Raw genomic sequence first — 288,358 nt, forward strand, 5'->3', positions numbered from 1 at the left:
TGTGGAGAGGACATGGGCAAACCTTGGGCGCGGGAGGCCAGAGGAAGATGGGGGGTTCCAAGCCCAGCAGCCTAGCATAAGCTGGGGCCTTCACGTCGGGTCTCAGGAGATCCTTCCAACGCCCTGGGCAGGTGAACTTGCACCCAGAGAAGGGAAGTCACTACCTGAAGGCCACACAGCCTGACAAGGGCAGAGCTAGGACTTGGCCCCTCCTTGTGCGAGAGCAAAGCCCACCCGCGGTGGGATTCCAGACCCGACCTAAGGTCTGGATTTAGAGGCAGACAGCAGCCAGCCCTGCGGCCCAGCAGCCCCAGCTCGGCTCTTGCCCTGCCCAGGCCGAGGCCTACCCTGGCCATCCAGCCCCAGTTCGCCCTTAGACCAAGCCCACCCTCCCTCAGGCCTAAGGCGCAAACACAGGAGGACAGCCCACCTTCCGAGGTAGAACGTGGCCAGCGAGGGGCTGGCTGAGTGCTGAGCGCAGCTTCGCTCTCGCCGGGGACCCCACGCTGCACGTTTCGTGTAGCCGGCAGACGGCGCCACTGTGTCTGTTGCCAAGGCTCAGGTCCCCTGCAAACCACCGCTTGTCTCTGATTCTGCCGCCCAGGATTCCCACCGCAGGCAGCCTCTCAGTGGGACGGAAGCCCTCGCCTCTGCGCCTCTGCCTCCGGGTCCCCACAGCTCACTCCCACTTACTGGAGCCTAGTGCTGTGCTGCCTAGGGAGAGGTGTGGGCCTTCTCTGGGCTCGCTTCTCCAGCTGCACCTCAGGGAGGTGGTCTCCGAGCTTAGAGCTTAGGAATTGCAAGGCTAAAGTTCCGTGCATCCGAGAGGCCAAGGGTTTTAAAAGCCTGTGATTCTGAGAGTCCCTTGGTCTCGAGCCTGTGGTTCCCGAGCTCCATAAAAAGCTGATCTAAATCTATCCTGTGGCCACCGCAGCCCCTTCCACGCGGTGGCTAGATGCTCCCAAGCACTTGGGCCGGGGCCCAGCTGCGGCTCGGCGTTTGCGGGAGTCAGAGCTGGCCGGAGATAATAATCAGGCGCCCTCATACCCGGGGCGGGACGGGGTGGGATTTGCGTGGACTGTGGCTCTGGGAGACCTGACTCTACGGAGCTGCAGCCTGAGAGCCCAGAGCTGCCAACCAGTCACCCCAGCGGGACAGGAGGAGCCCTGGCTCCTCCACCCCTATCATTTCTCCTGGCTCCGGGAACTGCTCACCCTACCACAGGTCGGGCAGAAAGCCTCCTCACACAGAGAACTGGAATGACCTCCAGGCAACAAGCTTGGCAGCCTCATTATCTGATGGGGAAGCAGAGGTGGGGAGGGATTTGACCAAAGGCTCTTGGAGAGCTGGCAGTAGAGACAGGCCTGGACCCTCTGTAAGGACCTCGGATCCACAGCCAGTGCCCCTCGACCAAGAGGCAAGGAGCCCCATTTAGTCTACTGAATGCATGTGAATACCACTGTTTGAGCTCCAGAACTTGTGCCCGGGGCATAGAAGCTCCCCTTACAAAGAAAATATTTGCAGGGGGAGTTCCCATTGTGGCTCAGGGATAACGAACCCAACTAGTATCCGTGAGGACGTGGGCTTGATTCCTGATCTTGCTCAGTGGGTTAAGGATCCAGAGTTGCTTTGAGCCATGGTGTAGGTTGCAGCTGAGGCTCAGATCCCGAGTTGCTGTAGTGCTGGTGTAGGCAGGCAGCTTGTAGCTCTGATTTGCGCCCCCAGCCTGGTAACGTCCATATGCCATGGGTGCAGCCCTAAAAAATGAAAACAAACAAAAATATTTGGGAGTTCCCTCCATGGCTCAGCAGAAATATACCGGACTAGTATTCATGAGGATGCAGGTTCAATCCCTGGCCTCCTTTGGTGAGTTTAGGATCTGGGGTTGTCATGAGCTGTGATGTGTCGCAGATGCGGCTCAGATCCCGCCTTGCTGTGGCTGTGGTGTAGGCCGGCAGCTGAAGCTCTGATTTGACCCCTAGCCTGGGGACCTCCTTATGCTGTGGGTGCGGCCCTAAAAAAGGAAAAGAAAGAAAATATGTGCAGGGATAGAGGACCTCCTGGGCTGCTCTAGCCCCCTCACCAGGTCCCCAGTGTGGGCCTTCTCCGGACTCCCTCCTGAGATCACCCCTGCCGTCACCCAGCCCTGGGGGGTCTCCATTAATTTATGAGGGACCTGGGGCTCTGATCCCATGGGTGACCTGGCGCTCCTTCTGCCCTTCCTCCACAACCGGGGCCTGGCCCCGGGAAATGGAAACTCTTACAGTCCCTCTTGTCTGCAGGTATCCAGTTCTCCTCCCGGGATCTCCTGGATCCCGGGGACCTGGCCTTCCCCACCCCCTCACCTCACGGCCCGGATTCTATGATGTGGTTTACTTGGCATTCTCCCCCTCCCCCACAGTCTATCCCTAACAATTTATTTACCTTCCTCCATCTCTGCCATGGGCTGTGATTATCCAGATCCAGCCAGGTCTCTGCCCCCAGCCCAAAGCCCTCCCAGCCCTGCTGTCCTGGGAGGGCCACCTGGGATCCCCAAAATGGTACTCAATCGGGGAAGGCCTGACTCCTGAGCTGCGGCCTCCAGTTCTGGCCCATCGTATGGCACAAGCTGGGAGAACCATATGAAGAGTGCCCAGGGTCCTGGGTACCCCCCCCCCGCGGGGCACTCTGATAGCCGGCCCTAAGAATCTGCAGGGTGGGACAGCTGGTGGTAGGGAAGGGAGAGTGTGTCACCTGTCCTGTTGGAAGGAGAGGCTACCTTTCCGGGCAGAGAGCGGTGGGGTGGGCAGTGGAGACAGAAAAGGCCTCCTGGAGGAAGGAGATTTGGGCTGAGCCCCGAACAATGTGCAGGAGCCCGCCAAGTGGGCCCCCATCACAGATTCACTTTCCCCAGGCTATCGGGGTTTCCGGGGGCCAGCCTGGAATTCTTTGAGAGGCAAAGTGGGGTCGTTCTCCCTGGCTGCCAATTTCCAGGAGGAAAACGAGACCCGGGGAGGCGCATCGGTGGCCCCGTTTGCACTGGCAATGGTGACAGGTCTGCGAGCAGCATCCAAGTCTCCAGTCTATTTTGCATCTTGCAACCCCTTCTTTCTCGCTTTGGCGCCTGGCAGGAGGGCGCCGGCCCCTGCAGTTCTCGGGGGGCGAGAGAGATGGCGACACAGAGCAGCGCCGCGGGGCGGGAGAGCGCGAGCCCGGCAGCGGGTTCCAGGGCCCGGGGGCGGGAGGCGGGGGCGAGCCCGGGCTCTGACGTCGGGGGCGGGGCCGGCGGCCGTGACGCGCGGGGGCGGGGCTGCGCGCCTTCCCGGCCCGGCCCGGGCGGCGATTCATTCAAAAGGCGCGCAGCCGGCGCGGCCGCCCGTGCGTTCGCCGAACCCGGGCCCGGCTCCGCGTCGACGACCCGGAGCTGGGCTGCTGGAGCTGCCGCGGCGCGGCCAGGTAAGGAGGACGCGGAGAGCCCCAGGCCCCGAGGCCGCTCTTCGCGGCCCGGGCCAGAGGGCTGCGGACCCGAGCGGCGCCCCCTGCCTCCCCGCGTTCCCGAGGAAGTTCGCCGGCGCGGCGGATGCCGCAGCCCGGTCCCGGCGCCCCCCCTCGCCCTCGCCGCCCCCGCGTCCCGTCTTGGCGTCTTGCGCGCACCGACGCCCGCGGGGCCCTGAGCCCCCTGCCCCCGGACCTGCGCGTGCTCCGGCCGCGACTCCAGGCCCGGCCGTGCGCGGTGGGGAAGCAGAGGCGCAACTTGCAGTTTGAGGAGCCGGCGGACCCTGGAGGCGCCCTCGGCCCGGGAAACTTGGACCGAGACCAGGACTGGGTGCGGGACGGGACGGCGGCGCCCGGGGGCGGCCAGAGGGGTGGTTCCGAACGGTGTCAGCCCGTGACTGTGGGTGACACGGCGCGTGAGGCGGCCCAGCCCCGGCGAACGTGGGGCCGGGACCCAGCGGTGACGCCGGGCCGAACGGGAGACACAGAGGGGCTCTGTGTGCCTGTGACAGGCGGAGTGTGTGCGTGTGATTGTGTGAGAAAGAGCCCCCGGGTCCCTGCGGGTGACTCCGACCCCAGCCCGCTGCGAGAGGGCCCCTGGGTCACTGCGGTCACTGGGTATGTGTGCGGCCTGGGGCGTGACCAGGGCAGGGCCAGGGTCCCCTTAACGGGACAGAGTGTGCAATGGAGGGAGGGAGCCCCCAGAGGCTGGAAGATCCATGTAAGAACCGCTAAGGGGTCAGGTGGGGCCGCTGAGGGGTCAGGTGGGGCCGTGTGTGTGTGTGTGTGTGTGTGTGTGTGTGTGTGTGTGTCCCTGCATAAGAGGCCGAAAGAGGAGGGACCTCAAACACCTGCTAGCGTGGCGGGGGTGGGGGTGGGGGGACGGCAAAGGTCTCTCCAGGGCTGTCCCCAAGAAGGTGCCCCTTAGCTCAGTTTAGTTGGGGTGCGTGGATCCTGAGTGCCTTGGCTTGGCAGAGGGGTGCCATATCTGGATGCAACTGAGGAGCTGAGGGGCCTTCAGGTATCCACCTCTCTCTCTCTCTCTCTTTCTCACAGAGAGAGAGAGAGAGAGAGAGAGAGGGAGGGAGAGAGAGAAGGTCCGGGCGGCCTGGCACAGCTCTGGCCCCTGGCACCCTTCTCCCTGGGGCGGGCACAGGCCTGCTCTGGGACCCGCCCTGGCTGGGCCTCAGTCTCCCTTCCTGCACCTGAGGTGTCGGGCTGTGAATGGACCGTGAATCATCGCTGTGGGATCCTCTTTGTTTGGGGTCAGCTGTCTCTGTTGTCCCTTCCCTCCCTCAGGCAGGAGGACTGCAGTGGGGGGTGGGGGCAAGCTATCTGCTGGGGACAAAGTGGCCCGGGGCTGCACCCAGGTGCTGGTGACAGGGTTAGAAGCACAGCTCCACAGACCAAGCCCAAGATTCTGATCCGTAGGCATCGACTGGCCCGGGGCATGTCTTCAGCTCCCTTCATGGGAGCGGGGAGCAGGCGCCCCACGAGCCGTCTCTGAGAGCAGGAGCTGGAGCAGGGCCTCTTCTCCACTGGATTGGACTCTTCGGAAGGGTCTCTTGGATGCAGAGGGGAATGCGAGTCAGGTGCCCGGGTGCAGGGGCACCTGCTGAAGGGTCCGGGAGTTCACAGCTCTCACCCTCTGCCTCCTGGGCGGGGGCAGCGTTGGAGGGACAGTGCCCAGGGCTGCGCTGCACGCTTGGTGCTGTGCTCTTGTTGAATCCTCGCGGTGCTTTTGAGATGCCGTGACTTTTTCAGAGAAGTGAAGTGACTTGCCCAAGGTCACCCAGAGTCAGGACAGTAGCAGGACTGGAATTGGGTCTCCTGCCCCCGAAGCCCTGTGGGATGCTTGGAGAGGGCCACTCTCCTTCCTAATACCTGCTTGCGGCTTCTCTGGGCTTCCTTCTCTCCAACCCGGGCTGGCAAGCGTGGCCTTAGCAGGCTGTGCCATTGTGAGTTCTGAGTGTGGTGTGGATTTGCACACACATCTGAAATGGGGGAGGGGGGGTTTGTGGGTTAGGTGGCTTCCTCTTCCTCCTGCTCCTCCCTCCCCCCAGCTCTCACCCCTGTTCAGAGGTCACAGAAAGGCCCTCCTCAGGCCTTCTGGAGCCTGTGACTGGTTCAGGAGCATCCCTATAGCTCTGGAGGGTGTCGGGAGTGGCAGCACAGCCCAGGTTCCAGGAGTGGGGGGAGAATCGTGAGCCCAGGTGACCTTCCCCAGACCAGAGAGGCCCTGTGGCCCTGCTCGAGTGATCTGGGGGCGCCCCCGTGCTGCGGGGCTGAGGGGCAGGCTTGGGAGTAACCTGAGCGTGGGCCCACCCTCTTGGGGCCTCGGTGTCCCCATTCCTCCCAGAGGCCCGGGTGGCTCTGACCGCTGATGCTGCTTGGCCAAGAGCTGGAGCTGGGAACCAGGGTGTCTCTGTCGCCCCTGGCAGGACTGGAGTCGTGCTTCTTGGGCCGATCAGAATAGCTGTGTCGGTCTCCTGGGGCGAGTCTGAGTTATTTCCATCCCCAGCAGAGAGGTGGAAATAGCTCAGGGCCCTGGAGCAGGAGGGAGAGGGAAGGGTTAACCCAGGCCGGCCTCCTCCTCCAGCCCCCGGCCCACCCGTGCCCTGCCCACACCGAGCCTTGCTGCGAACTTGGGCTCCCCACGACTGGGACGCTGGTGGGGCCAGGCTGGGCTTCCAGCGGGGCCCCCGTTGGGACTGTGCGACAGTCGCCAGAGGGAGGTGCCTGTGTCTGGCCGGGGAGGGGAGACCCTGAGCCGCCTGCCTCTGCGCCGAGGGTCAGCCCCACTTTATGGCGGGAGAGACCGAGGTTCGGAGGAGTTCTGGAACTTACCACGATCTCACCCTTCAGGCAGAGGACCTGCCCCTGTCCTGCCACACGTCCACGCCGAAGGACGTGGCCCAGGCCTGAAGCAGGCCCGCGTGGTGCCTTCACAGAATCACGGGGGCCCCCAGATCCTGCGCACACGCCGCCGCGGCCTCCCTGAGCTCACTTAGACTTTTTACCCTCAAGGTCTGTTCCCGACCCCTCATCCTAGCCTGAGGTCTTCCTTCCAGAAACCCTTTTTTTTTCTTTTGGGGCCGACCCGCAGCACATGGAGTTCCCGGGCCAAGGATCAGATCCCAGCTGCAGTTGTGACCTAAGCTGCAGCCGTGGCCACACCAGGTCCTTGACCCACTGTGCCGGTCGGGGCATCAAGCCTTATGTCCCAGTGCCCCCAAGACACTGCCAGTCCCGTTGCGCCACAGCGGGAACTCCCAGGACCCTTCGAATGTTACATCTTCACCTCTTCTCTCCCTGCCACATGCCGTGGTTCTCCTCGGCCTTTGCTTTCTCTGTCTCCCCTTTCTAGAGCTCTCCATGGCCAGTCAGGACAGCCCCAACCCCACCCCCTCACCCAGGAAGCCCTCCCAGCCCAGTGTTAGTACTTCTTCATTGTGCGGGTCCCTTGCCACGTGTCCCCTCCCACCTCTGGGAACAGGCCTGGGGTGGGGCCTTTGTGGGCACCATGTGCCCGGCTGGGCTCAGCCTGGCCAGCAGCCTGCTGTCTCCTGCCGCTGGGTCTGTGCTGAGGAAGGGCAGTCCCTGTGGGCTGAGGGCCTACTGTGTGCTGGGCTGCACAGGGAGGTTTGTATTCGGGGTCTCCGTTGCTCCCCAGTGTGTGCTGGGGGTTAGGGCCAAATACTCAAGGCCACCCCCTGTGTGGAGGGGTGCGTTTGTGCCTGCCGTGGGGTCCTCAGACGAGGCCCTCATTGTGGGCCTGCAGAGGAAGCTCCCCACTGAGGCCCTGCCGTGTCAGGCCCTGGGTGCAGGTCCCTTCCAGCAGCACTGGCGGGCGTCCCCTTCCTTCCCAGGCTGCTCTGGGGGAGCCTGGGCTCGGAGGGCAGAGGAGAAGAGGCCAGTCCTGGTTTGAGTCACACAGGTGCTGCCATGGGAGTTGGGCACTCGCGCTTGCCCAACCCCCAGCCCACCTCTGCCAGGCCAAGGCAAGGGTTGCCTACGGATTCTGGCATCAGTTTCTAAAGCAGGAAGGCCGGCTACCTGTGGGGGGAGGAGGAGGTGTTGGTGGGGCTGTTGGGTCCCTGCGGGCTGGGTGAGGCCCACCCTCTCTGTTATGGTGCCAGCCCATGTGCCAGGTGGGCGGAGGGGAAGCAGTTTGGTCTGAGATCAGCCAGTAGGCACCCCCTGTGTGTTCAGCCCTGGGCAGAGCTGAGAGGCCCTCACACCCTCTGCCTCCCGCCCTGGCCATCAGCCGCCCCTCCAGGCCCAGAGGGGAGAGGGGGCCTGCAGTCCTCACCCAGGTTGGCATGCCTGGAAGGCCAGAGCTCATTCCCAGGCCACCCTGGGAGCGTGCCCTTGATTGGCACAGGAGCGGGATCGGGGGCGCTGTAGCCAGTTCGAGGCGGGGTCCCCCAGTGTGCAGGTGGAGAGGCAAGGAAGCCGGGACCCAGCTCGGAGCCGCGTGTGCCTCCCGCGTGCGGGTGCGGTTGCTGCCCTCCTCCCTGAGGGAGCCCGGGGAGGCGGCTGCAGGCCGGGAGAGGGATCGGCTCTGACAGGGAGGCGGGAAGGCTTCCTGCAGGAGGTGGCACCTGGGTTGAGGCCTGATTGTAAGCGTCACTGCTCCCTGATGCCCGAGGGATCCTCCAGCCACGCCAGGCGGTCGGCTGTCAGGCAGAGCTCTTCCAGATGACAGAGGAGGAAGCAGGCTGGCACCCCTCTGCGTCCTGACCGTGGCTTCCGCTGGCATGGGAGCAGGGGTGGACACAGGCCTGTGTGCGGCTGGGAAGTGGGCACCCAGGGCTCCCCGGGGAGTCCAAGGCTTGTCCACGCATGCTGGTGGGGTGGGCGTCGGGTCCCCGGAGCACCCTTGCCTGCGCCCAAGCCATAGGGTGACCTTGGCTGGATGCTGCTCGGCTCCGCGCTCGCTCTTCGCGGTGGGCTTTGAGAACTAGTACTGGGGAGAGGCCTGGCGGGCACACTTACCCTCTCAGGATCCCTCTTTGCAGGGAGGACCTTGCACCTCTGGGGTGTGGGGTGTGGGGTGTAATTGCTGGAGGCACAGAGCTGCTAAGCCCTGAGCTAGAGCTCGGACCCTGGCGGGGCTGTGCCGGGCCCAGCCTCCCCCTCGGGCTGGCCTCTGTCAAGATGTTGGTTAGAGCCTGACCTGGGAATTGCTGGAGCAGGGGGCTCTTTCCCCAGCACCCCGAGGCTGGGGGTGTTGGAGAACGGGGCCGGCTGGGCCTGTCTCCCCTCAGTCTCTCTCTGAGCCTCCGCACGTCGGCCTGGTCAGGGTGATGGGGCAGGGCCTGTGCCCAGCCATCTAGGCTGCCTTGGCACAGCAGTGATGGGTACAGACGCATGGCCGGGGTAGGAGGCAGAGGTGGCTTCTCAGAGGAGAAGGTGGTCGTGGCAAGAGCTGGTGGGCAGGGGGGTGCCCTCCAGCGCTCCTGGGCCCCTGGCCGTCTTGTCATGGGGCCCCAGCCCAGCCTCCCTGCAGGAAGTCCGTGCTGCCAAGCATGTGGGAGCAGCGGGACTGCGCGGCCTGGGGTGCCTGGAGTGGGGGCTGTGCTGCCTGCCCCACCCCAATGGGCGAACCTTGTCTCCCTTTAGCCTCTCGGAGCCTCAGTTTCCTCCTTGTGAGGCCTGGAAGGGGAATGGGTGTTGGGAGGTGCTTAGTGGGGGTGTTGGGCGCCTGCCCTGCACCCAGCCCAGGCTCAGCTCAGGGAGGGGGCAGGGACTGCAGCTTTCCTCAGACTGAGGGGTTCCCGTCGTGGTGCAGGGGAAACGAATCCAACTAGGAACCGTGAGGTTGAGGGTTCGATCCCTGGCCTTGCTCAGTGGGTTAAGGATCCGGCGTTGCCGTGAGCTGTGGTGTAGGTCACAGTTGTGGCTCAGATCTGGTGTTGCTGTGGCTGTGGTGTAGGCGGCAGCTGCAGCTCTGATTCGACCCCTAGCCTGGGAACCTCCATATGCTGTGGGTGTGGCCCTAAAAAGAAGGGAAAAAAAAAAAAAAGCACACACACAAAAAAACCCTCTACCCAGACCGGGAGGAGCCGGGTGGGCCGTCTGGCTGCCTCAGCCCTTTTCCAAACCTCAAGGGCCAATTAGCCCCTCAGCCCCACCTGCCCCCTCTGGGCCCCGAGCCTCCCCGGGCCTGGGGGCGGCGCAGAGCAGGGTTGCGGGTCTGTCTTGCCTGGGTTGTGACCTGGGGGAGCGTGATGGCCTGAGGCTGGGGTGGGGATGAGAATGGTGGTGCTTTCTGGGGGGCAGGGGGCCCTGGGCCTGAAGCAGCCTCTGGGCATCCCTGGCTCCCCCTGGGAGCTCCCTCGGCCTCCCCCGGGAATTCCTGCTGCCCTTGGGCTTCCTGCTTCTCTTGGGTCCCGGTGCCCACCCCCCCCCCCCGCCCGGCCGGTGTAGACCAGGGCTGTGTGAGGGGTGCAGGAAGACGTGGAGGCCCGGGCACCGTCTCCCCGGGGGCCTGCTTGGATGCCCGTGATAGTCACTCCATGGCACGACCTCCTGAGTGTCCCTCACTCGCTGGCCTCTGCCACCAGGTTGGCAAACACTGAAGCCGTGTATAGTGTGCCAGGCCCTGGGCCGGGCTCCAGGGCAGGAGGGGCCCAAGGCGAGTTGGGAAGCGGTCAGGTAGACCTCGGCTCCGTTCCCGCCCCTCCAGCTGCCGGCCGGCCAGGTGACCCAGGCCGGGTGGCCTCCCCCAGCCTCGGCTCCCCCAGGGCTGCAGCCGGGAGGCACCCTCTCTTGTGACTGTGGCGTAGGGTGAGGCCCGGCCCGGGGGAGCGCGGGTTGGTTCTCTTCCCGGCGAGGGTGAAGGATGAAGAGGAGGCAGCGCCTGGCCGTCCTCACACCACCCGCTGTGGGCACTGCCCTACTTCAGTCCCAGTTGCCAGGGAACCAGTGGGTTTCTCCTAACCGGGATTTCGCTATTGATGGGCAGCCTTTGTCTTCCTGCTTCGGGCGCGGCCACGGCCGAGGGAGGCCTTTGTCCAGCTGTGTTTCCAGGCAACCCTAGTCTCCCGAGGCTGCAGGGAGGTCCCCGGGCCTGAAGCCACTGCTGGTACCTGCCTCCAGCCTCCGCGTCCCCAGTCCGGCCTCGCCTGGCTGGCAGCCCAGTGCGCCTTCGGAGGTGCAGGGGTTCCGCCCCCTCCCCGCCCCCCTTCCAGGCCGCTCAGGTCCTGGGGGAGATGCAGGCTTCTGAGCTTGCAGCTGGGCTCGGTGCCCCCTGGGCTCTGCCCCCCAACCTTTCCAGAGCCTTCTTTCTTCCTGCACCCTCCCACCTCCCAGACTGACCCTGGCTAATTGGCTGCTTCCCGTGTGGCAGGCCGCGTGCCTTCGCACCTCAGCCCTCCCACCCAGTGTGTGCCGTCCCTGCCACGTTTACCCGGAGTTGCCACTTCCACACCTTCCACCGGGACCCTGAGGCTCGGTGGCTGTTTCCCGAGGCCTGCTCTGCGCCAGGCGTCAAGCTCACTGTTGAACGGGAGTTCCCTCATCTTGTCCTCCCAGCGGGCAGCGCAGTCCTCCCGGGGCGGGCTGCGGAGCCAGCAGGGAAGGCCGCTTCTCACCACGTCAGCCCAGGGGGCCCGATCCTGGGCTCCCCCAAACCCAGCCTCTGGGCTCCCTTCCCTGCGGCCTGCTGCCTGGCCCTCTGGACCTTGGGAGAGGCTGGACCCTCTCCTGAGAGCGCGTTTCCTGACCCCCCAGCCCCGCCTGGTCCGGCAGGTGCTCCTGCACGCGGGGGCTGGGGAAGGGGCTGGTTGGCAGGATGGGCGCGCCCAGGTGAGGCGCACAGGTGAGGCGGTGCCCCGGGGCTTCCAGGAGGCAGTGACTGAGAGCTGATCTCTGAGGGGAGGTAGGTGGCAGGTGATGGGCAGGGTTCTGGGCGGAGGAGACAGCAGGTGCCAGTGCCCGGTGGGAGGCAGGAGTGGCTGGTACTGGAGCCAGACCCCGGGGCGGAGACCCCTCTGTTGTCAGTGGGGGTGGGCTCGGCGTGGTGGGAGACGACGGTATTCGGAGCAGCTTCAGCCGCCACCGCGAGTCTGGGGAGGCTGGAAAGGAGTGCGCGGGGGTGGGGCCCCAGGCCGGCCGGTGACCCGCAAGCTTCAGTTCTGGGAAAGGGGAAGCTGCTGGCCGAAGAGGCCTGAGCGGTGACACAGCTTCCTCTTTCCTTGCAGCCCCCAGGGCTGGGCTGCACCTCCCTGGGGCGCCCTCGCCTCCGGCCTGAGGCCCTGGTTGCAGCTTGGCTAGTTGGCTTTCTTCCAGGGAATTTCTGGGTCTAATTGTTCGGGCATCTTTCGGAGGGTGGGGGTGGGCTGAGGCGGGCCCCCTCCCCCGGGGCCCCCGTGCCTGGTCGGAGCCTGTTTCGTGGAGCCTCGGGCTGCAGACACCGGCTGGGGGAGGGCGGGCTTGGTGGTGAAGGAGCCAGACCTCCCTGCCCTGGCTGCTGTCGGTGAAGGCCAGCGCTCAGGGCCACTTAGAGACCTGGGTGGGGGTGTCACGTGACCTGCGTCGTCGGGCTCCTCACCTGACTTAGCCTCGCGGCAGCCTTGCTGAGCCCCCATCCTGCGGATGAGGAAACTGAGGCCCCGTGAGCTGCAGCGGGGGCGCCGGGCCCTCGGGGCACTGGTGGCCATGGGGCAGGTACCCGGAGGAATGGCCTTTAGGCTGACGTCCTTCTCTGCCCCTGGGGCCGGCGGGGAGGGTTTAGGAAGGGCACTGGCTGCCCTGCCTTCGGAAGGCGGAGGGGTGGGCATGGAGCCTCACAGACCCCCGCCCCGCTGCGGGGCTCCATCCGAACTTGCTTTTCAGTCGGGTTTGCAGGGTTCAGGGCATAGGTGCTGGAGGCGGGGAGGGGGCGCGGAGGGGACGCGGAGTGGCGGGGTCCCCGAGGGGGCGGGGGCCGGGGCTGCCGCCGCCGGGCAGGTCCAGGGGGCTCAGTCTGGCGGAGCGTGGGGCCGAGGGAGCTGCCGTAAGCAGAGACGCGGCGGCCAGACGGGCTAAGTGCTGGTTTGCGTAATTAGAAGGCGCGTAATTAGAAGGCGTCAGGGGCGCGTGTCTGTGAATATGCCTGAGTGGGCCTGGAGTCTGGGTCTTTGGACCCCGTTTTCCTCCTGGAATTCTTGAGCTCATAGCTCCCCGTCTGTCTGGGGGTGAGCAGCTGTGGCCCCTCCCCGTGGGCTCAGTCATCCAGCAGGTGCCAGGCATGGCCAGGGTGGGACGGGGCCTCTCTGTGGCTCTTGTGCCTCTTACTTGCCACCCCTGTCCCAGCCCTCTGGGCCCACCCCAGGGACGTGGAGGGGTGCTGGCTCTGGGGACTGGCAGGCCTGCAGGGCCAGCCTGAGGCCTTAGGGCTGGCTGTCCGGTCTGTGGTTTAGATCTATGAAGAACGAAGGAGGAGGGCGCGGGAGAGGAGCTTGGGCTGGGCTGGGCGGGGGAAGGGACACTTGTGACCATGTTGGAGGAGGAACTGGTGGAGGATGGGGCTGGGGGTGCCACCTGTTGGGTGCTAACTGCCAGGGTGTGGCCTTCACTCTGCTCTGTGGCTGGACCTCCTGTCCCGGCTTTTCCGCCGAGCTGGCCTTGGGCCGAGAGCCACTGCTGGAGATCTGGAGAGTCCCGAGGGTGGTGTGACCCATCCCTCTCCCTCCCCCGTGGTGTAACTCAAACCCCTGGCCGCTGAGGTCTGCACCAGGCCAGGCTGCCCGGCGCGGGCAGATCAGTTTCCTCCGGCTCCTTTCTGGGTGGGAAGTCCAGGCCTCCTGGAGGCCGAGGGCTCTAGCAACCAGGGCTGCACTGCAGGCACTGCTTCTCGGCCGGGCTTGGCACCAGGTGGCTCGGGGCTCCAGGTGGGGCCCCCTCCACCTGCTGGGCTTGCTTCCCCCTTGGGGGTCAGAGGCTGCCTGTGGCCTGTCCCCAAGGCCCCACGTATGTGCTTCCCTCACCCTCCTGAGCCTGGAGCCAGGCCTCTTGGGAAGATGTCTCCCTTATTCTGCCTCTGCCCCTCCTGTCATCTCATCCGAATCCTTCTTACGCCTCCATCCTGTCTGCTGGCCGGAGACCTTTCTCCAGAGGGGGCCACACTCCTGGGCCAGGGGGCTCAGCCAGCCCCCCCCCCCGCCTGCCTACTCTGTGCCTTATTTAGGTTCAGGGCACTTTGCTCCAGCGGGCAGGGGGACCCTCAAGCTTCTCTGCTGGTTGTTGGGCCCCCTGGGACACGAGCGCCCCAAGGAAGGGACAGTGTCTGATTGTTTATCGCCTTTTATGTGCTGAGGGCAGTGCCCGGTGCTTGAGAGGGGACAGAAAGTGCTGTGACACCCCCACCCACCCCCAGAGGTCTGCCTACAGCCCAAGAGATGCGGTCAGGCACACCACAGACCTCTGGGAAGCCTGCTGTGGACATGGGACACCTGGGAGCACCAGGACTGAGGGCATCGGGGGAGCTTTGGGTGCCAGACCCCGCTCTGGGGACATGGGAGTCCAGAGGAGTTTCCAGAAAGAGGCCTTGGTGTGGGGCTTGGAGTTGTGAGACAGAAGGCCTTCCTGGGAGCAGAAGCAGCAGGAGCCAAGGCAGGGAAGCAGCAGAGGCGGCCAGGCGCGTGGCCCCAAGTTCTGAGAGGCAGGAGCCTGAGAGCTGGGGCGAGAGCAGAGAGGCTGGGCTGGGGCACTGCCAGCCTCCCTCCTGCTCCTGGCCGAAGCTGTAGGCTTCCTTCCTCCCATGCTCCCCCGCCTGGGCCCTCGGGCAGCAGGCTGTTTATGGAAGAGGCAGGAAGCCCTTCCTCCTCTGGGAAGCCCCCCAGGCCTGTGCTGCCCTGGGAGGCTGGCCCCAGACAGGGCGCCCCCTCCTCTGCGCAGGGCTTCGGGGGCTGTGGGGGGCTGGCCCCAGACAGGGTGCCCCCTCCTCTGCACAGGGCTGCAGGGGCTGGGATGGCGAATGTGCCCGGAGCGCGGCAGCACCTGCCCAGCAACGCCTTTCCACTGTCCTGTCCAGCCCTGTCTTGGAAGCAGCGCTGGGAGGAAGGCAGCTGTCCATCTGTCCGTCTCCGGCTGAGCCTCCCCTCCATCTGCCCCAGGCGGGCGGGGCCTGAGGATGAAGCTGAGCCCCTGGCACTGGCCTCTGTCCTGCCTCCTTGTGGTGAGTTGGGGGGATCGTGGGGAAGGTGGGTCCCGAGCCCGCTGCGCAGGAACCCCATGCCTGTGGGCGCCGCTCCCAGCGCAGTTGGCGCCTCAGCGCTTGGCATGTGCTGGAGCCGGTCTGGGGCCGGAGGAGGGCCCTGGAGCTTCCTGTGCGAGTGACACTGTCTCTGCCCTTCGAGGCAGCCCGGCTGGAGGCCTGGGTTGCCTCCCCCGCAGGCGGAATTCAGGACAGGTAGTTCCCAGCTGCCGTGGGACGAGGGAGCGCCCCGTGAAGTGGGGGCACACAGATTGAGAAGATCCTTTTGGGGGACCTCTCGTGCCCTGTGTGGGTGCCGGGGCGTGAACAGCCTGGCCCTGCCTCGTGGGAGGTCACAGAGGGGGATGTGGTCCCCGAGACGGAGCTGAAGGTCCAGGGTGGGAGGCACCAGCCGGCTGTGGACTTGACCGAGGCGATGGCAAAGGCGGCGGCGGGGGGGGCGACATTTTCAGCTGTGCTGTGGGGGCCCGGGCAGCAGGAAGGGGGGTGGGACTGGAGAGGAATTCGGAAGAACTTCCTCCTCCTCCTCCTCCTCCTCCTCGCCCTGCTTAGCGAGAAGGGTGCGACTCACAGACCCAGGGCCTTGCCATTCTGATCCGGCCCTTCTGGGGCTTTCCGCCCTTCCCAGAAGCAGATGTGACGTCTCCTTGCAGGTCTGGGACAGGCAGAGTTTACTTGTGGCACAAGGGACTGGGGTTAGTGAGTGCCCCCAAAGCCTGGAGGTGGCCCTGTGTGGTCAGTGGCCCCTGTGCCTGGGGTGTCTGGGAGTTAGTGGTGGGCAGGTGGCCCCAGAAATGCCACATCCGGTGCTTTCTGCTCCCTCAGCGTGTCCTGCCCTGTTCTTCCAGCTGCTGCCCTGGCCTCTGGCCACTCCAACGTCAACACCCCCCTGGCAGTGCCCACCCGGGGAGGAGCCCAAGCTGGTGAGCTCGCCTGCCCGTCTGCCTTTCCTGGGAGGTACTCAGGGCCAGGGCCAGGGCCCTCAGGCCTGGCTCCTGGCGCTGTTCTCATTCTTTCCCTCCTGCAGGACCCAGGGCAGGGCACATTCTGCAGGTCCTGCTCCCCAGGCACCTTCTCAGCCTCCTGGGGCTCTAGCCCGTGCCAGCCCCACGCCCGCTGCAGCCCTCGAGGGAGGTTGGAGGCCCAGGCGGGCACGGCCACTCGAGACACACTATGTGGAAACTGCCAGCCTGGGTGAGCCACAGGGTGGGGCGTGGGGGCTCATGGACAGGTGTCCGGGACTTGAGATTCTGGGGTCACAGCCTCACTCAGGTCTTCTTGAGCAGGCCTCAGTCTTTCCTTCTGTGAAATGGGATGGGTCAGGACCAGTGGGGGTGCCCAGTAGGAAGGTCCAGCCTCTCTTAAGGAGAGCTTCAGGGCTTCAGTAACGTCTTCCCTGTTTGCAGGTGGTTTGCCCCTTCCCAGGTCCCGGGTGTTCCCTGTCAGCCGTGCTCCTGGACGCCTCTGGGTCCTCGGGGCTGTTATGGTGAGTGGCAGGTGGGGGCTAGGACTGGTGGGGGCACGGGGAGGGGTCTGGCAAGCTTGAGCCCACGGGCCCTTGCAGTGTCCACTGGGGCAGTGCGGTCCTCACTCCCCTCGCCCCAGGGAGGGTGTGTGGCCAGTGGGTGTCCAGCAGGATGTGGTCGGTTGGTCTGTCTGCCTACTCCGTCTCTGAGTGCCAGAGACCGGCCGGCAGGTGGCTGCCCCAGCTGGCACTCCCATCCTGACCACTGTCTCTGTCCCCTCCCAAGGGCACACACCCCCTTTCTGGGGCTGAACCAGTCACCTTCAGAGGCAGCTGACTCATAGGCCAGGTGGTGGGGAGGCAGGATCCAGGGTCCCTGGTCCCTCTGCTCACCTCTCTGGCCCATCCTGAGGGATGGACAGGGGGCTCGGGGTCTGTGTCCTGACTGATCAGAGCGCCAAAGGGGGGGGTGAGTTGGCCTTTGCTGCGCCAGCCCCGTGGGGCGTGGGTGGCTCTGGACACGTCTGTGCCACGCCCCGCGCAGTGACTCGGGCCCTGGGCCTGTCTGCCTCTGTCTGTCTTCCCTGCCTCCATCCTCTGTGGTGCTCAGAGCGTGGGCAGCGCACCCGACGTGGCGTGGAGGTGGCAGCAGGGGCCAGCGGCGCAGGGGAGACGCGGCAGCCCGGGAACGGCACTCGGGCCAGCAGTGCCGAGGAGACGGCGGCCCAGTACGCGGTCATTGCCATCGTGCCCGTCTTCTGCCTCATGGGGCTGCTGGGCATCCTGGTGTGTAACCTGCTCAAGCGGAAGGGCTACCACTGCACCGCCCACAAGGAGGTGGAGCCTGGCCCCGGAGGCGGTGGAGGCAGCGGTGAGGCCCGCCTGGGCTCGGGTGCGGAGGCCAGAGGGCACGGGCTGGCCTGGCCCGCCCGGCCCTGCTTGGGGGCTGCCAGAGGGAACCTGCTGGGCCTGGAGGGTCTGACCGGGAGAGGGCTAATCAGGAGGGCTTTCTGGAGGTGCTGCATGCGGGCTGTGAAGAAGACAGAATGACCAAGGGAAAGGAAGGGTGAGGTGCCCGAAGGGGACAGCGCCGGCAGAGCAGAGGCCAGTGGCTTCAGCGGCTCCCTGGGAGAGGCCCTGCCCACTGGGGGAGTCTGAACTTCTCGGGGGCTGTAGTCATGTGTGTGGTTCACGGGTTGGCCTGCCCTCTGGGTCCTCAGGCTGACCTCTGACCTCTGGCTGAAGGGCTGGCAGGGCAGCCTTGCTGGATGGGCACCGCGAGGCTCAGGTTTCAGCTCCAGGCTGTGGTTTGAGTTACGAGCCCTGGAACCAGAGGGAGAGACTCGCTCCTTCTGCCCCACCCCCTCCCTGGGGCCTGGGCCCCGCCTGCACATGAACTGCTCGCAGAACCTGGTGGCCGCGTCAAGACTGAGTGGCGCCTCCCGTGCCAGCAGCCATCCTAGCCCTGACACTGCGGTCTGCAGCAGGCAGAGGGGACAGGAGCATCAGGCACGCAGACAGGTGGCCACTCAGGCCAGTTTTGCCTGGAACCGCACTTGTTTTCCCAGCCTCGGACTCCCTTTAGCTGCTGCCTGCCGCGCGGGTGCCTGTCCTAGGAGCTGTTTGCTGCTGGCTCAGAACTGTGTGGCCTGTTCTCGTGCCTTTGAGCTTGAGCCCTAGGCCGAGCAAGGGCCCTCAGTGACGTAGACAGGGCGCTGTGGAGGGAGGTGAGAGGCCTGGAGTCCGCCGGGGCTGCTGGAGGCTCTGGGCAGAGAGGCTGGACCCCCCTCTCTGCAGGGACGTGTAGTCCAGGTGGCCCTGAAGCCCCTAAGCACCTGGGGATGCAGCGAGGGTGATAACGGGCTTCCCAGAACCAGCGGGGAGGCCGTGGCCGCCACACACGCTGGGCTGGGGCGCCCTCTGCTGCCACATCCCGGTGCAGCCTGTGCGCCCAGGACGGCCCCTCCCCGCCTCCTTCCCTAGGATCAAGGCTCTTCTCTTCCTCAGGGATCAACCCTGCCTACCGGGCCGAGGATGCCAACGAGGACACCATCGGGGTCCTGGTGCGCCTGATCACAGAGAAGAAAGGTGAGGGAAGGGGCCCCCCATCTCCTGGGGCCCTCGCTCCCTGCCGCCGGCCGCTTCAGGCCAGCCCGGCCCTGGCTGACCAGCGCTGCGGAGGGAGCTACCCCTTTCTCCCTGTGCTCGCTTGGGACGGGGAGGAAAAGGGACACGGCCTGGGCAGGGGAGGAGGGGGCCGGGGGCCGGGGCCCCTCGCGGCCCAGAGCCGGGTTCTGACCGCAGCTGCCCCCAGAGAACGCGGCGGCCCTGGAGGAGCTGCTGAAGGAGTATCACTGCAAGCAGCTGGTGCAGACCAGCCACGGGCCTCTGCCCAGGTGAGTGGGCAGTGGGGCCAGGGGGCCCTGACCCCAGGTAGTCAGCCTGCCTCCTGGGAACTCACCGTGTGGGTGTGTCCCCTCCCATCACTCCCGTTCCCCCTCTCCCTCCTGGGCCTGGCCTGCCCCAGTGACCCCCCCCCCCCGCCATGTCCTCACAGACCGGCTCCCCGCCCGGCCAGCATGCCGCACATCTGCTCATACCGCCACCACCTCCACACGGTTCAGGGGCTGGCCTCGCAGCCCGGCCCCTGCTGCTCCCGCTGTAGTCAGAAGAAGTGGCCTGAGGTGCTGCTGTCCCCGGAGGCCGCAGCTGCCACTACTCCTGCTCCCAGGCTCCTGCCCAACCCAACCAGGGCGGCCAAGGCAGGTCGCCAGGGCGAGGTCACCATCTTGTCTGTGGGCAGGTGAGGCCGAGACACGACATCACAGCCGTGGGGGGCATGGAGCCCTTGGCTGAGCCCTGCACAGTGGCCTCAGGGTGGCTCTTTAGTGGGGGTGGCCTCCTGGCTCTGCTCTCGCATGGAGCCCCCTGGGTCCCCAGGGCAGGGTCCTTGCTCCCGTCCCACCTGGGCTCGCAGGCCAAGAGCCTGTCCCCCTGCCGGGCAGTGCTGGAGCCCGTCAGGGGGTGGGAGGACCCGTGCACTTGCTGTGTGACCCTGGCGGGCGCCGCCCTCTCCACACCCGGGTCCCCTCCAGCGGGGCTGGTGCACCCCGTCTCCTCGCAGGTTCCGAGTGGCTCGAATTCCTGAGCAGCGGACGAGTTCCGGGGCCTCGGAGGTGAGGACTGTCACAGAGGGCGCGCCCTCAGGGGCTGAGCTCCCCGACTCCCCCCAGCCTGGCCTCCCCAGTGAGCAGCGGGCACTGCTGGCCGGTGGTGGAAGCCACGCCAGGTGGCTGCAGCCGCCAGCAGAGAACAAGGCCGAGGTGAGGACCAGAGGGGGAGGCCGTCCATTGGCATGTGGGCCAACCCTGCCGGCAGGTTGGGGGCTGGGGGGGGACAGAGGGCCCAGGGCAGGGGCCCCTTTCCTGGCAGTCCAGACACCCCTGCCCTCGGCTCTGACGCCTCACCTGTCCCCCAGGAGAACCGCTATGTGGTCCGGCTAAGCGAGAGCACCCTGGTCATCTGAGGGGCCGACTCATCCGAGGACATTGCAGCCCTGCCTTGGAGGGCTCTGAGGGCTTCCTGGAGGAGGCAGAACTGCAGCTGGGCCGGGGACACGCAAGAAGCAATGGCCCAGCAGATGCAAGAGCCGAGCCCAGGCCTAGAGGTGGGCGCGTCCACCCCAGCGGGCAGGCGGGCAGGCGGGCGGCGCCGTGTGCAGGAGCAGGTTGAGCCCCTCCCTGTCCCTGCCGCCCATTTCTTCCCTGCAGGCTGTCCCTGACCCCGTGCCCAGCCCTGGCCAGATCCCAGGGGCCCACAGCATCCGCTGCCCCGCCAGGTGGGGGAGGGGCCCTCTCCCTGGCACCCTGGCCCTGACCTTGGTAATTGGCACCCTTGCCCCTGTAGACGGCCCCTCCCTCCTCTGCTGACAGGTCCTGCAAAGGGAGGGGTCGATAAAAAGCCATGGGTTTAATCCCGGGCCCGTCCCTGGCCATCCCCGGGTCCCAACCTTTCTGACTGTGAAGCGGGGACAGTGACGTCTCCGTCCTCAGGGCCTTCCCGCATCTCGCAGGCCCTGGGCTGCGTCGGGTGCGAGGAGGGCGGACTCCCTGCCACCCTCCCAGTAGTAGCTTTATCTGGCCCCGTTCCTGCTGCTTCAGGGCCTCCACCGCCGAGGCTCCCGTGGGGCTGCCCGCCCGTGGCTCTGCCTACAGAAGGGGCTTAGTGCATGTGCCTGCCCCAGCCCTGCTGTTTTCATTGGAACTGAGAAAGCAGCCTTGACCCTGCCCCGTGGTGCAGGGCCCCAGCCTGCTCAGCGCCCCTCAGAGGGCAGGAGCTCCTCTGGAGAGGGATGTGTGACAGGGCTAGAGAGGGGGCTCTGGCTGCAGTGGTTTCTAGGTCCCTCTGGTGTCGGTGTGTCTGTCTCCTGGCCTGGACAGTGCGGGCAACTGCCCAGCCCCGTCTCCTCTGGCTCAGCGACCGCATTATTTATGTGGGGCCGTGCGGGCACGGGCCCGCCGCCATCCGTTTCTCTTATTTATTGAACCTTGGCTCTTGCCCTGCCCCCGTCCCGTCTGTTGAGTAATAAAAGGTGGGAAAGTTGTGTCATGAGGAGCTTCTTTTTCCTGTGCCTCTTCCCAGGTCTGGCTGTTCCCTAAACAGCCCCGGTTGGCCCCGTGCGTGGGTCATGCCTGGCAGGTGCGCACAGGGCAGTGGGGGAAGGGGGCCCTCAGCGGAGGCCCGAGAGGCAGTGCTGTCCAGTGGAAGCAGCGTGTGTGCGTGTGTGTATCTCTAAGAGCCACATTTTTTTTTAAGTAATAAGAGAAAGGGGAACTTATTTTTTTAAATGATGTCAATAATGTACCTTATTTAAATAGTATATCTAGTTTCATGTCAATATAAAAAGGAACCATTACCTTTTGCTTTGAGATGCACCACGTATTTCACACTTTCTTCTTAATACCAAGGAGCGTATTTCAAGGGCCCGAGAGCCACACGGGGCCAGCGGCCCCTCCACTGGACAGCACAGCTCTAGGGAAGTGGGCCTGGCGGACGGAGGGGGTGAGGAGGGCATGTCGAGGGCTGGAGACTGGGGGGAGGCGTGTCCCACAGGGAGGGAACAGCGTGCACACCACGGGTCAAAGCTGGCGCAGCTGGCAGTGCAGCGTGCCTGGGGTCTGAAGACCAGGGTGGGCGGGCAGCGGAAGGCAGCCGCGGGGCTCTTGGCAGCCTCCCGTCTGTGGGCTGTGACAGAGCCCCGCAGCGCCCCCGCCCCCGCCCGAGGTTTCTGCTGCCACAAGCGAGGGAGAAGGAGAGCTTCATGTCAGGTGAGGACAGGATAGGAAACGGGAAGGGGCCACAGGGGCCCAGGCCTGGTCTGGTGCAAAGGGCTGGAGAGGCAGGAGTCCTGCGCGTTCATTACAGCCCGAGTGTGAGCCAGGTCACTCGACCTCTTTGGGCCTCGGTGTTTTCTCTGATTGAAGAAGCTGAATACCTGGAGGCTGAGAGCACAGACTGCAGGGGACAGGCCCTAGGAGGGAAGGTGCCCTGATAACCAGGGAGAGAAAAGCCCAGGCCTGGACGAGGGCAGTGGCTTTGCCTAGAAGGGAGACAAGAGAGGTTTAGGATGGAAAACTGCCAGCACTTGACCACGGGGGTGGGGCGCGTATGACCTCCCTCCGCAGTCCTCTGTGGCTACAAACTGCTAAGCCCACTCTTGTCTCCGCAGCTCTGAAACCTTGGCCAAGGCACTGCCCCTCCAAGGACAGAGCTGACCACAGGGCTCCCCGCCCCCCTCTGTGAGGCCTGAGTTACCAGCGTAAAGCACAGCGCTGGCCCCACGGTGGGCACTCAGTGGATGTCAGCCTCCGGCAATCGCGGCTCCCTGCGCCCCCGCATCACACACCTTAGTCCAGCTGCTGCCGGCCGCTTCCCAGGCCCGCCCCGCAGATGCCGCCTGGTGTTACCTGACTGGTGAGAACAAGTTTAGAATCAACATGGGGAGAAGCCCAGGAGACTCACTGACTCAGGAGGTGTCCCCCTGCCCCAAGAATCACCAGTCTGGTCACCCCAGACTTTTTTTTGGAAACTTTTTTTTAATAGTTACTGGATGTTCTACAGCTTACAGTAAATATCATAGTTACAAATTCTTGGCTTCAATCTTTCAGAGTGATCACTATCTGATCTTCAAAACAAAACGAAACAAAAACCCAAAAGAATCCAAAACAACAAAACAAAACCAGATTTACACTTCACACACACAAGCGAGGCCATGGCTTCCAGACTTTACACTCCAGGCTGTTTCGAAAACACCTATGAGTTCTTCGATCAAACTACTTGGAAGACACCAGTCAAAGGTTTATTATTATTATTTTAAATGTTTTTCTTTTTTAAAATGTGAGTTCCAATGAAATTTAAAAATTAGATTCCAGCCTGTAGATTAAAATGAATTAAAAAATACAAAATGATATACAACGCCCTCTCACAGGGATGGTACATGCCACGAGAACAAGTCTCTCTCATGGGATATGACACAGGGGTGCAGAGGCCTTGTGGTCAGGAGATGGGGACAGGCCCTTGGGCCTCTAAAGGTCATTACAGACAACTCCACGTTGCCAGAGGCCTGGCCTTACCTCCTCCCCTTGGGTAAGGGAGAGCTGGAGTCCCACCATAGATCCAGATGGTCTGGCTGACCCACGGAGGTGGCCTCTGGGCAGTCTCACGCTTTCCCTGACTCTCAGGCACAAGGAGGAAGGCCGGAGCCTGGAGATGCTGGTCTTGCTGGAGTCAGGCCCAAAGATGATTTCACCCATTTGACTCCCTCGGGCTGGTACTTATCTGCAAAGCTGTTACATCTCTTCTCTTCAGAAAGGAAAATACCCCCTGGACCAGGAGCTGGTCTGGACGCAGGGCCTCACTGCCACAGCAGGGTCCCCAGGGACTATGGATGCAGCCACAGGGAAGCAAACGTTCTAGTCCCCCTTCCGGCTCTGTGGCAGCCGCTCCCAACCATCTGGCTGGATTCAGCAGCACGCGAGATAGAGGATACCCATGGAGAGCATGAGGGAGTGGGACCCGAGTCTGGCTCAGGTGAGGTTGGTTATGGAATGCTGAAGCTGGCCTGCCAGGAATTTTAAAGCCTGAGCGCTGGAACCGGGTAACGCCTAATTTCAGTAACAAGTTTTCTAGGAAAAGGGGACATGGACAAAATCCTGCTGCCAACCTGGCACACCCACACAGGAGGCTGAGATCTGAGAGGCTCAGGTGTGCAATCTGTTAGCCTGGCTGGGTTTCCTCGGCTGTGATCCTGCTTCTGGAGGTGGGGCTGGCCAGGCTTCCTCTGGGCTGTACCCCGGCATGGAGCCTGCTCCCCACAGGCCCGCTCCATCGCCCGCTCCACCCCCTCTGGGTTCCCGGGCTTGGCAAGCAGCTGGGGCCCACATACCCCATGGTGATGAGGTGGAATACAAGACGGAAAAGCAGAATTCTACTCAACTGCAACTGCAGAGAAAATGCCATGATGACATCTACACGATCCAGCCACAGTCTGTGACCAAGACCACACCAAGAACCATGCCCTCTAGGCCCTCCCTCTCTGGCCACGGAGCAGGCTGAAGATCTGATAGGCAGGGCTCCAGGCCTGATTCAGCCAGTGCCTCGCTGGGACTCATCTTTCAAGGACAAGTGCCCAGGGTTGCCCCTGAACACGTCTTCAATCCTGGGCATCACGAACCCAAGTGCTTTGCTCAAGTTATGCCTTTTGTTGCAAATTCTCATCCTCTGGGTACTGCCACCTAGATGTGCCTCTGGGTTCTCAGGGCTCCTCATAAAAATGTGCTCAGCTGGGAGGACTGAGCTTCCCAGGAGTCTTGCTCTTCTGGGGAGCAGACTGGTAGCTCACCCCTTCTGCATGCCTGCTGCTCAGACCCAGCAGGTGCCGGCAGAAAGAGCAGAGGAGTTGAAGAGTTCAAATCTTGACTCTTTCCCTTATGAGCTCTGTGACCTTTGGCAAGTCTCTTAAGCCTTCTGAGACTTAGTTTTTTCCGTGAGGGTTTTGGCAATCAATGTCAAAGTACTTTGTACACAGACAGAAAATCCTGGACAGGTGTGAGTGTCCCTTTTCACTATATAGGGAGGGGAATATGAACTTTAGGCTCATTGCCAAGAGAGAGGAGCAGCAGCAACTGCCCTGTCTCATGGAGAAGAAATTAAACCTTCTAAGATGTGACAGAAAGAGTAATTTTCAGGCTCTCACCACTTGGGGGCACTCCAGCTTCCAGACTGCAGCTTCCTTGGCCCCAGGCTAATGGGAGGGAGCCAGGTAGAAGGGGCGAAGCCAAGAGGCTTGGCTGGTGACTGGCACCACCTGTCACCTAACCCTGGCCACCAAGCTTATAGTGCTGGGGAGAGGCAGTGGATCGGGGTGGAGAAAGGGCTTTGCTGGTGCAGCTCTCAGCTTGCTAAGTCACATGGGCACACGCCTTGTCCTCTCTGGCTTGATGGCCTTCCCACAATGACAAGGCCCTTCCAGTTCTGGCCTTCTGTCCAGTTTGACCCCTGGTCCATCCAGTATTTCTGGATGATACTCGCGGCACCTTCTGACAGCCACCTGTGACCTCATCACGTGTGCTCATCCTGCCAGAGGCATACCACTGCCCCTTCTCCTGGCCTCAGTCCCTCCGCAGTGACTCCCCAAGCTTGGCCAGGCGTGGGGATCTCTGTCAGAGCACGAGGGTGAGGCCAGCTGCACCGGGGCTTCAGGGCTCAGACGGAAAACTCTCGTGAGCCCAGGCCTTCCACACCTTGTCTCTGCCTTGGAGCCCGTCTGTGGTCTTGAATTGCGGAGTGGGGCTGAGAGAGGGTGCAGAGCATGGAAGCTGCAGCCCGCGAGCCTGTGTGTGGGTCAGACTGGAGGGAAAGAGGCAGCAGACTGGGACTCAAATGGCTCTGCCACTTAGGAGCAAGTCACTCTGCTTTTCCAAGTCTCGGTTTCCTCATGGATCAAATGGGAGAATGATCTGTTTCACAGGGTTAACCCAGGCAGTGGACAGGAACCTGCTTCAGGAACGGTGAGGTATTAGATGGTGGTTTTACGCACTGGTATAGAAGGAGCAGAAGGAACGGGGGCATCACGGCCTCCTTTCCCTGCTCTGCCTTTTCCCCCAGCCCCCGGGGGGCAGCAGGCTTCAGGGAAGCCTCTCGGATCCCAGCATTCTGCTCACTTGGGGCAAGTTCCTGTTCCTTCTAGAACAGTTTCCTCCTTGGTCAAGGGGGTGTTAGAACTCTGACCCTGTCTCTCTCTCAGAGCCAGTAAATTAACAGCTGTGAAGTGCTCTGAAGCCTATGAAGCACCTGACAAATGCAAAGGTTTCCTATTACTGTTATAGTCATTATTATTATTTTGGCATTTTCCAAACATATACGACATAATCTAAAACAACCATCACCCACCCTTATAAACCAGAGAGGAGGAGGAGGTATTTGCAAAAATGAATTAACACTGGAAAGCTATTGTTTTTAGGCGAAGCCTCTTCGGCACCCAGAACAGACCATTTAGAACAGCTGGGCTTCTTACTGGTTCTGCATTTCCCTGGAAGGCCAGGCGGGTGGGCTGCCAACTCCTGGCTCTGGGCCGAGGATGCTGCTGGGCTTTGCCCTCCTGGGAACAGCCAGACAGCCTCTGCGGTCCTTCTGGCCCGAGGGTTTCCTGATTTTCTCCCCTCCCTTAGGGAGACATGGGAGGAAGGGGTAGGGATGTGGCCAAATATGCATGGATTTAAAATGAAAAGAGTTATTTCCAAGTTCTCAGTGTTACCAGTGACCCCCTTTTGTACAGTAAAATGTTCCTTTCCCGCTCCCACTCCCTAAGGGGCTGCTGGCTCAGCCAAGTGCTGGGCGCAGGGAGCTGTGCTAGACAACAGGGCTCTTGGCTGAGACCAGCGGGGCCTCTTCTCCCAGGAAAGCCCCCGTCTCCTCCTCCTCTCCTCTCAGGATGAGGGGCTACCGTCTGAAAAGCACAGACTCCTTTTTAGCCAGCCCACCCCGCTCCTTCTCCTAGGGCTGGAGTTAGGTATGGCATGAGAGTTCCCGACGTCTTCACAGAATTTCCAAATGCTATTTCTTCACTGGCAATTTCTGCCCCCATGTGACCTCTGCCCAGTCTTCAGCCCCCACTTTTGGAATCTGTGCAGGAAAAAAGCAGAAACAAAAGCCCAGGGACTGTTCCAGAGCTCACCAGGTGTGGGTGCTGCGGACTGCATTTTTCCAAAACTAAGCCACTCCATCCCCAGGTAAATTTTCCTGGGCAGCAGTGCCCCTAGGCAGGAAGGCTGCATTTAATGCTAATTTACTGCAAAGTCTAGGGAAGTCCTTTCTTCTTCTCTGGGCCTCAGCTTGCTTATCTGTCGAGTAAGGGATGGATGAGATGATGCTAAGGTCCCTTCGGTCCCGTGAGTCTAGGAAATGTTTATTGCTATTGCTTTCCTTCTCTGTCCTGACCTTCAGAGCTGCCAGCACGTGCCCACCGGGAATGTGGTTCATTCACTCTGGCCGTGAATGCACAAGGTAACCAAGAGCTTGGCCTGTCTGCCAGCGCCATGGACAGAGGGGCGAGCCCTGGCACTGGGAAGGGCGAGGGGAAGGGCGAGAAATGCCGGAGGTTTCCACTCTGATCAGGAGCAGGCTCCTCATCAGAGTGGATCCAAGAGGGCTCAGAGGCCAAGGTGTGGATGACACAGGGCGCCTGGCCTTCCAAGGCTTTGGGAGGCTGGGATCCCACTGTCCTGCAGCTGCTGGGCAGGTCTGAGGTCAAAGTCACCTTCGGAGGAAGTGCCAGGTCAGTTAACATCACTGTGCAAATTAGAGGGTCCAGGCTCAGACAGCGTGGCCAGAGACCTTACAAACCAAAGCCAGCAGGCAAGTGCCTCGCTCTCCTCTTCTCTCTTCCTCCCCATTTGCCCTCCCTCCCACCCCCCACCCCCCCAAGTTCTCCCAAAGAAAGAATCTGGTTTTCCCAGGTTCTCATCTAGGGGATTATTAAGCTGCTATGAACACTCCTACCTAATCAGGTGGTTCTGTTCTTGGTCTGTTGCGATGGTTCTCAGAAGACATTTCACTTGGTCAGGACATAGTAATGTCTTAAACCAATCCTGCTTGAGAAAAATCAAAAAAGAAACAATCCCCCAGAGATGTGGTCTGCTCAATGGCTCTGAGTTCCTACTGTGGACCTGAGGGCCACGTCTAGTACATCTTTCAAAGGAAATCGTGCCTTCAGCTGAACCACTGCAACAGACCCCACTCTCTGCCTGCTGCCAGACTGGGCTCCCTGGGGACTGAACGCCTGGGAAGGAAAGAAGAGCAGAGAGGAGGTGCCTGGTCAGCTAGGAGGAGGGTGGAGCTGGAAGGGCAGCGCCTAAGAGGGGGGCAGTGGGGAGAGGCAGGAGATTAGAAAAAGCAGCTTTTACAAAAACCAAAACTAAAAACCAAAACCGTTAAAGATGCATAAAGTGACCCTTGCACTTCCGTTGTCTCTTCTTGCAAATAGAGGTGGTGCTGCTAGGGAGCTGCTTCAGCACCTGGGTAAGACTTGAGTAGTTGCATACAATGTGTGACTCCGGATCTGGGGAAGGAAGGGGAAAGCCCTTAGTGACAGTGCTATTCCTGAGACCACCGCAGGAAGCAACTGGGCCTGCTCCCCACCCTACCCCTTGAGAGCCTCAAACGGAGCCCTCTGTGCCTTCCCAGGGGAGCTGCCTGGTTCCTGTCCATTGCCCGGGGCTCCTAGAGGAGGAGGGGCTGGGGAGGTGAGGAGCTAGAGCAGAGGATTTCAAAGTGACAGCCCCCCACCCCCAGCCCTGCAGTCACTGGCAGTAAAGTGCTGGTGGCAGGAACTGGCCTGAGGTCTCTGCCTGGCCCCAGGGCCAACACCTGACTGAGGGATGGGGCCCACAGTTAGCAGTCTGCCGACTGTACAGTAAAGAACACAGAACTTAGTACTAGAGGACTGGAATTCAAGCCCAGCTTAGCTTTCACTGGTTAAGCGATGTTGAACCTCGTATCTATAAAACAGAGCTATCCATCCTCATGTCACACGTCTACTGTGACATATGTAAAGAATCCAGATATAAAGTGACAGCTGTCACTAAGAGTGGTATTAATGGGGTGCCCGTGTGGCTCAGCAGAAACGAATTGACTGCATCCATGAGGACGCAGGTCTGATCCCTGGCCTCGCTCAGGGGGTTAAGGATCCGGTGCTGCTACTGTGGTGTAGGTCGCAGACGCAGCTTGGATCTGACGTGGCTGTGGTGTAGGCCGGTGGCTCCAGCTCCAATTGGACCCCTAGCCAGGGGACTTCCATGTGCTATGGGTGCGGGCCTTAAAAAAAAAAAAAGGTGGCATGACTGAATGTGGCGCAGGAAAGTAACTCGGAGACTGCCGCCCGCCTGCGCTGGCCCCGAGGTGGTGCAGCAGACCCAGCGGGGGCCGGAAACAGTTCTGTGCTTTAGTCCCCCGCCCCTCCCGGGGCTCCACTCACTTGGATGGGCTGCAGGCTTTACCAGTGCGGGGGCACATAGCTGTACGCAGGGGTCCCTTGGGCCCTGTATGTTGGCATGGAGACAGGGTGAGCCCCAATCGCGGTGTGCTGGGGTGCCGTCAGCAGGGTACCTGAGAATCCAGAGAAGAGTCACCCTGATGAGGTCGGCTCGGGCACTGGGCAAAGAGGAGGAAGCCGCGTCTTTCATGCAGCCCCCCGCCCCCGGCCCCTGGGGCGGCGTCTCCGCGGGGAGCCCTCCTGATGCGCCAGGACAGTCACTCGCTCATCTTCAGTGGCCTCCTGTGTGTGTCCTCTCATTGCGCAAACATCACCCTGAGGGGTGACGGCTGTTGACGTGCTTGTGTTCCCTCTGAGGGCAGGGCTCTGGTCCCCAGGACCCAAACACGGCAGGCACCAGCAGATACTCAGAAACGTGCGGAGCCGACTGGAGAGGGAGAGGCCTCGACAGTGCCCTACCTTCAGGGCAGAGCAGAATCCGAACTCCCGCCTCCTGCCCACTCAAGCCCTCGTACTCTCTTCCCTGAGAAGGCGATCTAGCTCTTCTTTCAAAGTCGGCTCTCTAAAGCTTGGTCAGAGCCCTGTTTTCTCATGCTCTTCTTTTTAATGTCAACCCATCCAAAGACTTCCCCAAACCTGCTCTTCCTCTGGCATCTCTCCCCACCCTCATCCTGAAGGTTCCTGAAGGGCAGCGCTCCCGGCTGAGCCAGAAACGGAGACGGGTCTCCTGGACGCCTGCTTCTCCTAAGCCTCACAATTAATTATCGGACACGTTCTTAAACTCCTGCCTGCCAAGTAACATTGCCCCAGGCCCTCCTCTGTGGAACCCTGCTGCCACCAGAGCCCCAGCAGCAGCATCTCGCCTCTAAACTCGGCCTCCCCACGGCCCCACCTGCTTCCAGCCCCTCCCCGTCTAAGCCTGCCTCCGCCTTGCAGCCAGAGAGGAGAAGTAAATGAAACCCCATGTCTCCTCTGCCTACACCCCGTTCCCTAAAGGCAATCAAGACTGTCCAGGGCCTCCTCTCTGACAACGGCGCCAGCCACCCTCCCCTCCAGGCCCGACTCCCTACGTGTTAGACCACATCCATCCTGGGGACGCGCCTGACTCAGGCTCCTTCCATCCCGACGGCCGTCTCCCTCTCATCGCTCTGCTTGGCTCTGTTGACCCTCTAAGGCCCAGCTCAGGAGGGCCTCCTTGGGGAACTCCTCCTCAACCCCGTGCAGACGCAGAGGCCCTGCCTCTGGTTCCTAGAAGCCCCGGGCCGGAATTTTTCTTGCTCTGCTACAGTCAATTCCCTGTGTTCTCCGCTCCGTCATGGGTTCCTGGAGGAGGGGGATGGCCACCGACACAGATGCCACCCTTACCTGCCGACATCGCCATGGTGGTGCCAGCCACCATGCCCATGGCCACACCGTTGGTCCTGGGGGCGGCGACAGGCGCTGGGTAGATGGCAGAGGGGATGCTGTTGGGCTGGACGACCGTGGTGTGGTGGATGACGTGGGGCTGCGCCGCATACACTGGCTGTGTGTAGTAGGCTCCCTGGGGAGGAGGCTGGGGTCACACAGGCTTTCGGAAGGTGGGGCAGGAGGGGGAGGGGAGGGGAGGGCAGCCTGTCCCAAACCCTAAGGGATGGGGTCCGACAAGCACCGGCCCGGGCACACAAGGTCTGGGCTGCAGCTGGGGCTCTGTCTTCCACGTGACTGGCCAGTTCAGTGCTGAGCTCAGCTTCTGATCTGAAAATAAGGCTCAAACCCTGTCTTGCCTTGTTCCCGGGGCTGCTATGATGATCTACGAACTCCTTGTTCCCACGCGTACCCGTTCTCCGAACTCTTTAACCCCAATCTTAGCATTCAACAATGTGCCTCCCTAAGACGCCTCAAACAGAACGGCAGGAACCACAGTCGACGAGTGAGCAGGGCTGTGGGTGTTGCTGGTGGACGTCAGAGCCCCGTGTGCGTACACACAGGGATCACTGGTGGGAGCATCACACTGGGTGAGAGCTGCCGTTTTGCACACTGGAAAAATGCGTCTATTTCCCTTTAGGCCAAAAGGTTACTAAGGTGACATCCACTGCCTTGATCACACGGCTACTTTCTGCTGCCACAGCCCACAGGTCTGCTGACCTTTGGGCAGAGGAGACGGGGGCCCTGGATCATCTTAATCCAGAGCTTCTCAAATGTTTCTACTAAATAATAAAAGCCCTAGCATGTGGGCTTAGCAGAGTCAGGGAGTGTGCAGACTGCAGGGCTACTGCGTCCACGGCACAGTGGTGACAGCTGGTCAGAGCCATGACCCCTCTCTCCCTCTCTTCTTCACCACCCTCCACCCCACCCAGGCTGGTGGCTCCTTTACCTGCAGAAGAGGTGGGCCCAGGCTTCCACATGTACCCACCTGGGCATACAGGTTCTGCTGGGGGTAGGCACTTCTGATGGGATACATGGCCGTCTGATAGGGGTTGGGTGACGGGGAGTAGGGGGGCGGAGCAGTATTACTCTGGGTCGGTGGGACCTTGTACGGCGTCCCGGCAGTATATCCTGTACCAAGGCAATAAGAGAGGCTTCCAGTTAGTGGTCAGACCAGCATCACCGGAAGGCAGCAGGTCCCAGTCACGACTCCCCAGACAAGCATGGGCTGAATCCAAGCTGGAAACACAGATGAGGACAGACAGAGAACAGGGCTCCACCCAGAGAGCCCTGGCCCCAGAGGCAGCTCCCTCAGTCCTGGTGCACAGGGCTGCACGTGCACGTCTGACATCTTTTGTTTCTCTGGGCTCAGGGTTCTGATGTATAAAAGAAGCTGAAACCAAATGATCTCTTAAGGGACCCTTGCAGCTTGGAGAGTCTAGGATTCTGAGCCAAGTGCCAAGAGACAGGCAGAGGCAGATGCACGGGGACAGGGACCCCCCCACTGCTCGCTGTGTTCTGCGCTCCCTCTTCTAGCTTGTCTGTCTCCACGTGCAGCCCGGGGGCATCTCCTGGTGCTACTTCCTTCTGTCTTGCTTTCTCCCTTACTCTCTTTTTCCCGGTACCTCTCTCCCTTTCTGGACTGCCATCCACCGTGCTCCCCTTCTTCCCTGCTGAGTTTTAGGGTGGAAACCACATACAAAACACTGCTCAGAGAGCCTCATCTTCTGGGATGCTGCACAACTCTGCTTGACATGGCTAGCCTTTCCGCCCCTCTTGGGGGTTGGGCAAGAGCCACTGATGCCCCAAGGACTGAAGTCAGGGATCCAAAAGGTTCACATTGACCGGGAACCCAGACCATGTTGGATCAGCAGGGTGGACCGAAGCTGGGGCTGGGGCTGGAGATGGGAAGTCAGGCCCCAGGATGTTCACAATCAGTTATTCTGACAAACTGTGTGACCTTTGAATCTTCTGGAAAAGAGAGATCCTAAGTTCACAGGGAAAACTGGAAACAGCAATCAGTCAGGAACAAGACTGCATCCTCAAAGAATGACAAAACACAATGACTCTACGGAACCCACATCGTGCCCACTCTCTTTCTCTATGCAAGGGGACCCGGGGTTCAGAAAGGGCAAGTCTTTTTAGGAATGTCATCTTCTTTCTGAGTTAAAAGCACAGTGCCAGGGGACCTTGGCTTTGAATCTCCAATGGGGTGTCTGTGGCTGGGGCGTCTTCCCCGTGGTCCCCATTCCGGCTTAGTCTGGCTGCGCATCACGGAACCCCCCTTGGTCTCAGGTCTCTCACCTACAAAATGCTCACCAAGGACCCTTTCAGTAACTTGAAGCTGTTTTTGCAAGAAAGGACTGGGGGCAGAATGAAGTGGGTGCTTTACTGGAAGCGAAGAGGTCCAGGCTTTCCCCCAGTTTGCTATGACAACTTCTGGGCCTTAGTCTCCTATTTTGTAAAATTAGAAGGTTAAGAAAGAAGATCTCTTCTTGAAGGAAAAGATCCTGGGTCTCTTCTACCCTAACGCCCAGTTAAAGCAAGCTGCCACACGGTCAAAAGTCTCTCCCGGTTCACACCAGCTTCGGCTGGGCGAGCCCCCTGCCTGATGAGGTGCTCCGAAGGGAACGAGAGCTGCTATTTAGTCACCACACAAGGCGCCACCAAAAAGAATCCTGTCACTTATCTTTCACCTGTAGACCCACAGATTGTTCCATCAAAAACTGGAGAAATTGATTTTGTGGTCAAATGTGCCTGGGAAATGAGTAGCAATACAGATGAGGTGGAAAAAGTACATTAATGAGAAGAGGGCACTGCTAGAACTGCAAGTTAACGTGCAAGCCAGTCGAGGAAGCGGTCCAGAGTGGATTCCTCTGAGTTTCCAGACTGTACAGCTAAGCCTGAACCGTGGTCACAGGGGAAGCAGCAGACACTGTGGGGAGACGGCGAGTCCAGGTGTGAGGACAAGAAAGGAGCCGTCTGAGGTGCACTGCGCTTGGGGATACATTTACTCATCTCTAAAACAAAGCGGAGTCTCAGGATGGGCACGTCCCAAGGGATCAGACCGGACTATGCTCCAAGGGGTCCTAACCGTTGTTTTGGGCGGGGGACGGGGGGGGGGAAGAAAAGGAGGAAGAGGGGGAGGAGGAAGGGGAAAGAGAAATGTAACCTAGAAAATCGAGAGAAACAGGCTTTCTTCCATGACACTGAGAAGTTTTAAAATGACAGGATGGGATGAACTGTGAATCTCTAAGATAGAGAGATGCAAGAGACTATTTCCAAATTTAGTGCACCACAGAATCTTTCATTTATACTACTCACACTTAAAACATGCACATTACATTTTCTTTGTGTGTGACTCCAGCTTGTTTTGGTAAATCGAGTCCTCCTGTAACACAGCCATGCCTATCATTTACATACTGACTATGGCTGCTTTACCGGTAGAATGGTAGGTAGAGACCATAAGGCCTGAAAACACTAAAGTATTTACAGGAAAAGCCTGCCAGCTCCTGATTTAAAGGAATAACACAGGGTAGGGGGAGAGGAGAGCAGCCCTTTTCCATGCAGGAGGGCAGGACACCCCGAAATGCTAAGATGCCTGTCTCCGAAAGCTATATAACACAGGGTTGTGGTTAAGAGGTGTCTGGAGCCAGACTGACGGCGTGGGTCCAAACCCCAGCCCTCCTACTTTGCAGCTGGAGAATACATCCGTCTCCTCATCTATAAAATGGGGATAATAATAGTTACTGTGATTAAATACATTAATTACTAAGTGCAAAGCTCTTAGATGCATGCCTGACACTTTATTTAAAAGCAGTTCATAAAGGTGAGCTATTCTTTCCCTCACTGTATAGAGAGATAAGAAGCTTCCTGTCCAGGCTACTCAAGAAGAGACCAGTCCAAAAGACGACAGACGACGGGAGGTTAAACCATGGCTTCTATCGTGTGATTCAACTTGGAACACAGACTCCAGGATTTTAAGACTCCAACATTTTATGGTTTAAAATGCCATGATTCTAAGATTCTTTAAAGATAACATGCGAGTGATGCTCATAAAGTCTTCATGACTTTCCTTTATGCTCCCTGAGAATGTGCCTGCCCCCCGAGGAAGCCTGCACTAACCCTCTGTGCCACAAGGACAAGTGTCGTACAGTGCCAAGCCCATCCCTCTGAGGAGAGTCCGAAGGCTCCCAGAGGCTGCAGTGGGATTTGGCTTCCACACCTAAGAACAACCTTGTCTGAGAATGCTTCCCTTCTTCATTGTGAAATGAGATACACACAAACTCAGAATACAAATCAGAAGCTAAAATGCCCTTACTGGCCAACAAGATAACTCTGCCTGTTGGTCCAGACAGGTTGAAAGGGAGATGCGGGACTGCAGAGCTAGAAGGGACCTCAGAGCATCAGGACCAACACAAATGTTTTACAGATGAGGTAACGACCAGATGCTGAGAAGGAGCGGCTGCTCAGGAGGACCCGGGGCTCGGGACTCCCTTCTCCAGCCACAGTGCTCTCAAGATGACCATTTGATGAGCCCCTGTCCTGGACTGTCAGTGACTGAGGTCAACTCTTCCCTCCAGGAATACCTTCACTGGAATAGATCACATCAGAGGGCCTTTCTAGTGCTGATATTCTAGGCTCTGAGGATTCAGTGAGGCTTTGAAGAGATAAGCATTACAGAGGGCATCCTACAGCTGACCTGTGGTCCTGTCTATACGCCTGACAAGGATCACTGGAAATTCCCCTGGAGCTGATAGCTACCTCGGCCATCACATAATTCAGGGTTAACTTTATGCCACTAAGTTAAAAAAAAAAAAAAAAAAAAAGCTGCTGGACTTGGTGAAACACAGCAAAACACTGCCAAAACAAGAACTCGCTGATTTTGCTCAAATGAACTTAGATTCGACTCACTCACAAGGGGTCTGGGTCTCCTGAAAGCAGACCTCCCATGTCTAAAGATCACGGAATTAGGACTTGGGAATGCTACACCTTAAGGACATCAGAGACGTGCATTCAACTCTTTCCAATTCAGATGAAGAAGCTGGAGCCCAGGAGGGCAGCAACTTTTCCAAAACTGCACAGCAAATCAAAGCTGAGCTGGGCCCAGAGTCCAGGGCTTACTGCGCCCTGGGCAGAGCTCCCTTCTGAATTACAGGTCTCTATACAGTCCAATCTTGGGCATGTGGTGTACTGGCCTTTATGTCATTTCACAAAAGGCAATACTGTGAGAGAAAAAAGGAGCCCTGCCCTAGGAAAGAGGCTTTGTTATGGTACCTATTCTTTCTCTCAGGTTCCTAACCATAATTTTAGACTCCATCCAACTGGATCATAGAGAATGCGTACATTAGCGGGATAAAACCTTTGCAGCACTCTCTTCAATACTTCTGTGCAGTCACACATCTTTTTCAGTTGTAGAGCCCCTAGCTCTTTCGAATGCATTGATCCACATGTCAAGGATGCCTTTTAGACTAATCAGTTTATTGACTATCAGATTTAAACGTCTGGACAAAGCTCTATGTGTGATTCTTGCCTTGACCCCAAGTCTCCTTACTGGCAGCTGGACATGAGAGTGCTGAATTAAGTAGGGGGGAACCTAATTACAAACAGGTTTAGCAAGTGTTTAGTGAAATCAAACTGAATTTGTCAAAGTGCCCTGAATTTTCTGTGGCATTAAAAGTCACAAAAATCCGTGTGTTGAGAGAAGCCCTGGTGGGGTGGGGAGGGTCAGTCAATCCCACCTGTATTTACCAATTACAAGAAGGGGGTACGGTCCTTCTTGGCCCTTTCTGGGGACTGTGATAACCTGTGAGAGGACAGTGGGCTGGAGCTACCAGATATTTCACTGGCACTCCAGGAAGATTTCAACATGCAGAAGGCAAGGCCTCTGATACTCAGGACTTCTCTCTGTGGAAAGGGCTGCCTCTGGAGGGAAGGAATGAATACTCGGTACCTGAAGATGTAGTTGGCCAACTACTGATCTGGGGGAGCTAGAGAGGAGGCCCCGACAGGGTGGAGGATATGGGGTGAGAGAAGCAGAAGCCTAACCACTAGAGGGAACCTGAAGATGACTGAGTCCAGCCCCCTCATTTTACATTTGGAAAAAACAAGGTCCAAAGCAAAGACATGAGTTATCCAAGGTTTTACAGACCAAGTCTAGAATCCGACTCTTTCAGCTCCCTCTCTAGGCTTCTTTCTGCTACACTACAGCAGGTGTGTCTCTATGCATCTACCTCCACATGTGCACACGTACCTACGATTTACCTATGTAATATCGTAGGTACATGGAAAAACTCCCTACTCCTATCATCCCTCTCTTAAACAAGAGTAAAATTAACCTCATGAAAAAAGTCAATGCTCGAAACTGAACCTGGGTGGGAGGTCCCATTGTGGCGCAGCAGAAATGAATTCGACCAGTATCCATGAGGTTGTGGGTTCGATCCTGGCCTTGCTCAGTGGGTTAAGGATGTGGCATTGCTGTGAGCTGTGGTGTAAGTCGAAGACATGGCTTGGATCATGAGTTACTGTGGCTGTGGCATAGGCCGGCAGCTGTAGCTCTGATTTGACCTCTAGCCTGGGAACCTCCATATGCCACAGGTGCGGCCCTAAAAGGACAAAAGATTTAAAAAAATGAAAAAAAAAAAAAAAGAAAAAACTTAACCTGGGTGATGCCTTTTTCTAGTTGTGCTGCTTACTGGTTGGATGGCTTTGGGCATATTACCTTTCTGAGCCTCAGCTTTCAGACTGGAATAAAAATCCATCTGAACAGGACTATGGTGTCAATTAAATGAGAGGGTGATTATGAAAGCATATTCTGCAAAAAGTTAACAGTTATGTTGTATAAACATAAGCTGATGTTGACATTTAGGGGAAATGATACTTAAGCAGAAAATAACATTAAAAAAGGAAAAAAATACAATGTATTCTTCTAATTTGCTTATTTAATAGTTTAATACTTCACTGAACCCCAAACTAGTGACCTGAGTCTGCAACATCTTTCTGAGGGCTTGTCCAGCCCCTGGTGGCACAACTTAGGAGACAGATGCTCACCACATCCAAAGCCAGCCAGCCCTCTTCTGGACAGCTCCAGCAAGGCATGAAGTTTTTCCTTACACAGAGCCAAAATGCCGCTAAGTAATTTCTAAACACTGGTCCTCATTTCACCCAGTGGAGCCAGTCTGTGTTAAAAATCAGATGGGAAGGTGAAACCGTCGGTCACACCACTGAGCCACAAGTGCCTGTGACCAACCTAACTAGCCAGAAGGTTTCTGTCCTCCAGGAGGGCTCCCTTGCAGACCCTGCTCCCACGGGGTCGCTTCCACTAGGGCAGCGTTTCTCACGCAGGAGGCAATTTCCCCCCTGGGGGATATTTAGCAATGTTTCAAGATATTTTGGGTTGTCACAAGGAGCATCCGCTACTGGCATCCAGTGGGTAGAAGACAGGGATGTTGCTAAGCATCCTAAAACGCATAGGACATCACCTCCCACTCCCCCAAAACCCCAAAGAATTATTAGCTGGTCCAGCTGTCCACAGTACTGAGGTTGAAACGCCTTATGCTAGCTGGAGGACTCCCTCTGTCCAAAGGCCCACGAGCCTTTAAATGTGCTCTCTGTCCTTTTCCTTGAAATGCAGTAAGAACCCTTTCCGTCACCAAATCCACTGGCCAGGTGGGTCCTTCCTTCTCCCTCCCTCCCTGCTTTGTGTCTCCTCAAAGCCAGGTGTGCATGACCAAAGAGGGTGACCTTCCCTCTATGAGGAGGGCCAAGTTTTTGGTGGGCAGGAGAACCTCTTTAAACCGTGTCTAATGTCAGTTTTCAAAGTTCCCTTTCCTTTCTTCCTAAGAGACGAATCAGTCCCAGCCGAGGGGAACAAGGAAAGGAGGAGACAGGCTGTATTTACTGAAAGCCGCAGAGGATGCTTGGTAAGTTCGGTTCTCGGTCCCGGTGTCCACTGGGAGGTGGAAGGTGCCTTCAGTGCCACAGGAAGACGAGTTCTGTGGCCAGGCCTGTTTCATCAGCAGAGTTGCTTAAGGGAAGACACAAGAATGGCATTAGGCAGAAATAAGAAGTGGGCACCACCAATCACAGACACAAAGCAAGGGTCTTGTGCTGGACGGAGACATGTAACCCCAGGGGCCCTTGTTCAGACACAGAGGGTGGTTCGGCCTTTCTGAGCAGGGTGAGTGGCTGGAGCAGTGCTGAACCGAGCGCCCGAATGACCTGAAACTGAGGAAACCTGAGCTTATGCTGACCAGGAGAGTCAGGATTTCCTACTCACGACTCAAACCTGAAAACGCTCATGAATGCCGCCTTCGACTGCCTGACATTTTGGCCAGAGGCTCTGGGCTATTCCTTAATCACTCTCATCAGTGTGCAGCATCTTGGAGCCTCTGACTGCATACTTGGCCAGATCAACCGAGTACCCTCTTTTTATGCCTGAAATCTCTTCCGGAGGTGTATTTAACAAGGTTTTCAAAGAGCGACCTCCAAGTCCTAATTACCATATGACATAAACCTTGCTGGACTGCCACCTCTTCTAAAGGGTCTGCGCTTCGGCAGCTTAGGAGGCATAGGCTGTCCAGTGGGACACTCCCTGCAAATCCCTTCTCCTGCACACCCAGCCGGGGCCGGCCAGCCAGACCTCTTGTGCAGCTTTATACTTCCTGCTGAGGTGCTACTGGCGCCTGACCTGAGAATTATGATGAATGAGAGATGATTTTGGGGCCATTAAGAAAGTAAATGACAAACTTTGGGGTAGGTGTGAAATAGAGATGAGGCCTAGTTTGAAAGAAATCTGTAGACTTCCCAGGCTGACTCAAGGCTCGCTTGAGAAATTTGAAGGATGATGCTTCTTATGTTCTAGAAGTAGCGAGTGACTCAGAAAACTTACCTCCATGGTGTCCTGTGGGGAAGGAGAGAGGAAATCGGGTTTCAAAGGGTGGGAATGGCTAACATATTAGATATTTCCTTGATAAATTTTCAAACACTAGAGGAGAAATACCCTTAAGCCAAATTTCTACTTATGGCTAAAGAATGATTTTAACAGTATCTTTTCCACTCAAATAAGGTCTTGGGAGTTATGGATATCGGATGTCTGTTAGTATTAGCAACAGTCAGAAATACTGAATTATTTTAACAAGTGGCTAAGATAGATGGTATGAGAAGCAAGTTTGGCTCTACCCTCTCATTCCATCAAGACAAAGACAGTCCACCTCCGGAGAGACCCCCAGGGCCCACTCTGCCTGGCCGGGTAACAGGAAAGGCCTCTGGTTCCTTCAGTCATGGAAGTACCAGGGCCAGAGGAGGGGGCAAGGACTCTGCTGTTTTTGCTGAACCAAGGATAGAGAAGTGCAGCTGTTCTGGGCTGACCCTGCGCTTGCATCAATGATGTGCAATATATACAGCGGATGCTGAGAAATGAGGCGGAAATCACGGGCAGGGAAGTGACACTAAAAGGAGAATTCTGGTAGAGGCAATGGAGACTCAGCAGAGTTCCATGCAGAGTCCAGGGTATTTGCTGGACATTAAGACATGGCTCTGTAGACAACACAGGAGGAGGGCAGTCAGTTCCGAACAATTATTTTGGGTTTCTTTTCCTGGGGGGCGGGGATGGGTGGGGTGGTGGGATTAATAAAGGATCCAATTAGTGCTGAAAAATCTTATCAAAATGGTTCCAAATTTAGAACCGGACACTCCACATGGCTGGAAAGCCCTGGCCACCCAAACCAACGCCCTAAAAACATGCCTCTCTGAGAAGCCAGAGAGAGCAAGCTCAGGCCCCCAAGACCCCACCAGGGAGCAGGAGGCCTGAATTTGTCTGCAGAGAATTTGGAGATCCTGTTCTGGTCTAGTTTTCAACCCGAGTGGTGCATACTTTACCATAATTTTCATCCCAAGCCAAAAGTCTGACATTAGCCTGAAGGACTGTGTGACAATTCACGTAAGTAAATAAAAATTATCCAGAGTGACTGAGGCCTACACTGCACTCAGCACTGAGGGGAGCGCCACGGTGGACAGGAACACACGTGGGTCATGGTCACTGCACACGAGGTATTTACGGGCTAGCTGGGGATGCAACACAGCCACACGCCAACCAGAGAGTGAACAAGACAGCATTACACACAATAAAATAAGGTTCCAGATTAACCAGGAAAGAAGCAAGTGTGACTGTGCCTTTGATTATGTGTTTTCTAGCTGAGCAAATGAACTAAACTATACATGTTCCTTCTGGTTTCATCATAAAGAGAACAATTACTAATATTTTCTATATTTCTCTGTGTATATGAATACATGATGCTTTACATAATTGGGTAAATATGAAGACTAAAACAAAACCTATGACAGCTGTCAGCCTGACTTCCTCATTAATGAGCTGTATCACGTCATCTTCCTCATCCTTGTAAGAGTCTAAAGTATCCATCCTGTTGGGATAGCAATTCAGATGGATGAAGACATTCCAGCGGAAGCTTTCAGAGGCACATTAGCAGAGGCAGCTGCTCTGACAGGGCCCAGCCGCTCTCGGGTGCCATGCAAGGTAGCAACTCCTAGAAATGTTTTATATTTTGAATAAACACAAGTGCAGACATTTGCCAAATACCACTGAGGTGTACACTGGAGCCTAGTGGCCTTCATGGAGTACAGTGTATGCACAATGCCTCCATCCGGAGAGAGAGAGAACCCGTGGCGGGGAAGGGCTACGGCCCAGCCACAGCATGCTGCCCACGTCCAGGTGCTGGGTTGTTCACGTCCCTGGATACGGGGCCCTCACGCCCTCTGACACTTGAACAATCTGTTAAGCACACTTACAAGAAGAGGCAGCAAGGGACCATCATCCTGAGCAAGGCCGTAAGTTAGGAAATCGGAGTTCTAGCCTGGGCTGTGCCACCTATTAGCTGTGAGACCTTGGGCAAGTCACTACGCCTTTCTAAACTTTAGGTTTGTTGTCTTATAAAATGGCAAAAATAACCACTCCTTGATTGCTTCACAGTATTGATGTGAGGATCAAAAACCAAGTGTCCTCCGGTCTTATGTTTCTTTTCCTTTTTAGGACCACACCTGCGACATATGGAAGTTTCCAGTATAGGGGTAGGATCAGAGCTACAGCTGCAGGCCTATACCACAGCCACAGCAACATGGGATCCGAGCCACATCTGCAATCTACACCACAGCTCATGGCAATGCCAGATCCGTAACCACTGAGTGGGGCCAGGGATTGAACCCACATCCTCATGATAACTAGTCAGGTTCTTAAAGCACTGAGCCACAACTAATCTTACAGTTTCTAACTCTGGCATCTTGTCCACTCTTCCACCCTGCAGTTGTGGACAGCTCTACGGGAAGATCCACCACCTCTCACCTGAATTATTGACATCTCTTCCTCACTGTTCTTTTTTTTTTTTTTTTTTTTTGGTCTTTTTTCCTTTTCTAGGGCTGCTCCCGCAGCATAAGGAGTTTCCCAGGCTAAGGGTCTAATCGGAGCTGTAGCCACAGGACTACGCCAGAGCCATAGCAACGCGGGATCCGAGCTGCACCTGTGACCTACACCACAGCACACGACAATGCCGGATCCTTAACCCACTGAGCAAGGCCAGGGATTGAACCCACAACCTCATGATTCCTAGTCAGATTTGTTAACCACTGAGCCACGACGGGAATTCCTGTTCTCTGTGTTTTTAAACTTGCCAACTCCAATTTCTGAGCTGCATTAAGAGTGATGTTTCTTTTTTTCTTTTCTTGTCTTTTTGCCATTTCTTGGGCCACTCTCGCGGCATATGGAGGTTCCCAGGCCAGGGGTCTAATCAGAGCTGTAGCCACCGGCTTACGCCAGAGCCACAGCAACGTGGGATCCGAGCCGCATCTGCAAACTACACCACAGCTCATGGCAACGCCAGATCCTTAACCCACTGAGCAAGGCCAGGGATCGAACCCGCAACCTCATGGCTCCTAGTCGGATTTGTTAACCACTGCACCACGACGGAAACTCCAAGAGTGATGTTTCTAAGATCTAAACTGAATCACAAAGGCTTCTTTCTTAAGAACACTGCATGATTCTCCACTGTGTAACTCCTAGTGTGGCACGCAAGGCCCAGCATGATCTGGTTCTAGACTTCCTCACTGATTTCACTCTCAAACGCTACACAACAGCCACAGCAACTGCTGATCATCCCCAGACTATAACAAGGAGCATCGTTTCCCTGTATTTTTGCTCACACTGCTCACTCTTCCTGGCATGTCTTTCCACAGATCTACCTGGTAAACATTCATTAAACATTCAGTCATGAACTGAAGGCACCGCTCTCCTCTGAAGTCTTTCCCCGCCTCTTGACCACAGCCCCTCAGGCATCCCACAGCCCCATCACTATCCCCCTTCCCGTGATTCTTAGAAGTCCCTGGACTTGCTGGTTTGTCCATCTACCCAGCCGCACTATGAGCTCCTTGAGATCAAGAACCCTATCTTCCTGACCTTTGCACCTTCAAAGGATCGGCTTAGGGCCTGGGACAGAACATTTTGTGAAGAGAAGAGCTCCATGCACATTCTTCAGTATTTCTATTTCTGGTGCTTTAACTGGAGGGGTGAGGAAGCAGGAGAGCTCTCTCACTTTTTATGGAGTCTTCTGTTCACGTTCACACATCCGAAGGCAAACAAAAACGACTTCTCACAAACAGTAAGAGAAACAGGTCTAGCAGAACTGAAATAATAAGATTACAAGGGGGCAAGCTGTTAGCATTTAAAGGGACCTCAGAGATCATCTGGAATAAAACACTTTATCCATGGCCTGGAGACATTAGCAAATTGCCCAAGATCACACAGCCCACAGCAGCAGCAAGGAGATTTTCATAGCCCATCTCTTACAAGACGTGCCACACACAAATTCAGCTTTCAACATCCAAATAATTCAAGGTCAGAAGTTGACAAAGGGTGCAGTTACTTCACGAAAACATTGTCCTGAGCAGCCCAGGGGAGGGTGGTGAAAGCAGCAGGTCCCTCCTATGGTCCCTTCCTGTCTAGGACAAAAAGGACCTAGTCAGGGTTACACTGCTGGGACCCTCACAGGTGCCCAGAAGTTCCCGTGGTGCCTTGGGCCTGGAGTCCACACTGCCCAGAGGATCCAGCTCTGGTCCCTGACTTATGAGCACACTTGCCCCTCACCTCTCACCATCCAGGAAAATGCCCCCAAATGAGCCAGAGCTTAAGGTCTGGGCTAAGGGAATAGGTTGTCTCTAAAGTCAATCAGGTCTTCAAACATGTCAGACTGCCAATGGAGATAGAAAGTCTGATCCTGGGGCAGACTTTTTTTTTTTTTTTTTTTTTTCCATTTTTATAGGCGTAATCCAGGTATTCCTCCACAGGAGCTGCTGTAAAGCCAACAGAGGAGCCAGATAAGCCCAGGGATTTTTGTTCACTTGTTTGAATTCAGCAGCCACGTTAGGGTGAAGGCTTCTGACCTAGGTCAGATGGGACCCCGGAGGTGAGGAAGGGGAGAGACGCCTTTTAGTGCCGTGATCCTTCACTGCTGCCCTAAGGGAGGGTTCATGTGTGTCTCCGACCCATGACTTTGCACCATCAGACATGTTCCTGCATGCTTTAGGAACTGCTGCTGAGCCACCTGGGGGAGCCCAAGCCTAGGGGATGGGATTTGGGAGGAAAGGAGAGGGGATCTACTATTGTTACAAGATAACACATTCATCGGCCATAATACAGATGAGGAAAAATAGCTCTCCTACCATAAGCTGAATGCAGGAACTGAAACTCTGTTGGATAGAAATGTTAGTTGAAATTACCACTAAGAATCTGTACAAAGTAGTACACATTGCAATTACAAAAACAGATTTTTGTCTCAAAATAGCAGTTTTCCCCAGGCGAACGGAAAGGGTGCCAAGTACCTCTGCCCCAGAGAAGGTGACAGACTTGCCATCCAGGAAAGCCCATGTATTGAAAAGGGTACCTCCTTGGATGCCATGACATCTTCCAGGCAGCTGATCCAGAAGCTGCCTGGAAGTGGGTAAGTCCAGGCTCCTGCTCTCTGCTTGTTCATGCTAAGAATAAATTTCAATGCTCCCAAGCATTGCAGAGGGACTTCACACATGACAGAGCTTTCCGTGCCACACGCAGTAAACGTTCTGGGACAAAACCATCATCTTTGGCCTCTGAAGAGCTCTCTATAAAGTCCCAGAAGGCCAGGACCAATGCAGAGGCACCTAATTTCCTGAAACCTCTGGGAGAGTGTGGTGCTGCAGAAGGGCAGACAGATTGGCTTTGAATTTGAGCTCCACTGCTTTTTAGCTGTGCAACTTTGGACAAGTTATTTAACCTCTCTGAGCAAAACTGGAGGCAAGATGTTCGAACTCACAAGACCATGGTAAAAATTAACATTTGTGACAAGACTTGTATAGTGCCTGGAACATGCCAGGTACTCAGAAAACACCCATTCATTTTCCTTCCTCTTCTCCAGGCTCATCGTATGCAAAATGGGAGTCATATATTTGTACTTTACAAGGTTGCTATGAAATCAAGTGAGACAACAGATGACCATGATTTATGAACAGATTTTTTGTGAGGAAAGACTTCATTTCTGTCTATATGAGTTACCCCATTTATCCTTTCCCTTCATTTTCAAGTCAGATTACCGTTAATGTGACATGTCCTTTGGTCTCCAGATTCTGACACGTTTCTGTTGGCTCTGCCTCCTGAGGGGCCAAATAGTTCTTAAGTAAGATCCCTGCAGTCATTACGAGCTTGGGAAAAAAGCTCCAAGTACCCATATGGCTTTCAGAACCAACGAAGGAGTGAAATTTTCCCTGCATCGCGGACAGATGACATCCTAGGGTGCTCAGGGCTGCTAAAAAAAAAAGCTCTTTCTGAAGCAACTTCTTGATCTCCTTGACGAAGCTGAGAAAAACTTAAACCCAAGATCCTGGCTTTTTGTAGGCTTCTATCCTGCAGGCACCTTCCAGCAGCACAAATGACTGGCTCCGGCAGGGAGCTGAGGCACCTGCCCTGTCCTCCCTGTCCCTGAGTCAGCTCCTCCACTGCAGGAGCTCCTGCACCGCAGTCAGGAGACCTGGTAAATGAGAGGCCAGCCTCCCAAATAGGACACAGGCTAGCTGTGTGTATGTGTGACTTCAAAGGCAAAGGGATTTCCCCAAGGTCACACCAAAATCGTAGCAGAGTTAGTGCCCGAACCCGGTTATCCAACTCCCAGTTTGGGGCTTTCGGACACAATGCCCTAATAATACCGCCCTCGCTAAGGACTGTGTGGATTTCTAAGAAAATGGTCTGGGTTGGTTTAGTCATAGTTTAGAATTATATTGACTTTTCAAAAATTGGGGGGAAATCAAGCTAGATGTGGGTTGATATCCCGTATGTTTTTAAATTAAAACTTAATCAGCACTTCATATACATCAGGAGCTTTCCAATCGCTCCATTTCTTCCCGCTCTGCAGTCTTGGGCTGCTCCCGTCTGCTCTCCCTCCCTCTCTCATCTTATTGCTCTAGCCTAACACCTCCATCTCCCTCTGGCCAGCTGCAATATCATGCTGTGGTTACAGTGCATGCAGACGTGCCGGCAAGACGTCTGGGTTGGGATCTTTGGGCTAAATCTCTAACTTCCCTAAATTTCAGTTTCCCACTTGGAAAATGGGAATAAAAACAATAATGATCTCATAGGTTTTTTGTGTGCTGTGAAACAAGTTAATATCCATAAAGAGCTTAAAATGGTGCCGGGACATAGGAACCATTCAACAAACATCAGCTATAAGTTATTCCCTGTCCTTCTACTTTCTTGCCAAACTAACCCTAAAACAATTCTACGACCTACCAGCAGAAGTTCTGAACACCATGCAAGGACATCCCAGGGCTGGGGATGAGAGCCTTGACAAATCCAGCCTCTCCCCCAGGTGGCTCCTATGCCACACGGCTGTGCCACTGCTTGACACCTTCCTCTCCCACCTCTTCCAGTGAGGCTTTCACAGCCTGGCCACTCTCCCAAGAACCCTTCCTCTACCCCAGCTCATCCATCTCAGCCAATCCAGGTCATTAGACAAGAACTCTCCACCTCCCACGGGGCAACTTATTCTAAGCACATCCACCTGGGACCTTTCCTGTCATGTGAAGGAAGAGCTGCTCTCCCCTAAGAGGCACCCCGCTCCACCAGCTCCCCAAAACAAAAAGAACCGGACAATGAACTTCCCACCCCACCGCAGCCCCTGCGGGCGCCTGGCTCTAACTGATACCCCTTGAGCATTCCTGGATGCCCTCTCCACCCGCTCCTCCCCATCAAGCTCACATCTGAGAAAACCCTCAGATAACCCCACCTCCCATTCTAGTCAATGCCCTCCTGTTTTCCTTTCCCTCGCAGCCAAGCCTCTTGTAACTATGGGCCCTGTCTCCCAAGTCTGCTCCTTCACTCCCAGCCTCACCTCACTGACTGCTTCTGCAGAGGTCACTGCACCTGCGTCACCCAGATCCTGACCTTCTACAGCTACTCACCTCACAGTGTTTCAGACTGGAGAGTTGACCAAGCCAATTCACAGATCTCAGAACATTAAGATCTAAATCATTTCTTATCATAAGATGACCATAGTTTTTTGTTTTTGCTTGCTTTTTAGGGCCGCACCCACGGTATATGGAGGTTCCCAGGCTAGGGGTCCAATCGAAGCTGCAGCTGCCGGCCTAAGCCACAGCCACAAGATCCAAGCCACATCTGTGACCTGCACCACAGCTCAGAGCAATGCCGGATCCCCAACCCACTGAGCGAGGCCAGGGATTGAACCTGAATCCTCATGGATCCTAGTTGGGTTTATTAACTGCTGAGCCATGAAGGGAATTCCTACCATAGTTTTTAAGATAGAACTTACCAAACTTTTTTTTTCAGCTGCACCTGTGGCATATAGAAGTTTCCGGGCCAGGGACCAAATCTGAGCTGCAGCTGTGACCTATGCTACAGCTGTGGCAACACCAGGCCAGGGATCAAACTGGTGCTGCCATAGAGATGCCAGATCCTTAACCTGCTATGCCCCAATGGTAACTCCAGAACTTATCAAATTTGATTAAGTCTTCTATCAGAGAGAGAGTTCCTGGCTATTATACATTCTTTGGGAAATACTGTATTGATTAAACATGAATATCGAATAAAGTATCAATGCTGAGATACCATTATGGAGTTTTTTATCCTGTATGTCACTGTTCCCCTCACAAGCTCTTTGAGGGCAATGACTGCAGTTTCACAAGTCTGAATCACCTACAGTGTGTTCCAGAGTGCCTAGGGCATAGCAGGGCCAAAACGAATGTCTGGGGAATGCACCTATATAAGCAATTTAGAATTAACACCACTTGCATAAAATTGTTCTTGTCTGCCAAAAAAGGTACATGCGTGCCAGTGAGTGTAATATGATCATGGCATCATCCTACTTTAGAGAGGGGAAACTGAGGTTCAGAGAGGTCAGGGGACTTTATGGAAGTGACAGAGTCAGAACTCAGTCTTGCGACATAGCCCATGTTTGTCTCTCATTTAAACATCCCAGAAAAAAGGGAATGACAGTAGCATGAGTACTGGATGGCACAGAAAAGCATGAGACCCAGAGCCTAGAGATCTGCCAAAGGTTCTAGTCCATATGCTATTGCTGATTCACTGGGTAACTTGGACAAAACACTACTTTTCTCTGGATCTCCCCTGTCAAGAGAGGAGTTGAACTAGAAAATCTCTAAGGTCTTTTCAAGCTTTCTTTCTCCAGAATAATAATCATTAAACAAGAAAATGAGAGTATTATCGTGACAGTCAAGGCCTTTCCAAACCTGGCCCTTGCATATCTGTAGTCCAGATTCGTCTATGGTGCCCCCGGCCAATAGTCACTCAACCGTTGACACCACCTTGAGCTTCTTCAGTGTCACTCCTCACATCTCCATGCCTCTGTCCAGCTCTTCCTTTGTATGCTAAAAAGAATGCCTCTTGGGAGTTCCCTTGTGGCCTAGTGGTTAAGGATCTGGCCATTGTCAATGCTGTGGCGCCGGTTCGATCCCTGGCCCAGGAACTTCTGCATGTCGTGGGTGCAACCAAAAAAAGAGAATGCCTCAACAAAAAACAAGCAAAATGCCCCTTAGCTCTTCCTCAAGTCTCTACTGCTAGGTCCCCTACGAGGCCTCCCCTACTCTTTCGACCTCAGGCAGACTGTTGTCCCCTCCGCTTCCTCTCCTCTTGTCCGTATTCCTTTCACAGTGTTCATCATTGTTACACCTCAGAGCTCCGGAGTTTACAGGCCAGCTCCCAAGTGGACTGGAAGCTGCTGCAGGCAAGGATGGTATCCCTCCTTTTTTTCTACTCGAGTGGGGAGGACATTCGACAAGTAAATACTTGCTGAGTAATGAAGAGGAGTAAATAGCTGGGTATAATGAAGACGGTTATAAAACCATCTCGAACTGTGGGGGAGGTAGTGCATGTCTCAGAGAGGTGAGGTAACTTGTCTTAGGACCTCACAACTAGGGAGCTGAGGAATCAAGATTCAAACCCAGGACTGACTAACTGCAGATCCCAGATTCTTTCTCCTGCCCCTTGAGTGTTAAATCACCAGCTGAATGTGGGGGTTAAGATGAGTGATAATAAAACCTCTGCATTGTTCCCACCAAACTTTTTCAATACTTTGAAATCTTATTTCAACCCATATCCAAGGAGTGTTGGGGCTTTATTATTTCTGAAAAACAACTTCCTTGCTTTAGCTTGAGAAGCAGTTCTTTATTCTCTGGTGGCAAGTCTTTCACTCTCTTTGAATCCACATCAAGGAAGTCGTGTGCGTGTGTGTATGTGTGTACATGGCAGCCTCATCAAGGAAGTCTGCTCTGTGTGTGTGTACACACACACGGCAGCCTCAGGGGAAACCGAGCAAAAACTGGATTGGGAGACTGGGAGAGCAGAAAAGGTTCTGTCAGGAGGATGCATGTCTCAGACTTCCAGCAGAGGAGAGATGGACTCTAAGTCCCCAGGAGAATGGAGGAGATTCTAGTCCCTCCCCAACCCAGAGGCTGAACTGCCTCAGTTCCCAAAGGGGACTCCTTGGAGAATCAAGCGTGGACAGGCTGAGCCCAGAGCAATTAAGGACAGGGAAAGGCCAGCAGGTGTTTGGGGGTTCTTTCCTTACTAGAGCCCCATCTCCCACCCCACTCACCACTGTTGTCTCCACTTTCTCCTTACCTGGAGCATAACTGGGGCTACTGGTGGGGTACAGGCTGGGATTGTAGGCAGGGGCTGCAGCTGGGTAAGCTGTGGGATAACCTAAAAGAGACAAAAAGCCCCATTTAGTTGGCCAAGAAGAAAAGCATTTCTGAGGAAATGGAATCCAAGTTCCGGCTTGGTCTTCAGTTTCTCCATGCACCACTGCCGGCAGTCTACGTGACTGGCTTTTAGTCTCGATTAAAAAATATCAATACTGCAATCCCAATACGTACACATTTTTCTTTCTTTCTTTTTTGGCTGCATCTGCGGTATGCAGAAATTCCCAGGCCAGGGATCGAACCTGTGCCATAGCAGTGACCCAAGCCACTGCAGTGACAATGCCAGATCCTTAACCAGTTTAGTCACACAGGAAATCCCCATTTTTAAATGCAGTGCAAGAAATATAGTCTAGGAGTTCCCGTTGTGGCGCAGTGGTTGACGAATCCGACTAGGAACCATGAGGTTGCGGGTTCGGTCCCTGCCCTTGCTCAGTGGGTTAACGATCCGGCGTTGCCGTGAGCTGTGGTGTAGGTTGCAGACGCGGCTCGGATCCTGCGTTGCTGTGGCTCTGGCGTAGGCCGGTGGCTACAGCTCCGATTCGACCCCTAGCCTGGGAACCTCCATATGCCGCTGGAGCGGCCCAAGAAATAGCAACAACAACAACAACAAAAAAGACAAAAAGACAAAAAAGACAAAAGACAAAAAAAAAAAAAAAAAAAAAAGAAATATAGTCTATATGCTCACTGTAAAAAAAATCAAAACACTAAAAAGTATACATTCACTTTCACATACCTGCCACAGCACTGCTTTCCTTCCGCAGAGAGGATAACAGTTAGGCATCTATGTCTCGAGGTGGTTTTCTACTAATTTTTTTATACGTATGTATTCAGTGTTGAGGTTCCCAGGCTAGGGGTCAAACTGGAGCTGAGGCTGCTGGCCTACACCATAGCAACACAGGATCCAAGTCACGTCTGCAACCTATACCACAGCTCACAGCAATGCCAGATCCTTAACCCACTGAGTAAGGCCAGGGATCGAAACTGCAATCTCATGGATACTAGTCAGATTCATTACCGCTGAGCCACATTGAGTTTATCTACTCATCTATTGATGGACATTTGGTTGTCTCCACTTTTTGGATATTGTGGATAAAGCTGCTGTGAACACTGATATACAAGTATCTGTTTAGTCCATGTTTTCGATTTTTTGTTTGTTTGTTTGGCCGCACTCGTGGCATATGGAAATTCCCAGGCCAAGGATGGGACCCACACCACAGTATGGCCCCAAGCTGCTGCAGTGACAATGCCATATCCTTAACCCACTGTGCCACAAGACAACTCCAATGTTTTCAAATCTTTTGGGTGTGTACTGAGGAGCAGAACTGCTGGGTTATATGGTAATTATATGTTTAGTTCTCTGAGGAATCACCAGACTGTTTTTCACAGTGGCAACACCATTTTATACTCCCACCATCATTGCATGAAGGATTCAATTTTTACACATCCTCACCAACACTTGTTATTTTCTATTTTTTGATCACAGCCATCCTAATAGGCAAAGTGGTATCTCTTTGTGGTTCTGATGTGCCTTTCCCTAACGACTGATGATGTTGAGCATCTTTTCATGTACTTATTGGCCATTTGCGCATCTCTTTGGAGAAATGCCTATTCATAATATTTACCCATTTAAAAAACTGGGTTGTTTTAATGTTGAATTGTAGGACTTTTTAAGTATATTCTGTATATTAAACCGATCAGACTTAATTTTGATGAAGTTCAATTTATTTATTTTTCTTTTTGCTGCTCATGTTTTTGGTGTCATACCTAAGAATCCACTGCCAAACCCAAGGTTATGAAGATTCACCTTGTATTTGCTTCTAGGAGTGTCATGGTTTTAACACATTTATATCACTGATCCATTTCTGTATATGGTGTGAAGTAAATTCTACCTTTTCACTTTAACATTGTTAGCATTTTCCCATGTAATTACATATGCTTCAAAACACTTTTTATTATCTTTACAATATTCTGTAAAGATATAAAATCATTTAGCCATTACTGTTTTTATATATTTAGGTTGTTTATTATCAGGTTGTTGCAAATTGTGATTATTGTGGGGAAAAAAAAAAAGAAAAAGCTATGAGAACAACCTAAGTAAATCTTTGACTGCATTTGTGATTATTTTTTTCAGGAATGAGCTGGAAGTAAGCTTTCTAGGTCAAAAGATTTTTAAAGCCCATCCATTCAACAAATACTTGAGTAGCTACTCTGTGCAGGATATTGTGGAGCTTATATTTTAAGAGGATGGAGAAGGCAGCTGATAAACAGCAAATTTAAAAAAACAAAATAACAGTCTTAAGTGCTATGGAAAAGAGGAAAAGGGCAGGCAGGGTAAAGGCATCGGACATGGCAGAGTGTTACCCGGAGGGCACTGCACTCTTAAATAGGGTAGGCAGCATAAGACACGCTGAGAGAGTAAGAGCTCCACAAAGACTTGAAGGAAACAGAGTTAACCAAGCAGATGGCTGAAGGAAGAGCATTTCAGATGAAGGAACCAGTCAGTGCAAAGGCTCTAAGTTGGGAGTACATGGGACGTGTGTGAGGAACAGCAGAGGCCAGAGTAGTGAATGGAATAGGAGAGAGCTAAAGCAGTGGCAGAGAAGGCAGAGAGAGAAAAGGCTGGTCAGTTAACATAGGGCCTTAGAGGCTACTGTAAGGACTTCGACTTCTGCACTGAGTGGAATGAGAACTCATGATGGGGTTCTGAGCAAAACAATAACATGATCTGACTTATGTTTGAGAAGAGTCACTCTTGACTGCTGTGCTGAAAACAGACCACAATGAAAGAAGAGTAGAGAAGCGTAGAGAGCAGTTAAGAGGCTACTGCAAACTCCAGGCAACAGATGATGGGGCTCAGATCAGGGAAACAGCAGCAGAGATGATGAGAGATGAGATGCTAAGAGTCTTCACATACTTTGCCATACTGCTTTCTAGAAAGACTACCAATATGTACTCAGATTAGCAGTATGTGAGTGCCTGTTTCACTACTCCCTGCAGTTTTTAAATGCTCACTGGTATTTTGACTGACAATGGAAAGCTGATTTTAAAAGTCAAAGATTAAACCCCTAAATCCCTAAAAGCTTCTTTGGGATTTGTAAATATTGAGCTTTAATAATGTATCTTTGCTAATATGTCTTTCCCTAAGTCTTTTCCAACTCCAAAGAAATTCACCTCTCTTTACCCTCCAACTTTTGTACTTCAGAACCAAGGCGGCCAACTTGTTGTCACTTAATTAGCAACAGGGAAGGTCTGCCACCCTCTTCAAGGACAAAGTCGGGGGTTTAATCTGGGAAGCAAAGTGATCCAGTCTCATGGCTGACATCGGCATCCAACTTCAGGTGAGAGACTGTACAGCCAAGGGTGACCACACCCCATGTTGATGTCTCTGACTTTAGGGGTGATCACAAAATCTGCCTTTAATGTTTCTACGTAGAACTATTTTTCATTCACTTGAATTTGGCAGGTATCAAAGAATGGTAGCATTAGAAAGAGGCCTCTTCTTTTTCTAGGTGGCATCCTCAGGCTGAGAGAGAAAGAAAGGGAATTCAGATTGCAGAGGTTAGAAGTACCTTAAGGGCCATTTGGTCCAGCCTCACATTTGAGGAGAGGGCGCCTCTACAAAACATTCACGGCAACACTCATCCCAGCCCTTACATCTCTACTGACAGCAAACTCCTTCCTTTCCCGAGACTCCACAGCCCCATCCCCCTGTGATACTGTCTCAGAGTGACTTCTTACACGTCACTGAATTCTACTTGTATTTTCTACTCTTTAGAACAGAACAAATTTGAAGACACTTGCATCCCCAATTACAGAATTTATCACATTGTTCTTTAATGGTTTGTTTACATTTCCTGTCCTACCTCCTTTCCCCAAATGGCAAGCTCTTTGTGGGCACAGCTATGTCTCATTTCCCTCTATACAACAGCTCTTGATCAGTTCCTCTTCCCTGCTCCCTCGACACCCCCTGGTGTCGACACCCCCCACCCAACACCTCCTCCCCTCTGCCTGGAAAGCAAGCACCCAAGCTTCCCAAACACAGGGTGCTGAGGACTAGTCTGTGTGGCCATAGAGAATGTCCCCTTTCCACCATCACTTCCCCCTCCAAAAAGGGCCTCATAGTTAAGCTGGGCTTCCTCCCCACAACTCTGCTGGTTTTATTTTGTTTATTTTGTTTCCTTGAACTCAACTGATACTTCTCCTTCTGCTGCTTCTGCAGCTGATAATGCTGGCATCTCTGGTGCCTAGCACCGATAAGGCAGAGAAGAGGTACTCAGTAAAGAGATTACCCAGGGGGTTGTATTCTGGAGCTATGAAAGGTTTAAAAACAAAAGAAACAAATTCAAGAGGGTCCTAGCCTTGAGAGTGTCACCAACTAATGAGGGAGAAAATCAGGTAAGTGGACAGTTAGAATGCAGTCCCAGAAGTACTGCAACAAGGACACATAGTGAGTAGAGAATGGAGCCTCCATCAACCAACTGTTATTAGGTACCTACTGTCTGCTAGGGATTATACTGGGCACTAGGTGTCCCTGCATGTGGTCAAGAAAGGGAAGGAAGAAACAAAGGCAGAAGGATGAAGGGTAGGTAGCATTTGGGGGCATTCCTAAGTGGCTGGGCTTGCACCTTCCTTGGCTCTAAGAAGCAGAACTGATGGGTTAACCATACCTGAAAGGGTAGGTTGCCTTTTAGGGCTTGAACTCTTTTTTTTTTTTTTTTTTTTTTTTAGGGCCACACCCTCGGCATAGGTGTCAAATCAGAGCTGAAGCTGCCAGCCTACAATGGCAATGCCATATCCTTAACCCACTGGGCGAGGCCGGGGATCGAACCTGCATCCTCATGGATACTAGCAGGAGTCTTAACCCGCTGTGCCACAACGCGAGCTCCCCTGGATCATCTTTTTGTCTTCTGTGACCATTACTTCTCTTTGTGGTTATTGGCCCTAACCTACCTTTCCAGTTTCATCTGTTCACTCACTATCTATGCCTGAGTTTCACGCTGCTAGACTGGACATCCCTCCTGAACTCTAGGCTCATTTAGTATCTGTCTGCTCAACATCTCCCCTTGGTTGTTTACTAGACATCAAGGCTATACTATACGGTAGTGTGTTGAATGCCAGTAATTATTTGTATGATCTTGGGCCACTTACTTAACCTCTCTGTATTTTTTTTATGGCCATACCTGAGGCATATGGATGTTCCTGGGCCAGGGACTGAATCTGCGAACCAGGGAGCTGATCCTGAATCTGAATCTGGGAGCTGCAGCTGCGATTCACCCTGACGCGGCAGCAATGCCAGATCCTTTAACCCACTGGGTAGCAATCTATGCCTCCACAGAGGCCCAAGCTGCTGCAGTCAGATTCTTAACTCACTGCACTACAGCAGAACTTTTTTTTTTTTGTCTGCATCCACAGCATGTGGAAATTCCCAGGCCAGGGATAGAACTTGCACCACAGCAGCGACCCAAGCTGCTGCAGTGACAATGCTAGATCCTTAACCCACTGTGCCACAAAAGAATGCCCGATTTAACCTTTCTGTGCTTTAGTTTTCCCATATGTAAAATGGGACTAATAATATTACTTACCTAATAGGTTGCTGAAAGTATTAAATTAGTAAGACCTCAAAGCCAGGCAAACAGATAAGACTTCGAAAGCTATTATTATTTAAAATTTATGGGGAGTTCCTTTCGTGGCTCAGTGGTTAACGAATCTGACTAGGAACCATGAGGTTGCGGGTTTGATCCCAGACCTTGCTCAATGGGTTAAGGATCCGGCATTGCCATGAGCTGTGGTGTAGGCAAAAAGACAGAAAAAAAAAAAAAAATTAACTTTCTATCTTCCCATTCCCTTCCAAATCTGTTCTCCAAACTTTTTTATCCACACTAGTAAATGACAACTCATCCTTCTAGTTCCTAAGAACTAAAACCTTAATTACCCTTTATTCTTTCTCACCTATCCATACCTAATCCATCAGCAAATCTTTTCAGTCCTAGCTTCAGAATATGCTCAAAACGTGACCATACCTTGCTGCCTACCTACCTCCTATCCTAGCTCAAGGCATGGTTGTTTCTCGGAGTTCCCGTCGTGGCGCAGTGGTTAACGAATCCGACTAGGAACCATGAGGTTGCGGGTTCGGTCCCTGCCCTTGCTCAGTGGGTTAACGATCCAGCGTTGCCGTGAGCTGTGGTGTAGGTTGCAGACGCGGCTCGGATCCTGCGTTGCTGTGGCTCTGGCGTAGGCCGGTGGCTACAGCTCCGATTCAACCCCTAGCCTGGGAACCTCCATATGCCGCGGGAGCGGCCCAAGAATAGCAACAACAACAACAACAACAAAAAAAAGACAAAAGACAGGAAAAAAAAAAAAAAAAGGCATGGTTGTTTCTCACCTGGTCTTTTTGCCTTTTCTAGGGCTGCTCCTGAGGCACATGGAGGTTCCCAGGCTTGGGGTTGAATCGGAGCTGCAGCCACAGGCCTACGCCAGAGCCACAGCAACGCAGGATCCGAGCCGTGTCTGCAACCTACACCACAGCTCACAGCAATGTTGGATCCTTAACCCGCTGAGCAAAGCCAGGGATCGAACCCGAAACCTCATGGTTCTTAGTCGGATTCGTTAACCACTGCACCACAATGGGAATTCCCCTGCATCAGCTTCTTAATTGGTTTCCCTGCCTGTAGAATTCAATTCCATGCAGTCTGTTTCCCATGGCAGCCAGAGCACTCCTTTAAACACTAAATCAGACCGCGACCCTTCTCTCTTCAAGCCCCACAGTAGCCCCACTGACAATCACAGTGAAATCCTTTCAATGACCCATCTGGACTTCGGCTACCTCTCTAACCCCCGCTCCTCTCGCCCCCCACCAAGTCTACTCCAGCCACAACGGGCCTCCTTGCTGCTCTTCAAATCCCCGAGCACTCTCCCGCCTCGGAGGCGTCACCCTTCCCATGTCCTCCCTCTGTCGCTCTGTTCAAAGGTCAGAAAAGAGTACCTTCAACCTTGATGACTCTCTAGGTTCCTTCTCCTGCTTTGTTCTCCTTTACACTCGTTCACAACCTGACTCTATCTCCCACCACAAGGAGGGAAGCTTCAGGTCCCAGCAGCCCCGCCAGCGTGCGGCTAGTCCCTGCTCACTCCAGAGTCTGCGACAGGCTCCGCCCTCCCGCAGGGGAGCAGCTCCCGAGACCGCCTGGACCTGCTCACCACACACGGGCATAGAGACGTGGAGCTCAAGTAACACCATGGAGAGCTCACCCAGCGCTCAGATCCAGTGTCTTCACACATGCTACGTCAACGGAGCCTCGAAACAATACTGAACTTACTTCCCCCATTGTGCAGATAAGGAAACCAAGGCTCCGCGAGGTACAGCGATTTTTCGACTAAGATTATTAGTAAGTCAACGGTGGGAACTGCCCTTTTCCACACCTACCAAATAACTGTTATTTGTTCCTTGGAAACAAGTCTGCCCCTCCTATATTTATATTCTTTGAAGGTCAACAGTGAGGAGAATAAACGGACACAACCCGGTTTTTCTTCTTTGTACCCCAAAGGCTACAGTAGTGATGAGGTTTCCACGGATTCTGAGGTGTACATTTCCACTGCTTTATAGATGTCAGTACAATCTAATCCCTTTTGCTTGTTACTAGGATTAGGACTGAAGAAATGTAAAGCTACTTTTTGATTAATATGGAAATTTAGAAATTTCTTTCAAGAGAAGTCAGAGGTCAATTTCTGAAACGATTTGATCTTTAGGAAGTAAAAATAGCAAAGTATTAAAAAGCTAGTGCAAGACTAACTCTTTGGGTCAGGAAGACAAGGAGGATTAGCCTTTGTGAGTAGGGGGACGCTTAGACAATAAAGACATTTTAAGGTCTGAAGCTCACAATTAAAAAGAATAAAACTGTCCCTCAACCTGGATTCCAAGGCCAGGGTGACCAAAAGAAAAAAAACAAACACGCAAAAAAAAAAAAAAAAAAAAGAGAGAGAGAGCAAGAAGAAGGATATAATTCCATATCTGCTATGTGTTCTGGGCACTGTGCCAAGTGCTTCTTTTTAATTTTTTCTCTTTAGGGCCACACTTGTAGCACATGTAAGTTCCCAGGCAAGGGGTCAAATCTGAGCTACAGCTGCCAGCCTACACCACAGCCACAGCAACGTGGGACCTACACCACAGCTCACGGCAACGCTGGATCCTTAACCCACTGAGAAAGTCCAGGGTTTGAACCTGCATCCTCATGGATACTTGCTGGATTTTCAACCCACTGAGTCTCTATAGGAACTCCTATTTGTTTGTTTTTAATTGAAGTATAGTTGATTTAACAATGTTGCCTTCATTTCTGCTTTACAGCAAGGTGATTCAGTTATACATATATATACATTCTTTTTTAAAATACTTTTTTCCATTATGGTTTACCCTGTGCTATACGGTAAGGCCTTGTTATCTATCCATTATATATAATAGTTAACACCTGCTAATCCCAGTCTCTTACTCCATCCCTCCCACAACCCTCTCCCCGCTTGGTGACCACAAGTCTGCTCTCTATGTCTGTGAATCTGTTTCTGTTTCGTGGATAGGTTCATTTGCGTCCTATTTTAGATTCTACATATAAGTGATATCATGTGGTATTTATCTCTTCTGACTTACTTCACTCAGTATGATAATCTCTTGTTGCATCCACACTGCTGCAAATTGTTATTTTGTTCTTTATGGCTGAGTAGTATTCCATTGTATATATGTACCATTTCTTCTTCTTTTTAAATATTTAAGCTTTTTTTTTCTTTTTATTATTTTTTTAATTAAAGTATAGGTGATTCTGGAGTTCCCACCAGGGCTCAGTGGAAATGAATCTGACTAGCAACCATGAGCCTCACTCAGTGGGCTAAGGACCCAGCGTTGCTGTGAGCTGTGGTGCAGGTCACAGATGAGGCACGGATCGGGTATTGCTGTGGCTGTGGTGCAGGCCAGCAGGTGTAGCTCTGATTCGACCCCCCAGCCTGGGAAACTGCCACAGGTGCCACAGGTGCAGCTCTAATAAATAAATGTAGATGATTTACTTGCTTATTCAGTTTCTGTTGTACAGCAAAATGACCCAATCACACACAACTCCCTGTGCTGTATAGTAGGGTCCCAATGCCCATCCATTCCAAATATAACAGTTTGCATCCGAAAACCCCTAACTGCCCGTCCATCCCACTCGCTCCCTCCTTCCCCCAGGAACCACAAGTCTGCTCTCCTTGGCCGTGATCTGTTTCTGTTTTGTAGACAGGATCATCTGTGCCCTATTTTAGATTCCACACATAAGTGCCATCGTATGGTATTTGTCTTTCTGGCTTACTGCACTCAGTATGAGAGTCTCCAGTTCCATCCAGGTTGCTTACGCCACATCTTTATCCAGTCATCTGTCGATGGACATTTAGGTTGTTTCCATGACTTGGCCACTGTGAATAGTGCTGCTATGAACACAGGGGTGCATGTATCTTTTGAATGACAGTTTTGTCTGGGTATATGCCCAAGAGTGGGATTGCTAGACCATACGGTAATTCTATTTTTAATTTTCTGAGGAATCTCCCTATCATTTTCCATAGTGGCTGCACCAACATACATTCCCACCAACACTACAGGAAGGTTCCTTTATCTCCACACCCTCTCCAGCATTTGTTATTTGTAGACTTTTTAAGGATAGCCATTCTCACTGGTGTGAGGTAGCAGTACCTAAATGTAGTTTTGATTTGCATTTAATAATGAACAATAATTAGCAATGCTGATCATTTTTTCACGTGTCTATGTTTTCTTTTGGAGAAAGGCACTTCTTTGTCTGATTTTATCTTTTCCCTATATGATATACATTACTCCCATTTTATAAATGAGGATACTGAAGCTTAGACTTATACAACCAGTTAAGTAGAGACTGGGGACAGAACTGGGCCTGCTGAATGAGACAAAGTCCATTCTACCAAAACACGAGTCTACTTAGCATACGCCTCTGGATTTAGCTGCCATTTTCTTTGCCTACATTCTTTTATTTCAGCTTCAAAACCTGAGAAAACAGGAAATTACTCGAGAGAACCTATTTGGTGAAAGATGGTTCAGTTATTTAAAGTTTCATTAAAAAGCTATTCTGTTCTCACTCAGAATCCTAATACAGGTCATGCTCATGTTATTGAAAGCATCAGACAAGCACTGAATTAGGAGGGGTTAGCGGTAACTGAGTTCAATCTGCCACTCTGCACTTTCACAGTGGCCCACGTGGCTGGCCCAACGGCCTCGGCCAGCACACACTTCTAATGAAAGCATGTTGAGAACCTCTTCAGGCAGTTACATCTCTGGCGTCTAAGAAATCCTTTATTCCAAGCTAAAAATCAGCCTTGTAAGAAATCTAACCCTGAACAGCTTCCAAACTACTCGTGTTAGTGTGTCTCAAAGAATACAGTCATTTCCTCAGTACGGTTATCTATATGTATGAAGAGGTCAGTTATTCTTGAATTTTCTCTTGTCCAAATCCAGACTCAATTCCTTCAAGTCTTTCCCAACCTGACTGCCGACCTCTGGCCAGACTTCAATTTATAAATCACCTTCCCTTAAAGTAATCCCATTTTCTTCCTGCCTCACTCTCATTTGAATTCCCCCCTTAGTTTTAAAACAAAACAAAACAAGAAAACACTGAGCTGACGTAACAAGAGTGGTACCAGTGGTCACTGAAGGCCTAAAGTGACTCAATCCAGATTTCTTCATCCATATCCATCAGCACAGTGGACATCTAGCTAGTGCTTCCTGTGCCAAGCATGGTGCTGGGTTCTTTATATATAGCAGACAGTCTACGGGGGAAATAACATAGCTTATTTCTATTAATATCCAGGCAACACACATGACATACAATCAGAGAACGTCAGGGCATGACTGAAATGCTGAGGAAAGCGTGAAGAACCGGTGTGGGACAGTTGGGAATGGCTTTTCAGAAGAAGGAAGATTTTAGTTGGCCTTGAACAATGAATAAGAGGAGTTTGTCAGAGCTGTGTAGGGGGTGGGGGCAAGGAAATATATATTCATTTCATGCATGAAAGGATGAAAATGTCTATCATATTAGGGAAATGGCAAAGACTTCAATATGGCTGGAGCTGACCCTGTGTGGGGAAGAGTGGCGGGAAATGAAGATTAAAAAAAATACGCTGAGGAGTTCCTGTCATGGCGCAGCGGAAACGAATCCCACTGGGAACCATGAGGTTGTGGGTTCGATCCCTGTCCTCACTCAGTGGGTTAAGGATCCGGCGTTGCCATGAGCTGTGGGGCAAGTCGCAGACACAGCTCAGATCCCACGTTGCTGTGGCTGTGGCGTAGGCCAGCTCCGATTAGACCCCTAGCCTGGAGATAGATTGTGAAGTGATCTGAGTGCCAGGCTAAAACATGAAACTTATCAATAAGTAAGAATCCATTGGAGGATTTAAAACTAGGGGGTTTCAGATCTGTGTCTTATAAAAACTACTCCGGTAACAATGTACAATGGGTTCAGAGTGAGTGAGATAAGAGAACAAGGGACCAGACAGGAAGTGAGTGCAACAGCCCCGAAGCCAAGCTAAAACTTTAACAATGGGATAACGAAGAGGAGGACTACCAAGATCTCTGGGAGTCAGAGCCCACAAGACTTCATCCAGGAGTTCCTGCCGTGGTGCAGCGGAAACAAATCCGACCTACGAACCCATGAGGTTGTGGGTTCCGTCCCTGGCCTCACTCAGTGGGTTAAGAATCCGGCATTGTCGTGAGCTGTGGTGTAGGTCGCAGATGTGGCTCAGATCTGGCGTTGCTGTGGCTCTGGCGTAGGGCGGCAGCAACAGCTCTGATTAGACCCCTAGCCTGGGAATCTCCATATGCTGCAGGTGAGGCCCTAAAAAAAGGACAAAAAGACAAAACAAAACTTCGCCCTGAGAGCAAAAATCATTATTATTGTGTGGAGCTGAAAGGCTACAAAGTAAAGATGGGAAACATTCTAACTGGAGGATTCCCCCCGCCCTTTTCTTTAATACGTAGAAGGAAAGAATATAAATTAAATGGACCCTTGAATCTGTTAGCTCCAGAGAAAAGCCTCAAGCTGAATTCCTCTTTCCACTGGGAGGCCTGGCTGCTAAGAGTGCTACACTGGCGAGAATGCAGGTCAGCAGAAGCAGGCAGCACCTCTGCAGTGCTGGCTCCGGACTGGCCCAGCAGACCTGAATCTGAGGTAGCCTGCACACTGGATTCAAGGCCCATCCGCCCAGCCTTCCCCTAGTGAGTCCAAGGGAAACACAAGGGTGTAGGAGGCACTGCACTTCCTGGCTGGGGCCAGGCAACTCCCCCTTAAGTAACAAAAAGGAATCAACTGTGCTGAGTTTCACCGCATCTTCAGGGAGAACTTAGGTATCAGATGAAAGGCCACTAACCTGTGGGTCATCCGCCTTGGCTGAGCCCTAGAAGAAGTAGGCTGCTAAAGCCAGAGCAGGCTTACCTTGATATGTCTCTAGTGTAAAAACAATACCACCACCACAACAAAAAAGCTAAGAAAATAGGCTATATTAAAGCTAATAATAAAATAGCTCCTAAGTAAGCACATAAGCTAAGTGTGTGCTGTTCCTCGGGTAAAACATCTTTTTACAAATCTAAAAATATCTCCAAAGCTCCCTATCTGCCAGTAGGGGAGAAATTTTAATGAAAAGCAGATGGCCTGTTCTGTCTCGATCACCACCCTGGGAGTGTGCTGCTGCCCCCACCACTGCCACCTATAAGACAGATGGAGGTACTCAGCATTTTACAGGTTGTTTGGAGAATGATTCCCGCCCCTCTTGCACTTATCTTCCAAAAGAGATAAAAGAGCAAGATGAAATTTGCAAAGTGATGATTTGGTCCATGAACCTCTTTCGGCCTCAGATCAATTCACCCTTTTATTCCATTGCTCTATTTAACAAGATTTGGTAAAGTGAAGATTCTTGTTCAGATCCAATAAAATATACTGGGATACTTGATTTTCCACATGGGGGAAAAAAAAAAAAAAAGATTCCCACCTCATACTTCTACCATTCCAGAAAGACCTAAGACCTAAATTAAACAAAGAAACAAGAAGTAAAAACTATTGGGAAAAAGAAAGTAGAAGAATAGTAGTTAGACCTTGGGATCATAAAGTATTTCTCAGATGAGTCCCAAGGGAAAAACCAGAAAAGAATGATAACTTTTTTTTTTTTTTTTTAAGGGCCGCACCCATGGCATATGGAATTTCCCAGGCCAGGGGTTGAATCAGAGCAGCAGCTGTCGGCCTACAACACAGCCACAGCAATGCAGGATCCAGGCGATGTCTGAGACCTAGACCACAGCTCACAGCAACATCGGATCCTTAACCCACTGAATGAGGCCAGGGATTGAACCTGCAACCTCATGGATCCTAGATGGGTTTGCTACTGCTGAGTCATGACGGGAACTCCAGGATGATAAATATTCACTCAATAAAATTTAAAATTGTATGACAAGATGCTATAAACAGAGCTAAAAAACAAGCACAGAGACGAGTTTCTGTTATGGCTCAGCAGGTTAATGATCTGACAAGTATCCATGAGGTTGCAGGTTTGATCCCTGGCCTTGCTCAGTGGGTTAAGGATCTGGTGTTGCCACAAGCTGCAGCATAGGTCACAGATGTGGCTCGGATCTGGTCTTGCTATGGCTGTGGTGTAGGCCAGCAGCCGTACCTCTGATTCAACTCTTAACCTGGGAACTTCCATATGCCGCAGGTGAGGCTGTGAAAAGAAAAAACAAACAAAAAACCCCAAAAACAAGCACAGAGAAAAGTTTATCACACATTTAACAAAGAAATGGTATCTAGAAAAAAGAACTCATATTAATAAAAATGATAATTTCTTTCTTTTTTTTTTTTTTGGTCTTTTTGCCTTTTCTAGGGCCGAACCCACGACATATGGAGATTCCAGGCTAGGGGTCGAATCGGAGCCATAGCCACCGGCCTACCACAGAGCCACAGCAACACGGGATCCAAGCCACGTCTGCAACCTACACCAAGCTCACGGCAATGCCGGATTCTCAACCCACTGAGCAAGGCCAGGGATTGAACCCGCAACCTTGTGGTTCCCAGTTGGATTAGTTAACCACTGCGTCACAACGGGAACTCCATAAAAATAATAATTTTTAAATAATCAATAATAAATGAAAATAAACCAACAGAATCTAATCATGCAATTCACAGAAGAAATCACTCAATTAACTGGAGAGATGGAGGCAGAAAAGCCAACGATGTTCAACCACGTTTAATAAGATCCGCAAAATGCAAGCGAATGAACAGAATACGGTAGTATTTCCACCTATCAGAATGACCAATAGATTACAGTCTGATAATATAAAGCTATTGCGGAACGATCTGAAGTAATGGGAATCAGTAACATCATTTTATTTTATTGATTGTCTTTTTTTCGCCATGCTGCAGCATATGGAGTGCCTAGGCCAGGGATCAGATCTGAGTCTGAGCTGCGACCCACACTGCAGCTTCCGAGACGCTGGATCCATTAATCCGCTGTGCTGGACAGGGGTTTGAACCTATGTCCTGGTGTTGCAGAGACACTGCTGATCCCGATGTGCCACAGTATGAACTCCAGTAGAAGCATTTTATTTAATTAGCTTTATTTTTTATTTTTCTTCTTTTTAGAGGCACACCTGCAGCATAGGTAAGTTCCGAGGCTAGGGGTTGAATCGCAGCTGCAGCTGCCGGCCTACACCACAGCCACAGCAACATGGGATCCAACCTGTGTCTACAACCTACACCACAGCTCAAGACAACGCCAGATCCTTAACCCACTGAGCAAGGCCAGGGATTGAACCTGCACACTCGTGGATACTAGTTGGGTTCATTTCCACTGAGACACAACAGGAACTCCCCATTTTTCTATTTACGTCTTCAATTTCTTTCAACAATATTTTGTAGTTCTCAGAGTTTATATTTTATGTTTCTTAAATTTATTCCTAATTTTTTGTTTTGATTCTATTGTAAACAGACTTGTTTTCATAACTTCATTTTTAGATTATTACAACTATATAGATATAAGATTGATTTTATATATTGATCTTGTATCCTCCAACCCTGCTGAACTCATTTACTAGTTCTAATAGTTTTTGCATGGACTCCTCAGAATTTTCTACATGCAAGACTGTGTCATCTGCAAATACAGACAGCTTTACTTCTTCCTTTCCAATCTAGATGACTTCTTATTTCACTTCTTGCTCAACTAGTTCAATAGAAGTGGTAAGGCTGGTACGACTGGGATTGCCCTGTTCCCGATTTGAGGGGGAAGGTATTCAGTATTAAGTATGATGATCACCATGGGTTTTTCATAAATGTCCTTAATCAGGTTGGGGAAGTTCCTTCTATTCCTAATTTGTTGGAGTTTTTTGTTCATTTCTTTGTTTTTAATCATGAAAGGATATTAGAGCTTTTTCTGTGTCTATAAAGACATTTATATGAGTTCTGTCCTTTAATGTTTTATTTTTTAGGACCACTCCTGCAGCATATGTTAGTTCCCAGCCTAGGGGTCGAATCAGAGCTACAGCTACTAGCCTACACCACAGCTGCAGCAATGCCAGATCCGAGCCACATTTGCGACCTACACTGAGCACGAGGCAATGCCGGATCCTTAACCCACTGAGCAAGGACAGGGATCAAACCCACATCCTCATGGATACTAGTGAGGTTCCTTTCCATTGAGGCACAATGGGAACTCCCTGTCCTTTACTGTTTTAATATGGTGTACTGCATTGACTGCTTTTCCTATGTTGAGTGGACCTTGCACCCCTGGGATAAATCCCACTTGGTCATGGTGTATAATATAATCCTTTCTATAAGTTATTGCTCATTTTGCTAGTATTCTGTTGAGCACTTTTGCATTTATATTCAAATGGTCTATAGTGTTCTTAGGCTGTCTTTGTCTGGTTTTGATATCAGGACAATACTTGCCCTAGAAAATGAGTTACCAACTATTCCCCATCCACTATATTTTGGAAGAGTCTAGGGAAGGTTAGTGTTAATTCTTATTTAAATGTTTGTTAAAACTCACCAACGAAGCCGTCTGTCCTGGGCTTTTTTTTTTTTTGTGGGAAGGTTTCTTCTTTTTTAAAACTGTATGTGTCACAGGTCCATTCAGATTTTCTATTTCTTCATAAGTCAGTGTTGGTAGTTTGTCATTCTAGTACAAGTCTTCCATGACTTATGATAGGGGTATGTCTTGATAAATCCATTATAAGTTGAGAATATTTTAAGTAAAAAATGCATTTAATACGCTTAACCCACCAAATATCATAGCTTAGCCTAGCCTATGTTAAACATGCTTAGAACAGTTGTAATAGCCTATAGTTGGGCAAAACCATCTAGGACAAATCCTATTTTATAATAAAGTGTTAAATCTCTCATGTAATGTATTGAATACTGAACTGAAAGTTAAAACAGAATGGTTGTTTGGGTACAGAATGGTTATAAGTGTACTGGCTGTTACCCTCACGACTGTGGGGCTGACAGGGAGTCACCACTCACTGCTGCTGCTGCCCAGCATCACAGGAAAGTACTGAACTGCGTGTTGCCAGTCCAGGAAAAGGTCAAAGTTCAAAACCCAAAGTATGGTTTCTATTGAGTATGAATTACCTTCGCACCACTGCAAAGTTGAAAAATCCTAAGTTGAACCATCGTAAATTGGGGACCATCTGTAATTTGTCTATTTCACCTAGATCTCTGATTTGTTGGCATACAATTGTTCACAGCATGCTCTTAAATTCCTTGTTATTTCTGTAAGTCAGTAGTATTGCCCCCTGTATCATTCCTGACTTTAGTAATCTGCCTTCTCTCTTTTATAATTTTTTTTTTTTTTTTTTTTGGTCTTTTTGCCATTTCTTGGGCCGTTCCCGCGGCATATGAAGGTTCCCAGGCTAGGGGTCGAATTGTAGCTGTAGCCACCGGCCTTTGCCAGAGCCACAGCAACGCAGGATCTGAGCCGCATCTGTGACCTACACCACAGCTCACAGCAACGCTGGATCCTTAACCCACTGAGTGAGGCCAGGGATCGAACCCGCAACCTCATGGTTCCTAGTCGGATTTGTTAACCACTGAGCCATGACAGGAACTCCCCTCTCTTTTATTCTTAATCAGTCTAGATAAAGAACCAACTTTTGGTTTACTGATTTTCTCTATTTTTTAATTTTCTAAAAAATTGCACTGATTTCTGCTCTGATCTTTATTATTTCTATTCCTTTACTTGGTTTATGTTTAGTTTGCTGCTGGGCCAGGGGCATAGAGAAGTTCCTGGGCCAGGAATCAAGCCCGTACCATAGCAGTGATCAAGCCACAGCAGCGACACACCAGATTCTTAAATGCTAGGCCACCAGGGAACTCCAAGACCATTCTTCATTTCTAATTAGGCATTTATAACTATAGGCTTCCTTCTAAGTACTACTTTAGCTACATCCCATAAATTCTGATATGACATGTTTCTTTCATCTCCAAGTATTTTCTTTTTTTTTTTTTTTTTTGGCTTTTTGCCATTTCTTGGGCCTCTCCCTCGGCATATGGAGATTCCCAGGCTAGAGGTCCAGTCGGAGCTGTAGCCACTGGCCTATGGCAGAGCGACAGCAACGCAGGATCCAAGCCGCGTCTGCAACCTACACCACAGCTCACGGCAACGCCGGATCGTTAACCCACTGAGCAAGGGCAGGGACTGAACCCGCAACCTCATGGTTCCTAGTTGGATTCATTAACCACTGCGCCACGACGGGAACTCCTCCAAGTATTTTCTAACTTCCCTTATGATTTCTTCTTTGACCCACTGATTATTCAGGAGTGTGTTATTTAATTTTCACAAAACTGTAAATATCTTAAATTTCTTTTTATTATTGATTTCTAGTTTCATTCCATTGTTATTGGAGAACACTTTTCTACAGGAGTTCAATTCTTTTTTTTCCTTAGAGCCGCACCTCGGCATATGGAGGTTTCCGGGCTAGGGGTTGAATCGGAGCAGTAGCTGCTAGCCTACACCACAGCCATAGCCATGCCAGATCCGAGCCATGTCTGTGATCTACACCACAGCTTATGGCAATGACGGATCCTTAACCCCCCGAGCGAGGCCAGGGATCAAGTCTATGTCCTCATGGACACCAGTCAGATTTGCTTCCGCTGAGCCATGACAGGAACTCCCTCAATTTTTTAATTGTATTGAGATCTGTTTTACGGCCCAGCATAGAGTCTGTCCTGGAGAATGTTTCATGTGTACTACAGAATTAAACTCTGTTGTTGATTTGTCCTATAGATATCCTGTTAAGTGTTGGTATAACAGTGCAGCTAAGTCTTGTTTTTGATCTTCTGCCTAATTGTTCAATCCATTATTGAAAGAGAAGTACTAAAGTCTCCAACTACTATTGTTGTACTATCTCTTTTGTCCTTCATCTCTGTCAGTTTTTGTTTCACATTATTTTGGGACTTTGTTGTTAGGTGCATATGTTTATAAATGTTACATCTTCATAAATGATCAATGCTTTTATTATTATAAAATGTCCCTCTATGACTCCAGTAACATTTTGTTGTTGTTTTAAAGTCTATTTTCTCTGACGATAGAATAGCCGTTCTGGCTTTCTTATGGTGCTGTTACATGATCTTTTCCCATCCTTTTACTTTCAACCTTTTTGTATCTTTGAATCTAAAGTACATCTCCTATAGTTAGTATATAGTTGGATTTTTTTTTTGTCTTTTCCGGGGCCGCACTCGCGGCGTAAAGAGGTTCCCAGGGTAGGGGTCTAATTGGAGCTGTAGCTGCATCTGCAACCTACACCACAGCTCACGGCAATGCCAGATCCTTAACCCACTGAGCAAGGCCAGGGACCGAACCCGCAACCTCATGGTTCCTAGTCGGATTCGTTAACCACTGAGCCACAACGGGAACTCCATAGTTGGATCTTCTTTAAAAAAATTCAGTGTGACAATATCCACCTTTTAATTTGATACAGAGCAGATTTAATGAAGGCACTGGAACAGTAGGCTGTGTTAAAACATGAGTGAAAGTACTGATAGTAAACCGCAGGCATGGCCAAAAAAAGAAAAATGTTACAGTAAAGGAAAGGAGTGGCCACGACAGCTTGAGAAAGTAGGAGGATCCAGAGGAATCCTTTTTTTCAAATTGAGGAAAGACATTTTTTTTTTCTTCTTAAAAATGAAAGAAATCAGGGGCCTAGATCTAAATGCAACGTTATTGTTATTATTTTTTAATTTTTCCCCTTCTTTAAGGTCACAGCTGCGGCATATGGAAGTTTCCAGGCTAGGGGACAATGCCGGATCACCAACCCACTAAGCGAGGCCAGGGATTGAACCCACATCCTCATGGATACTAGTCGGATTCATTTCTGCTGCGCCAGAATGGGAACTCTGAAATGCAACTTTCTTTATGCTCAGGTATTTAACACTTTTACACTCATTTTATCATCCTGAAGCCTGCATCCTTTCAGTCCTTCTTAGCCAGCCCTTTCCCAGTGCTAGAGTTAGTTGTGGCCTGGAAGGCCAGAAATTCAACCTTTTCGGAATTGTGTATATATTAAATATTAATACTTGCCTTCAAAAGTGAGCTTAGACACAAGCAGAGGTCAATTCAATTGAATATTTACTTGATTACTTAGTATGTTCTGGTTGCTATAATAAATGCAAAATGAAAAGACATAATCTTTGCCTTCTATGAATTCACTATCTAATGGGAAAGACAAACACACAAGTGACTCTGGTGTTAGGCATCCTGGGATAAAGGCTGTCACAGAGGGAAACACAAGGTGTTGTAGGAGGACAGGGAAGGACAAAAAGAATTTTAGCACCTACCCTGTCTCCCTCTCCCTCCAATATGGTCTGGCTTCTGGACTGGAGAGGCTGCTGCAACTCCAAGTTAGTTACAAGAGAGACCTTAAATAGGGTGTTACTTGTGCTCAGGCCATGTACCTTCCCTACTGTTGATTCAAACAAGTTAACACTACTGTGGACATTTAGAGTAGGTGTCCAACTGAGATAAAGTGTACGGTGTTAAAGAAACAGCAGATTCAATGCAATCCCTATCAAATGACCCATGACATTTTTCACAGAACTAGAACAAACAATCCAAAAATTTACGGAACCATAAAAGACCTAGAATTGCCGAAACAATCCTGAAGAACAAAAACCAAGCAGGAGGCATAACTCTCCCAGACTCAGGCAATATTACAAAGCCACGGTCATCAAGACAGTGTGGTACTGGTGCCAGAACAGACAGACAGACCAATGGAACTGAACAGAGAGCCCAGAAATAAACGCAGACACCTATGGTCGATTAATCTTCAACAGAGGAGGCAAGAATATAAAATGGGAAAAAGTCTTTTCAGCAAATGTTGCTGGGCAAACTGCACAGCTGCAAGTAAATCAATGAAACTAGAACACACCCTAACATTATGCACAAAAATAAACTCAAAATGGCTTAAAGACTTAAACATAAGGCAAGACACCATCAAACTCCTAGAGGAGAACATAGGCAAAACATTCTCTGACATCAACCTTACAAATGTTTTCTCAGGTCAGTCCCCCAAAGCAACAGAAATAGAAGCAAAAATAAACCAATGGCATCTAATCAAACTGACAAGCTTTTGCACAGCAAAGGAAACCATAAACAAAACCCAAAAAGATAACCTATAGAATGGGAGAAAATAGCTGCAAATGATGCAATAGATAAGGGCTTAATCTCCAAAATATACAAACAACTCATACAACTCAACAGCAAAAAGACAACCCAATTGAAAAATGGGCAGAAGACCTAAACAGACATTTCTCCAAAGAAGACATACAGCTGGCCAACAGGCACATGAAAAATGCTCAACATCACTAATTATTAGAGAAATGCAAATCAAAACTACAATGAGATACCACCTCACACCGGTCAAAATGACCATCATTAACAAGTCAACAAATAACAAATGCTGGAGAGGGTGTAGAGAAAAGGGAACCCTCCTACGCTGTTGGTGGAGATGTAAACTGGTACAACCATTATGGAAAACGGTATGGCAGTTTCTCAGAAAATTAAATATAGAACTACCATATGGAGTTCCCGTCGTGGCTAACGAATCCGACTAGGAACCATGAGGTTGCAGGTTCGGTCCCTGCCCTTGCTCAGCAGGTTAATGATCCGGCATTGCCGTGAGCTGGTGTAGGTTGTAGCTCCGATTGGACCCCTAGCCTGGGAACCTCCATATGCCGAGGGAGCGGCCCAAGAAATAGCAAAAAGACAAAAAAAAAAAAAAAAAAAAAAAAAAAAGAACTACCATATGATACAGCAATCCCATTCCTGGAAATAAATCTGGACAAAACTTTCATTCAAAAAGATACATACATCCCTATGTTCATTGCAGCACTAGTCCCAACAGCCATGATATGGACACAACCTATCAACAAACAAATGGATTAAGAAGACGTGGTATATTTACACAATGGAATACTACTCAGCCATAAAAAAGAACAAAACAATGCAATTTGTGCCAACGTGGACAGTACTAGAGATTCTAATACTAAGCGAACAAAGAAAAAGACAAAAACCATAATATCATTTATATCCGAAATCTAAAATATGGCACAGATGAACCTATCTACAGAATAGAAACAGACTCACAGACATGGAGAACATACTTGTGGTTGCTGAGGGGGAGGGGGAGGGTGTGGGATGAACTGGGAGTTTGGGCTTAGTAGATGCAAATTATTACAATTAGAACAGATAAGCAACGAGGTCCTACAGTAACAGCACAGGGAACTATATCCGTCACTTGTGACAGAACATGATGGACAATAATATGAGAAAAAGAATGTGTGTACATATATATATATATATACTACATGTATATGTACACATATATATGTATATGTATATATATATATGTACACACATACACACACATATAAAACTGGCTCATTTTGTTGTATAGCAGAATTTGACAGAACACTGTAAATCAAATGTAATAAAAATTTAAAAAAAAAATCACATTGTACAGGGAGTTCCTGTCATGGCGCAGTGGAAACAAATCCGACTAGGAACCATGAGGTTGTGGGTTCGATCCCTGGCCTCACTCAGTGGAATAAGGATCCGGCGTTGCCATGAGCTGTGGTGTAGCTTGCAGACGCAGCTTGGATCTGCCATCGCTGAAGCCGGCAGCACAGCTCCGATTAGACCCCTAGCCTGGGAACCTCCCATATGCTGCGGGTGCAGCCCTAATAAGACCAAAAAAAAAAAAAAATCACATTGTACACCAAATATAAACATTTTTTGCCTGTCAAAATACATAAAAAAAAAAAAATAAAAATGTGCAAATATTAATGTTCCTACATTTTTGCATTTTTCTTTCTTTTTAAAAAAGTTTTATTGAACTATAGCTAATTTACAAGGCTATGGTAATTTCTGCTGTACAAAACAAAGTGACCCAGTCATACATTCAGATATCCATTTTCTCTCAGATTCTTTTCCTACATAGATTATCACAGAATACTAGGTAGACATTTTTATTTCTTAATCATTTGCAGTTTATTATTTCTGTTTTGTGCTACTAGTTAATAGTGAAAGTTAAAGCAACCTCAATGCCTACTAACAGGGCATTGTCTAAAATGAAATCTAAATGACACAACTCATAATTCCTTAAACAAATTAAGGAATGACAGGATGGTACATAGCATATAATCTCATTTTTGTTGAAAAACAATGTGCATATATGTTCATTAAAAAAGATCTAGGAGTTCCCGTCGTAGCTCAGCAGAAAATGAACCGGACTAGCATCCATGAGGATGCAGGTTCCATCCCTGGCCTCACTCGGTGGGTTAAGGATCATGGGTAAAGATCGGGCATTACCGTGAGGTGTGGTGTAAATCGAAGACGTGGCTCGGATCCCCAGTTGCTGTGGCTGTGGCGTAGGCCAGAGGCTACAGCTCTGATTCTACCCCTAACCTGGGGACCTCCATATGCCAAAGGTGCGGCCCTAAAAAAAAAAAAAAGATCTAGAAAAAAAAGATACCAAATTGTTAACAGTGTATTGTCTCTGGATCAGGACTGGATTTCCAAATAAAGTGAACTATGGAACATGTCTTAGGTCAAAGATCCTCAGAAAATTCTTCTATTTCAACATATTTTTTTGTTTAGAGCTGCCACTAAGTAACCATGTGACCTGGGTCACTTATCAAATTAGGAATCTTTCTGCATCAAATCTTTCTGCATCAAATTAGGAATCTTTCTGCATCTGCAAAATAATAACAGCTACAATTAAATCAACATTTCCTGTGTTTTTACGGATGAGAAAACTGAGGCTCTGCAAAAATAAGTAATTTACTCACAGTTATGGGAGTATTTTTTTTTTTTTTGTCTTTTTGGCTTTTCTTGAGCCGCTCCCGCGGCATATGGAGGTTCCCAGGCTAGGAGTCTAATTGGAGCTGTAGCCACCGGCCTTTGCCAGAGCCACAGCAACACAGGATCTGAGCCGCATCTGCAACTTACACCACAGCTCATGGCAACATCGGATCCTTAACACACTGAGCAAGGCCAGGGATGGAACCCGCAACCTCATGGTTCCTAGTGGGATTTGTTAACCACTGCGCCACGACGGGAAATCTGGGAGTGAGTATTAAGACTGAAACCAGATCTGATAAAGAAGAATAAGGGTATGGAAATGGTGGACTCATTCTATGACTAATTTTATTTTCTCCTCTTACACTAAGGAGACATCAGCAGAACTTTCTTTGTATAATGTAAATGATACTGTACACTCTGTTGAATTAAAAAAATCAAATGACAATAACTCATGCCCTTATCTTAACAGCTAACTAGATCTAATCTGAATTCTATTGCTTTATTTATTTATCTACTTGCTTTTTAGGGCCGCACCTATAGCATATGTAAGTTCCCAGGCTAGCGGTCAAACTGGAACTGCAACTGCTGGCATACACCACAGCCACAGCAACGTGGGATCCGAGCCACATCTGCGACCTACTCCTTAGCTCACAACAACGCCAGATCCTTAACACACTGAGTGAGGCCAAGGACTGAACCCCCATCTTGATGGACAGTAGTCAGGTTTGTAACTCGTGAGCCACAACGGGAACTCCCACTGCTTGTTTTACTATCATCTATAATCAGTTAAAATTACAATGGCAAGTTCAAGAGTCTTACATGCTGTAGAGCTAAGAATATCTCCTGAGTAGGCCAGTGACCTAACTACTCTGCGCCTCAGCTTCCAAATATGTAAAATGGGAATAGCATTATCTTGCCATGTCATTACCAAGCTGCTTTAAATTTAGAATCCCAGCAGTAGAAAAAAGGTGGATTCCTCAAGGGTTGAGAAAATTACCTGAGAAACGTCTGAAAGGAAAGCTCCTTGACACACACTGGCCTCACAGTCCCAAGAACTCACTGAAAAAGGCATAAACCATGCAACCCGTCACCTAAGCCAAAGAAAGCCTGGGATAAGTCCAGATTCCTCCTCCTCCTTTAGTTCCCAAATCTAACATCAAATCCTAATTTATTCATTCATACGCCACAAATACTGAGTATCTACTGAATGTCAGACACGGTTCTCTCTAAAAGCGTCTCAAAGATGTCCTCTCCTCTCCCAAATACCACCTCTTGTTCAAGTCTCTTGACTGAACTATTTTAAGGGGCTCCTAACTTAGCTTCTGAGCTCCATTTTCTCTCTCTCTAACCCATCCTCCTCACACGTCCAGAGTCTTTAAAAATGCCACTCTGGTGGCCAAGGATAAAGTTCCAAACAAGCATCCAAACAAGGATAAAGGGGACTGCCAAGGATAAAGTTCCAAATTTCTTAGCCCAAGCCAGGACCCTCCAGGGCTGGCTCCTATCCATCTGGATGTCCTATAATTTCCTCTCTTGCCAATCCTGGCCTGGCATTCACACTTCACCAATCCCACACACACGGCTATTCTAGCATCTCCACCGCTCTGTTTCCATGTCACTGCGCAGGCTGTCCCCAGTGCTTGGGCTGTTCTTCACGTCACACCCTTCTTCCAAGTCTTCCTGGAGCTTCCTCTCTTCAGGCCTGATTAGGGGTCCCTTCTGGCTACTCTTACACCTGGCTTTTCTTACAGTTTTTTTTATCAAATGAAATTTCCATTTTTCTCAAGTACTCATTCCCTCTATATGGTGGGTCTATTATCAGTGCACTGGTAGCCCCTTAAGTTGCATCTCTCTTTCTCCCTGTACGTCCTGGCAGGGCTTCTGCTTGGGCTCTCCATCCAAACCTGTCCTCTTCAGTCTCTTTCCCTCCCTCATCGCCCAGCCTTTGGCTAATCACCACTTCTCTGCTGACTTAACTCTCACTGCAAAAAAAAGAGCATGGGCTTTAGAGTCAGACATGGGCTCTAATCGCAGTTTTGCCATTTCAAATTCTGTGAATTGAGGGAGTTCCCGTCGTGGCTTGTGGCTAACAAACCCGACTAGTATCCATGAGGATGCGAGTTTGATCCCTGGCCTTGCTCAGTGGGTTAAGGATCCGGTGTTGCCGTGAGCTGTGGTGAAAGCCGGCAGCTGTAGCTCTGATTTGACTCCTAGCCTGGGAATCTCCATATGCTGTGGGTGCGGCCCTAAAACAACAAAAACAAACAAAAAAAAAAAAAAAAAGAAAAAGAAAAAAAAATTCTGTGAATTCAGGCAAGCTATCACTTCCATTCACTGAGCTTCGGCTTCCTCTTATGTAAAATGCAGTAATCAAAATAACTTTGTAGAGTTGGGATGATAATAATGTTAGTAATAAAAACAGTATTCTTACTTACTACTGGTCAAGTCTCATGCTAAGTACTTTGCACTGATCTCATTTAATCCTCACAACTCTTTCATGAGGTGGGTTCTGCTATTTTATCTTTATTTTATAGATGAGAAAACCAAGTAGAGAAGCTAATTTACTCACTGAAGTCATTTTGGTAGACCATGAGCCAGCTAACCCAACACTCATTTCCAATCCCCTCTGCCCTACCTACTGAGGCTGGAAAAGGTAAATACTCACTTTCTCAGCCTTCCTAGCACTTAGGACTGGCCAAGTGGCCAGTTCTTACCAATGAACTATACACAGAAGTCTCCTGGGGGAATTCTGGGAAATCCATTGCTTTCCCAGCAAAAGGACAAATATTACTGATGTTCTCCTACATGCCTTTTTTCCTACCTCTATCACAGACATCATGCCTAGAGCTAGAACAGTCACCTTAGATCAAGTGGAAAAGGCCAAAAGAGTTAGGGGATACTGGTCTGGACATCACAGACCCAACAAATCAATGCCACCTGCTACTGACCTCCAGACTTCTTCTTTCTTTTCTTTTCTTTTTTTTTTTTTTTGGCTGCATCTGTGGCATTGGAAGTTCCCAGGCCAGGGATCAGACCCAAGCCACAGCAGCTAGCTAGATCCTTAATCTGCTGTACTACAAGGGAACTCCCAGACATTTTTTTTTAATATGAAAAAAAATGTATTTCCTATTTGTTTAAAATACCATTGGTCAAGTCTTCCAGTTATCATCTTCAGGCATTTATAAGTGATACAGAGTAATCAAATGACAGAGCAAAGATTGGAAACTAGGCAGTCTTAACCACTAAGCTATATGAGAAATACGCAGCACTGGACTTGGCAGGGAACAGGTACTCAAATGATGAAAATGATTATATCCATCACTTGGCCTCCCTCCCCAAGGCTCCATGTTACTCTGCAAACTCAGGATTGCCATTAACCTAAATCACAACAAGAGCTGCTCAGGAACAGGCCCCCCCTGTTGGACACTATGCCCGGCCCACTTGTCTGCGTTTCGGAATCCAGCTCTCGCGGCTCCCAGGCCATCCTGAGGAGGGAAAGGGGAAGGAAGGTCTAGGGCCCGGGGCTGCTCACCCCGACCTATCTCATGGCAGCACCAAGATCCCAGGCCTCCTGCCATGCAGGCATAAGGTGACAGAGTTCAAGGAACTCAGCATAAACTTACAACTGTGGCAGCACTTGTTGTGACAGTGATGGCCTAAAGTTCTCTCTCTGGCAGCCAGAGGCCTTTGGAAGTAACAAGAAGTGTGGTTCTGTAGCTTAAACAAGACCAAGGACTATTGATTTTTCTGCCTCTTTTCCTGCTGAGAGCAGTAATAGCAAAAATCTGATTTAGGCACTTAAATTCAAGTGCCTTCCCCACCAGCTGAGCAATTTTCAAGTAATCACACTTTTGACCTCACCCAACACAACTGCTTTTAAAGCCAATTTTGGGGGCCAATTATTTAGTTTTCTTAAGATGTTCAGGGAAGAAGGTAGGACTGTTGACCACCTTCCTGAAAACTGTAGTTTCTACTCTTGCGTCCAGGGTTTTGAGCTGTCTGCTCACAAACCTCCCAATCTGTCTGAGAAGGGGTCAGCCACTCTGTCACAGCTGGCACAGATGCCAGAGATGACCTGTCTCCAAGCTAACACATGGCCTCTGTCTGTAAAGCTGTCAGGAACCCAAAAGGTATGTCTCAGAAGAATTATGACATTTTTAATGGCAAGATTCCTAGATAAGCTCCCTGAATTGGGAGAGAAGAACGAGCCTATTTACTGGACATTTATTAAATGGCAGATATGAGCATCAAAACCACCTAAGGATCTTGGGAAAATACAGATTGCTGAAGAACCACCTCTGGAGTTTGTGATTCAGTAGATCTGGAAGAGGGTCCAAGAATTTGCATGTCTTTTTTTTTTTTTTTTTCTTTTTAGGGGGGTGCGGCATATGGAGGTTCCCAGGCTAGGGGTCAAATCAGAGCTACAGCTGCTGGCCTATACCACAGCCACAGCAATGTCAGATCCGAGCTTCATTTGCAACCTACACCACAGCTCAAGCAACGCTGGATCCTTAACCCACTGAGCAAGGTCAAGGATCGAACCTGCAACCTCATGGTTCCTAGTTAGATTCATTTCTGCTGCGCCATGGTGGCAACTCCAGAATTTGCATTTCTAACAAGTTCCTAGGACCATACTTAGAAGGTATAAAGTTAAATACTTTAAGGTATAAATCAATCATTCATAGAGACTTTGGAAACTCACTATTGGCCACCTTTAGATGTTGGAAAAGTCTCTTTAACCCTAAAAAGATATTCACTGTATCCGTGAATCATCTTACCTACAGCTTCCCATTTTTTAAAATAAAAAATAAGCCTTCCCTCCCCCTAAAAAAACCCCCAAACCAAAAACCCTACAAGCAAATACTAACAGGTTTCTACAGGTTTCTCTTTAACTAAGGACCAGACTCCAAATGCTTCCGAATACTGGGCAATGCCTGTGGGGTTTTAGAAGAGGAATTATCCAGGCAATACACTCTGGAACAAAGGACAAGTCAGCAGTGGAGGTTCACCAATCTCCCAAAGTATGCACAGACTACTCAAGACCTGCTGCTATCAAGAAAACCATAGCAACAATTTTTTCTTTCTTTCTAGGGCTGCACCTACAGCATATGAAAGTTCCCAGGCTTACACCACAGCCACAGCACCGCGGGATCTGAGCTGCATCTGCAATCTATGCCACAGCTTTGCAATGCCAGATCCTTAAGTCACTGAGTGAGGCCAGGGATCGAACCTGAATCCTCATGGATTCTAGTCGGGTTCCTAACCTGCTGAGCCACAGCGGCAATGCCACAAAAAACAACAATTTTAAGAGAATGACTCTCAAGCTTTGTCCACAGCACATCGTGCTTGATGGTAATGATCAGGAGTGGATGGATACATGGAAGGAGAGAGAATGTATATATATATGTGGTGAGGGTAAGAAAAGAAACGAAAAAACCCCCACGTAGTTCTGAGATACCCTTCATGGTGGCTTAGGAAATGTCAGTGAGTTACAGGGGAATTGAGACAGTGACTCCTTAAGCTCTTAGGATGTCTGGGGAGTAAGTAGAGCACAGGAGCTCCTGGGTAGCCTTGTCTGTTTATCTAGAATTCTCCACAAACACTACTTTCTGTGCGGAAGCACAGGTTTAGCATTCACTGTGAATCACTGCTTTAGACGAGAGTCTCAGAACAAAAACATTTATTCCAAACTCTGAGGTCAATTTGCCAGAGACTTACGGATCTCTGAATAGGTTTCATTACTAGGGAACTGATAGTTTAGCCATTTATTCGCTCAATCAATCAATATCCACTGAGTTCACTTTGTGTTGGGCATCGTATGAGACACCAAGGACACAGTGACTGCCTGCAGGAGCAATGAGCGTGACAGAAGCATGAACAAGCATGAGGCAGGAAACGACACGGTCTACATGTGGCTCAGAGGTTAAGAGCATGGAGCATCCAAACCTCGACTTGATTCTGGCTCTGTAATGAGGACACGTCTTCCCATCTTTACTGGACTTGTACCTACACCTATTAAAATTTGGAGAATAAAGATTAAGTAAAAGAAGGATGACGCAGTTCTCAAACTGGATATAAGAGTGCCTCTGGGTACTCGACAATACACTAGCGGGTACGTGAAAGCACTGAATAAACAGGATGTACCTTCCTGGAATGTTAATTTTGCCAAATACAAAAAATTACCAAGTAATTTAAAGTATTTCTTCTAAAGAAAATAACAATGACCATATACAGGTGACTTAAGGTAAAATTCATATAAGTTTTGAAGATAAACTTCAAATAGACTTCAAATAAAGTTTAACCTTGGAGAACCTGTTCTGGGCTATTTTCAGGCATGAATTTGGTCTCCTCTGATGTCAAGTATACTAGGAAAGCTTCCAAAACACTGTACATGGCTGATAATGGATGCTTGACAAATAGCAACCATTACTGTTAATAATAGATAGCTGTTATTACTAACCCACCTAGAGAACTTACTCTGTAGGGTTTGGGGCATAAGAAGGTGTCATCTCTACCCAGGGATCCTTTTTATCCAAGCTTTGGACTTCTTCAATTCCTACCTCCAAACCTTAAGATTATTTCAGAAGCACAAGTCTGGGAAGCAGACCAATTCAGCCCCCAAAATGCCAAGGAGCTATCTTCAAAGCACACAAAAAGGAATGTTTCAGCACCAGTAAAATTGCTAATCTCATCAATCTCTTGACCTCCCTGGAAGCTTCAGCCTGCCCAAGCAGTTAACTTCCAGGATAAGAACAGTCAGTCCAATCATTGACCCAGCTCCACTCCTAACTAGCTGTGTCTCATTTAAAAAGTTCTTAGAGGAGTTCCCACTGTGGCTCAGAGGGTTAAGGATCTGATGTAGTCTCCATGAGGATGTGGGCTTGATCTCTGGACTCACCTGGCATTGCCACAAGCTGTGGTGTAGGTCGCAGATGTGGCTCGGATCCAGTGTTGCTATCGCTGTGGCATAGGCCTGCAGTTGCAGCTCCAATTTGACTCCTCTCCTGGGAACTTCCATATATCACAGGTATGGCCATAAAAAGAAAAAAAAAAAAAGGTTCTTAGAGAGCAATTATCTCCTTCAAGTCTCACAAACAAGTGGTAGATAAGGTAGGTGTTACTTTTTATTTTTTTTAAAGGGCCACAAATGCGGCACATGGAGGTTCCCAGGCTAGGGGTCAAATTGGAGTTGCAGCTACTGCCTATACCACAGCCCCAGAAATGTGGGATCTGAGCTGCCTTTGTGACCTATAGTGCCACTTGTGGCAACACCAGATCCTTAACCCACTGAGACGGGATTAAGATGGTGGAATAGAAGGTCTGGAGCTCAACTTCTCTCCTAAAAACAACAAAATTACAACCAAATGCTGAGCAGTCTTCAACCAAATGGACCAGAAACTTAACCCACTGAGGAGGGCCAGGAACTGAACCTGTATCTGCAAAGATCCTCATTGGGTTTGTTTCTGCTGAGCCACAGCAGGAACCCCTTTCCTGTTTTTAGAGGGGAAAACTGAGGCCCTTGAGCTAAAGTGAGTTGAAGTTTTTAGTTAGAGGCAGAGCCAGGATTCAAGCTCGAGTGTTCTGACTTTAAGCAGAGGCTCTCACAACTACATTGAGCAACAGAAATCATTCCAAAGAGAACTTAGCATAGCCAAAAGTTCTTCCAGTCCTTTATCAAAGCCCACCCATTTTCAGCTGTATTCAGGGTTATTTATATATAGTAGTAAGTACTATATTAAATACCATTCAGGGCTAAGTATAATTTAGTATAAGTACTAAATTATATTTCCCTTAACTAAGAATCATAAGTTACTAATAGAAAATTAAATTTCATGAGCTTATTTAGCAGGAAAAGGGGACTCGCTCACTGGAGGTGGCTCCGGCTTATCTCCAACCTTTCACAGGAGGATCCTTGTGAAAAGACTTTCCATGCTCTCCTCCTCCTGCTGGCCGAGAACATTAGGAGCCCTCGGGCATGAGCCCAAGGCTGACCGAAGCTACTGTCACCTTAAAGGAGGGTTCTGAGTAAGGGCACTGAGCTCACTGCATCTTCCCTGTTTCTGAGCTTTCACTAACACCAGGAATTCCAAAAAGGGGCACAGAAAATTGTGTTCAAGAGGAGGCAAAAGAAACAGATTAAGAGAATGAGTTAGCCAGTTGTTCTATAATGAAAGAGATCTAACAAAAATGTATAGATTAATTATAGATTGATGCCCAGAATGTTAGAGCTGGAAGGAAAATTACTCAACAACTCACCTAAGCCCCTCACAGCCTAGATGGGAAATGAAGGCAAGAGAGATGGGCAGGATTTGTCCAGTGACTTGCAGTCATTAGTAGCAGAACCGGACCTCAGGCTTCAAGACAGAGGTCCTCCCCGGACTTCTCAGAACTCTTTTCTGACACCACCCTCTGAAAGAGTTTGGCCCCTCCCTTACACCCACTGTGTTTCCACAGCAATCCAAATCCATGTACCAGGTTAGGGTCTGAGAATATAGTAGCACCTCCCTCTGAGACACCATGTCTCGCTGTACTGCAACTGTCTCTTCATATGCCTGTGTCTTTCCCCTTCTTACAGATCTGTGCTGGGTAAGGCAGGGAATCCATGGAGAGGCAACATATCCAGGGACACCCAGTCCCTGCATGTATGTGTCTTCACAGGAGTGATACTCCTGCAACTGGAAGAATAGAGTCTCTAAGAAACTGGAAGGTCAGAGTTCATCTTGACCTTTAGCCTCCCTCCTGCCCCTCCCCACTTTCCTGTGCGGCAGGAGAACCCTCTTGTCAAGCAAAATCTTACCCGGACATTTATGTATAAAATAAGCATGGGCAACTATCTACTGGAGCGGAAGGGCACACCTATTTTGCTTAACTCTGCACTTTAATAGCACCTAAGGTATCTTGGGGAGCAACCTCTCATTCAAAAAAAAAAAAAAAAAAACTATTCTATTGTTTAAGTCTAGTTGGTGTATAACTTTACGTAAGTTACCAGTATACAGTATGGTGATTCACAATTTTTAAAGGTTATACTACACTTACAGCCATTATAAAATACTGGCTATATTCCCCATGTTATACAATATATCCTTAATCTCTTCATTTTTTGAATAAGCAGGCTGAACCAAAATAAAGGAACTTTTAAATCCTAGGCTTCGGAGTTCCAGTCGTGGTGCAGTGGTTAACAAATCTGACTAGGAACCACTGAGGTTGCGGGTTCGATCCCTGGCCTTGCTCAGTGGGTTAAGGATCTGACGTTGCTGTGAGCTGTAGTGTAGGTTGCATATGTGGCTCGGATCCTGCGTCGCTGCAGCTCTGGTGTAGGCTGGTGGCTATAGCTCCAATTAGACCCCTAGCCTGGGAACTCCATATTCTGCGGGAGCAACCCTAGAAAAGGCAAAAAGACAAAATCAATCCATCAATCAATAAATCCTAGGCCTCTTCCTTCTTCACAATGGGATAGAGGTCGGAGAAGAGTCTTTGGAGCAGAGCAAAACTATAATGAAATCCTCTACGACCTTGGAAAATTCATGTAACTTCCCTGCATCAGTTTTTTCATGTGGCTCAGCAGTAATGAACCAAACTAATATCCATGAGGATGTGGGTTCAATTCCTGGCCTCACTAAGTGGGTTAAGGATCTGGATCTGGCATTGCCATGAACTGTGGTGTAGACCGCAGACTCAGCCTGGATCTGGCATTGCTGTGGCTGTGGTGTAGGCCAGCGGCTACAGCTCTGATTTGACCCCTAGCCTGGGAACTTCCATATGCCACAGGCGCGGCCCTAAAAAGACACACACAAATATATATACAACTGAGCAATAATTTTATCTTGGAGGATGTTAGGAAGATTAAATGAGATGAACTATATAAAGCATCCAGGTCATGTCTGGTATAACTTGTTGCTCAACGAATAGTCGCTGCAGAATTACTATGATTAGATTCAGGGTTGGAACCTGGTGTTCCCCAGAGCTCTGTTCAGCAAAGCTGCTGCCTATCCAAGCATGTACTTCCAGTGGAAAGATGTGAGGGCTAGCACCCTGGAAGGTGGCAAAGCAAGTTTGAAATACTTTATTACAAGACCTTAAATGAAATGTCTCCAGGCATAAGCAAGGACCTAAAGCTTGATTCAAAGCTCTCAGCATGCTAATGAGTACAGATTTTTCTTCACTAGGGTAGAAGACAGGAAACAAAGTGACCTATAGGACAATATTTCCATCATTTAATAGAAATACACCAATAACTGAATACACTGTTATTTCAGCTAATTCTGAAAATATGTCACTGTGAACAAATACATGGAAAGCATGTGTTTCCTACTATCAAGCAGGAAGATGACTATTCTGTATTTGCAAAGAATACTGTGATATGGCTAGACCTCACTTGGAAAAGAAAAAAAAATCCTTACCTGATGTTTTCTTTTATGCATTGTTAAACAAATATTTTTTATATGATACTTTTTGTTTTTTTCTAACAATACCTACACTGAGAGTGATATCCTGGAAGATATCAGAATAGGAAGCTCCAGAAACCCATCTCTCCACCAAACCTGACTGGCAGAAACTGTCTGAAGTTAACTATTTCAGCTTTTTTTTGGTTTTTTTGCCTTTTTCTAGGGCCGCTCCCGTGGCACAGGGAGGTTCCCAGCCTAGGGGTCTAATCAGAGCTGTAGCTGCCAGTGTATGCCAGAGCCACAGCAATGCGGGATCCGAGGCCGCATCTGTAACCTACACTGCAGCTCACGGCAACGTCAGATCCTTAACCCACTGAGCAAGGCCAGGGATTGAACCCGCAACCCCATGGCTCCTAGTCACATTCATTAACCACTGAGCCACGACAGGAACTCCTGAAGTTAACTATTTTGGAACATTAGAATCTAATTAAAAAAAAAAAAACAAAACAACAAAAAAAAAACCCTGCAACATTCAGGGGTAGCTTGATGAAGAGGCTGGCAAATTTCAGTTAATTTTGGTCTTTTGCCCAGCAGCTAGCTACCATGCCTCTCCCTTCCCACAGGCAGGCAGCAGTGGTGAAGGCCTGAGTTAGCTGGTATGGGCTGCTGGAACCAGGCCTGGCCGTAAGGACTTTGTCCTCCAAATACTGGGTTTGTTAATGTGTCTGACTGCTGATCGCTGCTTTTGATGGCTGAGGGACCAGCACGGAGGCTGACAGCCAGGCTTTAACATCCACGGGCTAAAATTTATTCCAGAGGATTTAAAGAGACAAACATTGAATGGATAAACAAATGTGGCATACATATAAATGGAATATTATCCAGCCATAAAAAGGAATGAATTTGGGAGTTATTTAGGAGTTCCATGGTAACCTAATGGTTAAGGATCCAGTGTTGTCACTGCTGTGGATTGGGTTCGATCCCTGGCCTGAGAACTTTCGCATGCCACAGGTGCCGCCAAAAAAAAAAAAAAAAAAAATTTGATATATGTTACAACATGGATGTACCATGAATGAACCTGAAAACATGCTAAGTGAAATAAGCCAAATGAAAGGACAAATGTTGTATGATTCCACTCATCGCAGATACTTAAAGTAGGCAAATTCACAGAAGCAGAAAGGAGATTAGAGATTACGTTACCAGGGGCTTGAGGGAGGGGAAAGGGAGAATTATTATTTCATGCGTACAAAACTTCTGTTTGGGGTGACGAAAAAGTTCTGGAAATAATGAGGACGTTAAACAACATTGTGAATGTACTTAACGCCACTAAATCGTACAGTTAAAAATGGTTAAAATAATACATTTTCCCCCTTTTTTCAAGACCCTGCAGCATGTGGAGTTCCCAGGCCAGGGATCAGATCTGGACCACAGTTCTGACCTACACTGCAGCTGTGGCAATGCCAGATCCTTCACCCACTGCGACAGGCTGGGGATCAAACCAGCATTCTGCTGCTGCAGAGATGCTGCCAATCCTGGTGCGCCACAGCGGGAACTCCTAAAATGGTAAATTTTATGTATTTTGCCACAATTAAAAAATTTTTTTTAACCTACACCTATTTTTCACTTAAAGTAACACAAGTTACATGACCTTGTGTTACTTAACATAGTTGAACCTTATTCTCACATATGTAATAGGTCTTCTGTTTACAGTTATCATGAGACACAGAGACACTATTTATAAAGTGCCTGTAACTCCATTTGACAGTCATTAAAGGTAGTTATTACTATAAAATAATTACCCACAGTAACAGTAATTCATAATTAATATTAACACAAATGACAGTAACTTAATTCAATGAATATCTAATGAGGAACTAACTGCCTGCTCTCTTTGAGGCACAGGAGGTACTTGACTTCTGTCCTCAAGGAGCTCATAGTCAAGAAAGATATGGAATAAATAACTCTTTCAGAGACCAGGAAGCCAAGAAGAAGCAGGGGAAACAATAACCAACACCAACACTTTCTTTGGGGGGAAACACTGCTGTCTTTCCTCCTGAAGTGGGAAACCATTTCGTGGTCAAGGAAAGTAAATTAGTCACAAGAAAATGGCAAATTAGTTTAATGATTCTTGCTCAGACAAAATTCAATCCATCTGCTTTTTGTACTGACATCAGACATAACATATCAGAGGCAGACATACTGCTCGAGTTTCCTTCAAAACCGAGAGGCCTTGCCTGACAGCCTCTTGGAGTGGAAAGAACACTGGACTTGGATTTGGAGTCCAGTAAACCTAAGTCCTAGTCTTGGCTTTGCCATGGACTAGCAGTATGAACTCATATGCATTTACTGACCTCTCTTAATCTTTCTTCACCTGCAAAATGAAATTTTTTTTTCTTTTTCAGCTATATGGCATATTGAATCCGAGCCACAGCTGCGACTTACCCAGCAGCTGTGGTAACATCAGATCCTTTAACTGTGCCAGGCCAGGGATTGAACCCATGCTCCACAGCAACCCAAGATTCTTTTTTTTTTTTTTTGGCTTTTTAGGGCCGCATCCATGGTATATGGAGATTCCCAGAATAAGGGTCGAATTGGAGCTACAGCTGCTGGCCTATACCATAGCCACAGCAACATTAGATCCGAGCTGCTTCTGTGACCTATGCCACAGCTCACAGCAACACCAGATCCTTAACCCACTGAGCAAAGCCAGGGATCGAACCTGCATCCTCATGGATTCTAGGTGGGTTTGTTAACTGCTGAGCCAAGAAGGGGACTCCCTGCAGCAACCCGGTGTTCTTAACCCACTGCACCACAGCAGGAACTCAAAGAATTTTGTAAGCTGCAAAGGATTTCATTTCTCATCTATTTTTTTTTTTTTGTCTTTTTGCTATTTCTTGGGCCGCTCCCGCGGCATATGGAGGTTCCCAGCTAGGAGTCGAATCAGAGCTGTAGCCACTAGCCTACGCCAGAGCCACAGCAATGCAGGATCCGAGCCGCATCTGCAACCTACACCACAGCTCACGGCAACGCCAGATCATTAACCCACTGAGCAAGGGCAGGGACCGAACCCGCAACTTCATGGTTCCTAGTCGGATTCGTTAACCACTGCGCCACGACGGGAACTCCATTATATGGGGTTCTGTGCACCCTTGTTTTCCTAAGCTTGAGAGAAAATGTGCTGTAGTAAAGTCAACTTTTTTCTTCTAGTTTTATTGAAATATAATTTACACACATGTATAAGTTTAAGGTATAAGGCATAATAATCTGACTTACCTACATCATGAAGCAGTTAAACAATAAGCTTAGTGAACATCCACCATCTCATCTAGATACAAAACTAAAGAAATTTTTTTAAAAAACCTTTTTGTGCCTTTTTCTTTTTTGGCTACCCCATGACATATGGAGTTCCTGGGCCAGGGATCAAATCTGAGCTGGCACTGCAGAGCTGCAGCAATGCTGGATCCTTTAACCCACTGTGCCCAGCTGGGGACTGAACCTGTGTCCTAGCGCTGGAAAGATGCTGCCTATCCCATGGCACCACAGCAGGAATTCCAGAAGAAAACATTTTTTATTTGTGATAAGAACTCGTAGGATTTGCTCTCTCAGTAAATTCTATATATAATACACAGCAGTGTTAGCTGTATCTACCATGTTGTCCATTACGTCCCTAGTACTTATTTATCTTCTATTTTTTATTTTTTATTTTATTTATTTATTTTTTATTTTCCCACTGTACAGCAAGAGGATCAAGTTATCCTTACATGTATACATTTTTTTCCCCACCTTTTGTTCTGTTGCAACATGAGTATCTAGACAAAGTTCTCAGTGCTATTCAGCAGGATCTCCTTGTAAATCTATTCTAAGTTGTGTCTGATAAGCCCAAGCTCCCGATCCCTCCCTCCCCCTCTCATCAGGCAGCCACACGTCTTTTCTCCATATGATACCATATGATATCACTTATAACTGGAATCTAATATCTAGCACAAACGAACATTTCCTCAGAAAAGAAAATCATGGACTTGGAGAAAAGACTTATTTATCTTTTAACTGGAAGTTAATTTTTGTTTTTAGAAGTCAAATCTGGCTTTGTCAGCAAAGAAGCTGAGACCCAAAGTAAGCCAGTCCCAAGCTGATTACATGAATAATACAGAGGTTTAAGGATACGTCTACCTTGCTGATAAGCTCAAGGAAATTGTTAGACTTTGGAGTTCCTGTTGTGGGTTCAGCAAGTTACAAACCCGATCAGTATCTAAGAGGATGCACCGGCCATGGGGGTCTTTGTTGACACGGCTCTTGAGTAACTATTAGAATGAATGGATAACTAATAAAAGACTATGAGAAGAAGCCATTTCAGAGGAACATAGAATGCTGTGCAAAGAGCTAGTCATGGCCTCCAAATCTCTACATCAAAGAATCCCTGGGCCTGCTCAGTGGGTTAAGGATCTGCCATTGCCATGGCTGTGGTGTAGGCCAGCAGCTACAGCTCGGATTCTACCCCTAGCCTGGGAACTTCCACATGCTGCAAGAGTGGCCCTTAAAAGTAAAAAAGAAAAAAATTTAAATAAAAAAAGCAACTGTTCAACTATCATTGTTCTAAAAAAGCAAACTTGCCATAAGCCAAGGAGGCAAAGGGAGAAGATCTCGTTTGTTTTCTCTGAGGACCTCTGCTATCTCTGCGTAATTCATAAAGAAGAAAAACCCCTCTGTTCTATTTGGTCCATCCAAAGGAGTGGACTAGTCACAAGAGATCATCCTAATTAAATTCTCTGAGCCTCAGTTTATTCACCTACAAAGCAAGAACAGTCTCCCCCACATTGGCTACCTGCCCCAGACCCTCCTCGCCATGGCAGGGGCTGCACATTACAAAGGAGAGCCACATCGAAGGGGTCTTTCCCTCAACCCCGCGTCATAGCTCTCCGATGTGATCCCGTCCCCTCTCCTTCCCTCTCCTCCTTGCCCCATTCTTCTCTGCTTCCCTTCTTCCTCCAAAACTTAGGAGAAACTATTCTGTACCTATCCTTGGGCTAGGGATAGAATGATGACTAATAAGCAACGGCTGCTGATGTTTTAGTATCTAATGAAAGCCTAAAACTACATACCAGATATTTGTATACACATATTCAGTCTCGGAAATAAAGCAGCAGCAAAAGGTCAGTAGAAGGAGAACTAGACTGGCTGCCAAAGTTTTGAGTTCTACTTCCAACTGTGATATCTGTCCATCCATTTATTCATCTATCTATTTAAAAATATGTAGTCAAGGGAGTTCCCCTTATGGCTCAGTGGTTAATGAATCTGACTAGAAACCATAAGGTTGTGAGTTCGATCCCTGGCCTCGCTCAGCGGATTAAGGATCGGGCATTGCTGTGAGCTATAGTGTAGGTAGCAGACGCGACTCGGATCCCGAGTTGCTGTGGCTCTGGTGTAGGCTGGCGGCTACAGCTCCGTTGGACCCCTGGCCTGGGAACCTCCATATGCCGCAGGTGCAGCCCTAGAAAAGACAATTAAAAAAAAAATCAAAAAGACGAAAAAAAAAATGTAGTCAATATTCCTGGCACGCCAGGGGCTGAGCTGGGTGAATCAGATACTGAATCCCCCATGGACTGGAATAAATGCTTTCCTTAGGCATGTACAAGACCTCAGTCTCCTCATCTGAGACGAGGATTGTACTTGACAATCTCTAATGAAATTATAGCTCTAAATAAAAACATACTGCCAGCTACCACCTAGACTGAGAATATAGATAGATAAGATGAGCAGAAGATTCCCTGGAGAGATCTGAATGGTCAGGTCAAAAAAATCTCCTATTGCAAGCTAATAAGTTTTGATTTTATCCAAAAGACAGTGAAGAATCACCAAAGGATTTTAAGCATGAGAGTGATGTGGTCAAACCTTCAAGTTAGAAAAATGACTTTGGTGCAGGCCAGCAGAAGATTGGGAGGTGGCCAGGACAGGATGCAGCAAGGAAGGTTTCAAAGATAAAACCTTGGTTGTTACTTTGTGGTAGAGAGACCCAGAATGGGAAGACCTAGGTGCCAGATCTGGCTCCAACACTCTCCTCAAACATGTCTCCATTTTCTTACCTACATATGGATGGGTTAGTGTAAGAGGGTCCATCTGTTCTCACATTTCAGAATTCTTTTCCAACTGGGTTTTTGAAACTTTATTACAAGTCAATGGTTGACCCTGTTAAATTTATCACTCTGTCTTGTAAAGAAGGCATTCCTAGTCCTTTTTCTTTTTGTAGATGATATAATGAGGCCCAGAAAGTTTAATAATTCACCTGATGTCACAGGGTTTTTAAGTGGCAGAATCGGGTCCATAATCTAATTTCATATGCCATATTCTTTTCCCTAGAGGTACACTCATTGCTGTGCACTGTGTTAACCGTTAACTAAGCATTAACTATGAACGTGGTGCCAGAGGCTTTGGAAACATGGACCACAGTAAACCAACTATGTGTAGAGATCATTATCCCATTTTACAGCTTAGGAAACTGAGCTTCAGGAAGGTTAACTAAGCCACTCAAGCTAGCACCATTAATTAGTGGCAGAACCTAGATTCTACTCCAGATCTGACAGGCTCCAAAACTTGTCTTTTCAGCATATATACCACATCTCTGGTGATGCTTGGGCACTCTCACCATTAGGACATTTTAGGAAAAGAAAAGACGAGAAAAAGAAAAGTAGAGAATGTTTAGGTCTTGACTACATTTCAAACATTTCTAGCACAGAGGCCTTTCAGAAAAAGCAGTGTCTCCGACTGTAAAGAGCTCAGTCTGTAAAGGGGAATCCATGTGAAAGGTATCCAGTGTTCACTGTACTATCTTTATCAGTCAGCTGGAGCCACCACCACAAAATACCACAACTGAGTGGTTTCACAGAAATTCTCCCAATACTGGAGGCTGGAGGTATGAGATCAGGGTGCCAGCCAGGCTGGGTTCTAGCAAGGGCTCTTTCTTGCTGGCTGGCTGATGGCAGCCTTCCTGCTGGGTCCTCCCATGGCAGAGAGCGAGTTTCCAGTTTCCGTGTCTCTTCCTCTTCTTGTAAGAGCACTAATCCCACTATGAAGGCCCCGCCTTCATAACCTCATCTAACCCTAATTATCTCCCCAAGGCCCCATTTCCCAATACTATCACATGGGGGGATTAGGGCTTCCACATATGAATCTGGGAGGACATAGACATTCACTCTCTAACACTACCTATGTTTTCAGTATTTTAAAGTATACAAACAGATTATAGTCTCCAAATCCACTTTTCCGAAAAGAACAGAGCCAGCTATAACCACTCCATAGGATTATTGCAAGTATAAAAATAAATATTATCTGTAAAACACTGAGCTCAATGTTTGGCACACAGTAAGTGCTCAGTAAAAGAGCTTTAAAAAGGAAAGAGAGTCTGTAGTCTCTGGCTACAGACAGGTGTTCACCGGAATACACCAGAATATTGCTGTGATATTGTGATTTATAAGAAGTGGGACATATTTGGTCTTCATCCCTGTTCCTGGCACAGGGTTCCTAAAAACCCTGGAAATTTCCTAAGGGGTAAGAGCAATAAAAAATACTGTGATACTCAGAAAAGAAAATCATGGACTTGCAGAATAGACTCGTGGTTGCCAAAGGGGAGCTTGGGGTTAACAGATACAAATTATTGCCTTCGGAATGGATGAGCAATGAGATTCTGCTGTGTAGCACTGGGAACTATGTCTAGTCACTTATGATGGCGCATGATAATGTGAGAAAATAGAATGTGTACATGTATGTGTCACTGGGTCACCATGCTGTACAGTAGAAAAAAAATTGTATTGGGGAAATAACTATTAAAAAACAATAATAATAATAAATACTGTGATATTCATGACAAACCGCTTTCAACACTGGAGTTTATGTTAACAAGCTCACTTTTGGAAAGCATGTAAGGTTGGGAGCAGATGCCAAGAGAACCAACCATGTGATTGGAGAGTTGTAACTTTCAGTCCCACCCCCCGACCTCTGGGGAGAGGAGAGGGCTGCAGGTTGAATCAATTACCAATGGCCAATGATTTAATCAATCCTGCCTATGTAATGCAGCCAACATAAAGGACAAGATTCAGAGAGCTTCTAGGCTGGTGAACATGTGGAGGTGCTGGGAGAGTGGCGCCCCCTAGAGGATCCACATTCTTTCCTGCATACATTACCCTGTGCATCCCCTCCATCTGCTTGTTCCTGTGCTGTATCTTTTTATAATAAACCAATCATCCAGTGAGTAAACTGGTTTCCTAAGTTCTATGAGCTGCTCTGGCAAATTAACTGAATCCAAGGAGGAGGTCTGAGAACTTCTGATATATAAACAGTGAGTCAGAAGCACAGGTCACTATCTGGACTTGTGATTGGTATCTGAAGTTAGGACAGTCTTGTGGGACTGAGCTCTCAACCTGTGGAATCTAATGCCTCCACGTACACAATGTCAGAAAGGAGTTGAACTGTAGGACAACCAGACAGTGTCAGAGAATAGCTTGAGATGGGGAAAGAACCCACACAAATTGGAATTGGTGTCAGAATTATAATTGCAAAGCTGCATTTATTTCCCTCTTACATTTCAGACAGAACTGCAAATCAGAAATGTTCCTGTGGCCACCACCCCATTACTTCTGAAGAAGATACTACAATGGACTTGAACCTCTACTTCTACTGCCCTCCCCCGCCCCCAGCCTACTCTATTACATTTCAATTTTTCTTTAAACATTAGCATTATATTAAATTGTTATATTATGCAACTAAAATTTAAAGAAGAAAGCTTATATATCATTAAATATTTTATATAGCATAGTAAAAAGAATAACAACTGGTAAGCATAACAAAAATAATACACCCTGAAAATAAGTAAAATATAAAATGCATAAGTTGGTTAAAAAACAGTGTAACTATATAAATATGTCCTCACAATTTGTTCCATCTCATTGATTCTTCAATAAAGGCATTACACCATTCTAGGTTATGTGATAAATAAGACACTATAGAGTTTACATTGTACCATGGAGAGAAATGGTTATTAATAATACAATTGTAGAACTGTATTATTTAATTGTACAGTGGCATTATTTAATTAAAATTATCATAAGTTCTTTGATGGAGAGGAAATCAGAATCAGATCTAAGAAGACTTCAGCATTCCCAGACCCCAGCCTACTCTAAACTGCTGACCAGGAATGAGCTCCTAACTCCTCAAAGGTGAGGGAGGCTCCCCAGTCCTAGAAACTGAAGACAATCCTTTTCCCTCGCCCATCACCGGACGCACTGAAAGAAACACTTAGTTCAAGACACATCAGGAGTTCCCGTCGTGGCGCAGTGGTTAACGAATCCAACTAGGAACCATGAGGTTGCGGGTTCAATCAGGGGGTTAAGGATCTGGCGTTGCTGTGAGCTGTGGTGTAGGTTGCCGACTCGGCTTGGATCCCGAGTTGCTGTGGCTCTGGCGTAGGCTGGTGGCTACAGCTCTGATTCGACCCCTAGCCTGGGAACTGCCATATGTGGTGGGAGCGGCCCTAGAAAAGGCAAAGAGACAAAAAAAAAAAAAAAAAAAAAAGACAGATCAGCTTGTTTTAACAGAAAGCATATCACTTTGACATAAAGACCTGAGTTCAAATCTTTCCTCATCCCTTAGAAGCTATGTATACTGGCCGCGTAATACAACTTGAACTAAACTACCAGTTTCTTTAACTATAAAAGAAGAATTCTACGGGGTTTATGATTAATAAGATTATAATTAATACACATAAAATACCCAGTATGTACTTGTCAGATGATAATACTCTTTAACATAATCATTATTGTTCCTACTAATAATAACAAATGTTTACTCTAGTACATTGTATTTGACATCTGTTTACAAATTATCTTACTTGGATCTTTATTTCCAGCAACGCGGAAGAAAAGACAATGTGAAAATCTAGAAAAGCTGGATAAAATAACAAACATTTTATGCTATGTAACAAACATATGCAGACTTGAGATTTTAAGAAGGGGGTCAAAAAATGAAGAGCAAACTAAACATCAATAACTCTCATACTGAGCTAGTACTGGGATGCTCTGGGAAGGTTTTATGGTCTGCATAAATCAAAAGGCTTGCTTTTCCTAGCAATGTGGGGATGGGAGATGAGGCTTTGGCCTTTGGAGAGGCTAAAAGCTGGAACTCAAATTCTCTTGCAAAAAGATGAGAATTTACAGGAGTCATAGGTTGGTAAAAAAAAAAAAAAATAGGAGTTCCCATCATGGCGAAGCGGAAATGACCAGGAACCATGAGGCCTTGCTCAGTGGGTTATGGATCCGGCGTTGCCGTGAGCTGTGGTATAGGCTGCAGATGTGGCTTGGATCCTGCGTTGTTGTGGCTGTGGTGTAGGCCTGCAGCAACAGCTACGATTAGACCCCTAGCCTGGGAACCGCCCGCCTTGGGTGCGGCCCTAGAAAAGACAAAAGACAAAAGCCAAAAAAAAAAAAAAAAAAAAAAAAAACCAAAAAACCTCAAAAGTACAGAGACAACAGGAAGTTTAGGTTAAAAATGAAAGTTTCCCTAAGAATTTGAAACCTTGGCCTGTGTGAAGTTTAACTTTATTCTACTTAAGTGGATGGAGTTTATACTATCTGTGTGGTCTCAGAATCCCAGCAGAAAAATTAAAACATAGGTCTAGGCTGATAATAATCCTTGGTGATTAGCAGAAACAAAGGCAAACCTCTCTCTTTCCCTGCAAAGGAGTACTAATTATCTCATTTAATTCTCACAGCTATCCTATGAAACAGATAATATTATCTTAATTTATAAAAGAAATTTAAATTTAGGGAGATTAAGCAACTTATCCAAAGTCATCTAGCTGTTATCTGAAAGAGCTGGGCTTTGAACTTGGTTGCTGTTCCTTCTGTTGAAACATATTTATCAGTAAGTCACACTGCCTAATCTCCTTTCTACAAATCAATAGCTAAGTGCAAGTGTTTCCTAAGTTTAGCAACTCATTAAGAAGGAAGGCATCCAGAATTCCCATTGTGGCGCAGCAAAAACAACCCAACTGGTATCCATAGGATGCAGGTTTGATCCCTGGCCTTGCTCAGTGGGTTAAGGATCCAGCTGTGAGCTGTGGTGTAGGTTGAAGACATGGCTCGGATCCCAGTTGCTGTGGCTGTGGTGTATGCTGGCAGCTGTAGCTTCGATTCGACCCCTAGCCTGGGAACCTCCATATGCCGAGGGTGCAGCCCTGAAAAGTGCCCCCCGCCGCCCCGCCCCCAAGAAAGAAGGAGGGCATCCAGGATCACAGGAAACCTAAAGGACTTCCCTGGGCTTTGTCTGCCAAAGCCACTCAGTCCCCTCTGGCAAGTGAACTCAGGTTGCAGAAACATTCTAAACAGCAAAGAGAAAAAGCAATAGGCTTCCTGAGCTAGTGGGGCATGGGACACTGCCTGATGGGTCCTGGCTACTGAAATCAACTGTATTAGAATAAACATACAACAGAAGTCCAAACAGAAAGTATTTACTACTAGGGTTAAATCAGGATAATAAAGCTGTTGTGATAAACACAAACATATGAAACTGAAAACTAGTGATGACAGCTTAGTCGTATCAGGCTTAATTGCTAATATATTTCTGAATGTTATTTGGATTGTATAGCACTGAGAAAATCCTGATTTATAAACACAGCAGCTACACATGTTAGAAGGCTTTTTTCTTTTTCTTTTTTGGCCACCCATCAGATATGGAGTTCTGGGCCAGGGATCAGAGCCGAGCCACAGTTGTGACCTACACCACAGCTGCGGTCACAGAGGATCCTTAGCCCACCTGCAAGGCCAGGGGTCAAACCTGTGTCCTGGTGCTTCAGAGGCACTGCCAATCCCGTTGAACCACAGTGGGAAGTCCTGAACATGCATTCGTAGAAGTTTAAGTTCACCCAATGATCATCTTGTGCACGTAGGCTTTATGTAAGTTCTAAATATTTTTCAAAAATCAAATCAAATATTTGGAGATTTTCTAAAGCCTCTCCCCGATCTCCACCCCCCACCAGTGTTCTTAGAGAGCAAAGTTTGGAACAACGACACAGAAAAGTTCTCTGAGATGCCTCCATTCTTAGTCTAGGTGGCCATACAGTATATACAGTAAAGTGCGGAGTTAAAAGGAGGAACCAGGACATTCCGCCCACTGCCAATGGCTGTCTCGGGTGAAACTCGAGTGACACGCTCTCCTCTCCCACCTCCAATCCTGCCACCAACACCAGGATTACCCTACTTCTGAGCTCCATTTCCCATCCCCCCACCCACTCTTCACTCCCGTCAATCTCAAGTATCAGCTATGCCCTGACCGTACTCTCTTACCTCCATGTGTTCATCCGTACCATCTTCTTCTCCTCGGATTTAGAGTCATGGTATTTCTGAAGGTTTAAGACACACGAAGCACTGCGCTAGACAATTTATACTTTCTCATTCACTTCCATTATGGTACATGTTACCTGCCTTTATTTGTACATAACAACAACCTTTATTAAGTAACTTACTTTGTGCCAATTATTATATAATGAGTGCCTTATACTAGCTCATTTAATCCTTGTAGCAGCCCATGAAATAGGGTAACACTACTGCCCTCATTTTATAATAAGAACACCGAGGCTCCGGAAAGTTAAAAAACTTGCCCAAGGCCAGGTCAGGGAGAGAATGCTCCCTGGAAAAGTGCTGTCGGAGCTCAGAGCTGAGAGCTTAAAAAATAAAGTGAAGCTGTCAAGTGACAATGGCATCCTAGACAGAGGAGCAATATATACCAAAGCAGTGCCGTAGGAAACAGCGTGGTATGCAGTCAGGAAGAAAATCAGCCTTCAGAATCAGCAGACCTGGGTTCAAATGTCTGTTCTTATTTTGTTTTGTGGCCTCTTACTTCAACTATAGTTTTCTCATCTGTGAAACGGTAATAAGCTACACCATGTACAAGTGCTTCAAGATTCACCATGACATATAAAAGGGCCCAGGGCAGGGCTGGGCCTACGGCAGGTACTCAACGAATAAGTGCTACCTCCCTTCCTTTCCCCGAGCTGACCCTTCAGTAATCCATGGTCTTAAAATGTCACTTTCATCTCTACCAGACCCTAGACATGTCTTTTTGCCAGTTCCCAGGCTTTACCAGGGCTTTTGCAGGTGCAGCATAACAGAAGTCATTCAGCAAGTTATGCGGTAACATCCTTAACCACCATTTCTCAAAATGAGAGCCATTCTCACACCACTCACCTGTGTAGGCCATGTTCTTAGGGTTTCCATAAGGAGCCCCAGGCTGCACGGGGCTATAAACAGGGTTCATCGTGGAAGACTGAGAATCCTATAGAGAAACAAAAAAACCCAGCATTAATTACTGATTGCTGATCCTCCCTGATATCAGCTTCTGATCTATAATCTTCAGTTTATATTCATAGAAACGTGCGATGATACAGTAGAAAGAGGACTAAACAAAAAGCCATTTGTTGTATACATGCACGTGTAACTGGGTCACCTGGCTGTACAGTAGAAAACTGACATAACACTGTAAACCAGCTATGATGGAAAAAATAAAAATCACTATATAAGAAAATAAAACTACAAAGAAAAAAAAAAGCCATTTGTTTATACTTGGCCCCATGCTAGACACTTTTCCCACTGTGCAGATAAAGATTCTGACAAGCAGAGAGGAGACACAATTTGCCTAATGTCAATCTAGGCCTTTGGGCTCTCAGTTTAGTACTAGTCCCACTATAACCACAGATGCCTCTGCCATGAGTACACTGTGTAGCATTGGCCAAGTCACTTTCCCTCTCTGGGCTTCAACATCCAGACAAAATATCAATTACTTTAGGCTCTCTGAGGTCCTTTCTAATTCTAAGGATGCTAGTCCAGGAAATGGGAAAGAATGCACTTCTGCTAGTCACCAGGGTTGCCCAGGTGTCTGATAATGAGCACATAGACTGCTAGAAGGAAGAAGAGCAAGTGCCACCCACTCTTTGCACCAACAAAAGACAAGACACTAGCTACTAGGAGCTCTGAAAGAAAAATGAGAATTTATTGTCATTGATCGCTTTAACGCAAACAAGGAAACACAGCCAAGATCTCTTTAAAATTTATTCAAGGGAAAGAAACAAACTTGGAAATTTTGCAATAAGTATCACCTGCACAAGTGCTGTGTTAATTATCTTAATGAAGCACATTCTCCATTCTGATGAATGGAAACTGTGGCATTAAGCTCCATTAACCAGCCAATTTGTCCCGCCTTGTTTAGGGAACCATTTCTGACACACAAGACAACACATGTTTGAAAATGTGTCTCCAAATATATTATTTACACTTCATAAAAAATCAAACAATTCTCTCCTAACTTGGCTCACATGATAGATGGGCAATTCTGGAGGTCATTAACTCTTCCTGTAGCACCTCAGGATAGGAAACAAGTCAAATGTTGAAGACAGGCAGTTAAAGTCAACAGCTGGCTTGATGACAATTGCTCTGAGATTAATTAGTCTGCCCAGGGTTCTGGAATGAGAGGTGAAGAAAAGATGGGCTCCCAAAGAGAAGAAAGTGGAGCAGTCAACCAGGCAAAAAAGAAAATGCCACTGGTCAACTTCAGAAGACAGAAATGCTTTTTTTGTTAAAAGAACTTCTTGAAATGTACCCAGTGTGCAGCCCTAGCCAATGACTCCAGGGTAAGAGGCTAGATTAAACTAACACCAGTTGACAAATTGAAACTAGAACAACTTGAGGATCAAAGTTAGAGGAGATATACACATTTCAACACAATATACATTCTGGTGCAATTTAAGGAAAAAGCACACTTGGAGCCAGAGTTATCCATGAATTTACAACCAAGCACACTCTCTCTCTGTAACTATAAGCACTTTCCTGGCAAGATGCTAAGAAAATTAAGAGAGTTCACAGATGTTAAAATACACTGCAAACTCTTAAGTGGCATGCAGATGAAAGGATGATTGCCTTGGATCTCTTATTCCCAACCAGGTCTCTGCTAAACATGCCAGGGTAAGGAAGACTGTGCCAAGCAGCAGGGCAGGCCCTGCAAACACCTGAGCACTCTCCCACTGAGAAGGTGTTCTGTGTTGCTGACTGGTCAAAGTTTGAAATTGCTTTTCATAACCAAAGAAACTCATCAGTTTTGAAACTGGTCTCCTGCTGCTCTAAAATGAGGGCCACAGCCTCAGGAAGAGACCGTGCCTGAGTGGCACTGCACAACAGAACGGATTCCAGCCTCAACTAACGACTGTCAGAAATGAGATCTGCTAGGGGTCCAAAATTTGGAAAAAGAGTATGACAACCACTTCTAGGGAGCTGCTCACAGGCAGATAGGGTTCCTGGCTTTCAAGGAAAGGTCAGCCTTTTTTGGGGGAGTTTTTTTTTTTTTTTTTTTTTTTTTTCGTTAGGGCTGCACCCCTCGGCATATGGCAATTCCCAGGCTAGGGGTCGAATCGGAGCTATAGTCCATGGCCCACACCAAGGCCACAGCAACGTGGGATCCAAGCAGCATCTGTGACCTACACCTCAGCTCACGGCAATACAGATCCTTAACCCACTCAGTGAGGCCAGGGATCCAACCTGCATCCCCATGGATGCTAGCCAGAATTCGCTTCCCCTGAGCCATGACAGGAAATCTGAAAAGTCAGCCTTTTACAACAGAATCCACCAGAGTTTCAGGGACAGGCTAAAAATGAGCAGGAAGATCACAAGCTCTATAATCAGGCAGATTCAGTTTCAAATCCTGGAACTGCCACATACCAAATGTGGGACCACAGGCAAGTCCACTAAGCTTCCTGGACCTTAGATTCCTCTAGTCTCAAAATGGAAAAGGGTAACAAATACTTTGTAGAATTGTTATAAAGTGCTGTTTTGTTTTGTTTTAAAGATAGGTTTACTGAGGTATAATTTACATATAGAAAAATTTACTCCTTCTACTTACACAGTTCTATGAGCCCTGAAAAATGTAAATAGTTGTACAAACACCACCACAAATAAGATACAAAGTATTTTGGGGGCTGCACCCAAGCAGCATGTGGGAAGTTCCTGGGGCAGTGATCAAACCTACACCACATCTATAACCAAAGCCACAGCAGTGACAATATCAGGTCCTTAACCCACTGAGCCAGGAGGGAACTCCAAGATACAAAGTATTTTCATCATCCCCCAAAGTTCTCTCATCTTTGTGGTCAATACCCTCCCCACAATTCCAAGTTGTGGCAACCACTGATCTGTTTTCTGTTGTTTCTGTGTACTCACACATCAACTTTCATCTTTTTTTTTTTTTTTTCTTTTGGGCTGTACCTGTAGCCTATGGAAATTCCCAGCCTAGTGGTCAAATTGGAGGTGCAGTTGCTGGCCTGCACCACAGCCACAGCAATGCCAGATTTGAGCCCCATCTGCGACCTACACCATAGCTTGTGGCAACACAGGATCCTTAACCCACTGAGCAAGGCCAGGGACTGAACCCGGATCCTCATGGATACTAGTTGGGTTCTTAACCCTCTGAGCCACAACAGGAACTCCCACCTTTCATCCTAACAGAAGAAAAAAGTGAGGCTGAGAAAAGGCAAATGAACAGTCCAAATTCACAAAGCAAGTAAGGGACAAGGTCAAGACTAGCACCCCACATGGATCAAAGACCTAAATGAAAGAGCTAAAGATAGAAAACTCCTAGAAGAAAGAAGAAAACACAGCATAACCCTACGTGACCTTGGATTTGGCATTGGTGTCTAAGATGATACAGTAGCATAAAAAACAAAAGGGAAAAAAAAAGATAAAACGGATTCATCAAAACTAAAAACTCTGGTGCTTTAAAGGACATCATCAAGAAAGTGAAAAGAAAACCCATGGAGTGAGTGAAAACTTTTGCATTTATATATGGGATTTGTATTTAAAATACACAAGGAACACTTAGCTCAATAATAAAAAGGCCAATAACAAAAAAAAAAATTTTTTTTTTGTCTTTTTGCCATTTCTAGGGCCGCTCCCACGGCATATGGAGGTTCCCAGGCTAGCGGTCCAATTGGAGCTGTAGCTGCCGGCCTACACCACAGCCACAGCAATGCGGGATCCAAGCCGCATCTGCAACCTACACCACAGCTCATGGCAACGTCGGATCCTTAACCCACTCAGCAAGGCCAGGGATCGAACCCAAAACCTCATGGTTCCTAGTCGGATTCGTTAACTACTGAGTCACGATGGGAACTCCGCCAATAACCCAATTTTAAAAATGGGGAAAAGATCTCAACATACTTTTCTTCAAAAGAAGTTACATAAAGGGCCAATAAGCACATGAAAAAATGCAAAATGAAACCGCAATGAAATACCATGGCATATACACTAGGATGGATATAATCAAAAATAAAGAAAAAGTGTCAGCAAGGATGTGGAGAAATTAAAATCCTCATACAATGCTTGTGGGCATGTAAAATGATATGGCCACTTCGGGAAAAAATCTGACAGTTCCTCGAATAGTTAAACATAGAGTTACCACATGAGCCAGCAGTGCCACTCCCAGGTATATACCCAAAGCAATGACAATGTCCGTCCACGCTAATGTTCACAGCAGCATTACTCACAATAAGCAAAAGTTAGAAACAACCCACGTGTTCACCTGATGAAGAGATAAATACATATATGCGGCACCTCCATACAACGGCGTATTTCACAATAAAAAGGGAGGAAGTACTGATGCTACACCCAAATGCTCTAGCACACATGAACCTTGAAAACATATTAAGTGAAAGAAGCCAGTCACAAAAGGCCCCACATTATGTGATACCATTTCTATGAAATACCCAGAATAGGCACACCTACAGAGACAGAAAGTATATTAGTGGTTGTCTAGATTAGTTCATGATACATGAAATTCTCATCTTTCTCAAAATCACTGTAACACAGCAGGCACACCTACATCTACCCTTGCACCTACCCACTTCCTGATAACTCCATAAGCACTTCAAACCTTGTCCAAAAGCAAACTCAACATCTTTCCCCAAGACCATTCTTCCATCTCATATGGGCCATCTCAGAGTTACTGACAGTCCCTCTACCTAGCACTTAAGCCAAAAATGCTGGACGTCATCCTAAATTCCTCCCGCTCTTTCACACCCAATCAATCACCAAGTCCTGACAACCTTACCTCCGTCACTGCTACTGCCCTCTAGTTCAAATTTCATTATCTCTTGTCTGAAATATTACAGCTCTCTTAAAGGACTCTTTCCCTATTCTTACCAAGTCTAATTCATCTTTGATCTTCTTTATTAAAAGATAGATTGGATAAGAGCTCCTCGAAAGCCTTGAGAATAAAATCCTCACTCCTTCACATGGTACAAAAGATTCTCTATACGCTCTCTGGGATGGGGCTCAGGAATCTATGTATTTGTTGCCCAAGGAGATTTTAATGCCCAGGATGAGGACACTGCCTGAGACATTCTATGCCAAATGCCATTTGTCTTACATAAGCTTGAAAGAAGAATTGAGATACAGCAGTGAACAAGATCAACAAAAATTCCTGCTTACATTCCACTTGGGAGGTAGAAGAGGAGGCAAATTTTGTTCTTGATTTGTTTTTTTGCCTTTTCTAGGGCAGCTCCTTCGGCATATGGAGGTTCCAGGCTAGGGGTTGAATAAGAGCTGTAGCCACCGGCCTACGCCAGAGCCACAGCAACTCGGGATCCGAGCCGCGTCTGCAACCTACAATACAGCTCACGGCAACGCCAGATCCTTACTTAATCCACTGAGCGAGGCCAGTGATTGAACCCACAACCTCATGGTTCCTAGTTGGATTTGTTAACCACTGAGCCACTGTGGGAACTCCAAGGAGGCAAAAATTTTTTTTTTTTTTTTTGTCTTTTTGCCATTTCCTGGGCTGCTCCTGCAGCATATGGAGGTTCCCAGGCTAGGGGTCGAATCGGAGCTGTAGCTGCCAGCCTACGCCAGGGCCACAGCAACGCGGGATCCGAGCCGCGTCTGCGACCTACGCCACAGCTCACGGCAACGCCGGATTGTTAACCCACTGAGCAAGGGCAGGGACTGAATCTGCAACCTCATGGTTCCTAGTCGGCTTCGTTAACCACCGAGCCACGACGGGAACTCCCCAAAATTTTTAAAAAGTAAAATATACTGAATATTAGATGAAAATAAATGCTACAGAAATCCTGAGGGTGGACAGGGAGTACCAAGGGGAGGAGGCACAATTCTAAATTAGGTGGCTAGAGAAAGTGTCACTGAGGGAGTTCCCTGTTGGCCTAGTGGTTAGGATTCAGCACTTTCACAGCTGAGGCCTGGGTTCAATCCGTGGTCTGGGAACTGAGATCCCACATCAAGCCACTGCATGAGGCAGCCAAACAAACAAAAAGAAAATGTCATCAAGTGACATCTAAGCAAAGACCTGAACAAGATGAAGGAGCAAGCCATGCAGGTCTCTGCAACAAACTGTCCAAAGAGAGGAAACAGCAAATGGCCTGAAGTAGAACCGTACGTAAGAAATAGCAGGAAAGCCAATTTAGCTGGAGCACAGTAAATGAAAGTGAAATGAGTAGGTACTAAGACAGGTAATGAGGGCCGAATTATGTAGAGCTCTGCAGGCCAGTAGAAGGATTCTCTTTTTTATGCTAACAAGACGATTGTTTTGAGCGGAAAAGTAACTTGATGCGACTTCATTTTTTTTCTTTTTTTCTTTTTCTGGCCACCCGTGGCATATGGAATTCCCAGGCCAGAGATCAGATCCGAGGTACAGTAACACCGAGGTGCAGTAACACCGGATCCTTTAACCCACTGCACTGGGCTGGAGATGGAGCCTGCACGTATCTTATGCCACGGTGGGAACTCTGATGTGACTTCATTTTAAGGTTACTTGGACTGTTGAGCAGAGGTCAGAGAGCAGGAAGGCAAGAGGAGAAGCAGGGAGGTAAAACTAGGGTGCAAATGAAATGTTTCATGTGAAAGATGATGGTGGGCTTTAAACAGGGTAGTAGCAGTAGTGGTGGGAAACAGTCATATTTTGGATACAACGTGAAGATTAAGCTGATGGGAATTACTAATAGACTGACTACGGAGTATGAAAGAAAGCCATTAAAGATGATGCCAAAGTTAACCTGAGAAACTGGAAAAATAAAAATGCCATTTAGTGGGATGAGAACTATGAAAGGAGCATGTTTTGCATGAAGAACAGACATTTGGATTTGGACTTAAATTTGAGATGCCTAAGAATACTGCTTACAACAATGGCTGGTATGCAATGAACGTACCAGCAGCTACTATTTGAAAATGGACCATATGACAGGTACTGTGCTAGGGACTAATTAGTCCCTGTAAGTCTTTTAAGGTCACAATGATCTTGCAAAACAGCTACTATTTTCACTGTATTATACATGGATAAACTTCAGTTCAGAGAAATGAAGTGACATGCCCAAGTCTCACAATCAAGAATTAAGAGAAGTCAGTTTCATACCCAGGTCTCCTGATTCCAATGCCCAAGCTGCTTCCACTGTGCTAGATGAGCTTCCCCCAGTCTCCCAACCCAGCACTTCATTCTTCTCTGGAATTGAAGGCGCCAAACCCTCCTTTAACTCAGGCTCCCTTGTGCTTTGCTTGGACCCTGATATATCCCACCATACAGGCAGTTCACATCTACCGCGTGGGCTCCTGCCTGACTTCCATTCCTGCCGGATATCTAGGACTTTAGTTGCCATATGCTACCCATCCAACCTAATTTTACTTCCTAAGTAAGTAAGTGCCTGCTGGGCAGGTCCAGTCTAGCTCTCCCTCCAGCATCAAGTATGCAGTTGTCCCTGCTCCTTGGGACTGAACCGAGATAAGTCTACATTACCGGTGCAAACACAGCTGAACAATAGATCTTATTCGGAATTAAATCCAAAGTCCTTATAAAGGTCTACAAGGCCGTCTATGATCGGGTCGCACATGCCTACCTCTCTGCTTTCAACTCCTACCACTATCCTTTGCTTTCTCCACTCCACTCACATGGACCTCCTTGTTCCCTGAACACACCATATCCGCTTACGCCCAGAGTCTCTGCACTTCGCCTGCCCACACCTCAAAGGCCCTTCCCCCAGATATCCAACGACACACTCTCTCCCATCATTCAGATCCCTGCCAAAATGTCACCTTGCCAGAAATTACTTCCTTCACCGACCCATCTAAAAAGAACTCCTACATACATGCTGTCATTCTCTCTCCCCTCTTCCTGTTTACTTTTTCTATTGATACCAATCCCTAACCGAAATAGTTTCTTGCCTAATTTGTTTATTCTCTCCCCCATTTGAGTAAATTCCATGAAAATAAGGATTCTGTTTACTCTGTTTTGTATCCCCAATACCCAGAATACTGCCTAGCACATAATGGGCACTAAAAGCATAGTGGTTGAGTAAATCACGAACCATCCTTCATGCCTCTCCAAAAAACAATTCTAGAAAAAGTTTCAAGGTACTCGGCACTTCTTAGCATATCTCAGTCACTACTTGGCTCCATATCTCTCCAGTATTTATTTCCAATGTCTCGAGAAGCCTCTATCGACAGCTCATCCTGGGTAGAACAAGCAGTGGTGATCTGGGGGGTGTCATGATGACTGAGAGAGAAAAGAGACAAGGGTGCTAAAGGCCTCTCTCCTGGTGGAGCTGGCTTTAATTCCCAGACTGTTCTCTAAGTAGCCTGCTGCTGTCCTCAAAAACACCTGAACTATTTTTTTTAATAAATCATAGCAAAATCTATGAGCACAAAAATGACAAGAAAAACCCCAGGGACAAAAGATGAACTCTTGGAAGTACCAGCATGCACAACATGATACAGTGTTGTAGCTAGAGTTCCCGTCATGGCTCAGTTCAAATAAATCCGACTAGTATCCGTGAGGACACAGGTTCGATCCCTGGCCTCGCTCAGTGGGTTAAGGATCTGGTATTGCCATAAGCTGTGGTGTAGGTTGCAGACGTGGCTCAGATCCCACATTGCCGTGGCTGTGGCATAGGCTGGCAGCTATAGCCCTGATTTGACCCCTAGCTTGAGAACCTCCATATGCTGCAGGTGTGGCCCTAAAAAAAACCACCAAAAAACAAACAAACAAACAAACAAACAAAAAAACCCCACCAGTGCTGTAGGGAATACTCTTGTGGTGCAGCTGGTTAAGGATCTGGTGTTATCACTGCAGCAACTTGCGTTGTTGTTGTGGCAAAGGTTCGATCCCTGGCCTGGGAACATCCCACATACTGAGATTTGGCCAAAAAGAAAAAAAACCAAAAACTTTAGTGCTGTAGTTTGCAAACTACTTTAAAATTTTTAAAGAACTTTACCATTAGCTTATACAGATGGTCCCCAAATTACAATGGTTTGACCTAAGATTTTTCAACTTTATAACAGTAGTAAAGCGTTACACACTCAGTAGGAACACACTTTGAACTCTGAATTTTGATCTTTTCCTGGGCTGATGATATGCAGCATCATCCTCTCTCATGATACTGGGCAGCGGCAGCAACAGCAAGCTGCAACTCCCAGGCAGCCATGTGATCTTAAGGGTAAACGACTGATTTACACTTAGAAACAGTGTGTATCAATATAACCCTTCTGGTTTTCACTTAAAATATAGTCTTCAATAAATTACATGAGCTATTCAACATTATAAAATAGCTTTGTGTTAGATGATTTCGTTTAACTGTAGGCTATCGTGTTCCGAGCATGTTTGAAGTGGACTAGGTTAAACTGTGATATTTGGAAGCTTAGGTGTATTATATGTATTTTCGACTTATGATGGATTTGGGGGGTGGGTGTAACCCCACTGTAAGCTGAGGAAGATCTGTAGTTTACAATGAGGTTTTAAGCACTATTTCACTTGATCCACTGAGGTAAGCAATACAAGGATTAATAATTTCATTTGACAGATTAAAAAAATTTAAGCTTAAAGGTTTAATACATATTAGGATGAATACTGTAGAGAAAAGAAATAGATAGCATCTGCCCAAAGGAGGTTATGGTGTCGGAGAATTTTAAAAGTTAAATAAAAATAAAGATGCCAAAAATAATACAAGAAGGTAGAGCCTCTGGAACACCTAAACTGCTGAGCAAACCCTCTTCTCTAAAAGCACCAATAAAATCGTCAAAAACAACCATTTCAGGTCTCTGAAAATTAAAAAGGCATCTATCAAATTGAGAAATGTTTATTCAAGAAAAATTACTGAACCATATTAAGGACAGTGAGAATCTGTGGCATTTTAGCCTGAAGCTGCTCCTATCTTCCAACGCCCGGCTCCCTTGGGATACTTCCATCAGGACAGGCCAGGCCAGGCCAGGCCAAAAGGAGGCCTGCTGCCAGAGTGAGCTGATTTAATTTGAAGCTGACTGGAGAAAAACCGCTCTGGATATTGCCCAGATTCATTGTCATAAACAATAGAGGGACAAACGGGGAACAATAGTAAACTATTCAGGAAGGCCACAACTGCAGCTGGCCTAAGGTCATAATACTAGTTAGGCCAGGCGACAGGCCTGCAGAGAAGCCAGAAATTAAAAGGACTTCTGGGGAACAAAAGCTAAGACCCACTATGGGATCCATGGTGGTCTGTAAGGCTTCAATCATACTTGCTAAGGAGAAACTGGAGAGGTGCTAGCTATCTCCTAACCCCACAGGAATGAAAGGCCTTGTGCACACTGAAAGTAAAGGCTAGAGCAGAACTGTAAACTGCCTGAACTTTGAATGCATTCCCCAATCCACCAACAGACGCATCACAAAAGGTGGAAGGTTGACCACTGTCCATGCTGACTGAGGAGTGACCTTTTGGAAGCCAAGTTTAAAAATTAAAACAATAATTTTAAAATTATGACCAGGAGTTCACTCAAGGCTCAGCAGGTTAGGGATCCGGCATTGTCACTGTGGTGGCTCTGGTTACAGCTGTGACACAGGATTGCTCCCTGGCCCAGTAACTTCCACATGCCACAGGGACGCCAACCATCCCCCTAAAAAAAAGCAGAATAAACGACTTATATGTCAAATAAATATTTAATTAAATACGCATGGTAAAAAAGAGAGAGAGAGAGAGAACAGCAGTCACGCAAAAATAAAAACACTCCCAAATAAGTAACAACTAAGATAATTCACTGCTAGCAACCTGCCTTTCAAAAAAAATCCTAAAGAAATACTAAAGCCTTCTGGCTGAAAGGAAATGGTACTAGAGAGTAATTTAAATCCATACGAAAAGATGTGTCAGTAAAAGCGATTACATATAAAAGACAGTGTAAATATTTTTCTCTTAATAGACTTAAAAGACAATTACATAAAATAATTACTTTAAAACTATACTGTTGGATATATGACATAAAAAGATTTAATTTACAGGAAAAAAAAAGAGCCTAAAGTAAAGTCTAATGGAGTATACTAGAAGAAAGTTTCTAATTTTTTACTGAAATTTACTTAGTGAAGTAGACTGTATATGAAGTAGATTATCATCAGTATGTAATATGCAATAAATTAAGATATATATTTAATCCCCAAAGCAACCAAGAAAATAATTTTTAAAATTTAACAAAATATTAACAATAAAAATAAAACTGCTGATACAAATTATAGCATGAATTAATCTCAAAAATATTGTGCTACGTTAAAGAAGCCAGAGCAAAAGACTACATTGTGTGATTCCATTTGTAAGAAATGTTCAGAAAAGGCAAATCCATAGAGGCAAACAGCTATCTGGAAACCAGGGACTTAGAGGAGGAATGGGGACTCTTTCAGGTAATTAAAAATGGTCTAAAACTGGATTTTGGTGATTGCTGCACAACTCTGTAAATTTACTAAAAAGCATTGAATTGTACATTTTAAATGGTTGAAGTTTATTTTACATAAATTATACCTCGACAAGGCTATTAAAAACACAAATTAGTGATTTTTTTAGTAACAATAAATTTGTTTTAGTCACTTAAAAATTTTTAATTGAAGTATAGTTGATTTACAATGTTGTGTTAGTTTCAGGTGTGTAGCTAAATGATTCAGTTATACAGAGATGCATGTATACATATGTAAACACATTTTTTTCCCAGATTCTTTTCCTTTTTAAGATTATTACAAAATACTAAGTATAATTCCCTGTGCTAAACAGTAGGTCCTTGTTGCAAAATGGTGATTCTTGAATCACTGAGAAAAAAAATTTTTTTATAAGTTAAAAGGAATTTAAGTCAGTACCCTCATATTGCTTTTTAAACTTTGGATGAGACGACTTTTAATGATCTCGTGGTTTCTACAGGGGAGAGAGTGGTGCAGTGGGGCTCAGGAATACTCTCATTTTATACACATGAACTGAAACCTCTTGTGCCAAGCTCTGAGCAAAGTGTTACTGACACAGAGATAACAACAGGTCACAATGTCTGCCCCTGGGGTGTTTATATGAGGAAGACAAACATGGAAGTTGACATTTAGGAGCAAAATTGTACTGTTATTATACTGAGTGTTAGAATTTAAAGAAAGAACAGCTAACTAAAGGGTGGAGGTGAGGGCTGTGGAAGGAATGCTATGCCTGCCACTAGGCGGCAGTATGCTCAGTTAAAGAATTCTATTTCCCAATCCCTCTTGCAGTTAGGTGTGGCTATGTGCTCAGTAAGATATAATTGAAATATTGTGCAGGACTTATGCTTAAAGGCTCCTTAAAGAAAGCAGTGTTAGCTGCGGGAGGTGCCCTTCCTTCTCCCCTCACTCCTTCCCGCTATCTGGAATTAGGACATGATGACTCTAAGGAGCTCATCAGCCTTTTCTGTGAAGTGACCTTGAGAATGGAAGTCTCAAGCCAAGGATGGCAGAAGGAGCCTGAGTCCTGGATCATTTTGTTTGTTTGTCTTTTCAGGGCCACACTCATGGCATATGGAGGTTCCCAGGCTAGGGGTTGAAATGGAACTACAGCTTCCAGCCTACGCCACAGCCACAGCAACACCAGATCCGAGCTGTGTCTGCAACCTACACCACAGCTCACCGCAATGCTGGATCCTTAACCCATGGAGCGAGGCCAGGGATCGAACCTGCAAGTCAGATTCCTAGTCAGATTCGTTTCAGCTGTCCCACGACAGAAACTTCTGTTATTTTAGATTTGCTATATGTTGCTGAACCTAACCTGACTGGGGAGAGAAATACAGAAGATTTCAATGTTTTGAAGAATAACTGGAATTCTACAGAGGGAGAAGGAAAAAGAAAGGCCATTCATGAAATCACACCAAGAGAGAGCAAGGCACAGTCACAGAATATTGAATAGTTCTAAAAGGATGGAACATGGAATCTGAGGGAAAACATGTCAGGAATATTATCCTACAGTCCCCATTTTTTTTTTTTCTTCCACTCCATTACACCTTCCATTTTTTAAAAAAAATTAGAGTGTGTGAAGTTCCTGTTGTGGCTCAACAAAACAAACTTGACTAGTATCCATGAGGATGCAGGTTCGATCGCTGGCCTCACTCAGAGGGTTAAGGATCTGGCATTGCCATGAGCTGTGGCATAGGTCCCAGACAAAGCTCAGATGGCTGTGGTGTAGGCCGGCAGCTGGAGCTCCAATTCGACCCCTAGCCTGGGAACTTCCACATGCTGCAGGTGCAGCCATAAAATTAAAATAATAGAATAGAATAGAATAGGATAGGATAGGATAGGACAGGACAGGACAGGACAGGACAGGACAGGACAGGACAGAACAGAACAGAATAGAATAGAATAGAATAGGAGTACAGTTGATTTACAATGTTGTGTCAATTTCTGCTGTACAGCACAGTGACCTAGTCATACATATACACATACTCTTTTTCTCATACCATTTGCCATCATGTTCTACCCCAAGAGACTGGACATAGTTCCCTGTGCTGTACAGTAGGCCCATTTCTCCACTGTGTCCACTCAGCTCTTATGAAGGATCTGAAAAGCCAGGCTGGGCATGGCTATAGGCCATTTTTATTTTTATGATCCCAGAATTCCCTGAACTTCTCTCTTATAAATATTTATTGAAGTTGTAGTTTGCTTGCCCAATTCTTTCCTTCCTGTTAGATTTTAAGTAACATAAGGTCAAGGGACTTTGTTTTATTTACTACTGAATTTCTAGTTAAAGGGCCTGGTATAAATCAGCAGGGTGCTCAGTAAACATTTTTGTCTAGATGAATGACTTAACTAGTGGGTGAGTTAAAAGAATGCTTATATTAGAATTCAACAGTTTAATACCATATGAACTTCCTTTTTTTTCTTTTTGCCTTTTTTAGGGCCGCAACTGCAGCATATGGAAGCTCCCAGGCTAGGGGTTGAACTGGAAGCTACAGCTGCCAGCCTACACCACAGCCACAGCAACACGGGATCCAAGGTGTGTCTGTGACCTACACCACAGATCATGGCAATGCTGGATCCCCGACCCTCTGAGTGAGGCCAGCGATTGAACCTGCATCCTCATGGATACTAGTTGGATTTGTTTCTGCTGCACCACAAAGGGAACTCCCTTATTAATTTCTTAACAAACGAATTTAAGAAAACTCAGTGTGTTTTTTGGCCTTAATTCTATCAGTACAATATGCAAGGAAGCCCACTTTTTTTTTTTTTTAGGGCCGCACCTGCAGCATATGGAAGTTTCCAGGCTAGGGGTCAAATTGAAGCTGCAGCTGCCAGCCTACACCACAGCCACAGCAATGCCAGCAGGACAGGACAGGACAGACAGAACAGAATAGAATAGAATAGAATAGGAGTACAGTTGATTTACAATGTTGTGTCAATTTCTGCTGTACAGCACAGTGACCTAGTCATACATATACACATACTCTTTTTCTCATACCATTTGCCATCATGTTCTACCCCAAGAGACTGGACATAGTTCCCTGTGCTGTACAGTAGGCCCATTTCTCCACTGTGTCCACTCAGCTCTTATGAAGGATCTGAAAAGCCAGGCTGGGCATGGCTATAGGCCATTTTTATTTTTATGATCCCAGAATTCCCTGAACTTCTCTCTTATAAATATTTATTGAAGTTGTAGTTTGCTTGCCCAATTCTTTCCTTCCTGTTAGATTTTAAGTAACATAAGGTCAAGGGACTTTGTTTTATTTACTACTGAATTTCTAGTTAAAGGGCCTGGTATAAATCACAGGGTGCTCAGTAAACATTTTTGTCTAGATGAATGACTTAACTAGTGGGTGAGTTAAAAGAATGCTTATATTAGAATTCAACAGTTTAATACCATATGAACTTCCTTTTTTTTCTTTTTGCCTTTTTTAGGGCCGCAACTGCAGCATATGGAAGCTCCCAGGCTAGGGGTTGAACTGGAAGCTACAGCTGCCAGCCTACACCACAGCCACAGCAACACGGGATCCAAGGTGTGTCTGTGACCTACACCACAGATCATGGCAATGCTGGATCCCCGACCCTCTGAGTGAGGCCAGCGATTGAACCTGCATCCTCATGGATACTAGTTGGATTTGTTTCTGCTGCACCACAAAGGGAACTCCCTTATTAATTTCTTAACAAACGAATTTAAGAAAACTCAGTGTGTTTTTTGGCCTTAATTCTATCAGTACAATATGCAAGGAAGCCCACTTTTTTTTTTTTTAGGGCCGCACCTGCAGCATATGGAAGTTTCCAGGCTAGGGGTCAAATTGAAGCTGCAGCTGCCAGCCTACACCACAGCCACAGCAATGCCAGATCTGAGCCACATCTTCCATCTACACCTCAACCTATGGCAAGCCCAGATCCTTAACCTACTGAGCAAGGCCAGGGATCAAATCCACATCTTCACAGACACAATGTCAGGTTCTTAATCCACTGAGCCATAACGGGACTCCAGAAGCCCACTTTTTATAGTAGCTGTCTGCTTCGTTATTCTATCTTCCAAAAATAATCAGACTGCTCTTTACATTTCTGCATTTTATAGTTCTTTATATATCATTTTGTCTCAAAAAATATTTCAATTCAAAGATGAAATGGAGAACTCTGATTTCTAGGAATCTGCCAAGAGGATCTCATATCAAAAAGGGTTCCACAGGAGTTGCCGTTGTGGTGCAGTGGAAACAAATCTGACTAGGAACCATGAGGTTGCGGGTTCGATCCCTGGCCTCACTCAGTGGGTTAAGGATCCAGCATTGCGGTGAGCTGTGGTGTAGGTTGCAGACACGGCCCTGATCTGGTGTTGCTGTGGCTCTAGCGTAGGTCAGTGCCTACAGCTCCGATTAGACTCCTAGCCTGGGAACCTCCATATGCCATGGGTGTGGCCCTAAACACGACAAAAGACAAAAGACAAAAAAAAAAAAAGGTTCCACAGTTAACAGATCTTTTCATGCAAAAGCTCATCACCACCTCTTATGCCTACCTGTAAATGAAATATTCACCTGTAAAATGTCACATTCTAACCACTAAAGCAGTTAGCCCAATGAAACAACTTTAAGAAAATGGCTTTTTCCTAATCAAAAATACAACAAAATTGCCACAGCAATCAAACAAACCAAAGAAATAAAAGGTATCCAAATTGGAAGAGAAGAGGTAAAACTGTCACTGCATGCAGAAGATATGATACTATATATAGAAAACCCTAAGGACTCAACCCAAATACTACTCTATCAACAAATTCAGCAAAGTAACAAGATATAAGATTAGCATTCAGAAATCAGTCGCATTTCTGTATACTAACAACGAAATATTAGAAAAGGAATACAAAAATACAATACCTCTTAAAATTGCACCCAAAAAAATCAAATAGGTGGAAATAAACCTGACCAATGAGGTGAAAGACTCATATGCTGAGAACTATAAAACATTCATCAAGGAAATTAAAGAGGATTCAAAGAAATGGAAAGATATTCCATGCTCCTGGGTTGGAAAAACTAATATTGCAAGAATGGCCATACTACCCAAAGCAATCTACAGATCCAATGCAATTCCTATCAAATGACCCATGACATTTTTCACAGAACTAGAATAAACAATCCAAAAATTTATATGGAACCACAAAAGACCCAGAATTGCCAAAGCAATCCTGAGGAACAAAATCCAAGCAGGAGGCATAACTCTCCCAGACTTCAGGCAATATTACAAAGCAACGGTCATCAAGACAGTGTGGTACTGGTACCAAAACAGACAGACAGACAAATGGAACTGAACAGAGAGCCCAGAAATAAACCCAGACACCTATGGTCAATTAATCTTCAACAAAGGAGGCAAGAAGATAAAATGGGAAAAAGACAGTCTTTTCAGCATATGCTGCTGGGCAAACTGCACAGCTGCATGTAAATCAATGAAACTAGAACACACCCTAACATTATGCACAAAAATAAACCCAAAATGGCTTAAAGACTTAAACATAAGGCAAGACACCATCAAACTCCTAGAGGAGAACATAGGCAAAACATTCTCTGACATCAACCTTACAAATGTTTTCTCAGGTCAGTCCCCCAAAGCAACAGAAATAAAAGCAAAAATAAACCAATGGGACCTAATCAAACTGACAAGCTTTTGCACAGCAAAGGAAACCATAAACAAAACCAAAAGACAACTTATGGAATGGGAGAAAAGAGTTGCAAATGATATAACAGATAAGGGCTTAATCTCTAAAATATACAAACAACTTATACAACTCAACAGCAAAAAAAGACAACATCGCAAATGAAAAATGGGCAAAAGACCTGAATAGACATTTCTCCAAAGAAGATATACAGATGGCCAAAAAGCACATGAAAAAATGTTCAACATCATAATTATTAGAGAAATGCAAATCAAAACTACCATGAGGAACCACTCACGCCAGTCAGAATGGCCATCATTAATAAATCCACAAATAACAAATACTGGAGAGGGTGTGGAGAAAAGGGAACCCTCCTGCACTGCTGGTGGTTATGTAAATTAGTCCAACACTATGGAAAACAGTATGGAGATACCTTAGAAAACTACACACAGAACTACCATGTGACCCAGCAATCCCACTCTTGGGCATATACCCGGACAAAACTTTCCTTGAAAAAAACACATGCATCCCCATGTGCATTGCAGCACTATTCACAATAGCCAAGACATGGAAACAACCTAAATGTCCATTGACAGATGATCAGATTAAGAAGATGTGGTATATTTACACAATGGAATACTACTCAGCTATAAAAAAGAACAAAATAATGCCATTTGCAGCAATATGGATGGGACCAGAGACTCTAATACTAAGTGAAGTAAGTCAGAAAGAGAAAGACAAATACCATATGATACTTATATGTGGCATCTAATATATGGCACAAATGAATCTTTCGACAGAAAAGAAAATCATGGACATGGAGAACAGACTTGTAGTTGTTGAGGGGTAGGGAGCGGGATGGATTGGGAATTGGGGGTTAACAGATGCAAACTGCTGCCTTTGGAATGGATAAGCAATGAGATCCTGCTGTGTAGCCCTGGGAACTATATCTAGTCACTTATGATGGAGTATGATAATGTGAGAAAAAAGAAGGTATACATGTATGTGTAACTGGGTGACCTTGCTGTATAGTAAAAAAAAAAAAAAAAAAAAAAAAAAAATGACAACACTGTAAACTAACTATAATGGAAAAAATAAAAATCATTATAAAATTTAAAAATACAACAAAATTATCTTTTGAACCAAATGCTTGCAAACAATACAAAAATTTCTTCTCAAAGGATTTTTTTTAAAGGGCAAACAAATTTTGGAGAGAATCTCCCTTAATATAGAATCCAATTATTCATTAAACCTCACAAGTAGGTGGGACTTAGCATGTGACATTTTTCTGCCCTTAAAAGAATCCATCTTTTAGTGGAAAACAGTTTTATAAAAGAATGACTGTCATAAAAGTATTATATTAAAGCAAGGTGCTTAAAACAGAGAGGTGTCATTTTGCTTGGCAGAAAGGTCAAGGAAGGCTTTCACAGTGTAGCATGTTTATAGCCTATAAGAGTGGTGCAAGAGTTAACAATTACCATTTTGCAAGAAATAAGATCAGGAAAGTTAAATGATTTAGTGCAAGATTCCTCATATGATTAGTAAAAGCCAGGGACATAAACCTAGCTCTTTGGAGCTCAAGTCCAATGCCCTGCCATGACATCATGCTGTTTCACAGACCAGACGTGAGACCTAAAACGGCTGTAATTTCAAAACAGCACTTTCTTGCCTTCACACTTCAGAATCCAGCAGATTTGAATATGCCATACTCTCCTGCCTCTGAGTCTTTACACATGCTAGTCTCCCTCCCTGCAATGCCAACCAGCCTTCTCAGTCACAGGGAGGCCTCATCCTCCCTATCTCTTCCTCGGAATAATTCCTACTCTTCTTTTCAGGACTCAAATGCTACTTTCTTTCTTTTTAAATGCTACTTTCATTAGGAAGCTTCTGTAGTATTTACCACATCATCCAGTTGACCTTTGAACAAAACAGGGGTTGGGGTGCCAACCAACCATGCGATCGAAAATCCAAGTATAACTTTTATAGTCAGCCTATAACTTTTATAGTCAGCCCTCAGTATCCATGGTTTCGTGGATTCAACCACCCATGCACTGTGTATTTATTGAAAAAAATCCACGTATAAGTGGAACCATGCCGGTTCAAAACTGCGTTGTTCAAGAGTCAACTGTTAATATAATCACATCACATTCCTGACTGTAAAACACATGAGAGCAGAGATTTCAAACACCTAGAACAAAGTCAGACACACAGTACGTGTTTGGGAGATATTTGCTGAATAAACACAGCTTCACAATCACACAATACAATGACTTTAAATTATCACCAAACTCTAGAGCAAAACTCTAATTAGCTGGAAACTGGAGTTCCCATTGTGGCTCAGCAGCAAACCTGACTAGTATCCATGAAGATACATATGCAATTCCTGGCCCCGCTCAGTGGGTTAAGGATCTGGCTGGCGTTGCTGTGAGCTGCAGTGTAGGCTTCAGACAAGGCTCAGATCTGGCATTGCTGTGGCTGTGGTGTAGTTCCCCTAGCCCAGGAACTTTCATATGCTGCAGGGCATCCCTAAAAAGACAGAAAAAAAGAAAAAAGAAAAATATTTCTGGAAATGGATTGCTGCAGGCAGACTTGCTATAACATTCTAAACTACAAGAAACAGTCATCAGGCGTTTCTAGGGAGACTGTAAGTCAGCAATCCTCACTGTCCCTCTTTAATGGTTACTTACAAGAGGCTAGATTTGTAGTGCAAATATATAAACTAGATTTTATCTTCTTAGATAAGGCCTGTGACACAGTATAAAAATAGTGGTGCTCCTTTTCAAAAGTACAAGTGCCATATTACCCATCAAATCTAGTTACAGAGAGCTAGTTGGAAGAGGACTATGGCCATGGGTGTATAGTTCCATGGGGCCATGTGTGTTTATTTTATTTTATTGTTTCGATGAGAAAACTGAGGCACAGAGAAGGGAAGGAACTATTCTAGAAACATCCACCAAGTCAGGGTTGTGGACAGTGCCCTGAACAAAATCCAGGTCTCCTGTCCTTAGACTGGAGGCTTTGTACTCTACCACCTTACTGCCATCCTCTGGATGGACAGATGATTAAACAATTCGATGAAAAGACAAACACTTAACCTGCTGAGCCATCATCATTTCAGCTGGTGGAACAGTCTCATCATCCACAATTTTCAGTGGCCCAGGATCTATGGGCCCAGGTTTTTAGAAGGGTAATTAGAAAGCCTCAAAAGAGTAAGAAGAGTACGAGTCACCTTGAGGCTATCTGCTACAGGAAGGCAATTATTTATAAAATGCTAACACTACTATTTAAACTAAAGAATTGCTATGAAGATAAACAGGGAGCCGTGAAGGATTAAAGTAAGAAAGTGACATGATCACACTTGTGTTTTAGAACAATATTTCATGAGAAAATGGAAGATGGACTGGTAGAAGAGAAACAAAAGGTCTGAACTAGAAAAAGCCAAAACAGAGAAGAAATAGAGGAAATATAGGAAGAATATAGGAAATATTTTGGAGTCAGAACTGACAGGATTTAGAAACGCTCTGTGTGCAGGGTTTGGGAAGGGCAAAGTAATAGGTTTTTAGGGTAAGCACAGAAAGATAGCATTTATTTTTGAGCAAGCAGAGACAGAGATGTCCAATGAACAAGTGGGAATCTAGAAGTACTGATCTGAGAGACGATGATGGCTCTGAACTAACTACCCACATACCATTATGTTCATTTGCTCAGAGGTTAGCGGCAGTGGTGCCGCAAAGGTATAAAGGCAGTAAGGAAGGAAGGAACACGGAGGAAGAAAACCAGCACACCGGAATATGCTGTCAGATGTAAGGCAGAGCCAAGAAGGGCTTCCATAAGGCATGTCTTTAGAACTTCCTCAGCGGCGAAAGAAGCAAGCCTGCTTGGCTCCCAATATGCTCACTTGCTTCCTTCTTTCAGTCCATAAGCCTTCACTAGGTCTTTATTTTATACCGGACCCAGTACCAGCATCAGAGATATGAAGGTGAGTAAGTCATGGTGCATGCCCTCAAGGACCTTGGAGCTAGAAAAGGGTAACATGTGAAGAGTCAAAGTCAAGGAAAACATGGAAACATACGGATGCCCATGTGCTGGGGGATCTCGGGTGTCTAGAGTACCCAGCTCCATTCACCCCTCTCCAGGATGTCTCCGCTGAGTGTAACACTGGCTAACATTTATGAAATGCTCAACTATAAGAGACATTCTTCCTAGAGCTTTATGTACGTCACCCCCTTTCACGTTCACATCTACCCTATGAAGAAGGTACTACTCATTACACCCATCTCACCAAGGAGAAAACTGGACGGCCTGCGATGAACTCTCCTCTGAGCTCTCACTGTCTCCCAAAGCATTTTATATCATCACACATTCCATTTTTTAAAAATCCCTCTTGAGGGTAAAGCCATAATTTATTCATATCTTTATCTCCCTGAGGGCCCAGCACACTGGTGTTTGCTGTATTTGCTGAACATCAAAACGACTGTTAACGAAGTCATTCCATTGTCCAAGTTTCACATCAGATCCTTAAAAAGCAACCAATTCTTCCTCATTCAGCAAAGCCATAGTAAGTATTAAGCCTAAGCCAGGTACTGGTGCCAGGTTTGGTCTAAACAGAAATAAACCAGACATGGACTCTACTACCAAGTTTATTGTGGCAACCACTGATGATGTCTATTGTATAAGATGAGCTCTATTTTCTTCAGCTATTACATCTAAAGACACATGTGTGTCTTCTGACTATTCAAACACTTAGTGGGAATAAACTATCCGTTGAAAGAATAAATGAATAAATCACATATATTCTGAACCCTGGACCAGGTCTTGCTCTGGCCACTAGGAAGCAGAGGGTTGAACCAAACCTTAGCAATAAGCAAGAACTTCTGGTACAGAATTTACCATGACTTCATTTATTCTATTTTCCTTATTTCTGCCTTCACTGTGAATCTCTTCATTTATTTTCAATCCTATTATGTTAGTTATATATAAAAAACAGTTCCCTCTAGGGGAAAAAAGAGATGGGTATATAATATTTGATCAATCCAGTTTTGATGTGATGGTGTGATGTGATCAGTCTCCTCTGTCCAGATGCTCTGCTGAAGGTCTGGAGACAAACCAGGTTCCATGCACAGGTCAGCAGTGTAGAGCTCAACTGCCCTGCCTCTGAGCTTTAATAAAGGAGGTCTCTGCTGGAGGAACTCTACTGCTTCAGAGGTGCCAAGGCTCTATTCTTGAAAGGCCCCCACTTCAAGTTTTCAGCCCCTGCATTTATGGAACAAGACAGACTGTACAGGACTTGACACTAGTCTCTGTCCCTGGCCTATCAGTTATGAATAAATCTCTGAGAATCTCTTACCTATTCCTATCTACCTACTCCTTATGGCTGTTCTGAAGATCTAAAGGGAAAGCAGACCAGAAGATTTATTAAACTACAGACTATACTAATGTAAGGTGCTAACAAAAAGGGGGTTTATTAATTGTAATATGATGCAGATACAGCTGACCAAAGTTTAGGCAAGCAGACTTGCAGGCACTGGACCCTCAGAATGCTGGAGGTTTTCTTGTTTGTGATAGTAAATATATATATCAAAAATTACCATTTTAACCACTTTTAAGCATACAATTCTCTGGCATTAAGCACATTTACACTGTTGTACAACCATCACTACCATCTATCTCCAGAAGGTTTCTATCTTCTGCAGCTGGAACTCTATTTCACACTAACTCCCCATTTCCTCCTCCCCTTCACCCTGCAACCACCATTCTACTTTTCATTTCACTTAGCGTAATTTCAAGGTTTATCCATGTTGTTGCATGAAAACATTAGTTTTAAAAACATCCCAGACTTTCAATTTCAGATAAAGATGATCACAAATTACAAGACTGACCATGACTTATTTAGCTTTTCAAGATAAAATAGAAATCTCTCCGTAGGATTTTTTTTCTTCCAGTTCCACTGAGATTTCCAAACTGATCTGCAATCTGGAACATCTATTTCCAACTACAGAGCATTCAGATGGAATCATCTGCTACTCTAAAAATACACATGTTCATTAGGAAGCAAAATGACCCTAAGTAAAAAAGATAATATGGTATCGATGTCTGAATAAAGAAGATTGTGCTTAGAACAAGATACTGATCTGCTTTCATATTAACATTTTCTTACAAAAGGATAAGTATGCATCTGTCTGGTTTTTATAACACATCTATAAATGTCTGCTATTTCAAAGTTGCATACTTTCAACATTTACAAACACATTTCTATTATCCACACTGATTTATATCATCCACAAGGATTATTTTTTTAACCAGCAAATCATCTTATTCCAAATGTTATTGGAACCAGTGTGGATAATCTTACTACAAACAATTAGAAAAGATCTCCTCGGGGTTCCCGCTGTGGGGCAACAAGACTGGCAGCATCTCTGTAGTACCAGGACACAGTTTGATCCCTACTGGGCACAATGGGTTAAAGGATCTGGCACAAATGCAGATTGGATCTGATTCCTGGCCAAGGAACTCCATATGCCTCGGGGTGGCCAAAAACATTAAAAAGCGTTACTCTGGTCATTTTCTTACTCTTTCTCCCACATTATCAGGATTTTCCTTTTCTCGAGGACTATTCCCATTTAAATACTGCTACTTGTCTAAAAAATGAGTAAGATAAATAATAACTCCTTTCTTTATTCCACCTCACACACCAGCTACCAATCCATTTCTCTTTTCCCTTTACAGCAAAGCTTCTAGAAAAAACTTTATCTTTCCTCCCATTCTTTTGAACCCACTCCAACCAGAGTTTCATCCCCACTATACCACCACAACTGCTCTTACCAAAGTCACCAATGACCTCCGCCATGCTAAAATTGGTGATCAATTCTTGGTTTTCACTCTACTGGACATGTCAGCAACATGTGACCCAGCTGATCACGCTCTCCTTTTTTTCCTCATTTGGTTTCCAGTGTTTTGGAGTGAGTGAGTGAGTGAGAGTGAGAGAGTGAGAGAGTGAGAGAGAGAGTGAGAGAGAGAGAGAGTGTGTGTGTGTGTGTGTGTGTGTGTATTTTGTTCTCCTCCCTCATTATTATGGCAGCTTGTTCTCAATTTCTAAACTTTGCGGCAACCTAGGCTCAAGTTTTACTTCTCTTTTCTATATCCATATACAGAATGACCACTCCCAAGGTCACCTCATCTAATCAAGTGATCTAAATGTTAGCATATTTTTATATTCACTCATCCCCTCCCCTGAAATCTGTTTCTCCTGAAGTCTTTTCCCAGTTCAGCCAATGGCAACTCCATCTTTTCTACTGCACAGGTCAAAATTTTGTCAGTATTGATTTCTCTTTTTCTTATACCTCACAACTAGTCCATCAGCAAATCTTTTTTCAGTTCTACCTCTAAAATCAATTCTCATTACCTTCAATTCCACCATCTTAATCTAAGCCACCATCATCTCTCACCAGGATTAATGCAACTGCTTCCTAGTCTGTCTCCTGCTTTTGCATTTAACTCTTCTGTTTATTCTCAACCCAGGAGTCACAATAATTCTATGAAAACACGAAAAACTCATTCTTCTGACCAAAATCCTCCATGCTTCCCATCTCAGTCAATGGAAAAGTCAAATCTAGACCCCCAAATATCTGCTTCCATCACAATCATCTCCCTCTTCTATTCATCTTTCCTATGACGGCTGCACTTCGGCCATCTGGGCCTTCTGGTTTTCCTTGTGACATACCAGTTCTGGCTTCAGGGCTCGGCACTTGCTGTTCCCTCCACCTGGAGTGTTCCTCCTTCAGTACATTCTCTTACTTTCTTCACGTCTTAGTCAAAAGTCACCTTCTCAAGTGAGGCCTTCCTTGGCTCCCTATTTAAAAGGCCAGATCTTCATACTCTCTCCTCCCCACGGTTCTCCTTTCCTTGTTTTAATCTTCCTCCTTCCCACTTATCTACTATACTTAATATTTTACTTTTTGTGTGTTAATTATGTGTCTTTCTCAAAAAAATTAAGTTCCATGAAGGTAGGGATTTTCAACTGTTTTGTTCACTGGTGTCCTTAGTACCTAGAATGGGACCCAGAACATGGCACTTAATTTGAGAGAATGCCCTTATTTTGTGACTTAGATAAATACAGACCATAGATAATGAAAGCTCCCAATAGTTACTGCCTGCTGTGGGTCAGATGCAGTTGATCTCAATCCCACTTGACCTCACTGATGTTGTACTTATTCCACATAATAATCCTGAGCTTTCAGGGACCAATGTTCATAAAGAAAACACACACACACACACACACACACACACACACACACACACACACCAGGATCACAAGCAGAAAGGAGATACGATGGTCATTACTTAGAGTAGTATTGTTCCAGTGGGAAGTAGCCCTATGAAGAACCATCTGCGGTGGAAGATTTCACGTTTACACAGCACTTACAATCAAGGGATGCTCTTACGTGGCTTCTATTTCACACTCTACATGGCACAATTTTTCCCACTAGACTGAGAGTTCCTGGGAGACTGTCTTTTTACTTCTGCAACTTCAGAATCAGCTAGCAGAGTAAATTCCCATAAATGTGTGTCAAACTTGAGGCATTTATTCTCTCTGTTTTATTCATGACAAAGCCAAGCTTTCAGCAACATTACATAACATACCCAAGGATGCCTATCCTCTCAGTGACAGATCAGATTTAAACTCAAGTTCCCTATTCTTATTCCTGTTGTTATATAAAAATAACTGATTGAACACTGACTCTCACTCCAACTTCATATCATATGTGGAATGCTTCACCCCAGCTATAATCTGAGAAAAGACACCAAACACAGGATCTTCACAAGGCAAGCCAAGTGTCCAAACTGAGCTCCATAAGCTGCTAAGGCCCATATTCAAGCATTTTCCTCAGTTTCCCCCGTTTGTTCACTGCCTTGATTCCCTTGTGTTTATGCCTGCCCAGGTAGTGTGTAAAGTCCTTGGAAGGCAAAAGCCAGCATCTGATTCTTTCTTATCCCTCTAGCACAGGACTTAGCACATAATACGTACTTTGTGAATATTTCTTAAATTTAAAATGCCAAAAAAGCCAAAGAAATAAAAGATCAATTTTTTACTTTCCAAAGCATGTTGGTAGTCTCCTAACAACTCCATGGGGAATCAGGGCTGAGATTACTTTACAGATGAGAAAAGTCTCAAAGAAGAGAAGCAACTTGCTCAGACTTTACCCTGACGCCTCACACTGTGTTCCTTCCATCATATAATAATGTTCATTATACTTCTTAGAGCCAAGAAGATGGTTAAGACAAGAAAGAAGAATCAAGAGTGACAAAGACTGTTACACGTTACAAATTAATCACTTAACAACATAAAAAGCACATCCTGAATAAATTCGCAAATATGACATCCCTATCAGAGCCAAGAGACTTGGTTTAAAATAAACAAACCATGTTTAATGACATTCTACTATGTAAATCACTTGGAAGAGGCATTGATGCTGAGAGATTAAGATGTATTATTTATCCTTATGGGCTCAGTCTAGTAGCAAAAATGAGCCCCAATTACTCATATCTTAAAATCCTGGTAGCAGACAAAATGAGAGAAGCAGCTTGAACTCAGAGTTCCAAATAATAAAAGGCAAGAGAATAATAATAGTTAAAGGAATTTTACAGGTAACTTGTACAGCTATACAACTATTGCCGGAGTTTGCAAAAGGGAGGAAAGGATTTCTGTGACTGTGTATATGTGACTTTAGCTTTTAGGTTTTTAAAAAAGAGGGACATGATTTACCATGACAACTGTGACAGAGTTTAAGAAGGGAATGGGCTTGGGGATTCATATGGGATGGGGAGAAGGAAGAACAACAGAAGAGGTGAAGACAGGACCAAAGGTTCAAATATTCTCTCCAATATTAAGCTCTGCATATCCTAGCTAGCGCTCATCGCTGTCCTCTGTTTCCAACACACTTGGTGTGTTTCTAGACTTGCTTCAAGTTAGATCAGGTTGTTTACCTAACTGCTTCCCTCCTGGGCTATGAGCTCTGCGAAAGCAGAGGTTATCTTGTCAACCTATGGAGTTCCTAACTGGCTAATATGGAACCAAGCATATCATTAATTAAAATGAACCAAAGAAGGCTAGAGCTTGGTAGGATCTCAAGACCCATTTAATTTTAGACTTTCATTTTGCAACAGAGAAAATACAGACCCAGTAACTTGCTCAAAGGCACAGAGCAAGTTAATAACAGATCCAGGACTGAACCTCGGGCCTCCAGACTCCCAGCCAGAAGAGTGGCAATGAGGCCACTTTCCTACCCAAAGCACAAGAGATTGCCTCTGCTTACTGGTTAGTTCAAAGCCTAGTGACCCTTGCAATGGGAGGTCTAAGACTCTGAATCAGGAGCTGCTGCATTCCAAACAGTTGAGACGCTAAATATGAGCCCAAATCCTTTGTCTCAGGACAGAAAGGCTCAGAAAAACCTGGCAGAACCACCCTTGTTAGATCTGAAGGTTCCAGGATGCTCTGGGCTGCAAGCCTGGGCACAGAACCAGGAAGAATTTCGCTGCAGTGAAGCTGAAGAAAAAGCTGGAAGGAAAAAAAAGAAAAGGAGGATGGGAGCAAAGGAGAGTTAGATTCCTTCCCAACAGCACCAACACTGAGAAAGCACTCCTGATGAAAATGAAAGAGACTGTATTAGAAGAAGCTAAAGGCTCAGAACATGGAAGAAAGGGTAATTTCAGGACACAGCAAAGACTCCCCAAAAAGCACCATTGTAATTTGAGGCCTAAGGGTATAGACATCACACACACACACTCAAACTGGAGAGAGAGGGTGATACTAAGAATAACTCAGTCGAGAATAATGCAGCTTGGAGTTTCCTTATAGTGTAGAGGGTTAAATATCCGGCACTGTCACTGTAGCAGCCTGGGTTGCTGCTGTGGTACGGGTTCCATCCCTGGCTGGGGAACTTCTACATGCCTTAGGCACTGCTCTCCCCTCACTGCCCCCCAAAAGAATGATGGGGCTTGAGTGACCCAAGCCTCCTCACACTCTATCACAGCTGCTGGCCCACTCACCACCACCATCTATCAGAATCACCTTAGGGTTCTTATTTACAACAGAGTTTTACAAATAGCTCAATCAAAAAATCGGCAGAGTTCCCGCTATGGTGCAATGGGATGAGCAGCACGGTGGGAGCACTGGGTCTCGGTTTGATTCCTGGCTCGGCACAGTGGGTAGGGGATCCGGCATTGCTGCAGCTGTGGCTTGGGTCGTGACTGTGGCTCGGGTATGATCCCTGGCCCTGGAGCTCCTTGTGCCAAGGGGTGGCCAAAAATGAACAAAAAACGTAACAACAACAAAAAAAATGGCAAAGAACACGAATAGTCTTGTCTCCACAGAAGATATACAAATGGCCAACATGCATATGAAAAGATGTTCACCGTCACTAATCATCAGGGAAACGCAAATCAAATACCACCATGCACCTGTGAGAAATACATCCGTGAGGGCGGCCACTATCAAACAAACAAACAAACAAAACAGAAAATAAAACAAGTGTTGGCAAGGCTTCAGAGACACTGGAACCCTGTGGACCATCTGTGGGGACATAAAATGGTGCAGCCACTATGAAAAACAGTACAGCGGTTCCTCAAAAAATCAAAAATATAATACTATATGATCCAGCAGTCCCACTTCTGGGTTTAGGTCCAAAGAATTGAAAACAATCTTGAAGAGATATCTGCACACCCATACTCACTGCAGCATTATTCACAATAGCCAAGAGGTTCAAAAGACAAAGGTCCATTGATAGATGAATGGATAAAGAAAAGGGAGTGTTTATATACAATATAATATAATTAAAGCATTAAGGAAGAAAATCCTATCATATGCTACACTGCGGAAAAACCTTGAGGACATTATGCTAAGTGAAATAAGCCAATTACAAAAAAAACCCCAAACACCAAATGATTACATTTATGAGGCATCTGAAGTCATCAAAGTCTTAGAAAAATCAAATGGAAAGGTCATTGCCAGGGGCTGTTAGGAGATGGGGAGTGGGTGGTTAACAAGTACAGCTTCAGCTTTGCAAGAGAAACACCAGAGGTCTGCTGCACGACACGGTGCGTATGGCTAACCTACTGCACCACACACTTAAAAACGGTAAAGGTGGCCACGTTTGTGCCTTGTTTTTTTAATCACCAAACACACAGACAGACAGACACACGCACGCACACAAGATTTAGGTCCCACACCAAAACTACTACATCAAACCACCCAGGAATCAGAATTTTAGACAAGCTCCCCCAGGTGCTTCTGCTATATGGCCAAATTCAGAAAGCACTGGCTTCAAAATAAAAGTCCAAATTTTACGTCTACATCCAAAACGCTCCGTGAGCCCATCCCTCTCTAGCACTCCATTCTTACCACTTGCTCCCCCCTCAGGCCTCACTATATTTGCCCTCTGGCTGGTCCAAATAGAACTTCCCATGGTGACAGAAATGTTCTACATGTGTGCTGTCCAACAGAGAAGCTATGAGCCCTGAAAATGTGGGTACTGGCTATGGTATTGAAAAGCAGAAGTACCTAGGACCTAGAAGACAGAGAGGGGCCAAGGTAAAAACTCAAAAGAACTCCACATAACTTCTTCCCCCCTCCCATTTATCACTATGCATTCAATCATTAATTCACTCGACAAATACTCATTGCTTACTATGTGCCATGTACTATATTCCAGGTACTGGAGAAATAGCAGTGAACAAAAAGACAAACATTCCTGTCCTCCAGAAGCCTATGTTCTAATGAGGCAGTACAGGATAGTGATTAAAAGCAAGGGCTTCGGAGCCAAAGAGCTTAGGTTCAGATTCTAGCTCTACTGCTAACTACCTATTGCGTTCTGTGAAAAATCACTTGACTTCTCCATGCCTCTGTTTTTTAATCTATAAAATGGGTATAAAAATAGTACTTCATAATAGGGGTTTCTATAAGGATTAGTTAACATATTAGTGCTTAGAAAAGTCCCAAAGCCTAAGAACTAGTTGTTGCTCTTAATGCTGTTTTTTTGTGGGTTTTTTGGTCTGTCTTTTTTGCTTTTTCTTGAGCCGCTCCCCTGGCATATGGTGGTTCCCAGGTTAGAGGTCTAATGGGAGCTGTAGCTGGCAGCCTACACCACATCCACAGCAACGTGGGATCCAAGCTGCGTCTGCGACCCACCCACAGCTCACGGCAACGCCAGATCCTTAACCCACTGAATGAGGCCAGGGATCGAACCCGAAACCTCATGGTTCCTGGTCGGATTCGTTAACCGCTGCGCCACGACAGGAACTCCAGTGTTTTGTTGTTATTATTATGAGTGGGAGCAATATTACAATTTTTAAGAGGATAGTTAGGGAAAGCTTCACTGAGAAGATAATACTTGAGAAAAGATCTGAAAGAGGAGGAAAAGGGGCAAGCCATGCAGGAATTTAGGAAGAATTTAATCCTCTCTGAAGTACCTGGTACTACTAACACCATTTTACAGATGGGAGAACTGAGGTTCAGACTTAGGAACCAGTCCAAGGTCACATAGCTTATAAATGACTGAGCCTAATGTCAAATCTGGCATTACTGATTCCAATTTCTTCTCAACTACTGGACCCTGTTTCATCTCCATTCCTTTTTGCAGTGAAACAAGACCAAGGAATCCTTTTCACATCAGTTTCTCCTTCTGGCCCTGAGATTTAAAGATTCATTATGATTAGACAAAGCTCTCTGGGTTAATGGATTCACCAAAGGAGTTAAAGACACAAGCTGCCTTCAACTGCCCTCTCTCCCCTGCTTCCTAAGCAGCTCCACCCTAGGACCCTATGTTCACTGCACAGTGTGCACAGAAAACAAGCGTTTATCAAGACCAACAAGCCTCAAACACCAGGAAGGAGAGGTAAATCACACGTCAGAAATAAAGGCCACTGCTTCCAACCAGGCCTTTGAGGTAAAAAGCTCTGCCAGATGTGCACTGCAGGAGAACTATGATCAAAAGTTAGGTTCAACCTAGTGAACCTTTCTAATCTAAACTTGGTACACAAAATCTACAGAAATAAAGAGAAAAAAACAAACCGCTATGTCCCCACTTTATTTGTAAAGAAGTCAGTGAATCAAAATACTTAAACACTATTTCCTCTGTATATTTTACCTGTGTTCATGAAATCTCTGTGAAAATATTGGCAATTCGTTCCAGAAAATCATTATTGCTTCCAGGAACAGTGGATTCTACTCCTCCTCAACAACTTACTAGAAAAGTCACTTCCACTCCCTGAGTCCCACTTTTCTCATTCATTAGAAGTAGAAACTGGACCAGATACTCTTTTAAGGCTCCATCTTTAACCCTTTATATCACATTGTATTATAGTAATGACACAGCACCCTTGCACCTTCAGACTCAGACCCCAAATTCATTCATTCAATAAATATTTCTATAAGCTATCCTGCTGAATAGCATTGAGAACTTTGTCTAGATACTCATGTTGCAACAAAACAAAGGGTGGGGAAAAAATGTAATTGTAATGTATACATGTAAGGATAACTTGATCCCCTTGCTGTACAGTGGAAAATAAAAAAAAAAAAAAAGAAAAATATTTATGTAAGCTAGGCACTGAAGACACAAATACATTAAGTGATAAATTCATTAAGGTTTCACATATATTGTTTTCCTATACACATAAACATTTCAGAGTTGTGTTTCTACTTAAAAAAAAAACTTAGCTAAAAAAAAATTGGGGGGGGGGGCGCTTTTTAAAATGGCCGCACCCGTGGCATAAGGAAGTTCCCAGGCTAGGGGTCCAATCGGAGGTGCAGCTGCTAGCCTAGGCCACAGCCACAGCCACGCCAGATTCAAGCCTTGTCTGCGACCTACACAACAGTACAAGACAGCTCATGGCAATGCCAGATCCTTAACCCACTGAGTGAGGCCAGGGATTGAATCCACAATCTCATGGCTCCTAGTTGGATTCGTTTCTGCTGCGCCATGATGGGAACTCCTCAAAAAAATTTTTTAACATAGTTTCTTTGTATAAAAATATATAAAGCAACCTACACTACAGCTTACGGCAACACCAGATGAGCAAGGCCACTGAGTGAGGCCAGGGATCGAACCGACGTCCTCATGGACACTATGTCGGGTTCTTTCCTGGCTGAGCCACAACAGGAACCTATGGGATATGGAAGTTCCTAGGCCGAGGGCTGAACTGGAGCTGCAGGTTCGGCCATGGCAACATTGGATCCAAGCCACATTTGCCACCTATGCTGCAACTTACGACAATCTGGATCTTTAACCTACTGAGTGAGGTCAGAAACTGAACCTGCATCACAGATAATGTTGGGTCCTTAACCTGCTGAGCTACAATGGGAACACCCACTTGTTTGCAGACTTTTTTTTTTGGCTGCCCCCAGGCATATGGAGCTCCCAGGCCAGGGATCAGATCTGAGCCACAGCCTCAAACTAAGTCACAGCTTCAGCAACGCCAGATCCCTAACCCACTGTGCCGGGCCAGGGACAGAACCCGCGTCCCAGTGCTCCCGAGACACCGCCAATCTTGTTGAGGCACAGTAGGAGCTCCTGTTTGTAGACTTTTTGATGAAGGACATTCTGACTGGTGTGAGGTAATATCCCACTGTAGTTCTGGTTTGCATTTCTCTAATGGTTATCTGATTCAAATCCTAACTCCATCACATATTAACTCTGTGAGTTTGGGAACCTTACTTAAACTGCTCTGGGTCAAAGTGTCTTCATCTTTTTCAAATGGTGATAATATCTATTACAGCTGATATAAAAGTTAAATTAAACAATACATGTAAAGCACTCAGCACCATGTCAAACGCATATTAAGTACTCAATAAAAAGTGACTACTAATAGTACACATCATTTCCAGATTATTTATAAAGATGCGTTAAAGAGAAAAAAGGCTCTGAAGTTTAAAGTGTTATGAGATGTTTAGAGTACTTATTACTATTACTCATATTCAAAACTATGCAGCAAATTAATAAAAATCAAGAAATAAACATGTTTAAAGACAGTTCTAAATATAGTTCCTTATAGCTAACTCCCTTTTTTTTGCACAGCCTCCTTTCAAACATCTTTAATACTGCAGCAAAGCAGGAGTAGAAATGCAAGCTATGTACTTGCAACTGACAGGAAAGGTGAGGCTTGGGGGTTTTCCAAGTTGGAACAATACTGCCTTGTCTCCTCCTTCTGGCCCTGCAGGCTGCTTGTGCAAGAAATAATAATCTGTAGCTACCAGAAAGGCCAGTTTAAATTGAAGCAGCTGACTGTGTTCCTGTCGTTTGTTTTTTGGATACTACTAGAACACAGTGGTGTCTGGGTCTGGCCTGCTCTGCAGGATGACAGAAGGTATAGCCAGAACATGAAGGCAGCAGAGGACAAAAAGGACAGGACACAAGAAAAATACTCAAAAAATCAGCGTAGCATGATCACCAATAGGAACTGTTTCCTAAGTATGTACTGAATAAGCCAATATATATATAAAGTTCCTATGATATAAATGTTTTAATGCATTATAATCTGTGTACACGAAGAACATCAAAGAAAAGGCTGATCTGTGTCCCATACAGACAGTTCTAAAGTATCAGAACCAGAAGAGCCTTTAGAGATTATCCAGTCCAGTATCATATCATTGTTATTACGGATACAAGAACTAAGAGGAAGAGGCTTATGAGTGGTCACACAGACAAGCCAAGGAGCAGAGCTGGGATCAGAACCCAGGACTATGCAGATTGTGGACTTGAGGATAAAGTACACAGGAAGGGCTTATCTTATTTTATTTTATTTTTTATCTTTTTGCCATTTCTTGGGCCACTCCTGCGGCATATGGAGGTTCCAAGGCTGGGGGTCTAATCGGAGCTGAAGCCGCTGGCCTACACCAGGGCCACAGCAACGCTGGATCCGAGCCGCGTCTGCAGCCTACACCACAGCTCACAGCAACGCCGGATCGTTAACCCACTGAGCAAGGGCAGGGATCAAACCCGCAACCTCATGGTTCCTAGTCGGATTCGTTAACCACTGCGCCATGACAGGAACTCCGGAAGGGCTTATCTTAAAAACCTTACCGTGTGTGAACAAATCCCCAGAGATGGCTTAAGAATCCTAGATTTACAAATGCCTCTAACTCCAAATGGGAGCCATTCCTTAGCTAAATAAGTAAGCTCACCCACTGCTGTCTCATCAAGTACTTTTCAAATGCTCACCTCAGCAAAGTGGGAAAATATGACATGTCATGAACCCTGGAGGCCAAGGAAGAGTCAAAGCTGCAAGATAAGTTCATCGAAGTGAAATGTCCAAAACAAAGTCTCACTCTGGAGAGGGTTAAAGGGCTGAGTTCATTATTTAGCCTCCATCCAGGGTTCCCACAACTCATCTTTGAGAAGGAACATACATATAAAGTGATATTAATGGAAATAAAAGTTGACTCCTCAAATCTGAAATTCTAGGCTTTTTAAAATTTATTATTTTTTTTTTATTTGTAGCATTTAGTAAGTCTTATTTTTTCTACAGTCTACTGTCTTTGAACTTGAGTTGGAACATAGGTTTTCTCTGGTTCTTTTTTTTTTTTTTTTTTTTTTGTCTTTTTAGCTATTTCTTGGGCCGCTCCCGCGGCATATGGAGGTTCCCAGGCTAAGGGTCTAATCGGAGCTGTAGCCCCGGCCTACACCACAGCCACAGCAACGCGGGATCCGAGCCGTGTCTGCAACCTACACCACAGCTCATGGCAATGCCAGATCGTTAACCCACTGAGCAAGTGCAGGGACCGAACCCGCAACCTCATGGTTCCTAGTCGGATTCGTTAACCACTGCGCCACAACGGGAACTCCCAAATTCTAGGCTTTTTTAAACCTAGCCCTAACCTCTACTCTCCAGCATTTTTGACTCCTCAACAATGCTCTAGGCAAACTGGACAGGTGCTTGGCTTTTCTAGTTTGTTTACAGAGGAAGAGAAATGTAGGTGCTCAGACCTTGGGCCATCCCTGTAAATTCAAACCCTAACCATCCTCAGACCCAGCTCAAGGCTCCCAACTCCAGGAGGCTTTCCTTTAAAAGCCCACATGAAAGGGATTTGTCCTTTTTGGCTGCAAACCCTTTTCACCTTCCCCCCAGTATTTCTCACTGCCTTTCCCCCCAATTCCCTTCACCTAATTCAACCTGTGCTCTGGGCACATTAGTCTAATTACTTCTCTCCAAATGCAGCAAACTCACTACCTCTGGAGCTTGGCTCTGTCTGGACTCTTCTTCCCCTGTCAACATACACCACTCTAGTCATAGTTTACTAGAAGGAACAACTTGAACTCAGAATATGTGAGCTGGAACCCCAGATCCATTAATTACTAGCCAAGATCCTCATCTAGGACTATCTAGCTCCTTCTACTAGGCGAAACATCCACCATACGTAAAATCAGACAATAACAAACCTGAGAGGTTACCAGGCATACCTGTTAACTTAGACTCTCTGAGGAATATAAAGGTACATAAGGCATGATCTCTGTCCTCTAAGAACTTATGATGTTATTTAAGTGGGGAAAAGGAGGTAGCAGAGCCTGAAAGGGGGAAAATTAGATAAAAGTCAAGGCATCAGGGTCCTGGGCTTGCCTCTGTAACAGAATCTGTGGGATCTGGATAAATACCCTTCCTTTATTAGGTGTCAGTTTTCTTCCTCTGTAAAATGAGCAGGGGTTGGTAAGAGATTTTTAAGGGCCCTGCCAGCTTTGCTGGTCTGTGGAAAATAACCACAGCACTAGCCCATTCACAAGGTGAGCCAAAAGTATGATACAGATAATGCCTAATGTAACCAGCAACAAGCTACTGGATTCAGTGGAAGCCGCTCTGTGACTGGTAGATCCAGGATAACTTCAAAGAGAGGATGAGAAAGTAGAAGCTAAACAGTGACTGCATCTGATGCTAGGCAATCACGGCTAATCACAGGAACACTTCTCACAGGAAGCTCTGCACAAACCCTTGCTGCAGTCCCAAGGGCCCTGGCCACACAAAGGAGCTTCATTGATCAGAAAAGGAAAGGGGCCAGTCAGGAGCCTGATGGGAGAGACAATGGACAAAGCCAAATAGGACACAGTCCATCCTGCCCGGAGCTGAGGCCACATCTTGCACCTTCTCAGTCCTCAGGGGTTTTTTTTCTGGTCAGAGCAGGTAAAGGGAAGAATAGAACAGCGGGCCTCCAGGTGGTGAATTTTTAAAAATATGTGCTGAATCTCCTGCTTCTTTAGCCAAAAACACAGGTTTTTCTTTGCGAGGCTTAAAACATTAGAGAAGAGCAGCAAATTCTTTTTGTAAGCATCAGAAACAGTAACAACAGATTTTGCAATGCTAGAATCTAGTTCCAATCCCAGCTCAATTACTTATTATCTACCTTACCCTGGGTAAGTTATAGCATTGTTGAGCCTTAGTTTCCTCATCAATAATAATGTGACTGAGAATCCCCACCTCGCAAGGTTATTAGCCTGTGTTAAAGTACATGTATGTACTCTGTATATATCTGTCTCTGCCATGAGACTGTCAACAACTTGAGAGCAGGGATTTTTTCTTTTTTTTTGTCTTTTTAGGGCCGCACCTGCGGCATATGGAGGTTCCCAGGCTAGGGGTTGAATTGGAGTTGTAGCTGCCAGCCTACACCACAGCCACAGCAACATGGGATGAGAGCTGAGTCTGTGATCTATACTACAGCTCACAGCAATGCCGGATCCTTAACCCACTGAGCAAGACCAGGGACTGAACGCCAAACCTCATGGTTCCTAGTCGGATTCGTTAACCACTGAGCCATGACAGGAACTCCGAGAGCAGGGATTTTAATTCGCATGTAAGATCCCCTGGAACAGTGGAGAGGGCCTTAGGAAATTAGATGAATGTGCTTGCTGTGCATTTAGTGCTATGCTGGATGGTATCAAGGGAACAAAATAATGATCGCCAAAATTTTGCACGTAATAATACAATACATCGACAAACACACAGCATTTACTATGGAACAGACACGATTTAAGTCCTTTAACTCTTCCTGCTCCCATATCACCCTTACAATAAGATGAGGAGGAAGTATTATTGTCCCCACCCTGTTAATGAAAAAATCGAGGCACAGAATGGTTCGATAACTTGCCCAAGTCCAGAGCAGGCACATCGACAGAGAAAGAAAGTGGTTTGGTGTTTGACAGGGGCTGACAGGAGAATGAGAAGTGACTGCTAATAGATGCAAGGTTTCTTTCCAGCTAACAAAATATTTTAAATTAGATAGAGGTAGTGGTTGCACAAGTCTGTGAATATACTAACAATTACAAATTGTACACTTTAAAAGGGTAAATTTTATGGTAATTTTATCTCTTTTTTGCCATTAAATTTTTTTATTACCTAAAACATTCTTCAAATTCAATAGGGCTTTACAATTTTCAAAAGTTTCACACATGATTTCATAAAACCCCTAGTAACCCTTTTTAAAAATCCCCTACCTCTATCACATCACTCCTCCTTTCCCTCTCCCCACTGGTAACCACCAGCTTGTTCCTTTGTGAGTCTACGTTTAGTTTTTGTATTTTTTAGATTCCACATATAAGTGATATCATACAGTTAAGTGGACATTTTGGCTGAATCTTGAATGACTGCTTTTTTTTATTTTTCAAATTTTTATTGAAGTATAGTTGATCTACAGTATCATGATAACTGAATGATCAAGTGTTAATCTTACTGTTTGGCCAAAGTCAAAGTTGAAGCTACATATTAACTTCTGAGATACAACAATTAAAAAAAACAAAAAAAAACCCCATAGTTCTATTTTTTTTTTTTCTTTTTTGTCCACCCTGCAGTGTATGGAGTTCCTGGTCCAGGGATCAAATCTGGTCCAGGGTATATTAATTACATCTTAATAAAGCTGTTAAAAAGTTGCAGAAGGGCAGAGAGTTAGGAAGTAACAGAACTAGAATTATAATTCTCAAAATCAGTACTTTCAACCACTATGCTATAGTACCCTCAAGGAACTTAAAATCTAGAACTACTTCTCTTGGGATAGAATGTGATGGGGGATGATATGAGAAAAAGTACACACACACACACACACACACACACACATGAATGACTAGACCACAACTGCAGTACAGCAGAAACTGGCACAAGATTGCAAATCAACTACACTCCAATAAAAGATCTAGATCATTTATTAAATTTCTGACCTCAAGGCACTCACAGCATAAACATGGCTCAGACACGTTGAACTATCCCTAATGCAAACTGGAAGGAAACATGCACCATGCAAAAATACTTTCCTTTGAGAAACACGAGTGAAGTTGTCTGGCAGGCTCCCACAGTTCCCCAACCTCCTGTAGTTAGGCAGCACATGAAGGTGACATGTCTCACTTTCAGGGAGAAATATTCAAAAGCTGTTATATGATCTTCCAGCTCTGGTGCCCACTTTTCCTCCCTTCTCCCCTCCACCCCTCTATCTCTCTCTATATATTCTGCAAAGACACCCGAAGTCTTATATTGAGATGGTTGCATCATAAAACAAAGGCAACATAAACATGCTAGTTATCAATTCCTAGAGGACAACTGACGTCCAAAGTCATGTGGCCTGCAGTAGAATTCACATGAACGAGAATTCAACAAATCTTTGTGGGAGTTCCTGTTGTGGTTCAGTGGTAACCACCCTGACTAGTATCTGTGAGGATACAGATTTGATCCTTGCCCTTGTTCAGTAGGTTAAGGATCTGCGTTGTCCTGAGCTGTGGTGTAGGTCACAGACTCGGCTTGGATCTGGAATTGCTGTGGCTGTGGTATAGGCCGGCAGCTACTGGTCCAATTTGACCCCTAGCCTGGGAACTTCAATATGCTGTGGGGCAGCCCTAAAAAGAAAAGAAAAAAAAGAAAACTACTAGAGCTCATCAATGATTCGGTAAAGGTGCAGGATACAAAATTAAACAGAAATCTCTTGCATTCCTATACACTAACACTGAAAGACCAGAAAGAGAAATTAAGGAGACAATCCTATTTACCATCTCATCACAGAGGATAAAATACATAGAAATAAACTTACCTAAAGGGCAAAAGATCTGTACTCTGAAAACTGTAAGAAACTGATAAAGGAAATCAAAGATGAAAGAAACAGATGGAAAGACAGACCAAGCTCTTGGATTAGAAGAATCAATATTTTCAAAATGACTATACTACCCAAGAAAATCTACAGATTCAGTGCAAACTCTATCAAATTACCAACAGCATTTTTCACAGAACTAGAACAAAAAATTTTTAAATTTGTTTAGACACACAAAAGACCCTAAATACCCAAAGCAATCTTAAGAAAAAAGGGCAGGAGGATTCAGGCTCCTTGACCTCAGACTATATATTACAAAGTTATAGTGATCAAAACTGTGTTGTACTGGCACAAAAAAAAACCCAGAAATATGTATCAGTGGAACAGGATAGAAAGCCCAGAAATAAACCCAAGTACCTATGGTCAATTAATCTATGACAAAGGAGGCAAGAATATATAATAGAGAAAATATAGGGGGTTCAATAAGGGATTCTAGGAAAACTGGACAGCTACAGGTAAAGAATGAAATTAGAACATTCTCTAACATCGAACAAAAAAATAAACTCAAAATGGGAGTTCCCACCATGGCTCAATGGGTTAAGGACCTGACACAGTCTCCCTGAGGATGTGGGTTTAATCCCTGACCTTGCTTAGTTGGTTAAGCATCTGTAGGCTGAGGATGCAACTTGGCTTCAGTGTTGCCATGGCTGCTGCAGCTCTGAATCAACCTAGCCTGGGAACTTCCATATGCTGCAGGTACAGCCATTAAAAAAATTTAAAAATAAGTAAATAAATAAATAGACTCAAAATGGATTAAGGACCTAAACATAAGACTGGATACTACAAAACTCTTAGAGGAAAACACAGGTAGAAAACAGTCTTTGACATAAATCACAGCAATTTTCTTTTGGATCCACCTCCTCAAGTAATGACAATAAAAACAAAAACGAGCCAATAGGACTGAATTAAAATTAAAAGCTTTTGCACAGCAAAGGAAACTATAAAAAACCCAAGAAGAAAACCCACAGAAAATCTTTGTAAATGAAGCAGGTGACAAGAGATTGATCTCCAAATACATAATCATCTCATGCAGTTTTATATTAAAAATAACACAACCTAATCCAAAAATGGGGAGAAGATCTAAATAGATGTTTCTCCAAAGAAGACCCACAGATAGCCAAAAACACAAGAAAAGATGCTCAACATCACTAATTATTAGAGAAATGCAAGTCAAAACTACCAAGTGGTATCACCTCACACCAGTCAGAATGGCCATCATCAAGAAGTTTACAAACAATAAATGCTGGAGAGGGTATGGAGAAAGGAGATCCTCCTACACTGTTGGTGAGAATGTAAATTGGTGCAACCACTCTGGAGGACAGCGTTGCGGTTCCTTAAAAAACTAAACACAGAACTACCACATGATCCAGCAATCCCACTACTAGGTTTATATCAGGAGAAAACCGTAATTCGAAAAGATACACGCACCCCAAAGTTCACTGCAGCACTATTCACCACAGGCAAGACACAGAAGAAACCTACATGTCCATCAACAAAGGAATGGATAAAAAGATGTGGTACAGGCGTTCCCATTGTGGCTCAGCAGAAATGAATCTGACTAACATCCATGAGGATGCAGGTTCAATCCCTGGCATTGCTTAGTGGGTTAAGGATTCGGCATTGCCGTGGGCTGTGGTGTAGGTCACAGATGCAGCTCAGATACAGTGTTGCTGTGGCTGTGGCACAGGCCTGCAGCTACAGCTCTGATCCGACCCCTAGCCTGGAACTTCCATATGCCACGGGTGCAGCCCTTAAAAAATAAACTAATTAAAAAATAAAAATTAAAAAAAAGAAGTTTGGTACATATATACAATGGAATATAACTCAGCCATAAAAAAGAATGAAATAATGCCATTTTCAACAGCATGGATGGACCTAGAGATTATCATACTGAGAGAAGTAAGTCAAAGACAATATCATATGAGATCACTTATATTTGGAATCTAATAAAAATGGTACAAAAGAATTTATTTAATAAAAACAAACTCACAGATTTCAAAATCAAATTTAGGATTACCAGAGAGGAAACAGTGGGGAGAGGAATAAATTAGGAAGATAGGATTAACACATACACACTACTAATAGATAAGTAACAAGAACCTACTGCGTAGCACAGGGAAACCTACTCAATATTCCATAATAATCTATGTATGAAAAAAGAATGGATATACGTATATGTATAACCGATTCACTTTGCTGTACACCTGAAACTTAATACAATATTGTAAATCAACTATACTCCAATACAATTTTCTAAAAAATTAGTCCACAATATAATACAAAGAGAGCTCTGAACTTGTTACCCAAAGATCTAAATGTGCCTGGCTCTGTGTTTTACCAGCTGTGTTACCTCAGGAAAGTTATTTAAACTCTGGTTTCAATTTTCTCATCTATAAAATAGAGACTAGTACCACTTTTCCCACTGGATTGTTGAAAGAATTAAATAATAGATAAGTGGTGAGATAAATGGTTGAGAAAGTGCCAGATAAGCCAAGATCAATGGTAACACTTATCTCAAAATGAATATCCTTGGGATTAACAGTTGCCCATTCCTATACCATGGTAGAATGACAATTTTCCAATTTTGAATTGAATACTATTATATTTCCAATAAATATACTTCAAACTCTAAAACTTTTAAAGGTAGATCACTCACCCCTTTCTCTGGGCTTTTGCATAACTTCATGCAAATTTAGTATGACTTTTTTCCCCATGCCTATCTCCCATAATAGATTCTGACTGCCTCCAGGGCCGAGATCATGGGGCAGTTCACCTCCCAAGTCAATGCCTAACAGTAAATGTATGTTCAGCCTATACATTAATCAATGGGCCTCTAAAATTTTTACAGAATATTTGCATTATAGAAAAGAGTTCATTAACCCAAAAATATTTATTAATTGCTTTCTATATACCTGACAATGAACAAGACAGCCATGATTCCTGACTTCATAGAGTTTATAGTTTAGTGGGGAAGACAGATAAGGAACAAATACAAGTATATTGAAAAGCTATTTTTTAAACAAGCAGACTGTTATAGGAGCTTAGAAGTTGTGGCAATAGCATGTGGCCATAGAAAACTTAGACTGTATGGCATGTTCAAGGTCAGTGAGTCTACATATACTGTTTTTTTAAAAAGCAACTAAGTAGTAAACAATCTCTCCCCATCCTAATTTGTACACCCTCACCACCCTTCAAGCAGTGAGCCTAGAACCCAAGTCACCTCATTGCTAAAGGCTACTGTTCTTTTTACTATTCTAATGCATAGCTTTCACAACCCAAAAGAAATAGATGCTATTTCTACTAACAACTAAAGAACAGTGTTTATTGGGGAGGAGAAAGGGAAGTCATATACGTTTTGATAGATTGTGCTCGCCCATTAGTTCTCTGAAAGCACACTTCTAAATACAGAAATAAATATTTTGTCCCTCAAGAACAGGACAAAACATCTCATAAGTGTTTCTTATACTGCAAAACCTTGGTCTTGGATACTAATTACTAACAATTAATTGATACCAATTACTTTTTTAAATACCTGATATGACCTTGGGTGTTTTTTCTATCAAGGAAGATACTGTAACTTTCCAACATAAGATAGGAAGCATAAGCCATTCATGTTGAGGTCAATGACACAAGTAGAAAATTTGGAAACATTTCTTTCAGCATGGGTCACAACTTGATAGCAAATGCCTATGAAAAAGGCAGCGGGCCTTAGGAGACATGAAATTTTAAAAAAGAACAAATTAAATCCAAAATAGCAGAAGCAGGAAAAAAAAAAGAATTAGAGTAGAAATCACTGAAATTGAAAAACAGAAAATCACCAGAGAAAATGAAAAGCTGGTTTTTTGAAAAGATCAATAAAATCCCTAAGTTTCAACTCGGCTAAAGGAAAAAAGACAGAAGATACAAATGACTAATACCAGAAATGAAAAAGGGACATCACTACAGACACCACGGCGATTAAAAGGATAATGAAGGAATATTATGAACAACTCCACATGATATAAACCAATTCCTTGAAAGACACTATCCATCAAAACTCACATAAAAAGAAAAGAACAATCTGAATAGACCTGATTCTATTAAGGAAATTGAATCAATAATTTTCTAAAACAGAAAGCACCAGGCCCAGGTTGGTTCACTGATGATCTTGCCAAATATTTAAGGGTATTTAATTATACGAATTCTCTACAATTTCTTTCAGAGTATAGAAGCAGAGGGAAACTTCCTAATGTGTTCTATGAGTCCAACAGTACCCTAATACCAATATCAGACAAAGATATTCCAAAAAAGAAAACTGCAGGCCAGTATCTCTCATAAGTATAGATGCAAAAAATCCTCTACAAAATATTAGCAAATTGAATCTAAAAAAAATATAAAAAGAATTATACACCATCAATAAGTGGGGTTTATCCCAGCTATACAAGACTGGTTCAATATTCAAAAATCAATTACTGTAGAGAAGTTCCCATGTGGCCCAGTGGGAAAGAATCTGACTAGGAACCATGACGTTGCAGGTTCGATCCCTGGCCTTGCTCAGTAGGTTAAGGATCTGGCATTGCCATGACCTGTGGTGTAGGTTGCAGACGTGGCTCAGATCCTGTGTGGTGTGGCTGTGGCATAGGGATCTGATTAGATCCCTAGCCTGGGAACCTCCATATGTCACAAGTGTGGCCTTAAAAAGGGGGGGGGGGAAAAAAAAAGAAAAAAAAACCAATTACTATAACCCATCACATTAACAGACTAAAAAGAAAAATCACATGATAAATTAATAGATGCATAAAAAGCATTTGACAAAAATCTAACATTATTCATGATAAAAATTCTCTGTAAACTAGGAAGAGAGGAGAACTTTCTTTTTTCTTAATACCATTCTCTGAACGAAGGACATGTTTTATTAATCCTCAAATTCTTTAGCAGATTAATAATAAAAGCTTAGTACATATTATCAACAAGTCTTACTGCCAGGCTCAAAGAAAACCCCAATTATTTGAAGGTAAGTTTGCTGCTTTTTCATTTGATTCATCATCCATATCCTATTCTACACCTTCTACTTGTGGAATATAAAACTGCAGCATGTTCTGAATTCCATTTTTCAGAGTAATGGTTGAACTGGGGCATCTGGTACAAGAATCCTAACATTTCAGCTGTATGATGCCATCTTCAGAGCCTTTATAAATTACATCTCCTTCATCTTCCTGCACAGTTGGCCATATTCAAGTATCTAACAATTCTGTAATCACTGCCACAACTTCAACATTTTCTTCAGATCCTGCTTCTTCTAAAGATATTTCCTCACTAAGCCAGATGCAAATAAATCTATAAACGCAGCATAAATATCTGGTTTCAGTAAATTCCAAGCTAACTCTTCACTTTCCTTTGTGACAGTGATGAAATCTTGTCCAAAGAAGGTACTTTTTACTCCCTCAATCCTAAATAACTGCCCAGCCAAAGGGGAGTGAAATGCTGCAGCTAGTGTGGGAAAATCCATGATCTTTGTCTTAAGAACTAGTTTTCTGGAATAAACTTTAATCTGTTGGGATTTGGGGTACCTTGTATTTGAATAACCCATATCTCCCTTTGTTACACAAGGCTGCGGGTAGTGGGAAAAGTGGCCTTTGGACAGAAGCTGTTTCTTAATGTTATATGGATTCATCATACGATAGAATTATTTCCACAGCCCCATGGAAGCAGCCATGGCTCCCCAGCCCGGGTGGGCCACCACTACCACTAGAACTTTCTTTTTTTTTTTTTTCTTTTGTCTTCTTTGCCTTTTCTAGGGCTGCTCCCATGGCATATGGAGGTTCCCAGGCTAGGGGTCAAATTGGAGCTGCATCCACTGGCCTACACCAGAGCCACAGCAACACGGGATCCGAGCCGTGTCTGCAACCTACGCCACAGCTCACGGCAACGCCGGATGGTTAACCCACTGAGCAAGGCCAGGGATTGAACCTACAACCTCATGGTTCCTAGTCAGATTCGTTAGCCACTGCGCCACGACAGGAACTCCTAGAACTTTCTTAATTTGATAATGACTATCTACCAAAAACCTACAGCTAACATCACACTTAATGGTAAGAAACTCAAACTTTTCTCACTAAGATCAGATACAAAGCAAGGATGTCCCCTCTCACCACTCCTTGTCGACACTGAACTTGAAGTCCTTGCTAATGCAATAAGGCAAGAAAAGGAAGTAAAAGGTACACAAGCTGGGAAGGAAGACATAAAACTGTATTGGTTCACAGATGAAATAATAATCTACATAGAAAATTCAAAAGGACAAAAAAAAAATCCTCCTGGAATTAATAAGCAATTATAGCAAAATTGCAGGATAAAGGTTAATTATAAAAGTCAATTGCTTTTCTATATATTAACAATGAACAAGTTAATTTGAAATTAAAAACAATACCACACACAACAGCATCAAGGAAAATGAAATACTTAGTTATAAGTCTAGCAAAATGTGCGTAAGATTGACATAAGGAGAACTACAGGAGTTTCTGTTGTGGTGCAGTGGTTAATGAATCCGACTAGGAACCATGAGGTTGCAGGTTTGATCCCTGGCCTTGCTCAGTGGGTTAAGGATCTGGCGTTGCCGTGAGCTGTGGTGTAGGTTGCAGATGTGGCTCGGATCCCGTGTGGCTGTGGCTCTGGCGTAGGCCGGTGGCTACAGCTCTGATCAGACCCCTAGCCTGGGAACCTCCATATACTGAAGGAGCGGCCCTAGAAAAGGCAAAAAACAAAAACAAACAGAAAAACTACAAAATTCTGATGAATGACATAAAAGAACTAAATAAGTGAAAAGATATTCCATGTTTAGGGAAAGGCAGCCTCAATAATGGCAAGATGTCAGTTGTTCCCAACTTGATCTATGGATTCAATAAAATCCCAATAAAAATCCCAAGTTATATTACAGATACTAACAAATTGAATCAAAAGTTTATAAGGAGAGGCAAAAGACTCAGAACAGCACAATACTGAAGGAGAAAACAAAGTTGGAGGACTAATGCTACCAATTCAAGATTTACTGTAAAACTACAGTAATCAAGACAGTGTGTTAATGGTGAAAGAACAAACAGATCCACAGGACACAAGAGCCCAGAAACAGAGCCACATAAATATAGTCAACTGATCTTTGATGAAGGATTGATCAAAGGCAATACAAAGGAGCAAAATGGTCCCTTCAACAATGGTGCTGTCAACAACTGGACATCCACGCACACACACACAAAAACAAATCCAGACAAGGACCTTACACCTTTTGTTTGTTTGTTTATTTATTTATTTATTGTCTTTTTGCCATTTCTTGGGCCACTCCCGTGGCATATGGAGATTCCCAGGCTAGTGGTAGAATTGGAGCTGTAGTCACTGACCTACACCAGAGCCACAGCAACGCGGGATCCGAGCCGTGTCTGTGACCTACACCACAGCTCACGGCAATGCCGGATCCTTAACCCACTGAGCAAGGCCAGGGATCGAACCCACAACCTCATGGTTCTTGGTCGGATTTGTTAACCACTGTGCCACAACGGGAACTCCAGACCTTACACCTTTTTAAAAAAATTAACTCAAAATGAACCACAGACTTCATGTAAAATATAAGTATAAAATTCCTAGAATATAATATAGGAGAAAACCTAATTGATCTTGGATATGTGGATGCTTTTTTATTTTTAATTTTTTATTTTTTTGTCTTTTGTCTTTTCAGGGCCGCACCTGTGGCATATGGAGGTTCCCAGGATAGGGGTCAAATCAGAGCTGTAACTGCAGGCCTACGCCAGCACCACAGCAAGGTGGGATCTGAGCCATGTCTGTGACCTACACCATAGCTCACGGCAATGCTGGATCCTTAACCCACTGAGCAAGGACAGGGATTGAACTCACAACCTCATTGTTCCTAATCAGATTAGTTTCCGCTGCACCACGACAGGAACTCCTGTGGATGCCTTTTTAGATACAACACCAAAGATACAATCCATAAAAGAAATAACTGATAAGCTGGACTTGATTAAAATTAAAAATCTCTGCTCTACAAAAAACAATTTCATAATAATTAGAAGAAAAGCCACAGATTGGGAGAAAATATCTGCAAAAAAAACCCACAACTAACTGATAAAGGACTATTATCCAAACACACGAAGAACTCTTAAGACTTAACAGTAACAAAACAACTTAGTTTTAAAAAACGGACCAAAGACCCTAAGAGACATCTGACCGAAGTAGATATACAGATGGAAAATGAGCATATGAGGATGTGCCACATCACATGTTATCAGGGAAATGCAAATTAAAACACGAAATGCCACTGCATACCTAACAGGGTGACCAAAATCCAGAATACTGACAACAAATGCTGGAGAGGATGTACAGCAACAGAAGAACTCTCAGACACTGTTGGTGGAAATGCAAATGGTACAGCCTCTTTGGAAAACAGTATGCCAGTTTCTTATAAAACTAAGCATATTCTTAGCACATGATCCAGCAATCACACTCCTTGTTACTCGTCCAAAGGAACTGAAAACTTATGTCCACACAAAAACCAGCAGAAAGATACTTTGTAATAACTTTATTCATAATTGTGAAAACTTTGAAGCAATCAAGATGTCCTTTAGTGAGTGAAAGGATAAACTAGTAATCCAGACAATGGAGTATCATTCAGTACTAAAAAGAAACGAGCTATAAAGTCATGAAAATACATGGAGGAAACTTAAATGTACATTACTAAGTATGTAATATTGTATGATTCCGACAATATAACATTCTGGAAAAGTCAAAAACTATGGATATGGAATCTAACAAAATGATACAAACAAACATTTTACAAAACAGAAATAGACTCACAGACGTAAAAAACAAATATATGGTTACCAAAGGGGATGGGGTGCTGGGGACAAATTAGGAGTCTGGGATTAACACATACATACTACTACATATAAAATAGATTAAAAAAAAAAAAAAGGACCTACTGTAGAGCACAAGAAACTATACTTAGTATCTTGTAATACCTATAAGGGAAAAGAATATGAAAAATATATATATGTACACCTGAATCACTGTACTATACACTTGAAACTAACATAACATTGTAAACTAACTATACCTCAATTTTTTAAAGTTAAAAAAAACCCAAAAAACAAAACCAAACAAAAAAACTCTGAAGACAGTAAAAAGATCAGTGGGGAGTTTCCTGGTGGTTCAGTGGGTTAAGGGTCCAATGTTTTCACTGCTGTGACTCAGGTCACTAGTCACTGCTGTGGCGTGGGTTCAATCCCTGGTCTGAGAATTTTCATATGCCACAAGTGCAGACAAGAAAGGGAGAAGTTCCCTGGTCACACTTAAAGGTTCCAGTGTTGATCCCTGCTGTGGCTCAGGTCACTGCTGTGGTGCAGGTTCAGTCCTTGGCACAGAACTTTTGCATGCCATGGTGTGGCTTTTAAAAAAAATAAAAATTAAAAAACCTGCTCTAAGAAAATTAAGTCTTTAAAAAAAAAAAAAAAAAAAAAAGGCAAGAGGTGCCAGAAGGAGAAGACAGAGAGAAGGGGTCAGAAAAAATATTCCAAGAGATAATAGCCAAAAACTTCCCTCACTTGGGAAAGGAACCACTCACTCAAATCCAGGAAGCACAGTGAATACCATATAAAATAAACCCAAGGAGGAATACACCAAGACACATATTAATCAAACTAACCAAAATTAAAGACAATGAGAAAATCTTGAAAGCAGCTAGGGAAAAGAAACAAATAACATACAAGGGAACCCAATAAGGTTACTGGCAGATTTATCAGCAGAAACACTGCAGGCCAGAAGGTAGTGGCATGATATACTTAACATGATGAAAGAAAAAAACCTCCAACCAAGATTACTCTACCCAGCAATGCTCTCATTCAGATTTGAAGGAGAAATCAAAACCTTAACAGATAAGCAAAAGTTGAGGGAATTCAGCAACACTAAACCAGCCTTACAACAAACATTAGAGGAACTTCTCTAGGCAGAAAAGACAGCAACAGGAAACAAAAATTCCACAAATGACAAGGCTCACCAGTAAAGGTATATATACAGTAAAGATACAAAATCATCCATGCATAATTATGCCACCAAAATCAGAAATCATGAGAAGAGGTGGGTACAAATGCAGGACACTGGAGATGAACTTGCAATTAAGAGAAGAACAACTTAAAACAATTTCATATACCTATAGACTCTTATATCAAAACTTCAGAATAACTGCAAACCAAAAATCTACAATTGATACACAAACAAGGAATCTCTGGAGAAGAAATATATCTCATAGTAAATAAGTGCATAATCCACCATGAAGGGGGTCATTTGGCATTATTCTTGGAATGCTGAAGTCTTCTTAGATCTGATTCTGATTTCCTCTCCATCAAAGAATTTATGATAATTATAATTAAATAATGCAACTGTACAATTAAAAAAAAAGGCAATAGAGTTTAGGGGAAAGTGTGGGGAATCCCAGTGATTCCATTTAATGGACAGTGTGCTTTTGAAAGTAGCAGCAAAGGCAGTCTGGCTCACCACTGCATTCTCAGCGCCTAACACGACGTCTGAGTCTTGGCACAGAGTAGTACTTACAAGACATCTATTGAAAGCCTGAATGAATAAAGGAACCACGTAAATCATCTCTTTTGACAGGTTGTATTTTCCAAAGATTGCCACCAGCCCATGAAGAGGCAAAGCCTAACTCTCCTCCCAATGAATCTGAGCTGGACTAGCCCAACCAATAGGATACAAGGGAAGGAATGCTGTGTGACTTTCAAAGCTAAGTCAAAAATAGCCTCTCAGATTTGCCTGGTTCTCTTGGATGCTCCCCAGAAAGAAGAGTCTCCTTCATTCACTCAAGTTTTGAACAAATATTTGATATAAATTCCTACTGTGTGTCAGGCCCCACACAGTGTGTTAGGCATTGAGAATGCAATAGTGAATCACTCTGTCCTCAGGGTTTTTACTCTAGGGGAGGAAAAAGATGAAGGGCAAGTAGGAAAAATTAATACATTCTATGATTACAACATATAAAAGATGCTCACAGAGATGCAAGCAAAGAAACTTTCTCAAGAAGGACAAGCTGGAGTTCCCCTCATGACTCAGTGGTTAACAAATCCAACTAGGAACCATGAGGTTGCAGGTTTGATCCCTGGCCTCACTCAGTAGATTAAGGATCCAGCATTGCTGTGGCTGTGGTGTAGGCTGGCAGCTATAGCTCCAATTGCACCCCTAGCCTGGGAACCTCCATACACCTCGGATATGGCCCTCTAAAGACAAAAAAAAAAAAAAAAAAAAAAAAAAGGACAAGCCAAGAGAGAACACTCCCAGGTGGTGACATTTAAATAAGCCATTACAGAGGAACAGTTAGCCCTGTGGAGGGCGGAATGGGGAAACATTTCAGGGAAAGGAACAGCAGGGGAAAAGGCACTGAAGCAGGAAGGCGCGCAACCTGCTTTCAGAGGAGCTGAGACAATGAATTTGGGCATCATAGAGTGAACAAGGTAGAGAGTGGCAAAAGGACCACGGCAGAGATTTTTTAAAGCAATTTAAATTCTAACTTAAATATTATTTTAAAGCCAGCTTTATAAGAGTTCAGACATAAAACAAAAGAACTCAAGCAGTAATTGCTGATACTGAGAGTATGACTAGATGTAGTCACATAGCAAGCACATTACTTTTAAAATGGGAATATTTCCAAAACCAAGGACTACATAGTTCGAAGGGCTTCCTGTAATTAACCTCTTTAGAATTTCGGGACAGAGGAAGACAAAACTGACTTTCTCATTGCCTCATTAATGTGCATTTCATAAATCATACCTGACTTGACCTAGTTTTCTTTAGCAGTCATCTCAAAATGTTTCACTGAAACCACAGTCCTTAAATGGGGAGGATGATCAAGCCCGTCACCAAAGGATACCCTGTCTAAAGAGAAACAGCTCCTTTAAAGGATTCAGAACATCAAAGGGGCTCCCTACACACCCCGCCCCAAGGCTTGCCCTGTCCAACAGCTTTATCTGCTTAACTGGTGTTCAAGCTCATGGGGAAAAAAGAAAGAAAAATGGGTTTACATGCTATTTCACACTACTGTCAAACATCTATCCCTGCACCCAAAGACAACTGAAACAATCAGCTGAAAAAAACCATTACTGGCAATGGTTCCCAGAAAACCACCTCCCAGCAAACTCATTACAGCAAGTTCCTTTTGTCTAGAAGCCTCACTCTAACATCAGTTAAAACCCAATTACAGGAGTTCCCATCATGGCTCAGTGGTTAACAAATCCAACTAGTATCCATGAGGACTTGGGTTCGATTCCTAGCCTTGCTCAGTGGTTAAGGATCCGGCATTCCCATGAGCTGTGGTGTAGGTCACAGATGCAGCTCAGATCTGGCATTGCTGTGGCTGTGGCATAGGCTGGCAGCTACAGCTCTGATTAAACCCTTAGCCTGGAAACCTCCATATGCCTTGGGTGCAGCCCTAAAAAAGCAAAATAAAAATAAAATAATAATAAAACCCAAGCTATAAATAAACTGATAAAATTTTATTATGGTACAGTAGTTTCAGGAAATGTATGTGCTATTTTTTAAAATTTTATTATAGTTGATTTACAACATGTGCTATTATTTTAATAGTAAGATTTATTTTAGAGTTATAATTGGAAAAGACTGATGGCTTTTTCTGCATGTGCAAGCTAGTCCATGAATATTTTAAAAAATTTAATTGTACTTGAGCATAACTGATTTATAATGTTATATTAGTTTCAGGTGTACAGCAAAGTAAATCCATCATATACATAAATATATCCATTCTTTTTTCCTATATAGGTTATCACAAACTACAGAGTAGATTTTCCTGTGTGATACAGCAGGTTCTCATTAATCATCTATTTTATACAGTAGTGTGTATATGTTATTCTCACCCTCCCAATTCTTACCTCTCCCAATGGTTTCTTATGTTAACCATAAAATTGGTTTTGAAATCTGAGTCTGTTTCTGTTTTGTAAGTTCTTTTTGTATCATTTTTATTAGATTCCACATATAAGTGATCTCATATGATGTTTGTCTTTGTCTGACTTCTTTCAGTATGATAATCTCTCAGTCCATCCATCTTGCTGCAAATGGCATTATTTCATTGTTTTTTTTATGGCTGAGTTATATTCCATTGTACATATGACCCCATCTTCATTATCCATTCCTCTGCCAATGGACATTTAGGTTGCTTCCATGTCTTGGCTATTGTAAATAGTGCTGCAATGAACACTGGGGTTCATGTATCTTTTTTGGAGGTGAATTACAGTTTTCTCTGGCTATATGCCTAGGAGTGGGATTGATGGATCATATGGTAGTTCTATATTTAGTTTAGTTTTTTCTCTTTTTTTTGCCCACCCAGCAGCATATGGAGTTCCCAGGCCAAGGATCAGATCTGAGCCACAGCTGTGACCAACAATGCAGCTATGGCAATGCCAGATCCTTCAACTCACTGTGCAAACCTGCATCCTGGCACTGCAGAGACCCTGACGATCCCATTGTGCCACAGTAGGAACACCTATATTTATTTGTTTTTGGTCTTTTTAGGGCTGTACCCACTGCATATGGAAGTTCCTAGGCTAGCAGTCGAGTCGGAGCTGCAGCTGCCACAGAAACACTGAATCCAAGGTGCATCCACGACCTATGCTGCAGCTTGTGGTAACGTCAGATCCTTTATCCACTGAGCAACGCCAGGGATTGAACCCAAATCCTCGTAGAGACTAGTTGGTTTCTTAACTCACTAAGCCACAATGGGAACTCCCTGTATTTATTTTTTTTTTAAGGAGCCTCCATACTGTCCTCCATAGTGGCTGCACTAACTTACATTCCCACCCACAGTGTAGAAGGGTTCCCTTTTCTCCACACCCTCTCCAACATTTATCGTTTGTAGACTTTTTGATGATGGCCATTCTGACTGGTATGAGGTGATACCTTATTGTAGTTTTGACTTGTATTTCTCTAGTAATTAGTGATGTTGAGCATTTTTTCACTTGTTTTTCGGCCATCTGTATGTTTTCTTTGGGGAAACGTCTGTCCATTTGGAGAAGTCTTCTGCCCATTTTTTGATTTGGCTTTTTGGTTTTTGATATAAAGCTCAATGAGTTTGGTAAAGTTGCAGGATACAAAATTAATACACAAAAATCTATTCCATTTCTATACACTAACAGATTAGGAAGAGAAATCAGGGAAACAATTCTATTTACCATTGCATCAAAAAGAATAAAATACCTAGAATAAACCTATCTAAGAGAAAAAGACCTGTACTCTGGAAACTATAAGATGCTGATGAGAGAAATCAAACAGGTGTTAACAAACAGATGGAAAGATATACCATGCTCTTAGATTAGAAGAATCAATATTGTCAAAATGATTATAGTACCCACGGCCATCTACAGATTGAATGCAATCCCTATCAAGTTACCAATGACATTCTCCATAGAACTAGAACAAGATATTTAAAAATTTGTATGGGAACACAAAAAACCCCAAAGAGCCAAAGCAATATTGAAAAAGAAAAACAGAACTGGAGGAATCAGGCTTCCTGGCACCGACTATACTACAAAGCTACAGTCATCAAAACAGTATGGTAATGTCATTAAAAACAGAAATACAGATAAGTGGAATAGGATAGAGAGCCCAGATATAAACCTAAGCACCTATGGCCAACTAATCTATGACAAAAGAGGGAAGAACATACAGTGGAGGAAAGACAATCTGTTCAGTATGTGGTGCTGGGGACTTACATTGTGGCTCAGGGGAAATGAACCCAACTAGTACCCATAAGGATGCAGGTTTGATCCCTGGCCCTGCTCAGTGGGTTAAGGATCTGGCATTGCCATGAGCTGTGGTGTAGAGATCCCAGACATGGCTCAGATCCAGTGTTGCTGTGGCTGTAGCATAGGCCAGCAGCTGTAGCTCTGATTCAGCTCCTAGGCTGGGAATTTCCATATGCCAAACGTGCATTCCTAAAAAGCAAAAAAAGCAAATAAATAAATAAGTGGTGCTGGGAAAACTGGACAGCTACATATAAAAGAATGAAATTAGAACATTTTCTTATACCATACACAAAAATAAACTGAAAATGGATTAAAGACCTAGATGTAAGGCCAAATAATATACATCTCCTATTGCAACAATATCTTGTTTGATCCACCTCCTAGAATAATGACCATAAAAACAAAAATAAACCAATGAGACCTAATTAAACTTACAAGCTTTTGTACAGCAAAGGAAATCATAAAAAAAAAAGGAAACCCACAGAATGAATAAAAATCTTCACAAATGAAGTGACTGACAAGAGGTTAATCTCCAAAATATACAAACATCTCATGGAGCTTTATAGCCTATGAATATTGGCTGTGGCTCTCAAGAAAGAGCCATAAAAGAAGGAGCCCGTTGGCCCCCTCCCAGGATAGTCTGAAAAATAGCACTCTACTCTTTTTTTAATGTGGGATCTCAGTTCCCAAACCAGAGTTGAACCCGAGCCACAGTGGTAAATGTGCCATGTCAGATAGTTCACTGATGTCATTTATCTTTTCTTTAAAACATCTCTCTTGGAGATCTCTAACCTCTTGGTCCAGTCTAATAACTCTCTGGGTCTCTAGGTCTCCTGCATAGCCGTGGTCCTAGAATACCCCTTAAGCATCATTCTGGGAATTAGACTCACTTTTCTATGTTGGATTCCTTTGCTCCCTGGGTCCATGCCTTCCTATTTCTTTCCTATCTCATTATGGTATATCAAACTACCAAGGTTCCTGACACAGCAGGATTTATACAAAGGAAATAAATCTTTTGAAAATCTCTCCCCTGGCCCCACCACTTTCATATTTGATTGTTAGTTTTGACTGGGTATGGAATTCTAGGTTGGAAATCATTTATCAGAAAGTAAGGCAATTCCTCCACTTTCTTCTAGCTTCCAATATTGCTTTTGGGAAGTTCAATGTCTTTGCATATGAACTGTTAATTCTCTCAGAAGCTTTTATTTTATTTTATTTTTTGTCTTTTTAGCTATTTCTTGGGCTGCTCCCACGGCATATGGAGGTTCCCAGGCTAGGGGTTGACTCGGAGCCTACGCCAGAGCCACAGCAACGCGGGATCCGAGCCGCGTCTGCAACCTATACCACAGCTCACGGCAATGCCGGATCGTTAACCCACTGAGCAAGGGCAGGGACCGAACCCGCAACCTCATGGTTCCTAGTCAGATTCATTAACCACTGCGCCACAACGGGAACTCCTCTCAGAAGCTTTTATATTCTCACTGTTCTGAAATTTCATGACCACAACTCACGGCAACTCCTTAACCCATGGAGTGAGGTCAGGGATCGAATCTGCAACCTCATGGTTCCTAGTCGGATTTGCTAGCCACTGAGCCACGATGGGAACTCCTGTGTTTCTTTTTTAAAATTTATTGTACTGAGCACCTGATGGGGGTTTTCAATCTATACATATGGGTACTTAAGTTGTGGGAAATTGCTGTATTATTTATTTGCTAATTTCCTTCACTCAATGATCCCACATCTAACTATTAGGAGATCCAGAGATCTAAAGTAAAGAAACTAGAGGAACTGAAGCAGAAAAAAAACCATTAAAAATAATTCTATCAAGTCTCTTAAATTTAAATAACTTTCATGTTTAAATTAATCTTAAAACAGATCCTCTATTTCTTCTCTTAGTCTCCACTTCTTTGTTTTTAGCTCCTTATTTATGATGTATTTTTATTTTTTAATTTTTTTTAAACTTTTTTTTTTTTTTTTTGTCATTTTGCTATTTCTTGGACCGCTCCAGCAGCATATGGAGGTTCCCAGGCTAGGGGTCTAATCAGAGCTGTACCTGCCAGCCTATGCCGGAGCCACAGCAACGCAGGATCTGAGCGGCATCTGCAACCTACACCACAGCTCACGGCAATACCGGGTCGTTAACCCACTGAGCAAGGGCAGGGAGCGAACCCGCAACCTCATGGTTCCTAGTTGGATTCGTTAACCACTGCGCCACAACGGGAACTCCTATGATATATTTTTAAGTGCCCAAAAGCTCTTTCTTGTTCTCTATCCTCTATCTCTCTCTTTTTTTTTTTTTTAAACAGGACCTCATTCTTGTTTCACAGAGGTGGTATCTTCTCTGATTCAATTTTTTTCCAAATTTTTCTTTTGCTCCCTACATTGTCTCTTCTGATCTCTCTCCACTCACTGCTCTCCTTTGGGTGGACAGGGTTCTTTTTATCTGTTTGTTTTCTTTCTTGTTTGGTTGTTTTTTTTTCAGGGCCACATCAGCGGCCTATAGAGGGTTCCAGGCTAGGAGTCAAATCAGAGCTGTAGCTGCTGGGCTACACCAAAGCCACAGCAACAGGGGATCCGAGCCACATCTGTGACCTACACCACAGCACATGGCAATACTGGACCCTTAAACCACCAAGCAAGGCCAGGGATCGAACCTGTGTCCTCACGGTTACTAATCAGATTCGTTTCCACTGAGCCACGATGGGAACCCCTGTTTGTTTTCATTTCTATTATTCATGTTAGAGATTTTTCTCAAACATCTGGTGATCTTTGCCTTTTCCTCCATATTTAAGAACAGGCACACAGAGGCGTTCCCATCGTGGCTCAGCAGTTAACGGACCTGACTGGCATCCATGAGGACGTGGGTTCCCTGGCCTCACTCAGTGGGTTAAGGATCCAGAGTTGCCATGAGCTGCGGTGTAGGTCGCAGATATGGCTCAGATCCTGCATTGCTATGGCTTTGGTGTAGGCCAGCAGCTACAGCTCCAATTTGACCCCCTAGCCTGGGAACCTACATATGCTGCAGGTGCAGCCCTAGAAAGATTTAAAAAAAAAAAAAAAAAAAAAGAACAAGCACACAGAGTCACATCGTATAAGCAGCAGGGCATGTTAACTTCTAGCCTTCACTATAACAAGAGAAAATTTCAAGTGGATTTGATTTTTTTTTTAAACTGGGGAGGTCCTCAAATGTCTGTGAGTCAGTTTCTCATCAAGAAATCTGCTAATCTCCCCACCTGAGAAGAATAAGTCTGGCTACCCAAGCCTGGGAGATAAAAAATGGATGGAGACTTTTACTTAATCTCTGCTTTTAGAATGTCACCTCTCTTTTACTCTCAGCTAAATTTGGTATTTCCAAATCCAGGGCCTCTCTGATTTTATTTCTCTTGAGGATAAACCTCCAGTGTTCTGCTGAAATATAGGAAAGATCTGGTAGTTTAATTGTTCCCTATGTAACCTCTGAACTCCTGTTTTCAGTTCTACCTCTCACCCTAACATTCAAGATGCCAGGAACCTCCAATACCTAGGGCTTTCTAGGATTCCATACCACAAAATGCCTTTATTTCATTCCCTTTGTAGCTTTAGCTTTCTGCTTTCCTTAATCCACTCAATCATCCATCATTTGTGCCTCTGTCCTATCTTTCTATTCTCTTAGCCTTTGTGAGTTAATACTACTTTTGTCATTTCAATAGAGTTTTTAAAAGGAGATAAAATAAGATATACTTGTTCAATCCACTGTATTTTAATCATAAGCCCCTTCCTGAAGTTACTGCAAGGACAAAAGACAGAATATGAAAGTTCCTAAAAAACTAATAAAGTAAAAGTTCCGAGGTAGTGGGAGCAGAAGTATGCAATTTTTTTTCTTTTTTATTTGTTTGGGTCGTTTGCATACACTATTTTTTAAAAAACAGCTATTCCAATATAAAGATTTTTCTCTTTGGTACTCTAGGAAGGCACCAAGTTTCATAAATAAAACTTCAAAAATGTCTGTACCATGTATCAAAAGCTGAGAACCCTTAATATATAAAGAGCCCTCCCACCCTGCAAAACTGATGAGACAAATAACCTAGCAGAAAATGTGCAATAAATGACACAAAATTCAAAGAACAACCAAACATGGCCAATAAACATGAAAAAATATTTAACTTCATTAACAAGGTATTTTTTTCTCAACAGAGAGGTAAAAATTGTAGAGATTGATAATATCCAGGGGTAGCAAGGTGTGACAATGTTCCCAGTGATAATCAAAAACCTAAAATTGCACATTCCCATCATGGCTCAGGGGAAATGAATCTGACTAGCATCCATGAGGATGGAGGTTCGATTCCTAGCCTTGCTCAGTGGGTTAAGGATCCAGCATTGCCATGAGCTGTGGTGGAGGTCACAGATGCAGCACAGATCTAGCGTTGCTGTAGCTGTGGTATAGGCTGGCAGCTACAGCTCTGATTTGACCCCTAGCCTGGGAACCTCCATATGCCATGGGTGCAGCCCTAAAAAGACAAACAAAACTAAAATTAAAAGGGCCTTCGTGGAGTTCCCCGGTGGCCTAGTGGTTAAGGACCTGGTGTTGAAACTGCTGTGGCACAGGTTTGATCCCTGGCCTAGGAACTTCCAAATGCCATGGGCATAATAAATAATAAGTAAATAAGTAAACAAACAAACAAACAAACAAAAGGTCTTCTTCTTAATTCTAATCCTACCACTCACTCAGTATGTGACTCTGACAAGTCACCTTCCTCTCTGGGCCTCAATTTTCTCATTGGTTTAAAAAAAGAAAAGAAAAAAGAAAGAGAAAAAATTCCAAATCATTAAGAGTACCTGACTTGGCTTACCTTACAGAGATGTGAAGAGAAAAGCAACACTGGCCATGAAAGAATTCTGTGAACTTTACAGCTCATTACAATTCTTCGGGATTGATGAGAAGGAAAATAAAAGTATTCTTGAAAATAAACTGTTTATTGTTGTCTAGACATCCTATGAAATAAACAGCTAATTTCTGGAAGAGAGTTAAAAGCAAGAAATCTAGGTGCTGGTTTTACCATATGACTTCAAACAAGAACTCTTAATCTCTTGGTTTCAGCCTTTGCAGATCTCTAAGGCTTCCATAACTGCAACAAAAAGAGAAATCAAACCCCGTACCGAGACAGTTGGAATTTACACTTCCAGAGTCACTTGCCTGAAGCGGCTAAGTAGATCACAGGCCAGGTCTGCAGAGATAGCTAGTTTGCTGGTCCCTAAGACCTTTTTCTTTACTGGCCAGTCCTCCTTCTTGGCATATACCAAAGAACAGCAAAATAACAGCATGATCACATCTCCTTAAAGACCTCCAACAAACTCTCCTCAATCTTCCATACAAAACACAGGACCCAGAAATACAAGGCACTGGAATTTTTGAACCACAACGCACTGCTGTACCCTACTTTAGATAGAGAGCAACTTAGAACAACAAAATGTGGACTATAGCTTGGGAAGAAAACCATAGCGCTCTCTGGAAAAATGATGGTAAAAGAACACCAACAGATCAAGTAAAACTGTCCTTAAAGGAAATGACAAGAGTTCCTCATTGAAAGAATTAATCAACAATTATTTATTAAGCCCTGACCCATCCTACAGGAACTACCCTACCCTAAGGGATATTTTTCAACTTCTTTTTGGCCACGCCCATGGCACGTGGAAGTTCCCAGGCCAGGGATGGAACCAGAGCCACAGGAGCAACCTGGGCCAGTGCAGTTTCAGTGCTGGATCCTTAACCTGCTGTGCTACAGGAGAACTCCCCTCAGCGATCTTTCCTTCAGCTCCCCTAAGAACAGTATAATAGCCACTTTGCGTTCACAAATACTATCGTACCAGGCACTCCACCAGGCACTACCATTTATATTAGCCAGTTTCCTTCTCAAACCAAATCTATTACTGAGGAATTACTGCCTCTACTTTACAGATTAAAAAATTGAGGTTCACAGAAATTCAGACTTATCCTAAATCACAGATCACTAATATTATTATTAGGTATCATTAGTCTCATTTTAATGTTGAGGAAACTGAGGCTCAGCCAATAGAGTTACTAAGTAGCAGAATGGCGTTTTGCCAAGTGGTTCTGCACTTAGAGCCTATACTAATTCCACTACATCCCCTTTCCTGTTTGATTCTAAGCCACAAAATGAAAGTAAGATTTCAACGCTGAGTATGCAGTTAAAAATAAATGACATGTACAGACTCTTTCTTCAGCTCCTTCCAAAGAATAAATGTCATTATTTCTGAAAAGCAGTTAAGCAGCAGCATTTACTGTCAGGAAAACGAAGGGGAAAGTGAACTACCCTAAGATACCCTAGTCAATGGAAGTACCAAAAGAGACCAAGGGAAAGTGACATTCACACTGTCAGCCAGTCTCGGTGGGCATCCCAATGGATAATCACAAAATAATCTGATTAGCAAATCCTGACACCCTGGCCTCTCCCAATGCTTTAAATAGAAAACTTTTCTTGTAACAATATCTCTCCCAGGCCATGTGCAATACTCTGACTCTTCAAGCAGTGAGACAGGCACAAGGAACCCCAACTCTGTCTGGCTGATGACCTGCGAAAGGAACAAACAGCGATCAACTCTAAATTACTCACTCAAAGGCTTTGTATATACAAGCCCAGAAGCAAGAAACACAGCAGCCTCATAAATTTTGCTTCCTAGTAATAACTGAGTGGTCTGTCTAGTTTCACACCCGGAAACAAGAAACCTGGAGGAGCAAGAGACGTTTAAGGCTGCAAGGAATGCATCAGAACTCTTTTGTGAGCTGCTAGTATAGGACTCTAAAAAAGACAAAAGAGAAGGAAGACTATCCCACTGCCAGACAGCAACTGCTTCACAAATCTAGGTGTCTGAAGCACAGGTTCAAACTGGCTTATTTAAAAGACCAAGTACTAGCAAACACTATGATCACAGCCTTGCAAATGCTATTTTGTTCTGCTGTTACTTGCCCAGCCCCAAATGTCCAGACACAGAAATCAATTCCTCAGTTTTCTATTACCATCAGCTAACAAAAAACTCTGTGCTTGCCCTTAAAAACTGGGAAAAAGAGAGAGTACTGCCCTGTTCAATTTTTGGAAGAACCAAGCTTGGACTAACTTTGCCACTTATTAGCTGTATAACTTCGGTCAAGCCCCTCAACCTTCCAGAGCCTCGGTTTCTCTATCTGTGAAATGGGGATAAACAATGGGCTGTATAAATAAAATGAATTAAACTGCACTTGACAATATTATCTTAGTCTCCTTGCCCTTCTGAGGAATACACTTATGTGCCAAGTACCTAACTTAGACTGTTGCCCTTTAGAAAGGAGATATGTTTAATATCATAGAATCTATGAATATTAACAGCAGAATGTTTTCCCTGTCCCCACTCTAGTATCTAATGCAACTTGCACACATGACAGACGAGATACTAGCATTCAGTAAGATTTTAAGTGCAGGGGAGGATGCCTAGACCCTTCCAAGATAATAAGACTTAAGCCAAGTTTCCATGTGGCTCAGAGGGCTAAGGAACCAGCATTATCATTGCAGTGACTTGGGTAGATGCAGTGGCAAGGGTTCAGTCCTGGCCCAGGAACTTCCACATGCCACAGTGCGGCAACCCCCCCCCCAAAAAAAGACTTAAGACAACCTAGAGGAACATCTAATTTTCCCTGTCTTACAGGGGCTTTCCTTCATTCTAATAGTATTTACTAAGCATCTCTTGGGTGCCAGGCCCCTTCTAGGTCAATGCAGATACAGAGACAAATATAACAATGTTCCAGCCACTACCAAGCTCATGGTGCAATGAGGAAGGCAAATACTGAACCGGATTATTATAGTATAGGAATTGTTCATTTTTGCCTACGGCTTCAAACCAATTTTTTTAATTTATCTTTTTTTTTTTGTCTTTTATCTTTTTGGGGCCACATCCGCGGCATGTGGGTTCCCAGGCTAGGGGCCCAACTGGAGCTGTAGCCACCAGCCTACGCCACAGCAATGCAGGATCCGAACCGCGTCTGCAACCTACAGCTCACAGCAACACCAGATCCTTAACCCCACAAGCAAGGCCAGGGATCAAACCGGAGCCCTCGTGGATGCTAGTTGGGTTTGTTAACTGCTAAGCCATGACAGGAACTCCCCAAACCAATTCTTCATTGCCCTATTCTGTGACAATGAACTGGACTCTGCAGACTGCATTTCTCCTCTCCCAGATAGTTTGTGTCAAGATCTGCCAACAGAAGGGACTGGAAGGAAACTACAAGGCTAAGGGAGAAAGAAAAGACTTTCTCCAGTGTTTGATTTTTCTATGAGGCAGCAAGTGGATTGGCACACACGGGAGCATGTGAGATATCAAGACAGTGCTTCTCCCAGGTTCTGGGGCCAGTGCCCTCCAGGCAGTTTCTTCACCACAGCAGCACATTCCTATGACAGCCACACACTCTTCTCAGGGGTCTGAACCCGGGCCACTTGGAGCTCTCTTTTCTTAAGCTTCTAAGTTCCTTCCTCCCTTTGCTTTTCCTGCAATCCCGGGGATGGCAGTCATTACCTCTATTCTACCTTAGAGTTCTCTTTTCATTTCTCTCAGTAGTTAACTACTTTTTACCTAGTTAGCAAATTTTTTTTTTTTTTAGGTCCATAGCTGCAGCATATGGAAGTTCCCAGGCTAGCAGTTGAATTGAAGCTGCAGCTGCTGGTATACACCACAGCCACAGCCACGCCAGATCCAAGCCATGTCTGAGACCTTTCCCACCCTCGCAGCAATGCCGGATCATTAACCCATTGAGTGGGGGCAGATAACGAAGCCACATCCTCATAAGTACGAGTCGGGTTCATTTCCACTGAGCCGCAATGCTAACTCAAGCAATTCTTTTTTTTTTTTTTTTTTTTTTTGGTCTTTCTGCCTTTTCTAGGGCATACGGAGGTTCCCAGGCTAGGGGTCAAATCGGAGCTGTAGCCACTGGCCTACATCAGAGCCACAGCAACTCGGGATCCGAGCCACGTCTGTGACCTACACCACAGCTCATGGCAACGCTGGATCCTTAACCCACTGAGCAAGGCCAGGGATCGAACCTGCAACCTCACAGTTCCTAGTCGGATTCGTTAACCACTGCGCCACAACAGGAACTCCAAGCAATTCTTTATATTAGATTTTACCTGTTCAAATTATTGGCGTGACTTCTACCACTTCAACTGGACCCAGACTGTTAAAAGTAGAACAAATGCTATTATACCATCCACGGAATCAAGTCTCCTACTTTACAGAGAAGAAAACTGCAATTTCAAAGACTGGAACTAATCTGCTCAAGGTCACACAGTGGTAGAACTAGAACTCCTATATCCTGTCTCTCAATAAATAAATATGTATCAAACACTTTGTCCCCAGGCTCTCCACTGGTTACTAAAAACACAAAAGATGAACTGTAACAAATCCTTGCTCTCAGGTGGCTCACTATCTAGTCAGGGAGACAGACACTGAAAAAAGAAAGTGTTCTAGGGAGGGATGACAAGCACTACGACACAAACAGATTACTAGGCTAGTAAGAGAGGTTTCCCAGGTGGTCTCATATTACTACACTTTTCCCTCTAAGCTAAAGGATTCTTGAGCTGAACAGAAGGTTAACGTAAAAATAAACCTATAACCAAGGCTCAAAAACACAAGTAATCAAACAATAAACCTCCACAATGGGTATAATCAGAAATATCACCAATGGCAAATCCTTCTAGAGTAAGAAGGAACACAGAAACAAATTATGGATGAACTCTTGTCGGTATTACCTTAAGAGGGAATTGCATTGATTTTCAAAGGTCAACAGGAGTTTGGAGAAGAGAGGTATCAGACACCAGACCCGAAAGATTTTTAGAGGAGAGTATAATTATACTATCTAAGCTCTGCATACAGACGAGCAAGACTAGAGGAGATGCATATTAGGAAGGATACACCTATGGTGAGCAGATGCTGGCACGACGTAATAGGAAGAGGCCTTGAGAGCCCTAGACCAGCCAGGAGGCTGGATTCACCTTATTCACCAGTTCTAGCTTAATCAAGCTGCCCACTGCTTCCCTCAAAACAACAAACTCATCCTTCTGGGATTTTACCGTTCCTTCTGCTTACAATGTGTTCATTTCCCATCTATCTGAAGATCTGACCCCTAAGATCATGAGATCTTGAAGCAAGACATTTCCCAGTGTCTACTATTGCTCCTAGTAAGCAGGAGTTGAATAAAGGTATTCAAAACTGTCCTACTGAATTATCTAGACAAACTCAGGCTTCAAGCCCAAGAATGAATGGATCTTCGAGCCCTAACATTCTCTGATTCATGATGAATCCCTCCTGGAGTCCAGAACATTTAGTCTGTACTAGAAACTCAGTAAGTTATTTCTACTTGAGAGCCTAAGTATGTCCTTCTGCCAAACTGGCAATGCAACTGTGTATCTTTAGTGCTTCCACTAAAGGAATTAAACTTTGCTTCAAGTCCAAACACAACAGTTCTTTATCCTCCTCCTTTACATAAATTTGAAAAACAGACTGAGACTCCAATCAACTGAAATCTTCCCAGTGAAGAAGACTTGGCTATTTACCAACAGCTCACACCATTGCTGTCTAATGCCCATGTGGCTGGCACATTTTGCCTTTTGGCAGCCCACTCAGATGGAGGGAGGAAGTATCACGCCCTGCAATGAGAAAGCAGGATCTGGAGTCAGAGGAAGAGAATGAAGTTCTACCACTCTTTCTTTCGTCAGGTGACCATGAACAAGTCATTTAATCTCACGGAGCTTCAACTTCCCCAGGTGGGAAATAGGAAAAATATTACCTGTCCCACTGGGCTACCACAAGGATCAAATGAGGACTATTCCTTGTTGGACTGAATTTTACCCTCTCTGTAGAGGTCACACACAAAGACACTGAACAGAGAAGAGAGTACTAGGGTTTGAGTCAGACAACCTGAGTTTAGGCCCAGCTCTATGCCTCAACTACGTCATATGAACAAGTCATTTAATCTCTCTGAACCTCAAATTGCCCTATCTATAAAACAGGAATAATCCTACCGGCCCTTCTACCTTGTAGAATTAACATGAAGTTTAAAATAAAAAGGACATGATACTGATGAAAGCAATTTACTTGAAAAGTTATGAAATTCTATTATAACACCTTATGCAGAGTTCCATTGTGGTGCAGCAGAAACAAGTCCAACTAGAAACCATGAGATTGCGGGTTTGATCCTCGGCCTCACTCAGCGGGTTAAGGATCTGGCACTGCCGTGAACTGCAGTGTAGGTCGCAGATGTGACTTGGATCCTGTGTTGCTATGGCTGTGGTGCAGGCCGGCAGCTGTAGCTTAGGTTGTACCCCTAGCCTGGGAACCTCCATATGCTGTGGGTGCAGCCCTAAAAAGAAAAAAAGAAAATTATAACACCTTACTTGCATGGAATTTAGCAATCCAATAAAACTCTTTCCGGAACACAGAGAGAGCTAGGAAGTAAGTAAAAAACCTCTTCAAAATCAAAATAACTGTCTTTAATTCTTCACACTTTACTACCTATAGAGTCCCTGGGGCTCTACTCTTGCTTTAAAAACACATCTAATAAACTCAGTAACCTGGGAGTAACACATATAAGTGAGAATGACAAAGTAAGAAAAAAGACCAATATGGTCTGCTGTTTCACAAATAGCAAGGAGAAAATGCAGAAAAATAATTTCAAAATAACCACAAGAACGTAAAAAGCATAGTACTCACCAAAGAAGGTGGCCCTTAGCCTTTGTTTTTAAGTATAGCATCAGAGGTGTAAAATACAGTAACTCCTATAAGCATCAGTGCAACACAAAAAGGCAGAATAACTGATGTTCTAAATAATGAACTTGAATCTCAAGAAAGAACAAATAATATACTGTCTATTCCAAAGAGGGGAATATATAATGTCTTTTAGACCCTACCTGTAAGGCAAAGAACCATAAAAACAAAGAAATGAGAAGAGTGATAGTCACAAAATATTGGAAAGCTGGGAAGCAGATGACCAGTAACTGACTTATCAGATCTGAGAAAGATGAGTACTAAGCCAGCAGTGGGAAAAATAAAAAAGTAACTAAATTTAACCTGCAGAACTTCCACAAGATTCAGAAACCAGCAGCACCATGTTTCGGTTTTCTTCCCCTCTGGGAAGGGTAAAACAAAGGATCTCTAGATAAGGGAATAGCAGGTACAGTTGATGGCAGGGTCACCATACTGAAAATTAGAGTGTTAACTGAACTGAGTATTGAGGACTCCCCCACAGACTTCCTCTCCCACTCCGTTTCCAACCACGGGCAACCAGGCCTATAACCTAGAGGAAGGAGACTAGATAATCCTTCCAGAGAATCTGACCAGTCCTAGTGGGAAAGATCTAAAGACACTGACACTGTAGTTGCCCCGTAAATAGCCCAGACAGGTCACCATTACAATGGGGTCCACAATCAGTAAGCTGCATCCAAGTATTTAAAATTTCCAATCAGTTTTTAGTATCCCATTTTAAAATATAAACAATCAAGGATAACCAGACTTCTGGGGAAAAGTTCCAACATGAAAAGTAGAATTCTGATACTATTTATATCAAAAGAAATCTGAGGATCCAAATGAAAAGTTACTTGAGGAGTTCCCATTGTGGCTAAGTGGAAATTAATCTGACTAGTATCCATGAGGACGCAGGTTTGATCTCTGGTCTTGCTCTGTGGGTTAAGGATCTGGTGTTGCTATGAGCTGTGGTGTAGGTCGCAGATGCGGCTCAGATCCAGCCACAGTCTGTGGCTCTGGTGTAGGCCAGCGGCTATGGCTCCAATTTGACCCCTAGCCTGGGAACCTCCATATGCCTTGGGTGCAGCCCTGAAAAGATGGAAAGACAGACAGGAAGGAAGGAAGGAAAAAGTTATTTGAAAGAAAGCATACAATTATACTTATCTTAGCCAAAGTTTGCCAATGATTAAAAAATCAGATCAGATGAACTTATGCCATCAACCTGATAATAAACAGCTCTTTCCCAGCTTAATGGTTCATTTTACTGATGGCTATTCACTTCATCAGGGGTAAGAGGTATACAATAAAATAGAATTTGCTAAGTCTGGCAAGGTGCTATATAAAATGTATTATTTATTTTTCTAATTCTAAAGATATCTGTCAGGACTGGATCTACATATGGATGAAGCACTAAAATAAAAACACCAATGGGTCATAAAAGCCTTAAGAGACACCACTGTGCCTACTAATCACTGATGCTACATGTACTAAGACTTTTGTACATACCAACTACACGAGAACCTAGTGAAGGAAAGTCTCTCATCCCATGGCCTCACCTTCAGAAGTCAGAAGACTTCACAGAAACACAGCAGTTGAGAAGAATTTTAAAGAAAGAGTCGAGACTGTCAAGTAAAACAGAAGCACAGGAAGGCGGGCAAGTACAGCACAGCAGAAAGGCTATCCTGGGCCAGAGCATACATGACAGCGGAAAGGTTAAGAAGCTGCAGATAATGTAGTGTCACTAGAGCACAGGCAACAACAGGAGGACAGGAGGCAGAGATCAGATCCAGGAAGACCTCACATGTTACAGAAGGAATCTGGACTCTAACCTGAAGGCAACTGGGAGTCACTGAAGAGTTAACAGCGAATTAGGACGATTAGATTTGAATCTTGGAAAAGATCATTCTGATGATGATATAACAGATTTGGGTGGTGGGAAAGTAAAGGCTGGAGGCTATAACCTTCCAAGCCATGTACTAACTGTTCCCAAAAGGCAATTCTCACACTGACAAACCCAGCTTCTGCTCTCAACTTACGGTGAAGCAGATTATCCTATCTCTTAGGATACCAGTAGCTCCCAGAGACACTTTAATGACCCTCCTGGGGAACCAGCATCCCAAGGCCTCCATCACCAGGTTCTTTCTTTTCCCTAAGATCTTCTTTAAAGGCACAGATTGCAGGAGTTCCCACTGTGGCTCAGCAGTAATGAACCCAACTAGTATCCATGAGGACATGGGTTCCATCCGCGGCCTCGCTCAGTGGGTTAAGGGTCCGGCACTGCCCTGAGCTACGATGTAGGTTGCAGATGTGGCTCGGATCTGGCGTTGCTGTGGCTGTGGTATAGGCTAGAAACTACAGTTCTGATTCAACCCTAGCCTGGGAACTTCCATATGTCTCAGGTGCAGACCTAAAAAGACACCCCCCCCAAAAAAGGGGGCACATATATTATCTTGCATCAGAGTTTCTCTCTCATTTGGTTTCAAGGAAGATAGGCAGTAACCTCAAGTCCTCAACTCCCAATTCTCAATGACCAGAGTAAATTTCTACCACTCCTCAGAGCTTTGTTAAACTAACACAGAAACATACATACGCACACACACGAGCACCATCACTTGTTTACACGTCTGATTTCCCCATGTACACTTCCTACGGAGATGAAGGAAAGACAGAAGGGAATATTTAATGGGTACTAACTTAATGCTAAATGCTTTTTTTTTCATTTCTCTCATTTAATCCTTACCACAACTCTGAAAAAGTAAGTGTTTATATTCCCATTTTCACAGATGAAGAAACTATGGCTCAAAGAGAATAAATGATTTTCCCAAGATCACAGAGCACCCTTAAGGCAAAGCTGAGATTTGAAGCTACACACCTACAGGCTTACCAAGTCTACAGGCTTTTCCACTACCTCACACTAGATTTCCCTGTACCTTGTTTTATTCATTACTGAATCTCCACTTAACTCAGTCCATTGAATCGCATTATACTGAGCCACACACTGAACAGATGAACAACCTGGAAAGACAACCAAACAGAAGAACAAGGTGCAAATGGAAAACTTGGACAATAGACACAGGTAGGAAGGAAGGAAAGAAGGCAGGCAGGCAGGCAAGCAGCAGCAACATCAATCCCAACAAAATTTTGGAGCCCTAGTTGATAAGGCAAGAACTTATGGTTACTAAAAGGGACGGGGGGGCGGAAGGGTGGAGGGAGTGGGGTCTAGGACTGGCATTGCACACTGAGGTAATACGGAACGATGGGCCGAAGGAGACCTGCTACACAGCACAGAGAACTCTATTCAGTATTCTGTGACAGTCATTGTGGGAAAAGAATCAGAGAGAACAGATGTGTTTTATATATGACTGGGTCACTCTGCTGTACAGCAGAAATCATCACAGCCTTGTAAACTAACTATACGTCAATAAAACTTTTTAGAAAAGTATAGACTAGCCAAAACTCATGTTGCCAGATCTCCATTTCTAAATTGTACCTCTTCCTCAGCCAGCCCCAGCAGAGTGCCTTGTAAAATAATGCCCAGTCAGGTCCACATCACAAATGAATTCCAATAAGCAATGCATTCTCTCCCTGAGGCCTTCCAACTCTTACAAAACCACCAGGAACTGAAGAAATCTTCTGTTCTCCATCTGAACAACTTACCTACAAACCCTTGGTGGTAAAGGGAAATTGGGTTTAAGAAACAGATGGGGAGTTCCCATCGTGGCTCAGTGGTTAACGAATCCAACTAGGAACCATGAGGTTGCAGGTTCGATCCCTGGCCTTGCTCAGTGGGTTAAGGATCTGGCATTGCCGTGAGCTGTGGTGTAGGTCTCAGACGCAGCTCAGATCCCATGTTGCTGTGGCTCTGGTGTAGGCCAGCAGCTAAAGCTCCGATTCGACCCCTAGCCTGGGAACCTCCATGGGCTGCGGGAGCGGCCCTAGAAAAGGCAAAAAGATCAAAAAAAAAAAAAAAAAAAAAAAAAAGAGAGAGAGAGAGAAGCAGATGGTTTCTCAGAGTCTAAAATCTAAGTTGAAAAGGAAGCAATTCAGAGTTCCCATTGTGGTTCAGTGAATTAAGAACCCAAATGATATCCAGGTTCAATCCCTGGCCTTGCTCAGTGAGTTCAGGATCCGGCATTGCCCTGAGTTGCTGCAGCTGTGGCAAAGGCCGGCAGCTGCAGCTCCAGTTTGACCCCTAGCCGGGGAACTTCCATATGCTGCAGGAGTGGACCCAAAAAGGGGGGTGGGGGAGGGGAAGGAAGCAATTCACCAAAACCAAACATTCCAAAAGAGAAACCATGCTTCTTTGGATTGAAAAAGAGTGCTGTCATAGTCATGATTTGCCCTCCCAATACAGGGTCCCCAAAGCACTTTCTAGGAGGGGCAGAAGCCAAGACTCAGACTAGCTCTAGCTACACTGGTCCTCAGATATCATCACTGGCTCACATTAACGTTGTAGATTTTTCAAAAAGCAAGAATCACTTGTTTGCAGCAACTGTGCTTGGTTACAGAGGTTCCACTATAGAAGGAAGGTGTCATGGAAAAAAAGTACTTTTATATCAATGAGACTCTCAATATAATGGGAGAGAAAGGAACTTAAAGGTTAAATAAGATAATTTGAGTCTAGAAATTAAACTGGCACAAAGTAGAGCTTAATCAGTGTCTGCTCAATTGAACTGAAGAAAACAGGAGTTCCTGCAGTGGCGCAGCGGAAACGAATCTGACTAGGAACCACGAGGTTGCAGGTTGGATCCCTGGCCTTGCTGTGAGCTATGGTGTAGGTCGCAGACGTGGCTTGGATCCTGTGTTGCTGTGGCTGTGGTGTAGGCCAGCAGCTACAGCTCTGATTCGATCCCTAGCCTGGGAACCACGATATGCTGCAGGTATGGCCCTAAAAAGACAAAAAAAAAAAAAGAAGAAGAAGAAAAAAACAGCATTTGTTTAGTATCTTCTGATGCGAGAAAACGATTTAAACAGTTTTTGAAAACTTTACCTTAATCCATAAAATAGTCCAGACTAATGTGTTTATCATTCTCATTTTCCATTTAAAAGTCTCAAAAAAATTAAGCAACTTTCTTGGTCACTCGGTTATTAAGGGACAAAAAGTTGTGATTTGTTCACAGTATCAGAAATTTACAAACTAAGCAAAAAAAATAGTAGTGCCATGTCATATTTGCTTTAAAGTTTTTCACTGCATGTAAAACATGTGGAGGTAAACAATGGGCTGGGAATTGGAATAGCTGGGTTCTAGTCTTAACTGTGCCCAAATGCTCTGCAGCTTAAAATCTCTTCCCCCTTCTGGATTTTAATTTTCTCACCTAACAGTGGTACAACATTTCACTTAAAGATGAGTTAAATTATCTTGAAATTCCAGGAATATTGTATACACAATCAAGACTCTTTACTCAATTCTCTCCTATGGCCCAGAGTTCACTCTGCTCTGCCTCTGGCCACATGCTTAGGACTAACAGCTTACAGCCACCTGTCCATCAGCCATTTGGAAGCCAGAAGCATCCTTTATGGCACAGCTCACCACCTGTGCTGGATGCTTCATTAAGCGTAAAGCTGATACTGTGGTTTGCTGGAAGCATGGCACACAAATGTTACCTGGAGATGAATAAATCATTCCAGTTGTGTTGGGTTGCAATTGTGAGGGCAGCTGCTGTGGTCTGAAAACAGATGGTCTTAAAAGGATGGAGGATTTGGCTCCTATCTCATTTTCCTAAGGCAAGCAGGTTCAGGCCAGCAGGAAACCTGCCTAGGAAGTGCTAGAATAGAGCTAGCATCCAGTGATGAGGAGAGATGACAGAAATGCACATGTAGTTTCTTTCCATAATAAATGAATATATCCATGGCTCCAATTACAGAATCCTAAGCCCATATTTTCGTACTCACTCATCAACTTCTTTTTTTTTTTTTTTTTTTTTTTGCTTTTTGCTATTTCTTGGGCTACTCCCACGGCACATGGAGGTTCCCAAGCTAGGGGTCGAATCGGAGCTGTAGCCACCGGCCTATGCCAGAGCCACAGCAACACGGGATCCGAGCCACATCTGCAACCTACACCACAGCTCACGGCAACGCCGGATCGTTAACCCACTGAGCAAGGGCAGGGACCGAACCCGCAACCTCATGGTTCCTAGTCGGATTTGTTAACCATCTGTGCCACGACAGGAACTCCTCATCAACTTCTAAATCAATTTTTTTCCCCGTCCAACACTTTCTCCCATGATTTCCCTACAAAGGTGAGTTCAGGGAGAGTGACTAGCTGAGTCCAGGCACAAGAACAGAACTTCATTATAGGTGTTGTACATACATTCTCTCACTTAATTCTCAAGACGGCCTTTACTTCCATTTTGTAGAAATTAAAACTCAGAAAAGTCAGATATTCTACCTAGAGTTACAGAGCAAATTAAGTGACAGGAGTCAGAAGTGACCCCTGAGGGCTAAATGATTCCAAATCTCCTGTCCTACCAACAATGGCCTTCTTGCTGTTCCTCAAAGGCATCCAGCTCATTCCTACCTTTGGACCTTTCTCTTGCTAATTCTTCTATTTTCACATCTTCTCATTGTTTTCTACTTTTGATCATTCAGGGTTCTGCTCAAATGCCATCTCTCAGAGAGGCTTTTCTTTTTTCCTTCTGTCCTTCCGTCCTTCCTTCCTTCCTTCCTCCCTCCCTCCTTCCTTTCTTTTGCTTTTTAGGGCCGCATATGTGACATATGGAAGTTTACAGGCCAGGGGATGAATCAGAGCTGCAGCTGCCAGCCTACACCACAACCACGGCAACACAAGATCCAAGTCTGCTACCTACACGGAGGCTCACAGAAACATCGGATCCTTAACCCACTGAGCTGGGGCCAGGGATCAGTCCCACATCTCCGTGGATACTAGTGGGGTTTGCTACCACTGAGCCACAGTGGGAATTCCCAGATAGGCTTTTCTTTATCATCCTCAACTTATACTGTTTCCTTACCTTGCTTTATTCTTTTATTATGGCACTGACATTGTATTATTTATTAGATAATTTGTTTGTTTACCGTTAGTCTCTGGCACTAGAATGAATGATCATTGAGGACAAGGACTTTTGTCTTGGTCAAAATTGTATCCCCAGGGCTTACAACAGTGACTAGTACACTGTAAGTGCTCAACAAATAGTCAATGACTCAGTGGACAAATTCTATGTGCTCAAAAGCACAGAGTTCTAGAACATTAGCATAAAAAAGTAGTTGTTTCAGGAGTTCCTGTCGTGGCACAGTGGAAATGAATCTGACTAGCATCCATGAGGACACGGGTTCGACCCCTGGCCTCGCTCAGGGAGTTAAGGATCCAGCACTGCCATGAGCCCTGGCGTAGATGGCAAATGCGGCTCGGATCTGGAGTGGCTGTGGCTACAGCTCTGATTTAGTCCCTAGCCTGGGAACCTCCATATGCCACAGGTGCAACCCTAACCCTAAACCTAAAAAGAAAAAAAAAAAATACCTGTTATACAGTATAAGGAGCTCAGGCTTTAAGAACAGGCAGGTCCAAGTTCAAGTCTCTAATTATGATTGTGTGCCTTTGGAAAAGTCTAAACTTCTTTATTTTCTCATCTTTACAGTGGGTACAAAAAGATGTCTTACTGATCTGTTAGGATGCAATAAACACACAAAAATGCTCTGTGCAAACTATAACGTGTTATATAAATGTATGATGGGATGAGAAATTATTTTGATAATGGGGAAAAGTTTAGAGACAATCTAGTCAGGCCTTTTACTTTAGAGATCACCCAAGGCCCAAAAAGCTAAGTGAACTGCCCACGTCCACCACAGTTATTTAGAACTAAACAATGATTAGACTCTAGGTCTCCAGGCAACCACACCGAGATGCATGCCGTTACCACCACAAATTACTTGAACTCTGGTACTTTACTTTCTCTTGATTCTTCTTGTGCCTCACTGTCTACTCCTCTGATCGTCTCAAATACCCCCTCCACCCAACGTCAGAGGGTCCAGGGCTCAAATGTCAGACCTCTTCTCTGCTCCCTGTGTACACATTTCTGAGTGATTACATCTACCCCATGGCTTTACATATACAATGATTTCCATCTCTGACCTGGACTTCTCTGAAGCCAAACGTGTACCTCCAGCTGCCTATGTGACATCTCCTTCTGGTTATCTGACAGCCATCATGTGTGTGTGTGTGGTGTGTGTGTGTGTGTGTACATATGTATGTATACATAATTTATATAATATATAATGTATAAATATATTTATTTATATTTATAGTATGTCTAAAACCAAACATTTGACCCCTCCCTATGAACCTGCTCCTGCCAGTCTTTCCCATTTTTGTAAATGGCAACACCAATCTTACAGTGGCTCAGGGCAAACACCTTCCACTGACTGTTTTCTTAATGTCATAATCTCTTCCAATCTATCAGCAAGTTCTGTCAGCTCTACTTTCAAAACATATCCTGGGAGTCCCTGCTGTGGCACAGTGGGTTAAGAATCCAACTGCAACAGCCACTGCTGTGGCTCGGATTTGATCCTTGGCCTGAAAGACTTCTCATATGCTGCAGATGTGGCCATAAAAATTAAAAAAGAAAAACCAGCACCACCACCATATTCTGATTCAACAATTTCATCTCACCTCACTGCTACCGCACAGTCTTAAGCTTTGTCTCATTCCCTCACTCTTGTAACAGCAGCCCATCTGATCTCCCCACTTCTGTCCTTGCCATCTATCTACCCATTCCCTATCCCTCTCTGCTCAGAAGCCAAAATGATCCTTTTAAATTCAATGTGGATCATGTCACTCCACTTGGTTCAAAACCCTGCACTGGCTCCTCATGTCAATCAGAATAAACAAAGGTTATTACCATGGCACCATGGTAATCTGGTTCTTTACTACCCATCTGATCTTATCCCTACCACTGTCTTCTTTGCTCATTACACTTCGGCCACACTGCAGTAAAATTAATTTTTTTTTTTAAATGAGAGTTGCAACGTTTATTTCAGGTTCTCGCTTGTTTTTGTATGTTTGTTTGTTTTTTTTTTTTTCTTTTTTCTTTTTTGCCACACAGGCAGTATGTGGGAATTCCTGGGCCAGGGATCGAATCTACGCGCACAGCAGCAACCAGAGCCACAGCGGTGAGAACGCAGGAGCCTCAACCGCTAGGTCATCAGAGAACTCCCTAAAATTAAACTTTAACACCAATATTCATGCCGTTGGGAACCACTCTGAAGTAGCCAAAAACACAGACCAAGAACACACAAGCCTTGGACTCTTCAATGTGAACAGGAATGTCCTTTCTCTCCTTGCTGTTCACTGACAAGCCAAGTACAACCCTCCCTCAGGGATTCAGTGCTTCTGTTTCTCTCTGTTTAAATCATTCTACCCTCAATCCATATGATTTGTTTCTTTACTTCATAAGATCTCTACTCAAATTTCACCTCACCAGAAAAGCCAAGGTAAACCAATCATATATTAAAAAAATCCCCTTCCTTTTCAAAAACTCCCTTTCCCCATACATTGCCTAATTAATTCTTCACATCTCTGCACACCTCCCCCCAGAGTGAAGTCAGGGACTTGAATTTATTTACTGCTATATCCCCTGTGCCAAGATCAAATTGTATGTGCCCTATAATCCACACCAGTAATCAACTCAGCCATTTTTTAAAAACTGATATCTGATGTCCCCAATCTGGTCTTCCCCTAAACAGACCGAACATTATTTTCAAAGAAAAAATCTCTTTTCTGGATATCTTACTCTCTGAGAACTATCAATTCAACTAATGACAGCGCTGAACAACTTAAAAAGGAGAGAATCATAAGATAAAGCCACATTTTTCTCCCCCTGGGATCCTATTATAATCAGCTAACAAATTAGTAAGTACCTTTGGGTACAGGGCACCATCTTATTAAAGAAGGATATTAACTAGCTAGGTAGTAACACATAGAAAGATACATAAAAATAGTTGTAAGATGGCCAAAAAACACATGAAAAGATATTCAGCATCATTAGCCATTAGGGAAATGCAAATCTAATCACAATGAGATACCACTCACTTCACCTCTACTGGAATGACTGAAATCAAAAAAACAAGTGATGGAGAGGATGCAGAGAAAGTGAAACTCTCATACATAGCTGGGGGGATAAAATGGTGCAGCCACTTTAGATGAGAGTCTACCAAGGCGGGATCAAGGTGGTGGAGGAATAAGAAGGGGTGCTCACCTTCTCCCACAAATGCATCAAAAAAACCCACAAAAAACCATCTACATGTAGAACAATTTGCACAGAACATGTACTGAATGCTGGCAGAAGATCTTAAACCTTCAAAAAGGGCAAAAAACCCTCCACATAACTAGATAGAACAAAAGAAAAAAAAAGAGAGACAGGACTAGACTCCTGACAGGGAGCTGTGACACAAGAAGGGAACCCACACTGGGAAGGCACCTAACTGACAGGAGATCAGCCCAGAAGGGACTTCAAAGCCTCAGAGAAAAGCACAGCTGGAATGAGGAGGGCAAAGCAGAAAGAGCCACACAGACCACTGACACCACCTTCCAAGACACCACAGCCTGAGACACTCGCAAGGGGGATGGGCACTGAGACTCAGTCTCCAGAGGTCAGTTCTTGGAAGAGCCTAGGGTGGCTGTGTAGAGACAGCTGGAGGGGCTAGGGAGCAGGGTGCCAAAGGCTGGGGAGTGCAGTGCCATAGCCGAGGGAACCCGAGAGGCGGTGTGGACCTGCAGAAGTAAGGTGCCACTGGTGGGGTCAGAAAGAGAAGCAGGAGCGGACCATCACAGGAACATACTTGTGCACGTGCGGACTCTTAGAGGGCGGGGCTACTGGCAGTGAGATGCCTCTTGCATGGGCTAGAGGCACAAGCCCCTTTTGTGCAGGCTACAATTGGTAGTGCCTCCTGCACGGGCTAAGCACAATGGGACATCTCTTGGGTGATATACAGACAGGAGGGGCAAACCACCACAGTCATCTCAGACTCCAGAGGTGGGCATGGCCCGCCACCACTAGGGGTCTGTGAACAAGCACCACCTGCAGCCCCGGTCACCTTAGAGGTTGGCACAGAGAAGTGCACTGGAACCAAGCACCACTTGTTGCTGCTCTCACTCCATCGGGAATACAAAGGCCCTGCTGCTGCCATCGCCTAACACTGGGGGCTGCCTACATCTGCCTGAGGGTCACTGCCACTTCTCAGGGCTCTGCAACTAGAAGCAGCCTGAGCCACCTTCCCAAAGGTCCTTGCCACTTTCAAGGTCCCAGTAACCAAGCAAGAGCTACTAGCCCTTCCCATTGTCTCCATCTCCCTGGAAGCACACACAGCACCCTATCAAGGGGATAATAGCCTGCACACACTGAGGAAATAGACAGCAAGCACCCAAGCCTAAATCAGCCCTCACACCAAAAATAAACAGTAAGCCCTCACAAAATACCCAGAGGTGGTCTTGCACATAAACAGCCTTCCAGGACTACAGTACTTGTTTTCCCTAAACTCAAAGAATAAGAAAAATATAAGCAAAATAAAGAAGCTCAAGAATCATTCCCAGTTAAAAGGAGATAGAGTTTCCTGTTGCAGTTCAGCGGTAAATGAATCCAACTAGTATCCATGAGGACAAGGGTTTGATCCCTAGCCTTACTCAGTGGGTTAAGGATCCGGCACTGCCGTGAGCTGTAGTGTAGGTTGCAAATATGGCTCAGATCCTGCATTGCTGTGGCTGTGGTGTAGGCCGGCAGCTGTAGCTCTGAATCAACCCATAGACTGGGAACTTCCATAGGCCATAGATGTGGCCCTAAAAAGACAAAAAAGGAGAGAGAACAGGAGAATTTCCCTGAAGGAGCAAATGATGAAATAGACCTCTGTAGTCTAACAGACACCAAATTCAAAAAGGAGACAGTGAAAATACTGTAGGGATTAAGAGCAAATATGAAGGAATAAAGAGCAGCTATAAACAGTAATGCAGATTACTTTAGAAAGGAAATAGAAAATATAAGGAGAAGCCAAGAAAAATTAAAAAACTCATTTGCAGAGGTGCATGTTGAGTTAAAGGCACTGAACTGCATAATGAATACTGCAGAGCAACAAATTAGTGACTTGAAAGACAATAATGGAAATCATCCAATCAGGACAGCAGACAGAAAACCAAATGAAAAAGTATGAAAGCAACATAAGAGATCTATGGGATAATACAGAGTGTGACAATCTACATATAATAGGGATTCCAGAAGGAGAAGAAAAAGAAAAGAGGATGGAAAATATATTTGAAGAAATTATGGCTGAAAACTTCCAAATCTAAAGGAAACAGATATCAAGATATAGGAAGCACAGAGGGCCCAAACAAGTTGAACCCAAACAGGCCTAAACCAAGACATATTTTCATAAAAAATGGCAAAAGTTAAAGAGAAGACTCTAAAGGCAGCAAGAGAAAAACAAAGAGTTAATTTTAAGGGAACCCCGATGAGGCTATCAGCCTCTACAGTTTCTCTACAGACCTACAGACCTATGGTTTCTCTACTGTTTCTCTATAGAGACACTACAAGCCAGTAGAGAGTGGCAAGATATATTCAAAGTTCTAAAAGGGAAAAATTTGCAGCGAGAATACTCTACTTAGCAAGCATATCATTTAAATAGAAAGAGAAATAAAGAATTTCTTCAACAAACAAAAACTAAAAGAGTACAGCAATACTAAACCCATTCCAAAAGAAATACTGAAAGGGTGCCTCTAAATAAAAAAGAAGAAATAGCATGGAGGAGAAATAGGATGGTTACTTTCAATTGGAAAGCAACCACTTAAGCCAGTATACAGATCTAAAAGGAAAACAAAAAAGCCTACTGTGAAGGCAACACTAAACACAAGGAACAGCAAAAGGATAAACACGAAGATATTAAGAAAGGACATCGAAATTATAGAATGTGGGGAAGGAAAGTAGGAAAATAGACTTTTTTTTTATATATATAATGTGTTTGCGCCTATATGACCATCAGGTCAAAGCAAGCAGATATAGGAAGGGATTAACATACTTGAAAAACAGGGCAAACATAATTCAAAACCAAACATTACATTCACAAAAACTAAAAAGATGAGGACATAAGCATAAAACAAAAGGAAATCATACAACCAAAAAAAAGAAACGAATAAAGGAAAAACATAGAATCAACTGGATAACAAGGTTTAAAATGGCCATAAATACATATTTATCAATAATTACCTTAAATGTCAATGGACTGAATGCTGCCATCAAAAGACAGAGTGGCAGACTGGATAAAAAAAAGTAAGAGTCTACAATATGCTGCCTACAAGAGGCTCACCTTAGGGCAAAGGACACATATAAATTCAAAGTGAGGGGATGGAAAAAGACATATCATGGGAATGGAAAAGACAGGAAAGCAGGAGTAACAATCTCATGTCAGACAAAATAGACTTTAAACAAAGGCCATAAAGAAAGACAAAAAAAGGACGCTAATGATAAAAGAATCTGTTTAAGAGGATATTACAATCATCAATATATAGCCCCTAATATAGGAGCACCAAGATACATATAACAAATACTAAGAGACATAAAAGGAGAAACTGATGAGAATACAGTAACATTTAACACCCCACTCACATCAATGGACAGATCCTCTAGATAGAAAATTAATAAGGCAACAGAATTTCTATATGACACAATAGAAAAGTTAAACTTCATTGACATTTTCAGGACATTACATCCAAAAAAAATCAGAATATACATTCTTTTCAAGTGCACATGGAACATTCTCAAGGATTGACCACATATGGGGGCACAAAACTAATCTCAACAAGTTTAAGAGTATAGAAATTATTTCAAATATTTTCTCTGACCACAAAGGCATGAAATTATAAATCAACCACAGGAAAAAAAAATGAGAGAAAACTGACTACATGGAGACTAAACAACATGCTACTAAAAAAACCAATGAGTCAACAAGGAACTCAAGAGGGAAATTTAAAAATACCTCCAGACAAATCATAATGAAAACACAACCATTCAAAATCTATGGGATGCCTCAAAAGCAGTTCTTAGAGGGAAGTTCATAGCAATACAGGCCTTCCTCAAAAAAGAAGAAAAATCTAAAATCAACAACTTAACCTACCACCTAAAAGAATTAGAAAAACAAAAACAAAAACAAAAAACTGAAGTCAGCAGAAGGAAATCATAAAGATCAGAGAGGAAGTAAATAAAATAGAGATTTGAAAAACAATAGAAAAAAATCAATAAAACCAAGAACTGGGTCTTTGACAGGGTAAACAAAATTGACAAACCTCTGGCCAGACTCACCAATATGAGGAGAGAAAGAACTCAAATAAACAAAATGAGAAATGAAAAAGGAGAAATCTCAACAGATACTGCAGAAATACAAAAAACCATGAGAGAATACCATGAGCAATTATATGCCAACAAATTGGACAACCTAGAAGAAACAACTTTCTAGAGACATACATACAGCCTGCCAAAACCAAATCAAGAAGAAACATTAATACACCAATCACTAGAAATGAAATAGAAAATGTAATAAAAACACTCCCTACAAACAAAAATTCCAGGACCAGATGGCTTCACAGGTAAATTCCACCAAACATACAAAGAACTTATATCCATCCTTCTTAAACGTTTCCAAAAGACTGAAGAAGGAATAATCCCAAAGACATCCTATGAAGCCACCCATCACCCTAATACCAAAACCAGACAAAGATACTACCAAAAAAGGAAATTACACGCCCATATCCCTGATGGATATAGACACAAAAATTCTCAACCAGGAGTTACCATTGTGGCGCAACAGAAACGAAACGGACCAGTATCCATGAGGATACTGGCCTCACTCAGTGGGTTGGGAATCCGGCATTGCCATGAGCTATGGTGTAGGTTGCAGAGGCAGTTCAGATCCTGTGCTGCAGTGGCTATGGTTGTAGCATAGGGCAGCAGCTGCAGCTCCAATTTGACCCCTAGCCAAGGAAATTTTATATGCCGTGCATGTGGCCCCAAAAGCAAAACAAAACAAAACAAACAAACAAAAAAACCACTCAACAAAATTTAGCCAACCAAATCCAACAACATATAAAAAAGACCACAGACCACAACCAAGTGGGATTCATCCCAAGTTCACAAGGATGGTTTGACATACACACATCAATGTCATACACCACATTAACGAAAGAAAAGTCAAAAACCACATGATCATCTCAATAGATACAGAAAAAGCATCTGACAAAAGCCAACATCTATTCATGATAAAAATTCTTAACAAAGTAGGTATGGAGGGAACATACCTTAATATAATTAAGGTCATTTATGACAAACCCACTTTTATTCCACATAGTATTGGAAGTCCTAGTCACAGAAATCAGAACAAAAGAAATAAAAGGTATCCAAATTGGAAGAGAAGAGGTAAAACTGTCACTGTATGCAAATGACATGATAATATATGTAGAAAACCCTAAGGACTCCACACAAAAACTACTAGAACTGATCAAAGTAGCAGGATACAAGATTAACATTCAGAAATTGGTTGCATTTCTGTACAACAATGAAATATTAGAAAAGGAATATAAAAATACATTTAGAAATTGCACCCAAAAAATTAAATACCTAGGAATAAACCTGACCAAGGAGGTGAAAGATTTATATGCTGAGAACTATAAAACATTAATCAAGGAAATTAAGGATGAATCAAAGATATGGAAAGATACTCCATGCTCCTGGACTAGAAGAATCAATACCATTAAAATGGCCATACTACCCAAAGAAATCTACAGATTCAATGCGATCCCTATCAAATTACCCATGACATTTTTCACAGAACTAGAATAATCCAAAAATTTATATGGGACCATAAAAGACCCAGAATTTCCAAAGCAATCTTGAAAACAAATAAACAACAACAACAAAAAAGAACAGGTCGAATAACCCTCTCAGACTTCAGACAATATTACAAAGCTACAGTAATCAATACAGCATGGTACTGGTACAAAAACATACAGACCAATGGAACAGAACAGAGAAACCAGAAATAAACCCAGATACCTACGGTCAGTTAATCTGTGACAAAGAAGGCAAGAATATAAAATGAGAAAAAAGTCTCTTCAGCAAGTTGTGCTGGGAAAACTGGACAGCTTCATGTAAATCAATGAAACCAGAACATGCCTTCACACCATGCACAAAAACAAACTCAAAATGGCTTAAAGACTTAAAACGTAAGACAAGACACCATAAAACTCCTACAAGAGAACATAGGCAAAACATTCTCTGACATCAACCATACAAATGTTTTCTTAGGTCAGTAAGAATAGAGGCAATAGAAATAAAAACAAGGAACCAAAGAACTTAATCAAACTGACAAGCTTTACACAGCAAAGGAAACCATTAAAAAAAAAACCAACCAACAAACAAACAAAAAAACCGGACAGACAACCTACAGAAAGGGAGAAAATAGTTGCAGATAAACCGACAAAGGCTGAATCTCCAAAATATACAAACAGTTCATACAAATCAACAGCAACAACAAAAATCCAACTGAAAAATGGGGAGAAGACCTAAATAGAGTCTTCAAAGAAGACAAACGGATGGCCAACAGGCACGTGAAAAAATGCTCAACATCACTAATTATTAGTAAAATGCCAAACAAAACTACAATGAGATACCACTTCATACCAGTCAGAATGGCCATCGTCAGTAAATCTACAACAAATGCTGGAGAGGGTGTGAAGAAAAGGGAACTCTCCTACACTGTTGGTGGAAATGTAAATTGGTATAACCACTATGGAAAACAGTATGGAGGTTCCTCAGAAAACTAAGTATAGACCCACCATACGATCCAGCAATCCCACTGCTGGGTATATATCCAGACAAAACTTTTGTTGAAAAAGATACATTCACTGCTATGTTGACTGCAGCACTATTCACAATAGCCAAGACATGGAAACAACCTCAATGTCCATTGACAGATGAATGGATTAAGAAGATGTGGCATATATACACAATGGAATACTATTAAGCCATATAAAATAACAAAATAATGCCATTTGCAGCAACATGGATGGAACCAGAGACTTTCATACTAAGTGAAGTCAGAAAGAGACAAATACCATACATCACTTACATGTGGAATCTAAAATATGGCACAGATGAACCTGTCTACAGAGAAGAAACAAACTCATGGACATGGAGAACATACTATGGTTGCCAAGAAGGAGGGGGAGGGAGTGGGATGGACTGGGAGTTTGGGGTTAGTAAATACAAACTACTGCATTAGGGTGGATAAATAATGAGATCCTGCTGTATAACACCGGGAATTATATGTAATCACTTGTGATGGAACATGATGGAGGATAATGTAAGAAAAAGAAAAAAAAAAAAATATATATATATATAAACTGGGTCACTTTGCTGTATAGCAGAAATTGGCATAACATTGTAAATCAACTATTAAAAAAAATTTTTTTAAATAAGAAAAAAGTGTGGAGCTCTTCAAAGGGTTAAACATAGTTACCATATGCTCCAGCAATTCCACTGCCAGGATTCATTTCCTCTACCTAAGGGAAATGAAAACATAACATATATCCACACAAAAACCTCAGATATGAGTGTTCACAGCAGCATTACTCATAGTAACTAAAAAGGAGAAACTACCTAAATGTCTATTAACTGATGAATAGATAAATAAATGTGGTATACCCATACAGTGGAACATTCTAATAGAAAGGAAGTATTGGAGTTCCCGTCGTGGTGCAGTGGTTAACGAATCCGACTAGGAACCATGAGGTTGTGGGTTCGGTCCCTGCCCTTGCTCAGTGGGTTAACGATCCGGCGTTGCCGTGAGCTGTGGTGTAGGTTGCAGACGCGGCTCGGATCCCGCGTTGCTGTGGCTCTGGCGTAGGCCGGTGGCTACAGCTCCGATTCAACCCCTAGCCTGGGAACCTCCATATGCCGCGGGAGCGGCCCAAGAAATAGCACAGCAAAAAAGACAAAAGACAAAAAAAAAAAGAAGAAAGGAAGTATTGATACATGCTACAACATGGATGAATTGAAAACATTATACTAAATGAAGGAAGTCTAGTTTAAAAAAAAAAATCCACATATTGTATGATAACTCTTAGATGAAATACCCAGAATAGGCAAATGAGAGTTCCCTCGTGGCTCAGTGGGTTAAGGATACAGCACTGTGGCTTTGGTTCGACCCCAGGCCAGAGAACTGCATGCCACAGGCATGGCAAGACAAGCTAACAAAACCAGAACAGGCCAATCTGCTGTAGAAAATCTACCAGTGGTTGCCTAGGGCTGGTGGAGACGGGGAAGTATGAGGTGACTGCTAAAGGGTACCTATTTTTCTCTGGGGTAATAAATGTGTTCTAGGAGTTCCTGATGTGGCACAGTGGATTAAGGATCCAGCGTTAACACAGTTGTGTAAGTCACAGCTGTGGCTCAGATTCGATCCCTGGCCTAGCAACTTCCATATGCTGCGGATGCGGCCAAAAAAGGGGAAAAAATGTTCTAAAATTGACTGTAACAACTGTTGCACAACTCTGAATATCCTAAAAGCCATTGAATTGTACACCCTAAATGGCTCAATTATATATACGGTATGTGGATTATAGCTCGATAAAGCTGTTATTTTTTAAAAAAACCTTTAATCTGAGGCTTATTTCAAGGTCCATTTATCAACATTCTCATTCACATTCAAATTGTCCATTTATCAACATTCTTACTCACATTTAAATTAACATTTATTAAAGGCTAGATAACTCTCACTTTATTTTACTTAATACAACCAAAAAGCTGTGAGATAGGAGCTATCAACTTGCCCATTTTGCAGATAAGAAACCCACAGATGATAAAAATTAAACTATTTAAGACCTAGTGTAAATTATTAGAGCCAGGATTTAGTCCTGCATTTACTATCTCCAAATCTAAGGCTCTTCTTCACTTCTCATCCCTGAGTTTTTGCTAGTAAGCATAATTAAGCTGTAGTACTTACTCATTAAAGCTATGAATTAAGAAACCAAGGACTAAGAGATCATAAGAACACAGATTTATAACCACAGATTAAAAGAATCATTACCAAAACTGTGTGTCATAAAATCCAATATCCCTGCATTTAATTACTTGGTCAGCAGTGCTATGCACACAGATTCCCAAGGTCACCTTACATGGGGAAGGCGGGGGAGAGAAACATAAAAGACCACAGCATTCCCCAGCAAACCAATCAAGAGCCATAAGCACCTTGGACTGGCTTGCAACTGACCTTGGGGATTCTTAAAATAAGACATGTTTTTTAAAAATTCTTTTAATTATAGTTGATTTACAATGTTGTGCCAAGTTCTGCTGTACAGCAAATGGACCCAGGCATTCATACACACACACATATATATTCCTTTTCTTATATTATTTTCTATTATGTTCTATCACAAGAGATTGGATACAGTTCCAACAGTAGGACTTCATTGCTTATCCATTCTAAATGTACCAGTTTGCATCTATTAACCTCAAACTCCCCATCCATTCCACTCCCTCCCACCTCCTCCGTGGCAACCACAACTCTGTTTTTGAGTCTATGAAACAAGATCTCTTAATAATAGTACTAAAAAGCGCTTATTAGACAGCTAGCTGTGACAAGTTTTTTTGATTGTTAGAACTATTCTGTACCTTGACTTGGTAGTGGTTACACAAATCTATGCATTATTAAATTCTGACCAGAAAAGGGCAACTTTACTGTTAACTTAAAAGTAAATTTTGGGCATTCCCAGTGTGGTGCAGTGGGTTAAGAATCCAACTGCAGGAGTTCCCGTCATGGCGCAGTGGTTAACAAATTCACCAGGAACCATGAGGTTGCAGGTTCGATCCCTGGCCTTGCTCAGTGGGTTAAGGATCCGGCATTGCTGTGAGCTGTTGGTGTAGGTTGCAGATGTGGCTCGGATCCTGCGTTGCTGTGGCTCTGGTGTAGGCCAGTGTCTACAGCTCCGATTAGACCCTTAGCCTGGGAACCTCCATATGCCATGGGAAGGGGCCCTAGAAAAGACAAAAAGACAAAAGAAAAAAAAAGAATCCAACTGCAGGAGTTCCCGTGTGGCTCAACAGTAAGGAACCCGACTCACATCCATGAGGATGCAGGTTCAATCCCTGGCCCGGCTCAGTGGGTTAAGGATCTGGTGCTGGTGCAAGCTGCAGCACAGGTCACAGATGCAGCTCAGATCTGGTGTTGCAATGGCTGTGTCATAGGCTGACAGCTGCAGCTCCAATTTGACCTCTAGCCTAAGAACTTCCATAGGCTGCAGATGTGGCTCTAAAAAAAAGTAATCTGACTGCAGTGGCTTATGTCGCTACAGAGCCAAGGGTATGATCCCTGGCCTGGAACAATGGGTTAAAGGATCCGGAGTTGCCGCAGCTGTGGCAGGGATTCAATCCCTGGCCTGGGACCTTCCATATGCCATGGGTATGGCTAAAAAAAAAGAAAAAAAAAAAACCATACATATTAAAAAAGAAGCTTTTGTAGAAGTTTCCATTGTGGCTCAGCAGGTTAAGAACCCAAAGTAGTCTCCATGAGTACGTGGGATCAATCCCTGGCTTTGCTCAGTGGATTAAGGATCCAGCATTGCCACAAGCTGCGGTGTAGGTCACAGAGGTAGCTGTGACTGTGGCACAGACCTCAGGTGCAGCTCTGATTCGATCCCTAGCCTGGGAAGAACTTCCATATGCTGCAGGTTCAACCATAAAAAGAAAAAATATATATAAGCTTTTGTGCATCAAAACATTACCAACAGAGTAAAAAGGCTCTATAGGATGGAAGAAAATATCTGAAAATCACTACTGATATCCAGAGTATACAGAGAACTCCTAAAACTCACAACAAAAAACCTGATTCAAAAATGGGCCAAGGACTTGAACAGACATTCCCCCAAAGATATACAAATGGTCAATAAGCACTGAAAAAATGCTCGACATCACTGATCATCAGGGAAGTGCAAATCAAAACCAGAATGAAATACCACCTCACACTCATTAGAATGGCTATTACCAAAACACACAAAAAAATAGAAAATAACAAGTATTGGTGAGGATGTAGATCAAGTGGAATCCTAGTGCGCTGTTGGTGGGACTATAAAACGGCATAGCTGCTGTGGCAAATACTGTTTCCTCAAAAAAGTAAACAAAGAACTACCGTATGATCTACCAATTCCATTTTGGGGTACATACTGCAAAAAAATTAAGCAGGGTCTCAAAGAGATGTTTGTACACCCATGTTCGTAGCAGCATTATTCGCAACAGCTAAAATGTGAAAGCAACCCACATGTCCATCAGTGGTAAAGGGATAAGCACGATTTGGTGCATATACACAGTGGAATACTATCCAGCCTCAAAAAGGAAAGAAACCCTGATACACGCTAGACTGCTAACATGGATGAACCTTAAGGACTTTATGCTGAAGCGAAATAGTCAGTCACAAAAGGAAAATACTATATGACCCCACTTACATGAGGTACTTCAAGTAGTCAAAGTCAGAGACGGGAAGCAGGACGGCGGGTGCTAGGGGTTGGGGGAGGAGAAACAGGGAGCTGTTCCGCAGGTGTGAAGTCTTAGCCTTGCAAGATGAGTTCTGGAGATAGTGGTAAAGTTGCACAAGAACATGAATGTATTTAACGTCACTGAACTGTACACTTTAAAATGGTTAAGATGGTAAATTTCATGAAATGTGTTTTTTGCCACAATTTATTTATTTGCAAATAAATAAATAAGCGAGGCATATGTGGTAATGTTACTTCAAGTAAAATTATAATAATAGCTAATGTTTACTGAGTGCTTACTATGAGCGAGCACATTATTTCACCCGACCCTGACCACAATCCTGACTACTATGACCCTTCTTTCACCTATGAGAAGGCTGAGCTTTAGTAAGGTCAACCCACTTGCTCAAGATCACACAGCTAGTTAACTAAGACTGAATTAAAACTCAGGCAGGAGTTCCCATCGTGGCTCAGTGGTTAAGGAACTCAACTAGCATCTATGAGGACGAGGGTTCGATCCCTGGCCTCATTCAGTAGGTTAAGGATCCTGCGTTGCCTTGAGCTGTGGTGTAGGTCGCAGACACAGCTCGAATCCTGCGTGGCTGTGGCTGTGGCCGTGGCCGGCAGCTGCAGCACCAATTCGAACCCTAGCCTGGGAACCTCCATATGCCAAGGGTGCAGCCCTAAAAAGGCAAAATAAATAAGTGAATAAATAAATAAAACTCAGGCACTCTCACTCCAAAGCCTAGGCCTTAACCACTACACTACAACATAAGATACTATATAAAATATTTCAGAAAGAAGTTGACAAAGATAACCACTCAGGCTAGTCCTGATAAGCTAAATTTTCAACTGAAGAGAAGCACATTAGAAATAGGATACTGTACAACAAAAACAGATTAGAAGCACTGTGGAAACATCAAGATTGTTCTTATTGAAAATGTACATGATTAAATGTAGCTGGCTTCACAGTCTCTCCATTGGAATCATGTCCCAACATGGCACTTAAAGGAAAGAGCAGAATAATGACAATTCTAGATCATCACAGGCAAGAAACACACACATGACTCTAATAAGACCCCAGAACCCAGCATTCCAATTTCAACACTACCCTCTAATGCTATCAGATTCAAGTGCCACCATCCTACCTTGTGTCACTTTGTACTTCTGAGTAGTTTTTGCTCTAGGCAAAAGACTCTCTCCCCTTTAGCCCAAGGCTTTGCAGAACGAAATCACACTCTCGAGCGCCAACCCACAAATGGATGCTAGAATTTAACTCCATGCCCAGCATTGTGCACATCTCCCTTGTTTTGTCTTAAAACAAAGCAGCACAATAAGTCAAACTAAAAGTGCTGACATCAGGAACGGGAGCCTAAGGAGGAGCTTAAGTATGGAAGAGAGGGTAATGGAACTCACTTTCTTTCTGTCCTTACTATTCAAGAAGGGCAGTGAAGGCTCCTCAGCACCTGAGTTCCTTTCTCTTCTGCTGCTTCTCAAATAAAGATAATATACCAGGAGTTCCCATCGTGGCTCAGTGGTTAACGAATCTGACTAGGAACCATGAAGTTGTGGGTTCGGTCCCCGCCCTTGCTCAGTGGGTTAATGATCCGGCGTGGCCATGAGCTGTGGTGTAGGTTGCAGACGTGGCTCGGATCCCACGTTGCTGTGGCTCTGGTGTAGGCTGGCGCTACAGCTCCGATTCGACCCCTAGCCTGGGAACCTCCATGTGCCTCGGGAGTGGCCCAAGAAATGGCAAAAAGACAAAAAAAAAAAAAAAAAAAGATAATATACCAAATAATAAATATACCTGTTAGCTGTATTTATAAAACCTTGACCATATTTAATGCTCCATATTTCTTTGTAAAGACATCTTAGGCTTTCTAGGCATTTTAATCTGTTCCTTATAAGGAACCCCTGATTAAACAAAGAGGTTCACATTCAATCAAACTTAACTGAGCACCTACTAGGTTTCTTTTTTTTTTTTTTTTTTTTTTTTTTTTTTTTTTTCTATATTAGTATTGAATCGAGCTTACACCTACGCAAGCACGCGGATGGCCGTCTCAACCACACACTCACCAACCATTAACTGGCAAGATCAGCCTATTTCTAGTCGTTTCCTGACATACGGATTATGTTTTATTTTTTCATAGGAGCTTTTTCATTTAATCCTGAAAAAGAATCCTTTGACTTAAGTATTATTGGCTGCCTCCCTTCCTTTTTTTTTTTTTAACCACCAAGTAAAGTGAGAAGCAAAGATCTCACAACTAAAAAGTAAATGGAAAAAAGAAGAGGAGCCAGATTCAAACTCAGACCTTCTATTTCAACTCTCTGAACCCTCAATTTCCTCATCTGCAAAACGGAAATGTTATCTGTCTTCAAGCATCAATGTAGGAATCACAGGCACAGCACTCAGTTCAGTGGCTGCTCCTCAATAAACATTACTTTTTTCCCTTTTTTCTTTCATGCACGAAATGTCTGGTTTGTTGGCTTATTTCCAAACAAGTACCAACTTTTAAAATTTACATCTTCTTCACTCTCTTATTAACTGCTTTTGTCTTGGTCCTCACAAGAATGTCCATAACAAGATGTGACCTGGGATATCCTGGGAGCACTTCTGGCTCACCTAGCAGCTGGGACACCTGCAGCAGAGCTCTTTTTGCTCAGCAACTTACATAGAGACTACTTCCTCTCTTCAATTCTCCCTTAGACAACAGACACATATGCAGGTGGAAAAAAATTTCAAGCCATAATTAACTTAATTAACATACAGTGACAGAAATAGAAAAAGCCACAGTGTTCTAGCCAGGCAGCAGGCTGAAGGGGAAGCAAGAATTCTCTGGCAGGCAAAGTGAGAGGAGAAATAAGTATCTACTAGAGAGGAAAAGGAGTCACAGCCATGTGGTGGGAACTAGGGACTGTCTAAAGTGGATGGTCAGCACTACCCACTGGGACCCTCATCCCTAGTCCTCAGGTTGGTCAGGTGCCCCTGACTTAGCAAACTAGAACACGCACCAGACGAAAGTCTGATTATAGGCTACTTGAGGGCAGAAATTATAACTTACATCTAGATCCCCAGGCACAGAGCCTGACAGAGTAGCACTCATATTGAATACGTAAAAGAATGCATAAATAAAGTCAGATTGAAAGGGTTTATCCATATCTTCCACAGTATACCAGTATTACACAAGGAGGGTTCCTATAAGCATCCACAATGCAGTCCAGGACTCCTCAAAAACAGCCCCCCTCCTCTAAAGTATAGTGTACCTGCAGGCCATCTAGCCAAGAGTCTAGATAACTCACAACTGCTTCTGGAAAAAAAAAAAAAAAAAAAAAAAGACAGCAAATCCCAAACAAAAACCTTACAGCTGCTACCCACTAACTTCAGAATAAAGTCTATACACCTGAATTAACATGTTAGGTCCTTCTGTAAACTGGCTCTTGCCTATCTTTCCAAATACACCTTTTAAGAACTCAGAGTACCTGCCAAACATAAGCCCAATGCCCCTTAAATATACCCTATAATCCTGCTTCAGCACTTTTGGTGCTACAGTCCCACGAGACTCATCACCACCAAAATTTGGTTTACAAGTTTCATCCACCTTTCAGGAGACAACTCAGGTCCCATCCATTTTTACAAAATCTGTTATAACTGTCCCTTAGCACAGCCGTCACCTCCTTTCGTGATAAAGGTAGTAAAGCCCAAAGCACTCGTCCTACATTCAACAATACCATGCTGCTCTCGTTAACACAGGAGGTACAGGTCCACACACAGATGAATACAAGGTGCGCCCCTCCAACCTGGAACTCTCGTGCCAGCAAGAACACACTCCTGTTACTCCAAACGATGAGAAAGCCTCTATCTAGGAAGGGCTCCTTGTTCATGCAAAAACTGAACACTTTTTCTTCCGTTTTAAAGTGCAAATGCCAGCTAATATATAAATTATTATACAATAAAGGAATTATCAATTTACCAGCTTTCTCATCAAATTTTATACAATAAGTGCTCTAATAATAATGACCAGAAACATTTACAAATTCCTATTTCCAAATTTCTTTCTGAATCAAAGATAAGATTATACTGTATACAGTGAGGTTTTAGGAGTACCTATGTTTTACTATGTCTTGATTCTTAGAAAACTAGTAACCTATGAATGCTCTAGGACAGTGGTAACTGTTTAACCTAGCAGGTGACAACCAGGTATGCCAATTCAACTTTTAAGACTCATAAAGGCAGGACATTTCTTGAATCCCTCTCCTCACTCCCGGAACTGACTGACCCACTTCCTTTAGATTCCACTTTACCTCAGATGTATCTGACTCAATCCTAGATAGAACCCTTGATATATTTCTATCATAGCACCTATTACATACACTTAATTATACTTCCTTATTTACTATCTGTCCACCTGTTCATCTGCCCTTCTAGCTATATGCTTTCCCATACATGTAGCCACATATACCTTCTTAAATTCAAACTTAAATGAAGGAAAACTAAATTCAGTTCCAGTCTCGCCAGCTACAGTTTAAACACTCAAGAACCACATATGGCTGCTGACTAACTACCACACTGGACAACCCAGATACAGAATATTTCAGTCACTGCAGAAAGTTCAATTGGACAGCGATGTGTCGAGACTGTCTATGTTTTCTGAGGAACACACAGGCATAGCTCCTGCCAAACTTCATTTCTCTATCGCAGCATTTAGCACTTACTAAATGCTCAATAAATGACTCTTAAGAATGACACTGGGTAATAGGGAGCTTGTTCCACCTTTCTTATTATCACAGACCACCAGAGCTTCTGCGCCCTAAGTTCAATGCCTTTCATAGGCTAGAATCAGTGTAATAACCCACCATCATCCCAACACGTGGGAAAGAGGGAGGAAATCACAATAGCCAGAGGTAATCAGAAAGCCTTTGTTCAGTCCCCCTCTCCAAACCAAAGCTTCACTATTTCATATTAAACTTGATGAAGAAGAGGGCTTATTTCTTATTTCAAGTTTGGCATGTAATTAAAGTACAGTTGATTGTAAAAATTACTTCTTTCAAATATTAGAACAATCTCACAACTTGGCAGAAATAAAAACAGGGAGACAATGTTCAAAATTTAACATTTTGGGGGACTAATCTATTTTCTTTATATAAAACCAAGTATACTCTTTATTATTTAAAAAAATAGTCATTTGGCACATATTTTCTGAGGATCTCTTCAGGGCTAGGGGCTAAAGAGAGATAAACAAATAAATTCTAGGAGCTCCCATTGTGGTTCAGTGGAAACAAACCCAACTAGTATCCATGAGGATGTAGGTTCCATCCCTGGCCTTGCTCAGTAGGTTAAGGATCTGGCATTGCTGTGGCTGTGGTGCAGGCCAACAGCTATAGCTCTGATTAGACCCCCAGCCTGGGAACTCCAATATGCCACACCTGCGGCCCTAAAAAATTAGTTAATTCTAGTGGCAGATAGAATTTAAATTGGAATAATGCAAGTGCTAAGTGTTCCATGATACAGAGAAGTACCAGACACCATGGAGAACACAAAAGAGAGGCTCAGAACCCAGGGATGAAATGTGGCAAAGGGTGGGGGTACCACAAGGGAAGCTGCTTAGAAATGAGCCCAAGCTACGGTCAGAAAAGTAATTAAGAGGTGGGAGATGAAGAAAGGTTGAGAGGGTGTCACCAATAGAGACAAGGGCATTGATGAAGGTACAGGAATATGACTTGGACAGTGACTGCCAAGTAGTTCAGGTTGGCTAGAACAACATGAGAAAGACAATCTGGGGCTAAGCAGGCAGGCAGAGGCCAAATCATGAAAAAGCTCTGCAGGGTCAACTAAGGGGCTGAGTTTTATCCTTAAAGTAATGGGAAGCCTCTGAAAGTTTTAAAGCAGCGAAGTGGAGTGAAATCTACACTTACCAAATCTCACAGAGCAGCCACGGAAGGATGATTTGGGGGAGGTGAGACAGAAGGAGGGAGACCAGCCAGGAAGTTGTTGCAAAAAGTGAAGAGACAGTATATTTTACCACAATTAAAAAAAAAAAGGTGGAGTTCCCGTCACGGTGCGACAGAAAGGAATCTGACTAGGAACCATGAGGTTGTGCGTTCAATCCCTGGCCTTGCTCAGTGGGTTAAAGATTCAGTGTTGCCATGATCTGTGGGGTAGTTGCAGATGTGGCTCGGATCTGGCGTTGCTGTGGCTCTGGGTAGCCTGGCAGCTGAAGCTCCGATTAGACACCTAGCCTGAGAACCTCCATATGCCGCAGGAGTGACCCTAAAAAGGACAAAAAAAGACAAAAAAAAAAAACAACAACAACAACAAAAAAAAAAAGGTGATGAGACAGGGCCTATCTGATGTAGTTTTAAACACAACCTATTTTAAATGGGTCTCTTTCTATTCGTCTCTATCTCTCAAAGCAGTAACACCATGATTCAATTGCATAGCACAACTACAAAAGCGACTGTTAAAGTCGGTTACATAAACTCTAGAAAATTACACTCTTTTTATTCAACAGGTGGACTTCAAACTGAAACTGCACACTTTTCTCTTTCCACTGCACGCAATCATGGAAAACCATTTTGGCCAGCTAAGCACATCTGTGCAGTGTGCAACATGTGTGAACCATTTAACAGGAGTTTAATGAAACATTTCCTACTTTTTATTGTAGAAAAAAATTTAATTCTATCATGGTAGCATCAAGTTGCAAACAGACATTTTGAAATTAGGTTTTTTTTTTTTTATGAACATGCCAATTTAAAATCCCATCTGATTACATGGCGCAGCTGTCCTGAATGAATACAGCATTTGCAGTTATCAGGCACTTGGCTAAAGCACCCAGAACTGCCATGCGCCATCTACACCAAGAGCCACAAGTACAGTACTTAAGAAGTACTGACACATACATGCTGCTATGAGAGGATCACTTAGTCCACGGTGGAGAGGAGGGGACACACCGGAAATGGAAGGCACAATCTCACAATTTTAACAAAATGTCCTTCAGTTTACTTCCAATTCTCTTAAAAGCCAATGGACTCTGATATCTCTGATCCCACAGTTCCTCAGCCTAGAGAGTTTTACCCACCCTCCTGCCTGGTACCAACAAAACCTCATGAAATAAGACTTTCGGAACGGCACTAAAACTGGGTTCAATTCCAATTGTACCTCTTACAAAAGTATGAACTTACTAAGATATTTCTTAATCTTCCTGAGGCTCTATTTCCTCATGTGCAAAATGTAATATATCTAAACTTGGAGACTTGTGGTGAGGATTAAAGAAAATGTATATAAAATATCTATAGAACATCTGGCTCATGTGGGTATTCACTAAATGGTAGCTATTTTTACAGTCCTTTGTCCTTCACTGTAATTTGTATAGAACAGCAATTATGCACCTACTTAAAAGTTTATTGTGAAGATTAAGCGAATTAATATAGGTAAAGGGTTTAGAACAGTGTTTGGCACATAGTAGGCAATCATTAAATGTTGGTTGCTGTTGCTGTTACTACCAACACTGAATTATAGTTTATTTGCTGTATTCATCCCTATCTAATACTGAGCATAAAACCTTAATAAATATCTGCTGACCAGTTGAATAAATAATGGATGACTGGTTGAATGAACTAAAGATATCTCAGTTTTGGGACAAGAGAACACCTCTTTGAATTTATCACATGATCTTCACATAGTACCCATTCAATAAGAATGAACGGTTTTGTGAAATGACTAGTTCTACCAGGCCTGTGTGTTAAGAACTGTAAGTATTCTTGTAGGTCTGTTTCACAGATGAGAAAGAGTCCTCTAGAGATTAAAGGTTAAGATCACTTGGCTAGGCTAGAAACAATAATCCCCTCTGGTCTCTAAGAAACTAGTTCCAGATTTTTCTCTAGTATAGCTTGCTCTCTTTCCATATTTTTTCATTTTTATTTTTAGTCTTTTTGTCTTTTCTAAGGCTGCACCCGCGGCATATGGAGGTTCCCAGGCTAGGAGTTGAATCGGAGCTGTAGCCGCCAGCCTACACCACAGGCACAGCAACGCTGGATCCGAGCAGTCTTTGACTTACAACCACAGCTCACGGCAACACTGGATCCTTAGCCCACTGAGCAAGGCCAGGGACTGAACCCGCAACCTCAGGGTTCCTAGCTGGATTCGTTAATCACTGAGCCACAACGGGAACTCCATCTCTGTCCATATTTTAAACATCATCTATGAGACTAGTCAAATTTTTCCATAATCTGTGGTTGCAAGAAGAGACTCTAAAAATGATACAAAAAAACTTATTTGTAAAACAGAAATAAACTCAGATTTTGAAATTAAATTTAGGGTTACCAAAGGGAAAACCATGGAGGGGAATGATACACTGGGAGGATGGGAGTGAAACATACACACCACTGCATATAAAATAGGTAACTAACAAGGACCTACTATACTCCACAGGGAAGTCTACTCACTGTTGTGTAATAACTTACACGGGAAAAAAAATGGATGTATGTATAACTGATTCACATTGCTGTAAACCTGAAGCTACTGCAATACTGTAAATCAACTATATTCCAATAAAATTTTTTAAAAAGAGAAAGAGATGTCTGAGTCAGAAGATACTACCAACAAATAATGGAAGGATAAAGAAGGAACATGGCCAAATAAGGAGAAAATCAGCATCTCTTCTGTGAGAGAGAAGAAGCAAAGACCTGATTTTACTTGACCTGAAAGTGGACTAAGTAAATGTGAAACTCACGAGAGAATAAAGCCCTAACTATGAACAACTGAGGACAAAGGACACTTAGAGTGTCAAATATGAAAGGCAGTATGGGGGGTTCCAGGTACTCCTGTTGAAAGCATGACTAGGTACAGTCTTTTGGGGAAGTATTTATTCTTTCATTTAACAAGTACTGAGTTCCTGCAACCCACTAGGAGAACAACTTGACAATACATATCAAGAGTCTTAAAAATTACATAACTTTATCCCAATTACTACATTCCTACTTTATCTGAATAAAGTTATCAAAAAAGACCAAAATTATGAATAAAGATGCCCATCACAGTGTTACAATACCTAAAAGATGTAAAGTAATATAAATGTCCAACAATAAGGTTATGAGTAAATAAATCACATTATGCAATGCAATAGCTTACAGCCATTAAAACTGATGAACAAAAATTGGAAAATGCTAATAATCTAATATTAAATTAAAAGGCACTCTGAAAAACAGTAATATGGTATGATCTTTATATAAAATAGGAAAAAAACATTTTTTTTTCTTTTTGGCTGTGCTCCACAGCACGTGGAAGTTCCCAGGCCAGGGATCAACCCTTGCTATAGAAGTAACCCGAGCCACAGCAGTGACAACACTGGATCCTTAACCCGCTGCACCACAAGGAAATTTCAGGAAAATCATATTTTAAAATGCTGAAAATTTTGGGAGTTCCTGCTGTGGTGCAGCAAAGCAGGTTAAGGATTTGGCAGGGCAGGTCGATACTGAAGGGCACATGGGTTTAATCCTCAGCCCAGAGCAGCAGGTTAAGGATCCAGCACTGCTGCAGCTGTGGCGTAGATCACAGCTGTGGCTCAGATTCAATCCCTGTCCCAAGAACTTCCATATACTGCAAATAACAACAACAAAAAAGCTCAAAAACTTAAAAGTTAATTTATGAATGGTAGGCTATAGGAAGAACAGGATAAGGAGACATCACCAAATTTTCAAATTTTCCATAATAGGCATTTTTCAAAAAACCAAATGGTGGAGAAGATTTATAGAAGAAAAGTGAGAATATTAAATACCATTAGGATTGATCAAGATCTTTGGAATCTCTGCTAGATGAGAACAACATAAAAGGCCAATTATTTCTATACAAAAGGATTATGTTAATCCTAGTGAAAACTGACACAACTACAGGGGTGAAACACAATGGGAGAGCAAAAAAGAGGAAGTCCAATCAGATTCCCAGAAGGTCACTTTCATTCCAGAATGTCTGTCAACAGCATAGCCAAGGAGTTCCCATTGTGGTGCAGTGGAAACGAATCTGACTAGTATTCAAGAGTTGTGGGTTCAATCCCTGGCCTTGCTCAGTGAACTGGGGATCCAGTGTTGCTGTGAGCTGTGGTGTAGGCTGGCAGCTACAGTTCTGATTCACCCTAGCCTGGGAACTTCCATATGCCACAGGTGCAGCCCTAAAATACAAAACAAACAAAACCCCAGCAAAGCCAAGTTCAATGACTGAGGTGATGAATGAAACTCAATGACTGGAAGAAGACAGCAGAAATCTAGCTAACACTTACTGCTAAGATCTGTGAGTTCCTTGATGGCCCGGAACCCATCCCTTACCATACAGTGTTTTAAAGACCATGACAGAAGCCAGTATCAAGAATTTGTCAAAAACAGTCTAGAGAGGGCCCAAAAAGCCTTTATAGAAAATGACTAAAGGAAAAAAGGCATGTACCTAGAGAAAGGGGAGAAGGGCATGCTAGAAAAAGGGACAGCCCAGAGAATAGAAACAATTTAACATGTCCGTGGAAATGACATTCATTTCAGTGTTGCTAGAGTACAAAGTTCAAGGCAGGCAGTGGCAAAAGCAGTGGCTGCAGAAGTGATTAGGGCCCTGTCCCAAAGGATGTGAGTACTGTTAGTCAAGTAGCTGCACAGGACCCAGTCAACAAGGGCACCAGCTCAGCAGACAGGCAGTTAGGCAGCTTTAAGATAAAGATAGTGAATGGTGGTTAGCACAGAGAAAAAACCACCATTCAGCCTGGGAGCTCATAAAAGACCTCAGAGAGACGGTGCCAAAGTTGAGATTCAAAGAAAAATGAGTCTTAGGGCAGTGACATTCAAGATGGTAGCACACTATTGATACAAATTCTGGCCTGCCACAAACTCTGCAAATCAGACCCTGAGTCGATACAAGACTTCCAAAGAAGACCATTCTCATGAGCAGAATATAAGCTTCAAATACTTCATTTGTCTTGTTCACTGCTATGTCTCCAACTAAAAACAGTGAGCATGAAAAAAAAGAACTCTAGAAATATTTATGAAGAAAAAGAAAATAAAAGAGGAGGAGTTGCTGTCATATTAAAAAGCAACAAGGGGGAGTTCCCACTGTGGTGCGATGGGATTAGCATCTCTGGCCTGGCACTGTGGGTTAAAGGATCCGGAGTTGCTGCAGCTGCAGTGTAAGTCACAACTGTGACTCAGATCTGATCCCTGACCTGACCCCCAGATCTGCTGCAGGGTGGCCAAAAAAGAAAAAAAAAAAAAAAAAAAGCAATGGGGACTTCACAATAGCCAAAATGTAGAAGCAATCTAGGGGCTCACTGACAGTTAAATGGATTTTTTTTTTTTTAATGATATATACAGAAGTTCCCTGGTGGCTCAGTGGGTTAGGATCTGGAGTTGTCACTGCTGTGGCACAGGTTCAGTCCCTGGCCCCAGAACTTCCACGTGCTGCAGGCATGCCCCCCCCACCAAAAAAAAAAGGGTATATACATACAATGGAATATATTCAGCCTTAAAAAGGAAGAAAAGGAATTCTCACTGTGGTGCAACAGAATTGGTGGAGTCCTGGAAGCACTGGGACATGGGTTCAATCCCCAGCCTGGCGCAATGGGTTAAGGATCCAGCATTGCCACAGTTGTGGCTTGGGTTGCAATGGTGGCTAGGATCTGATCCCTGGCCCCTAGGGAATTCCCTACGCCACAGGGCAGCCCCCCAAAAAAAGAGAGAGAAGGAAATTCTGGCACATGCTACAACATGGATTAACCTTGAAGACATTATGCTAAGAGAAAGCCAGTCATACAATGACAAAAGTTATATGGTTCCACTCATATAAGAGGTACTTTGAGTAGTCAAATTCACAGTGACAGAAAGTAGGACTGCGGCTGCTGGGGATGAAAGGAGAGGGAAATGGGGAGTTACTATTTAATAAGTTTCAGCTGCACAACATGAAAAACGTTCTGGAGATGGATGGTAGGCTGTTTGCACAACAATGTGAAAGTCCTTAATGTCACTGAACTGCACACTTTACAGTGGTTAAAACAGTAAATTTTACATTTGTATGTACTTTACCACAGTTTTTAAAAAATTACAAAATGCAAAAAGAAAGTTACTTAAAAAGAAAACAATGGAAAAAATAAAAGAAATGGAAAAAAGATAAAGAGGAGTATAACTCATAATTCTGAAGACTAAAGCCAACCCTTAGGAGCTTGGAGCCAAAAGAAAATAGCAATGACTCCTCCATCTTTCCCTTTCAAATGCCATTTCCATTCACATCCAATTTAGTAATTTTACATGCAACTGAATCCCAATTACAACAAATACTAAGCATAGAACCCCCAAGAGGTCACAAACAAACAAATCCATGGGTGATCTGAGAGATGCGTTACGAAACCATAGTCTAACTTATCCTCATTATTATTAGTAACAGCAAAACAACTATCATTTATTTGAACACCTAGTACGCATGGGGCCCTATGGCTGGAGCTTTACAAACATTATCTCTAGTCCTAACAGGAACCCTGAAAGGTAGATGTTACAATTCTGTTTTCATAGTGACTTATCTAGGATGATATAGATACAAATGGTAAAGCTGAAATATGAATCTCGGCCAACCTGATTCCAAAACCCTTGAACAACTGTCTCAAAAAAAAACAAAAACAAAAAAAGAACACACTACATTCTTCCCAACCAGGTACCTCTCCTGTGCTACCACCAGGGACTAGGCCCCCGACTTGTCCTCCCCTCCAACTCTGCTAGAAGTTACCAACTGGGAGTTCTACAGTCACTGCCAAATACTTTTCCAGGTAATCTCCACTGGCCAGAGATGAGGGACACTCTGGGCACTGGGCCCCTGGAGGAAGAAAGAGGACTGGCTCACCACAGCTCTTTCAGACCCCAAACTGACCAAGCAGGACACAGACACTTAGGACATTTGTTAACAATGTTTCCTCCAGGAGAGCGAGCACCCCAGGGGCACTGTCCAGCTGCCGCTGCTTAACATCACTCCACTGATTAATAGCCCTCACTCCCTCTCCTCCCCCAGACCGGCCCTAGAAATCATTACCAGATCAGTCTCCTTCCAGCCAGTTTCCCTCATCCTCTCCCACTCCTACCACCACCCAGCCCAAGGCTAATTTAAATAAGATCTTTGGAGTTCCCATCATGGCTCAGTGGTTAAGGAAGCAGACTAGTGTCCATGAGGATGGGGGTTTGATCCCTGGCCTCACTCAGTGGGTTAAGGATCTGGTGTTGCCATGAGCTGTGCTGTAGGTCACAGATGCAACTTGGATCGTGTGATGCTGTGGCATAGGCTGGCAGCTACAGCTCTGATTCAGCCCCTAGCCTGGGAACCTTCATGTGCCACAGGGCCGGCCCTAAAAAGAAAATCAATAAATAAATAAGATCTTTTCTTCTTCCATACACTTTTCAAAACATTCCAATCCTGTGGCCCATTCCTTCACCTAGCTCCGCTGGGTGATCAGCTATCCAATGAACAAACTAACATCTCTACAGTTCTCGGACATTCCCAAACACATTAAATAATTTATTCCTACAACTCTGAGAGACAGGTATTAATATATTCATTTGGCCAAAGGGCTCAGTTTATTCAAAGTAAATAAGAACATATCCACCAGAAAAAGAGGCCACCGTTCTGGTATCTGTTGTTGTTGTTTGGTTTTGTTGGGGTTTTTGGTTTCTTTGTTGGCTGTGCCCATGGCATATGGACGTGCCCAGGCCAAGGATGGAACGCACAAGCCACTGCAATGTCACTGCAATGACAACACCAGATCCTTAACCCACTGTGCCACAAGGGGAATCTGGTTTGTTTGTTTTTTTAAGGCAAGAACCTTTCTCAAAAGCCTCCAGCAGCATTCCTGTCTTGTCACCCTGGCCAGACTTTGGGCATAGACCCTTTTCTAAGTCACTCACTGGCAAGAGGCATGGAATTACCATAACCAATTGACAAGCTAATTCCTTGGGGTGGGACAGAAATTGGCACCCACCCACCACAGTCCCCGTCACCTCGAGGACACTAACAAGAAACAATGAGGAAGCCAGCTGCCTCCAGAGCCCTCTTCTTTTCTTCATGTCATGAGGACCCTGAAGACTAAAGGGGCCAGAACTGCTGGCCTGGGGAAAAGACAGTAGACCTTCCACCAGAGTCAGAGCCTCGGAAGAGTGCTCGGAAGAGGACCTAGAGACTTTCGTTTTAATTCTAAACTTAAAGCCTGCTCTCCAGCTCTCGGTTCCCCCTTCAGTAGTAAGAGATCACCAAGATGAGTGTTTCATATTCAGCTTCCAAGAACTAAGGGTTATGAAAAGGTATCCAGGACCAGAAGCAAACAGAAGGCGGATACAAAGGAGCAGTATTACAAGTCCCACTTCAACTAGAATAGCTATCATTTAATCTATCTGTATTAAGCCTCATGTAATATTTGGTAGAAAAGGGGTTCTAGAGCTTAAAAGGAATTTAATTCACTAAAGAAGATAATCAATAATATCCCTTCCCAGTTAACAATCTATTTTTCAGTGAAACAGATTATCAGCTAAACAATCCCCGTTAATCACTTCACTGTGTTTCACTGAAGTTGTAAATGACCTTCACAATGATAAATCCAATGAACAGTGTGTATTTTTATTTGCTCTCTCAGAATCATTTAGCACATTATTCATTTCTTCCTTACTGCATCCTGTGGCTTCTGAACATTACATTCTCCTCGTTTTCTTCCTACCTCGCCGTCTGCTTTCCAAAACTATCCTCTTCTGATTCAGTGTTCCAGACTAAACAATTCTCTATTCGTCTCTTGCTCAATTCTCTCTTCCGAGACAATCTAATCCACGTGCATGACTTAACATCTAAATGACAAACAAACACAATTTTTCTTTGGCCCTTACCCTTCTCTAAGTTCCAGCCATACTTATCTAACCGCCTACTCAACATCACCCCTTTGATGTCTTAAAGTCACCTCAAATTGACAGGTCCAAAACTGAATCACAACATTCCATCCCAAACCAGTGTCCTCATTTCCATGGAAAGTACCACCATCTACCTCCTAGTTATTAGGCCAGGACTTTGGGGCCATCATTAGCACTTCCTTCCGTTTTATCCGCAATATGTAATCCAACACACAGTTCTATCAATTCAACCTACGAAATATATCTCCAACGCTCTCAACTCGGCCGAACATCCTCCTCATCCCACCTTCTATCCTGCCTCTCACACGGACATCAGCAGTGCAAGAGCGGGATAGAAAGTCCAGAATTAAACCCACGCACCTATGGTCAACTAATCTATGACAAAGGAGGCAAGAATATACAATGGAGAAAACACAGTCCCTTCAATAAGTGGTGCTGGGAAAATTGGACAGCTACATGCAAAAGATGAAATTAGAACACTCCCAGAGTTCCTGTCATGGCTCAGCGGAAACAAATCTGACTAGCATCCATGAGGAAGAAGGTTCGATCCCTGGCCTCGATCAGTGGGTTAAGGATCCGGGGTTGCCATGAGTTGTGGTGTAGGTCGGAGATGCACCTCAGATCTGGCATTGCTGTGGCTGTGGTGTAGGCCAGCAGCTACAGTTCTGATTCAGTCCCTACCTGGGAACCTCCATATGCCCTAAAAAGACAAAAAAGACCAAAAGACCAGAAAAAAAAAGGAACACTCCCTAACACCACACACAAAAACAACTCAAAATGAATTAAAGACCTAAATATAAGACCAGATATTAAAAAACTCTTAGAGGAAAACATAGGCTGGACACTCTCTGACACAAACCACGGCAATATTTTCTCCAGATCCACCTCCTAGAATAATGACAATAAAAGCAAAAATAATTAAACTTAATGGTTTTTGCACTGCAAAGAAACCCTAAACAAAACAAAAAGAAAACCTACAGAACAAGAGAAAATATTTGCAAATGAATGACTGACAAGGGATTAATCTCCAAAATACATAAAACACCTCCTGAAGCTCAAGACAAAAAAACAACCCCATCAAAAAATGGGCAGAAGACCTAAACAAACAATTCTCAAATGAAGACAGACAGATGGCCAAAAACACATGAAAAGAGGTTCAACATCACTTATTATTAGAGAAATGTATATCAAAACTACTATGAGGTACCACCTTACACCATCCGTAACGGCCATCATCGAAAAGTCTACAAACAGTAAATGCTGAAGAAGGTATGGAGAAAAGGGAACCCTCTTACACTGTTGGTGGGAATGCAAACTGGTGCAACCACTATGGAAAACAGTATGGGTATTCCTCAAAAAACTAATAGAATTACCTTTTGTTCCAGCGATCCCACTCCTGGGCATCTACCCAGAGAAAACCAGGATTCAAAAAGACACATGTACTCCAATGTTCACTGCAGCACCATATACAATATCCAAGACATGGAAGCAACCTAAATGTCCACTGACAGAGAAGTGGATCAAGAAGATGTGGTACATATATACGATGGAATATTACTCAGCCATAAAAATCAATGAAATAATGGCATTTGCAACAACATGGATGGACCTAGAAATCATCACGCTAGGTGAAGTTAGACAGTGAGACACAAACGTCATATGCTATCACTTATATGTGGAATCTAAAAAGAGGATACAATGAACTTCTTTGCAGAACAGAAACTGATTCAGAGACTTTGAAAAACTTATGGTTACCAAAGGAGACAGGTTAGGGTGCAGGGGGAGGGATGGGCTGGGAGTATGGGATGGAAATTTTGTAAAACTGGGTTGTGATGATGGTTGTACAACTATAAATATAATAAAAATTCACTGAGTTTAAAAATATCCATGATGAAAAAAAAATACCAATGGCATTATTCACAGAACTAGAGCAAATAATTCTAAAATTCATATGGAACTAAAAGACCCCAAATAGCCAAAGCAACCTTAAGAAAGAAGAACAAAGTTGGAAGTATTACAGTCCTTGGTTTCCCAGACTGCACTACAAAGCTACTGTCATAAAAACAGTATAATACTAGAATAGCTCAAAGGAACATAACAGAGAGCCCAAAAATAAACCTATACACTTATGGTCTACTAATATATGACAAAGGGGACAAAAACATACAAAGGGGAAAAGACAGTCTCTTCAATAACTGGTGCTGGGAAAATTAACAGCTGCAGGTAAAAGAATAAAATTAGAACATTTTCTCAAACTATATGCAAAAATAAACTCAAAATGGATTAAAGATGTAAATGTAAGACCAGAAGACTCCCAAAAGAAAGCATAGGCAGAACACTCTTTGACATAAATTGTAGCAATATTTTTTTGGATCTGTCTCCTGGGGCAATGGAAAAAAATAAAAAATAATTAAAAAACATGACCTAATTAAACCTAAACAGTTTTGCAAAGCAAAGGAAACCATCTCCAAAACGAAAGATAACCTGCTGCATAGAAGAAAATATATGCAAGTGATATAAGCAAAATAGAGGTTAATATGCAAAATATATAAACAGCTGATACAACTTTGTATCAAAAAAAAAACCTTATTAAAAAATGGGCAAAATGGAGTTCCCACTGTGGCTCAGCAGGTTAAGAATCTGACATAGTGTACGTGAGGCTATGGGTTTCATCCCTGGCCTCTCTCAGTGGGTTAAGGATCCAGGTCACAAGCTACAGCATAGGTTTCAGATACGGCTCAGATCTCGCGTTGCTGTGGGGTAGGTCAGCAGCTGCAGTTCCAATTCAACCCCTAGCCCAGGAACTTCCATACGCTGCAGCTGTGGCTCTAAAAAGAAAAAAAAAAAAAAGGGGGACCAAAGACCTGAATAGAGATTTTCCCAAAGAAGACATACAGGTGGCCAACAGGCACATGAAAAGACGCTCGACATCCTTAATCATCAGGGAAATGCAAATCAAAACTGCAATGAGATATCGCCTCACGCCTGTCAGACCAAATAGGGGCTCTTGTTGTGGTGCCATGGGTTAAGGATCCAGCACTGCTGAGAATGTGGCATAGGGTACAGCTGCGACTCAGATTCAATCCCCGGCCTAGGAACTTCCATATGCCATGGGTGTGTACACATATACAATGGAATGCACTCAGCCATTAAAAAAATGAAATTTTGCCATTTGCAGCAACATGGATGGACTTGGAGCACATTACGCTTAGTGAAGTAAGTCAGACTCAGAAAGACAAATACTGCATTAATATCGTGTATATGTGGAATCTAAAAAAATACAACAAACCAGTGAATATAATGAGAAAGAAGCAGATTCACAGATAAAGAGAAATTACCCATGGGGAAAGGGAAGGGGGAAGGACAATACAGGGATAGGGGATTAAGAGGTACAAACTATTTTGTATAAAATAAGCTACAAGGATATATTATACAACACTGGGAAGATAGTAATTTTTTCTTTCTTTTTAGGGCTGTACCCACGGCATATGGAAGTTTCAGGCTTAGGGGTCGAATTGGAGCTATAGCTGCCAGCCTATGCCGCACCCACAGCACGCAGGATCTGAGCCTCATCTGCAACCTACACACACCACAGCTCACGGCAACAGCGGACTCTTAACCCACTGAGTGAGGCTAGGGAGGAAACCTGCATCCTTCTGGATACTAGTTGGATTCATTTCCACTGCACCACAACAGGAACTTCCAGTAAATACTTTATAAATAAAAATAAATGGAGTATAACTTTAAAAACTGTGAATCACTATACTGCACATCCACAACTTACATATTATTACATCAACTATATTTCAATTTAAAAATATTAAATGGTTTTAAACAAAAAGTGACCTAATTAAACTTAAAAGCTTTTGTACAGCAAAAGAAACCATTAATTAAACAAAAAGACAATCTACTGAATGGGAGAAAATATTTGCAAATAATATGACTGAGGCTAATATCCAACATATATAAACAGCTGATACAACTCAACTTCAGAAAAAAAAGCAAACAACCTGATTAAAAAATGGTAAGAACTGAAGAGACACTTTTCCAGAGAAGACATACTGATGGCCAAAAGACACTTAAAAGATGCTCGAAATCGCTAATCATCAGGGCAATGCAAATCAAAACCACAATGAGACATCACCTCACATCTGTCAGAATAGCTGTCCTCAAAAAGAACACAAATGACAAATGTTAGCAAGGATGTAGAGAAAAGGGAACTCCTGTACACTACTGGTGGGAATGTGAATTGGTGCAGCCACTGTGGAAAACACTATGGAGATTTCTCTAAAGACTAAAAAATAGAACTGTTATATGACCTAGCAATTCCATTCCGGGTATATATCCAAAAAAAAAAAAACCCCAAACACTAATTCCAAAAGATACATGCACCCCAGTGCTCATAACAATGTTATTTTACAACTGCCAAGGCACGGAAGCAACCTAAGTGTCCATCTCTCACACACACACACACACACACACACACACACCACTCTCTCTCTCTCTCTCTCCTCTCTCTCTCTCTCTAACGGAATACTACTCAATCATAAAAAAGAATGAAATTGTGCCATTTGCAACAACATGGATGGACCTGAACAGCATTATGCTTTAGTGAAATAAGGCAGACAGGGAATTCCTGTTGTAGCTCAGCAGTAATGAACCTGACTAGGATCCATGAGGATGCAGGTTTGATCCCTGGCCCCGCTCAATGGGTTAAAGATCTGGCGTTGCCATGAGCTGTGGTGTAGGTTGCAGGTGCAGCTCAAATCTTGCATTGCTGTGGCTGTGGCACAGGCCAGCAGATGCAGCTCCAATTCAACTTCCCTATGCCATGGGTGTGCCCCCCCCCAAAAAGAAAGAAGCCAGACAGAGAAAGACAAATACTATGTTATCACTTATGTGTGGGATCTAAAAAATAAAACAAGTCAATATAACAAAACAGAAATAGACTCACAGATAGAACAAACTTATGATTACCAGTGGAGAGAGAGAGAAAGGGAGAGAGGTAAAATAAGAGTAGGGGATTAAGAGGTACAAACTATATATAAAATAAATAAGCTACAAGGATACATCATATTGCACAGAATAGGGAATATACCCAATATTTTATAACTTAAAAAAACTTTAAATGGTTTCCAATTATTCTCAGTATAAAGAAAAATATCAGAGTTGTGGCGCAGCAGAAATGAAACCAACTAGGAACCATGAGGTTGCAGGTTCGATCCCTGGCCTCACTCAGTGGGTTAAGGATCTGGCGTTGCCATGAGCTGTGGTGCAGGTTGCAGACGCAGCTCAGATCCAGCGTTGCTGTGGCTCTGGCGTAGGCAGGGGGCTACAGCTCCAATTAGACCCCTAGCCTGGGAATCTCCACATGCTGAGGGTGTGGCCCTCAGAAGACAAAAAAAGAAAAAAAAAAAAAAAGAAAGAAAGAAAGAAAAATATCAAGTCCTCCATGTTTTTTACTCATTCCCCTGCAGACAGGCTGTCCTTATTTCATTTCCCAAACATACCAGGCTCTTTCTGTCACAAAAGCTTTACATACGCTGTTCACTTTATCTAGACAACTCTACTCACCATCCGACCTGCCTTTGTTTAGAAAACTCCTCCTTCAGACTTCACATCCAGTATCGCTTCCTTAGAGAAGCCTTCACAGACCTTCCAGACTAGGTCAGATTCCCCTGTGACATTCACCCAGGGCCAACAGGAAGCACTAATTGGAAGTATTTACCTCAGTTATAATTTCACATCGTGTGTGTAGGATCATTTGATCAATGTCTGTGTCATCCATTAGACAGTAAGCTCCATAAGTTGATGGTAACTCTATATTTTTGCTCACCATGGTATCTATACTACACAATGTTATACAATCTGTAAGGAAATGAGCCAAAACTGGAGCTCGGATCTATCTGATTACAAAGTATAAGCCACTGAGCATAGTAAACAACTAAAATTATTAGATTAACCAGTTTTAACTAAAACCTGAAAAAGGAATGAGCATCATGAATGTCTAAATCCCCAAGACTCTAAAAAGTGGATTTTCTACATTACTAAAACATGCGATTCCCAGGGGAGGCTGGGAAAGTGAAGACCTTAAAATTGAGTTATTACTGAAAAGACATCCTGTGTTCATGGACTGTAAAACTTAACATTGTTAAGATGTCAATATTACCCAAAGAGATTTACGGATTCAATAAAATCTCTATCAAAATTCCAACAGCCTTTTTTTTTTTTTTTGTAGAAATGAGTCAATCTTCAAATTGATATGGAATTGCAAGAAGCTCCAAAGAGTCCAAACAATCTTGAAACGGAAGAACAAAGTTGGAGGACTCACAAGTCTCAATTTCTTGGTTGCTGAATTGTAAATATGCTTCATATATTCACAACTGACTACAAAACCACCGTAAGCAAAACAGCACGGTACTAGCGTAAGGGGAAACATATAGAAGATGAAGAGTCTAGAAGTAAACCCATACATTTACGGCCACTTGATTTTTTGGGAAGGGTGTCAAGACCAATCAATAGGGAAAGACTAGTGTCTTCAACAACAGTGCCAGGAAAACTGCATATCAACCTGCAAAAGAATGAAGCTAGACCTTTACCTCATACCATATCCAAAAATTAATTCAAAACAGATGAGTGAGCAGTATAAAAGACAGGACAGATGGGATTAAGATGGTGGAATAGACGGACTGGAGCTCAACTTCTCTCCTAAAAACAACAAAATTTATAACTAAATGCTGAGCAATCTTCAACCAAATGGACCAGAAACCTTCAAAACGTTATCCTACTCCAGAAGACAAAGAGGAGCCACATCAAGAGGTAGGAGGGGTGATTACGTGACATAAGGTGGGAAGCCCCACAAACTGGAAACTAACTGGTTCACAGAGACTCACCTCCAGTCATCAAAACCATACGGTACTGGCACAAAGATAGAAATACAGATCAGTGGAACAGAATAGAAAGCCCAGAATTAAACCCACGCACCTACAGCCAACTAATCTAGGACAAAGGAGGTAAGAGTATACAACAGAGAAAAGACAGCCTGTTCAATAAGTGGTGCTGGGAAAACTGGACAGCCACATGTGAAAGAATGAAATTAGAACACTCCCTAACACCATACACAAAAATAAACTCAAAAGGCATTAAAGACCTAGATGTAAGACCAGACACTATAAAACTCTCAGAGGAAAACATGGGCCAAACACTCTCCAACATAAACGACAGCAACATCTCAGATCCACCTCTTAGAGTAATGACAGTACAAGCAAAAATAAACAAACGGGACCTAATCAAATTTAAAAGTTTTTCACAGCAAAGGAAACCCTAAACAAAACAAAAACACAACCCACAGAATGGGAGAAAATCTTTGCAAATGAATCCACTGACAAGGGATTAATCTCCAAAATTTATAAACACATTCTGCAGCTCAATACCAGGAAAACAAACAACCCCATCCAAAAATGGGCGGAAGATCTAAACAGACAGTTCTCCAAAGAAGACATACAGATGGCCAAGAAACACATGAAAAGATGTTCAACATCACTCAGGATTAGAGAAATGCAAATCAAAACCACTTGGAGGTACCACCTTACACAAGCCAGAATGGCCATCATCAAAAAAATCTACAAACAGGAAGTGCTGGAGAGGGTGTGGAGAAAAAGGAACCCTAGTATACTCTTGGTGGGATTGTAAATTGTGCAACCACTGTGGAAAGCAGTATGGAGATTCCTCACAAAACTACAGATAGAACTACCATTTGATCCGGCAATCCCACTCCTGGGCATCTATCCAAAGAAACCATGACTCGCAAAGACACATGTACTCCGATGTTCACTACAGCACTATTTGCAATAGCCAAGACATGGAAACAACCTAAATGTCCATCAACAGAAGAGTGGATCAAGAAGATGTGGTACGTATACACAATGGAATATGACTCAGCCATAAAAAGGAACGAAATACCGGCATTTTCAGCAACATGGATGGACCTAGAAACTATCATGCGAAGTGAAGTCAGTCAGACACTGAGACACCAACATCAAATGCTTTCACTGACATGTGGAATCTGAAAAAAAGGACACAATGAACTTTGCAGAACAGATACTGACTCACAGACTTTGAAAAACTTATGGTTTCTAAAGGAGACAGACAGTTCGGGGGGGGGGTATGCGCTAGAGGTGTGGGATGTAAATCCTGTAAAATTGGATTGTGAAGATCACTGTACAACCATAAATGTAATAAATTCATTGAGTAATAAAAAGAAATTTAAAAAATAATGAGTGACCTAATATAAGAGCTAAAACCATAAAACTCTTGGGAGAAAACATACAGGTAAATCTTCATGACCCTAGATTTGGCAATGGATTCCTAGATATGACACCAAAAGCATAAGCAAGACAAGAAAAACAAAACCATACAAACTGGATTTCATAACATTTCACAACTTTTGTGCAAAAAAGGGCATGATCAAGAAAGTGAAATGACGACCTACAGAATGGGAGAAAATATCTGTAATCATAAAATCTGATAATGGTCTGGCATACTGAATATATGATGAAGATTTACAATTCAACAACAAGAAGCAAACAACCCAATTCAAAAATGGGTTAAGAAATCTGAATAGATAACTTTTCTAAGGATATATAAATGGCCAACAAGCACATGAAAATGATGCTCAACATCATTAGTTAATGCAGAAATATAAACCAAAACCATGTATCTCATGTCACACCCACTTAAATGGCTTACCCCCCCCCCTGCATTTTAGGGCCACACCTGCAGCATATGGAAGTTCCAGGCTAGGGGCTGAATTGGAGCTACAGCTGCCAGCCTACACTACAGCTGCAGCAACGTAGGATCCAAGCCACATCTGTGAACTATACCACAGCTCATGGCAATGCAGGATCCTTAACCCACTGAGCGAGGCCAGGGATCACACCAGCATCTTCATGGATATTAACCAGATTCATTTCCACTGTGCCACAAGGGAACTCCTAAAATGGCCATTTTTTTTAAAAGGAGAAGATAACAAGTGTTAGCCAGGATGTGGAGAAATTTGAACCCTGATACACTGCTGGTGGGAATGTTAAGTGGTGCAGCTATAACGGGAAACAGTTTGGCAGCCCAACAACTTAAACAATTACTATATGACCAAGCAATTCTACTCCTAGATTCGGGCCCAAAATAACTGAATACAGGTACTCAAAACAACTTATATACCCACATGCCCCAGCAGTATTACTCATAATAATCAAAAGGCAGAAACAACCTAAATGTCCATCAATGGAAGAATGGATAAACAAACTGTGATACAGCTATTCAGTGTAACATTACTCAGCTATAAAAAGGAATGAAGAATTGATAACATGCTACAACGTGGATGAACCTCAAAAACACTATCCTAAGTGAAAGAAGCCAGTTTCCCTGTGGGGCAGCGGGTTAAGGATCCAGAACTGTCACTGCAGTGGCTTGGGTCACTGGTGTGGTGCAGGTTCAATCCCTGGCCAAGGAACTCCACAGGCGAGGCCAGGAGAAAAAAAAAAAAAAAAAAACCAAACAGACAAAACAAAACTCCTATCAAGAAAGAAAACAAGATCTTATGAGTTGCCACAAATGAGAATATAAACAAAATCCTCAACTGCACCACCCTAGCATTAAATAAGTCCAAGTGGCTATGTCCGTAGAATTACTTAGTCTCACTTAAGGAAAGCCCATGAAGGCACTTTTGCTAAGATACCTATTGCTGGGATCTAGAAGAAAGGTAACTGCAGCACATGGAAGTTCCCAAGCTAGGGGTTGAATTGGAGCTGCAGCTGCCAGCCTACACCACAGCCACAGCAATGCAGGATCTGAGCCACATGTGCGACTTACACCACACTTCACGGCAATGCTGGATCCTCAACCCACTGAGCAAGGCCAGGGATCGAAACTGTGTCCTCAGATATACTAGTCAGGTTTATCACTGCTGAGCTACAATGGGAACTCTTTGACTAAGGCTTGCAACTGCCATATGCTAAAGACAAATGTAGCTTTAATCAAAGAAAAACTGAAAGTGTCATGTATCTATTAAAATAGTCGAAACAGAAGTTCCCTTGTGGTGTAGTGGGTTAAGAATGTGGCGCTGTCACTGCAGCAGCTCAGATTGCTGCTGTGGTATGGATTTGATTACAGGTCCAGGAACTTCCACATGCCATGGGCACAGCCAAAAAAATAAAATAGCCAAAATAAAACACAATAATAATACTAAATGCCAGCAAGGATGCAGAGAAACTGGATTTCTCATGCATTGCTGGTAGAAATGTAAAATGGTAGTCACCCAAGAAAACAGTTTGGCAGTTTCTTATAAAGCTAAACATGCACTTACTATATAATCCAGCATCTGCACTCGGGCATTTATCCCAGAGAAATAAAAACACAAAAAGCCTGTATACAAATGCTCATAGTGGCTTTATCTATAATAGCAAAAGCCGGATGTCAACAGGCGAATGTTAAATAAATGTTAGTACATCCATACAATGGATTTCTATTCAACAAAAAAGGAGAACAAAACAGGAAACATGCAACACTCTAGATGACTCTCAAGGGTATTAACTTAGTGAAGTCAATCTTGTAAGGTTACATACTGTATGATTCCTAGATATATCATTCTCAAAATGACAAAACTAGCATACAGATGGCGAAGAGATTAATGGTTACCAGGGGACAGTGACAGGAATAGGCTGGGGGAGAGGAGATGTGGGCACAAACAGAAAGGGGGTAGTATAAGGAATTCCTTTGGGGTGATGGACCAGCTCTGTATCTCGACTGTGATCATGCGATTGTGTGATCGAGTTACACAAAGCTCTACATGGGATAAAACTGCACAGAACTCTATACACACGCACAAACACAAAAAGGAATACCTGTTAAAAACGGTTAAAAAAAAAAAGAATGTATGAGTTCTGTAGTCTAGTAAACCTACTGTACCAATGTCAACTGCCTGGTTTTGATATTTTTATTATATAAGATGTCAACCACCAGGGAAAGCTAGAAGCTTATATAAGACTCTATGCCTATTTTTACAACTTCCTGTTAGTCTATAATTATTTCAAAAGAAAGGGTTTTTTTTAAGTCATACAATTCAACAAACATTTACTGAATATCTGCAATATGTCAAATACTATGTAAAGACATCTTGTAATGTTATTCACCAAAAAAGATACGTACTATGATGTCTAAAACCAAATTTTTTTTCAATTTTGATATCCCTGGTTTATCCACTTTAAAATTAAGGTATTTTTGCTGAGATTAATATATTAATTTTCTGTAATACTGCAACTATCCTAACCTTAATTTACTTTTTTTTTATCTTCTTTTTATGGCCGCACCTGTGGCATATGGAAGTTCCCAGGCTAGGGGTCGAATTGGAGCTGCAGCTGTGACCTATGCCACAGCAACACTGGATCTGAGCCACATGCGACCTACCTGGCAGCTTGCCACAACACCAGATCCTTAACCTACTAAGTGAGGCCAGGGATTGAATCCAAATCCTCCTATGTCGGATTCTTAACCCATAGAACCACAACAGGAACTCCAAATTTATTATTAACATACTTAAAGGTATACTATGACTTCAACATGTCAAAACACATTTTTTTACACCATTAACAAATATATCAGAAGCTCTGGTATGTATCACCAGCTCTCCTTTCTCCAATGAAAAGAGACCAAAAGGTGCATAAAAATGTGAATTAGGGAAAAAAGTCATTTCAAAAAAAGAAACAAGAAAAACAAATATGTCTGAACATAAAGTGGGATATAGGAGGGTAAATTAGCTTCTTAGAGTATATCCACACTGGGAAATGGTGCAAAACTAGACCACAAAGGAGGGTCTTGGTAGAAGGTGTAAATGGTATAGAGAAATATGGAGCCTGAGTCCTGAAAATGGGAAAGAGGTTGAAATCTACCCTGCACCAGGAAAATCTGATACCTACGTGTTTGGACGGCCCGGGCTCCTACACGAAGTCCCAATTCCAGCCAGACAGATCGACCTCCCAACATACCCACTGCTCCTCTGGGAAGTCTTTCCTTGTCACCCAGGCTGAAAAGTGGTCTCCCCCTCCTCTGAGCTCCTATAATCACAGAAGTATGGGTTAATCCCACCTCTGAGAATTTACACAGCTTGCACATTTTAATCCATCTCCTCTACGAGCAGGACCTTACAAGAAGGCATTGTACCAAAAACGCTCTAAAAGAGCAGTTCCCATTGTGGCACAGTGAAAACAAATTCAACTAGTATCCATGAGGATGCAGGTTCGATCCCTGGCCTCACTCGGTGGGTTAAGGATCCGGTATTGCCGTGAGCTGTGGTGTAGGTCACAGACCAGAAGCTACAGCTCCAATTCGACCCCTAGCCTGGGAACCTCCATAAGCTATCAGTGTGGCCCTAAAAAGCCAAAAAAGGCGGGGGGGGGGCGGCAGCGGACTAAAACATGTAAACAAAGAGCATTTGGTTCAGGTTTCACGCAAATATGGCTGTATCTGCGCTGTTCCCTATGCCCGAATGATAAACTCAGTTCAATGTTAAACTGCTTTCCCAGTTTTCTCCTTTTACAAGTCATCCTTCGTTCTCTCCTAGGTTTTTTGTTGTTGTTTTGTTTTGTTTCTTGTCTTTTGTCTTTTTAGGGTCACACCCGTGGCATATGGAGGTTCCCAGGCTAGGGGTCAAATAGGGGCTGTAGCTTCTGGCCTACACCACAGCTACGGCAATGTGGGATCCAAGCCGAGTCTGTGACCTACGCCATAGCTCATGGCTACTTTGGATCCTCAACCCACTGAGTGAGGCCTGGGATCAAACCTGCAACCTCATGGTTACTAGCTGGGTTCACTAACCACTGAGCCATGATGGGAACTCCTCTCCTAGGTTTTTAGAAAAGTCTTCTTTTTCTATTATGCTATTAAGTTACTGTTGTAAGTTACCCTAAATTCTCTGTAGAATGAAAACACCAAAGATTATACAAATTTGGCAATACAACATTCCTAATAAGAGTCTTAAAAGCATGGCATATAAGACTGGAAATGGCAGAGCCATTCACTTGAAAGAAAGATCCATATTACTACATACAGAATGAATAAACAAGGTCCTACTGCACAGCACAAGGTATTATACTCAATATTCTATGATAAACCATAATGGAAAAGAATATTTTATAAAGAATGTGTGTGTATATACATATGGCTGAATCCCTCTGCTGTGCACAGAATTTAACACAACATTGTAAATCAACTATACTTCAATTTAAAAAAAAGATCCATAGGCATTCCTATTACGAACCCAACAAGTATCCATGAGGATGCAGGTTCAATCCCTGGCCTCGATTAGTGAGTTAAGATCTGGCGCTGCCATGAACTGTGGCGGAGAGGCAGCTGCAGCTCTGATTTGACCTCCAGCCTGGGAACTCCCATATGCCGCAGGTACAGCCTTAAAAAGGCACACACAAAAAAAAAACAGTACAGGGAGCGGGAGGGAGTGGGATGGATGGGGTGCTTGGGGTTAACAGATGCAGACTATTGCCTTTGGAATGGATTAGCAATGAGATCCTGCTGTGTAGCACTGGGAACTATGTCTGGTCACTTATGATGGTGCATGATAATGTGAGAAAAAAGAATGTATACATGTATGTGTGACTGGGTCACCATGCTGTACAGTAGAAAACTGACAGAAGACTGTAAACCAGCTATAATGGAAAAGATAAAAATCATAAAAAATAATAATAGCAGCCCTGGAATTAAACGGAAACTTAAAAACAACAACAACAAAAAAAACAGTACAGGGGATTATTTACAGCTGTATGACCTCTGTTCACCTTTCTGACCCTCATCATAACAGGGGGAGTAATACTTACCCTAAAGAGCTCTTTTGGAGATGATATAAAATATATGCAAATCATCTAGCAGGTCCTCAATAAATGGTATCAGCTGATTCAGACCTCGGTCTACTATTCAGATGGCCTGCTTCAAAGTGAGAGTATTTTCTACCACAGAATGAAGACTATAATGCTGGACTTTCTCCATTTGATTTCTCCCTTAATCTGATTTCTGACTTTAAAGCTCCTTAAAAATGAAAGGTTACCAACTAGCAGGATGGTTCTGCCAAAATGTGAGCAAAACATTGCCTTGGCACCACTCAAGCACATTTGCCAAGGCATTTTTTAATTCACAAGGGACCCAAGGAAGGGCCATTTACTGAGCTATTCAATGGGGCGTGGACATACTATACATTACACTCACAACTGGAATCCCCAATGCCACTACCGCTACTCTCTATAGCTTTCATTATTTAATACTGATTAAATGGATTGGTGAAATCAAAGAAACTATGCCAAAACTCGAAGGTGGCTTCTGAAGCAATTCCAGACTTGTCAGGTATTTTACTTCATGTTCATCTCTATTATTCACCTAAGTCAGACCCCACAAACATTCCTACTATATGCTCTGGAAGGCTCAGTCACATTTTTTTTTCCATCATAACTCAACCAACAATTTCAGCCCTCTCATTTGTTAACTGTATGACCTAATCTCTGAAGACAACACTACTTAGGTAGTCCTATTAGCTCAGCAAGGTTTAGAGATAATTTGTGTAGCATGCCTACACAATCAATGACTGGCCTATAGAAAGTATGCAATAAATTGTAGCTGTTGGAGTTTCTGCCATGGCTCAGTGGTTAACGAACCCAACTAGCATCCATGACGACGCAGGTTCGATCCCCGGCCTTGCTCAGTGGGTTAAGGACCCAGTGTTGCTGTGAGCTGTGGTGTAGGTCAGATCTGGCGTTGCTGCAGCTCCGATTAGACCCCTAGCCTGAGAACCTCCATGTGCTGTGGATGTGGCCCAAAAAAGACAAAAACAAAAAAAAACAAAAAAACTACAGCTGTTACTGTCATCATTAATAAGTATTCATGAATGCCCACTATTCTGCCAACATTGTCCTGAGCACTAGTGGGCAACAATAGGCATAGACGCAGTTCCACTTTAGAAGGTACACAATCTAGTTGAGAGAAAACAACTGTTAAATGGTAAACTGTGTGGCAAAGACTAAGTGCTGAAGGCGACCAGAAAGATACTCCACTAACTTGCAAATACTCTTTGAATCAAGGCAGAAATTATTATTCTCATTTTATAAAAAAAAGAAAATGAGGAGTTCCCGTCTTGGCGCAGTGGTTAACGAATCCGACTAGGAACCATGAGGTTGCGGGTTCGATCCCTGCCCTTGCTCAGTGGGTTGGCGATCCGGCGTTGCCGTGAGCTGTGGTGTAGGTTGCAGACACGGCTCAGATCCCATGTTGCTGTGGCTGTGGTGTAGGCCAGTGGCTACAGCTCCGATTGGACCCCTAGCCTGGGAACCTCCATATGCCGTGGGAGTGGCCCAAGAAATAGCAAAAAGACAAAAAAAAGAAAATGAGACTGAGAAAACATTCTTGTTCATGTTCACAGAGATCATTTATGAACTCAACAAATTTTAGGCCATGAATTACAGTAGAGTATAAATAGATCAGTTAAAACTCTTTCCATTGTAAATGACAGAAAATTTAATCAAAATTAGTTTAAGCAGAAAGTCTAATAACTGGCTTAATTAACCGAAGCCCAGGATTAGGGACGACTAGGGAAGGGCTCTAAGTCATCACTTCCACCTCTTTAGCCTTGCTTCCTCAACAGTGGTTCTATCATGAACAGTCTCCTCTGATGGTGGCAAAACAGCTTAGTACCTTCTAGTCTTTCCAGAAGCTAACATCCTTCTGGTCCAGCAGGACTGAGAGGGTCTTCTATAGCTGCCCCATAAAAGTCTTGAACATCCAGTTTAGAGCAGCTTAGAACATATGGTTACCCCTAAACCAATCAATGGGCTAGAGGAATGTGGTGTGCTGGTTAGCTTGGGCCTCGTTCAGGTACACCAAAGCTAAGAAGTTCCTACCCCAACCACAAGTAAGGAGGTGTGGTTCCTAAAACCAACATCTGATGCCACTACTGAGATAAGGGCGGAAGCTAAAGAAGCAAACTATACACGTCCACCACAAGGAACACTGTGACTGCACCCTCACGGAATTTAGAATTTAGGGCAATAGTCCACAAGTCCAAATGTCTGGTAGAAAAAAGGGTTAGAGATACGGTTTCAATGGAAAAGAAACATAACTGCGGTACCAAGTGGTAAGGGCTACAGTGGCTAAATGTCACAGCATCCAGGAACAAAAAGTACGAAGGCCACCAGGGGACTCAGGGACGTCTTCAGAGACATGGTACTAACCAAACTTAGTCTAGGTCAGGGAGCAAATCACTCAGCTACAACATCAGAACAAAGCTTTCCTGATTCCCTGTCAAGAGCTCCTTCCATTACTAGGTCCTAACGGTAGGAAAGAAAGATAGGTACTGAGGCATCAATGGAAGTGACTGCCACCGAAACTCAAACTAGCCGGCAAAACCGCTCAGCACTTACCAACACTGCAAAGGCCTTGTCCACATAAGCAACAGGACCACAAAGACCCTGTCAACCTTAAAGAAAGATGTCTGGGCTAAATACAGTCATGGTTCAAACATACATTCTTTCTTCATGAGGCTTTTATGGGGGGAAAACAACATAAAGAAAGGGAAAGCCCTTGATCAAATCGTAAAGCATCCTGTAAACATCAGTTATTATGTTTTTTAATTCTTTGGGAAAGATGTTTCAAAGTATTCTATGACTTCTATAAAGAGGAGAATCCTTAATGCTTCGAAACATAGGGACTACATTTCCTCTGGACTTGAGATCAAAACTGTTTCCAGGAAAAGCTTATAATAACAATACCACATTAAACATTGGTGATTTAAGAGCTGGTATGCAATTAAGAGGACTCCACTGTTTCACCAGGCTCTAGTGGCATCCAATTAAGAAATGATATGAGAGAGAGCTCTTAATTACAGGGGAAAACTTCCACAAGCCGGTGACAGGTGTGCAGGGCTCAAGCTGAGATCAAAGCAGTTGACCACAGCATTGATTTCTCCCTTTCCTTCTTCCCAAAGACACTTAAGTTTGCATGCAATAGTTGAAAAGTAAACTAGACCAAATGACTACCATATTTCAAGCTTTATTACCCTTTATCATGTTAACATCCACCAACCCAGTTTTAAAGGATTAACACCAAAACAGATGGTTTAAACCCACAATAAGTAAGCTTCAGTCATCTGAAATGATAATGACCAAGGTGAATTTATACTCATCGCTAAGACGTTATCATGTTTCCCTAGACCATGCTAATTGCAAATTGAAGTTATTTCTTTTTCATTTTCATTCACTTTGTAAATTATCTTAAGAATAAAACCGTATCAGAGTTCCCCGATGGCCCAGAGGTTAAGAATTCAGTGCTATCACTGCTGTGGCACAGAGTAGGTCCCTGGCCCCAGAACTTCTTTATGCCACAGGTCCAAAAAAAAGAAAGCCACATTTAAGGGGATGTATTTTTCTTCTAATTTGTCTTCCTTTATTCCAAAATATATAAATATATTTGGCAGACCTCGTCTGTCCCTTGATTTAATCAACACAATTAAATCCCAACATTCAACATTTATTTTGCAGTTTGCAGACAATCATACCAGCAGCACATGCATTAAAAGCCAAGTAAACACATTCACATTCCCAAAATCCAAATGGGAAAATAATTTTCCCGCAGGTTTGATTATTCTAAGGTCAAAGCGTGACCTTTCAAAGAGATGGACTCTTACAAATTAAACTGTTTGTTAACTCTAAACACATGACAGGGCATTGATGCTGCCACAAAGGCACCCATTTGTTGAAATGGTCCTTTTCCAGCAGAGTCTGTTCCTGCTGCCAAAGCAGAGCTCTCAGAGGTCAGATCTCCAAATGCAGTGTTGGAAAGCAACTCCAGAGAAATAAGTACACTCTCACATAGGATGAGTCATTATGATAAGAAAAACATAGCATTTAGACTTAAATACTAGTCATATACTACATTCATTCAAGCAATTATTAAGTGTTGATGGTTCAAGGAAGGCACATAAATGAATAAACTATTATAGGTTCCATGACAGACATCAGCAGGAGATTCATGAAGAAAAACAATTAATTCTGCCTGGAAAAGAAAGCAACAGCTTTACAGAGGAAGTGATGTTGGCACTAAATTTTTGAAAATACAATAGGGCTGTGTATGACAAGTCAAGAAGAAAAGGACCATTTAAACAGAAGTAATGACGAGAGTAAAGGTGTGACAGTGTAACAGCATAGGGTAAATCCCAGGGATTGCAAGCAGTGGAAGTGACTCTGGCTGCAGAGGAAAGCTACTGTCTGGACAAGATATGCTGAGTCTGAGCTGAGGCAATAGCTATGCGGAGGAGAGAAAGGCACAGATTTGAGAAATACTAAGGTCATAATATCTATACAGCTTAGTGACTGCAGGAGTATGGGAAGATGAGGAAATTCCAAATTTCTAGCTTGGGTGACTGAGAGAATGGTGGTGGCATTGCTTAAAACAAGAAACACAAGATAAGAAGGTTTAGGGAAGAAGATAATGGGTTCTGGTTTTGAGTCAACCATGTGACTTTAAACCAGTCACTTAATACTCCTAAATAAGTATCCTAGTTAGCAAAACGGTTAGGATACCACTTACCTCAAAAGTTGTAGTTTGTGTTAGAGAGAATAGTGGATGAGTGAAGGGCTGCATTACCCTCTACCTACGATGCTGTGGAAGAGACTGCTAAGAGTGATAAGGATGGAGTAGGCACAGGTAGTTGCCGAAGTTCCAATGAGGGACCACAGAGAGGGAAACCTAGGGGATGTGGGGAGACCACCGGAAGTTAACAACTGCTAAGAAAGCCATCAGAACAAGCAGGCTTGCCCGACTAGTGGAGGTACCAGATATGCCTCAGGTCGTTGGGTGGAGGATGGAGTGTGGGCGGTCCTCAAACTCCTGCATTCAGATTCAGACCAAGGGCGGGAGTCTGAGGACCATCCTTCTGCTGATTTGAATACACACCTTACCAGATACTAAGAACAGTTACTGCTCGACCCCCCACTTCCCCTGAATGATAAAACTGTAGACCACCAGATGGGGGCCGGGGGGGCAGAGCTTCCATGCCTGCCCACTTACATCTCTCACAAGTGTTGTATTTTAATAAATCTATTCTTGCCTATCACTTTGTCTCTCGCTGAATTCCCTCTGCAAGGAGGCAGAAAGAACCTGAACCTCAGTGAATCCAGACACCAGATAAGTGAATCTAATTTAAAACCATGGGTTCGGAGTTCCTGTCGTCGTGTAGCGGAAACGAATCCAACTAGGAACCATGAGGTTTCAGGTTCGATCCCTGACCTCACCAAGCGGGTTAAGGATCCAGCGTTGCCGTGAGCTATGGTGTAGGTTGCAGACACAGCTCGGATCTGGAGTTGCTGTGGCTGTGTTGTAGGTCGGTGGCTATAGCTCCAATTAGACCCCTAGCCTGGGAACCTCCACATGCCTCGGGTGCGGCCCTAGAAAAGAAAAACAAAAAAACCATGGGTTCAAGTCCCAATCCGGGTTTTGCCTGGATTCGAGTCCTGGCACGCGGGGTCACGTTCTGGCTAGGAAGGCCGTCAGTGCTGTCAGTTTCAGCAGCATCCATTTTCCCTTTCCTCCTTTTAACACAGACACACCCCTATACTCACCCTCACCAAGATTTAACTGAGGCGCACACAACCCAGCTGGAAACATTTCTCAGGTGTCAGAGCTAGGTATGCCATGTTTCTAAGAGTAATGAATGAGAAGTGATGTATCCAACTCTCAGCTCCCCCAAAGCAAGTATGTGCCCTCTATTCCCTCTTCTCCCTTCCTGAGACCAGAAAGTAAATTTGTTAATGAGCTATCCATGAGCATACAGATGAGGGCGTCGTCCTCAGGGATTTCTTGGAGCAGGACCTCTGCTCACCCTGGTCAAAAGAGACCTACTTCTTAACTGTTATGTAAGAGATAAATGTTTGAGCCACTGAATTTCTGAGTTTCTTTTTCAGCAGCTACCCTGCACTCTAACTATATACCCCCAAACTTCTAAACCCTGCAAGGAATTGTGCAAGACAAATCTCAGGGTGCTAAAAATCTACTAGATATTGTTAATACCTTTAACACTGGAGAGGGGAACATTTAGGAGCAGATACGCCCGTGTGTACTCACAGACATAAAATGAGAAAAGAGCTGGATTGATGTATGAAAAGGACCAGGTCTATAGCCAGTGAATCAAGATTGAAAATTCTAGTTTTTTATCTCATACAAGTATCCGTAATAAAACAGTTAACTCTTAAAAGATACAGTAATATGTAGATTACTGCCTCACACTCAAATCTATAATCTGGAACAAAGGAATCAATTATGACATTCCTAGGTAGAGAGTAATTTACATGAACATAACCATGCCAGACTAAAGTACGAGGGGCTTAGGAATTCTCAAACATTTTTTGCACCATAATCACACATAAAAAATAATGCAGGGCAATGGACCCAGAAAACCAAGTAGTTAGGCTATGTCTTGATTGTGTTTAAATGTGATACTTACTAGAAGCTAAATGAAACAAAACCAGCTTCTGCTCAAGGACCTAGGAGGTGGCTATTAATGGAACTAGCTCTTAGATCTCTTGGTTGCTATTAGGATGTCACACTATCAAAAGCCACACAATCTAGGAGTTTCCCAGTGGCTCATCAAGTTAAGGATCTGGCACTGTCAGTGCTGTGGCTCTGGTTACAACTGTGGCGCGGGTTCAAACCCCGGCCCAGGAACGTCCACATGCCACGGGTGTGGAGGGGAAAAAAAGCCACACAATCTAATTTATCTATTTATAAGACAGATGAGCCAAAACTCTTGAATTTGTGACTTTGGCCACATGATGTCACCTTTAGGGCCACATCGGGCTCTAAAATTGCCATAGTAAGAAAACACTTTTCAAAGGAAAAAAAGTATGCTCTGGGAAGAAAACAGAGAAAGAGTTTCTAGTTCCAGGTTATCCATTTTCATACTCTATGACCTTAAATTAACTGACTTCTCTGGGTTTCCAGTCCTCAGCTATAATACCGACAGTGTGAGGGTGGAGAATTGATGATCTCATCCAGCTCTATGATGTTCCAAGGTTCATAAGTATTTTAATGAGTTAGCCTCCCATTATTTTAATGCTAATATTTCGATATAAAAAAATAACATCACTTCAATTTATGTAAAACGCATACTTAAGGGAGGTTCCCTGGTGGCTCAGCAGGTTAAGGATCTGGCATTATCACTCTGTGGCTTGGGTCACTGCTGTGGCACGGGTTCAATCCCTGCCCAAAGAATTTCTACACACCACAGAAATGGACAAAAAAAGAAAAAGACATATTTTATATATACCTATATATAAAAAAAACTTATAAGCAGTTTCTGAGAAAATATAGTATAGAGGTTAAATATGTAGGCTCTGAGTCAGACTGCTTGGGTCCTACTCACAGCTGGATCCCTTCATTATTTTAATTATTTATTTATTTTTTATTATTTGGCTGCACCCATGGCATATGGAAGTTCCCGAGTCAGGGACTGGATCTGAGATACAGCTGCGACCATGCCACAGCCATGGCAGCGTCAGGCCAGAGATTCAAACCACACTGACACAGAGACAATGCCAGATCCTTAACCAGCTACACCAAACACCAGGGCAAGCTACTTCCTGTCTCTGAGTCCAGCTTTTTCTCCTATAAAATGGAGATGATGAGGATTAAAACAAATGTTGCATGTGGAACACTGTCAGATGAACAACAGTGTCAGCCAGCATTATCATCATTGCTGAATACAATGACCAAAGATGAAAAAAAGACATGGTCCTGCCCCAAAGGAGCTACCAGTTTGGTTCAAGAAACAGGTCAGCAGTAAGAAAAAAATTTGTCTTTTTAGGGCCGCACCCACGGCAAATGGAGGTTTCCAGGCTAGGGGTCGAATTAGGAGCTGTAGCCACCAGCCTATGCTACAGCCACAGCAACGTAAGATCCAAGCAGTGTCTGTGACGTATACTACAGCTCACAGAAATGCCAGATCCTTTAACCCACTGATCGAGGCCAGGGATTGAACCTGTGTCCTCATGAATGCTAGTCATATTTGTTTCCACTGAGCCATGACAGGAACTCAAGAAAATGTTTTAAATAACAAAATACCTTCCTAAGAAAAAATTATGCAAACATCAGTTGACATTATTACATATGAAGTTAAGACGATAAGCTCAGACTGATTCTGAGTGGGGGCCTAGAGAAATCCATCTCCTACCCTAGCCACTGCAACACCTTCATACTAGCACACAAAGACAGAAGCCTAAATGTGTTCTTAAAATCAAATAAAATGGAGACTTTTGAGACTATCCTGAACGACTCCTATTCAACCCCAATATTCAGCAGAGAAGGCAAAGATCCAAACAACATAATGCAGTCACTTTTGGAAAACCAACATGCCCTGAGAGAAAAATGAAAAAACTGGTATAGTACCAAAATCCAGACCCAGAAAGCTTTCTTCATACTATATATATTTTATTTTAACCAATACACTACAGCATTCAGACACATCAATAATTAAACACACTAAACATTTTGGTTGATGTTCCACTTAGGAAAAATACCATCTGCATTGCTGAAACGCTGTAAACAGAAGCAATTTTCAGGGAAGAGATAACCTGAACATGGCTGCATAAAATTAAGCTTTCTAGTCTTTGAAATCAGGTCCCCCACTTGCCAGCCACCTGCACCTCTTTAAATGAAAATACGCCAATGTGCTCACCTGAGAGCCACCAAGTGATTCACGAACACTAGGTACAAGCTTCACATGGAACTTCCACACCAAAAAAGGACACACTTACGTGCTGAGGGGTAAGAGCAGCCAGGAATGAAATAAAATCTACTTTAACTTCTGTACTTATTCCTAGAAGACTTAAAACTGGGATTTCAACTTGAATGCCCTCATGAGAAGCTACAGCTATCACCTCCTTCCCTGCTCTTTCAACCAGTTCTCCACACACTGCCCTGTGTTCTAAGATTTTCTGATCAAGGAGCCTCCCTCTTCTTCGCTCTATGGACCAAGATTAGATCAAGATCCAAACCTCACATCTAACTATTCCCTAAGTTCCCTTGGCCTGTCTCGCAGTTGTACTCCCACCCCAAGGCTGTTCTCACCTCCCCCGTCCAGTTATATTCACTCAATACTTTCCTTACCCAGCACTTCACGCTGGCCTCTTCTCTTCAACTGTCCCCAAGAGTTAACACAAAGCTCATCCAATGTTTCCTTCATACAGTTGAAGTGAAATTTAAAATTTATCTCTTAAAACAGTAGTGAATTCTCACTAAGCCCCAGCTAATCTAACTATGACAGTCACATAATGATTACTACCTCACCTAGCATTTTTTTTTTTTTTTTTTTTTTTTTTTTTTTTTTTTTTTTTTGTTGTTGTTGTTGTTGTTGCTATTTCTTGGGCCGCTCCCGCGGCATATGGAAGTTCCCAGGCTAGGGGTTGAATCGGAGCTGTAGCCACCGGCCTACGCCAGAGGCACAGCAACGCAGGATCCGAGCCGCGTCTGCAACCTACACCACAGCTCACGGCAACGCCGGATCGTTAACCCACTGAGCAAGGGCAGGGACCGAACCCGCAACCTCATGGTTCCTAGTCGGATTCGTTAACCACTGCGCCACGACGGGAACTCCGCATTTTTCAATTTAAACGGCATCCTCAGAGTTCCCGTTGTGGCTCAGCAGGTGAAAAACCCAACATAGAGTCTGTGAGGATGTGGATTCCCTCTCTGACCTCACTCAGCAGGTTAAGGATCCGATGTTTCCGCAAGCTGCAGTGTGGATTGAAGATGGGGCTTGGATCCAGCAATACTGTGGCTGTTGCGTAGGCCTGCAGCTGCAGCCCTGATTCAATCCCTGGCCTGGGAACTTCCTTATGCCACAGGTGCAGTGCTAAAAAGAAATTTAAATAAACAAATTAAATAAAACATAAAACACAATAAAAGGCCTCTTCACATTCATCATCTCATTGATCCTCACAACAGAACAGGTCGGCTATCATAGTCCTCCTCCAAGTCTCAGCCAGAGAAAAGTCAGGTATCCCAAGAAATTCAGTGAGTAAGCAGCAAAGCTAAACTTCAACCAAGTTTGTAGAAACACAAATCAGTGCCCTTTCTATATATGCACTCACTCTCTTCATTACGAGAGTCTACTTCATTTTTATTTTTATTTATTTATTTTGTCTTTTTGCCTTTTCTAGGGCCATTCCCGCAGCATATGGAGGTTCCCAGCTAGGGGTCGAATCGGAGCTGTAGCCACCCACCTACGCCAGAGCCACAGCAATGCGGGATCTGAGCCGCATCTGCAATCTACACCACAGGTCACAGCAAAGCCAGATCCTTAACCCACTGAGCAAGGCCAGGGATCGAACCCGCAATCTCAAGGTTCCTAGTTGGATTCGTTAGCCACTGTGCCACGACGGGAACTCCCCATTACGAGAGTCTAAACAATAAATCAGATGTCTAGTTGTCCCTTAAACAAATTACCCGGTTTGCACAGCAAATTCCTAGAAAAAAAATGAACTGTCAGCTTAATAGCGTCACCATGAAATGTAACAAAATGGCACTGGAAGTTGGCCTTTTTTTAAGATCCTATGGCCAATGATGAAAGAAGCATCAAATTATCCCAACAGTTCAATAACAGAGTTAGTCAAGAAGGGAAAAAAAGCAATACTCATCGAGCCCTACTAGGTTCAGGCATACACTGGGCACTATCACATACACTAACCCTAACACCCCTGCGAACTGGGCATCATATCCCCAACTTTGCGCATGAGCAAAACAAGGCTTATGCAAGGGGTAAGGATTAGTCATTGAGGGTTAAAAAGTTTATTCAAGACCATCCAATAAGCGGCAGTGCCAAGATTTAAAAACCCAATCCCCAAACCACAAGTCTGAGGCTATTTCCAGTGACTACACCACGCTCTGGCACCGTTTAAAGAATTCCTAAAACTGAGTATGTCTGGAAGACCTCTAATTTTGATAAGATAATCAAAATACTCCATGTACCTTGACTGCTGTAATAATACAAGACCAGATGGCAAGAAGAACAGATATCTACATCTGATGACACACAGTAATTCATGTACAGTGTATTACTGAGACAATCACTAAGAGCTTACTAGAAACTTCAATGTATCTTCAGAAGGTCTTATGCTGTAACTGAAAACCTAGCATGAGCTTTAAATGTGATAAACTGCTCACCATTTATTAACTGAGATACCTTAATTTGGTTACTTAAATTCTCTGAATTTAGTTTTCTGCATATGTGAAATGGAAACAATACCTACCTCTAGGATTCTAATTAAGATTTAGCGATAATGTGCATAAAATACCTAGGGCTAGAGTTCCTGTCATGGCTCAGCAGAAATGAATCTGACTAGTATCCATTAGGACACAAGTTCAATCCCTGGCCTTACTCAGTGGGTTAAGGATCTGGCATTGCTGTAAGCTGTGGTGTAGGTCACAGACACAGCTCGGATCTGGCGTTGCTGTGGCTGTGGTGTAGACCAGCAGCTATAGCTCCGATTTGACCCCTAGCCTGGGGCGTGGGCCTAAAAAGATAAAAAAATAAAATACCTAAGGCAATGTCTAGCATGTGGTAGCTAGTGTCATCCTTTGCCCTGTGTGGACATTCCCAGCAAAAACATGTAGATAAAAATCAAAAATTCAAACATACAATTTTCCAAATATAATAGGATGTTTGGTACCAAGGAAAGTAAATGTTCAGATGACTATAAAATATTTTTTTCTTTATGATATGTTGGCATTGGATAGACAAAAACCTTAAAAAAAAAATTCCCAATGACAATCGAAATCAAACTCAGCTTTTTTGCCTTGAATCACTAAGCAGAATTTCCTCCCTGTTCAGAAGATCCTCTAGTTACCTAGTAACCACCTGTCAGCCCCAAACTAAAGAAAATTGGCTCAACACTGGGCTAATTACCCAACCAGCCTGAACAATCTGAAACGAAGTGTAGAATAAAGAGAACTGTCAACCAGAATGTTAGTGAAATTATCCACAACAGGAGACCTGAGAATCCAAATACCACTGGGCAGTTATTTCCATGAGAATAAAATCACAATTTATGAGCCCTGCAAATTATGCCATTATTAAAACAAACATCCCATTGAGGCTACAGCTATCAGATAAATGGCTTTATTGTCTGCATTGTTTCATCCACTGCAGCAAAGAGGTGCAAACTGAATGAGCAGTTACCAGAAGCAGCAATTTTTAGGAAATTACAATGCAGACCTCAATCTTAAAGCTCTCTTTGTGTTGGGCTGTAAATGCTCCGGAAAGGAAGAGGGGAACAGAGAAAATCAACTCTTCTCCACTGCCCCCAAACTCCAAGATCCTGACAACTTTACAAGCAGGACTCATCAGCTAGCCCTGCACTGTCCTATTTGTTTTTTCCCCCAGTAAGTCATTCCTGGGCTCACCCAGGAGGAAGAATCTGAATGTAGCAAATCCATTTTATTCACCAAGAACCCTTTAGACAACTCTCCAGCCCAAGTAAACAGACAGAAGAGACTAGAAAATGGCCCCTGGATTCTCCACTCCCACAGAACAAAGTACCTCCAGCTACAGCAATGAGAATTAATGACTAAGTACAAAAACATGGCATCATTCCCTCCCATTATTAGGGGGAAAAGCTCCCTTTACAATAATTGCTGGCACCATAAACCTCAAACTGCATTTTCAGACTTAAATGGGAGATCTGAGATACCACCCAATGGCTATCCTGGGCCAAAGTCTATCATGGAACAGGGAAGGCAAAAGTAATCCCTTCAGTAATAGCTCACTGAACTCCACAAAGCTACCAATTTTGGAAATGGAGGGAAGGAAACTAGCATCATTGGGTATCTGCTGTTTGCCAACCACTCTGAGGAACAACCCTCTGAGGAAGAACAGATATGCCTTATTGACAAGTGAGAATTTAAGGCTCAAAGAAATTAACTTGTCAAAGTACACAGCTACTAACCTAAGATCTGAATTAAAGTTTCTCTGACTCTAAATTCTACGTACCTTTAGCTTTTCATTTTTGCTTTTTTTGTGCTACCTATATTAGTTAGTAACCTAATAGAATACACTTTTTAAAAAACCTCTAGGATATTGATTTTACAGAGTTCTAACACTTCAAGGCAGCTGCAGAAGAATTACGATGTCATCATACAATTCATTTTCAAAATTCTCCTTTAAGAGTTCCTGTTGTGGCTCTGCAGAAATGAATCTGACTAGCAGCCATGAGGAAGAAGGTTCGATCCCTGGCCTTGATCAGTGGGTTAAGGATCCAGCATTGCCCTGAGTTGCGAGGTAGGTCGGAGATGCACCTCAGATCTGGCATTGCTGTGGCTGTGGTGTAGGCCGGCAGCTATAGCTCTGATTCAATCCCTAGCCTAGGAAGCTCCATATGCCATGGGTGAGGCCCTAAAAATAAAAAAATCCCCTTAATCCTACCAACAAATTTGTGTGGTATGATCCTCCCCAACTTTATATAATAAGAAAATTGAGGCTCAGAAAGATTTTATCATTTGCTCAAGGCAGCATGGAAACCAAAACCCAGAACTATAAGCTCAATGCTGATGCAGCTTTATCACCATGCCAGACTTGAACACAGGCATAAAGAACTCAAAATTCTGCTGTGAAGTTCTTTGCTTATTTATGAAGAACATCTGCTCATAATTAATAGCATGTGGAAACTGGGCATGGAGGAGGGAAGGAAGGAGTACCAGAGAGCCCTCTAAGGCCTCAGCTCCCCGAATCTAAACTTTCCTCTTTCAAGAAAGCTCACTCAGTCAGAGGGGACACGAAAAGCACTCTGGACCACCAAATGAAAGCTGGGCTAGTGACTTACAGGGATGAAGGCCAGTTATGAGTCAGGCTCCATGTGAGGCTCTTCCTATACACTGTTCCTCCTTCCTCACGGTCCTGTGGACGGGTGATAGGGTCCCTATTTACAGATGAGTAAATCAGACTGAGGCATAAAATGGTTTCTCCAAAGTCACCCAACTAACACAGGGGCAGACTGGAGATCTAAATCCAGACTGTTCTAACTCTAAACCATTGTTTAATCTATAGTAATAGAAGGCAGACCAATGGTTGCTTGGACCACAGGAGGAAGGGATGGCACAGGGGTACCAGGAAACTTTTGGGAGGCAAGACATATTCACTCTGAATTGCAGTGATGGCTCCACAGACGTACGCCTACACTAAAACTTAATTAGCAAACAATATTAAATTTGCATCATTTATTGTCAATTTTACCTCAAAAAAGGCTGTTAAGGAAGGAAAAACACATGTTTTTACTAACAACTTATCATGACCCCAGAATATCTGCCCTTAAATTGTGTATCATCACAGGGAAACCAGGCCAAAGAGTTCTTTCCTCAACCAATGCAGTTCTGAGTTTATATAGACTATCAGTCACTGAAAGAAAGTTTTAGTTACCTAAGATTAACAAACTATTTCCAAACACTCTACAGTACTTCAGAATACATTTCCAAATAAATAAAATGTTGATTACAAAATGTAGCCTGATAAAAGGATAAAGAGTAATAACATCACACAAACCAGGATTGAATCCCATCCTTCTTCTTGCAAGTAAATCTAGTCAGGTTGCTAAATCTGTTTCCAATTCCTCATTTATAAAATAAAGTGGGGAGTTCCCGTCATGGCTCAGCAGAAATGAATGTGACTAGTATCCATGAAGATGCGGGTTCCATCCTTGGCCTCCCTCAGTGGGTTAAGGATCCAGCGTTGCCATGAGCTATGGAGTAGGTCTCAGACATGGCTCTGATCCCAAGTTGCTGTGGCACAGGCCGGTGGCTACGACTCTGATTTGACCCCTAGCCTGGAACCTCCCTATGCCGTGGGTGCGGCTCTAAAAAGACTAAATAAATAAATAAATACAATGAAAGTGACAATAACAATGCTACTATTTATTAAAATGGTAAAATTGCCAAATGTTAACTTAAGCACTTTATCTAATTTTCTCATTTAATCCTCCCAACAACTGTATACTGTAAATACCAATATAGGCTATCTCGCAGATGGATAAAATAAATTACAGAAAGATTAAGACACTGAGGTCATACAGCCATGAGTAAGCACAAGAGTGCCACAAGAACACCTCCCCTCTCTTCTTTAAGCAAGTGTCTCTAAAGAAGTTTATCGTATTGAAAGGGAAAAATTTTGTTTTAATTTTCTACAAGTTTAAATTGATTATGGCTAATGGTATGCACTTTACCCAATTTATCCCTAATTCTCAGTCTGCAAATTAACTTATTATTTTTCTATTTTACTGATGGGGAGAATGAAATTCTGAAATGTTAAATAACCTCTTAGTGGTGGCACAGATCTAAGTCTTCTGATAAGGAACGGAGCTTCCTCCAGGTCAGCTTGCTGCCATTCAAGCCACTAAGAACTTTTTTAGAGATCACTCCTTAGGCATCTTAAACAGTATCTTCCATAACAGCAGAGAACCAAAGTTTCATGGATTCTGGTGTTAAAACTCTTTGCCCTAATTCATTATGCTTATAGTGTTAACACTTCATAAATGAGACCTACACACGAACATACCCAATCTTTATCCCATTTCCGGTTTACATAAGAAAACTGATGCTCCAATCTGTCAAAATACTATTATCAATTTAAAAAATATATAAAGCAAAAGCCAGGATATAATATTTGTTTAATACATTTGTGAAGTTCTTTCACATGTATTAAATTCTTGCAACTGTCCAAAGCAGATATAGATATGATTATCCTCACTTTAAAGAGGAAAAAAACTGAGATTCAGAATGCCTGAACAACTTCTCCCAAATCAGACAGCTAGTAAGTGGCTGAGCTGGGGTTCAAATCCAGACTTTACAACTCTACATCCAGAATCTTCTATACATAAGACCTAGTCTTCTTTCAGAATTAAGTTCAGATATCTATTCCTCCTAGAACTCTTCCCTGAAAAAGATATTAAACCTCTTTGCTACTTATTTTACAGGAACTACAGCATATTGCACTGTAATGTGTTTGTTTTATACCTTCTTCCTTGCACCTGAGAGTTCCTTGGAGACAAAGACCACATCTTATTCATCTCTGTGTGTCATCAGAACCTACCCAGCACAGGGCCTGACATCCATGTTAACTAAATGAATGTATGCATAAATGATTATTTTTGCCTGCTACTAGACTCTAATAGAAAATATATTTTTTGGAAGCCATAATTTAAATCACCTATCAGGAAGCTGAAGGGCTTAATAAGGCTTTAAAAACCCATATTTCAGAGTTCCCACTGTGACAATGGGATCAGTGGTGTCTCTGCAATACCAGGACACAGGTTCGATTCCTGGCCAGGCACAGCGGGTTCCAGGATCTGGTGTTGCCACAGCTGCAGCACAGGTCACAACTGTGGCTTGGATCTGATCCCTGACCCAGGAACTCCATGTGCCACAGCAGGGCAGCCAAACAATTTTTTAATAATGCACATTTCTTAAAGTCTCAGTCTTCCCATTACCATAACAGATAAGTCAAATCCTATATTTAGGCTCAAAAAAAATCAAATGCACAAGCAGAGTACTGATAAAATTTGGTTTTGCACCATTCATTTTATGTTATATAAAGGTTAAAATTAACCAAAAAAATAATAGAAAAGAAGCAGAGAAGAGAACTAAGTGTTAGAAAAGCAGTCGTAGGAGTTCCTGCTGTGGTGCAATGGGATCAGCAGCATCCCTGTAGCACCGGGACTCAGGTTCAATCCCTGGCCTGACACAGCAGGTTATAGAGGATCCAGCGTTGCCTCAGTAGCAGCAGTGTAGATCACAACTGCAGCGCAAATCTGATTCCTGGCCCATGAACTCCATATGCCACGGAGTAGCCAAAAAAACAAAAAAAAAAAATTTTTAAAAAGAAAGAAAAAATATAGAAAAGCAATCTCAACTACTCAATTTACCAATGTGATCTTCACTCATTCCAAGTGAGATTACAAGATCTGTCACAAATCAAGTTCTTTATGAATATCTACATGTCTACTGCATGCACAGCTCCACTGATCCAGCTATGGGAAAAGAACAGAGGATGAGAGTGGGCTGAAGTATAGTGGAGACAACTAGAGTGGAGGCAGGGGGAGGTGCAATGGCCACAAAAGAAAAGCCATTCTACTAAAACTCAGCCTAGAAAACATGGTTGGTGCTAACAGGCCAGACTAAAACTACAGATTCACTCAACAAGTATTAACTGATTTATTTTCTGTGTAAGGTCCAACCCTTAAGAATAAAAGGATAAGGGAAGTTCCCGTTGTGGCTCAGTGGTTAACGAATCCAACTAGGAACCATGAGGTTGTGGGTTTGATCCCTGGCCTTGCTTAGTCTTAAGGATTCGGTGTAGCTGTGAACTTCGGTGTAGGTCCCAGATGTGGCTTGGATCCCATGTTGCTGTGCCTATGGCATAGGCCAGCGGCTACAGCTCCGATTCAACCCCTAGCCTGGGAACCTCTATATGCCGTGGGTGTGGCCCTAAAAAAGACAAAAAAAAAAAAAAAAAAAAGAATAAAAGGATAAGATATTCACCAAAAGTAGAGGAGACCAAAAAAAAAAAAGAAAGAAAAAAAGGAAAAGAAAGGACCCCACCCCATCTCAAATAAACATATCCATTAAACATATGGATAATTACATTCAGGGCAACCCAGAGATGAGGCAACTCAGACACTGAGCACCTAATCCCAACCTAGAAAGATCAAGGAAAGATTTCTGGAAAAGGTTAACTCCTAGGCTGAGTCTTAAAGGCTGAGCAGGAGTTAGATCAATTAAAAGTTACAAGATGTCCAGGCCCAAAGAGGAGCATGTGCAAAGCATGTACTTCATTCCAGAAAGACAACATGAATAACAGCTACCATTTATTGAGAGAAATATATGCCAAGCACTGTGGTAAGTTCTTTGATTGTCTCATTCAATCCTCGCAAATACCTAAGAATTATGTATTATTACTATTACCAGCATTTCCTTTTTAAAAATTTAAAAAACGAAATGCAGAAAAGTGAAGTGATCTGCCCAAGATCTCACAGCTGGTAAGGGGCAAGGCAAGGGCAAAATACATGTATTAAATATTTCTGAAGAGATCATTAACAATGTAAGGAAAAGTCATCCCATTAGATCTCAATTCCTTTCATTAACATTGTAAGGAAAAGTCATCCCATTAGATCTCAATTCCTAAGTATCTAATTATTTAAATACTCTGATAGAGTCCATCATTAAGAAGATTGACAATTTCCCCATAGCCACGATGGTGACCAGACCCTAGCAAGCACCAATTCACACAGTAGCAGAGGTGGGTTAGGTAACATCCTGCTCTGTAAAAACTGGTTCACTCATATTTAGCATCAACTCAATTATTTGACAAAAATGTATTAAGCCCAACTAGGTTCCAGCTGTCAAGGATACAGAAATTATCAGTGTGACACTGTCCCTAGAAGACAGCAGAGCAAACAGGAAAGACAGCTCACTCATAAGCTTGGAGGTAAGAAACGTCTGGGGATAAATCCCACCCTAGTCATTTACTGACTGGTGGGCCTGAGGAGGCTCCACATTCCTGAGCCTAAGTTTTCTGATGTGTAAAATACAATAATTATGGCCACTCTACAGGATAATTGAGTTTAAATAAGATACCACACATAAAGGGACTAGCACAATGTGGGCACACAATGAATGTTAATTCTCCTCCCTCCAGAACTAAGATTCCAGGCTATACAGGGGTGTTGGCTAAAAGGTAAAATAATGCTCAGTATTATGACTTGTTTACCCTACCTCCCCTAACCCCCTCTGCCCATTCACAGTGAAAAAACAGTCATTACACATGATCCTTGGCTGTGGCTTCATCTGCATCTTTTTTTCTACTGCGAATTCTCTAAGTTAAGGGTAGGAGACAAGAGAACCGCTTTTATACACAGCTATGCACAGTTCTCTGAAGGCCACTTCATATCTTTCTTTCACCATCAGCTAAAGAATAAGCATCAAATCCAGTGACTTTCTAACATCCTGACAAAGCTGTAAAACTGCTCAACCCTATAAAGTGTTTTGGTTCTACCAAGTCAGGGAAAAACAAGCTGCATTCATGTTGATTTTCAAAGCAATTATTTTTAGTAAAGGTTTAACAAATCCACCTATTCCCTCACTGAGAAATAAGTAAAGCCTGGTAACATAATTATACTAGTAAATAAAACTATACCATCATTGAGATAAGGCAAAGACACCAAACTGTAATAGTGTCATTGCATTCTTCATAGCCATACACACACATACACAAAAGAACTAGCTTGTTTCAGTGATATTCTTGCTTGAGTTTCCATCGTGGCCCAGTGGAAACAAATCTGACTAGGAATCATGAGGTTGCGGGTTCGATCCCTGGCCTTGCTCAGTGGGTTAAGGATCCAGATTGCCCTGAGCTGTGGTGTAGGTCACAGACTTGGCTTGGATCTAGTGCTGCTGTAGCTGTGGTGTAGACCAGCAGCTGTAGCTCCAATTAGACCCCTCCCCTGGGAATGTCCAGATGCTGCAGGTGCAGCCCTACAAAGCAAAAAAAAAAAAAGTTCTAGCTAAACCATAAAATTATTAATTTTATTAAATCTCAATTCTTAACTACATATCTTTTTAATATTCTGTGATGAAATGAGACATACACACAAAGCACTTCTGTATACCAAAGTATAAGAGTTATCTCAAAGAAAAGCATCAATGCACTTGTGCAACTGAGGTGCAAGCTGAACTAGCTGCTTTTTTTCATGAAGAAACAACTTTTTTTTGGTCTTTTTAGGGCCGCACTTATGGCATATGGAGGTTCCCAGGCTACAGGTCAAATCGGAGCTGTAGCCACTGGCCTACACCACAGTCACAGCAACATCAGATCGGAGCCTCGTCTGCGACCTATACCACAGCTCACGGCACAATCCTTAACCCACTGAGCAGAGGCGAAGGATCGAACCTGCCTCCTCATGGATGCCAGTCAGATTTGTTCCCACTGAGCCACAATGCAAACTCCAAATTTTTTTTTTTACTTGAATGAATAACTGCCAGACAAACTTATTATTCAGACTTGGATGTCTGGCAGACATTTTTTCAAAAATGAACAATGTGAGACTGTCACTTCAAGGAAAACAACTGTCAGTATTTGTTGCCAGTGATAAAATTTGAGCTTTTAAGTGAAAATTAGAGACTTGTCTGATGGGACTGGTGGTAATATTAACAAATGTGATTTTTGACACTGTATAATAAAATGTCAACATTTCAGAAAATATACATAACTCACTGAGCCAATATTTTCCAAATGACCAATGCATAATAACACAAAATTACACATGAGTAGAAAATCATTCAAAGTAAAAAGAGACCAATGGACTTTAACATAACAGAGTCTAAAAGGCTCATTAAGACACTGTGCCTTAAAGAAAACTGAGATTGTTTCAGATTCCACAAGATAATGGACATTTAGATAAACTATCAGTTGACAAGTTTTGGTGTAGTATTAAAAGAATATCCACAATTATCTGAAGAGTCGATTAAAACATTCCTTTCTTTTCTGGCCACATATATATGTGGAACTGGATTTTCTTTATACATCACAACCAGCTGCAAGAGATTAAACTTAGAAGCAGAGATGTATCCAGTCAGACAGAAAAGAGATTTGGAAAAATAGAAAACATTATTCTTCTAATTCATGGAGATAATATAATTGTTTTCATTAAAATACGCTAACATTTAATAGGTTTATTGTTTTTTAAATAAAATAACACTTTTTAATTTCACAGTTTTAATTTTTAACAGTAAAAAGAACAAAGGCTTCAGAGCAAGGCAGATCAGGCTTTTAACAAGCTTCTCTTCTCTTACTATGAAACCAAATGCAAACTACCTAATCCCTACAGGCCTCAGTTGCTCCAGCTTCCTCTTCTATAGAATGGGCACGATACCCTTAACACCGTAAACATGAGGATTAAATTACATAAAGGGGAAAGAGTACCCAGCATGCAGCCTACCACAGACACTCAAAAAAAATTTTTTTTTTTGGCCTTTTGCTATTTCTTTGGGCCACTCCCGCGGCATATGGAGGTTCCCAGGCTAGGGGTCTAATCGGAGCTGTAGCCACCGGCCTATGCCAGAGCCAGAGCAACGCGGGTCCGAGCCGTGTCTGCAACCTACACCACAGCTCACGGCAACGCCAGATCGTTAACCCACTAAGCAAGGGCAGGGACCAAACCTGCAACCTCATGGTTCCTAGTCGGATTCGTTAACCACTGCACCACGACGGGAACTCCAACACTCAAATATTAAGTATCTTTCATCTTTCCACCCTCATCTTCTACTAGTCCTAAGGCCAGAGATAAATTACCCTCAAGTCGTGATTTCTTTATCATAAAAATGAAAATAATGCAACATGGCCAACCTATGCACTGTAGATTAAATAAAATAGTATAATTATATGTACAGAAGTATATATAGCATAACTATTTACAGATAGGGATTTTTGCTATCAATTCAAAATAAGACAGAACACATGAGAAAATAAGGATATGTAGGGAGTTCCTCAGTGGCCTAGTGGTTAAGGCATTGTCACTGCTGTGTCTCAGGTTTGATCCCTGGCCCAGGAATTTCCATATGTCCCCAAATAGTTCAAAAAATTAAGAAAATAAAATAAGCCAGTATGCTTTAAAGAAAAAGAAAATAAGGATATGTAGAAAATGCTATAAAACAGAAGCTAGAAAACATGAGCAGAAATTCTCCAGCTTGAAGAACACGATTAGAAGCCAAGTCAAGATCATAATCTCTGGTCAACCAGGGATTGAAGCTGACTGTGAAATACATCAGTCCCCGGTTCCTTCAAAATGTCTGTATCTAGGATTTCTTGCCATGGCGCAGCAGAAACGAATCCAGCTAGGAACCACGTAGTTGTAGCTTCAATCCCTGGCCTCACACAGTGGGTTAAGGATCTGGCATTGCTGTGAGCTGTGGTGTAGGTTGCAGACGCGGCTCGGATCTCGCGTTGCTGTGGCTCTGGCGTAACCCGGTGGCTACAGCTCGAATGGACCCCTAGCCTGGGAACCTCCATATGCTGCAGGTGTGGCCCTAAAAAGCACACACACACAAAAAGTCTATATCTAAGAAAAAGCACAATATCTATCACTATAAAAATAAGCATATTTTGAAAGGACTCAGGCATCTGCCTAAATGGAGAAAGGTCAGGGAGCTGTGTTGGAGATTTACAAACCAAGGCCTTCCTAGAACCTCTTTATACAGAAATAATGACCCATTTAATAAAATGTTAAATTTTAGGTGAAAAGTATTAGGCAAAAAAGATTCTATGCAATTGTTTTCAATAGTAAGGACAGGCATAATTGCCTAAGGAACTAATTTTTTTGTTTGTTTTTTGTTTTTTAGGGTACCACTTGCAGCATATGTAAGTTCTCAGGCTAGGGGTTGAATCAGATCTACAGCTGCCGGCCTACACCAGCCACAGTAATGCCAGATCGGAGCTACCTCTTCAACCTATGCCACAGCTTGCAGCAAAGTCAGATCCTCAACCCACTGAGCAAGGCCAGGGATTGAACCCATATCCTCATCGATACTAGACAGGTTCTTAACCCACCGAGCCACAATGGGACTTCCAGGAACTAAATAAACTTGCTTTAATCTCTTTGCTCATCAATAGTCTACAACTTTAAATTTGATTTCTGATAACGTATCAGGGATTGTCAAGCTGTGGTACCTCCATGGCCTGTTTCTGTGTGGCCTGTGAGCTAAGAATGAAACACAGGAGGAGGGGGAAGATGGGATGGAAAGGAGAAGAAGGAGAAAAAAGAGACTGCATGTGTGGCCCACAGAACCTAAAATATTTTTTTACAAAAAGCATTTGCCAACCCCTGAGCACACCTTCTTGCTGTTTTCTACTTTTGAACCCTGTGCTATACATCATTATCAAAGCCTTTATCAATCCAATTAAATTCTAAATTCCATTCTAAAGAAATAAGAACCTACATCTGGAAAAGCACATATCACCTTTCTCCTTATTATAATATCATACTGGTTTTTTCATTTCTCCTTATTAAGTTCAGTTCAAATATTATTCACTATTTGCAAGGCATCCTCCAGGAGCTAGGACTATAAAGATGACTAGAACACAGACCCTGCCTCCAAGAAACTTACAGTTTAAGTGAAGGAGCAGTTAATTTTCCTAAAACAGGGCAAGTACTATGACAGAGGCAGGCACTGGATACTCTCTGTGAACAAAGTATAGACACTTATGACAACCTTAGAGGGTTCTGAAAGAAACAGGTAATTTCTTAGAGGAGATGGACTCAACCTGAGGGATAAATAATAGGAGAAACAGCATGGGCAAAGATGTGAAACAGTAAGCTATCTCTAGAAACTACATGCTGCTTAGTATTACCAGGGATGGGAGATCAGGTAATAGACAGGTCATGGAAGGTCTATTGAGTCATGTTAAGGAACTTAAGACTTTTTTTTTTTTTGGCCATGCCCACGGCATATGAAGTTCCTGGGCCCAGGACTGAACCAGAGTCAGAGCAGCAACCCAAGCAGTGACAATGCCAGATCCTTAGCAGGCTGTGCTACAAGGGAACTCCCGAGCTTAGACTTTAGAGCCAATGAAGGGGTTTAAGCAGGCAGATGCTGTAGCTGCTGGGTGGAACATAGATTTACTAGAAACTAGTTAGGAGGCTATACTGGCCTTGAACATGTCAGATTAGGGACAGAAGTAAGGTGAAAATAGTAGGAAAGGGGAGACGAATTCCAGAAATATTTTAATTTTTTTATTATACTTGACTTATAATGTTCTGTCAATTTCTGCTATACAGCAAAGTGACCCAGTTATACATTTATATACATTATTTTTTTCACATTATTCTCCATCATGTTCCATCACAAGTGATCAGATATTGTTCCCTGGGCTATAGAGTAAAATCCCATTGCTTATCCATTACAAATGCAATAATTTGCATCTACTAACCCCAAACTCCCAAATCTCAGAAGTATTTAGAAGGATTTATGTTTGGCTTTGGAGAAGAAAAGACTATTGACACAGATTCATATCCTGAATGACTAGATGAATCTTAGCGCCTTTAAGTTAGGATGAAACTACAGGAAAAGATGATTTTTTTTTTCTTTTTTTTTTGCTTCTTAGGGCCGCACCTGTGGCACATGGAAGTTCCCAGGCTAGGGGTCTAATCGGAGCTATAGCCGCCCACCTACACAACGTGGGATCCAAGCCACATTGGCGATCTACACCACACCTCACAGAAACGCCAGATCCCCGACCCACTAAGTGAGGCCAGAGATTAAACCCACATCTTCATGGATACTAGTCGGATTCATTTCCACTGCAAGGAAACTCCCAAGGAACGAATCTTAAAAAGTCCAGTGGGCCAAGATGCTAACCCTAAGGATATGGACATTTACTGAGAAGGCAAAAACAAAGTTCTCCTCTTAAATATCAGCTAATCTCAATAGCTTCAAAAATCTCTTCCTTCCAAACAAACTGGAAAGAACAACAACCATGAAATATGTTCACTGTACAGTTCACCTAATGGACAAAGTATAGATTAAGGAATTCAGCAGGGAGAAGACTTTCCAAGTGAAAGGCACAGCATACATAAAGAACAGGAGCGTGCCAGCACAGCCTGTCTGGGGATTTATTTGGTTTTATAGTAGGTATTCATGCTAAAAAGTCCTTAAAAAGAGGTACAGAGAGTTCCCTTGTGGTGCAGCAGGTTAAGGATCTGGCACTGTCACTGCTGCAGGGCAGGATCGCTGCTGTGGCGCGCACGTTCACTCCCTAGCTCAGGAACTCCCACATGCTGCAGATGCAGCCAAAAAGATTAAGTTCCTAGACTACAGTACCATATACTATAGTATGCAAATATACAGGTAAACCCTGATAATAATACAAAGTACTTCCTTCTTAATAAGTAATAGAACATCATAATACTAACAACTCCATGGTAGAAAACACCAGGCTATTCACCTTCTAGTCTCTTCCTATTTAATAATAACAGCAACTAATATTTTCATGTATACTATGTAACACACTGTATCAAATGCTTTCCATGGATTATTTTGTTTAATCCTCAAAACAATCCTATCAGATTAGTTCTCTTGTGCCCATTTGACAGATGAAATCATTGTGCCCAAGGTCATACAGCTAGTCGTAAATGGTGGGCATTTACTTCCTCGTAACAAAACACTTTCAATTCCAAGGTTAAGTCCAACCTTCAAACATTCTACCCATTTTGGAACTGCAGAAAAAGGAAAAAAAAGATTCTTAATACTGGGTATTCTTAGGTCCTCAACTGTGAAATACAAGGAAAATGGTTTGAGACCCCACACTACTGATCACATTAGTTCTGCCTCACTTTACTCACTACATTTAAATCTCCTATCTGTCCCAGGACACCAAAAGCTCCTCGACAACTTTTTTTGCTCATTTTCATTTCCCCTGGCACTTAGCAGGCAATAAGTAAGTAAATAAATATTGAACAAACATTTCATATATATTCAGTGTTTTCAGGACATAAAGTTATTTCAGGACACAAACTCATTTGGTCCCCTTTTCAGCCTTGTGACTTGTGAAATTTTTTAACTTATCATTTTAACCATATTTAATTGTACAAATTAGTGGAAGCAAGTACATTCACAAAGTTGTGCAACCATTACCACTAAATATGAAGGCTTTTTAATGACTTTACTAAAATCACTTGCTATCAGTGGTGGGAAGGGGATCTGAACCCAGGACTCCTGACCCCTAAATTCATGAGCTATTATTCATTACACCAAGGTACCTGTCTGTGAATACCTCCACTGCCCTCCCCTTCTCAGCAGAACATGTGGAGAATCAAATGAGGTTAAGATACCAAAACACTCTACACACATTTCTACTACACGAATGAACACAATTGTGAGAAAAGAAAAAAAAAGTATAAAAACATTTCTCCCAGGTGATTCCTTTTCATTTTGAACTCCTAAAAGCTAGGGCTTTAATATAAATATCACACCTCTTGATCAAGCCTGCAGATCCACTAAAGCAATGCCGGGACCCCAGAGTCAAGTTATGAGGAGAAATGCCTGCATTAGTTAGATTACACTCTCATCAAATTTGGGTAACTGCTTAAACCTGATGTTTATTGTTAATACAGAAAGCTCCTCATAACAAAACACTTTCAATACCAAGGTTAAGTCCAACCTTCAATCATTCTGCCCATTTTGGAACCACCAAAAAAAAAATTCTTATTAGGTATTTTTATGTGCTGTGAAAGCCAAGGAAAATTGTTTATGAGCTAAACTCTGAAACTTAAAACACAAAAAGAATAATTTTGATCCTGTTGGTTATCCTCCCATTTTTTTTTTCCTCAGTCTGAGCTCTCATCAACAGCCACTTCATGTTTAACTCATCATAGTTAATGCAATTAAGTCCAGAAAACTGTTTCCCTAAAGATACTTCCTCCATTAACATCCTTCTCTACCTTCCAGCATCACAATTCTGCCCTGAGAATAAGCATATCATTAAGCTTTAAATAAAATTTCTGATGACTAGATGGAGATATCGTTTTTTGTAGTTATCCAACATGCTTACAGTGCCTTAAAAAATTAAATAAAAATGATTCTATAGGTTTTTATCCACATCTGACAGAATTCTAACCTCCTGAATTCCTGCAAAAAAAATTCAATCTATAGAAGTACTGTCCAATTATTTTAAATCGTATCAAGTAACGTCAAAAGAGACTCAAATGAAAAACTCCATCAATACCAAACCATCTCACCAATGAATATTTATGACATTTCCATATTTCCTGTCTTCTCTCTGTTTACATAAAGCGGTAGTGCCAAGATTCATCTCAGGATTATTAGCCTGCAATACAATGATGGGCCTAATTGCCTTGCAAACCAGGACACCAATAAATGGAGTCTTCAAGCAATCAATTTTAAGAGGAGAAGAAAAAAAAAGGCCTGAGCTCTTTCTGAATACATGCACGTTGCCTGACTAGGAAATAAATTCAGCCTCCTATTTTTCAGTCTCATTCATCAGTTCTCAAGCAGGGAATGCTCCCTTAACTACCTCAAGCTCATCAAATCTATTTAATGCCAAATTCCAGGACTGATTTTTAAATGCACCTGGGGGAAGGCAGAAAGGAGACAGCAGAGACATCAAATAGATAGCTATCACATTCCAGTTTCATCTTCTTCCCCTTTAGTGTGGAAGTGGGTTTTTTTCCCCTTAGCTTTTCATAATATATGAATAATAGAAGACACTTCCCTCTCCTCTATTCTACCTTAACTGAAACCCCTCTCAACTTTACCCTTTGTGTTACTTTTAAATATGATCCTAATACAAATGAAACAAAAACAGCTTAACAAGTCCTCTAGAAAACAGTCTTTAATGTCCCTTCTCTGTCCCCTGCAAGGTCCCCCAACCATGGCCTCCAAAGCTGTCCATTTAAGTCCAACCCCCAACCCTCCAGTGTCTCTTGGAAGCCATCCCAATCCTTCCTCTCCAGAATCATTCAATCCACCCCTTCCCAGCACTGCTCACTGCCCCTCTCCATCCTCCCTGCCCCATCCATACCAGCAACCCCAGGTTTTTCCACTCCTTAATTAGCCCCAACGGCTACCTCACTATCAGCAACTACCTCTTGAGTCCTATCAGTTCATATCAGACATTTTCTCCAAAACTCCCTCGCCACCTTGGCCAAGGGATATTTTCTTCAATATATCATCCCCAACCTTGCTCACCACCTGCCACTGTTCCTTCAGTGTGTCCAGCCCAGAAGCATCTTGTGCGCCCTCTGCCCTGACCCCGACCCAGGGGGCCACCATGCCCCTTCCAGCAATTCTAAAATCACTCTAAATCCCATCCCACTGTGCTCTCCCCACCAAATGGCAATGCTTCTCTGCCCATTTTTCGGCCTAACTTATTTCCCCCCTCCTGCCAGCTCACCTTCACACTCCCTCATTGAAAGTCCCGCCCCCACTATTTCCAACCTCCATAAGCACTTCCCAGGAAACCCCCCAATTCTACCTACCTCTGCTCTCCTAAGCCACGCTATTCCATAAGTCGCAACAAATTCCACCATCCCCAGATGGCAAGCGCCCACTTCAAGCTCAGGTCTCAACCCAGGCCAAGCCCCTCACCCCCAGCTCCTACCACCTTCATCAGCCAGCCCGAGGTCCACCTCAAATTCCGCCCTCCTTAATTAACATCCCCCGAGGGTCCTACTAACCCTGTAATCCAACTCTCTATTCAAATAAACCCCCGACCCCGCAACCCGGCCCGGATCCCAAGCTGTCAATTGCTCCAGGCCAACCCCAAATTCACCACCCTCACGCAGTCCCCTCCCCCATTAGAAGCCATCCCCCTCCAGTCTCATCATCCATTTCGCCCCAAACCACCCAAATTCCACCCCAATCCTACAACCCCACGCTCCTGTCCCAGGTCTGGTCACTCCCCATTAAAAGTCCCCTTCCCTAGCCGCTCCCCCCCAACCTGCTAGTGTCCCACCCTCACCCCACCCCCAGCCCGCGCCAGGACAAGTCTCCCCGGCCAGCCCGCCGTTCCATCGCAACCTCAGCCCCCTTCCCCCAGCCCGCGAGGGCACTCCGTGCCCCGACTCTCATTCTCCCCAGTACCACCGGCCCAGGCTCAGGGAGAGCGGACCGGCGTTGGGAGGGGGGGGATCGCCTCACCGGTGAGCCGCTGCAGGCGAAAACGGCGGCGGCGGCGGCTGAGACGACGATGCCCTTGTCTTCTCTGAAGGCTACGGAGGCGACGCTCTCGCTCCCTCGCCCGTGTCCAGTAAGGAGGCGGATGGCGCGCAGGGACCGGGAGCCTCCTCCTCCTCCTCAGCGACTCGGCTCTGAATCCTCTGCAGTAGCCGCCGAGGAGCCCGACGGGTGGGGGGAGGGGACGCTGGGCTGCGGGCGAGGGAGGAGGAGGCTGAGGGAAGGGGCGGGGGACCGCTGAGAAGGGCTGGGAAGGAGGAGCCGGCGCGGCGCCGCGACACATCCCACAGCCTCAGCGCGCCTGGACCACAACTCCCGGCATGCCCCGCTCCGACCCGCGCTCAGCCTGCGCCTCCCGCCCCCGCACTCGTTGCGGAGGGACCGCTCTCTTCCCGGTCACAGACAATGGAATAAAGCCAGCTCTCCGCGGGGGGCTTTTGTAGACTCAAAGACCACATACGAGGGAAAATTAGGTCGCCCCGCTGCCCCATCCCCCAAAGGACCATGTTTGTGGCGTCTCTTCGCGGGCACGCGCACACTCCCATATAGACCCCCCCACTACCACCACTTCCCGCCGAACTACATTTCCCAGCATGCCCTCACAGCCTCGCGCCCTGCTTCCGGGCCCTTCTCAGACTCTGTACTACAGTTCCCAGGGAGCGTGGTTCTTGTGAAACGCTGGGAGATGCAGTTCTCAGTTCTTCCTCCATGTTAAGCCTAAGAAGTGAAAGAGAGAAAAAAGGGAAGGAAATATGCCAACCCATCGAGAACAGGCCTAGATAGACTAGTTCACCTTGGAGTCTGTACTCTTTTCGCCATCTCCGTCGCCACTGTCTCTCACTAGACAAACGCAGCGGCTCCTCCTGGTCTCTCTGCAAATCCGGACGATTTGGCACCTTGAACCCAAAGGAAAAAAAAAAGCGTACCTCTTGACGCAGCCTCATTACTTTTAAGAATTTACCTTAAAAAGAAAATCAACAATTTGGAAAAGATGAATGCACAAGGTTGTTATATGAGGTTGTTGATTATAGAGTCCATCCATAGGAACTGGTTAAAGTAAATTGCATATACAAACAATATACTACTAAGCAGCCATTCAAAATACTGATATGAATCTGTTTCTTGACATCAAAATCTATTCTAGAGCGGGGGAAATGCTAAGAACAGTATGTTTAGAATGATCCAATTTATGTGAAGCTTGGGACAATATAAGATTTCAGGAAAGAGGTTTCCCAAAATAATCTGTCATTATCTTGGAGAAAAGTGTCAGATTTCAAATAACTTTTATTTTAATATTGCCTGCATTGTTTAAAAAGAGCACATAAGTTTTTAAGCTTTTAAGACTATTTTCCAAAATATAATTTCCAAATTCAACAACAATTTGTCTTTGCTACCTAAAAGCTTTCCATGGCTTTCTGTTGCCCTCTGTGGTGATCCAAGACTGCCTGGTTTTTCTGTGAGCTCAGCATTTCCACTATTAAAACAATGAATGGTGGTCATGTAGAATCATAAAAGAACATTAAGTTAGTAGGGAGGGCTTTCTCAATTTTTATTGTCTCTTCTCAAATTTTTCCTTCTGGTCTTTCCACACCTATTTCCTCCTTTTCTCCTACTCATTCTTGAAACTCAAGCCAAAGTCCTACCCTCCCCAGAACATTTTAGACACATTGATTTTCCTTATATCTGAGTTCTTATAGCAATTGTTTCTACTCTTTAGGGATCACTGTGGGGAGGAGGAATGAGGCGGGAGGAACGAAGTTATTGTTAAGAGTCTACAAAGCAATACTTAAAGCATTGTCTGTAGACTGAATAAATAATCTTACACTTAAATATTGTTTCCTTCTGTGTGCAGCTTTTCTAGAACATGGAATGTTGTATCAGATGATTTCTGATTTAACATAAATCCTGCATTCGACTACAATATTTTAGATTTTATGTAATTTTTCCTTGCTATTCTGCAAGAAACACCAGAACATTTGAGTTCCCATCCACAGGCCTACCAGAAAAGCCCAGGTTGCTTAAATCAAAGGTTAATTTAGTCCAAGGTCCTGCTGCGGCCAATCGCTTCAGCAGCTTCACCCCACCTAAATCTAATTACACCCTTATGTCTTATGACTCATTTTCCCCAAAACAGTCATCATCTTTTTCCAGCTACCTTATTTTCCATCCTATACTCCCAGGCTTAAAATTTCAGGTCCCAACCCCTCGGCCCTGCAAAAATCCTAGACCTCTGCTCCCTTTTCTGAGAATGGTCAGAAAAGTGCCTGTGGAATGTTGTAGCCGTCCCTTCCCCTCTCTGAGTGTTCCACTTTGTAAACCTTTTTCACTCCTTCTCTTCGCCGCTTCTCCAGCTAGCAGACAGTAGGGGCTGGGCAGTCAAAATCAAAAGGGATGGGTCTCTCCAGCCTATCTGAGCTGGGGGACTATGTATGAGGAAGCTTACCAGACTAAGAGTCTGGGAATCAGATCCTAAAGCAGACCTTGCCATGAGCTTACTGGGTGACCTTTAATAAGCCCCTTAACTTTTCTGAACCTTGTGTTTACATCTCTGAAATGGAAGGATGATTCCTGGCCTGATACCTCATACGGTTATTGGGAGAATCCAATAAAACAATGGATATAATTGTGCTTCGAAGGACATAAATTGCTACTTACAGTCCAACCTTTCATCTAATTTAACAATTCTCTCTACAAATCCCTGCTTCTAAGTCTTGACAGGTAAACTTTTTACTCAGAATTATATTATTTTTAATGAATTAATCAAAGTATTCAAGGAATTAGCTCTATTAAGCCAATTCAATTCCTTGATAAATTTTCTATCTCTCCCAGTTAAGCAATTTCTAACTTTTCTAGATGTTTTTTTCCTAAATTGAAATTTTAAGATATAGTCTTTTCTTTATCAATTTTACAAGATTTGATTCATCTGTTTTTTTATTGATTTTTACTGATGATTGCTTCGGCTGCTATGAAATTTCTACGTCATTATTTCCACCAAGTCCACCTTTTCTTGGGAGCAGTTTGAGCCACTGTCAGTCTTTTTGTTTGGTGTTGATTATTCCTACCAAGCGGAATTTTCTCAGAGGTCAACTTTGTGGTGTTCACTGTTACCAACAAAGATGGAATCATTCAGTTTGCTTTTCCATCCATAAAAAATTTTTCCCACGTGTAGTTTCAGCCATTGTCAGTTTTATTTTGTGTTGATTATTTCTACCCATCCAATTTTTTTCTGCAACCCAATCAAAACAAACTTGGGAACAAAATGACAGTGTCAAAACACTATCCTTTGCCGGTTACCATCCGATTAACTCAGACTGTGAAATGGTTTTGTCCCAGCTATGTTAATGAGCTGGCTTTAAGCTCTCTTCCTCTCAAAGCATCTCTTTAGGAGCCTTGGCACACATGTGTGGGCTTGACTATTACTTTAAGAAGGCTCCAGAACTGCAGGAAAATGGATGTTAGAGACCACATTAGGTGAATCAATCTTTATGAGCCAGGTGCTGCGCTGGTGTCTGAGATCTATTATCTCATTTCATCCTACAGACTAAATTTCCCTCACATGCCTGTTTTTTTTCTTTTTCTTTTTTAGGGCTGCACTTGGGGCATGTGGAAGTTCCCAGGCTAGGGGTCAAATCGGAGCCCGCAGCTGCCAGCTTACACCACAGCCATAGCAATGTGGGATTCGAGGCTTGTCTGCTACCTACTCCACAGCTCACGGCAACTCTGGATCCTTAACCCACTGATCGAGGCCAGGGATTGAACCCGCATCCTCACGGATGCTAGTCGGGTTCGTTACCTGCTGAGTCACAGTGGGAACTCCCCACATGCCCACGTTATAGTAGAGGAGTTGAGACCCAGAGAGAGGAAGATTGGCCAAGTTAGCATCAGAACCAGGCTCTGTTTTAATTCTCAGTGCAATTTGAATGATTAAGTTCCAAAGTTATCTAATTTAATTTTAAAACTTTTGCAATTCTTCATCTTGTTGAAAAAACTAAATGTTTTAGTTTGGCTAAGATGGAAAACAAGATAAATATGTGGGTATAAACAAAGCACTCAATTCTCTCAAAGAGCTTCTTGTAACAGCAAGTGAGACAAGGAGTGTGAAAATGTTTTGTAAATGACCCAACATTGGGTAAATGGAAGTTTCTGCCATTTGTGATGAAGGCTGATATATAAACCTGTTATGCCAGGAGTTCTCGTCGTGGTTCAGCAGTTAACGAACCCGACTAGCAACCATAAGGACACAGATTCGATCCCTGGCCTCACTCAGTGGGTTAAGGATCCAGCGTTGCCGTGAGCTGTGGTGTGGGTCCCAGATGTGGCTCGGATCCTACGTTGTGTGGCTGTGGTGTAGGCCAGCGACTACAGTTCCAAGTCGACCCCTAGCCTGGGAACCTCCACATGCTGTGGGTTCAGCTCCAAAAAGCCAAAAAAAAAAAAAAAAAAAAAATCTTATGCCACCTTGGAATAGTGCTAGAAAGCTAATCGCACACTCCTGACATTCAGGGTGAATATCAAATACCCATCCTAATATTTGATTCTAGTAGCCTATAGTAAAGGAATAAGATTGCATCCTGCCTGTCCTTTAAGACCTAATTCGGAAATCAGGAAGCCTTCCCAGACCCCCAGTTAGGTTAGGAAGCCACTCAGCTCCCAGAGCCTGCTCACACTGGATGCTCATTGTCAATTCACTGCCCTCAAGGACAAGGACCAGGCTGGTAGAGCAGTTCAGCCAAAAGTGTCTCACAGGGTAAGGCTCCTGTAAATGCTGGTTAAATTAATGAATCCATCAATTAATATGACAAGTATCCAGACAATATAAGCAATTAAAATGACAAGGGAACTAACTCCATAAAGCTGAGAAAAATTTTAATGAAAAGGGGAAAGTGCACATTAAATAAAATTAAGCGCAAAAGTAAATCACAAATGAATATGCAGGAACTGATTGCAGCTACTGAAGCTTCAGCACAACAGCAGCAGTGAGGAAAGAGCCTTGAAATCCTGGGTTTCGATGCCACTTCAGCCAGGGTAGGGGGTTCTCAAGTTCTTTCCCTTCCTGCACCTGTTTCCACATCCAGAAAACGGCTGACCTTGCAGAACTCCCAGGGTAGTTAAACGAGTTAATTAAGGTAGCAGATGCTTTGCAAGCTATGAAGAGCTGACAGAGGTGAGGGTTGTTACTGGCAAAGATTAGAAGAGAATTTGGAGTAAAGTTTACGTTAAGGAGGATCCTTTACATAGAGGTGCTCAAGTTCATAAACTTAACCAAAAAAAAAAAAAAAAGTGTACCAATTATATACCAATTATAGGGGAGTGGACTGTGAATTTTCTCTCTCAAAAAAAGGTCTCTCCAAGTCCTAACCCCCATAGCTGTATATCTGTGAATGTGGCCTCATTTGATAGGAGGATCTTGGCAGGTAGAAGAGGCAGGATGAGAAGTTCCTTATTGACTCAACAAGTTAAGGATCTGGCATTGTCACTGCTGTGGCTCAGGTTGCTGCTGTGACAAGGGTTCATCCCCTGGCCTGGGAACTTCCACATGCCATGGGCACAATGGGAAACTAAAAAAGAAAAAAAAAAGGCTAGTGTCTTTTGAAAAAAAAAAAAAAGAAGGCAGAATGAGATCAGTTCTGGACTTAGGCACACCATCAATCCAGTGAGTGGTGTCTTTGTAAGAGAAAGGAGAGGAGATTTGAGACACAGAGACACCAAAGGGAAGGCCCTGTGAAGAAACAGGCAGAGATTCGTGACACAGCCCCAAGCCAAGGCACCATGAGGCTTACTGGCAACCACCAGAAGCACTGAGAGAGGCACGGAGGGATTCTCCTTCAAAGCCTCCAGAAGGAACCAATACTGCCAACCCCTTGATTTCAGGCACAGGAAGGCGACTTACCAAATATTTGTCTTGCATAAGACCCCAGGTCTTTTGTAAGTGAAAGAACTCAAATGATGACCAGGACTTGACTGATTTAAACTGAATAAAGTAATATGTCATTTCTTGAGTTCTCTGGTGGCACAGTGGGTTAAGGAGCCAGCATTGCCACTGCCCCTGGTCGCTGGTGTGGTGTGGGTTCGATCCCTGGCGCGGAAACTTCCACAGGCCACAGATACGGCAAAAAGAAAAAAAAGTAATATGTCATTTCTTAGTCTCCTAAGTTTGTGGAATAAGATTCATACCTATTACCATACCAACAACACAAAATAACACTGACAGCAACTAAATTGCATACAGTGAAATCACTTATTGACTAAATCTTGATGGAAAAATCAAATAAATCTTCTTGATGAAAGGTAGATCTGCAAAATTTGTCCCAGGCAACGTGGCCTTGATGGAACCTAGAAAGAATGACCACAGACGAGAGCTGATGGTGGCAGGAGCTATAATTATTACACTGTGATGTGTATTTTTTTTTAATTGACTGGCTCAAATCATCATTATAAAATTTACGCAAAAATTATTTTTTCAGCTAAATATAATTGTAGCTCAATTAAGTGAAAATGGATAAGTTGGAAATAGACTTAATTGGCTGTGTAGAAAAATCAAAGATAGTGAACTGACCTAATGGCATTTGTTCTGGGAAATATTTTCTCAGTGAAAAGTAATCAATATAATATAATTCCATCTAAAAACTCTGTATTCATAAACACAAGACAAAAATATCCTTGGAGTCAAAACAGGGGGCCGAATATCCTGTCCTCTCTACTAAAGCTTCTAGAGAGAAAATAAAAATGGAGACAGGCCTGCCTTTTATCCAGATATCTGTGATTCTCCCATCAATTTTTCGTTGATGAAAAAATATCGCTGTGTGCAATTGCACTGTGGTAAGTTTTATTTTTTCTGTCGATTGCGCAGCAGGCAGTGTCCACAAAGTGGAGGCGCCTGCCTTGAGCCCCGCTCACTACTTAACTACTTGGTCCGTCCTTTGCTCCGTCTGTCCGTCCACTCAGCAGTTAGTCACCAAACACTCCTCAGTGCTAGGCCCTCAAATAATGACCGTTTTTCTTCTTTTTTTCCCCCTAATCCTATACTTTTTCCTGTTATTTCATTGGGAGACCCTCTAGTACAGTGTTGAACAGAGATGGTGATGGTGGATTTGCTGTTTTCATCCCCATCTCAGGGGGAACGTTGCTGTTGGGTTTTTGGGGTTTCTTTTTGGGCTACTGCACCGCAAATGGAGCTCCTGGGCCAGGGATCAGATCTGAACCTCAGTTGGCACCTAATCGCAGCTTTGGCAACATGGGATCCCCATCCCACCACACCAGGCCAGGGGTCGAACCTGCATCCCAGCGTTCCCAAGATGCAGCCAATCCCGTTTCGCCACAGCAGGAACTCCAGAGGAAAAGTTGTTTTTTGTTTTTTGGGGTTTTTTTTGTCTTTCTCTCTTTTTAGGGCCACACCTGTGGCATATGGAGGTTCCCAGGCTAGGGGTCCAATCAGAGCTGTAGCTGCCAGCCTACACCAGGGCCACAGCAACACAGGTTCTGAGCTGCATCTGTAACCTACACCACAGCTCACGGCAACGCCGGATCCTTCACCCACTGAGCGAGGCCAGGGATCGAACCTGCGTCCTCATGGATGCTAGTCAGGTTCATTAACTGCTGAGCCACGATGGGAACTCCAGAGGGGGACAGATTTTATATTTCCCCAGGAAGTATGATGTTTAATGTAGGTTTTATGTGCCTACATTTTATCAGCTAAGGGAAGTTCCTTCCAGTCCTAAAACTGATACGGAAGTGTTTTATCAGTTTTAGAAGACTTCTCAGAGGATTAACATTTGGTTCTTTTGATGCTTTCTTGAATATTTTTGTTTTCTATTTGATTAATTTCTTCTGTCACCTTTATTATTTTCTCCTTGCTTTATTTGGATTTTTTTTTTTTTTTGGCTTTTTGCCATTTCTTGGGCCGCTCCTGCAGCATATGGAGGTTCCCAGGCTAGGGGTCCAATCAGAGCTGTAGCCGCCAGCCTACACCACAGCTCACGGCCACACCGGATCCTTAACCCACTGAGCGAGGCCAGGGAACGAACCCGCAACCTCATGGTTCCTAGTAGGATTCGTTAACCACTGAGCCACGACGGGAACTCCTATTTGGCTTTAATTTCCAGATTTTTTTCCTACCTACTCGAGGTGTATATTTAGATAATTAGTTTTCAACTATTTTTAAAGTTTTTTCAGTATATGCATTTAAAACATAAATCTCACTCTAAGCACGGCTTTAGCTGCATTCCACAAGTTTTGACATATTGTGTTTTTATCATCTTTTGATTAAAACATTTTCTAATTTATATAGTTTATTTTTGACCTATAGATTATTTGGTAGCATATATTCAGTTTCAAAATATTTGGGCCCTCCTACTTTTCTTCTTAAGAAAAAAATTACTACCATAATCCAAGTGTGGTGATTGAGCATGTGATTTCAGGTTTTTGGGTTTTTGGGGGTTTTTTTTATTTTTTGCTTTTTAGAGCCACACCTACAACATATGAAGTTCCCAGGCTAGCAGGCTAGGGGTCAAATCAGAGTTACAGCTACAGCAACATGGGATCCGAGCCATGACTGCGGCCTACACCACGCTCACAGAAATGCTGGATCTCCAACCCACTAAGCAAAGCCAGGGATGGAACCTGCATCCTCACGGATACTATTCAGCTTCGTTTCTGCTGTGCCGTGATGAGAACTCCCAGTTTGGTTAAACTTATGTTATGGTCCAGCATATCAATAAATATTCCATATACACTTGGAAGGAATATATAGTCTATAGTTTTTGGATGCAGTGTTCCATATATGTCACTTAGTTAAAAATTTTTAAACTTCTTATTCAAATTTTCTTTGTTCTTATTGATTTTTAATTTGCATATTCTAACAGTAACTGAGAGAATTGTGTTAATATCTTCTACCATAATTATGGATTTGTCATTTCTCCTTGAGCCTCCCCTGTCCTAGAGGCTCTCACAATTGAGTTTGAGGGCTGACGTATAACTAGGCAATAATTGTGAATATATTTTTAGACATTTTGGCAGAGAGGAACCCAGGGAACCTCTAATGTTTGGCCATACTGAATTCCTGGAAGTTTCCTGAATTCAGATTTTATTACTTTGGTACAAGATCTTTGTCTCAACCATGTGTCACAATCTCAAATGCCTACATTTGGCAGAGACAGAGACAATATAAAATGAATAGAAAACTTTAGATTCTTGAACTTGTTTAAATAAGAAATTAGCTGAAAAAACTGCTCAGTGCAAAAACAGGCTACTTTTCATGAGAAAAAAAAACATGACTCAGAGACCCACAAAATATTCTCAGGTTGGGTCTGAATCATGGAAGTGCTCCATTTCAGAATCAGTGTGTGCCTTGTTTGATTTCAGAATTGCTATGGAGCAGTGACTCCTTTTTGCCTCCTGTTCCCTCCCTTTTTGAGTAAGAGGGTCCGTAGTGCTTGTCCTTGGTCTATCCCTAGGCCTAGGCCATCATTTTATGTTCTGTGGGTAGAGAGCAGATAACTTGTCTCTCTCTTGCTAGTGTTCAAATACAGCAGACTTGTACTTGATGAGATTACTTAAGAAACTACCCCCAAGGAGACTCATTTGAATCTGAACTTGACTAAAAATGACAAAATTCTGGATTTCAAGTTGATACTGTAATGGGATGAGACTTTTTTTTGGCCACGCCAATGGCACGTGAAACTTCCTGGGCCAGGGATCGAACCTGCACCACAGCAGTGAGCTGAGCCACAGCAGTGACAATGCCAGATCCTTAACCCACTGAGCCCCCAGGGAATGCCAGAATGAAACTTTTGAGGGTCTTAGGGGAGAGTGAGAATTTTTTTTTTCTTGGCCCTGTAGCACATGGAGTTGCCAGATCCATGCCTCAGTTGCAACCTGTGCCACAGCTGCGGCAATGCCAGATCCTCAGCATACTGTGTCCCAGCACTCCAAAAAAGCCGCTGATCCTGTTTTGCCACAGCGGGAATTCCAAGAATATTTTTCATGTAGGAGAGATACAAATCAGTGGGGTTGAGAAGGCAGATTACGTTAGCCAGCCTTCGAGATGTCCCCCAATAATTCTTACCTCCAGGTGTTCACACCCTTGCAGAGTGTGACTTCTGAGATTCATAAAAAGCACTGCAGCTTCTGTCTCACTCTCTCTTGGATCACTTGCTCTGGCAGAAGCCAGCTGCCCTGTCATGAGAACAGATTCACGTTATGAGGAACTGAGACCCTCCGCCCACAACCATGCTTCTTGTCAAGTTTCAGATGCATAGCTCTGTCTGACATCTTGACAGCAACCTCATGAAAATCAGGAGCCAGAATCACCTAGTTAAGCCCCTTCCAAATTCTTGACCACAGAAAATACATGAAACAATAAATGTCTATCATTTTAAGCCACTAAGTATTGGGGTAATTTCTTAGCAGAAATAAGTTATAATTCCACTTGGACTGCTTACTTTGAGCTGTTAAAGATTATCTATCTATTTATGTTACATGAGATCACTGTTACAGCCGCTGAACTTACATCACCGCTACTACAAAGCTGTCCCTGTAGCTGAGACCTTCCTTGGGCACCGCCACACACCCCACCCTCCACCTGGCCATCTCCCATTCAGCCTCTGGGACTTACCTCAGCCATCTCCTCTCCATCTGTAAGAAGTCTCCTGTGGAGTTCCCGTCGTGGCTCAGTGGTTAACGAATCCGACTAGGAACCATGAGGTTGCGGGTTCGTTCCCTGGCCTCGCTCAGTGGGTTAAGGATCCGGCATTGCCGTGAGCTCTGGTGTAGGTCACAGACGTGGCTCGGATCCTGCGTTGCTGTGGCTGTGGTGTAGGCCAGTGGCTACAGCTCCAATTCTACCCCTAGCCTGGGAACCTCCATATGCCACGGGAGCAGCCCTAGAAAAGATAAAAAAAAGACAAAAAAAAAAAAAAAAAAAAGTCTCCTGTTCCCAGGGACAGAGATCCCCTGTGTTTTCCCCTGCAGCAGCACTGGTCACTCTGGGCAGTGACCCGCCACGTCTGTATCTGCATAGATGTAAAGCAGACGAGAGGCAGGCCCCCAGGCACGGAGCCAGGCACGGGACGGGTAGAGAGAGTCAGTGAATGTTTACTGAACAATCGAATGAGTTAGCAAACAGCCTCTCACCCCTGACGGCCTTGGTGAATTTGGAGGACCTCTGTGGGAAGAAACTTCCGTACCCATGGGATCTTAGCAGGGACCCAAAGGACCCTACAGAACTCCTCTGTTAGGCTCATAACTAACTCAGAAGACAGATTCTTCCTGGGAGTTCCCATTGTGGCTTAGCAGGTTAAGAACCTGACATACAGTCCATGAGGATGCCAGCTCAATCCCTGGCCTGACTCAGTGGGTTAAGGATCCAGCGTTGCCGTGAGCTGTGGTGTAGGTCACAGACGCGGCTCAGATCCTGCATTGCTGTGGCTGTGGTGCAGGCCGGTGGCTGCAGCTCCGATTCAGTCCCTAGCCTGGCAATCTCCATGTGCCATGGGTACGGCCCTGAAAAGAAAAAAAAAGGACAGATAATAATAAGTGCTGACAATGATGTGGAGAAATTGGAAATCCCATACATTATTGGCAGGAATGTAAAATGGTGTAGCTGCTTTGGAAAACAGTCTTTCAGGTCCTCGTAAAGTTACACGTAGAGTTACCCTATAACCCAACCAATCCACTCCTAGGTATATACCCAGGAGATATTAAAACATATGTCCACATAAAAATGCATGCATGAATATTCACAGCAGCACTATTCACAATAGCCAAAGCATGGAAACAACCCAAATGTCCATTAACTAATAAATGAATAAACAAAATGTGCTATATCCATACAATGGAATGTTACTTGGAATAAAAGGTAATGGAGTGGAGTTCCCACTGTGGCTCAGAGGGTTAAGGACCTGACATTGTCTCTGTGAGGATGTAGGTTCGATCCCTGCCCTTGCTCAGGGGGTTAAGGATCCAGTGTTGCCGTGAGCTGTGGTGTAGGTTGCAGACGCGGCTCAGATCCCATGTTGCTGTGGCTCTGGCGTAGGCTGGCAGCTACAGCGCCGATTCAACCCCTAGCCTGGGAACCTACATATGCCACGGGAGCAGCTCAAGAAATGGCAAAAAGACAAAAATATATATATGTATATGTATATATATATATATATATATATATATATACTTAAAATACGTATACTTAAAAAATGAAAAGTGCTATCAGGGATCTCACAGAATCAACAAGAGGCCTAGAGAACCAGGTCTAGAGCCAGGAATATCACGCTAAATCATACAAAACTGGCTTGGGGAGAACCCCACAGTTGCGTTCTCAAACCCTAGTCACTACGGACTTTTTAAAATTAGTATTAAATGAAGCAGGTCCTCTTTTTTTAACATCAACTTAATATATAGTTTACGTACAGCAAACTGCACCCATGTAAGGTATATTGTTTAGGGAGTTCCCATGGCACAGCGGACATGAATCCGGCGAGGAACCATGAGGTCGTGGGTTTGAACCCTGGCCTCGCCCAGTGGGTTAAGGATCCGGCATTGCCATGAGCTGTGGTGTAGGTCACAGACACAGCTCAGATCTGGCATTGCTGTGGCTGTGGCGTAGGCCGGCAGCTGTAGCTCTGGTTGGGCCCCCAGCCTGGGAACCTCCATATGCCGAGGGTGCGGCCCTAGAAAAGGCAAAAAATAAATAAATAAATAAATTATATTGTTTAGGAGTTCCCGTCGTGGCGCAGTGGTTAACGAATCCGACTAGGAACCATGAGGTTGCGGGTTCGGTCCCTGCCCTTGCTCAGTGGGTTAACGATCCGGCGTTGCCGTGAGCTGTGGTGTAGGTTGCAGACACGGCTCAGATCCTGCGTTGCTGTGGCTCTGGTGTAGGCTGGTGGCTGCAGCTCCGATCCAACCCCTGGCCTGGGAACCTCCATATGCTGCGGGAGCGGCCCAAGAAATAGCAACAACAACAACAAAAAAAGACAAAAAGACAAAAAAAAAATTATATTGTTTAATAAGTTTTGACAAATCATATATCCCACATAACCACTGTCACAATCAAGATACAAAATATTTCCACTGCTGCCCAAAGTTTCCTTGTTCCCCATCACTGGGAATTCCTCCTCCATCTCCAGCCCCAGGCAACTACTGATGTGCCTCCTATGCACTTTCTGGGCTTGGTTCTCCAACCTTCCCATCAAGTCTGTGAACAATCTAACACCCTCCCAATAAATCCCCTTCCTTCAAGTGGCCCCGGGCTTGGTGTCTGTGTTCACAACCGAGCATCCTGCTGAGAGACCAAGCAGGGAGGAAGCAGGAGAAGAGTGACTCAGAAAAACAGATCCACTCTCCTATCCAGAATCTAATAAGAAGTGACAGATAAAGAAATAAAAAAAACTGATCCGCTCTGGATCCACTTGCACAAAGTTCAAAAACAGAAGAAAACCATGGATATAAATATATTACATATTCTAAATAATATAATTTAGCGATACATCTCTAGTTGGCAAAATCATGAAAAAAAACCAAAGGCATGCTTGGGACAGACTGGATTATGGTTTAGTAAACGTTCACCGCACCTCCCTTGGCTGTAAAGGCGCAGACTTCCCTGCTGTCACTGAGGCTGGGCTTGGTGACCTGCTTTGGCCAGTGGAACATGAGTAGATGTGACACGAGCAGCATCTTAAATGTGCTTGTGCTGTGGGATGTGGCTCTCACACTTCAGTGAGCTGCCGAGAGAAGCACAGGCCCCAGGTAGGCTCTGATCCAAGTAGGACCAGACGTGTAGCACAGACTAGATCCACTCTGCTGCCCAATCCACAAGCTGAGTCAGAGCAACCCCACCAAGCCCATCCTAGATTAGCACAGACTAGTTAACCTATGGACCATGAGAGTGAGATAAACGCCTGTGGAATTTTGAGGCAACACGTGGCGTTTTGTGGCAACAACTGACTAATAGAGTGAGCAATGGCAGATTCGGGAAGGCAAAGGAGACGATGTGATCAGGGCTTCGAGGTATGAGTAATGCTTTATTTTGCAAGCCAAGTGGTAGGGTCGCAAGGGCTCATTACATCAGTATTCTTTAAACCATCCACATCCGCTATATGTGCTCTTTTTTTTTTTTTTTTTTTTTTTTTTTACAGTAGAAGAAAGGAAGAAAGAATGAAGGAAGGAAGAAAAGGAGGGAGGAAGAGAGGAAGGAAGGGAAAGAAAGAGAAAAAAAAGAGAGAGGGATGGAAGGAAGGAAGGGAGAGAGGGAGGACAAGTGAGGGTTGAATTTAGGGCCTGGCCTACATCAGCCTTTTGTGTGCTTGGCAGTGGGTGGGCAGATTTCTGGGCAAGATAAAGATGAAGTTTGCTGGGAGGAGTGGAGTGCAGAGAAAGATAGAAACCGTGCACCCACAGCTAACATCATTCTCAGTGGTGAAAAGCTGAAAGAATTCCCGCTGAGATCAGGAACAAGACAAGGACGTTTGCTCTCGCCACTACTCTTCAATGTAGTTTTGGAAGTCCTAGCCACAGCAATCAGAGAAGTAAAAGAAATAAAAGGAATCCAAATTGGAAAGGACAAAGTAAAACTATTGCTATTTGCAGATGACATGATACTATACCTAGAGAATCCTAAAGACTCTACCAGAAAACTGTTAGAGCTCATCTATGAATTTGGCAAAGTCACAGGATACAAAATCAATACACAGAAATTGATGGCATTTCTATATACTAACAATGAAAGATCAGAAAGATAAATTAGGGAAGCAATCCCGTTTACCATCGCATCCAAAAGAATAAAATACCTAGGAGTAAACCTACCTAAAGAGACAAAAGACCTGTACTCTGAAAACTATAAGACACTGATGAAAGAAATCAAAGATGACGCAAATAGATGGAAAGACATACCATGCTCGTGGATTGGAAGAGTTAATGTTATCAAAATGACTATACTACCCAAGTCAAGCTACAGATTCAATGCAATCCCTATCAAATTACCAAGGACATTTTTCACAGAACTTGAACAAAATATTTTAAAGTTTGTTTGGAAGCACAAAAGACCCAGAATAGCCAAAGACATCCTGAAAAAAAAAATGGAGCTGGAGGAATCAGGCTCCCAGACTTCAGACTATACTACAGAGCAACAATAATCAAAACCATATGGTACTGGCACAAAGATAGAAATATAGATCAGTGGAACAGAATAGAAAGCCCAGAATTAAACCCACGCACCTACAGCCAACTAATCTAGGACAAAGGAGGTAAGAGTATACAACAGAGAAAAGACAGCCTGTTCAATAAGTGGTGCTGGGAAAACTGGACAGCCACATGTGAAAGAATGAAATTAGAACACTCCCTAACACCATACACAAAAATAAACTCAAAAGGCATTAAAGACCTAGATGTAAGACCAGACACTATAAAACTCTCAGAGGAAAACATGGGCCAAACACTCTCCAACATAAACGACAGCAACATCTCAGATCCACCTCTTAGAGTAATGACAGTACAAGCAAAAATAAACAAACGGGACCTAATCAAATTTAAAAGTTTTTCACAGCAAAGGAAACCCTAAACAAAACAAAAACACAACCCACAGAATGGGAGAAAATCTTTGCAAATGAATCCACTGACAAGGGATTAATCTCCAAAATTTATAAACACATTCTGCAGCTCAATACCAGGAAAACAAACAACCCCATCCAAAAATGGGCAGAAGATCTAAACAGACAGTTCTCCAAAGAAGACATACAGATGGCCAAGAAACACATGAAAAGATGTTCAACATCACTCAGGATTAGAGAAATGCAAATGAAAACCACTAGGAGGTACCACCTTACACAAGCCAGAATGGCCATCATCCAAAAGTCTACAAACAGGAAGTGCAGGAGAGGGTGTGGAGAAAAAGGAACCCTAGTACACTGTTGGTGGGATTGTAAATTGTGCAACCACTGTGGAAAGCAGTATGGAGATTCCTCACAAAACTACAGATAGAACTACCATTTGATCCGGCAATCCCACTCCTGGGCATCTATCCAAAGAACACCATGACTCGCAAAGACACATGTACTCCGATGTTCACTACAGCACTATTTGCAATAGCCAAGACATGGAAACAACCTAAATGTCCATCGACAGAAGAGTGGATCAAGAAAATGTGGTACGTATACACAATGGATTATGACTCAGCCATTAAAAGGAACGAAATACCGGCATTTGTAGCAACATGGATGGACCTAGAAACTATCATGCGAAGTGAAGTCAGTCAGACACTGAGACACCAACATCAAATGCTTTCACTGACATGTGGAATCTGAAAAAAGGACACAATGAACTTCTTTGCAGAACAGATACTGACTCACAGACTTTGAAAAACTTATTGGGGCTCCCGTCATGGCGCAGTGGTTAACAAATCCAACTAGGAAACATGAGGCTGTGGGTTCAATCCCTGGCCGTGCTCAGTGGGTTAAGGATCTACACTGCCCTGAGCTGTGGTGTGGGTCACAGGTGCAGCTTGGATCCCATGTTGCTGTGGCTCTGGAGTAGGCCAGTGGCTACAGCTCCGATTAGACCCCTAGCCTGGGAACCTCCATATGCCACGGAAGCAGCCCTAGAAAAGGCAAAAAGACCAAAAAAAAAAAAAAAAAAAAAAAAAAAAGAAAAGAAAAAAGAAAAACTTATGGTCTCCGGAGGAGACAGTTTGGGGGTGGGGGGATGTGCTTGGGCTGTGGGATGGAAATCCTGTGAAATTGGATTGTGATGATCTTTATACAACTACAGATGTGATTTTAAAAAATAACTAAAATAACTAACTAACTAAATAAAAAGTAAAAAAAAAAAAAAAGGAACAGTGCAAAAGGGATAAGACAGTGGTTGGATCTGGGTGGGCAAAATATTAGGTGACTTTATTTTCTTCTTTATCCTTCACTGGATTTCCCGAATTTTCTGCAATGAATGTACACGACTTCTGTAATCAGAGACAAAAACAAAAAATGTAGTGGCAGACACAGGCAGTCACTTCCCCACAGGCCTCCTCGCTTTTTTCCGGTTGATAGGCTGGATCACGACTGCCCTGAACAAGCCCCCCTCTCTCGAGCTTGGTTTAGTAGAGCCTGTGTGTCCCACTTCGGACTAGTAGGATGAAAGGAGAGGCCTCCTGGTGGGAGGTGGGGGCAGAATTTTAAGATTTCCCTCCCTGGAGTTCCTGTCGTGGCTTAGCAGAGATGAATCTGACGAGCATCCGTGAGGATGCAGTTTTGATCCCTGGCCTCGCTCAGTGGCTTAAGGATCCAGTGTTGTCGTGAGCTTTGGTGTAGGTTGCAGATGTGGCTCGGATCTGGTGTTGCCATGGCTGTGGTGTAGGCCAGTGGCTACAGCTCCGATTCAACCTCCATGTGCCGTGGGTACACCCCTAAAGTGAAGAGAGAGAGACAATGGGGCAGGTTTTGTGTGCTGTGCCATCTGTGATAGTTGCACCTGCAGCAAGTGTCTTACGACCTTGAAGGAAGACGTCGCCAAGGAGGGTGGCTGAGAGGAGAGACTGTGAGGTCCTGAGTGAGGGGTTGTGCCACTGAGTTCCTGTTAAACAAGATCATGGCTTAAGTCCCTTTCAGATGGGAAGACTTAGTAACAGCCAGAAATATCCTAACTGACACAGACTATCCTTTAAGTCTGAAAAGAGACAGATCTGGCTGGCCTTAGATAGAGCCTCATTTCACCCCCTGGACAGCCAGCTTGGTGTGTCTGTGGGAGCCCAGTGGTGTTAGCTGCTGAGGTCTAGGAGCCCCTCTTTCTAATGAGCCTGTGACCTCCTTGGGGGAGCTTCCATTTAACATAGACACATAGCTATTCCCTTCCTCGTACCCACCCAACTCTGTTTAAAAGTTACCACTAAAAAATCATTCATGGAGTTCCCTGGTGGCTCAGCAGGTTAAGGAGCCAGCATTGTCACTGCCATGTGGCAAGGGTTCAACCCCCGGCCCGGGGACTTGGCAAAAAGCATTGCTGGGACGGGGCCTTTTCTACTGTCAGTCTGGCCACAGAGCAGTGGGGTGATGAGGAGTGATGAGAGCTCCGAGGATTGCTTGTGTCTGCCTCCTCCGCTTGTTTCCCTATTCCACCCTCTTTTATAGTTGCCCTGCTGGGTAGGGCTTGTGGTCTGTGCCCATAAGCTCTTTGTATGACAAAGTGTTCGGCAAAGAGGAAATGATAAGATGGGGACCATAAGACGGGGACAGCAAAGACGCCACAGACGAGAACTGACCACTGTCAGCATCAGCTGATTGCAGCTGGCTCTGTCCTCTCCGCCAGACCTGCCCCTCAAGCTGCATGCAGGGTAAAGCCCCGGCGTGAGGGGTGGGAAAGGCCCGCAGCCCTATAACTCTCGCAGGCCTCCCCAGCACACCCGCTTTCCGGGGCCCTTCATCTACCTGGTCCCACCTCAAGAAGCCGCCAGTTCCTTCCACCTCCCAAAAGAGTGAGCTTTTAAAAACAGAAACCCCATGCTGTCATTAATTTGTCAAAAACCATCCACAGCTCTCCATCGCATGCCATGTATCCACCTCTGTCTTCCTCCCTGTGTCTGCATCCATGGCCACACCACCTGGCTTTTCCAGAAGCTTCCCATACACCACGCCTCTCCCGCAAGTCCTGAGAAGGGGAGAATCTCCAGAGAAAAGGGGCTTCAGGGCTTCAGCCATTGGGACACCCAGGGTCCCCCAAAATGCTATGCTCTGAGAATGCCAAGGCCAGTCTCTAGCTGCTGGCTGTTCTTTCAGGAGGAACCTTCAGCTGCCCTTCCCCTTCTCAACCTTCTTCTCCCCACGAAGTACCGGCTGCCAGTGGCAATCATCTACCAGCAGCTGCAGTACCTTTATAGATGCTACTCAAGCCAGAGCACCTATAAAGGTACTCTGTCATCTAGAAGGGTGGCTCTAAAATGCCAGTCCAGGATGGAGCCCAGTGTATCTAATGCTTCACCTTGGCTGTAAAGTCTTGGAAAGTCCTATGCTGACCTGGCTGCCTGGGCTTGGGTGCAGTAACCAACTATGGCCACAAGGGAGCAGTAACATATCATCCCAACAGATGAAGCTTAGGCTAGACCCAGCTTTCTGCATGCGCAGCTAGAAACCCTACCCAAGAGAGGCCGCTTCTGAAAGTTCCTCCTGAGTCAGGCACATCTGCAAAGGAGTGGGATTTATGACATTTGTATGAGTAGATGATAAATGTATGTTAAAGTTTATGTCTAAATTATCCATTCCCCTTCTGCTAAAGTACAAAACTAAAACATGGTCTCGAAAGTACATCATCAGGTTTTCTTCCCGCTTGGGATGGGTTGCTCAGGAAGGCTCAAGTACATGGAGTTCCCGTCGTGGCTCAGTGGTTAACGAATCCGACTAGGAACCATGAGGTTGCGGGTTCGATCCCTGGCCTTGCTCAGTGGGTTAAGGATCCGGCGTTGCCGTGAGCTGTGGTGTAGGTTGCAGACGCGGCTCGGATCCCACGTTGCTGGGGCTCTGGTGTAGGCCGGCGGCTACAGCTCCGATTGGACCACTAGCCTGGGAACCTCCATATGCTGCGGGAGCGGCCCAAGAAATGGCAAAAAGACAACAACAACAAAAAAACTCAAGTACAGTAGAATTCAAGCCACTGCCTTGCACAGTCTGGTCTTGGGGATATTCTGTCTGAGGGCACCGGGGCGATGCGTCCCAGCCTCTGCAACCTGTCTAACCAATATGTCAAAAATGTCAGTGGGAGGCCCAGATATTGATGTGACTTGGGGAAATCCAACAAGATTGACTCCTCTATGAGTTCCTGCTGTGGAACCAGTGGATTGGCCACGTCTCTGGAGAGCTGAAACACAGGTTCGATCCCCAGCCTGGCACAGTGGGTTAAGGATCCACTGTTGCCATAGCTGTGGCATAGGTTGCAACTGTAGCTCCAATCTGACCCCCTGGCCCAGGGAACTCCATACATATGCTGCAGGGCAGCCAGAAAAGAAAAAAAGAAAAGAAAATACTGACTTATCTAGAAAATGGGGAATTCCCACTGTGGTGCAAGGGATAAGAATCTGGCTGCTGAGGCGCAGATTTGATCCCTGAACGGACACCATGGGTTAAGGGATCCAGCGTTGCTACAGCTGCGGTACAGGTCTCAGCTGCTGCTTGGATTCAGTCCCTGGCCCAGGACTTTCCATATGACACAAGTGCAGCCACAAAAATATTAAAAGAAAAAGAAAAGAAGGAAAGAAATAAAAACAGAGAGAGAAAGAAAGAAACAAAGAAAGATAATGGAAGGAAGCTGATGTAGCCAGTATACACAGCACCAGGATGAGCAATAGGACAGATGTGAGAACGGCTGGCGCCCTTCCAAAGGGCTTCACCAAGGAGCCAAAGCTATGGATGATGACTCTGAATGAATGGGCTCCTCCCGGGCCTCTGGACTCTCAGCTGCCTCTCCTTCCCTTTGCAACCGAATTCCAGCACTAACCCCATACAAGACACATGGAAGCATTCAGTAAAAATTAAACTAACCAGAAAGTCAACCGAGCCATCTAATTCTTAGACTGGCCACATTCTGAGAAGCAGCACACAAGCCCAAGACTGGATGGCCACATCCATGAAGGATACGAGAGAGCAGAACTTCCCCTTTTTGGGGAATTCACAGTCATAAAAGCCCGCTTCCTGCTGGGGCAGGTGCAAGGACCCAAGAAGTGTTTTGAAGGTTGAACAATCACAGGCTTGGGTTTGGGTTTCATTGATAGCATAATTTCTTCAAAAATTTGGTAGAACTTTGGTCTCTTTGGTTCTGGTCAGTTGCAATGTAACTACGGCCAAGATCTTATCTAGACAGGGTTTTCTTTTTTTTTTTTTTGGTCTTTTGTCTTTTGTCTTTTGTTGTTGTTGTTGTTGCTATTTCTTGGGCCGCTCCCTCGGCATATGGAGGTTCCCAGGCCAGGGGTTGAATCGGAGCTGTAGCCACCGGCCTACGCCAGAGCCACAGCAACTCGGGATCTGAGCCGCGTCTGCAACCTACACCACAGCTCACAGCAACGCCAGATCCCCAACCCACTGAGCAAGGGCAGGGACCGAACCCGCAACCTCATGGTTCCTAGTCGGATTCGTTAACCACTGAGCCACGACGGGAACTCCTAGACAGGGTTTTCAAGTCTGAAAATTCTGATCTTCTCCTGACTTGCCTGCCATTGTTCCATCTGCTTGGTGGCTCTCTTCAGGTCATCTGAAACAACAGGGGAAGCACCATTCTTCTTTGCCAGCAGGCGCACAGCTTGTCTAAAGATGACACAAGTCTCAGTGCCTCCTAATTCTGCCACTTGGCAGTTACCATTCATAAATGTTTCAGTGAAGAAGCGACTGGCTTTACAAACTCTGCAAAAATCAAAATTACAGGATTCTAAGTCAATCTAGATTATAGGTTATAGCAGAGTTCCGCCCTCACCAAAGTTGTACAGAGGAGCTAGCTCTAGCTTAAGCCTCTCTCTTTCTCTCTAGTAGGACTTTGCTAAAAGTAGCAAGAAGGAGCCAGAAAATACCAACATTCTAAAACCCTACCTTTTTACATGGTTACATTGCTTCGCTGCAACTTCACTTAGACCATAATCTGCCTTCAAGGCGAGGTAGCTAGAGTCTGAAGATGGCCTCCTCCAATGAAACACAATTCCCACCATACGGAGCACCTCCCTTTAAATCTGGGCAGGCCCTGTGACTCACTTTAGAGCCTAAGGAAGGGCTGACAGCTTTTACTTTTGCATCCTTGGGGTCCAGCTGCCACATAAAGAAGCCCAAGTTAAGGTCCATGGAGAGAGAGGTGATGGGCCTTCCAGCCCTCCCTTCCAATGAGTGAAGTCCAGCGGGGATATTCCATCCCCAGCCAGCATCCTCAAAGACCCCTGTGAGACTGGCAGAAGATCCACCCAGTTGATGAGTCAACTGACAGAACTGTGAGAGGTAATACAATGCTTGTTGTTTTAACCCATTAAGTTGAAGGGGGGGTAGTTTGTCCCCGAGTAAGAGGTAACTAGCACACAAGGTTTGGGTCCAGTGTTTTACTACTGTATACCCAGAGCCCCGAGCTTTCTAGTCTGCAGTGCCTGAGTCCTCACCATCTGCCTCCCAACTTCATCCATTAAGCATCTGGTTTCTGTCACTTGTGGTGCCCTCTTTCCAGGTACCAAATTCAACATTGATTAGAATTAGATTTACCTGTAGTGACAGAAAAGTTAAAGTGATGGTGGCTTAAACTAAAGAAAACATTCATTTCTGTCTCCCATAAATGAAGTCCAGGCATAAGTAATCCTTACCCCTTCCCTCTCGTTCCACCATCCTCAACACAGGCTTTTCGCTCATGGTCCAAGATGCCTGCTCAAACTCCAGCCACAACGGTGGCCTTTCAGCCAACAGAAGGTGAACAAGACAAAGAAATGTGTGTCTCTCCCTCTAAGGACATGTCCTGAAGGTGTGCCGGACCCTTCTGCCTATATCTCCTTGGCCACACATGGCCACACTAAGCTGGAAGACAGGTTGGAGATGTGGTCTTTAATCCAAGCAGCTATGTGCCCAGATGAAAACTGAGGGCTCTACCCAGGAAGAGGAGAACAACTAACCTGGCAGCGTCTGCCACAGAGTGCTCTGATTACACGGCTTTCTAGAGAGCAAGTCTCCTCCTCTGTTTTTATTTTTCATACCTTTTTGGGGGGTCAGTTCCTTGCAAAAGGTAAAAAAAATGTGTTTAGTATTCTAGCTGGAATTAGATGAAATATATGTAGTAATTTTGGAGAACTGACGCTTTCATGAATTGATATCTTCCTATTCAAAAACACTGCATGTCTTTTCACTCATTCAAATCTTGTTTTATCTTTTTTTTTTTTTTTTTTGTATTTTTAGGGCCACACCCACAGCATATGGAAGTTCCCAGGCTAGGAGTTATATCAGAGCTGCACCTGGTGGCCTACACCACAGCCACAGCAACTCAGGATCCAGGCTGTGTCTGCGACCTAAACCACAGCTCATGTCAATGCCAGATCCCTAACCCACTAAACAAGGCCAGGGATTGAACCCACATCCTCATGGATTCTAGCTGGGTTTGTTACCACTGAGCCATGACTCCCTTATTTTATTTCTTTTCATAATATCTTTTCATAGGGTCTACACTTTTCTTGATAATTGTATTCTGAAGTATTTCATAGCTTTAGTTGCTATCAGTGTAATTTTCTCTCCAAATTTCTTTGTAGGTATTCACTCAGAGTAGAAAAAAATGATTGGCACTTTTGCTTCCAGGTATGATTGAGCAGCTTTTGTCAATGGGTGCTTCTGCTGAATACAACTACAAAAGTCAGATAAAATAGTTCCCCTACCTGCCCCCCCTCAACCAGTGTGCAAAGGCATTGGGGAGCTACTCAACCAACCAGGCCTGGGGGTCCGAGTTTCCAGAAAAGGGAATGGAGGAGACAAGAGCTAACAAACAGTCTACAGCTACTTCTTGTACCTCAATATGAAGTTTTCTTTTTTTCTTAATCTTTTTTTTTTTTTCTTGTCTTTTTAAGGCTGCATCCGAAGCATATGGAAGTTCCCAGGCCAGGGGTCGAATTGGAGCTGTAGCCACTGGCCTACACCACAGCCACAGCAGCTCAGGATCCAAGCCATGTCTATAACCTATACCACAGCTCACAGCAACATGGGATCCTTAACCCACCGAGCAAAGCCAGGGATCGAACCCACGTCCTCATTGATTCTGATCCACGATGGGCACCCCTTTATTTTCTTATCTTAATGCTCTCCCTAAACCTGTGTAGAATAACAGAATACTTAATTAAGGGAAGGAGTTGCAAATGCCTTGGATGATAGAAGTTCACTAACCTGTTTGGAACCCTTACCTGCCAGGCTCTATGTCTGCTCCTGTGTTAAATCTCACGACGTCACAAGGGGCAGGTACTGCTCTCTGTTTACACGTGCTAGAAGGACACGCAGAGATGGAACTTCCTCAGAGTCTCCTAGTGAAAGTAGAGGGGGGCTGAGAAGCCCTGGGCAGGCCTGCCACCCCCCCAAACACACACACACACACACACACACACGCACACACACCCCACCATCCTGCACTGGGCTTGGTTTTGTTTTTTGTTTGGGGATTTTTGTTGACAGTGCCAGTGGCATGTGGGAGTTCCTGGGGCCAGGGATCAAACCTGCACCATACGTGTAACCAGAGCCACAGAAGTGACAACAGAATCCTTAACCACTAGGCTGTTAGAGAACTCCCTGCACTGGATTTGGTTTTTTTTTTTTTATTTTTATTTTTTATTTATTTTTGTCTTTTGTCTTTTTAGGGCTGCACCTGCGGCATATGGAGGTTCCCAGGAGAGGGGTCGAATCAGAGCTATAGCTGCCAGCCTACACCACAGCCAGAGTAAGGCCAGATCCGAGCCATGTCTGCGACCTACACCACAGCTCATGGCCACACCGGATCCTTAACCCACTGAGCAAGGCCAGGGATCAAACCCTCGTCCTCATGGATCCTAGCCGGGTTCCTTAACTACTGAGCCACGACGGAAACTGAAAGGAGTTTTAACCTCTCCTAAGGAAACCACCTGCTGAGGCAAGAGAGTTAGTGCTATGTGTCAGTCTGCTGGAATGGCAAATGATGGCTTTGTCCCACGTTCATCTGTTTGTGTCGATCATTCTCCTCATGAAAATTCATGGAGCACTGAGCACCTATTCTGTGTCTGGCCCTGCTTTGGACACTGGGGACTCGGGGATGATGAGGCCCAGTAACTAAAGGGTAGGCCTTGCCCACAGCTGGGCAGCAAGCGGAAGCACTTTGCAAGCAGAGGGAACAGGATGAGACCTTCAGGGCTATACAAGGCGAGGTTTAAGTAGGAAAAAAAGGAGCGCGGGACAAGGTTGAGGGCTTCAGGGCACCTGACACAGGGCTGTCGTATTCGTCCTTCCGCCCTTGACCTTCTCGCTCACCACAGTCAGCCCAGTTGCCAGATGCAGGCTTGGTTCTGGGCAGAAGCTTGTTCGGTGTTCTCCACCCCAGCAGGACTTGGTGACGGCAGAGGGGGCTCCGTGTAGCCCGGATACTGGGCAGGGCCTTTGTCCTGCCATGGAGCTGCACTGTTGGCAAAGCTGGCTGCCAATGCAGAGTTCCACACAGAGGTACCTGACACTGTGAGACCATGTCTCACTGTCCTGGGCATCAGTGGGAGCTGGTGACCTGTGCCATGATGGTATGTGTGTTAACAGGTCTCTTGGTTTTTAGGCAGAATGACAAGGCCCCTTTTGGAACTAAGGGTCAAGGAACCCACTATTAACCCACTGTTAACGAAGGAACCCACTATTAACCCACTACTAACGATTCAGCACTAGTTCTAATAAAATGAAAAGTCTTGTCAGTTTTACCCTGCAAGGAAGGAAGAAGTGCCTGACACCCTGGAGATGCCTAACACCATGATTTGGTCCATCTTATGATTAATAGCAAACCAACTAGGAAAAGAAAAACCTCAATATTCAGGTCAAGATAAGTCAATCTCTTGTAACATAAGAAAGATCCTGTCTCTAGAAGCAGAAACCAAATCCATTAAAAAAAAAAATGTGGAAAAAAGCAAAAGCAAACTTAATACTATACAGGCAACAACAACAACAAAAGACTCAGAACCTTCGAATAGAACCCCAGGGCATGTGTGAAGAGTCAGACCGAGTTTCTGGAGGAATGTTGGCTCAAGATGAAAGGCCTGACAGCTTCTCTTGGAGAAGAGAACACAGGTAATAACGTGGACTTGGGAAGCGGAGACAGTATTTACAACCAGACCAGAGGAGACAGGAGGAAACTGACTGCTGTTGAAAAGTCAGGTGTGCATTTCAACATCCAAGATGGAGAGAGAAATCAAATCAGTTCTCCACCAACATTGCTAAAGAAGGAAACAGAAAAGCTGACATGATTCATCGCCTTAAAAGTCTTCAGGCTGAGCAAATCTTGTCTGAAAATGTGCAGTTCAAAGTCTTCAGGGAGAGAAAATGAAGTGAAGGAACTTTGTCCAGAGAAAGAAATGGAGCCTCTCGAGACATCATCTGTCCAGGAAGATCATTAGAAGCAAGAGAAGGAACGTTCTGAAGCAAATGACCAGATGGGCATACAAACGAGGCGCTGAAGACCTTCAGAGGGCAGACCAAAAATGTGACGAAAAGCTAGAAAGCATCATTTGTTCTCAAAACGAAATTATCTTCCTTGAACCAAAATGTCCTGATCATTGGACAGGAGCACAGGAGGCTGAAAGAAACCTCGTCCTCTCAAGACGAGAGACTGCAGACATGAGGCAAAGAGTAACAGAAACTGAGCTTCTAGAAGTGGATCCTCCTGCATCTGATGATCTAGGTGGAGCATTTGCAACCCCCCCATCCCGGGGCATAGGGTGCTGTTTCTTCTGAGATAGGAGGGGCATAGCAGCCCTCCCCTCAGACTCTCTCTTTGGCTGCCAGGCTTCCTCCCTCCATTCCCAAACCTGGTGTTTCAAATAGATTCAAATGGGGAGTTTGACAAGAAGATACCTTCTTCCTCCCTGCATTGACCAGGGCTCCTCTGAGAAACAGAACCAGTAGGCTACACACATATATATAAATAGATTTATCTCAAGGAATTGGCTTATCCAACTGTGGGGGCTGGCAAATCTAAAGCCTGTAGCACAAGCCAGAGGCTGGAAACTCCCAGGCAGGGGCTGAGGCTATTGTCCTCAGACTATATAGTCTTCTTCCTCAGGGAAATCTCATCTTTGCTTTTTTTTTTTTTTTTTTTTTTTGGCCCGAGGTATGCATAAGTTCCTGGGCCAGGGATCAAACCCACGCGACAGCAGTGGCCTGAACCACAGCAGTGACCTGAACGACAGCAGGGACAGTGCAGATGCTTAACCCACCGAGCTACCAGGGAACCCCTTGGTTTTTCTCTTAAGGCCCTCCACCTAACTGGATGATTATCAAGGGTAATATCCTTTACTTAGAGTCAACTGATTGTAGAGATTAGCCACATCTGCAACACACCTTCACAGCAACACTGAGATTAGCATTTGACTGAGTAACTGGGTACAACGGTCCAGATATAAACTAACTGCTTCTGCTCCAGAAGACTGGATGAACCCCTCAGAGATGGAGATTCATCAAGAATCAAGAATCAACCCTCAAGAGATTGTCTTTCTTATCTTCCCTCATGGGCTGGGCTTTTCTCTGGACACTCCTGTCCAGGAAAGGCAAGTATGTTGCTTTCCAGTTTCTTTGAGCCTCCACATAACCCTTCTCACAAACACCTGACACACTGCAAGGGCCTTAGACTATTTCATTTACTTTTATCTTCAAAATTATTTTAAAATCATCTGTGCTTTTTAGTTAAAAAACATTTCACAGGAAGTTCTCTCATGGGTTAAGGATCAGAAGTCACTGCGGTGGCGTGGGTTGCCGCTGTGGTGTGGGTTCTATCCTTGGCCCCGGAACGTTCACGGCTGTGGGCATGGTCAATAAAAAGTTTTTCTTTTTACAACTCAACCATAAAAGACAAATAATCCAATTTAAAATGGACCAAAGAGTAGAAAAAACATTTCTCCAAAGGAGATATACAAATGGCTAATAAGCGTGTGAAAAGATGTTCAACATCATTGCTCACCAGGGAAACGCAAATCAAAACCACAAAGTGACACTTTTCACCTGCTCGGATGGCAGCAAAAAGAGAGACGATAGCAAAGCTCGGTGAGGATGTGGGAAACTGCAATGCTCAAGATTGCTGGTCGTAGGGCTGAAAATTGGTGAGCCACTTTGGAAAACAGTTTGACAGTCCCTCAAAATGTGGAACACAGTTACCATATGACTCAGCAATATTACACTCAAGATGAATAAAAACCTATGCCCACCTAAAACCTTGTACATAAATATTTATAGCAGTATTGTTGATTTCAGCTAAAAGGTGAAAATCACCCAAAATGTCTATCAACTAATGAATGGATAAAGAGAACACGGTATAGGATATTATTCATCAATAAAAAGAAATGAAGTACAATCAGCTCTTCGTAACAGCTGGTTCTGTACCTTAAATTCAATCAGCCACAGATCAAAATATTTTTTAAAAATTCCAGTAAGTGCCAAAAAGCAAAATTCGAATTTGCCTAGGGCAGGCAAATTTACATAGTTATAAAAACGCTTACATTTTATTTACAACTATTTACACAGTATTTACATTGTATTAGGTGTTATAAGTAATGCAGAGATGGTTTAAAGTATAGAAATGTGGATGTGTGTAGGTTATTTGCAAATATCACACCATTTTACCTAACGGACTTGAGCGTCCAAGAATTTTGGTGTGTGCTGGGGGGTCCTGGAATTAATTCCCCCCAGATACGCAGAGTCAACTGTACTGGTACCTGCTATGATATGGATGAGGCTTGGAAACAGGATGTGAGAGAAGTCAGTCCCGAAAGGACATGTATGCGATGTTCGGAATTGGCAAATCCATGTACAGTAACGGTTGCCAGGAGCTGGGGGTGGGGGGACAGATGGGGAGTCAGTGCTAAAGGATATGGAGTTTCTTTCTGGGGTGATGAAAGTGATCTGAAACTAGATAGTGGTGATGATTATACAACTGCGAATACATCAGAACAGATGTACTGTATACTTTAAAAGAGTGAATTTTACAGTATGTAAATTACCTTACTAAAGTTATTATTAAACTTTTACAAAAGTGGTTTTACTTTTGCTCAAATTTCTTTTTAATATAAATTTCAGGGTTTTTTTTTTAGTAAATAGAGATAATATAAATTATTTTCATTATAGGAGTTCCCTTCGTGGCTCAACGGAAATGAATCTGACTAGCATCCATGAGGACATAGGTTCGATCCCTGGCCTTGCTCAGTGGGTTAAGGATCCGGTGTTGCCATGAGCTGTGGTGTAGGTCGCAGATGTGGCTCAGATCCTGAGCTGCTGTGGCTGTGGTGTAGGCCAGCGGCACAGCTCCGACTCCACCCCTAGCCTGGGAACCTCCATATGTTGTGGGTGTGGCCCCCCAAAATTTATTTTCATTATATTATACTCTCTAGAAAATGTAAGTGGTATATATATATATATATTTTGTCTTTTCTAGGGCCACATCTGTGGCACATGAAGGTGTCTAATCGGAGCTGTAGCCACTGGCCTACACCAGAGCCACAGCAACATGGGATCCGAGCTGCGTCTGCGACCTACACCACAGCTCACAGCAACGCCAGATCCTTAACCCACTGAGCAAGGCCAGGGATCAAACCCGCAACCTCATGGTTCCTAGTTGGATTCGTTTAACCACTGAGCCACGACGGGAACTCTGTAAGTAGTATATTTTAATTTGATGAGCCAGTCCACTCTTCTCTAAACAATATATTATCCGTGAACTCTTCATCCACCAGAGGCATTTGAAATAGCAAAATACTTTTCTCTCTGCCAGTAGTCCTATGTGCCACAGTTACAACAGAAATGTAAAAGTTACTTGTTGGCTTCTTGGTCTCAAGACATTTGAAACAGTCTCTCAAAGCCAGGCCTGCTGGAACTGGGATGCCTACCACGCTCTCAGTGCTTCTCGACTGTCAAGCCACGCTCTTCTCACCTGTCTGCACAGCTGAGAAGATTAAAAACCATCTCAAAATAATCATCAGAGCCTCAGAGCTCTATGAGCTCCTAGGAATTATATGCAAAATGTGACGTGTATGCATTTTTTCCTGGGCAGACAGAGTCTACACCATTTATCAGTTTCTCAAAGAGGGTCACTGACCAACATTTTAGAGATTTACGTCAGGCGAGGCTGGGCTTAGATTCTGTACTGGCATCTGTGGTTTTCGTTGGCCAAGCATCCTTTCCCCCTGTCCATTTTTTTGTCATAGCGCCCCCTCTCTGGCTGGGGAGTGGGGATGCCTTCCCCTGAATTGCACACTGATGCTGGACAATCTCTTTCCATCTGTTGCTAAATCCAGAGGATGTCATGTAGGAGCTGCCTGCATTGTTCTCCCAGCCCATCCCTCTGTGAAGGAGCCAAACAACCCTTCACGGAGAGGAGCAAGCAGAGCTGGGAAGAGGGGCAGTGCTCAGATTCCCTAAGGCCAGCTCCATCCTTGCTTGTCCCTTCAGTCCTGCTGCAGTAGCTGCGGCAGCTGTAGTCAGAAGGTAAAGGTGGGACGCTCCAGACAGAAGGACGGAAGGATGGAAAGCGATGGTTTGGGTGAACTGGTTCCTGGGGCTGCACGGGGTGGACGAGCTCAGTGGCTAATAGGATCAGCCCTGCCGAATCCCCCAGCAAGGCACGCACTGCACGAAGGGCCAAGGCAGTGGGGCAGCTCGAGGTCAGGATTACAGAAACCCAGGAGCCAGAGAGGGAAGCTTAAAGGACCAGGCTGTGCATCCAGCACTGGGGTGACGGGACGGTCACGGCCGGCTGGAGGAAGATTTCGCCCCGCCCCCGACCGAGGGAGAAGGGCTGGCCCCGCCCCCCGCCCCGGGAATCAGCGATGCTAGGCCAGGATCACCTTCGTGTCACAGAAGACGTGTTATCCAGTGAAACAGAAGGTCAAAAACGGGGATGAGTCAGTGAGCTTGGGGGTGGGACTGGAGAAAGAGGACGACTTTCTCTAGGATCTGTGTGTCCCTCTCTTCGCCACCCCCTTCTGGTTCTCACTTGGTACAGCCTTCTTGATCCCCTTATCTTTAAGGCGCTTAGGGAAATGCCCACCTGCAGGACCCTCTGGGAAATGCTGCTCTGGCCGCCCGGGAACCATGAGTCCTGCAGCCCCGGTAAGGAAGAGGAGAAAGGGCCCAGGGCGGGGTGGCTGCGTTCTCCAGGAGGGGATGGGTCCCTGACAGGCTCTGTTCTCTAAATGACATCCTGGGTCTCCTCCTGGGGGGGGGCGGGTTGTAGGGCTGAGCTCTTCAAGGCAATGAGCCTAGAGGGACAGACTGGTGGCAGATGTAGAAGCAGTCTTCTTTCTCCAATTGGGCCCCTTTCAATCCGTATTTGACCTAGAAACACCTTTCCAAGCCGGAAACTGGACCACCTAACTCCTCTAACCACCTCACTCCATCTCGAAACCCCAAACTCAAGTCGCTGGGTCATAACGTCTAACCCTTCAGCCTGTCACCCGAGGCCTTCATGTTATATCCTTGCAACCCCTGCGACTTCAGCACCTGCTGCTCCCCATGCCCCCTGCACCCCTAGCCCTGCAATCCACTTTCCAAACACACTGAAATGCTGGACAATCAGAGTCATCCATCGAGACCCCTCTCAGCCTCCTCTGGGAAGCCTACCTGAAGCTCTTGGTCAAAATCAGACTCTTCTTTCCCATTGTCAAGACACATCCTGTGCTTTAATGGTGTGTTTCTATTGTCTCCCCACCAGACTAGAAGCTGGGAAAGAAAGGAGGACGGGCCTTGTGGGGTGCTGCTTTGTGCCCCCCACTAACGCCCAGTGCTGGGCCCAAACTGAGTATCAAGAAAACGTGGCAAAACTAGAAGCCTGGTTTCTCCTTGTAGTTTTACATTTTTCTAGAAAATTAGTGCTTTATGTTCTTGGGAAAAAGGATTTCATGGAGTTCCCCTGGTGGCGCAGAGGGCTAAGGATCCCGTGTGGTCACTGCTATGACTTGGGGGGCTGCTGTGGTGTGGGTTGGATCCTTGGCCCCAGGAACTTCTGCATGTCGTGAGCCTGGCCAAAAAAAAAAAAAACACCGAAAAAAAAGGGGGGAGGTTTCATGATAAATTAATGAACAAATGACTTCACAGCAAAATAAAATTTCGGGTGTCGCCTCTCACCTGCGCTCTCGTTGGGCACAGGGCTACCACCAAGCAGATGCTAAGTACTGCTCAGATCTGGGCCTGCAGACTACAAGTCCCAAAAGACCTCCCGTTAGCGCATCTCTACAGCCCCGCCCTCCCAGGGGGTGGGGCGGAGCCGGAGGGCGGGGCCCGGGGGCTGCGAGGCCCGGGGCGCAGCCTGGGGACTGGAATGCCCCAAGGCTCTGGGGCGCACAAAGCGCAGGCGCAGCGGGTTGGGTGGCAGCAGCATCAAGTAGCGGCCGCTTTGGCAGCAGCATCGCAGCAGGTGCAGACAGGTGGGTGCATCAAGGGGGGCCGGAGAGGGCGTTGGCATCTGGCCCTCTTCTGTCTGACCTGTGTCAGAGCTTGAAGACGGGAGAGAGTGGCAAGGGAGGCAGGGACAAGGCCGGGGTTTCCAACGCAGGTGCGCGGGGCAGCCCTTACTGCGCAGCAACAGGTGTGAGCGATGGGGGAGGGGCGAAGGCACTTGCTGTAAAGTTAGTCGCCCTCGAGAACAGAGGACACCTGGATTCCAATCCAAGCTCCATCACACACGGACAAGTCACTTCCTATAGCTCAGTTTGTCCATCGGTAGCACAGGCGTGAGCATCCTATCCATCTAGTAAATAGCCAACAGAGTTGCGGTGGGGCCCAGACGTCGCTGCACAGGGATCACCTGGGGATCTTCCAGGACTATCAGTACTTGCCTCCTGCCCCCAGACATCCTGATTTCACTGTTATGGGGTCTGACCTGGGTGTTGGGGGGTTTTAAAGCTCCTGCTGGAATAAAGGTTTGAAGCCAGGACTGCTGGGTGTGCATCCTGGCTCTGCTGCCTTCTAACCAAGCAGACCTGTGCAAGTGACGGGACCTCTCCAGGCCCCAGTTTCCTCGGCATAACAAGAACTACTGTGAGGCTTCAATGAGATAATAGGTGAAAGCACCTGGGTAGTATACCTGTCACATAGAACTCGATCAATTACAGCTGCCGCTGAATCATTATTTTACGCACTTTGTAAATGGCTCAGGCGGGGTTCACGTGTGAGGAAGGCTTTTCTTATCATCAAAGTCCCGCATCCATTGCCATGATTCTAATATTTTCTGCTGCCAGCATTTTGAAATTCCTGAGTCTCTAACATTTTAAGAGTTCCTCCCTCCAGTATCTCCTTGGCTCATGGGCATACGGTTACACATCGAGAAATAGAGGCCAGGGAGAAGGGACTCGGTCAAGGTTATAGGGCCGAGATTGGAATCCAGGCTCCCCACCCCGACCCAGGGCAACAGGTGGCTGCCCTGCTGACCCCACAAGCACAGTGCTTCCATTATGTGCCTGGAGCAGAGACTGGGGAGGAGGCAGGCAGGCTGGCCCTTGTTTGTTTACTCACACTCCTTTAAACGTTTCCTCGGTGGCTCCCCCAGGGAGGAGAGGGGGGGGACTTCTCTCTGGAGAGCGGCTGAGGCCAGGTGTGTCCTGTGGCTCCTCCGACAGGTTCCTCCTGACTCCGCCCTGGAGAGTCCTTTTGAAGAAATGGCCCTGGTGAGGGGCGGCTGGCTGTGGAGACAGAGTGAGTGACCCCTGGCCAAGTCCTTGTCCATCCTGCACCTTGTCCAGGGGCAGGAGTGAGGCAGTGGCTTGCTGGACCTGCACACTGACCCCTTCTCCCAAGAAACCATGCTCTTTTGTTTTCTGCTCTTTCGTCCATGCTCTTCCTTTGCCTGGCATGTCCTTCGCACTCCTGACGGCTTGGTAAACCACTTATTCTTCAAGACCCAGCTCAGATGTCCCCTTCTGTGAGGGGCCTTCTCTGGCTTTTCCTCTAACCCCCACCCAGCCCCTATTGTGGCACCAAGCTGGTGAGAGGCTCCCTTCTCTGTCCCCAGTGCCTCATGCACACCCCTGCCAAAGCACTGATATAAAACCACCTTTACCTGTGGAGCTTACCACCCGCCCACCTCATACCGTGAGTGCCTCAAGCGCAGGGACTGGGTTTTATCTTCTGCGTCCATAGCACCCCTGCCTAGGGCTGGCCACCAAACAAAGTGAAAAATGCCTCTGTACTTTGGAACTTGTAAAACTCTAAGAAGCTCTCTTATGACGTAGCCCTTTCCTGTTAAGATTTCCAATCACAAAACATCTGAAGCTGGAGTTCCTACTGTGGTTCACCAGGTTAAGGACGAGATTTTGTCTCTGAGGATGCGGGTTTGATCCCTGGCCTTGCTTAGTGGGTTAAGGATCTGGCGTTGCCACAAGCTGTGGTGTAGGTCACCGATGTGGCTCAGATTTGGTGCTGCTATGGCTGTGGTTTAGGCTTCAGCTGCGGCTCTGATTGGAGCCCAAGAAAACCTCCATATGCCGCAGGTGCAGCCTTAAAAGGAAAAAAACAGTCTGAAGCTAGGGCTCAGGCTTCCAGACCTACCTCTGACCAGAGTCATGATCTGAACAAGGGCTGTCCTGGGCTAGCGGCTCCCCCACACCCCATGACCCATACTCAGGTCATTCAGTTCAGTAAAACTGAATGCAGGTCCTGCTACGTGCCACGACTGGTGTGGTGAGCTATGGACACCACATGTGCCCCTCTGCCCCTGCATCTGGTGGAAGAGACAGTAACTACACAAATGACTGTCACTTGGAGCCTGACCTTTTTTTCCCAAGTCAGCTCACAAATATAAGCAATAATCGTATCCCCTCAGTAGACTGGATGCAGTGGAAACTATAGGTTCCCCTAAAACAAGTGCTTGGTGGCAGGTTTTCCGTTAATCCTTACACAAATCATGTTCCATATTCATACAAAACAACATGGAGTTCCCGTCGTGGCACAGTGGTTAACGAATCCGACTAGGAACCATGAGGTTGTGGGTTCGATCCCTGGCCTTGCTCAGTGGGTTTAGGATCCAGCGTGAGCCGTGGTGTAGGCTGCAGACGAGACTCGGATCCCGAGTTGCTGTGGCTCTGACGTAGGCTGGTGGCTACGGCTCCAATTAGACCCCTAGCCTGGGAATCTCCATATGCCGCGGAAGCGGCCCTAGAAAAGGCAAAAAGACAAAAACACCCAAAAAACAAAAAACCAACTTAATGCTTTTTTCTCTGAAAGACTACATGCAGAAACAGATTTCCAATTAGACATGAACTTGAATTTGTGAAAATGCTCCATGTCTTGTGACACTTAGAAAAAAAAAAAAGATTCCCAGCTTCCTCCAAGAAGAAATCTGAGAGTTCATTTATCACTCACGCACTCATGGAACCTCCACTCTGTGTTAGGCCCAATGGGAGGCGATGGTGAGCAAGGCTGAGAGGCCCTGCCAGCATTTCAGGGGGATGACAAGGAAGGGGTGGTTACAACCCTGGGGGCTGGGGGGAAGGGGCTCTGGGAGGGAGCCACCCAGAGCTGTGGCCAGCCTGCCTGGTGGGTCTGGAATATCACACAGGCTCCATCCTCCGCCGCTGGAAACGGAATTGGTTCGCCCTGTGGCTGGATGGGACCCTGGGCTACTACCACGATGAGACAGCCCAGGACGAGGAGGACCGCGTGCTCATCCACTTCAACGTCCGAGACATAAAGATCGGCCAAGAGTGCCACGGTGAGCGGAGCCCCTTCCCTCCGGCGCAGTGACTGCTGTGCCCTCCCTCCCCCTGTCCGTCGGAGGACACCTGCTCCTCTTAGGTGGAAGGCTCTTTGCAGCTCTCAGAGGCCTTCCACAGACATTGCTTCTGGGCCTCCATCAACTTCATTTCATGTGTGTGTGAATTAAGAAATATGGAGTTCTTATCCTTTGCTGGACCTGGGCCCTATGCTAGTTACAGAAGTGAGTCAGACAGTTTCTGCTCTCTCTACTGCAAAGAACTACATTAAGATGAAATGAAATAAGGAGGCTCAGAGAAGTTAATTAAGCACATGGCCCAGAGCCACACAGCAAATCCTCTTGGCCAAGGCTCGGCCATAATTAAAACAGGGAAACTGGGAGATAGACAGGCCTACCTAGGGAAACAGGCAATGTGGAAAAGTTGGAAGGGTCTACAGACTTGAGCAGAATCCCAAGGACAGTATGTGGTTGACAACGGCCAGTAAATAGGACCCAGAGAAGTCAGTTCCTATTCTTGTTCCTGGTTTACTGGGGAGACCCGGGGCCTGGTGTGCCCTGTGGAAATCCTGTGTATGTGCGTCTTGCCTTTAGATGTGCAGCCCCCCGAGGGCCGGAGCCGAGATGGGCTGTTGACTGTAAACCTGCGGGAGGGCACCCGCCTACACCTGTGCGCAGAGACCCGCGACGATGCCTTGTAAGTTGCTCCCAGGAGAGGATCAGGTGGGATCTTGGGGACTATGACCACACGCCTCCTCCTCATTGGGCTTCTAGTTCCCTGAAGGTAGGGAAGGAGGGACACCCGTGAGCACAGCAGTGGATGGAGGGTGAGCAGGGAGTGGATCTGAATGGCTCATAGTGATGGGCATGATATCCAGCGAGCTCCCGATATGGTATGAGATGAAGTCAGGACTGCTGGCTGAGGGGTGTGCACACCTGCCTCAGGTGTGTGCTCCTTGGTCACCCAGGGTGGGTATCAGGCATCCCCAGAGGACCCCCTTTTTACCCCCATCTGAGAAGATGCTCCGGTAGTGGACTCTGATCTGAGGGATCGTCACTAACCTGCCTAACGGAGGCAGCCCTGGGCACCCCGATGTCAGGGGCAGCCCCAGCCGCCGGACCAGGCGCGTCTCCCCGCGCCGTGCTCCTCACATTCTTTCCCTTCCCACTCTCTTGGTGGAGGGTCGGTCGGCCTTTGCGCTGGAAGAGAGTGAAAGAGATGGGGGTGTGGGAGTGGGGGAAGCTGAGCTCCAGACAGACAAAGCACAGAGCCGCCTTGTCCACTCCAGCCAGGTGCCATGGCAACCAACAAAGGCTCAATTGTCCCGTGTCCACTGGGCGGTCCCGGGGCTCTGGGGTCAGAGCGCTGGGGAGCTGGGTCTGTAGGTTTGGGATGTGGAGGTGGGCGGCAGCCAGAGAACCAGCCTGGGCATGTCAGCATCTGAACCTCTGAGACCACCCAAGCCTGGCTGTCTTTTGTCTAGATGGGGAAACTGGAACTTTTAGAAGGGAAGCGGCTGTGGACAGAAAATGAATTAGGAGGGCTTGTCTCTGTGACTGGGGCGGCAGAAGGGTCCCCTTTGTCTACCCAAGGGAGCCAAGAGACCAGGGCTCATGGCTGGGTTGGGGAGGCAAGTTTAAAGTGTGGGGTCCCGTTCCCCTTCTCTATTCCTTATGGTCTGGCGGGTTTTGTTGCAGAGCGTGGAAGACGGCGCTGCTGGAGGCGAACTCCACCCCGGTGAGCCCCCTTTCCCTTCCTGCCCCCCACCCCCCGCCACCTGCCATGGAATCATGGATGACTCAGACTCGGTCTCTGCCTGCCAGGAGTTCTCAGTTTCCATGTATGTGAGTGAATAGATGCCCTGAGCCCCAAGTGGAAAAGGACAGAAGACAGCCAACTAGTGCCAGAGGAGGGAGAGAGCGGTCTCCAAGAAGGCCTGGTACAGAGGCTGGCATGGGAGCAGGGGGAAAGGAACTGTGCTTATTGAGCAACTATTGTGTGTCAGGTGTGGTGCAGTTGCAAAACCAGCTCCTCCTCACTGTGCTGTGAGCTTGGGATTATCGCTCCCTCTCTGCAGATCAGACTGCACTTCATTCATCCACACAACAAATGTTTGCTGAACTCCTACTATGTAGCAGGCACTGTGCCAAAGACCAGGGACCAGAGGGTAGCTAAGCAGACACAAGTCCTGCCTTCCCAGACTCAGCCTGGTAGGGAGCTAGACGTGAAGCTACAAGTTACACAGTTAGTGAGCCCACTGCAGTGGTGGTAACTGCTCTGACAGAGAGGACAATGTGCATTTGATGTGCATCCACCTTGATGGCCTGATCCAGGTGGGAGTCCAGATAAGCTCAAGACGAGACCTGAAGGATAAACAGAAATCAACCTGGTGAAAGGGGTGGGGTGGGGTGAAGGGAACAGCTTTCCAGGTAGAGGGAACGGCACGTGCAAAGGCCCTGAGACATTACGGCGTTAATGACGTTTACAAGTTGAACAACAGAAGGAAGACTGGGGTGGCTGGAACTCGGAGAGCGAGAGATCAGTGGGGGAAGGAGGGTTAGTAGGGCCAGGCATTAAAGATTGTGTTAAGGATGGTGGTTTCTGCTGAGAGCACTTGAAGTCATTGAAAGATTTTAAACAGAGAAATGGCATGAAGAGGTCAGACCAGATTTGTGTTTTTAAAAAGATAGTCTGGAAGGAGTTCCTGTTGTGTCTCAGTGGGTTAAGAACCTGGCATAGTGTCTGTGAGGATGCAGATTCTATCCCTGGCCTCGCTTAAGGATCCCGCATTGCCACAAAAGCTGCGGTGTAGGTCATAGATGGCAGCTCCGATTCGACCCCTAGCCTGGGAACCTCCATATGCCTTGGGGGCGGCCATAAAGAAAAGAAAAAAAAAGATACTCTGAGAATTCCCAGGTGGATCTAGCATTGTCACTGCTGCGGCACGGATTCAATCCCTGACCCCAGAACTTAGCATGCCATGGGAGGGGGGGGGGCGCAAAAATTTTTTTTAAATAAATAAAAGTAAAAAATAAAAAGATAGTCCAGCTGGTAGGTAGGGAAGGGACTGTAGAGGGTAAAGGTGGAAGCCCAGAGACCAGTTAGAATGCTGGGACAGTGTGCAGGCGACTGGCTGGAGGTCTGGGCCAAGACTTTGCTGGCAGAGACCAGCTGATGAGGATTAGACACACTGAGGAGGTAAAGTCAACAGAGACTAATGACTGATGGAGGTGTGGCTTTTGAGGAGGTGCACAAAGCCTCCAGCTCGAGGGTGGCCCAGCTTGGCCTCAACCCCATCTGCCCGACCCCAGATTCTATGCTTGCTCCTTCTACCTGTGGGACGGAGGAGCCCCTTCTCATCTAGAGAATGAGTCCACTGGGAAATAGCAGGAAGACCCGGATGCATTCAGCAACTCAGGCATCCACCTGCTGAGGGCCAGGCATTGTGCTTGAGTGCCTGGCATCGGTTGTATCATTTAATCTTCAACAAGAACGAGTAGGGACACTTGAAACTAATACAACATGGTAAGTCAACTACACTCTAATAATTTTTTTTAAAAGAAGGGGTAGGGGTTGGTATCTTTAGTCCCATTTTACAGATGAAGGAGCTGGAGGTTCAGAGGGAAGGTGACTCGTTCAAAGCCTTACAGTCTTAAGTCAGTGGAAGTCAGCCTCTACTGGAACCTTGTCTATTGGTCAGTGAGATTTTGAGAGAAGGGCAGTAACTGCAGAAGCAGCTACATGAGCAGAGGAGGGAGTGGCATGCACACGTGTGTACACGCATGTGTGTCTAAGTACCAGGAGTCTGGCATGGCTGTAGGGTAAGCCATGGAGGGAAAGGAATAGGAGACATGACCTCTGAGGAGCCGTGTCACTGCCTTGAAGTCCAGGTGAAGGCACTGCACTTGACCCTGAGGGTTGTCCAGAGGGGAGCAATGAAGGGCATTAAGCAGGGAGCGCTGTGGTCAGACTCTGGGGAGCAGACTCGGGTTTCTGGGTGGAGGCTGTGTGAGAGGAGGCTGGGGCAGCAGTCAGCAGGGGGCGCTCCAAGTCCCACTTCTGCAGGGCAGATGAGTCCCGAGTCCCGCCCAAGAGGGCAGAGGGAAGGAGGTGAGGGCTGACCGTTCTGCACTCTGTGACTCTATGACGCTGCCTTTCCCCTCCCCTGCCTGGCCGTCTTCCTGCTGCTCTGCCTCTTACATCTCTCACCTCTGACCCTCTACTCCCCCTCCCACTGCTCTCCTCCACACACACACACACACACCCCTCTGGTCCCTAGGCTTGCTCAAGCTGGGTATGTTGTGTCTATACCCGTGTCTGCCCATCTCTGCGTGTGTGTGTCTGTGGGATTCTCTCTGTCCTGAGTCTGCGTAGCAGTGCCCTGTACTTTGTCCCTCCACATCCTGCAGGTTTATCCTCCACTCTGGGTGGAGGTTCCAGGAGGAGCCCTGACCCTGGCTGTTCCATGGAACCCAGGGCTGGGGGCACAGCCAGGAGCAAGGCTGGGGGGCCAGCGATGGGGGCAGGTGGGTGGGAAGACACAGCAGAGCTGTCTGTCCCCCCTGGAGGCGGGGAGCCTCAGAGCTGAAACACGTGCAGGTGGGCTAAGTCTGGAGGGACGCTACTGACCCTTCTCCTCCGTGAAACTCTGGCCAAGTCCCCACTGTTTCGGAGCCTCCCAGCATGGTCATTCTGAGCAAGTGCCATGGGCTGAGGAAGAAGAGGACCCCTCCCTTGGCCAGCTGGCAGGGGGCTCTGGCAGGGCCTGTGAAGATCTCTGAGTCTCTCCAGATGTCGAAGGCCTCTGACACCTCCCTCCCTCCACTTCTTGGGTTTCTGTGGCGTGAGCAGGCCCCGGCTGGAGCCACCGTCCCTCCCAGGAGCCGCCGGGTTTGCCCCAAGGTCAGGTGTGTGACCCGCTCGTGGAGCCCCTGTAAGGTTGAGAGGCGGATCTGGGTAAGTGCCGGCTGGGCCCTCCCTGCCTCCATTCTCGCCTCCAGGACGTGCCTCCCTCCCTCCCTGCTCACGAACATTCCATGGCTCCGTCCCTCGCAGGACACCGACCACAGCCCTGCTTTCAAGGCTCTCGGATCTGGCCTGGGCCAGACTCGCCCACCTCGTCCCTCCCCCCTGTGCTCCACGTGCTCTGCTCAGCCCTCTGCTCCCAGCTCTGCCAGACCTTTGTCCCCTTCCAGCCTTCGGATGTGCTGTTCTCTCTGCTGCAAAGGCCCTCAGTTTCCTTCCTGATCTGACAAAATGATGCTTATCCTCTAAGACATGCCTCAGAGGCTGCCACCTCCTCAGACCTCCAGGCACTGCCAGTCCCTCTCACAGGCCACTGCACTAATGCTCAGGACTGTCCTCATTCTGCTGACTTTTGGTTTATTTATTTCTGACTCTGTTCTCCCACGAGACCTGGAACTTCCTTCAAGGCAAGGATCAGGTTAGGTCAGCTCTGCCCCATAAAGCCTGGCACAGTGCGGGGTATACAGCAGGTGTGCAATGAGTGCTCAGAGACGGAGACAATCTATTTTGACCCTCCTTATTCCTGGTGCATGAGGAGGGGACACAAGTAGGCCTCAAGCAGCCTTCCCTGAATCAGAGCAAATGAATGAATGAAGGGAGGAAGAAAGGAGTAAAAAAAAAAAAACCCTCTGTTATGGCCTCACTACTGCATATTATAATTTAGCTTGTGTTTGTCTCCCTGTCACACCCCCACCCAGTGCTTCTGGAAAGCAGAAGTTGGGGCTAAATCCTCTCTGTCCCCAGTGCTTAGCCTGGCATGGGGGTGGGGGCACAGTGGGGGACCTGGGCTAGAGTCTTACGGTCAACTGTGAACTCGTTTTCTAGCACCCTGGTGCTCAGTGTGGCTGTGTATGAGAATCACTTAAGGAGCTAAAAATAGTAAGATCCTACCGCTGGGTGCTCTAATTCTGTAGTTCTGGGGTAAGCCTTGGAACTCTGTGGTTTAAAAAGATTTTCTCCAGGCATTCCCGTCATGGCGTAGCAAAAACGAATCCAACTAGGAACCATGATGTTGCGGGTTCAATCCCTGGCTCGCTCAGTGGGTTAAGGATCCAGGGTTGCCATGAGCTGTGGTGCAGGTCACAGACATGCTCAGATCCTGCGTTGCTGTGGCTGCGGTGTAGGGGTGGCAGCTGTAGCTCCGATTGGACCCCTAGCCTGGGAACCTCCGTATGCCGTGGGTGTGGCCCTAAAAAAGTTTTTTTTTTCTCTGAGGATTCTGATGTACAGAACGACTGAGCCCAGAAGTACTAGGACCACCTAGTTGCATAGACATGGCTCTGCTGGATGCTCACTGGGCCTTGGGAGTGGGCAGTATAGAAAGACTGTCCATTTACAGAAGAGAAAACAGAAGCTCTGAGAGGTTACATAACATGACCAGGGTCACACACTTCAGTGGCAGGGCTGGGAACCCAGCCCAGCATTCTGAGGTGTCACCCCTCATACCCAAACCAGGATATGAGTTTGTTTAAAGTGGGGGTGCCTACCAATAGCATGTAAAAGGCTATAAGCTTAAATACACACCACAGCTTTTCTGAGGGGAGAGGTCTGTTTGGCTGACCCCGTCCCCACCCACAAAAGGGGCTGGGCCCCGGGAGAGGGAGAGGAGCAGGAACCAGACCTTTAGGTCCTGTCTGTGGGGTCTCTGGGGGATTCCCTGCCGTTGCCAGGTGACCCACGCGAGAGTCCCTCTGGGCCTCTTCTGCTGGAGGGTAGAAACAGGTGCCCCACAGAGACATGAGGTGGTGTTTCCACTCTCTCCAGGGCCTGACAGGGCCACTGGCTCACAGAGAAACTGCAGGGCAGACGTAGGCTCTGGCTCTCAGAGTCCCTTCCATTGAAACTGGGGATCAGAGTGCTCAGCTCTTTCTAGCCCCTCCTAGGCATGAGTTCAGATCCTGGTTCCCCCCCGCCCCCCCACCAGAAAGCCCTGTTGGCTCACCCTTGGGGAAGGAGAACAGTAAGGGAAGTCACTTGAAATGAGCCTTGCTTATCTGAGCCTCCGCATTGCTCTGGGTCTGGTCATTGTCCCTAACTTAACACTGGACAGAGTTGGGTGACCGTAGTCCCAGACTGACCCTATATGTGACTCACTTGAGATAAATTCAATACATTAGGCACCTGCATGTTCCAGGCCTGACTGGACCAGTCCCTGCCCTTGCTGCTGCTGCTGGTGGTGGTGTGGGGTTTCTTCAAGCAATGACACCACAGAATGGTTGGTGCCATGATGAGGGAAGGCCAAGGGCTGTGGGTGCCCAGAGGGGACCCTAACATAATCTGGGGTTCAGGACAATGATGCTTGAGTTTCATCTGAAAGAAAGTTAGGTAATTGAATTAAGGTGAGAAAGGCACCCCCATCAGAGGGAAAAGGCGTGGGCATCTGACATCCCAAGGCGTGACTGGAGGCCTCCCCTTTGCAGCCCAGCTTCTTGAAAGAGCTGTCATGACATGTTGATTCCATCCCTCACCTTTCAACCATTCTTCAGTCCTGAGTAGTCTGGCTTCTTCCTCCAGCCATTCCTCCGAAAAGTTTCTCAAGTTCACCCACAATTTCCAAGTTGCCGAATGGCCTTGTTCTCTTGGCACCTGATAGGAGGATGGATGGAAGAGCATATTGAGAAGATAAACCCATGAGATCGTGTGGCTAATGATGTGATGTGGAAGATGGGTGTGAAGATGGCACCTCCCAGGGATGTCTTGGTTTGAGTGCAGAGTGGTTGCATTTAGACAAAAGCATTTACAGAAGAGCAGGTTTGAGGGGTGGAAGGACAATGACCTCACTTTGAGATGGGTAGAGTTTGGACACCTGAACTTTTAAGGGACCACCTGGACCACTGGGGTGTTAAGCTCAGTTAAAGATGTAAGGTGCAAGGGGGTAAGAAGAGGAAGCCTGGAGAGAGGGGGATCCTACCCCCTCTCCAGGTCTGTTTCTCATAAGTAAAATGAGAATAGTTGACTAGGAGCCTCCTTTAATATATCAGCATATATTTATTAATTCTTGCTATTCACTAGGCCCTGCTGGCAGTACAAATGATCACAGTCCCATACCTATAGGCAGCTCACCTGTGGGGTGTAGGCAGGAAAGGCCAGGAGGAAGATAGGAACAGAAGACATAAGCATAGTGCACAGAGAACTTGGGGAGAAAGGATTCTTTCTGAGACCAGAAGGGCTTCTTGGAGTGGGTGACTTTTTGAGTTAGGCTTTGAGGGGTTGGTAAAAATCTAATGGGAAAGGGACACTGACCATCCTTCTCTTAGCCCCTGTCCCTGGCTGAGCCGTAGAGTGGAGGTAAACACCTGCTGTAAGGATGAGAGGAAGTAAGACACATGTGAACCCTACCTCGGGACCTGGAACGTGGCGGACGCTCAGTAATACTTTAGTTCAAAACCCGTCATCGTCATCATGATGCTTCAGTTCACGGCCATCTCTACCCTTTCTTTCCCCTCCTTCCTCCCCAACTGCCTCTGTTTCTCGGGCTGAGGCCTTGGCCAGGGCCCCCTCTCCACAACTAGGAGAGTAGAGAGACCATTGGGTTTTTTCCAAGTGTGACCACTGGACAGCTGCTGGCAAATATTAGACTATCTATGAAGGGAAGTTTGGAGCCATGGAGAATTTTTGATCAGGGGAGTGCTAGGAGGCCAGGGTAGGAAAATGGCCTCAACCAGGAGCTGGATGCAGGGGCTCAAGTTTTAGAGGACAAGAACCTTGTGGGGAGGGAGGGCCTTTCTTCAGGAACCTGCTGGTCTTTGGGGGCCCACCTAAACTTGATGAAATGGCTCAGTGGGCCCAGAAGGGTCTAAACCGGGTATGGGGGAGTAGGGGACCAAACCTGGGCCCAGCTCTCTGGCAGCTGACCAGGCAGGGCTCCCCAGGTGCGCGTCTACAGCCCATACCAGGACTACTATGAGGTGGTGCCCCCCAACGCGCATGAGGCCACGTATGTTCGCAGCTACTATGGGCCGCCCTACGCAGGTAAGTCTCTGGTCTGCCTCACCCCGGACTCAGTCCCCGCCCATGGTCCATCAGTAGGGACCAGGCCCCACCCTTTTAATGACCACGGATTGCCCCAGGCGGGACCCTCTGCAAGGCCCTTCCCATCCCATCCCAAGACTCACATCAGCTCTTGGACCAGATTCCTTTCCCACCCCAGAGCTGACCTCTAGGCTGGCTGTCCTCTGTTCAGTGGTAGCTCAGCAATTCCCATTCCTAAGCTGGCAGCGACCCCTGGTGGCTAATGTGGGAAAGACCGCCTTCTCTCACTCCAGGGTCTGGGGGTTGGGAAGGCCCATGCTCAGGTGCCCTCTGGAGGTTCTTAGGGTTCCCGGGGTTTCCTCGCCAGGCCATCCTAGCCCCACGATCTCAGAACTTCCATAGCAGATCCAGGGCATGGGAGCTGTGGAGACAGAGCACGTGTCCTTCCGCATCAAGGCCTCAGTTTCTCTAACTGGGGAGCAGCAGAGTGGGCTCAGCACCTTCTCTCGGTTTGGGCTGGAGTCTAGCAGAAAGGGCTAGACGATCTCGCCGCGCTCTCCTCTGAAGTCCTGGCCCACACCGGCTATTTCTCCGCAGGTCCCGGCGTGACGCACGTAGTGGTGCGGGAGGATCCTTACTACAGCTCGGGCGCCCCCCTGGCCATGGGCATGCTTGCGGGAGCCGCCACGGGCGCCGCTCTCGGCTCGCTCATGTGGTCGCCCTGCTGGTTCTGAGCCCTAGGACCTGCGCGTAGACCAAAACGACCCCTTTCTTCCTGGGCCCCAACCTCCACCATCCAAGCCCTGTCCCACTTTGGCTCCTTCCTTCCTATTAGCCTCTTCTGGGCTTGTTCATTCCTTCCACTCCCCACCCCCACCCTCACCCGCACACTGTGCTATCAACCAAGGCACAAACCTAGCTCAAAATCTTTAAATCTACCGCTAGACACCCCAGAAATCCATTATGGACACAGGTAGATATGTTTTCCGTAAACACACCAGGGCACAGAAAACACAGCTCATGAGACTTCAAGTTCTCCAGGCACTGAAGACACAGCCCCTCCAGGTTTGGTGGAGCAAACAGGATTAAACAAACACGCTAACAAGGGGGAGTCGTGAGTCTTCTGACAGTAAGAGGGAAGGTAACAAGGGAGGTAGGTAGGTTAGGAGTACAATTCTTGGCAAGAGTGCAGAGCCCTGAACATAATGGCATGTCCAAAGAATTAAAAGGAAGTTCATTTGGGCTGGGGTGTGGGCAGATCATGAAGGCTCTGCAAGCTCAGGAACTTGCTGGGTAAGGGGGAGCTGTGAGCTTCATGGAGAGAAGTGTCATGGTGAATATATTGCCTGTGTTAGTACCCGAACCCCAAACTCTCCCTGGGTTTAGCCCCATCCTTCCCATGACCAGATTTCTGGGTCCCTTGTTCCTTCAGTGCTCAGAAAGTACCTGTTTTCCGTGTCAGGGTGCCTGGAACAGCAGTTGAGCTGAAACTGGAGTCCCACTGCTGGGGGTGGGTGAGCTCTGTTTGGGACTTCCATCAAGAAATGCATTTCTGTTCTCCAGGAACTTGGCTCCCTGTCGTAGCTGCGGTTGTCACCATCTCAGGCTTTGTCTCTTCCTTCGGTGGGGGAGATGGCAGTGTTCACCTCTGAGGCCTGACCCACCTTTGTCTCAGTCTGGGAGGCCCCAGTGTGCCTCCCTGCAGGTGGCCTGGCAGTCTCCCCATCTGGTTCCCTTCCAGTCTTCTCCCCCATCCTGTCCCAATCACCAGTAGAAATGCTAACATCCCTGCCCAGTAGCCAGAGTAGCCTGCTAAAGTTCCCTTCTAGATAGGGCCTCCAGTTGCCCTGCGGCGGAGACTAATAAAGGTGCTGTTGGCTCTAGGCCTGGCTCTGGCTTTGTTTGTTCCCCTAGGGGGCCCTTTCTTCTCGGGACATGTCTAGGACTCAGCATCTACAGGTACCTTCTCTCACATGAGAAGAGGGTGGATGCTGACATCAGGTAGAACTGGTGACAGCACGTTAGCTGAGCAATTTGGGGCCAGTCACTTCACTTTTCTGGATCTTTCATTCCCCACCCATAAGCTGCCATCCCTGCGGACTTGAGAGGAGAGGCTGCCTCAGGATCTCTGCCATCTGAGCTGATGGGTGATGCAGGTCATGTCCTGCCTGCTTTCTGAGAGGTCTGCGGTGTTGGGTGGGATCTTTTCCAGTAGGTTCCCACACGTCTAGAGTTGAATCAATGAGTCAGACTCAGAGCAACCAGGTGGGCAGAGACAGAAACATAAACATCTCTCATTAGGACTTTCGAGGCTGTAAGTAACAGAAACCTCCTGTTCAAACTGATTTAAACCAAAGAAGAGAAAATATTGGGTCACATACCTGAGAAATCCAGAAACTGCTTGGTTGAGGGACTCAAACAGTATCACTTAGACTCTGCTTTCTTTCTATCTTTACAGCCACTGGGCTGGCTCATTCAGAGTGATATTCAGCAGCACTAGGCTAGTGGCCTCCTTGGTTCAGGTCTAGCCATGAGAGCCTCTCTTCCTCTAA

At 45.2% G+C, this 288,358-nt stretch overlaps 3 protein-coding genes and 1 pseudogene across 16 annotated transcripts; 2 read left to right on the top strand and 2 right to left on the bottom strand.

The window, feature by feature from the left end:
* On the top strand, positions 3,258-22,340 carry RELT (RELT, TNF receptor). 3 transcript variants are annotated; one of them, XM_003129644.5, is made up of 11 exons: positions 3,258-3,435; positions 14,495-14,638; positions 15,526-15,600; positions 15,705-15,871; positions 16,084-16,163; positions 16,753-17,013; positions 18,150-18,230; positions 18,457-18,538; positions 18,700-18,945; positions 19,267-19,465; positions 19,621-20,750. In XM_003129644.5, the coding sequence occupies exons 2-11, from the start codon at positions 14,594-14,596 to the stop codon at positions 19,666-19,668; spliced, it is 1,284 nt and encodes a 427-aa protein (XP_003129692.4). In that variant the 5' UTR covers positions 3,258-3,435; positions 14,495-14,593; the 3' UTR covers positions 19,669-20,750. The 3 variants fall into 3 exon arrangements, with proteins under 3 accessions (XP_003129692.4, XP_013834572.2, XP_013834570.2); XM_013979118.2 differs by lacking the exon at positions 3,258-3,435 and adding an exon at positions 11,894-12,147 and having other exon boundaries at positions 19,621-22,340; XM_013979116.2 differs by lacking the exon at positions 3,258-3,435 and having other exon boundaries at positions 13,134-14,638; positions 15,503-15,600; positions 19,621-22,340.
* On the bottom strand, positions 22,218-241,882 carry FAM168A (family with sequence similarity 168 member A). Of its 11 annotated transcripts, none has more exons than XM_021062474.1 (10): positions 241,403-241,855; positions 96,344-96,431; positions 49,280-49,360; positions 43,822-43,848; positions 38,987-38,998; positions 37,997-38,122; positions 31,046-31,227; positions 30,058-30,232; positions 28,675-28,805; positions 22,218-27,759 (listed from the first exon to the last, which is right to left on the bottom strand). In XM_021062474.1, the coding sequence occupies exons 2-9, from the start codon at positions 96,411-96,413 to the stop codon at positions 28,693-28,695; spliced, it is 786 nt and encodes a 261-aa protein (XP_020918133.1). In that variant the 5' UTR covers positions 96,414-96,431; positions 241,403-241,855; the 3' UTR covers positions 22,218-27,759; positions 28,675-28,692. The 11 variants fall into 11 exon arrangements, with proteins under 11 accessions (XP_020918133.1, XP_020918136.1, XP_020918135.1 ...); XM_021062477.1 differs by having other exon boundaries at positions 31,085-31,227; positions 241,403-241,676; XM_021062476.1 differs by lacking the exon at positions 38,987-38,998 and having other exon boundaries at positions 241,403-241,687.
* Positions 140,235-173,340, bottom strand: LOC100516504 (annotated as a pseudogene).
* On the top strand, positions 273,368-287,690 carry PLEKHB1 (pleckstrin homology domain containing B1). 2 transcript variants are annotated; one of them, XM_005667095.3, is made up of 8 exons: positions 273,368-273,527; positions 274,719-274,794; positions 276,656-276,808; positions 277,403-277,505; positions 278,507-278,546; positions 281,661-281,765; positions 285,707-285,806; positions 286,404-287,690. In XM_005667095.3, the coding sequence occupies exons 2-8, from the start codon at positions 274,758-274,760 to the stop codon at positions 286,538-286,540; spliced, it is 675 nt and encodes a 224-aa protein (XP_005667152.2). In that variant the 5' UTR covers positions 273,368-273,527; positions 274,719-274,757; the 3' UTR covers positions 286,541-287,690. The 2 variants fall into 2 exon arrangements, with proteins under 2 accessions (XP_005667152.2, NP_001231787.1); NM_001244858.1 differs by lacking the exon at positions 281,661-281,765 and having other exon boundaries at positions 273,442-273,527; positions 286,404-287,689.

The sequence above is a fragment of the Sus scrofa genome, chromosome 9 (assembly GCF_000003025.6).
Source record: "Sus scrofa isolate TJ Tabasco breed Duroc chromosome 9, Sscrofa11.1, whole genome shotgun sequence".
Lineage (NCBI taxonomy): Eukaryota > Metazoa > Chordata > Mammalia > Artiodactyla > Suidae > Sus > Sus scrofa.

Bases quoted from the DNA above. Each gene is read 5' to 3' on its own strand.
- RELT (XM_013979116.2), top strand. From the start codon at position 14,260: ATGGAAGAGGCAGGAAGCCCTTCCTCCTCTGGGAAGCCCCCCAGGCCT. The intron at 15,872-16,083 runs GTGAGCCACAGG...CCCTGTTTGCAG, and splicing joins TGTGGAAACTGCCAGCCTGG to GTGGTTTGCCCCTTCCCAGG. The intron at 18,946-19,266 runs GTGAGGCCGAGA...GTCTCCTCGCAG, and splicing joins ACCATCTTGTCTGTGGGCAG to GTTCCGAGTGGCTCGAATTC.
- FAM168A (XM_021062474.1), bottom strand. From the start codon at position 96,413: ATGAACCCTGTTTATAGCCCCGTGCAGCCTGGGGCTCCTTATGGAAAC. The intron at 43,849-49,279 runs GTAAGGAGAAAG...TCTATCCAACAG, and splicing joins TAGCCCCAGTTATGCTCCAG to AGTTTCAGTTCCTGCATTCA. The intron at 31,228-37,996 runs GTAAATACAGCC...GCCTTGGTACAG, and splicing joins AGCATCCTCTGCGGCTTTCA to GATATACTGCCGGGACGCCG.
- PLEKHB1 (XM_005667095.3), top strand. From the start codon at position 274,758: ATGGCCCTGGTGAGGGGCGGCTGGCTGTGGAGACAGA. The intron at 274,795-276,655 runs GTGAGTGACCCC...AATATCACACAG, and splicing joins CGGCTGGCTGTGGAGACAGA to GCTCCATCCTCCGCCGCTGG. The intron at 276,809-277,402 runs GTGAGCGGAGCC...TCTTGCCTTTAG, and splicing joins GATCGGCCAAGAGTGCCACG to ATGTGCAGCCCCCCGAGGGC.